General features: G+C 45.5%; 1 protein-coding gene and 1 pseudogene across 6 annotated transcripts; one reads left to right on the top strand and one right to left on the bottom strand.

Annotated features, from left to right (window-relative positions):
- Positions 1 to 23,373: 23,373 nt before the first annotated feature.
- On the bottom strand, positions 23,374 to 23,482 carry LOC137383049 (U2 spliceosomal RNA; annotated as a pseudogene).
- Positions 23,483 to 25,058: 1,576 nt separating this feature from the next.
- LOC137382793 (uncharacterized) lies at positions 25,059 to 215,059 on the top strand. Of its 6 annotated transcripts, none has more exons than XM_068055217.1 (7): positions 25,059 to 25,079; positions 97,559 to 97,737; positions 119,897 to 120,012; positions 122,726 to 122,878; positions 132,470 to 132,605; positions 207,594 to 207,778; positions 212,777 to 215,059. In XM_068055217.1, exons 2-7 carry the CDS (start codon positions 97,598 to 97,600, stop codon positions 213,256 to 213,258), a joined length of 1,212 nt encoding a protein of 403 aa, XP_067911318.1. In that variant the 5' UTR covers positions 25,059 to 25,079; positions 97,559 to 97,597; the 3' UTR covers positions 213,259 to 215,059. The 6 variants fall into 6 exon arrangements, with proteins under 6 accessions (XP_067911318.1, XP_067911314.1, XP_067911315.1 ...); XM_068055213.1 differs by lacking the exon at positions 25,059 to 25,079 and adding an exon at positions 25,086 to 25,289; XM_068055214.1 differs by lacking the exon at positions 25,059 to 25,079 and adding an exon at positions 25,086 to 25,289 and having other exon boundaries at positions 97,556 to 97,737.
- Positions 215,060 to 230,803: the final 15,744 nt, after the last annotated feature.

The raw sequence follows: 230,803 nt of genomic DNA, 5'->3' as shown, positions 1-230,803 counted from the left end.
TATGACATCAAGGAGCCCTAGCAAAACGGGAATCGGGGAAAACTCTCTGCTGGTTGGAGTCATACCTAGCAGGAAGGAAGATGGTTGTGGTTGTTTGTGGCCAATCATCACAGCTCCAGGACATCACTGCCGGAGTTCCTCAGGGTATTGTCCTAGGCCCAACCATCTTCAGCTGCTTCATCAGTGACCTCCCTTCAATCATGAGGTCAGAAGTGGGGACGGTCACTGTGCAATGCTCAGCACCATTCGTGACTCCTCAAATACTGAAGCAGTCCGTGTAGAAATGCAGCAAAACCTGGACAATATCCAGGCTTGGGCTAATCTGTGGCGTGAATGTTACTTGCCACTTAAGTGCCAGGCAATGATCATCTCCAACAGCAGAGAATCTAACCATCTCCCCTTGACATTCAATGGCATTACAATCACTAAATCCCCCACTATCAACATCCTGGGGGTTACCATTGACCAGAAACTCAACTGGAGTAGCCATATAAATACTGTGACTACAAGAGCACGTCAGAGGCTAGGAATCCTAGGGCGAGTAACTCACCTCCTGACTCCCCAAAGCCTGTCCACCATCTACAAGGCACAAGTCAGGAGTCTGATAGAATATTCTCCACTTGCCTGGATGAATGCAGCTCCAACAACCCTCAAGAAGCTCGACACCATCCAGGACAAAGCAGCCCACTTGATTGGCACCTTATCCACAAACATTCACTCCCTCCATCACTGACTCACAGTGGTAGCAGTGTGTACCATCTACAAGATGCACTGCAGCAGCGCACCAAGGCTCCTTAGACAGCACCTTCCAAACCCATGACCTCTACCACCTAGAAGGACAAGGGCAGCAAATGCATGGGAACACCACCACATGCAAGTTCCCCTTCAAGCCACACAATCCTGACCTGGAACTATATTGCCGTTCCTTCACTGGCGCTGGGTCAAAATCCTGGAACTCTCTTCCTAACAGCACTGTGGATGTACCTACCCCACATGGACTGCAGCGGTTCAAGAAGGCAGTTCACCACCTTCTCCAGGGCAATTAGGGATGGGCAATAAATGCTGGCCTAGCCAGTGACGCCCACATCCCAGGAATGAATTTTTTTAAAATTGTCTCTGCAATCACACCCGCCCCATTGCATAGAGTCATAGATACAGCACTGAAACAGGCCCTTTGGCCCACTGAGTCTGTGCCAATTGTCAACCACCCATTTATACTAATCCTACATTAATCCCATATTCCCTATCACATCCCCACAATACTCCTACCACCTACCTATACTAAGGGTAATTTACAATGGCCAATTTACCTATCAATCTGCAAGTCTTTGGCTGTGGGAGGAAACTGGAGCACCCAGCAGAAACCCACGCGGTCACAGGGAGAACTTGCAAACTCCACAAAGGCAGTACCCAGAACCGAACACAGGTCGCTGGAGCTGTGAGGCTGCAGTGCTAACCACTGTGCCACCCTTGCATCTCGACATTGAGAAGCCAGAGTGTGCCAGCTCTGAGGTGGTCTTCAGTGGGTTCATGATGTTAGGCAAACTGTCTTGCTTTTTGTTCCCACCAGCCATGAGCAAAGCCCCTCTGACAGGATGGGTTCTCAGTTTAACTGTTCTCATCAGTTGTGGAAATTGTCTGCTCTTTCACTTGTTTGAGCTTATTGCCATATTTGCATCCTGCCAGCATTTTATCTCATTCTTCAGCCACATCAACAGTTTATTTGATGGCTTTTTTTTTCACTGGATTTGGACTTTTCTGGCAACGCTGGTATTTGTTGCCTCAAGAAGGTGGTGGACCTTCTTCTGTCTAATTTATCCTTTGTAAAGATTTTAATTCCTTTGAAGTGGCTTGCTAGGCCACTTCAGAGGGCAGTTAAGAATCAACCAGTTGGTGTGGGACTGGAGTCACATATAGGCTGGACCAGGTGACGATAGCAGGCTTCCTTTACTGACAGCTTCATGGTCACTTTTACTGATGCCAGTTTTTTTTTATTCACTGAATTCAGTTTCTCAGACTGTCATTGTGGGATTTAAACTCTATTAGTCCAGGCTTCTGGGTTAGTAATCCAGTAGCATAACATTGTCATACCTTCTTTGATTTTTCATTTTAGTTCCCCTGTTTGTATTGTTGCTTTGGTTTCCCCATTTCTGTCCTGTCTTTATGCTCATTGCAATGTCAAAGGAAACTTTAATCAGTTTGGGTGTGACACACGCACACGCATTACAGTCTGTTAGCTGCCATTAGTCAGTGAAAAATTAACATGGTTTAGAGGGCAGCCTGCCAACAAGTACATCCCTGACCCGTGGCTTGGCTTTGTGATAGACGGTGCAGCCAAAATATATTTCAATATATCAACTTTTTTTTTAAAAGCAATATATTAATTCCTTAAATCCAATTCCATTTAATGCTGCACCAAAGTTTCAATGTGTCGTTTTTGGTACATCAAATTTTGATGTATGGAGACTCCACCTTGCCACGTTACTTTTAACAAATGTAAGATATAGGAGCAGGAGTAAGTCCTTTGGCGTTTTGAGCCTGCTCCACCATTCAGAAAGATCATGGCTCCACTTTCCTGCCTGCCCTCCATAACTCTTTACTCCCTTGTATTTAAAAATCTGTCTCACATCCTTAAATATACTCAATAACCTAGCCTCCACTGCTGCCTGGGGAAGAGAATTCCAAAGATTAATGACCCTCAGAGGAAATACCTCCTCATCGCTGTCTTAAATAGGAGACCCCTTATTTTGAAACTGTGCTCCCTAGTTCGAGATTTCCCCTGTGATGGAAAACATCCTCTCAGCATCTACCCTGTTAAGCCCCCTCAGAATCTTGTATGTTTCAAAAAGATCACAGCTCATTCTTCTAAACTCCAATGAGTATAGGCCCAACCTGCTTAACCTTTCCTCATGAGACAAACCCCTCATCCCAGGAATCAACCTAGTGAACCTTCTCTGAACTGCCTATAATGCAAGTATATCCCTCCTCAAATAAGGAGACTAAAACTGTACACAGTACTCTAGGTGTGGTCTCACCAACGCCCTGTGTAATTGTAGCAAGGCTTCCCTACTTTTATACTCCATCCCCTTACAATAAAGGCCAACATTCCATTTGCCTTCCTAATTACTTGCTGTACCTGCAAGCTAAGCTTTTGTGACTCATGTACGAGGACACACTCATCCCTCTGTACAGCGGCATTCTGCAGACTCTCTGTTTAAATAATATTATGCTTTTCTATTCTTCCCACCAAAGTGGCCAACCTCCCATGTCCCACGTTATTACTCCATCTGCCAAATTTTTGCCCACTCACTTAACCTATCTCTTTGGAGACTTTGTATCCTCCTCACAACTTGCTTTCCCACCTATCAAATTTGGCAGCAATACACTCGGTCCCTTCATCCAAGTCATTAATATTGATAGTAAATAATTAACTCTCTAGCATTGATCCCTGTGGCACCCATTAGTTACAGCTTGCCAAACTGAAAATTACCCATTTATCTGAACTTTGTTTCCTGTTAGTTAGTCAATCCTCTATCCATGCTAATATATTACACTCAGCACCATGTGCTCTTGTCTTGTGCAGTAATCTTTTATGTCATTTCTATTTGCTTGCTTCATTATTATTTTTTTTTAGATTTTTTTTTCTCCTCTCTAACACTCTTGTTTCACTCTACTCCCCTTCTGAGATTCAGCAATGATCTTGTGGTCTGGTATGAGTCTCCCTTTGATTGCTCCCTCCATGTTGGGAGAAAATATTGCACCATTACCTCTCCCTTATTACACAATTAGCCTGCTTTACATGTCATTGGGGCAGAATTTCCTCCTCTGGAGTGTTCCAATCCTTGATCCCAGTCCTGGAATACTCATGTGAGCCCGGCTGATGTGGCTGTTATCCAGTTCACCACCAGTGCTGAAGCTGGGAGCAGCAAGGAATCCATGGGACAATCACAATCAGCCATCTCCTATTCCTGTACCGATGGTGTCAACAACCTACATTTACATAGCATAGTGAAGTAACCTGGGATGCTTTTCTGAAGCATGATCAACAGAAAAAAGATACGGAACCAAAGAAAGGAATATTAGGGGGTGGGGAGTGATCAAAAACTCAGTTAAAGAGTTGGTTTGGAGGAGGGTCTTAAAGGAGGAGAGAAGTAAATAGCAGAATTTTGGGGACAGAGAAATCTAGCAGTATTCCTGTCCATAACCCAGACCCCAGAGGAAAGTCATAATGATCTTTCAGAACCCCGGTCCACCTCCACTTCCTGTCCTCCACCTCCACTTCCTGTCCTCCACCTCCACTTGGATTACTTCCCCAATATGATCTAGAGTCTGAAGAGTTGGGAGCCACGGTTTCCTAGGTGACGTCACTATACTGCTTCAATGAGGATCCATTTTAATCAGTCCTCACAAAAAAACCCTGCAATTTCATGTTCATGCACAGCATTTCAGAGAGAGAAGCTGATGAGGGGTCACACGACGGTGTTGTAACAACTAGCTTGAGTAACTTCGAGTACTCCGTGTCAGTACAGTGGATTTTGCACTACAGTTCATTGTCATGTAATGACATTTTAATTGTGCTAATCTTTGCAGTTTAGATATAATGTGGAAATTGCAATTGTGGTGTTAGAATGGGTGGTAATTATAACTATTGGTCTTTACTGTTTGCCTTCAATGCAACAAGCAACTTAATTTGGTAATGAACAGAGAAGGTTACACGCTATATAATTAGGAGTACTTGTATTGTACTTGAGTATGGATACTGAACAAGGGTAATTACCTAATGCAACCTCATCATTATTGTTGACTGTCATTTATATTCTTCTAGTTACTGCAGCTGTAGCTTTTCCAATTTTCTCCCCCTCACCTGCTGAGGGTTTTTTCCCCAGCTGTGTCTCAGTCCTCTGAGTCAGAAGGTTGTGGGTTCAAGCCCCACTGCAGGACTTGAGCACTTAATCTAGGCTGACACTTCAATGCAGTATTTCCTGAGTAAGTGAAGGACTGCAGATGGTGCTGTCTTTCAGTTGAGTCTTCAAATAAACTGCCTGCATTGGTGGATGCAAAAGATCCCATGGTACTATTTGAAGAGGAGTGGAGAAATTCTCCCCGGCGTCCTGACCAACATTTCTCCCTCTATTGACCTCCCCAAAACCAGATTATCTGGTCATTCAACTCATTTGCTGTTCGTGGAACCTTACGTGTTCAAATTGGCTGATGGGTATCTTTGAGTTACCATAGTGACTATGCTTCAAAAGTAATTAATTCGTTGAAAAGCAGTTTGGGACATCCTGAGAGCATAGACATTGCTTTACAAAAGGAAGTTCTTAATTTGTTGCTACAGCTGTAAAGGAATCTTCTGCCCTCTGGTGCCTGAAGCACGAGGCCATTATTCATTGTCGTGCAGGCCCCCCACCTGCTAAGAATGAGGCATATTAATTTTGTCATATGAACATTGATTTGAAACTTGCTGGGAAGAAGAGAAGGGCTGCCAGACACTTTGCTGAGAAATATTTGCATACTAACAGTGCTTGTGGAGACAAAAGGACCATGCCCTGACACATTCAACACACAATGGATTTTGATCACCAGACATTGAAGGTGTAAGGAAGAGCATTCCAAAGCCTGCTAAGGTGATACAATCCACAAAGGCCAGGACTGGTTAAACCAGCTGGTCACATGACTAACGGGTTGGTCCAGGGTTTTTGAACTAGCCACAGTTTTTGAACTCGGACTGTTTGCTGCTAGAGTTAGAAGATCTCTCCTGTCTGCTCCCATCTCTTTCTCACAAGCCTCTGGACCCACTGAGGACACATGAACTGGGAGAGAAAAGTCTCCTATATCGAACAAGGTTTCTGAAGAATACTGGGCCCCAATGAAAAGCAAGACCTACTTATAATCAAGGACTTTACAGCGAGCTTGAAGAACAGTAACCCAAACCATCTTCAGATATTGCCTCAAGCTTTTCCACTTTATTTCTTCTGCTCTTTTCTGTCTCTATCTGCATGCCTGTATCATGTATGCATGCTAGCGTGGGTGCGTCGTGTATCCGTAGACGTTAACCGAATTAGAGTTTAAGTTTAAAGTTCAACCTTTTTTCTTTCAACCTAAGGACACCTGTTTTGGCCAGTTTCTTTGCCTTATAGTTGGAAGTTATTGAACAAGGATTCACGAAGGGGGAGCTAAAACAAAACTTGTTTAAAATTAAACCCTGTTACGGTAAATCCACGTGAAGGTTGAGAGGGAACCTTAGATCCTTTTCTCAACTGGTCATAACAACATGCAAGACTAGATTGAATACCTAATGGATACTATCATTGAGGTCACTATAACTGAGCTCGATTTTGACCTTACTTGAAGGGCCACATACCTCTCTCATAATATCATTTGAAGAGATCCAGAGAAGTTCTCCCGTAATCCTTGGAATTATATCGCCAGTCCTTCACTGTCACTGGATCAAAATCCTGGAACTCTCTTCTTAACAGCACTTAGATGTACCTACTCCACATGGACTGTAGTGGTTCAAGAAGGCAGCTCACCACCTTCTCGAGGGCAATTGGGGATGGGCAATAAATGCTGGCCGAGCTAGCGATGCCCACATTCTAGTAACGAATGTTTAAAAGAAAAAAATCCTGGCCAATGTTTATCCCTCATCCAACATTATTAAAACAAATGATCTGGCCATTATCAAATTGTCTTTTTTGTGGGGTTTTGCTGCACACAATTTGACAGCACTTCAGAAGTATTTAATTGGCTGTAAAGTGCTTTGGAACATCCTGAGGTCATGAAAGGTGCTATATGAATGCAAGTTCTTTCTTTATGTGCTTTCCAAGAAGGGCCCACCTAACACAGATTAGCAGTGGAAATTGTGCCTGAATGTTTGTTTTGTTTCCTGTTCCTAGCTCGTGTACACAGAGGGTGGCTGTAGGGCACCGACTGCTGCTCCGGTGAGATCAAGGAACTGAGAAGAACGGAGACTGAGCGCAAGATCTTCCTAGCCTGTGTGTATCAAGTACATTTGTGTGTAACCTGCCAAGGAAACCTATTCAAAAGAGCCCATTTTGATAGCCAGTCATGTGAGGATGTGGCATTTGTTGACAACTCATTTATCTTGGAACTTTTTCTTAATATTCTTTCATGAGTTGTGGGCATCGCTAGTTAGGCCAGCATTTGTTGGCATCCCGAATTGTCCTTGAGAAGGTAGTGGTGAGCCACCTTCTTGAACTGCTGTAGTCCATATGGTGTGGCACTCTGCAGTTAGGGAGTTCCAGGATTTTGACCCAGCGGCAGTGAAGGAACGGCGATATAGTTCCAAGACAGGATGGTGTGTGGCTTGGAGGGGAACTTGCAGTTGGTGGTGTTACCATACATCTGCTGCCCTTGTCCTTCTAGGTGATAGAGCTTGCGGGTTTGGAAGATGCTGTCAAAGGAACATTGGTGAGTTGCTGCAGTGCATCTTGTATATAGTATACACTGCTGCCACTGTGTGTTGGTGGTGGAGGGAGTGAATATTGGTGGATGGGGTGCTGATTAAGTGGATTGCTTTGTCCTGGATAGTATCGAGCTTCTTGAGTGTTGTTGGAGCTGCACCCATCCAGGCAAGTGGAGAGTATTTCATCACACTCCTGACTTGTGCCTTGTAGATGGTGGACAGGCATTGAGGAGTCAGGAGGTGAGTTACTCGCTGCAGGATTCCCAGCCTCTGAACTGCTCTTGGAGCCACAGTATTTGTGGCTGGTCCAGTTCCGTTTCTGGTCAATGGTAAGCCCCCAGGATGTTGATAGTGATTTCAGCGATAGTAATGCCATTGAATGTCAAGGGGAGATGGTTAGATTCTCTCTTGTTGGAGATGGTCATTGCCTGGTACTTGTGTGGTGTGAAAATTACTTGCCACATATCAGCCCAAGCCTGGATATTGTCCAGGTCTTGCTGCATCTGGACACAGACTTCTTTAGTATCTGAGGAGTTGCGAATGGTGCTGAAAATTTATCTCCACTTATACTAAGTTTTTGATTTTTCCCATCTTCTCCTTTCCAAAAAATTATGGCCTGCACAATAACACTGTTTATATAATGCCTTAGCAATGAGCAAGGTAAAACATCCCAAGGTGTTTCACAATCGAGGCGCAGGCCAGAGCAACAATGGGAGGAAGGTTAGGGGAGGTGCTGTAAATGTGGTTTTAAGGAAGCTTCTGAATGTGGGGTGGGTTTTAGGGAGGGAGTTTTAAAGTACGCATGTAAGACCCTGACATCTATGAGAGACCAGATGGAGGGGACAATACAGGGTAGAGCCAGGTTGGAAGAGCAGGGGGTTCTGGGCAGCGACATGGGGGATAATATCAGGGGAAATGAAGTTGTGCAGGGATTTAGAAGGGCAATTTATGTATAGAAGGATGGGGAGCCATTGGAGATTGACAAAGATGAGGGGTGTAAGTGGTGTATTTCGGAGGAGTTGGAGTTTATTTCCCAGGCCATTGAAGGTGGATCGAAGGTGGGGGTGTTGGGAAAATTTGGAAAAAATGCCAGCAGACACGTATCACGAGGTGTTTCTGCCTCTTCCTGCTTTTAGACAGCAACCCGTCTGTCAGCAATGGGAAGTCATTTAAGGTTATTATAGAGGTATTTAGCGGATATTTTTGGAAGGCTGGTGGCGCACAGGACCCCTGCCGTGTCTGCAGCTCGTCTACTCACAGGCTGGAGCAGAGCAGGAGGCCAGAGTGCCATGAGATTCATATGTAGTGGTCGCTTTAAAGGACAACATTTGTCAATTCTTAGGGCATCCACAGGCAAATGCTTGTAGACATTTCTGTCTACATCACCTGTAGACAGAACCACTGGATAGTGTTGAGCATAAGGAATAGGGTGCCATTCTCATCAGCATTATGACACCTCCATCTTATGCCTCCCTCTCCTTCTTCATTCACCTCAGTAGCACACAGCATTCACTGTGGGTCTGCCAACTGCCCCGGAAATCAGCCTGACCTTGGGTTCGCAACTCAAACGGGAAAATTCAGCCCAATAGATCTATGGTTGATTCTCCAATGCTGTACTGAGGGAGTGCTGCACTGACTGAGGATCTGTTTTTTGGATTAGACATTAAACCAAGGCCCTGTCTACTATTTCAGGTGGATGTAAATGATCCCGGGGCACTAGTTTGAAGAAGAGCAGGGGATTTCTGCCTGGTATTCTCGCCAATATTTATCCCTAAACCAACACTTACAACAGATGATGTGGTCAGCATAATATTGCTGTTTGTGGGATCTTACTGTGCACAGTGTGACTGCTGCATTTCCTACATTACAACAGTGACTAAACTTCAATAGTACTTCATTGGCTGTAAAGCACTTTGAGATGTCCTGAGGTCATGAAAGGCACAATAAAAATGCAAGTTCCTCCTTTCTTTCTATGGGAAGAAAGGTCTCAGAATAAATTTTGCTGATATCTTTCTCATTACACAGGTTAGGAAATGCCATTGTAACTTATTTGTTGCCGACTTTGTTTCAGCATTCCTACTTTTTAGTTTTACCTGGGTCTTCCAAGCAACTGACGTTGGCAAATCCAGCTATGTTTAGTCTGGTGAGTTCTGATGAAAGGTCACAGACCTGAAATGTTAACTCTGCTTCTCTCCCCTCCGATGCTGCCTGACCTGCTGAGTATTTCCAGCACTTTCTGTTATTATTTCAGATTTCCAGCATCCGCAGTATTTTGCTTTTATGTTTGATCTGGGATTGCATTGGAAAATGGTGGTATGCAGCAATTGACATCGCACTCATTGGTGTTAAAAATAATTCTGTAAACACTCATGCTCAAATTGGTACGTCATTAGAAAGATGTCTTTTTACAAAGGGTCCCGATCACCTGAGATAAGACACACAGGGTGAAGGTGGCCTCTGGTATGAAAACGCAGGCAAGGTGTGAACGTCTCCAGGGGTTACCCATAAAAAGAACTCAATGTTTCCGGATTATGAAATACATAAGGCAAGGTTGCCAAGCTTTTGTATTTGTGAGCTGTATAAGTGTGTACTAAGGAATAGATAAAGTTTACATCTGTGGTTCCATTAATTTTCAAATATCTAATATTGCTGATAGGAGCAATCTAAGTGTTCTAAAGTTGGGGTTGGAGTGTGGAAATGGTACACAGTGGTGAGGAAAGGAAGGTGGGGGGGTGGGGGGGTGGGGGGAGAATGAGAATTGCATGATATTTCTGTTTTGGAGGAAAACATCTGAATACAGCAGCTGCCTAAATCACACACTGAATCGTGACTGTATTTCAAATTGTCCTGCTTGGCCCATTGTAGCAACATAATAACAGGAACAGGCCATTCAGCTCCTTGAGCCTTGTGCTGCCTGTTCAGTTTAGATCATGGCTGGTCTATAGCTCAACCCCATTCACCTGCCTTTGTTCCACATCCCTTGATCCCCTTACCCAACAAAAATCACTTCACTTCAGTCCTGAAAATGTCAATGGATCGTGCATCCACAGCACTTGTTAGTGTTTGCTACATTGAGAATTTAAGTTTACGAATTCACCTTTTGTCTGCTGTGATTCAGACCAGGTGCTGATCTATAAAGCATTATATGGGATAGTGGCGAGACTCAATTGTAAGCCATATTATTTCAAACTGCAGGAAGCTGCTATTACTGCGGAAACAAAAGCTTTCAAAAGATTATGTTAATCGCAGTAGATACTGATAACTTTCTACTTATGGTCACTGTTGTAAATTGTGCCTATTCCCCATGCTTCATGGTGTTTCCATTTATTAGTGACTACTTAGGTCACTTTAGTGTGTAAAAGGCAATATTTTAATTGGGACATTTTATGAGCCCATGTTAATTCCAGGCTGTTGATTTTCACAGTTGGGTTTATTGTTAGCCCCAGGAGCACATAACCTCAGCAAAAACAGATCACATAAAATACACACAGGGTAATACAGCACAGAAGGAGGCCATTCGGTCCTTTGTGCCTGTGCTGGCTTTTTGAAAGAGCTATCCAATTAGTTCCACTCCTCTGCTCTTTCCTCATAGCCCTGCAATTTTTTTTCCCCTTTTAAGTATATATCCAATTCTCCTTTGTAGGTTACTGTTGAATTTGCTTCCAACATCACTTCAGGCAGTGTATTCCAGACCATAACAACTTGATGCGTAAAATGAATCTCCACATCACACTGCCCTCGTTCTTTAAATTAATTTTGTGAGTTTTAATTTAATGCATGGAAAATGAGTGGGCAGGGGCTGCCTTAATGATGTACACTTCTCGTGGGCAAGGTTCTGTGCTAAAAGCATGAACACACAATGATCCCTGGATCACAGAAGAGGGGATCTGATTTTGGGATTTGCTGTGAGACTGTTGAAAGTGAGAGCAATGCTTTGGAAAGCCCAGATGGCACTCCCTGTTGAGCAGATGGAGACATTCTGTTTTCAGGCAGTTTGCTAACTAAGTAAGTTAGTTGGCTGTGCCTGGAAGTATCTAATTTAGGAACAGATGTTCTAATGGATTTAAACATTAATGCTCTGGACTGCAGCCCCTACACGATCAACAATAGGACATTACTGAGCTGAGGCAACACAGCAAGCTCAGAACATACAGCAAGTGATCGGCAAACCTCTTTATTTCCCCTCATCGGGGCTGGAAGTGAAGCAAATGAATCATGCATCATTTTTGTTGCATTCACATGTTGCACTGTGTTGTGATTTACTACATTGGGTTATGCATTTGCAAACATACATGAAAACATTGTCAATCATTTTTCATGGAGACAATGCCCCTTTTAATAAGTCAGGAACTTGTGATAAGTGATGCTTCCCAACTTGTTTGAAATGACACTGCACATTGTACATAGCCTGCTGGAAGGAGCAGACTTGATGAGCCAGCTGGCCTTTTCTTCTTCCAGATTTAAGATAATTGGCAAAGGATGAAGAGAATTTATTTTTATTCAGTGAGTTATTATGATCTGATTATACTGCCTGAAAGGGTGTTGGAAGCAAATTCAATAGTAACTCTTTCAAAAAGCCAGCACAAGCATGATGGGATAAATGGCCTCCCTCTAATGCTGTAATGTTTTCTGATACTACTTTCTTCAGGTTACATCAATAAACCTCCTAGGCAATGTTTCCTCTAAGCTGCGAAACCTGCCGCGCAGGCTGCACACAGGTCGACCCCTTTAAATTACCCCTCATAAAAATTTAAAGGGGTTGCACACTTAAATCGCCCACACACTCCACAAAAAGATTACAGGGAACATTGCTCCCAGGTATAGTCTGAAAATATGAGAATTTCAATTGCAGGATAATATGAGAAATGTCAGTGTTTCCTATCCACGTACACAGTGACTGTATTTTATGAGTTTAAATTACCTTGGCAAACTCTGTGTGTAGTTGAAACTACTGCTGCAATTTGGGACATGTTCATGCAAAGAATAATTTGGACAACTTGAGACTGCTCGCACATTCAAGTAGAATGATGGTTAACCGAGAAACAGTGGGCCTGATTTTCCTTCTGGGGTCGAGAAACCAATGTCTGGACTGTTTCCAGGTCCTGATCGCGCCCTGGAGCGGAAACAGTCACAGCCTCTGATTTTCACGGAGGCAGGCTGCTAATGCCCGGTGGCCAATGGGCGGGGGTGGGATGTAGGCAGGACTGTGCAAGTACAGGCTGATTTAAACATACCATGGCAGCCATTGCGATGTCTGCTGTTTGCAGGAGAAAATGGATGCAGCAGCGATGGTAGAGGAAAGGCAGAGGACTGTCACCCGGGGCAGGGCTGCCATTGCCCCTCGCTTCACTGGCGCTGACCTGGAGGTCCTCCTGGAGACAGTGAGGGAGAGGAGGGAGGTCCTCTTTTCAGAGGGTGGCAGAAGGCCAACCTCCCAAACCAAGCAGGCACGGATTGAGCATGTTAACAGACAAAGTGTGGTCAGGAGGAACTGGGTCCAGTGCCGGAAAAGGTTCAATGGCCTTATTGGCTCCAGGAAGGTGGGTGCAACACCAGGCCCTCATGACAGGCCCCTGGGTATTCAATCTCCAGCAGAGGAGCCTGACAGTGCATGCAGCTCCTGATCATGGGAGGATTGTGTCTCCAGGGTAACTACTGACTCCGAAGGATGGCTCAGAGCCTTAGTGCTGTTGAGGACTTGCCAGCACTAATACATGCAGCTTCCTATTTCAATGAACTGCTGGCATAGGCCACAAAGGTCAGCAGTACCTTAAGTCTCTCTTTTGTCCTTGCGGGAGAAAAGGGCTCACAATACCAGAGAAAGGGCTCTGACAGAAGGAGGAGTGTCCGTCTCCATATTGTCACTGCCACGAGGAGGGGGCAGTGGAACTCGCAAGGAGCAAGTCAGAGAAGGCGAGATGGGTATTACTGGTGGAGAGTGTGTATAGATACTGCAATCTGTAAATGAAAGGGATGCACTCCACCCCAACAACATGCCAAAGACTCGGCTGCATTGGGAAACCTCAGCAGTGCAGAGGGGGAAGGACAGAGTTCTGTATCTGCACCGGGGCAACTGCTGAAATCAGAGCCATTAGAACAAGCACCGTCACATCTTACAAGCGCACCCTCCACCAGAGCAGATACACTCACATCCTTGATCCTCCTGCACGATTACATAGGGTTCCACTGGGTGAAAACACATCATGAGTGAGCAGGAGGAGGTGAGAGAAGGAGAGGCAGCTGTGGGAAGTCCCACTCAGAGGATGGAGGACAGACACAGCCATGTTCAGCTGGACACAGATGCAGGGCCTTGGGAAAGGAGGCTCTATTTTGACCAGCAGCGTGAGAAGTGTACCCATATGTCAGAGTTCCCTGAGGCAGTTTGGGGTCATGGGCTGAGAATGGAGGAGTCCATCCAGCTCATGTGCACCACCATGGCTCAGGGATTTTAAAGCATGAGCTGCTCCATTGAGAGAGTGGCCAACCTTATGGAGAGCCATATGCAGCAGCGCTCGGAGTGGATGCAGGAGCAGTGCACTGACATGGGCAGAATGCATGCCACACTCTGAATCATTGATAGGTCAGTGGCACTGATGGCGCAAGGATGTTTGGAGGTGATGCCAGTTGCATCCCATCTGGTGCTCCCCTCCAGACATCCACAACTTCATCTAAGGGCTGAGGCAGTCACCAAGGAGGATGAGAGTGCCACCCCTCACAGGGCACCATCATTATTCTCATCGACCTCCTTGGCTCCTCTGACTGAGGGGCCATCTATGCAGCAGGGCCCAGTGACGGAGGCTGTCTCTGCATTGACGCTGGTGCAGCAGCCTCTGGATTTGCTCCTACTGGCACCTTCACTATGAGGATGACTGCCACATGCATCTCAGCTACAGGCAGAGACAAGCGAGTAGGCTGCCTCCACCTCATCCAAGACCACAAGGGGAGCACCGTGTAGAAGGGGCCAAGAGCAGAGGCCACCCATTGGGCAGAGCACTGAGTGGTGCACTAGGGTTTGCCTCACCTGTAAATGAGCACTTTTTATCTTTTCCAACACAATGTAAATATTGATACATGACGCCAGATGTTTGAGCTTCCATTCTTTAATGGCGACATTGGAAAAGATGGAAGAGGTGGTTAAGGGAAGCAAGGATCCTTGATGGGGGACAATGAAACCTATAGACAGACGTGGATCATTCATTGGTGATAGGGGTTGATCTATTCCAGGTTGCGCTTTCAATGGAAGTGCTCTCACAGGCAGCTCAAAGTGAGTTGCAGATCATGCCGTCATCCTGGGTTAGAAGGGCTCAGTAAAACCTGCCTGGAGCAGATGACCCCTGAAGTTGTCGGCATCCTGACGAGACCCTCGAGTCCTGTACTGGCCCTGGTCATCTCCCTGTGCAACTGGGGCTTAGTGAGGCACGGATATGAGGTCAGATGCTCATCTCGGGGTCAAGTGTGACACCAAAGTTGCGAACAGACTTTCAGAATTTCTCTTTGCCTAATATGGAATGCAAGGTCAAACCCTACAAGGACACACTGCCCTTAACAAAGATAGGCGCAGGCTGGTGAAAACCAAGGTTTATTCATGTCTCTAGTATGCATAGGACCACTGCTGGGAATTAACCAGCTAAAACCATGCATTCTAGCAAGCCTTTGGGAATGGGTGCAACAGCCTACTGGTCACGGTACTGCACTAGTATCCTGAGACGTTGTGAGAAAACTCAAAGTAGCATTGAAAATCTGTTGGATTGTTATAAAAATTGAATTACTTCAATAGTGCCCTTCAGGAGCCTGCTGGCCCTACATGTAACCTGTTCCACACTACATGGTTGACTCCTAATGCTGTCATGACAACTGTGCAACATTACCCACATTCCAAGAGCAAATTTTAAAAAAACTTCCTGCTGCTTCCATGGATTACTTGCTGAATGCATGGAGTTCAGTTTGGATTTAAATGTGTGAAGACCACAATCTATGCCGACGTGGCAAAATGTAATTGACTGTGAAAGTTTCCCAACTTCAGTAAAACTTTGCATCTGTCAATTTGAGTCAAGTATTAAACACAGGCAAACTGCAATAAGATGTGTGAAATCTTCATCTCTTTCTCAGCCAGAGTTCTAAGAAATAGAATAACAGTTGATGTTGTGAAAATGAACTGGCAGGAGGCTAGAACATCACTGGGACATTTGCCAGTCAGAATGACTGATACAAAGGCGACACGGAATTGGAAGTCAGTAGGATATATGGGTCTCCTTCCTGCTGGTCTACCCACCCATTCAAGACCAAACAAATTGAACAACCTCAAAGCCAACTGTTGAATTGACAGACCCTGATCTCCCAGCCAAGCCCTAAAGTGCCACCAACCCATCTCAACCCAATGCACATACCCCCAGAGCAGGAATGATCTGGTCCCTGTCACTGAGTACTCTCATCCTAATATCTAGCATTCGTATTACCATTTAATGTATGGATCTGCAAGTATTATGTATTCTGTGAACTCTATATTGTACCATAGGTTGAAAACACATGCAAACCTTTATACAAGACAATAACAACTGCCTTTTTGGAAAGAATGAAGTCAGTGGGGCCCTCTACATTCATTAAGGCAGACACAAAGTTCTTTGGGCTTTTGGTTGCCATGAGTAGTGACACTGTAAATGGGTTTGTAAAGATCACCTCTGTTCGGTATAGGTAGTGAGATTGTAAAGAGGTTCGAAAAGAATTTGAAACGGAAATCTTCACAATAGTGTTTGTGATGTCCTTACACAAAGTGACGAGAAGGATTCTGTTCCATTTTAGAGGATGGAAAATGGGTGCTGCTGGCTCGCTCACGCTTTTCTGGTCCGTGCCAGGTGAGAGCCATTGCATGTTGGAAACACCCGACCACTAAATTAATCCTTTGACTTCCTGAAAGTGGAATGATCTGTAGGGTGGGGTGTAGCTGGGAGTGGGGGAAGAGGGTGGACTCAGTCTGCATCAGGCAGCTAACCAGCCACATTTTCTGGAAAGTTCACATGAGCAGACATTGGGTGATGGCAGGAACAGGCGTGGCTGTGCTGCAATACACAGTTGAACAGCCCGCCAATGTTTCCCATGGATTGGGCGCATGAAGAGTACCAATTGGTCACAGTACTGAAAGGCCGCTGGTACCTGTGAAACAGCAGCTCAGCTGAAGCCAGTACCGTCAGGAGAGGACAAGAGACAATTAATGGGTGAGGGAGGGAGGGGAAACAGTTCATCCCATTGCCTGCAAATGTGATGACAGCCAAAAAAGTAAGCGTGAATTTATATGTTAAAGGACAGACAGTGTGATGCATAAAGGTCGAAAGCAAAAAGACCAAATTAAAAACGAAAGAGGTCCAGGTATAAATTTGGAGTACCCCCATCTGCGATACCGGGGCCTGGAGAATATATAAAAGCAAAATACTGCAGATGCTGGAAATCTAAAATAAAAACAAAAAGTGCTGGAAATACTCAGCAGGTCTGGCAGCATCTGTGGAGAGAGAAGCAGAGTTAACGTTTCAGGTCTGTGACCTTTCATCAGAACTGGCACAGGTTAGAAATGTAATAGGTTTTAAGCAAATAAAGCGGGGGTGGGGTAAAAGATAACAAAAGGGAAGGTGTTGATCGGACAAAGGGTCACAGAGAGTAACTGACAAGAAGGTCATGTCACCACACCATTAACACACCCTTTGCCTTTGCTCCATGACCTTCTTGGTCTTTTGCCCCACCCCCGTTTTATTTGCTTAAAATCTATCACATTTCTAACCTTTGCCAATGCTGATGAAGGGTCACTGACCTGAAATATTAACTCTGCTTCGCTCTCCACAGATGCTGCCTGACATGCTTGAGTATTTTCAGCACTTTTTGTTTCTATTACTGGAGAATATATGTTTGGCTGTCAAAGGATGACATATAGATGTTCTGTAATACTTGGCACTGTGATACAAACATGTTCATTCATGCCAGCTGCTGCAGCAATTCACAATTCAAATGTCTTTTTGACAACTCCATTACCATTCAACGAAATGAGAAGACTGCAGAAGCAGCAGCACAGCATCGGAATCTCAATCAGCCTTTGATTGCGCTCAACCCTATTATTTCTTCAGCCATGGCTAGCTTCATTAATCAATTAATGAGGCCTGATCTGTTGGGAGTGTGGAGTACAGAGTGCAGACTGAAAATCAGTGGTTTTGACTGTCAGGTTGCTGGAGCTACTCAATTGAAGCCCTCTATTAATTGATCCTCTGCTTCGACATTATAATCAGGCAACAATAATAGCAACTCAGTGCAAATGAAAACATTATAATCCACAGAGTTCTGTTGATGGTGTCAGCTGTGGCTCAGTTGATTGCACTCTTGCCTCTGAGTCAGAAGGTAGTGACTTTAAATCCCACGTCAGAAAATTAAACACAAACCACTAGGCTGATGTTTGTGCTGCAATGTTGGTGAGGTCACACCTGCTCTCTGAGGTGGGTACAAAAGATCCCATGGCACTATTTTGAAGAAGACCGGGGGAATTATCCACAATATCATGGTCAATGTTTGTCTGTCAACCAACATAATTCAAACAGGTTATCTGGTTATTATCAAATTGCTGCTTGTGGGAGCTTGCTGTGCATAAATTAGCTGCTGTGTTTCCTACATTACAACAGTGATTACACTATAAAAGCACTTTGGGAACTCCTGAGGTCATGAGAGGTGATATATAAGTGCAAGTTCTTTTTTTTTATTATTTCCAAAATATACTTTATTCATAAAAATCTGTAAAAATTACATTGCCAAACAGTTTCCAAACAGCACCAAAAAATACAAACATTGCAAGGGAGATCAGTTTCCTTCAATACTGTCATGAGTTTCTTCCCAACCCTTCCGTTTCACAATTGTCATGTCAATTACAGTTTTACATTTACAGCAACTGAGAATATTAACGATACAGTTCGAGGGGTTTCCCATGGATCCAGCCCCTCAGTCCAGCTTGGTGGGGGAACCTTACACTGTGGTCTTTCCCCATTGAGCCTTTGCTGCGGCTGCCCCAAGCTTTAGTGCGTCCCTCAGCACGTAGTCCTGGACCTTGGAATGTGCCAGTCTGCAACATTCGGCGGTGGACAACTCTTTGCGCTGGAAGACCAGCAAGTTTCGGGCAGACCAAAGGGCGTCTTTCACCGAATTGATAGTCCTCCAGCAGCAGTTGATGTTTGTCTCGGTGTGCGTCCCTGGGAACAGCCCGTAGAGCACAGACTCCTGTGTTACAGAGCTGCTTGGGATGAACCTTGACAAAAACCACTGCATCTCTTTCCACACCTGCTTTGCAAAGGCACATTCCAGGAGGAGGTGGGCAACCGTCTCTTCCCCACCACAGCCAACGCGGGGGCATTGTGCGGAGGGGGCGAGACTTCGGGTGTGCATGAAGGATCTGACGGGGAGGGCCCTTCTCACCACCAGCCAAGCTACGTCTTGGTGCTTGTTTGAAAGTTCTGGTGATGAGGCATTCCGCCAAATGACTTTGACGGTCTGCTCGGGGAACCATCCGACAGGATCCACCGTTTCCTTTTCACGTAGGGCCTTGAGGACATTCCGTGCAGACCACTGCCTGATGGACCGGTGGTCAAAGGTGTTTTCCCGCAGAAACTGCTCCACGAAGGATAGGTGGTACGGCACCGCCCAACTGCACGGTGCGTTCCGCGGCAATGTGACCAGGCCCATCCTTCGCAACACCGGGGACAGATAGAACCTCAGCACGTAGTGACACTTGGAGTTTGCGTACTGGGGATCTACACACAGCTTGATGCAGCCGCACACGAAGGTGGTCATCAGGATGAGGGCCGCGTTGGGTACATTTTTCCCGCCCTTGTCCAGAGATTTGAACATCGTGTCCCTCCGGACCCGGTCCATTTTAGATCCCCAGACGAAGCGGAAAATGGCTCGGGTGACTGCCATGGCGCAGGAGTGGGGTATGGGCCAGACCTGCGCCACGTAGAGCAACAACGTGAGCGCCTCGCACCTGATGACCGGGTTCTTACCCACAATGGAGAGAGATCGCTGCCCCCACATGCCCAACTTTTGTCGTACCTTGGCTACTCGCTCCTCCCATGTTTTGGTGCACGCCCCGGCCCTTCCGAACCATATCCCCAGCACCTTCAGGTAATCTGACCTGACGGTGAAGGGGACAAAGGATCGGTCAGCCCAGTTCCCAAAGAACATGGCCTCGCTCTTGCCGTGGTTAACTTTGGCACCCGAGGCCAGTTCGAACTGGTCGCAGATGCTCATCAGTCTGCGCACGGACAGCGGATCCGAGCAGAAAACGGCGACGTCATCCATGTACAGGGAGGTTTTGACCTGAGTGCCTCCGCTGCCTGAGATTGTCACCCCTCTTATGCTCGCATCCTTCCTAATAGACTCAGCAAAGGGTTCAATACAGCAAACAAACAAGACCGGGGACAGAGGACAGCCCTGTCTGACTCCAGATTTGATCGGGAAACTTTCCGATTCCCACCCGTTGATTGAGACTGCGCTACTGATGTTTGTGTAGAGCAGTTGGATCCAATTGCAGATTCCCTCCCCAAACCCCATTTTGGAAAGCACGTCCATCATGTAGGTGTGCGATATCCTGTCAAAAGCCTTCTCCTGGTCCAGGCTGATGAGGCAGGTGTCCACCCTCCTGTCCCGTACGTAGGCGATCGTATCCCTGAGTAGCGCGAGACTATCAGAGATCTTCCTGCCGGGTACAGTACAGGTCTGATCGGGGTGAATCACCATCTCCAGAGCAGACTTGACTCGACTGGCTATGACTTTGGACAGAATCTTGTAATCAACATTAAGCAGTGAGATGGGCCGCCAATTTCTGATTTCTGCCCTCTCCCCCTTCTGCTTGTAAATGAGGGTGATGATGCCTTTTCTCATGGATTCTGACATGCTGCCGGCCAGGAGCATACTCTCGTATACTTCCAGCAGGTCCGGGCCGACCCAGTCCCACAGGGCCGAGTACAACTCGACCGGTAAGCCGTCGCTCCCGGGAGTTTTACTCGTCTCGAAAGACTCGACGGCCTTTGTCAGCTCGTCCAGAGTTAGCGGCTTGTCCAGTCCCTCCCTCCTGCTGTCATCTAAGACCTCTGTGATAGATGACAGGAAGGACTGGGAGGCTCTGCTGTCTGTGGGCTTCGCGTCATACAGCCCAGCATAAAAGGATTTGCTGATCCTTAGTATGTCGGACTGCGAAGACGTTACCGAGCCATCTTCTTCCTTCAGGCTGCTGATAACAGAGCTCCCTCTGTGTACCTTTTGGAAGAAGTAACGCGAGCACGTCTCATCCTGCTTGATGGAGCGGACTCTGGACCGGAAGATGATCTTGGAGGCCTCCTTGGCAAAGAGCGAGGCCTGCTGGCTCTTCACCTCTTGGAGGTCCTCCTTGACCTTGACCCCCATTGACTGCAACCGGAGTAGATTTTGCATAATTTTCTGGAGTCGGGACAGTTCCCTCTGTCTCTCTCTCGCCCTCTGAACACCTTTGTGGATGAAGAACCTCTTGATGTTCTCCTTAATCGCTTCCCACCAGTGAACTGGAGACTCAAAGAGGGGTTTCACGGTCCTCCAACCTTTGTAATCCCTTTTGAGTTCCTCAACGTTCTCTGGGGTCAGCAGTGTCGCATTGAGCTTCCACGTCCCTCTGCCAACCCGCTGGTCATCCTGTAAGTGACAGTCGGCCAGTAAGAGGCAGTGGTCGGAGAAGAACACCGGCTTGACATCGGTGGATCCGACCGTGACAGCACGGGACGCAAACAGGAAGTCAATCCTGGAACGGGCAGACCCGTCCGATCTTGACCATGTGTATCTACTCTGTGCTCCGTCTGCAGGTTTGCTGAAGACATCGTGCAGTTTGGCATCCTTAACTGTTTCTATTAGGAATCTGGACGTAGCGTCCAGTTTGCTGTCGTCACTGCCGGATCGTCCAGCCGCATCGATGATGCAGTTGAAGTCACCGCCTAGGATGACCGGCCTGGACGTCGCCAGCAGCAGTGGGAGCTGCTGGAAGACGGTCAGCCGCTCGCTGCGTTGTACCGGGGCGTACACGTTGATCAACCGGAGCGGAGCGTTGTTGTACATCACGTCTGCTACGAGGAGGCGGCCGCCCACCACCTCCTTAACTTCGGAGATGGTGAAGTTACCTCCCCGCAGCAGAATACCCAGGCCGGAGGAATGGCAGTCATTCCCCCCCGACCAGATCGATGGCCCGTGGGACCACCATCGCGACCACTGCCTGTAGGTGCTGAGGTGTGGTATTCCACACTCCTGCTGAAACAGTAGGTCAGCTTTGACCGTGGCAAGGTAATCCAAGGTTGAAACACATCGCGTAGTAGATTTAATGCTACGCACATTAATGGAAGCAATTCTTACACCCATTTTTTACTAAAAATTAGTTGTTGCTTCCCATACCATTTGTCCTCGCTAGTCCCAGTCCTTCCCCTTCGGGATGTTCCTGCATACCCATCGTGTGCGCAAGCAGTTTCACGTTGGTTGGGCTCAGAAACCCCTCCTGATTTTTCATGCAGGGTTTGTGCCGCTCGGGTGACATCGGGGGGGTCTTGTAGGCAGAGAGGATTGGGTTGTCCTCAGCTGCTTCCATCTGTTCCTCCTCGAAAACATCACAGCTCCCGGTCTCCCGGAGCTCAGGTGCGCCAGACGTGTCTTTGCTCCCGGTGTCCCGGAGCTGAGATGCGTTGGCCACGTCGTTACGTGTGGGGCATTGGGGTTGGGGCACGCCGGGCCCATCACAGCTTCCAGTGCCCGGGGGCTGGGATGCTTTATCATCCATCTCGGAGTTCTGCCGCCTCTTTTGAAGGGGCTGTCGTTCCAGCATTTCCCCGTCCAGTGAAGAGGAGTTGTTGCAGTCTGATTCAGAAGAGAGCCTCCTCTTGCCACTGGTTTGGGTGGTGGCTTTGGGATGTTTTTTCTTTGTGGTTTTCCTCTGGACCACTTGCCACTGACCTGTTTGTCCATCTGCTGCCTCCTCCTCCATTGATTCTGTCTGTGGAGGAGGGGTTTCCGGGCGCTGGGTAGGTGCTGGGTCGTTGGTTTCAGCTGCCTCCCCTTCCTTCTCAGGTTGAAGTTCCTCACTGCGGAGAAGGTTGCTGGTCTCCTTTCGAGCAGCGGACGCCTTCGTCGAACCTTCTCCCGGCCTTTCCTTGGACCTTGCCGCCTGAGCATAGCTGAGGCAACGTTTGGGGCAGGTCTTGTAGAGATGGCCTGCCGCACCGCACAAGTTGCAACACTTAGTCTGCTTACAGTCCTTGGTCTGATGGCCTTCCTCCTTGCAGTTCTTGCAAACAACCGTGCTGCAGTTGGCTGCCATGTGACCAGATTTGCCACAGGTGCGGCAAACTCTGGGCTGCCCAGCGTAGACCAAGAAGCCTCGACTTCCCCCGATAGCGAAGCTGGAGGGAGGGTGGATGATGGCTTCACTGGGATCTACCTTCAAGGTCACCTTGACCTGCCGCTTGCTGGTCCAGATCCCAAAGGGGTCCTTGACATCAGTGCTGCTGCCGGCCACCTCGAAGTACTTGGCGAGAAAGGTGAGTACATCCACCACCGGAACATGGGGGTTGTAGAGGTGAATCGTCACCACCCGGTCCCGTTGTGACGGAAGCGTGAAGAGCGGCTCCGCTGTGAGGATCGACAGTGGCGCCCGGTCCCCTTTCTCCTTGAACGCCTTCAGGAACTTGATGCATCCCGCCACGTTCCGGAACGTCACGTCGAAGTATCCACTGCTGGGGAAATCCTGCAGGCAGAAGACGTCCGTCGCTTGAAATCCGCAGCAATCGAAGAGAATTTTCTTGATGAAGAAGGTGCGATCGACCGGTGCATCTCCTTCCTTGTCCTTCACGACCACCCGAACGGTGTTGCGCACTCCCTGGCCCGAAACTCGAAAATTGGTTATAGCCATTTTACTCAAAGCTTCCCCAGGATCAAAAGGCAATGATCATGGTCTCTTCTCAATCAAATAAGCACTGATAAGAACAGATACTACACTTGATCTTAGCCAAAAGGCCGAGAAGCGGCAAGTTCTTTCTTTCACCAATGTTACATGCTAGAATAATCAGTGTGTATGAGGCAGCTTCAGTGGTTTCTACTAACACTGCACTCATACCCTTTTGGGTCAGTGCACTCAAGAATGCTTGATTGGACGGTTGCCAAGAGACAGATGAGTGCACTCGATTTTATTTATTTTCCAATTTTGCTTTTTGGATGCATTTGTTTTTGCTCATTGGGGTAAAATGTGGGGAATGTAAAACTTCCTTGTTGCTTGGTGTTTGAAGAATAGGGGTAGGGTCTCCATTCCTTTATGCCAGTAATATCAGTGCAATCTGGGCGGAATTGGCTGAATCAGCACAAATGATTGGGGAATTTTAAACAGAAGAGTTGTGCCCAAAAAAGCATTCATGCTCACATTTCTGTGATTTTTCACACTGGTTCAAGAGTTCAGCCAATTTAGCCCCTGCCCACAGGGCTGGCCACATATTGACATTGCGAGATTCCGCTGATTGTACTGGTTAGGGAAGGCTCTTCAAATTTCACTCATTTTTTAGGTGCACAGGCATTAGTAGGTATGTTTTAAAATTATTTTCATATCAAAATATATTTAATTTACTCAGAAACTGATTAATAAAAGTTGTAAGTAATTCAGTAGTTTTCCTTAAAGTCATTTTCAGTGATTTCAAATGATGTTAGTCATAGGCAGAATATTATTTTATTTATTTATTTAGAGATACAGCACTGAAACAGGCCCTTCGGCCCACCGAGTCTGTGCCGACCAACAACCACCCAGTTATACTAACCCTACATTAATCCCATATCCTCTACCACATCCCCACCATTCTCCTACCACTTACCTACACTAGGGGCAATTTATAATGGCCAATTTACCTATCAACCTGCAAGTCTTTTGGAGGTGGGAGGAAACCGGAGCACCCGAAGGAAACCCAGGCATACACAGGGAGAACTTGCAAACTCCACACAGGCAGTACCTAGAACTGAACCCGGGTCGCTGGAGCTGTGAGGCTGCGGTGCTAACCACTGCACACTCTCAGTAAACATGTTTTTTCTTTTGTGATAAACCCATTTTCATCTGTATTGATAAAAGTGGACCAGGTCGGCACTTCTAAATACATCAAGGAATACTGTTTAATGGAGAAAGAAACATTCTATTACACTGGCCCAATTGAGCTGGTCCATGGCAGATTTTACTTTTGTGATTATGCTAACAATTTTTATCAGAAACTTGAACTGTAACTGTACCTCATTTTGAGGAACATTTAGTATCACTCTTGCCTGACCTTGGGGGCTGTGGACAATCATAGCAACCCCTCACCACCAGGATAGGCCAGATACCGAGGCAGGGACCTTCAAAAGCTTGCATTTACCAACTCAGCCCACTGTTGTCTCCCACACCACAGCCCCATCTGTGATCAGCTATCTCACCACAGGCCAGAGACTTCTCTGCTCTGTGTAGCAATGCACAGTGCACTAACCAACTGAGTGCGTTTGTAATGTTTAACTTTGAGCTGATGGCAAGAGATAGATGCAGTTGATGATTGTGTAATGTGTTCACGTCGAATGCTGCTGTTGTATTGCACAAAGTAAATGAGGCAACTTGAAGGTCAGTTGAACACAGGGCAATATGCCCTTCTCTTTCTTTCTGAGTGAAACCACAAAATAAGTACCGTTTGTGCTCGGCTAGGAAAACATTGTTACTTCAGCTTCATGTTCACTGGTCAATCCCAATTCGTCCCACTTTGGATCCTTAACAACTGCAAGATAGAGACTTGCATCCCATCTGTTGGTGTTGGATTAAAACCAGTTTTAAAAGGTAATGTTAATTTTGTGGTAGTAAACCAAAGAGGAGGGATCTCGGTTATGTGAAGATATTAGAGAAGCTGGCTTGTTTATTCTTCGAGCAGAGAAGGTTAAGGGGTGATATAATAAAGATGGTCAAAATCCTGAATAGTTTTATAATTGGCATAAGAACCAGAGGGGAACTAAGGAGAAATGTTTTTATGCAGCAAGTTATGATCTGGAGTGCATTGTCTGAAAGGGTAATGGAAGGAGATTCAATGGTAACTTTCAAAGGGGAATTGGATTAATACTTGATAAGGAAAATCATTGCTGGGCTATGGGGAAAGAGCAGGGGGAGTTGGACTAATTGGATAACTCTTTCAAAGAATTGGCACAGGCCTGATGAGCAACTAACAGCCTACCTCCATTTTCCTCAACTGTGGCTGTCAGCAGGCCTGGGATCTAAATGTGTCAACCTCAATTTACAATTCATTAGTTATAGAGTGGTATAGCATAGAAACAGGCCCTTCGGCCCACCGCATCCATGCCAACCATAATGCCTGTCTATATTAATCCCGCCTGCCTGCATTAACTCCATATCCCTCTATGCCTTGCTCATTCAAGTACCTGTCCAGATGTCTCTTAAATGTTGCTACTGTTCCTGCCTCCACCACCTCCTCAGACAGCTCATTCCAGATACCCACTATTCTTTGTGTGAAATATTTACCCCTTTGATCCCCTTTAAACCTCCTCCCTCTCACCTTAAATCTATGCTCTCTAGTTTTAGTCACCCCTACCAGGGGAAACAGACTCTGGCTATCTACCCTATCTATGCCTCTCATAATTTTATATACCTCTATCATGTCCCCTCTCAGCCTCCTTTGCTCCAGGGAAAACAGACACAGCCTATCCAATCTCTCTTTATAACTCAAGCCCTCCAAACCAGGCAACATCCTGGTGAATCTTTTCTGCACCCTCTCTAGCTTAATCATATCTTTCCTATAGTGCGGTAACCAACATTATGTACAACTGTAACATGACGTCCCAACTCTTGTAATCAATGCCTCGGCCGATGAAGGCAAACATGCCATATGCCTTCTTCACCACCCTGTCTACCTGTGTTGCCACTTTCAGGGAACTATGTGCTTGTACCCCAAGGTCTCTCTGCTCAACAACACTACCCAGGGCCCTGCCATTCACTGTATATGTCCTGCCCTGGTTTAACTTCCCAAAATGCATCACTTCACACTTGTCTACATTAAATTCCATTTGCCAATCCCTTGCCCACTTTCCCAGTTGATCTATATCCTGTTGTAACCTTAGACAATCTTCTTCACTGTCCACTATAACACCAATTTTGGTGTCATCTGCAAACTTACTAATCATGCCCCTTACATTCACATCCAAGTCATTAATATATATGACTAACAACAGAGGGCCCAGCACTGATCCCTGTGGCACACCACTGGTCACCGGCCTCCAATCCGAAAAACAACTCTCCACTACCACCCTCTGCCTCCTATCATCAAGCCAATTTTGTATCCAATTGGCTAGCTCACCATGGATCCTATGTGTTAGAACCTTCCGGAACAGCCTACCATGCGGGACCTTGTCAAAGGCCTTGCTAAAGTCCATGTAGACAGCGTCCATCGCCCTGCCCTCATCAATCCTCTTGGTCACCTCCTCAAAAAACTCAATCAAATTCGTGAGACATGATTTCCCACACACAAAGCCATGCTGACTATCCCTAATCAGACCATGCCTTTCCAATTGCATATAAATCCTGTCTCTCAGAATCCCTTCCAATAACTTTCCCACCACTGATGTAAGGCTCACCGGCCTGTAGTTCCCTGGCTTATCCCTGCTGCCCTTCTTAAATAAAGGCACAACATTTGCTATCCTCCAGTCTTTTGGTACCTCACCCCTGGCTAATGATGATACAAAAATCTCTGCCAGGGCCCCAGCAATCTCCTCACTTGCTTCCCATAGCATCCTAGGATACACCTGGTCAGGCCCTGGGGATTTATCCACCTTAATGCGCTTCAAAGCCTCCAACACCTCCTCCTTTGTAATGTTGATATGCTCCAGGATATCGCTGTTCCCTCCCTTGAACTCACTAGCTTCCATGACCTTCTCCACGGTAAATACAGACGAGAAGTATTCATTTAAGAGCTCGCCCATTTCCTGGGGCTCCACACATAGATTACCACACTGATCCTTAAGGGGACCTACTCTCTCCCTAGCTACCCTTTTACTCTTAATATACTTAGAATCTTTTAGAATTCTCCTTTATCTTATCTGCCAGGGAAATCTCATGGCCCCTTTTTGCCCTTCTAATTTCCTTCTTAAGTGTACTCCTACATCCCCTATACTCCTCGAGGGACTCACTTGATCTCAGCTGCTTATACCTGACATATGCCTCCTTCTTTGTCCTGACCAGACCCTCAATATCCCTTGTCAACCAAGGTTCCCTACACTTGCCAGCCTTGCCCTTCCATCTATCAGGAACCTGCCAGCCCTGAACTCTTCCTATCTCACTTTTTAAAGCCTCCCCCTTGCCAGACGTCACTTTACCTGTAAACAGCCTCTCCCATTCAACTTTTGAGAGTTCCTGTCTGACGCCATCGAAATTAGCCTTCTCCCAATTTAGGACTTCAACCTGAGGACCAGTCCTATCCTTTTCCATAACTATCTTGAAGCTAATAGAGTTATAGTCACTGGTCCCAAAGTGCTCCCCCACTGACACAACCACCTGCTCAGCCTCATTTCCCAAGAGGTCGAGTGTAGCCCCTTCTCTAGTAGGGCCATCCACTAGTTCTGGGTATTGTGGGACCCAGGATGTGAAATTACTTTTTAAGAAAGGGGAAAAATGCAAAAGTATAAACAAATCAAAAAAATGACTTGGAGTTACTTCAAGAGAGTGGGCCTCAAGCAAGGCACTACTCATTATTATCGCACTGAGAGCACAGTTACTGAGTACACCTGTTTTACTCCACTTCTTGTTGGGAATTTGACTTATTTGGGATTAATAGTTATATTATGAAAGTTGACAACAAGCACCTAAATCACTTTGTTTAAAATGCAAAACCTGGTGCATTTTCAAGACTTGACAATCTTGCTGTTAACTGGTTCATTTAAAGCAGATTAGCGCTGCCATTAAACTAGTTGACAAAGGAGTTTCATACGAATGTGTAGAGCTTTTGTCCACTTTTAGTCACACTAAGGAATTGCAAGGCCTTTGTTTTTTAAATGAGTATTTGAAACCCTATGGAGATGTGATTAGGCAATGAAAGCCTTAGTTCAACAACAACACCCTGCTTTGTTTATGCCAACCAGCCAATGAACTCAATTTACACCGCATCTTTAAATAGCAGTGGCCTGGGATAATTAATTTTCCATCAAAATATGGAAGAAAATAAAGTGATGTGTTCTCTTTAGTTTCTTTTGGGCCTCCTTATCTCGAGAGACAATGGATACGCGCCTGGAGGTGGTCAGTGGTTTGTGAAGCAGCGCCTGGAGTGGCTATAAAGGCCAATTCTGGAGTGACAGGCTCTTCCACAGGTGCTGCAGAGAAATTTGTTTGTTGGGGCTGTTGCACAGTTGGCTCTCCCCTTGCGCCTCTGTCTTTTTTCCTGCCAACTACTAAGTCTCTTCGACTCGCCACAATTTAGCCCTGTCTTTATGGCTGCCCGCCAGCTCTGGCGAATGCTGGCAACTGACTCCCACGACTTGTGATCAATGTCACACGATTTCATGTCGCGTTTGCAGACGTCTTTATAACGGAGACATGGACGGCCGGTGGGTCTGATACCAGTGGCGAGCTCGCTGTACAATGTGTCTTTGGGGATCCTGCCATCTTCCATGCGGCTCACATGGCCAAGCCATCTCAAGCGCCGCTGACTCAGTAGTGTGTATAAGCTGGGGGTGTTGGCCGCTTCAAGGACTTCTGTGTTGGAGATATAGTCCTGCCACCTGATGCCAAGTATTCTCCGAAGGCAGCGAAGATGGAATGAATTGAGACGTCGCTCTTGGCTGGCATACGTTGTCCAGGTCTCGCTGCCGTAGAGCAAGGTACTGAGGACACAGGCCTGATACACTCGGACTTTTGTGTTCCGTGTCAGTGCGCCATTTTCCCACACTCTCTTGGCCAGTCTGGACATAGCAGTGGAAGCCTTTCCCATGCGCTTGTTGATTTCTGCATCTAGAGACAGGTTACTGGTGATAGTTGAGCCTAGGTAGGTGAACTCTTGAACCACTTCCAGAGCGTGATCGCCAATATTGATGGATGGAGCATTTCTGACATCCTGCCCCATGATGTTCGTTTTCTTGAGGCTGATGGTTAGGCCAAATTCATTGCAGGCAGACGCAAACCTGTCGATGAGACTCTGCAGGCATTCTTCAGTGTGAGATGTTAAAGCAGCATCGTCAGCAAAGAGGAGTTCTCTGATGAGGACTTTCTTTACTTTGGACTTCGCTCTTAGACGGGCAAGGTTGAACAACCTGCCCCCTGATCTTGTGTGGAGGAAAATTCCTTCTTCAAATTTGTTACAAAGCAACAAATTAACTATAACTCTTTAAAATATGTAGACATGCCCCTCAGTGAATGAGGTGCCCTGGCATGAGTCTGGGTCTGTGCTGAGCTGGCTGATCACAGTCAGGATTCCATGAGTGGCCTCAGCACCCATGGTTAGGGAGACAGAAATGTGACAGGGGTCCTACTCCTGGGTGCTGAGCACCCATCCCTGCTGGAAATGCATTAAAGGTGGCCATCAGGTGAGGACAGCATTAGAATTGTCTGTGATGCCTTCAATTCCCTGCCAAGGGTCCTGCATAGAGAATAGTATCGACCAGGGGGAGGTACTGGAGGTTGGTCAGTGCCTGTGATAAGCATACCCCAGCAGTGACTAGTGGCTCCAGCAGGCAAGGTAGTGTAGTGTAGAATAATATAATATAATATAATGCAATGTAGCTGTAACCCAGAGTTGTAAGTTCAAATCCCACCATGCCAAATTGTGACATTGTGTTCAATAAATTCAGTAACTTGTAGGCTAGCACCAGGAAGTAACCATGGAAACGTTGGCTCACTAAAATTCTTCAGGGAATAGAATCTGGTCCCCCTGCTCTCCCCCCGCCCTGCCTACCATCTGGGCTGGCCTCAGCATGCTTCTCATCCAGCCTAAAATGTCCCAGCAAAACACAAGGTGGAAAGGAGGCCCACCATCACTTCTCTGCATAACTGGGGGGTGGTGATAAATGTGGTCAGGTCAAAGCACCTTGTATTCTGAGAAGAAACTAGTGGGAGGGTGCAATGATAAATTATGAAATGGTTGACCAGTATTTGGCTTCCATGTGACTGAACAGAGACTCAGTTTATAATCTGTGGAAATGTGATTCAGATCCACCAAAGTTATTTCTACACCTGTCTCATCAGTCAAAGAATTTATTTCTTCAGCAACATTATGAAAAATCAGTTGCTACTTAAGTTCCAGTTTAATGAAAGTTAACAACCCTTTCCCTTTTGTGCGTTCTGAGGAATGAATTAATCTTAATCCTCTGGTTACAGTCCTGATATTGACTATATAGATTTCCTTCTTCACTCCACAGGGTATAGGTGTAAATATAGAATAATAGATGGGTGAGTCACAAGGCTTAAAGACAAAGCCCCTCCCCTTGCACAGATTAACCTTTAACTCACTCCCTGCTACCTCGTGTGAAGCAGAGTCCACACTGTGTGTGAGATCACAGAATTGTTACAGCACAGAAGGAGGCCATTCGGCCCATCGTGTTTGCACCGGCTCTGACTGAGCAATTCACTTAGTGCCATTCCCCCGCCTTCTCCCCATAACCCTGCACATTCTTTCTTTTCAGGTAACTATCTAATTCCCTTTTTGAATGCCTCGATTGAACCTGCCTCCACCACACTCTCAAGCAGTGCATTCCAGATCCTAACCATTCTCTGCATGAAAAAGTTTTTCCTCATGTCACCATTGCTTCTTTTGCCAATTACCTTAATTCTGCGCCCTCTCGTTCTTCATCCTTTCATGATTGGGAACAGTTTCTCCCTATTTACTCTGTTCAGACCCTTCATGATTTTGAATACCTCTATCAAATCGCCTCTCAGCCTTCTCTAAGGAAAATAGTTCTCAACTTCCCCAGTCCATCTTCGTAAATGAAGTTCCTCGTCCCTGGAACCATTCTCTTGAATCTTTTCTGCACTCTCTCCAATGTCTCCATATCTTTTCTTAAATGTGGCACCCAGAACTGGATGCAATACTCCAGCTGAGGCCGAACTCATGTCTTATACAAGTTCAACATAACCTCCTTGCTCTTGTACTCTATGTCCCTATTAATAAAGCCCAGGATACTGTCTGCTTTATTAACCACCTTCTCAACCTGTCCTGCCACCTTGAATGACTTATGCACATATACATACAGGTTCCTCTGCTCCTGCAAATCCTTTAGAGTTGTTCCTTTTATTTTATATTGTCTCTCCATGATATTCCTACCAAAATGAATCACTTCACATTTCTCCGCATTAAACATCATCTGCCACTTGTCCGCCTATTCCACCAGCTGGTCTATATCCTTTTGAAGTTCTATACTATCCTCTTCACAGTTCACAATGCTTCTAAGTTTCGTATCATCCATACATTTTGAAATTATGCCCTGTACACCAAGGTCTAAGTTATCAGGAAGAACAAGGGTCCCAACACTGACCCCTGGGGAACTCAAACCTTCCTCCAGCCTGAAAACATCCATTAACCACTACTTTGTTACCTGTCACTCAGCCAATTTTGCATCCATGTTGCTACCGTCCCTTTTTGTCCATGAGCTGCAAGTTTGCTCACAGGCCTGTTGTGTGGCATTGTATCAAATGCCTTTTGAAAGTCCATGTACACCACATCAACAACAGTGCCCTCATCAACTCTCTCTGTTACCCCTTCAAAAAACTCCAGCAAGTTAGTTAAACATGATTTTCCCTGAATAAATCCGTGCTGGCTTTCCTCAATTAACTCGCATTTGTCCATGTGACTATTCATTTTGTCCTGAATTAATGTTTCGAGAAGGTTCCCCACCACTGAAGTTAAAATGCTTGGCCTGTAGTTGCTGGGCTTATCTTTACATCCTTTTTTGAGCAAGGGTGTAACATTTGCAATTCTCCAGTCCTTTGCCACCACCCCTGAGTCTAAGGAAGACTGGAAAGTTATGGCCAGTATTCTGTGATTTCCACTCTCACTTCCCTCAGTATATCCTTGGATGCATTTCATCCAGTACTGGTGCCTTATCAACTTTAAGGAGAGAGAGCCTATCTAATATCAATTTTAAATTATCAATTTTAAATCCTTCTAGTGTATTAATTATCTCCTGGGTAGCATATTTTTTCTTGTTAAGACAGAAGCAAAGTGTTCATTCAATACCTCAGCTATTCCCCCTGCCTCCAGGCGTAAATCCCCTTTTGGTCCCTAATCGGCCTTACTCCAACTTTTAGCAACCTTTTATTAGTTAAATGACCATAGAAGACTTTGGGATTCACTTTTATATTAGCTGCCAGTCTCTTTTCATACTCTCTCTTTTCCTCTCTTATTTGCTTTTTCACTTCACCTCTAGATTCAGCCTGGTTCTCCATTGTATTATCTACCTGACATCTGTCATAAGCACACTTTTTCTTCATCATCTTTATCACTTTTGTCATCTGGGGAGCTCTGGATTTGTTTGCCCTACCTTTCCCCTTCTAAGGAATATACCTTGACTGTGCCCAAACTATCTCTTCTTTGAAGGTAGCCCACTGTTCAGCTACTGTTTTTCCTGTAACCTTTGATTCTAATTTATTTGGCCCAGATCCATTTTTACCCCATTGAAGTTGGCTTTACTCCAGTTAATTATTCTTACTTTAGATTGTTCTTTGTTCTTACCTATTGCCAACCCAAACCTTATGATACAATGATCGCTGTCCCCTAAATGTTCTCCTATTGATATTTGATCTACTTGGCCCACCTCATTCCCAAGAACCAGGTCTAGCAGTGCCTCCTTTCTCATTGGACTGGAAGCATACTGCTGTAGAAGATTTTCCTGAACACACTCTAGGAAATCCTGCCCCTCTCTACCTTTTACACTACTACTATCCCAGTCTATATTCATTTAATTAAAGTCCCCCATTATAACTATAATTCTTTCACCTCTCTGCAATTTCCTTGAAAATTTGTTCCTCTACATCCTTTCCACTCGTTGGTGGTCTATAGTCTACACCGAGCAATGTAATTGCACCTCTTTTGTTCCTTAGCTCTAGCCAAATAGATTTTGTCCTTGACCCCTCTGGGACATCCTCTCTCTCACGCACCATAATGTTCTCCTTAATCAATACTGCCACTCCTCCCCCTTTTCTAACTTTCCCTATCTTTCCTGTACACCTTGAATCCAGGAATATTTAACACCCAGTACTGCCCTTCATTGAGCCAGGTCTGTGTTATAGCCACAACATCATATTCCCACATGTCAATCGGCACCTGTAACTCACCAATCTTATTAACTGCACTCCATACATTCACATACATGCACGTTAATCCTGATTTAGACTTCATTACTTCCTCCCCCTACTCTGCCCCCACCTAATAACTTACTAATCCCTACTCTAGTGCTATCTATCTCTCCCAGTATTCTATGCACCTTGATCGTACTGTCTAACACTCTCACCTTATGCACCTTTCTACTTCTATATGCTGGTGCCCATCCCCCTGACAACTCTCCACATTAAATTTCATCTGCCATGTGTCTGCCCATTTCTCCTGTCTGTCTGTGTCCTCCTGATGTCTGTTACTATCCTCTTCATTGTGTCATTTTTTAAATTCGTTTCATGGGATGTGGGCGTTGCTGGCTGGGCCAGCATTTATTGCCCATCCCTAATTGCCCTTGAGAAGGTGGTGGTGAGCTGCCTTCTTGAACCGCTGCAGTCCATGTGGGGTAGGTACACCCACAGTGCTGTTAGGAAGGAGGTTCTAGGATTTTGACCCAGCGACAGTGAAGGAATGGAGATATAGTTCCAAGTCAGGATGATGTGTGGCTTGGAGGGGAACTTGTAGGTGGTGGTGTTCCCACGCATCTGGTGCCCTTGTCCTTCTAGGTGGTAGAGGTCGCAGGTTTGGAAGGTGCTGCCTGAGTAGCCTTGGTGCGTTGCTGCAGTGCATCTCGTAGATGGTACACACTGCTGCCACTGTGCATTGGCGACGGAGGGAGTGAATGTTTACGGATGGGGTGCCAATCAAGCGAGCTGCTTTGTCCTGGATGGTGTCGAGCTTCTTGAGTGTTGTTGAAGCTGCACCCATCCAGGCAAGTGGAAAGTATTCCATCACACTCCTGACTTGTGCCTTGTAGATGGTGGACAGGCTTTGGGGAGTCAGGAGGTGAGTTACTCGCCGTAGGATTCCTAGCCTCTGACCTGCTCTTGTAGCCACAGTATTTATGTGGCTACTCCAGTTCTGTTTCTGGTCACTGGTAACCCCCGGGATGTTGATAGTGGGGGATTCAACGATCGTAATGCTGTTGAATGTCAAGGGGAGATGGTTCGATTCTCTCTTGTTGCAGATGGTCATTGCCTGGCACTTGAGTGACACAAATGTTACTTGCCACTTATCAGCCCAAGTCTGGATATTGTCCAGGTTTTGCTGCATTTCTACATGGACTGCTTCAGTATCTGAGGAATCGCGAGTGGTGCTGAACATTGTGCAATCATCAGCGAACATCCCCAAGTCTGACCTTATGACTAAAGGAAGGTCATTGATGAAGCAGCTGAAGCTGGTTGGGCCTAGGATGCTACCTTGAGGAACTCCTGCAGTGATGTCCTGGAGCTCAGATGATTGATCTCCGACAAACACAACCATTTTCCTTTGTGCTAGCTACGATTCCAACCAGCGGAGAGTTTTTCCCCCAATTCCCATTGACCTCAGTTTTGCTAGGGCTCCTTGATGTCAAGGGCAGTCACTCTCACCTCTCCTCTTGAGTTTAGCTCTTTTGTCCGTGTTTGAACCAAGGCTGTAATGAGGTCTGGAGCTGAGTGGCCCTAGCGGAACCCAAACTGACCGTCACCGAACAGGTTATTGCTAAGTAAGTTCCACTTGTTAGCACTGTTGATGACACCTTCCATCACTTTACTGATGATTGAGAGTAGACTGATTGGGCAGGAATTGGCCAGGTTGGATTTGTCCTGCTTTATGTGTACAGAATAAACCTGGGCAATTTTCCACATTGCCGGGTAGATGCCAGTGTTATAGCTGTACTGGAATAGCTTGGCTAGGGGCGTGGTCAGCTACAAACATTGAGCTTATGCCTTGTATATCCAAGCCCAGGCCACTTATATATATCAAAAAGAGCAGTGGTTCTAATACTGAACCCTGGCGGATACTAATGTATGCTTCCCTCCATTTGAAAATCAACAATTCACAGATATTCTCTGCTTTCTGTCCCTTAGCCAATTTCATATCCATTCTGTCACTGTCCCTTTAATCCTATGGGCTTCAATTTTGCTATCAGGTTAAAGGTTGGATCCTGGGGTTCCCACCTTATAATGATACAGGGATGACATGCACAAGTAAAAAAGGAATCCTGAATCCAGGAGGTAACATTTTGTATCAAATCACTGAGCTCCAGTTCCTGTTCCTGATGCAAGACACTCTCTCAGAAAGCAATCAAACTCCCAAGTAGTCCCACCACAAGGAGCTAAATATGCTTGCTTCCATTCATCAGGGAAGCCAATCAAGAAGGACTCTTTGTCCTCATTGCTACCTGCTGTAAAGTGCATGCCTTTGGACATTAGGTGAGCAGGTCTGGTTGTGATCCCCCTAGAATGGGTCAACCTGTGCCGATACTCACCATCTGGGCTCAGTCATAAGAATGGCCACTTAGGTGCAGTGGCGGAGGGCAGTTGGTGCCCACAGGACTGCGTCGCTGCCTGAGTCAGCGCCTTTGGCACAGTAGGGGGAAACCTTTGGCCTCAAATACAGCACATGCTGTAAACACAGACTCTGCTTTCTGCCACTTGTGCGTTGAGCACCCAATTACAGGAAATCAGCACGCAAGTTACTAATCTCTGTGACAAAGTGTCTAATAAGTGAGATGGCCGTGTCCAGTTTCTCCAGACACTTGTGGATGTAGCTGACCACAGGTAAGACGTAGCCACTGCTCAACAGGTGGACCATCCTGTCCAGCAGGATCGTCTTCAACTCCAGCTAGCAGTAAACATAAAGAAAACATATTAAACAATGAGTGAACTGCCCCCCCACAACCCCCTCCCCACTACTCAGATAGCCAGTTCAAAGTCAGAAATGAGGAAGTGAGGATCAGGAGAAAGCTGCAGGAGTAGAGGCACCAAGAGGGTGATCCAACCTGCTTACCTTGTGCACTGAGTGACCATGGGATGGAGAAATGGAAATAAAGCTTTAAGCAGCCCTTTTAGAAAAGGGGAAAGTTGATATCAGTCTCTGACAGTACAGGTAGATACGAGGCAGACCTTTATTGAGAGTGGACACAAAACCTAATCAGAGGGCCTCACCACACAGTGGGCAATCAGCAGAGGACCTGTGAAGCTGCGCATTTATTCTGACTGTGCTGTGTAGAATCCTTTGCCCTTGACTCGACACTGTTCTAGAAAGAAGGCCCAAATGTAGGGCTTACCACTGGGGAGTCTTGCCCTCACAAGGTGGAAGAGAACTCCCTCACAGATCTAAGGAATAGAACGTTTCCTCACACTGTTTGTGACCAATAAAATCACGATACCTTGTCAGATACACAGTATGGCATAACCACACAGGAGCTCCGCCTGTCAAAATGCACCTAAAGCTCTACTATAGATTACCCACACTGTACCAGAAAGAGTTTACCACTTAACACAAGCTACATCCAAACACCATACACCAAACACCATAGTGGGGTTCCCCTATTAGTGCCAACTGTGCTGAATTTCGAGGTAAATTCTTCCAATGTATTCATCTCTTGTGAACGTTGGGTGACAATTGACTAATGAAGGATCCTTAACAGGTGCAGAATGAAGCCAAAATCCTCTCTGTAATGACAAGACCTAGCCAAAATCCCACTAAGGTGATCACACCATGCTTCCAGTGTCCACCACCGTGGGACCTTCATCCTGTCTGTGTGTCTAGTCTTAAACCCTGTCCCAGTAGTAAAAAAAATAACCAAGCAAACAGAAAATGCTTGGCACTTTTTTTGTATGGTATTCCCGTTCCCTCTCCATAAGCTCTCTGTTGATCCCAGGCGTCAGGAGGATTACCTGTTCCATGACATCAAGCTGGGAATGTTCAGTCTCAAACAGTTTTACAAGGACCTGCAGTACCTGGGGATGGAGGAGTTGGTGGCAGGTACTGATCTCATCCAGTGAGATGCACAGGTACGGTTTTGCTCACTCCCTGCTCCAGCCAAGCTCACTTAATAACCGATAAAATAATAAAAAAATTTGAGAATAACATCTCCATGCACATATCCATTTGCAATCTTTTCCAATGATAGCTGCTCCTGTTAAATGAATAAAACGTTTAAATGAATTGCCGGAGTCTGGATTTATACATTTAAGTTTTGTACCTTCAACGAACCATTTTCAAAATGGGCATCCTTCGAGCAATCCCATGGTAGCTAGAAGAAGAGGAGCAACAATAGGTGAAAGGATCATGTGGAGCAGTTTAAAGGAGGTGAGCTTGAAGGAATTCTTACACCTCCTAAAGCTTTGTGTCAGCCATGGCTCAGTTGGGAGGACTCTTGTCCTCTAGGTCAAAAGGTTGTGGGTTTAAGACCCGCTGTAGTGACTCGAGTGTAAAATCTAGGCTGACAGTCCAGTGCTGGAGGTACTGTCTTTCAGATGAGACATTAAACTGAGGACTTTTTGCCCTCTTAGGTGGACAAACCGATCCCATGGTAATATTTGGAAAAAGAGCAGGGGAGTTATCCCCAGTGTCCTTGTAATCAACATCACAAAAGCAGATTATCTGGCCATTATCACATTGCTGTTAGTGGAAGCTTGCTGTGTGCAAATTGGCTGCCGTGTTCCCTGCTACACAACAGAGAATACACTTCAAAAGTACTTTATTGACTGTAAATGCTTTAGGTCATGAGATTGTGAAAGATGCTATATAAATGAAAGTCTTTCTTTCCAACAGAGCCTATAGGCACAGAGGCCCAGAGGATAATATAAATAGTTCAGAAGGAGGCTGTGCTTCTCCCGGGGTGCTTTTAAAGGGAACATTGTTCTCTGCGCACCAGCAATTGTTGAATTCCTGTCAGGGAACTTCCCCAACATGTCTACAACTGTAGAGGAATTCATCAGCAACTTGTTTTTGGGTTCTCAAGAATGGGATCAACAGACCCCAATATCCCAGCCATGCCCTAAAGTGTGAGGTATGCACCTGAAGCCAATGCACATTGAAGTTTCCCAGTTCCATGGATTTCTCTTTACAGGTTGACACTCAGCAGTCAACCACAGAACGTGTGGTCACCTCAGTGGACACTGCAGCTGCTCCCTCCAGGCAGGAAACTGCAGTGGACAGTTAGCAGCATCACCTTCCTCATGGACAGGCGCCAACAGCAAGATAGGGCAGTCACAGAATCAAATGAAAGGGAGGACTGTCAGTGTAGTCGCTATTGTAATGTCATAGAGTCATAGAGTTATGCAGCTCAGAAACAGGCCCTTCGGCCCAAAGCGTCTGCGTTGACCATCAAGCACCCATCCAATCTAATCCCATTTTCCCACACGGCCCATAGCTATAGCGTTTCAAGTGCTCATCTAAATACTTAATTGTTGTGAGGGTTCCTGCCTCTACTACCCCTTCAGGCAGTGTGTTCCAGATTTCAACCACCCTCTGGGTGAAACTGCTCCCAGTCCACTTTGGCCAGATCCTGTTTTATCATATTGAAATCTGCCTTCCCCCAATTCAGTACTTTTATTTCCGGTCCCTCTATGTCCTTTTCCATAACTACCTTAAATCTTAGAGTTATGGTCACTATCCCTGAAATGCTCCCCCACTGAGACTTCTGTCACTTGTCCGGCCTCATTCCCCAGGATTAGGTCCAGTACCACTCTTCCTCTTGTAGGACTCTCTATGTGCTGGCTCAGAAAGCTCTCTTAAATGCACTTTAAGAATTCTTCCCCCTTTAATCTTTGCACTAATACTATTCCCTCTAAAATGGGGGAAGTTGAAATCCTCTACTATTATTACCCTATTATTTTTACACGTCTGAGATTTGCCTACATATCTGCTCCTCTATCTCTCCCTGACTGGAGGCCTGTAGTACACTCCCAGCCAAATGATTGCCCCCTCTTTGTTTTTAAGTTCTACTCATATAGCCTCATTAGAGGAACCTTCTAAGATACTTGTCCAATCTACACCTTCTCCTTTGTTATCTCTTGCCCCACCCCACCTCACTTGCTTATAACCTGTGACTTTTCTAATATTTGTCAGTTCCGACGAAGGGTCACTGACCCGAAACATTAACTCTGCTTCTCTTTTCACAGATGTTGCCAGACCTGCTGAGTGGTTCCAGCATTTCTTGTTTTTATTCTAAGGTATCATCCCTCCTTACTGCAGTAATTGACTCCTTAATCAACAGTGCACTGCCACCTCCTCTTTTACAATTCTCCCCTATCATGTCTGAAGATTCTATACCTTGGGATATTGAGCTGCCAAACCTGCCCTTCCCTCAACCATGACTCAGTGATAGTGATATTATCATATTCCCATGTGTTAATCAATGCCCTCAATTCATCTGCCTTACTTGTAAGACCCCTTGCGTTAAAATAGATGCAATCCAGCCTTGTATTATTCACTTGAGCCTTAACAGGTTTATATTTACTCTGCCCTCCAGACTGACTTAGTAGCCTCTTCTATATTTGATTGTACAACATCCCTACTACAACTGTCCATTAATGAACACTCAGGGACCATGATAAAACCCTGAGAGTCATCACAGTTCAAAATCTTGTCTCGTGAGCCATGTGCCATGTCTGAGGCAGCCAGAAATTACTGGTGATCGGTTGACGCTAAATTCTATATACTCTATTCTTTTGATAAGAGTTTTATTTTGTTGTCATTTCTTGCTGGACAATTAGACCTTTAATATGATCCTGGCAGCTAATACCATACCTGGCTGTGGACTAGAATTAGGTAAATGTAAGGATGTTTAAAAATAAAGCCCATCAGCTGATCACTGGTCCCTCTAGGACCAGCTGGGAGAAAGTCACATTGAAGAGACATTTCCTATTTGGGCCTGCCTCAGGCTTCATCTCAAAATAACCTGTCACAAGGTACTGGGCACCTTCCATCTTACACTGAAACTGGAATTACGATCGACTGAGAGTCGAGAGCCACCACACTAGAAATGTTAGTATTTCCCAGTAATTGATGCCTTGAAGAGGGTGCGAAAGAGATTTACTAGAATGGTTCTTTCAATGTAGTATACTGTATTCGCTGCTCACAATGTGGTCTCCTCTACATTGGGGAGACCAAACGCAAATTGGGTGACCGCTTTGCGGAACACCTCTGCTCAGTCCGCAAGCAGGACCCCGAGCTTTCGGTTGCTTGCCATTTCAACACTGTCCCCACTGCTCTCATGCTCACATCTCTGTCCTGGGATTGCTGCAGTGTTCCAGTGAACATCAACGCAAGCTCGAGGAACAGCATCTCATTTACTGATTAGGCACACTACAGCCTGCCGGACTGAACATTGAGTTCAATAATTTCAGAGCGTGACGGGGCCCCCCTTTTTATTTTCAGTTTTTTTTTCCTTTTTATTTTAGTTTGTTTCATCATTAATTTTTCTTACCATGTGCTTGCCCACTGCTTTTTTCATGTTTGTGCTTTGGACCAGGTCTGTTCATTTTTCTGTTAGTTAACATCCTCTCTGCACTAACGCTTTATCTTTCAGCAAACCATTGACATACCGTTTGCCTTTGCTCCAAGACCTTCTGGTCAGTTATTCTTTGTGACCCTCTGTCCTACCTTTTGTCATCTCTTGCCCCACCCCCACTTTATTTGCTTAAAACCTATTACATTTCTAACCTTTGCCAGTTCTGATGAAGGGTCACTGACCTGAAACATTATCTCTGCTTCTCTCTCCACAGATGCTGCCAGACCTGCTGAGTATTTCCAGCATTTCTTGTTTTTATTACAGATTTCCAGCATCTGCAGTATTTTGTTTTTATTTTACTAGAATGGTACCAGCGATGAGGGGCTACAGATATGTGGAGAGACTGGAAAAGCTGCAATTGTTCTCCATAGAGCAGAGAACGTCAACAGGAGATATGATAGTGTTCAAAATCATGAATGGTTTTGACAGAATAAATGACCAGTGGCAGTAACCAGAGGACACAGATTTAAGCTGATTGGCAAAAGAACTAGAGACGATGTGAGGAAGCATTTTTTGACACAGCGAGCTATGATGATCTGGAATGCATTGCCTGACTGGGTGGTGGAAGCAGATTTGATGGTGACATTCAAAGAGAATTGGATAAATACTTGAAAGGAAAAATTTACAGCCAGCTAAAGCTGAACATAGCTCCAAAAATCTGGTACAGCCCCCCAAAATCTGCCCACTCAACGATAGCTATGACATATGAAAGGCAGTAGCTCATGAATTAAGCTGTAGATGTACCCAATATTCCTTAAGCACATGAAAGCCAGAAGGGGAAACCCAAATGTTGAAGGGGTTAATTAATTGGTGTATTTCATGCGAGGTCTGGTGGCATCTTCCCCCAGAAAATGTATATATTAAAATGGTGCATTCGGTTCATTTTAAGAACTCATATATTTCGCAATTCACTTTTAATTTCTAAAACAGAAAGAACAAAGTGCCATTTTGGATTTTCAGCAGACCAAGCAAACCATTGCTTTTTCAAAAATTGCCTTAGCAGTCACTCATGCTCCCACATTCACCACACCCCTCCAACTTCCCCCGATCCCCAAGGCTCCCTATCCCCTCTGGATCCTATTCACAGAGACAATATTGCCCATCCAGCTTCTTTTCCTTTCACAGACACCCTCTCCTCCAACCATCAATTCCTAATGACACTTTTCTCTCAGTAGCCTGCTCTCTTCTACCAGCCCACATACTGTGGTCCTCTTTATCCACCCCCTCTGTTTAAGTTGGCATGTACCACTCTCTCACCCCCCGCCCCCCGCCACACCTGAGTTCATGCTTGAACTTGACAATTATCTGGTATGAACAAGAGCGTAAATTATCAACACAATTATAGGTGATTGAATAACCAGGATGTGGGTGTCAGTTGCATTTATGTGGGTGGTCCAGTTTAGTTTCTGGCGGTTGGTGACCCACCCAGGATGTTAATGGTGAATGATTAGCGATGGTAATGTTATTGAATGTCAAGGGAAGGTGGTTAGGCCTCTCTTGTTGGAGATGGTCATGGTCTTTGGTTCCAGTTGTGGAGTTCAGCTGATCGAGGTTGAATTATCTGGGTATTAGTATTAGGCAGATATTCTGAATCGTTAGTCCAGTTACCTTCATGGGTTGGGAGAGATTGCATAGGGATGTCTCATTTTGGAAGTTTTTCCTGTTGTGGCTCACTTCCCTCTGGGGATTAATAGAAAATGGGGTGAATCTATGGCAAGTATGTTGGAAGGTTGGAAAACTGCTAATTATTGCTCGATACCTTTCTCAATGGACCAACTGATCATCTTTGCTCCATTGAGCTAGATTAACCTGCCTAACGTTTGGTGATAATCCAACCTTCAACAGTGCCTCCAGCTAATGCCTGATGCTCAGTTTTCCACACTCCAGTTGTTGTTCATACAGATTAACAAATGCTGACAACCTTTATAGTGTCTCGCTCAGTTCACCATTTGTCAGGTAAAGCTTAAATATCAAGTGACTATTGGACATGGGGGTGGGGAGAAGCGGTGGGGTAGGGTTGCGGGGGTGGGGGGGGTGGGGAATGTCTTCCCATCTAATCCTATCTTCTGATGCCCACAAACAAGCAATGGCCAGCAGGGCTTTCAGTATAGTCGTCAGAAGCAGGAACCCAGACTGATTTGCACCATAGAAATTTAACCAATTGTACAATGCTCACTGCAATCCCAGAACTGTCTGTATGCCTCAGGACCACACTGGGCAGTGTGTGTACTCACTGAGACTCCAGGGGGAGCCAATACTCTTGACCCAAGCCTGGTTTAAATTGTGTCGATTTTCACTAATGCAGCTCTTCATGTGTATCCATTATTAACGTCCCTCGATTACTTTTTGATGCCCATGATTGATAAAGAATTTGAATTTTTGCCAAATTAAACACTTCTGAGATTTTACAGGGTTGGGATATGTTGACCCTGCAGGCTTCTCCGTCACTAAACCTTTCTGAAGCTTAACGGTTACTGTTATCATTAGATTTTAAAGACTGTTTTGTTAGTGTCTGTCTTTCTATTAATTATGAATGAGTGTTGATGACCCTTCTGGTGGCAGAGATAAGGTCAGTAGAAAGCTTTTATCTCTTAAGCTGCAGCAGATAATGTTATCGCCTGGGACTGCTCTCACCATGGTTACAGTCTGAAGTTCAGTCTTGGGTTGGATTTCAGCTGTCCAACCAAAAGCATCTCAAACGGTAAGGTAAACTGGCTGCATATTGGTGGCGTTTAACCAATATCAGCAGCTTAAGGAACTGTTTTCTGTGTGGAAATCAGAGGACTAATTTTAACATGGTGTATAATGTGGGAAAATGTGAACTTGTCCACTTTGATAGGAAGAATAGAAAAGCAGTATATTATTTAAATGGAGAGAGATTGCAGAACTCTGCAGAACTGAGGGATCTGGGTGTCCTGGTTCATGAATCATAAAAAGTTAGTATGCAGGTACAACCAGTGATTAGGAAGGCAAATGGAATGTTGTAGTTTATTTCAAGGGGAATGGAATATAAAAGTAAGGAAGTTTTACAGGGTGTTGGTGAGACCACATCTGGAGTACTGCATACAGGTTTGGTCTCCTTACTTAAGAAAGAATATAATTACATTAGAAACAGTTCAGAGAAGGTTCACTTGACTGATTCCTGGGATGAAGGGGTTATCTTATGAGGAAAGGATGGACAGGTTGGGCCTGTATCCATTGGAGTTTAGAAGGATGACAGGTGACCTTAGTCATAGAGTCATAGTGTTTTACAACACAGAAACAGGCCCTTCGGCCCAACGCGCCTGCGGTGACCATCAAGCACCCGTCCAAACTAATCCCATTTCCCTGCACTTGACCTGCAGCCTTGTATGCTATGATGTTTCAAGTGCACATCTAAATACTTCTTAAATGTTGTGAGGGTTCCTGCCTCTGACACCCCTTCAGGCAGTGTGTTCCAGATTCCAACCACCCTCTGGGTGAAAAAATTCTTCCTCAACCCCCCTCTAAATCTCCTGCCCCTTACCTTAAATCTATGCCCCCTAGTCATTGACCCCTCCGCTAAGGGAAAAAGTTTCTTCCTATCTATCCTATCAATGCCCTTCATAATTTTGAATACCTCAATCAGGTCCCCCCTCAGCCTTCTCCACTCCAAGGAAAACAACTCCAGCCTATCCAGTCTCTCTTCATAGCTGAAATGCTCCAGCCCAGGCAACATCCTGGTGAATCTTCTCTGCACCCTCTCCATTGCAATCACATCCTTCCTATAGTGTGGTGCCCAGAACTGTACACAGTACTCGAGCTGTGGCTTAACCAGCGTTTTATACAGATCCATCATAACCTCCCTGCTCTTATATTCTATGCCTCGGCTAATAAAAGCCAAAGTGATTACTGACAACACAGCCGGCTGCTGACGTCATGAGACTGCGCCAATCTGAGCAAATGCACAGATTGGCTCATACTCTCTGTGCATGAGCTGCGTTCTGCATTGCCAGGACTGTTTGGTGGATGCGCAGATGATGTCATCGACTAATGTGGGGAGAGAGCGGGGGTGGGGGAAGCGGGGAGAGAGCTTGGTGGTGGCGGGTGTGCTCTCCTCCTTCAACCTCCCTGCCTGCTTCCCCCACCACCCCCCCAGCCCGCTTGCTCGCTCTCTCCCCCTCACCGCCCGTTCGCTCTCCCACCGCCCCACCCCCGGCCCGCTCGCTCTCACCCCTCCCGCCCACTCGCTCTCTCCCTCCCCGGCCCGCTCACTCACTCTCTCCCTCCCGGCCTGCTCACTGTCTCCCTCCGGCCATTGTGTCCTGCCATGTGTTTAGGTTGTCTTCGTGTGATTATTTGAGCAGCGCCGTCTTTAGACCTGGCAGCTGCCTGACATCGCAGACTGTGACGTTTTAGTGGCACAGGCTGCATTTGCGCATGTGCCACTGCAGTGCCACCTAGTGGTTGCATTGTCAGCAAACACAGCCAATAAAGGCACGTATCCCATATGCCTTCCTAACCACCTTATCTACCTGTGCTGCTGCCTTTGGTGATCTATGGACAAGCACCCCAAGGTCCCTCTGACCCTCTGTACTCCCTCGGGTCCTACCATCCATCGTATATTCCATTGCCTTGTTAGACCTCCCAAAGTGTATTACCTCAGACTTCTCAGGATTAAATTCCATTTGCCACAGTTCTGCCCATCTTACCAGCCCATCTATATCGTCCTGTAATCTAAGATTTTCCTCCTCACTATTTACGACACCACCAATTTCCGTGTCGTCTGCAAACTTACTGATCATATCTCCTATATTCACATCTAAATCATTAATGTACACTACAACCAATAAGGGTCCCAGTGCCGATCCCTGCAGTACCCCACTGGTCACAGGCCTCCATTCACAAAAACAACCCTCTACCATCACACTCTGCCTCCTGCCAGTAAGCCAATTTTGAATCCAATTTGCCAATTACCCTGGATCCCATGGGCTCTTACTTTCTTAACCAATCTCCCATGAGAGACCTTCTCAAAAGCCTAGCTGAAGTCCATGTAGACTACAAAAACTGCTTTACCCTCATCTACACATCTAGTCACCTCCTCGAAAAATTCATTCAAATTTGTTAGACACGATGTCCCCCTGACAAAGCCATGCTGACTATCCCTGATCAATCCCTGCCTCTCCAAGTGGAGATTAATCCTGTGTCTCAGAATTGTTTCCAATAATTTCCCTACCACTGACATTAGACTCACTGGCCTGTAATTACCTGGTTTATCCCTGCTACCCTTCTTGAATAGGTACCACATTCGCTGTCCTCCAGTCCTCTTGCACCTCTTCTGTGGCCAGAAAAAATCTGAAAATTTGTGTCAGAGCCCCTGCTATCTCCTCCCTTGCCTCACATAGAGGCCTCAGATACATCTCCTCTGGGCCTGGGGATTTATCCACCTTTAAGCCCGCTAATACAGCTAATACTTCCTCCTTTTCAAAGCTAATTTGATCAAGTATATCACAATCCCCCTCCCTGATCATTACATCGTCATCGTCCCTCTCCACAGTGAACACAGATGAAAAGTAATCATTCAAAACCTCACCTATCTCCTCCGGCTCCACATACAGATTGCCTCTATGATCCACTTTTTCCCTGGTTATCCTCTTGTCCCTAACTTACTAAAAAACACCTTGGGATTTTCCTTTATCTTGTCTGTTAGTGATTTTTCATGCCCCCTCTTCGCTCTCCTAATTACTTTTTTAACCACTCCCCTACACTTTCCATACTCCTCTCGGGTCTCCGCTGTTTTCAGCGCTCTGAATCTGCCATACGTCTCCTTTTTTCTCCTTATCCAATCCTCTATATCCCTTCACATCCAGGGTTCCCTTGACCTGTTAGTTTTCTTATGAAACATATAAGATCCTGAGGGGACTTGACAGAGTGGATGCTGAGAGGAGGTTTCGCCTTATGAAAGAGATTAGAACCAGGAGACACAATTTAACAATAAGGGGTATCCCATGTAAGACAGAAATGAGGAGAATTTTTTTCTCTCAAAGGGTCATTATGCTGTAGAATTCTCTTCCCCAGAGAGCAGTGGAGACAGGGTTATTGTATATTTTTAAGGCTGAGTTAGATAGATTCTTGATTGACAAGGGAGTCAAAGGATATAGCGGGTAGACAGGAAAGTAGAGTTGAGGCCAAAATCAGATCAGCCATGATCTTATCAAATGGCGGAGCAGGCTCGAGGGGCCGAATGGCCTTATCCTGCTCCTAATTTGTATGTTCATATGTATAGCCAGTGAGAAAAGTTAAGAATGGCTTCTCCATTTCAGCTGCAAAATTTCTGGATCAGAAGTTGCCTTCCAACCTTCGTGTACTAATGGAAGTTCTGTAGTTCATTCTCAGCGACGTGAATTATCCTTTCTGCTTGAAGTGATGCTTTCCATATTGTTATTTTTGATTTTAGAATACGAATTAATGAAACCTGTGTGGACAGCAAATTCAAAACCTATGCTCGTTTGTCTTATAAAAATGCTTTTCATATAATGAAAGATTTGAATTTATATAGCACCTATCACGACATCCCAAAGCACTTTACAGCCAATGATGCACCTTTTTTTGATATGTAGTCAATGTTGTAATGTAGGAAATGCCATAATCAACTTATACACAGCAAGTTCCCACAAACAGCTACATGATAATGACCAGCCAATCTGTTTTTACTGATGGTGGTTCAGGGACAAATCTTGGCCAGGACACGAGGTGGAACTCCCTGTCCTAGAAATTGTACCATCAGATCTTGGACATCCACCCGAGAGGGAAGATGGGGCGTGAGTTTAATATCTCATCCAAAAGATGGCACCTCCATACAGTGCAGCATTCCCTCAGTACTGCACTGGAGTGTCAGCCTAAATTCTGTGGTCAAGTCTAATGGAAGGGGTCTTGAACCCATGATCATACTGAGTCAGAGATGAGAGTGCTACCCTGAGCCACCAGCTTGCACCATATGAGAAATGTACATAAAGGAGTCATATTTAGTCCATTAATTACCTTGTGTAACTCCTGCAACATAAACAAGTTTTAAAAAGCCAAAATGAACTCCCCTTCCCCCTCTCATAAACACTGAGAACTCATGAATTGACTTGTAATAAATCATTTCTACTTTTTGAAATTCCAAAAGAACTATGTTTACTAAGGGAAAGTAATGAAGGTCTAGCTCTAATTCTAAGGTTACCTCCCCTCATTCTTGATTTCCCCCACCAGAGGAAATAGATTCTCTGTATCTACACTAGGGAAGGTTTAGTATAAGTATTCTATAAATCCAAAGTAAAACTCCATAATCGTCATCCACCTCCCCTATTTAAATGTGCCAGGCTGACTACATCAAACAGTGTCCCTCCCCCACCTCATAACTCCTAGCAGAAAAGGAACTATTGAGTGCCAGAGCCTATTTGATCAACTCAATTCTGAGCTCCGATCATTTGCACACGCTCACACTATCTAAGACCTTGGTAGCTGTCCCACATCAAGGTCAGCTTTCCTAGAACTCTGCTGCATCTTGAAACCAAATAGACTGCTGACTGAATATAGAACAGGATTGCTCACTCTTAGATGTATCTGCCTGTTCAGTGATGTGGCTGCTCCCTTAGGACACAAACTGCCTTTTCAGTTAGCTGGGCAATGACATACAAACTTCATTTGAGTCCTGCTGCTAATGTAAGAGCACACTCATCTTATTCATCTGTTTATTGCAAACCTTTCTATGAGATAATAAAAAGCTGGGAAACCAGGAATGCATCAAACTCATCAGGGGGAAGTTCAAGAGTTCTGTCGTCATCAACACAAACGCACCCTAACGAAACCATGAGGCTTAATGTGTTCCAAATATAACCATCATTTCCATTTATGTAGCATCTTTAACATTAAAAAAAAATCCAAATTTCTTCCCAGATTGGGGTAAGGAAGCAGATACTAAGCTGGGAAGGGAGAGAGTCAGAGGGGTTTGGTGAAGAGCTTTGTCAAATGGGTGTGATGAAGGTTTTGAAAAGGAAGAGAGGACGATGAAGAGGTTGAGGGAGGGCTTTCCATAGAGTTCCATTCCAATTTAAAGATTTGCAATAAACAGATCATTAAGCTGAGTCTGCTCCTACGTCTGCCCCTAGCCAAGCTGTTCCAGTACTGCTACAACACTGGCATCTACCCTGCAATGTGTAAAATTGCCCTGGTATGTCCTGTACACAAAAAGCAGGACAAATCCAATCTGGCCAATTACCGCCCCATCAGCCTACTCTCAATCATCAGTAAAGCGATGGAAGGTGTCATCAACAGTGCCATCAAACGGCACTTGCTTAGCAATAACCTGCTCAGTGTTGCTCAGTTTGGGTTGCACCAGGGCCACTCAGTTGGTTCAAACATGGACAAAAGAGCTGAACTCAAGAGGTAAAGTGAGAGTGACTGCCCTTGACATCAAGGCAGCATTTGACTGAGTATGGCATCAAGGGGCCCTAGCAAAACTGAGGTCAATGGGAATCAGGGGGAAAACTCTCCACTGGTTGGAGTCATACCTAGCGTAAAGGAAGATGGTTGTGGTTGTTGGAGAGCAATCATCTCAGATCCAGGACATCACTGCAGGAGTTCCTCAGGGTAGTGTCCTTGGCCCAACCATCTTCAGCTGCTTCATCAATGACCTTCCTTCAATCATAAGGTCAGAAGTGGGATGTTCGCTGATGATTGCACAATGTTCAGCACCATCCGTGACTCCTCAGATACTGAAGCAGTCCGTGTAGAAATGCAGCAAGACTTGGACAATATCCAGGCTTGGGCTGATAAGTGGCAAGTAACATTTGCGCCACACAAGTGCCAGGCAATGACCATCTCCAACATGAGAGAATCGAACCATCTCCCCTTGACATTCAATGGCATTACCATCGCTGAATCCCCCACTATTAACATCCTAGGGGCTACCATTGACCAGAAACTGAACTGGAGTAGCCATATAAATACCGTGGCTACAAGAGCAGGTAAGAGGCTAGGAATCCTGCTGCAAATAACTCACCACCTGACTACCCGGAGCCTATCCACCATCTGCAAGGCACAAGTCAGGAGTGTGATGGAATACTCTCCACTTGCCTGGATGGGTGCAGCTCCAACAACACTCAAGATGCTCGACACCATCCAGGACAAAGCAGCCCACTAGACTGGCATCCCATCTACAAACATTCACTCCCTCCACCACTGACGCACAGTAGTAGCAGTGTGTACCATCTACAAGATGCACTGCAGCAACACACCAAGGCTCCTTCGACAGCACCTTCCAAACCCGCGACCTCTACCAACTGGAAGGACAAGGGCAGCAAATACATGGGAACACCACCACCTGCAAGTTCCCCTCCAAGTCACACACTATCCTGACTTGGAATTATATCACCGTTCCTTCACTGTCGCTGGGTCAAAATCCTGGAACTCTCTTCCTAACAGCACTGTGGGTGTACCTACCCCACACGGACTGCAGCGGTTCAAGAAGGCAGCTCACCACCACCTTCTCAAGGGCAATTAGAGATGGGCAATAAATGCTGGCCTAGCCAGTGACGCCCACATCCCATGAATGAATTTTAAAAAAATAGCAGGACTCAAATGAAGCTCATTACCCAGCTAACTGAAAGGGCAGTTTGTGTACAGCCACATCACTGAAGCTATGACATTGGTAATGGGGTACAGCAACAGGAAATGCATAATTTGCATTTTGTGTTCAGTTATTTTACAAATTTTATATGATGCAAGAACTCACAAATGTTTCCCTTCCCTCAACCCATTTAGGTGTCCTCTTCTGATGGCAATATTATTCCAAAGGCATTGGCAGCTGTCTGGTCAGCGACTGCCTTTGCCCTTTGGAAGTTTCATGCAGATGACTAGTTTGGGGTCCTTAGGCATGGATCAGCAGTGGCGCTGGAGGTGGTGCTACTAAAGACAATGACTCTTCTATCCCCTGCAAGCGCCCCAAACAACTTAATTTGACCTATCCTGATAACATACAGTCTTACCGGCTGATGTGACGCCCACTTACCAAATTTGGACCATGCAGGTCCATTCAACAAATTCGTTCAAAACTCAGCGAAGATCAGATGTTCAACTGCAAGGGAAACCCAGCATTAGTGTTATTTAAAGGGCCAGGCAGCCTACTTGCAGGCAAAGTGAATTTGAAGAATGTCTGTTATTGCCAAATCTCTGGATGCACTGTGACCTATTTTTGAAAGTGTTGTGGTGAGTTTCTGGATTTGGCAGGGAGTGTTGCTGCATTCTCAGACAGGGCAGAGGATTAGATGACCTGTCTACTCAAAGGCTGGAACAGTGATGGGGGCAGCAGTGGCAGTGCCTCTGGGTCTACAGCATGTCAGGGAGATGGAGCAGAGACTATGGAGAGGGCAAGATCTGCTCAATACCCTCTGTCAACTTAGAGCTAGACTCCTCCATGCTCCTTGACAGTGACAGGATGCTGTCTGGCAGGCCAGCCAATGCACCCAATATCTCGGTGTGCATGACCATTCTGCACTTTCCTGTATGCTGCCCCATCGAGGTCCTCATCTGAGTCCCCTGCAGCAGAACTTGACTGTCACCTCACCCTCTGGTGCATTGCCAAATGGACCATCATTTACCCCTGACTGTGGTGCCCAGTGACTCACCACATGCTGATCCCAACTCTATACATGTCTCCAAGGTATGTGCAGTGCCAGTATCTGATCTGGTGGCTGTGAGTGTCAGATCAAGTGACGGGGCCTCTTCATCAGTGCTATGCTGTTGCACTCTCTCCTCCTCCTGGGGTTGCTGCGTTTGGGCCAGTGGAATTTCTTGGGTGTCCGAAAGCAGTAAATAAGCCAGGGAAGTTTGAAATGAGGGATCAGTATTGAGAAGATGTGATAAATTAAGTGGAGAAAGCAAGGCAAGAGGGAAATATAGGGACAGGTGGGGATGTGGTAGGAATATGGAATTAGGGTAGGATTAGTATAAATGGGTGGTTGATGGTCGGCACAGACTCGGTGGGCCGAAGGGCCTGTTTCAGTGCTGTATCTCTAAACTAAACAAAGTAGTAACAAGGGAAATGATGATCAGAGTGTGGCAGGAAGGGACAGAGTGTACAAACCTAAGAGTGCACCAGCAGATAAGACTAGAGGTTACAAAAATAGTAAAAAGACAGAACTAAAGGCTCTGTATCTGAATGCACATAGCATTCGTAACAAAGCACATAAATTCACAACGCAAATAGTAATAAATACGCATGATACAAATGAGGGTCAGTGTTGCCAGTGGAGAGTTTGTGCAGATCCAGCAGACTCTGGTTCAGACCCTTCTCCATCTGCAGAGCTCTCTGCATTGCCTCCAGACCATTTTTTTTTTCCAGGACTTTATTGATGTTTTATTTGAAACTAAAGATAATTATTAACAAGGGTGTCCCCTGCACTCAAACCATTTAAGATGGCAAAAGATATCAAAAACAGCTCACCACCACCTTCTAAGGGCAATTAGGGCTGGCAATAAATGCTGGCCTGGCCAGCGTCGCCCTCATCCCATGAATGAATTAAAAAAAAAAGATCTGATAGCCACTACAGAGACATGGCTGCAAGATGCCAAAGCCTGGGACCTGAATATTCAAGGATACGTGCCTTTAGGAAGGACAGGAAGATGGGAAAAGATGGAGGGGTAGCTCTGTTAATTAAGGATGACATTGGTACAATAGAGAGAGATGACCTTAGTTCTGGAGATCAAGATGTAGAATCAGTTTGGGTAGAGATGAGAAATAGTAAAGGTAAGAAGTCACTTGTGGGAGTGGTTTATAGGCCGCCTAACAGTAACCACGCTGTAGGACGGGTATACAGGATGAAATAATAGGGGCTTGTGAGAAAGGTACGGTGATAATCATGGGTGATTTTAATCTACGTATAGATTGGATGAATTAGATTGGCAAAGGTAGCCTGGAAGATGAGTTCATAGTGTGTTTTCTAGACAGTTTCTTGGAGCAGCACATTCTAGAGCCAACCAGAGAGCAGGCTATACTAGACAGGATTAATTAATGACCTCATAGTGAAGGCACCCCTAGGTAGCAGTGATCTTATTATGATCAAATTTCACATTCAGTTTGAGGGAGAGAAGGCCATGTTTTAAACTTAAATAAGGACAATTATGAGGGCATGAAGGCGGAGCTGGCTAAAGTGAACAGGCAAATTAGGTTAAGGGATAGGTCAATAGAGATGCAGTAGCAGACATTTAAGGAGATATTTCAGAATACTCAGAAAAGATACATTCCAGTGAGAAAGAAAGACTCTAAGGGAAGGATGCTCCATCCGAACCGAACTAAGGAAGTTAAAGATAGTGTCAAATTGAAAGAAAAAGCACATAATTCTGCAAAGATGAGTGGCAGGTCAGAAGATTGGGCAGCATCTAGAGAACAGCAAAGAATGAATAAAAGGTTAAGAAAGAGGGACAGCTAGCTCGAAATATAAAAACAGATAGTAAGAGTTTCTATAGGGATTTAAAAAGGAAAAGGTTAAGTAAAGTGAGCGTTGGTCCTCTAGAGAGTCAGTCTGGGGAATTAATAATGGAAAATAAGGAGATGGTGGATGAATTGAACAGATATTTTGCATCTGTCTTCACTGTAAAGGATACAAATAACATCCCAGAAATAATTGTGAATCAGGAGGTAAAAGGGAGGGAGGAACTTAAAACAATTACAATCACCAGGGAAAGGGTACTGAAATATTATTAGAACTAAAAGCTGACAAGTCCTTAGGTCCTGATGGACTTCATCCTAGGGTCTTAAGTGGCTGCTGAGATAGTGGATGCATTGGTTTTAATTTTCCAAAATTCCCTAGATTCTGGAAAGGTACCATCAAATTGGAAAATAGTGAATGTGACTCCTCTATTAAGAAAGGAGGGAGACAGAAAGCAGGAAACTATAGGCCAATTAGCTTAATATCTGTCATAGGGAAAATGCTGGAATCTATTATTAAGGAGGTTATAGTGGGGCGCTTAGAAAATCTTAATGTAATCAGGCAGAGTCAACATGGTTTTATGAAAGGGAAATCATGTTTGACTAATTTATTCGAGGTTCTTTGAGGAAGTAACAAACAATGTGGATAAAGGGGAACCTGTGGATGTGTTATATTTAGATTTCCAGAAGGCATTTGACAAGGTGCCATATCAAAGGTTACTCAGCAAAATAAGAGCTCATGGCGTTGGAGGTAACATATTACCATGGATAGAAAACTGTTTAGCTAGCAGGAAACAGAGAGTAGGCATAAATGAGTCATTTTCGGGTTAGCAAGATATGACGAGTGGAGTGACACAGGGATCAGTGCTGGAACCTCACCTATTTACAATTTATGTCAATGACTTCGATGAAGGTACTGAATGTATAGTTGCTAAGTTTGCTGATGACACAAAGATAGGTAGGAAAGTAAGTTGTGAGGAGGACATAAGGAGTCTGCAAAGGGATATAGATAGATTAAGTGAATGGGCAAAAATTTGGCAAATGGCGTATAATGTGGGAAAATGTGAACTTATCCACTTTGGCAGGAAGAACAGTAAAGCAGCATATTATTTAAATGGAGAGAGATTGCAGAACTCTGAGGTACAGAGGGATCTGGGTGTCTTGGCATATGAATCACAAAAGGTTGGTATACAGGTACAGCAAGTGATTAGGAAGGCAAATGGAATGTCGTCATTTATTGCAAGGGGAATGGAGTATAAAGGTAAGGATACTTTGCTACAGTTGTATAGGATATTGGTGAGACCACATCTGGACTACTGTGAACACTTTTATTTAAGAAAAGATATAAATGCGATAAAGGCAGTTCAAAGAAGATTGGCTCAACTGCTATCTGAGATGGGGGGGTTATCTTATGAAGAAAGGTTGTGCAGCTTGGGTCTGTATTCATTGGAGTTTAGAAGAATGAGAGGTGATCTTATTGAAACATATAAGATCCTGAGGGAACTTGACAGGGTGGATGCAGAAGGGATGTTTCCCCGTGTGGGAGAGACTAGAACTAGGGAACACAGTTTAAAAATGAGGGGTCGCCATTTAAGACGGGGATGTGGAGAAACTTTTTCTCTCAGAGGGTTGTGAGTCTGTGGAACTCTCTTCCTGGCGAGCATTGGAGGCATGGTCATTGAATATTTTTAAGGCAGAGCTGAATTCTTGACTAACAAGGGAGTCAAAGAGTATCGGGGGTAGGCGAGAAAGTGGAGGTGAGGCCACAATCAGATCAGCCTTGATTTTATTAAATGGCGGAGCAGGCTCAAAGGAGCCGAATGGCCTACTCCTGCTCCTTACTCGTATGTTGGTATGAAGGAGGCTGAAGTGAAAAGCAGAGGTGCATGGCGACACCATCTGCAGCTTGTTCATCATGCCAGAAAGCATGGTGAGGGTGAGATGGCTGTTGAGAAAGGACATAAGACAGGAACATACTGTCATCCTCAATGTTCTCAGCAATGCTGGATACCACAGGCTCTGTCACTGCCAGCCCCATGATGCTGAGAGCGATCCCCTCCATAGTACTCAGGAAATGGAGGTGGCCTTTTCCCCCAATGGTTCTGCTCTATTCCCTCCTATTGTGTAACACCCTATCCTGCAAGAGAGAGGGCAGAATGTCAGAGATTGTGTAATAGCTGGAGGTATATGGAGACTGCAAGAGGTGGGTGTGTGAGAATGAGGTGGAGTATTTGGACAATGGGCATGAGTCCTGAGTGCCAGGGACTGCTGAGGGAGATTTGGTGCATTGAGCTGTGTGAGAGGCTGGTGATGTGGTGGGTAGAGGTGTCATGTGAAGATGCATTCACTAACCTCGACCACCTGTGTGAGGTGCTTAGACTTATTGTGGTACTGCTGCCAGCCCCTTGGGTTCTGGTGCCAGGAATTAACCTCCCTGACCAGCCACTCCCAATCCTTTCTGAGGGTCGTCCTTGAAGGTCTCCTGGCCCCCTGCGGAACCATGGCATCTCTGCTCTATCCACCTCCTTCACTAATGACTCCAGTGCCGCATTTGTCACACTGGAGTCCTTTCTCTGTCCTGGCGTTCTATTTTCCTTCTTTAGAATTGCCGCAATAGTATTCAGTAGCAGCTTCCTGTATTTCCTGTCAGACCTGCTGATTATTTCCAGCACTTTCTGTTTTTATTTCAGATTTCCAGCATCCGCAGTATTTTGCATTTTGTGTTCAATTCACTGCCATTTTTCCTCCAGGAATGCCTACCTTGATGAAGTTTTGCTCTTTTCACCAATAGGATTTCCGTTCATCTCTTTTACTAGTTCTGATGAAAGATCACAGACCTGAAACTTTAACTCTGTTTCTCTCTCCACAGATGCTGCCAGACCTGCTGAGTATTTCCAGCACTTTCTATTTTCATTCTTGAATTTCAAGTGCGCCTTTAGGAAGGACAGACTACCTTTAAGAACAGAAGACTGGCTGTGCCACATGCTATCAGCAAACGCTGCTCAGCCCCTTACTGAGTGCACAGGCAGCCAGCAGGGCGGGAGCCGACTGGCCCAACGCTATTATCAGGAAAATGAGATGGCAGCACCAAATTTATGTGCTGCCAACTCCAATGGAACCGGTGCAGGCACATAATTAATCGTGATCCTCATGCCCGAAAACAGAGCAAATCAATTTTTAGTCCGCTACAATTTACTCGACAAACCTATCACTTGGGGGCCCTAACTGGCTCGGAGACCCGAGCAATCGCATGGATTGCACGATCCAACCACTATCTCTGCCTTTGGCACCTCACTCAGGTGGCCAGTCTTCATGTGAGTGCTGTCAGGTTATTCGTTGATGAGCCACATCGCAACCAAGCCCGATCCAATCGGGCCAGATCCCTGGCTTGTTTTCTCCTCACTCTAGCCCAAAGTCTCGGAAGATAATTGCAGCACTTCCATTCCTGGATCAGCTGAGATTTGGTAACTGATACCTTCCCAGTTTATATGATCAATACAGCATGCTTGGCAGCAACCACAATAACAACAACTTGTATTTAAATAGTGCTTTCAGCAGAGTGAAATGTCCCAAGGCATTATCAAACAAAATTTGTCACTATATATGAGGACAGGAGACCAAAAGTTTGGTCAACGCAGCAGATTTTAAGGAGGGTCTTAAAGCAGGAAAGTGAAGTAAAGGCAAGGAGGTTTAAGGCGGGAATGCCAGAGTTTAGGAGCTACGCAGCTGAAGGCACAGCTGTCAGTGGTGGAGCCAATAAAATCAGGGCTGCACAAGAGGCCAGAATTGGAGGACTGCAGAGATTTTGTAGGGTTATAGGGTCGGAAGAGGTTACAGAGATAGGGAGGGACAAAGCTATGCAGGGATTTGAAAACAATTAAGGATGAGAATTTTAAATCTCTAACTTTTTCCGGTTCTGATGAAAGGTCATTGCCCTAAAATGTGAACTTTCTTTTTCTGTCCACAGATGTTGCTTGACCTGCTGAGTATTCCCAGCATTTTCTGTTTTTATTTCAGATTTCCAGCATTCGCTGTATTTTGCTTTGTATGAGAATTTTAAAGTGTAGATGTTGCTGGACTGAGACCCAATGTAGATCAGCGAGCACTGGGTGACTTTGGATCTATGGTTCCAAAGCTCTCAACCACTGGGGATTTTCCTCATCTCATGTCTGGTTCTGTTGTAGACCAACTGATAGAGATCGATTGCTATGATTAGTCAACAACTCCTTATCACTGTATCATGTGACTACCAGGATGGCAGAAGGTGAAGTAGATGGACCTTAATCTTTTTTAGTCAAGCAATTCCTATGTTCCTACATGGCTAAGCACCACACCATATGATGCACCTTCTGGGACATCAGGGGAGTTGATGAAGAACCGGCTTCATTGACTTCCATAGATTCATGTGTCCTATAAATTACCCCATAAACAACAGCAATTGTAATATGAATATACGAGCATATGAATTAGGAGCAGGAGTAGGCCACTCGGCCCCACGAACCTGCTGCGCCATTCAACAAGATCATGGCTGATCTGATTGTAACCTTTACCCCACATTCCTGTCTACCCCCGATAACCTTTCACCCCCTTGCTTATCAAGAATCTATCTACCTCTGCCTTAAAAATATTCAAAGACTGTGCTTCTACCTCCTTTTGAGGAAGAGAGTTCCAAAGACACACGACCCTCTGAGAGAAAAAAATTCTCCTCATCTCTGTCTTAAATGGGTGACCCCTTGTTTTTAAACAGTGACCCCGAGTTCTAGATTCTCCCACAAGGGGGAAACATCCTTTCCACATCCACCCTGTCAAGACCCCTTAGGATCTTATATGTTTCAATAAAGTCGCCTCTTACCGTTCTATATTCCAGCGGATACAAGCCTAGCCTGTCCAATCTTTCCTCATAAGACAGCCTGCCCATTCCAGATATTAGTCTAGTAAACCTTCTCTGAACTACTTCCAACACATTTACATCCTTCTTTAAATAAGGAGACCAATACTGTACACAGCACTCTAGATGTAGTCTCACTGATGCACTGTACAACTGAAGCATAACCTTCCAACTGTTGTATTCAATTCCCCTCGCAATCAATGATAACATTCTATTAGCTTTCCTAATTACTTGCTGTACCTGCATACTAAACTTTTGCGATTCATGCATTAGGACACCCAGATCCCTCTGTATCTCAGAGCTCTGCAATCTCTCACCATTTAGATAATATGCTTTTTTATTCTTCCTGCCAAAATGGACAATTTCACGTTTTCCCACATTATATACTCCATTTGACAGATTTTTGCCCACTCACTTCACCTATCTATATCCCTTTCTAGCCTCCTTATGTCCTCTTCACAAGATACGTTCCTACCTATCTTTGTGACATCAGCAAATTTAACAACCATACCTTCGAGTCCCTTCATCTAAGTCATTTATATAAATTGTAAAAAGTTGAGGTCCCAGCACTGATCCTTGTGGCACACCACTCATTACATCTTGCCAACCAGAAAATGACCCATTTATGCCGACATTCTGTTTCCTGTTATCTAGCCAATCTTCTATCTATGCCAATATGTTACCCCCTACACCATGAGCTTTTATTTTCCACAATAACCTTTGATGTGGCACCTTATCAAATGACTTCTGGAAATTTAAGTACAGTACATCCACTGGTTCCCTTTTATCCACAGCAAAGTTCAAAGAACTCCAATAAATTGGTTAAACATGATTTCCCTTTCACAAAATCATGTCGACTCTGTCTGATTACCTTGAATTTTTCTTTGTCCCTATGACTAATGTTAAGCTAACTGGCCTGTAGTTTCCTGCTTTCTGTCTCCCTTTTTGAGTAAAGGAGTTACGTTGGCTATTTTCCAATGTTATGGAACCTTCCCCAAATCTAGGGAATTTTGGACATTTAAAACCAATGATCTCACTAGCCACTTCTTTTAAGACCCGAGGATGAGGTCCATCAGGCTCCCAGGGACTTGTCAGCCCGCAGCTCCAACAATTTGCTCAGTACTACCTTCCTGGTGATTGTAATTTTCTTGAGTTCCTCCCTCCCTTCCATTTCCTGATTTACAACTAATACTGGGATGTTACTTGTATCCTCTATGGTGAAGTCCGATGCAAAATATCTGTTCAGTTCATCTGCCATCTCCTTATTTTTGCTTTTTAATTACCCAGATTCACTTTCTATACGACTAACGTTCACTTTGCTAACCCTTTTCTTTTTAAATATCTATAGAAACTCTTACTATCTGTTTTTATATTTCTAACCAGCTTTCTCTCATACTCTAATTTTTCCCTCCTTATTAATCTTTTAGTTATTCTTTGCTGCTTTTTATATTCTGTCCAATCTTCTGACCTGCCACACATCTTTGCACAATTATATACTTTTTCTTTAAGTTTGATACCATCCTTAACTTTTTTAGTTAACCACAGATGGTGGGTCCTCCCCTAGGAATTTTTCTTTCTTGTTGGAATGTATCTATTCTATGTATTCTGAAATATCCCCTAAAATGTCTGCCACTGCATCTCTATTGACCTATCCCTTCACCTACTTTGTCAGTTCACTTTAGCTAGCTCTGCTTTCATGCCTTCCTAATTGTCCTTATTTAAGTTTAAAATACTAGTCTTGGACCCACTCTTCTCTCCCTCAAACTGAATGTAAAATTCAACTGTATTATGATAACTGCTGCCTAGGGGTGCCTTAACTATGAGGTAATTAATTAATCCTATCTCATTGCACAATACCAGGTCTAGTATAGCCTGCTCTCTGATTGGCTCCAGAACGTGCTGCTCTAAGAAACTATCCCGAAAACATTCTATGAACTCCTCATCTAGGCTACCTTTGCCCATCTGATTTTTCCAGTCTATATGTAACTTAAAATACCCCATGATTATCGCCATACCTTGCTGACAAGCTCCCATTATTTCTTCCATTACACCCTGTCCTACCGTGCGGTTACTGTGTGAATCAACGTTTGCATGAACTGCCTGGCTGTTCCATGGTCCACTGCCTTCTGGGAAAAGAACAGTCCAATGTCCAATATGGTCCAGCCCTACATAACATACAAACCCGACCCCTGGTCCTTCCTAATTGATTCAGTTGAAATAATTGGTCCACATAAATGCAATCTGGCGCCTACATTATTTTGTGAACCGCTATGAAATCACCGCCACATTTACACTTATCTAAATGAAGTACAGAGACCCGGCTCACTCAGCCTATTTGAATAATTAAGGAGTTTTAAACAGGAAATTAATCTTGTGGTCCTCCTCATTCACCATTTCTGGGTTCATCAGAGTGGTAGGGGTTGACAAAAATGAGGATTATTAGGCTTCCTGTCTGTCTGCAAATGTACAATCATACCTTGGAATGATACCCCAATCCTTTGGAAGGTGGATTTACTGAGCATTTCTAAATCTAAAGATTTGATTGACTAATAGGCAAGAATGGTAAGTGTAACTTAAGTGGGATGTAGCAAGTTAAATTAGATCTTTTTCTCTGGATTTCTTTTAGCAATTAAGAGTTTCCAGAATTATTGATATATTGACAAGGATATTTAAGAAAATGCTCAGAATAATTACCCAATTCACCATGGCAATCTGTGATTGGGCATGGCTTGTGCATAATAAATCACTTCAGATTCTGGCTTGATCATGTGGTGTTTGTTGAACTGCTCACTAGTTTTCATTGGGTAGGCGGTGGCGTAGTGGTTCCCTGCAAAGTCCTCCTTACTAACATCTGGGGGCTAGTGTCAAAGTTGGGAGAGCTGTCCCACAGACTAGTCAAGCAACAGCCTGACATAGTCATACTCACGGAATCATACCTTACAGACAATGTCCCAGACACTGCCATCACCATCCCCGGGTATGTCCTGTCCCACCGGCAGGACAGACCCACCAGAGGTGGTGGCATCGTGGTATACAGTCGGGAGGGAGTTGCCCTGGGAGTCCTCAACATCGACTCTGGACCCCATGAAGTCTCATGGCATCAGGTCAAACATGGGCAAGGTAACCTCTTACTGATTACCACCTACCGCCCTCCCTCAGCTGATGACTCAGTACTCCACCATGTTGAACACCACTTGGAGGAAGCACTGAGGGTGGCAAGGGCACAAAATGTACTCTGGGTGGGGAACTTCAATGTCCATCACCAAGAGTGGCTCGGTAGCACCACTACTGACCGAGCTGGCCGAGTCCTAAAGGACATAGCTGGTAGACTGGGTCTGCGGCAGGTGGTGGGGGAACCAACACGAGGGAAAAACATACTTGACCTCGTCCTCACCAATCTGCCTGCTGCAGATGCTTCTGTCCATTACTGTATTGGTAGGAGTGACCACCGCACAGTCCTTGTGGAGACGAAGTCCCGCCTTCACATTGAGGATACCGTCCATCGAGTTGTGTGGCACTATCACCGTGCTAAATGGGATAGATTTCGAACAGATCTAGCAATGCAAAACTGGGCATCCATGAGGCGCTGTGGGCCATCAGCAGCAGCAGAATTGTACTCAACCACAATCTGTAACCTCATGGCCCAGCATATCCCCCACTCTACCATTACCATCAAGCCAGGAGACCAACCCTGGTTCAATGAAGAGTGCAGGAGGGCACGCCAGGAGCAGCACCAGGCATACCTCAAAATGAGGTGTCAACCTGGTGAAGCTACAACACAGGACTATCTGCGTGCCAAACTGCGTAAGCAGCATGTGATAGACAGAGGTAAGCGATCCCATAACCAACGGATCAGATCGAAGCTCTGCAGTCCTGCCACATCCAGCCGTGAATGGTGGTGGACAATTAAACAACTAACTGGAGGAGGTGCTCCACAAATATCCCCATCCTCAATGATGGGGGAGCCCAGCACATCAGTGCGAAAGATAAGGCTGAAGCATTTGCAACAATCTTCAGCCAGAAGTGCCGAGTTGATGATCCATCTCAGCCCCCTCCTGAAGTCCCCAGCATCACAGATGCCAGACTTCAGCCAATTCGATTCACTCCGCGTGATATCAAGAAACGACTGAAGGAATTGGATACTACAAAAGCTATGGGCCCTGACATATTCCGGCAATAGTACTGAAGATCTGTGCTCCAGAACCTGCTGTGCCCCTAGCCAAGCTGTTCCAGTACAGCTACAACACTAGCATCTACCCGGCAATGTGGAAAATTGCCCTGGTATGTCCTGTACACAAAAAAAAGCAGGACAAATCCAACCCGGCCAATTACTGCCCCATCAGCCTACTCTCAATCATCAGTAAAGTGATGGAAGGTGTCATCGACAGTGCCATCAAGCGGCACTTGCTTAGCAATAACCTGCTCAGTGACGCTCAGTTTGGGTTCTGCCTGGGCCACTCAGCTCCTGACTTCATTACAGCCTTGGTTCAAACATGGACAAAAGGCCTGAACTCAAGAGGTGAGGTGAGAGTGACTGCCCTTGACATCAAGGCAGCATTTGACTGAGTATGGCATCAAGGAGCCCTAGCAAAACTGAGGTCAATGGGACTCAGGGGGAAAATCCTCCGCTGGCTGGAGTCATACCTCGCGCAAAGGAAGATGGCTGTGGTTGTTGGAGGTCAATCATCTGAGCTCCAGGACGTCACTGCAGGAGTTCCTCAGGGTAGTGTTCTAGGCCCAACCATCTTCAGCTGCTTCATCAATGACCTTCCTTCAATCATAAGGTCAGAAATGGGGATGTTCGCTGATGATTGCACAATGTTCAGCACCATTCGTGATTCCTCAGATACTGAAGCAGTCCGTGTAGAAATGCAGCAAGACCTGGACAATATCCAGGCTTGGGCTGATAAGTGGCAAGTAACATTCGCAACGCACAAGTGCCAGGCAATGACCATCTCCAACAAGAGAGAATCTGACCATCTCCCCATGACATTCAATGGCATTACCATCGCTGAATCCCCCACTATCAACATCCTAGGGGTTACCATTGACCAGAAACTGAACTGGAGTAGCCATATAAATACCATGGCGACAAGAGCAGGTCAGAGGCTAGGAATCTTGATGCGAGTAACTCACCTCCTGACTCCCCAAAGCCTGTCCACCATCTACAAGGCACAGGTCAGGAGTGTGATGGAATACTCTCCATTTGCCTGGATGGGTGCAGCTCCAACTACACTCAAGAAGCTCGACACCATCCAGGACAAAGCAGCCCGCCTGATTGGCACCCCATCCACAAACATTCACTCCCTCCACCACCGACGCACAGTGACAGCAGTGTGTACCATCTACAAGATGCACTGCAGCAATGCACCAAGGCTCCTTAGACAGCACCTTCCAAACCCGCGACCTCTACCAACTAGAAGGACAAGGGCAGCAAATACATGGGAACACCACCACCTGCAAGTTCCCCTCCAAGTCACACACCATCCTGACTTGGAACTATATCGCCGTTCCTTCACTGTCGCTGGGTCAAAATCCTGGAACTCCCTTCCTAACAGCACTGTGGGTCTACCTACCCCAAATGGACTGCAACGGTTCATGAAGGCAGCTCACCATCGCCTTCTCAAGGGCAATTAGGGATGGGCAATAAATGCTGGCCTGGCCAGCGACGCCCACATCCCATGAATGAATAAAAAAAACATCATGAGTGTTTTCTACTGAAATTGTGCTCTTAATATTTGTTATTTATGGATCTCGATAAATGATGATAAACAAGTTGGTTCCGCTATTGAGAATGCTCATGTATTATTACCTGTGCATGTTCAGATAGCATTCGTGGACGTCTCAGAAATATCCATAATCAGTTCAATTGAAAGCTGCAGTGTCTCACAGCTACTACAAAACTGTTTGCTCCTCAAGGTCTAGAAAAGATTTGTGAAATGTCTGCAAATTACCACCTCTTGGGAAACTGTTCCAACTGGGCCTTAGTGGCTGTCCACAATGCAGCTCTGTTCTGCTAGAATCGCCTGTATCTTGAAGGAAGCTTTGTTTCAGGTCGGGGTCTCTCTGATTTTGTGCCCTCTGCTGCTGGATCTGTGACCAACAGGGCTCCAAGGGCATAAGTGAGATTCATAGATTGTGGCAACTGCAGGACATCCTTAAAGGAAGGTCCTACAATAATCTGATAGTTGAGTAATTGTACAAAAAAATCCCTCTTCGGCTTGTATTTATTTTAGTAATATATAAGTTAAAGTTATACTTTGAGTTTTAAAAAAATTTCTTTCAAGTAATGTGGGCATCGCTGGCAAGGCCAGCATTTGTTGCCTATGCCAGTTGCCTTTGAAAACTGAATGGTTTGCTAGGCTATTTCAGAGGGCAGTTAAGAGTCAACTATGTTGCTGTGGGTCTGGAGTCACATGTAGGCCAGACTAGATAAGAATGGCAGATTTCCTTCTCTAAAGGACATTAGGGAACCGGATGATTTTTCCAAAAAGCAATGATAGTTTCATGGCACCATTACTGAGAATAGCTTTCAATTCCAGATTTTTATTAATTAATTGAATTTAAATTCCACCAGCTTCCATGGTGGGATTTGAACCCATGTCCCCAGGGTATTAGCCTAGGCCTCTGTATTATTAGTCCCGTGACATTATGACTATGCCGCCACCTCCCCTTGATAACATCTTTGAGGTTGCCATGGTGTTTTGGTGTTTGGTTTGCCTCTGCTGAGGACCCCTGTAAGCAAGGAAATCTGACAAACCAACTGTGATTTTCCTTTGTTAGAAAACAACTTGTGGCAAAAAAATTCTCTGCTGCTGGTACTTACCTGTAAATATCAATAGTGGAGGCAAGGGAATAAGTAAGTAGATGGATAGCTGCAGCAGTACCATGGTGAATAGAAAGCCAAAGGCTATGTAGTTGCCAGCTTGAAAGTGCAGTTCCCAGTGACTTGGACAGAGTCTTTTCCAGTGAAGGACGCAGATGTGGGGTTGCTAAGTGAGTTTATTTGAGGGAGATCTTTGTGAAGAACAGGAGGGTAGTGAATTCAGAGAAAAGAGGGCAGGGTCAGCTGAGATGGAGATTGAAATCACTGACTATTTGGTGTCACTTGGTACAGATGATAAGGGAGGATATCTTTTGATGAGAAACTCAGGGTGGGCCTGGTGGAGAGGGTGGGGTGGTGGGGAGAAGAAGGTGATTAGGAGGAGAGACCAAGGTATGATTTGGTGATAAGGGCCATGACAGCACAGTGGGCACTTTGGATGGGCCAGGTGGGCATATTGCCGGGTGGTGAGCCTTCAGTAGGGAGCAATGTGTCGCCACCCATAAGGCAAGTTTCAGTCAAAGCTGATAAGTCAACGCGATTGTCTGTAACGTGGTCATGGATGTTTGTGATTGGACAGATAGTCTGGAGCAAAATGTGGAGAGAGGCGGTAACTAAATCTTTGAACTGGGCACTAGTTGACCTGCAAGGAGATCCTGGACTGGACATTCTGCATCGCATTAGACAGCCATCCTGAGAATTCAGTGTTCTGCATCTTCTGTAACTCATCTGTTGATTCTACTAGTGTTTCAGCCACGTGGTGAGGGGTTCAACTCCCACCTAACTGCAGCAAGTGTTTTTATTATTAGGGTTCTAACTCCTTGGTGTTTCATTTGTCAAATAAACAGACAGTGATAGGTTTTCTTGTAGGTTTAAAACAGAAGATTAATTATTTACTGAGCAATATGCCTTATCTTGAAATTGGCACAACTGCACCCACTCACATATTCACTCGCACACACACACACACACACATACATGAAGAAACAGATAGAGAGGAAAAGGGGTAAGTGGTTTGAAGTGAGGTAGGGTTTCAGGGTTCACAGTAAACCTGTTGAATTTTCTCAGAGGTCAAAATCTCTTTAGTTGCAGACCTGGATGTGTATAGATTTCTCTGTTAGTTGAATGTTTAGTTTGAAGACAGGGGATCACTTCCAGTTCTGTGCTGCACAAGTTGAAATGTAGAATTCACAGCAGGACACCTTCCTTTTTGGCTTGCTGGATTTTCTCACGTCTCTCAGCGGGACAGGCTTTGGTGATGCTTTTTCTTGGGTCTCTCTCTCACTCTCTCTCCATTGAGCTACCTTTTAAGCTAGAAGTCCCTCATATCTTGCGTCTGTTGGGAGACACAGATCTTCCTCCCTGTGGTGACCGACAATGGCCCAGGATGTGGCTACTTCACACCTTTGTTTCAGAAGAACCCATTCAATTCAAAAATGTCTTGATGGGTGCACGATGGGTGTAATTGACACCTCTTAGCTTTTGTTATGCAGGCTCCCACCTGCCAAGAATGAGGCACATTAATTTCACCACATGGACATTAAATTTCAAATTGCTGCTGGGAAGAAGAGACGGCCTATTACAGGGGCTGTCAGACTGGCTGGAAAGACATTTTTGCATATTAACAGACAGTACTTGAAAGGACAAAGGGGCTATTCCCTGCTCCAATTTAACCCACAATGAACCTTTGATCACCAGGTATTGTGTACAATGGAGACATTCCAAGGTCTGCCAGGATAAGACAATCCACCAGGGCCAGGACTGGTTAGGTGAGCTGGTCACATGACTAACTGGCTGTTGCAGGTTTTTTGAACTTGCAACAGAGAATTTGAACTCAGAAAGCTCTATGCTTCTGGATTGAAAAGACCTCCTCTCTTCCTGTCTGCTCCCATCTCTTTCTCACCAGTTTCAGAATCCTTTGAAGACACATGAATCCCAAGAGAGAAAAGTCTCCTACAGTGAACAAGGTTTAAGAAGAATACTGGGCCCAATGAAAAGCAAGATCAATCTACAAAAGGAGCTTGAAGAACTGTAACAAACCTTCAGATATTACCTCAAACCGTTCCACTTATTTTTTTCTTCTGCTCTTTTCTGTCCCCATCTGCATGTGTGTATCGTGTATGCATGCTAGCGTGGGTGCGTTGTGTATCCGTAGGTGTTAACCGAATTAGAGTTTAAGTTTTAATAAATTTCACCTTTCTTCCTTAAACCTAAGAAAGCCTGTTTGTGCTGATTTCTTTACCTTATAATTGAAAAGCAGTGAATAAGGATTCACCAAGGGGAGCTCAAAGAACAGTGTATTTAAAAAAACCCTGTTACAGTAAGACCAGGTGAAGGCTGAAAGGGAATCCCTAGCCCTCTTTCTCACCTGGTCGTAATAGAAAGTTGTGTGATAGCATCTGGAATTTTACCCACAGACAAACAAGAGAAATTGGAAGTGGGAAGCCAAATTGTTCCCAATCAAAAAAAAAAGAGCAAGTTTTCAATACAGGTTTTCTTGTGGTTGTGTGTGCTTGAATACTAACATGTTTGCAACTGAAACTAATATCTCCCCAAGCCAGGGTGAAGTAACTTGGGATAAGTTAAAAGCACTGGCTATGGAGGAGTTGAGGAAAATGGCTGAGCAGTGTGGGATCACTGTACGTGGCAAGGCTAGGAAGTCTGAATTCCTAAGGCTAGTGGTGAACCATTTTTCCCTTGAATCTGAAGAAGCAAAAGCAGGGTTAGAAGCAGATCCAGACTTGGTACTGTTAGCAAAGATACAATTGAAACAGAGGAAACTTGAATTAGAGGAAAGAGAAAGAGAGAGAGAGAGGCAGGAGAGGGAGAAAGAGAGAGCCTGCTGGGAGGAATAGGAAGAGAAAGAAACAGCCTTCCAGAAGGAACGTGAAGAGAGAGAGAGAAAGACAGGAGAAGGAATGAGAGAGAGAAAGAATATTCCAGAAAGAATGCAAAGAAAGAGAGTTGATGCAGCTTAAGTTAACTAGGGGGTGACAGAGTAACCCCAGTGAATGCATGGCCAATGTGGAGGAGCATGATTCAGGGCTGGATACAAAATTGCTAAAACTCACTCAACGAATTCCAAAATTCAATGAGGAAGATGTGGAGGCAATTTTTATGTCTTTTGAGAAACTGGCAAGGCAGCTAAATTGGCCAGCTTAGACCTGGTCTCTTTTACTACAAAGCAAGCTAATAGGAAAAGCCCATGAGGTTTACGCCCTGTTGCCAGATAAGAATTCATCAAATTATGAACTGACCACAAATGCTATCCTAGGGGCATATGAATTAATACCCATAGCCTATCACCAAAAGTTTAGAACCCTCAAGAAGCAAGCTAATCAAGCTTATCTGGAGTTTGAAAGAAGCAAAAAGCTGACTTTTGACCAGTGGTTGAGGGCTGTTAAAGTACAGCTCAGCTATGAGAATCTCAGGGAAGTAGTTCTGTTAGAGGAATTTAAAAACTCTCTCCCACTCTCAATAAAGACCCATGTAGAGGAGCAGCGGATTCAGAGATCCCAGCAAGCGGCCGTTCTGGCTGATGAGTTTGCTTTAATTTATAAGTTGGTTTCCCGGTGAGAACCTTTCCTCATCAACCCCACAAATCCGAAAAAGACAAAGGGTGAGAAGGTGATATCCACCCAGGCAGTCCTGGGAGAGAAAGGAAAGCAGGAGACACCGGGGGTCCTCCTCCAGCCAAAAAGGAAGGTGCTCTGCACAAGAGTGAGACCCGGAGACCTGTGTGCTTCCATTGTAATAAAGCAGGGCATTTAAAAGCTGACTGCTGGAAACTAAAGGGAAAATCTGTAGGGTTAATCAGGGCACACCCGCTCAGTGACGACAGGACCCTGATGGAAAGCCACAGAACAAGCTGTAGCTTTAACTGCAGTAAGATTGCAATCCAGGAAGCTTACTACGGCCAGTGCAGGAAAGGTTAATAGGATTCCTGAAGGTTATCAGGGTTTTGTGTCTGAAGGGAAAATAACCCCTTACCCCTCGAGTGGGACAAGCAAACCCAGAGTAATTCTCAGGGACACAGGGGCCACTAGATCCTTTTTACTGGGAAAAGACCTAACCTTTTCCCCCAGAGAGTGCAGTGAACACCAAAATAGCGGTGAATGGTATTGGAGGGCAGTGTATGCCTGTACCTGTACACCAGGTGTACCTGGAGTGCAACCTAGTTTCTTGACCAGTAACTGTAGGGATTGTCTCTCGTTTGCCTGTGGACGGGGTTGACCTGCTGCTAGGTAATAATTTGGCGGGGGTGAAGGTGGTAGCTCCCCCCCCAGTAGTGAAAGAAAGACCACAGGAGGTCAGAGAAACAGGGCAATGGCAGGAGACAGTCCCCTGTGGTTTTCCTGAATTTGTAGTGGATTAGGCCATGATCAAACCAGCTCCCCAGAGGACACTGAATTGGCACTGCAGGCAGATGACCATGAGGTCTGCCTTTCTGAGACTTTCATTGGAAAGCTAGGAGACCCAGGGAATGAATTAAATGGACTTTCCCTAGCTGAGGCTCAGCGAGCTGACCCAGTATTGCAAGAGTTAGCACAGGCTGCCCAGTCTGAAAGTGAAGCAGAGGGAGCTCCTGATTGCTACAATTTAAAGAATGAGCTACTGATGAGGAAATGGAGTTCTCCTCACAGACCAGAGAGTGAGGAGTGGACAGTAGTTCACCAGTTAGTGGTGCTGCAGAGGTACCAGAGAGAAATATTAAGAAGGGCCATGAGACTACAGTGGCTGTACATGCTGGTATACGAAAGACCAAAGCCCGCAGAAGACAGCAGTTTGACTGGCCAAAACTCCACAAAGGTGTGGTGGAGTACTGCAGGAGTTGCCACATGTGCCAGGTTCAGGGGAAACCCCAAACTACAGTGAAGCCTGAACCCCTAAGTCCTGTACTGGTGTTAGGAGGACCCTCCAACAGAGGGCTGGTGAACTGTAAGGGACCCCACTGAGAACAAAAGGAGACAGGCAGGCACACGGCTGGCAAAAGTTTAGAAAGAGAAGGGGAAAAAGTGACCAGGAGAACAGGTTAAACAAAGTCCGGGAGGAATCCCAAAAGTAAACCCCAACAGTCCGGTCAACCAACCCCAAAAGATGTGAAAAGTTAGAACCCACATCCTCCTATGTAAATGCAGACACTAGAACCACCCCACCAGAGTTGCTAACTGCATTTACAGGAACCTGCAGAGACAAAGAAAGACCTCTAGGGGGGCAGAGAAACCATGAGGGTGATGCCTCATCTAGTCAAAGTGCCTCAGGGTAGTGCAAAAGTCTGCACAAATACCTGGAGGGAGGGATGTCCCAGAGAACAAAGGGAAGATTAACAAAGAATCCTCCTCCACAGTTAGAGGAAAAGGGAACCACCCATCCCCTGAAGTCAAAAGCCTTTGCATGACTCAGCAAAGCACTGTAAGAGAGTTCAGGATAGTCCCGCCCACTGCTAACTCTCTTGAAAAAAATGACCTCAGCAGGAACCAAGACCCAAGGCAGACATGGCAATGGGCAAACTGAAGAAAAGCTTCCCCAAAGAACCACATGTTTACTGGGATGCCAAAAAGGGGAAATTAAAGCAGCACTGGCACCCAGAAAAGACAGTTTTAGTAAGTTTTAGGATTCGTGAATGAATGGAAACGAATGAGAGAAATGCATGGTTTTCTGTCTCTTATATATATTTCTCTCAACTTATGTGACTTATTTTTCAAATTGCATATCATTCCCCTGGGTGTGGAGGTGTCATGCTGGCCCCCACCTGCCAAGAATCAGGCATATTAATTTCATCACATGGACATTACATTTCAAATTGTTGCTGGGAAGAAGAGACGGCCTATTACAAGGGCTGCCAGATTGGCTGGAAAGACATTTTTGCATATTAACAGACAGTACCTGAAAGGACAAAGGGGCTATTCCCTGCTCCAAATTAACCCACAATGTATCTGTGACCACCAGATATTGTGTGCAGAGGAGAATTCCAAAGTCTGCTAGGACAAGACAATCCACAAGGGCCAGGTCTGGTTAGGTGAGCTGGGCACACGACTAACTGGCTGTTGCAGGTTTTTTTAAACTTGCCACAGAGAATTTGAACTCAGAAAGCTCTATGCTCCTAGATTGAAAAGACCTCCTCTCGTCCTGTCTGCTCCCATCTCTTTCTCACCAGCTTCGGTATGCTTTGAAGACACATGAACCCCCAGAGAGAAAAGTCTCCTACAGATTTAAGAAGAATACTAGGTCCCAACAAAAAGCAAGATCAACCTACAAAAGGACTCTACAGTGAGCTCGAAGAACCGTAACAAACTCTTCAGATATAACCTCAAACCTTTCCACTTATTTGTTTCTTCTGCTCTTTTCTGTCCCCAGTGTATGCATGCTAGCGTAGGCATGTCGCATATCCGTAGGCGTTAACCGAATTAGAGTTTAAGTTTTAATAAATTTCACCTTCTGTAAACCTAAGAAATCCTGTTTATGCTCATTTCTTTACCTTATAACTGGAAAGAGGTGAATAACGATTTACCAAGGGGGAGCTCAAAATACAGTGTGTTAAAAAATAACATCCTGTTACAGTAAGACCAGGTGAAGACAGAAAGGGAACCCCTAGACTTCTTTCTCACCTGTAACACTTTGGAATGTATCCTTCTATCCTTGCCAGACAGTAAGACAGTTTGAAACTACAAAGCCATGTCTTTTGACCATTAGTAGCCATTTTGAAGCACATTGTTCACTTTTTTTAAAAGTCCATTTTTATAACTCTTCAGGTTAAATTCTTGTATTTTCAATTGCTGCACTTTACATGAGTGTAACACAATTCTGTTATGCCAGTTGCTGTATACTAATTAAAATAAAAATCTTTGTAATGAGAGCACTACTTTGCTGCTACCATAGTTACAGCAGGAAGTAGGGGTGGGGGTCAAAGAACAAAGGACAGTACAGCACAGGAACAGGCCATTCGGCCCTCCAAGCCTGTGCCGATCTTGATGCCTGCCTAAACTGACACCTTCTGCACTTCCGGGGACCGTATCCCTTTATTCTCATCCCATTCACGTATTTGTCAAGATGTCTCTTAAACATCGCTATCGTACCTGCTTCCACCACCTCCCCTGGCAGCAAGTTCCAGGCACTCACCACCCTCTGTGTAAAGAACACGCCTCGCACATCCCCTCTAAACTTTGCCCCTCGCACCTTAAACCTATGTCCCCTAGTAACTGACTCTTCCACCCTGGGAAAAAGCTTTTGACTATCCACTCTGTCCATGTCACTCATAACTTTGCAAACCTCCATCATGTTGTTCCAGTGAAAACAATCTGAGTTTATCCAGCCTCTCCTCATAGCTAATGCCCTCCAGACCAGGCAACATCCTGGTAAACCTCTTCTGTACCCTCTCCAAAGCCCCCACGTCCTTCTGGTAGTGTGGCGACCAGAATTGCATGCAATATTCCAAGTGTGGCCTAACTAAGGTTCTCTACAGCTGCAGCATGACTTGCCAATTTTTATACTCAATGCCCCGACTGATGAAGGCAAGCATGCCGTATGCCTTCTTGACTACCTTATCCACATGTGTTGCCACTTTCAGTGACCTGTGGACCTGTACGCCCAGATCTCTCTGCCTGTCAATACTCCTGAGGGTTCTGCCATTTACTGTATACTTCCCACCTGTATTAGAGCTTCCAAAATGCATTTCCTCACATTTGTCCGGATTAAACTCCATCTGCCATTTCTCCACCAAGTCTCCAGCCGATCTATATCCTGCTGTATCCTCTGACAATCCTCATCACTATCCGCAAGTCCATCAACCTTTGTGTCATCCACAAACTTACTAATCAGACCACCTACATTTTCCTCCAAATCATTTATATATACTACAAACAGCAAAGGTCCCAGCACTGAACACCACTAGTCACAGCCCTCCATTCAGAAAAACACCCATCCACTGTTACCCTCTGTCTTCTGTGACTGAGCCAGTTCTGTATCCATCTTGCCAGCTCCCCTCTGATCCCATGTGACTTCACCTTTTGTACCAGTCTGCCATGAGGGACCTTGTCAAAGGCTTTACTGACGTCCATATAGACAACATCCACTGCCCTTCTTTCACCAATCATCTTCGTCACTTCCTCAAAAAACTCAATCAAGTCAGTGAGACACGACCTCCCCTGCACAAAACCATGCTGCCTCTCGCTAATAAGTTCATTTGTTTCCAAATGGGAGTAAATCTTGTCCCAAAGAATCCTCTCTAATAATTTCCCTACCACTGACGTAAGGCTCACCGGCCTATAATTTCCTGGATTATCCTTGCTACCCTTCTTAAACAAAGGAACAACATTGGCTATTCTCCAGTCCTCTGGGACCACACCTTTGGCCAATGAGGATGCAAAGATTTCTGTCAAGCCCCAGCAATTTCTTCCCTTGCCTCCCTCAGTATTCTGGGGTAGATCCCATCAGGCCCTGGGGACTTATCTACCTTAATGCTTTGCAAGACACCCAACACCTCCTCCTTTTTGATAACATCATGACCCAGACTATCTACACTCCCTTCCCTAGACTCATCATCCACCAAGTCCTTCTCTTTGGTGAATACTGATGCAAAGTACTCATTTAGTACCTCGCCCATTTCCTCTGGCTCCACGCATAGAGTCCCTCCTCTGTCCTTGAGTAGGCCGATCCTTTCCCTGGTTATCCTCTTGCTCTTTATATACGTATAAAAAGCCTTGGGATTCTCCTTAATCCTGTTTGCCAATGACTTTTCATGACCCCTTTTAGCCCTCCTGACTCCTTGCTTAAGTTCCTTCCTACTTTCTTTATATTCCTCAAGGGCTTCGTCCGTTCCCAGCCTTCTAGCCCTTATGAATGCTTCCTTTTTCTTTTTGACTAGGCTCACAATATCCCTCGTTATCCAAGGTTCCCGAAACTTGCCAAACTCATCCTTCTTCCTCACAGGAACATGCCGGTCCTGGATTCTAATCAACTGACATTTGAAAGACTCCCACATGTCAGATGTTGATTTACCCTCAAACAGCCGCCCCCAATCTAAATTCTTCAGTTCCTGCCTAATATTGTTATAATTAGCCTTCCCTCAATTTAGCACCTTCACCCGAGGACTACTCTTATCCTTATCCACAAGTACCTTAAAACTTACCGAATTATGGTCACTGTTCCCGAAATGCACCCCTACTGAGACTTCGACCACTTGGCCGGGCTCATTCCCCAATACTAGGTCCAGTAAGGCCCCTTCCCTAGTTGGACTATATACATATTGTTTCAAGAAGCCCTCCTGGATGCTCCTTACAAATTCTGCCCCATCCAAGCTCCTAGCACTAAGTGAGTCCCAGTCAATATAGGGGAAGTTAAGATCACCCACCACTACAACCCTGTTACCTTTACATATTTCCAAAATCTGTCTACATATATGTTCCTCTACCTCCCGCTGGCTGTTGGGAGACCTGTAGTAAACCCCCAATATTGTGACTGCACCCTTCCTACTCCTGAGCTCCACCCATATTGCCTCACTGCATGACCCCTCCGAGGTCTCCTCCCGCAGTACAGCTGTGATATTCTCCTTAACCAGTAATGCAACTCCCCCACCCCTTTTACATCCCCCTCTATCCCACCTGAAGCTTCTAAATCCCGGAACATTGAGCTGCCAATCCTGTCCTTCCCTCAACCAAGTCTCTGTAATAGCAGCAACATCATAGTTCCAAGTACTAATCCAAGCTCCTAAGTTCATCTTGCCTTACCTGTTATACTTCTCGCATTGAAACAAATACACTTCAGACCACCAGTCCCGCTGTACTCAGCAACATCTCCCTGCCTGCTCTTTCTCTTAGTCTTACTGGCCTTATTTACTAGTTCACCTAGTTATTTCACCTGCTGTCCTACTGCTCTGGTTCCCACGCTAGTTTAAACCCCCCCGAGTGACACTTGCAAACCTCGCAGCCAGGGTATTTGTGCCCCTCAAGTTTAGATGCAACCTGTCCTTCTTGTACAGATCCCACCTGCCCCGGAAGAGATCCCAATGATCCAGATATCTGAAACCCTCCCTCCTACACCAGCTGTTTCGCCACGTGCTTAGCTGCACTATCTTACTATTTCTAGTCTCACTGTCACATGGCACAGGGAGTAATCCCAAGATTACAACCCTAGAGGTCCTGTCTTTTAACTTTCTACCTAACTCCCTGAACTCCCCCTGCAGGACCTCGTCACTCTTCCTGCCGATGTCGTTAGTACCAATATGTACCACAACCTCTGGCTGTTCACCCTCCCCCTTCAGAATGCCCCCTGTCCATTCAGAGACATCCTTGATCCTGGCACCAGGGAGGCAACATACCATCCTGGAGCCTCTTTCACGTCCACAGAAGCGCCGATCTGTGTCCCGATTATAGAGTCCCTTATAACTGTTGCTCTTCTGCGCTTTGCCCCTCCCTGCTGAACAACAGAGCCAGCCGTGGTGCCACTGCTCTGGCTGCTGCTGTTGTTTTCCCCTGATAGGCCATCCCCCCAACAACAGTATCCAAAATGGTATACTTGTTAGAGAGGGGGATAGCCACAGGGGATTCCTGCACTGACTGCCTGCCCCTTCTAGCGGTCACCCATCTATCTGCCTGCACCTTGGGTGTAACCACTTCTCTAAAACTCCTGTCTATGACACTTTCTGCCACCTGCACGCTCCTAAGTGCATCCAACTGCTGCTCCAACCGATCCATGCGGTCTGTGAGGAGCTGCAACTGGGTACACTTCCTGCAGTTGTAGTCGTCCGGAACGCTGGAAGCGTCACGGACCTCCCACATCTCACAGGTGAAGCACTTCACCGCTCTAACTGACATTTCTAGCACTAATTAATAAATTAATTTAAAATAAATAATTAAATACTTATTAAATCCTTACTAAATTAAGTTACAATTAACTATATTGTCCCTAGTGCTCGATTTCTGCTATAAATATTAAATGCTAAATACAGTAATCTCCTCCCTCCGGTTTAGTTACTCCTCTACTTATTAATTAATTAGTTAATTAGGGTTTTAATCAATTTTTATCAATGTTTTATTTTCAAATTCAGTACAGATTCCCTACCAGCCAATCAGGTCACAGCTTTCCTGTGATGTCACTTTTTCAGTTTTTTTTTCCACCAATGGTGGACCTGGCTCACCAGTGGTGTGTCAATATTTGCAAAGGTTTCTCCAGATGGAAAGGTTCAGCAGACAATCGCTATTTGGCTGAAGCCAGGGGACGAACTTTTCCAAACTCAGTCTATAATGACACCAATATTACCCAGCGGCTATGAGGGTCAGAGGGACCCAAAATATCCCTCTTACTCTGTCCTTTGCAAAAACATTTCACGCTGTACTATGAATGCATTTAGACTTTACTATGTAGTGCTTAATAGCAGCATGGAAATTGTTTCTTTGGATGATAAATCCACTTGCACATTATCTCTGTGGTGCTAATGAACCTTGTTATGACCAGGTGAGAAAGGTGCTAGGGTTTCCCTTTCAGCCTTCACCTGGTCTTACAGTAACAGGGTTTAATTTTAAACATACCGTGTTTTTAGCTCCCCCTTGGTGAATCCTTGTTCACCGCTTTCCACTTGTAAGGCAAAGAAACCAGCACAAACAGGTTTTCTTAGGTTTAAAGAAGAAATGTTGAAATTTATTAAACTTAAACTATAATTCGGTTGACGCCTACACGATGCGCCCACACTAGCATGCATATGCAATACACACATGCAAATAGAAACAGAAAAGAGCAGAAGAAATAAAGTGGAAACGTTTGAGGCAATATCTGAAGAGTTTTTGTTACGGTTCTTTGAACTCACTGTGGAGTCCTTGATTATAGGTAGATCTTGCTTTTCGTTGGGGCCCAGTGTTCATCTTAAACCTTGTTCACTGTAGGAGACTTTTCTCTCTTGGGGTACATGTGTCTTCAGTAGATTCAGTGGCTTGTGAGAAAGAGATGGGAGCAGACAGGAGAGCGATTTTCTCAGTCCAGGAGCAAACAGACTTTCTGCCCAAACTGTTTGTGGCCAGTTCAAAAGAAAACCCTAGAACATCCAGGTAGTTATGTGTCCAGCTGGTCTAACCATTACTGGCCCTTGTGGATTGTATTCTCCTTAGCAGGCCCTGGAATGCGCTTCCTCCCTTCAATAGCTGTTAGTGTGTAAATGTTTTTTTCCAGCCACGGCTGATCTGTTTAATCAGTCATTTCCTCACTCCAACAACAGTTAAAAATCAATGTTCATGACAAAATTAATGTGCCTCATACTTGGCAGGTGGTGGCCTAGCATGACAACCTCAAGAATGGTTACCATCAGAGTCATTAATAACACGTTTTTGACAACCAGGACAGATCGACCACTCTCCATTCCAATCTTCAACCATGAATAAATAATGATGTAAAACAATTACGTCATCTTGAAATTGGCGCAGGTGCCTCATATCAGTATAAAAGTGATATCTAATGCAAAAACTTTTACTCTAAATACAGCTTGGCTGTCAAATTTGCAAATGTAAGAGCAGACGTGTCTTAATTTTTTAAAAAATTCATTCATGGGATGTGGGTGTCGCTGGCTGGGCCAGCATTTATTGCCCATTTCTAATTGCCCTTGAGAAGGTGGTGATGAGCTGCCTTCTTGAACCACTGCAGTCCATGTGGGGTAGGTACATCCACAGTGCTGTTAGGAAGGGAGTTCCAGGATTTTGACCCAGGGACAGTGAAGGACCAGCGATATTGTTCCAAGTCAGGATGGTGTGTGACTTGGAGGGGAACTTGCAGTTGGTGATGTTCCCATGTATTTGCTGCCCTTGACCTTCTAGGTGGTTGAGGTCCCAGGTTTGGAAGGTGCTGTCTAATGAACCTTGGTGCATTGCTGCAGTGCATCTTGTAGATGGTACACACTGCTGCCACTGTGTGTTGGTGGTGGAGGGAGTGAATGTTTGTGGATGGAGTGCCAATCAAGTGGGCTACTTTGTCCTGGATGGTGTCGAGCTTCTTGAGTGTTCTTGGAGCTGCACCCATCCAGGCAAGTGGAGAGTATTCCATCACACTCCTGACTTGTGCCTTGTAGATGGTGGACAGGCTTTGGGGAGTCAGGAGGTGAGTTACTCACCGCAGGATTCCTAGCCTCTGACCTGCTCTTGTTCCCACAGTATTTATATGGCCATTCCAGTTCAGTTTCCGGTCAATGGTAACCCCCAAGATGTTGATAGTGGGGGATTCAGTGATTGTAATGTCAAGGGGAGATAGTTAGATTCTCTCTTGTTGCAGATGGTCATTGCCTGGCACTTGTGTGGCGCGAATGTTACTTGCCACTTATCAGCCCAAGCCTGGATATTGTCCAAGTCTTGCTGCATTTCTACACAGACTGCTTCAGTATCTGAGGAGTCGCGAATGGTGCTGAAGATTGTGCAATCATCAACGAACATCCCCACTTCTGACCTTATGATTGAAGGAAGGTCATTGATGAAGCAGCTGAAGATGGTTGGGCCTAGGACACTACCTTGAGGAACTCCTGCAGTGATGTCCTACATCTGAGATGATTGACCGCCAACAACCACAACCATCTTCCTTTGTGCTAGCTACGACTGCAACCAGTGGAGAATTTTCCCCCTGATTCCCACTGACTCCAGTTTTGCTAGGGCTTCTTGATGCCATACTTGGTCAAATGTTGCCTTGATTTCAAGGGCACCTCACCTCTTGAGTTCAGCTCTTTTGTCCATATTTGAACCAAGGCTGTAATGAGGTCAGGAGCTGAGTGGCCCTGGCACAACCCAAACTGAGCATCACTTGATAGCACTGTCGATGACACCTTTCATCAATTTACTGATGATTGAGATCAGACTGATGGGGCGGTAATTGGTCGGGTTGGACTTGTCCTGCTTTTTGTGTACAAGACATACCTGGGCAATTTTCTACATTGCCGGGTAGATGCCAGTGTTATAGCTGTACTGGAACAGCTTGGCTAGGGGCGCGGCAAGTTCTGGAGCACAGGTCTTCGGTACTTTTGCCGGAATATTGTCAGGGCCCATAGCCTTTGCAGTATCCAGTGCCTTCAATCGTTTCTTGATATCACGTGGAGTGAATTGAATTGGCTGAAGTCTGGCATCTTTGATGCTGGGGACTTCAGGAGGAGGCGGAGATGGATCATCAACTCGGCTCTTCTGGCTGACGATTGTTGCAAATGCTTCTGCCTTATCTTTCGTACTGATGTGCTGGGCTCCCCCATCATTGAAGATGGTGATATTTGTGGAGCCACCTCTTCCAGTTAGTTGTTTAATTGTCCACCACCATTCACAGCTGGATGTGGCAGGACTGCAGAGCTTAGATCTGATCCGTTGGTTATGGGATCGCTTAGCTCTGTCTATCACATGCTGCTTATGCAGCTTGGCACGAAGTAGTCCTGTGTTGTAGCTTCACCAGGTTGGCACCTCATTTTGAGGTATGTCTGGTGCTGCTCCTGGCGTGCCCTCCTGCACTCTTCATTGAACCAGGGTTGGTCTCCTGGCTTAATGGTAATGGTAGAGTGGGTGATATGCCGGGCCATGAGGTTACAGATTGTGGTTGAGTACAATTCTGCTGCTGCTGATGGCCCACAGCACCTCATGGATGCCCAATTTTGCATTACTGGATCTGATTGAAATCTATCCCATTTAGCACAGTGGTGGTGCCACACAACACGATGGAGGGTATCCTCAATGTGAAGACGGGACTTCGTTTCCACAAGGACTGTGCGGTGATCACTCCTACCAATACTGTCATGGACAGATGCATCTGTGGCAGGTAGATTGGTGAGGATGAGGTCAAGTATGTTTTTCCCTCTTGTTGGTTCCATCATTACCTGCCACATACCCAGTCTAGCAGCTATGTCCTTTAGTACTTGGCCAACTCGGTCAGTAGTGGTGCTACAGAGGCACTCTTGGTGATGGACATTGAAGTCCCCCACCCAGAGTTCATTTTGCGTCCTTGCCACCCTCAGTGCTTCCTCCAAGTTGTGATCAACATGGAGGAGTACTGATTCATCAGCTGAGGGAGGGCGGTAGGTGGTAATCAGTTGGAGGTTTCGTTGCCTATGTTTGACCTGATGTCATGAGATGTCATGGGGTCTGGAGTCGATGTTGAGGACTCCCAGGGCAACTCCCTCCCGACTGTATACCACTGTGCCGCCACCTCTGCTGGGTCTGTCCTGCCGGTGGGACAGGACATACCCGGGGATGGTGATGGCAGTGTCTGGGACATTGTCTTTATGACTATGTCAGGCTATTGCTTGACTAGTCTGTGGGACAGCTCTCCAACTTTGGCACAAGCCCCCAGATGTTAGTAAGGAGGACTTTTCAGGGTCGACAGGGCTGGGTTTGCCGTTGTCATTTCCGGTGTCTAGGTCGATGCCGGGTGGTCCGTCCGGTTTCATTCATTATTGACATCATAATGGTTAGATACAACTGAGTGACTTGTTAGGCCATTTCAGAGGGCATTTAAGAGTCAAGCACATTGCTGTGGGTCTGGAATCACATGTCGGCCAGACCAGGTAAGGACAGCAGATTTCCTTCCCTAAAGGACATTAGTGAACCATGTTTATTGCAAATATTTAAATTGGAAAATAAATAGCTCGGAAACCAGTAACTCATGAAGGAGTCCAGTTGAATTCCTAGCTGACTAAGTTGGATGAAAAACTTTCTGTCCTCATTTCTGCAGCAATCCCAGCTGCTTTTGACAACTGGAACTTGAGATCCGATAGTGTAGAATTTGCAGAGTAACACTAATGTGTCTCTTTTTCTAAATAGTAGTACCTGGGGGGAGAGAGGTTCAGCAGCACATCTGCTGTCTGATCTATGCCTGAGGTTGCAGAAAGACTTGCAGATTTGATCTGTAAAGACATCTGCCTAACCAGTCGCTGCGAAAAACAGGGCGACTCATAACTTCCCTTCTTTGCAGAAACAGTTCTCAGAATAATGTGAATGTTTTCAAAGCAAATGTTGTTGATGTAGCATTAGCTTTTCTAAAACATTTGAAATATAACAAATGTGTGATGGAGGAGCAGCAATATATAAGAATCCTCCCTAGGTTGGGGAGTCTAGAACCAGGGGACACACTTTCAAAATGAGGGGGAAGCCACTTAGGACAGAGATGAGGAGAAATTTCTTTACTCAGTGGGTTGTGAATCTTTGGAATTCTCTAGCCCAGAGGGCTGTGGAAGCTCAGTCATTGTGTATGTTTAAAGCAGAGATTGACCGATTTCTAAATACAAATGATGCAAGGGGATATGAGGATAGTGAGGGACAAAGGTATTGAAGTGGAAGATCAGCCATGGTTGTATTGAATGGCAGTGCAGCTCGATGAGCTGAATGGTCTACTCCTGCTCCTATGTTCCGAATCTCAATGGGAATTATTATTTGCTTTGTTAAATAGGGTATGTGTTTTATCTCCCTGTGCAACACACCATTCCCCAACCAAGGGATGGCCTGACAACTTACTGTTAGCCTGCTGATAAAATGGTGAAAATGCTGGGACACTTTTTTGAGAGTGGTCTGGGTGGATGTGCCATCTGGTTTCATTCGCAGCAGGAGAAGGAGATGGTCTTTATTTTTTGGGCCTGCTCCAAATGGCAGAGCTGAGATTAGGCACTCCCTGCTGGGGAGGCATGAGTGCCAACGAAGTCCCTCTGTTTAGCCAGATATCCTTAGCAATACCGGACATAGTTTTTGCTGATAGCTAAAGGTGGTCTCACTAGTATAAGTCCTGAACTGAGTGAAGGAGGCTGCTGAGTTTGAGACCCGCTCTGTGACAATGCCGGGCACTAAGCTTACTGAGCAAACTATTCCATTTCAGGAGATCCTGACAAAAATAATCAAACATTTTCAAAGGGGGACAGAAATAATATAGGTCTGTGACTGCATCACAGACCCTGGGAAAGTGGCCAGATTAAGCAAATATTTTGTGCTGAGTTGACATAGGCAATTTCCATTTTGTAGACAGAGACATTTATAATGAAACACAAGTCATCATAAAAATTGGTCAAAAGGAATGAAAATAAGAAATAAGCTTTTAGAGGTAGGAGATGCACACTGATGTAAAATATTAATCATTTCATTTTTGCAGATTCCATTGCTTATTGAAGATTAAAGGTTCACAAATGAGCAAATCAGGGTTTTATCTGAAATTTATAACAAACCTGATCTAGGGTTGACAGTCAGAAATTCTAACACAAAGTCTCTATTGTTCTGTAACATTCAGTGGAGCCTGAAATGTACTCCAGTAACCCAGTCTTATTCAGATACATCCAGCCAGTTGTTTTGAAAAACAACCAGAGAGGGTGAACCTGTAACGAGGAGGGGAAGCTTCTGCCCTGAGGCCACAGAGGTTTATGTAAGTCTTAAGAAATCTACAACTGTTCAGACTTAGTGCAGTTGAAATTCTGTGTAGATTAACCACTGCGATCTAGTGTAGCATTAATTGGAGCTTCTGATTCAAATGGGATACTGCTGGTTACGTGTTCCTTGCCTCCAGTCCAACTGCCACATGCCCAGGACCCCCTCTACCTAAATGCAATTAAACTTCTACCCAGGCCTCACACTTCCTACCAGGCCGTAGTCCAGACAGCCCATTGCCTCCCAGGCTCTGGACTCTTCACTCTCCCCCCTAACCCTAAATCCAGCATCTCCGTACTTCCTCCTGGCCTAACCCGCCTCTGACCTCACTCCACCCACTTCTCACTTCCTCCACGGCAATTATCCAGATTGCCCATTCCCTCCCAGGTTCCCAACCCTTTGCCTTCTGCCCCAGGCTCAGCATTGACCTGAGTCCTTTACCCTGTTCCCTTGCAGTCTGACTTCTGCCCCCTTCCCAATTCCCAACCTGCTCCCACTAGGCTCAGTTCCTCAGTTTCTCACTTGGTGTGTGGGAGAGAGGGGTGTAACAGACACCGACTGATACTCGCTGTCGTGAGCTGCCTTGGAATGGTTCTGCGAAGAAAGCATCGGCACTTAAACCTAGACTGTGATGGACACCACCACTGCCTCAGCTTCTCATAAATTCATCTTTCCCATAAAAGTACATTGTCACATGTTGGACCACCAGAAGCTTGCACGGCACATGCTCCATCTTGTTGAGTCCTAAAATGATAATTGGAGGCCTATGTATATCATAAGTGGGCCTGTTGCCTGACTCAGATGGGAGTACTGGTTGCACAGAAGTAGGGCTATGGGGATATGGTATGCTGCACACCTTTGGCAGGAACAGAATGGAAAATCACACTCTATCATTGCTATTGCTTGCTTCTGCTGGCTGGCAGGCTTTGAAATTTCCCTCGGTGAAACCTAGTCTTCAGGAAGAAGAGGCCCCATAAGGGAATTGTTACACTGCTGCTCCCCTGATCCCATGAGGCTCCACCTCCTTCCTACCTAATGGCCTCAGGAGAAACTTTCTGAAATATTAACTCTGGGCTGAATTTTTCTAGGACAGCAAATGTCCCGCCACCAGGCCCGAAAGTGGGAGGCAACCCCACTGTGGCAGGTGGCGGGACCCGGGGACCCAATTAAATGGCTGCCACCAGGGATACCATCCTATTAAGGATGATGGCCTGCCCCCAAAGAGTTGCTGACCCAATCAGAGGGCCAGCAGCTCAGCAGCATTCTTGCTAGCAGTGGCCATTGCTGAGGCTGAGGCTGCAGTTGCAGGGAGAGAGTGCCTCAATGGCTGGGCACCCTCAGAGACTGATATATTTGGGTTGGGGGTAGCCTGGGTCTGACTGCCAGGTGATCGGAGGGGGCTGTCACTGAGGGCAGGTGGCATCATTGATATGCGGCAGACATTGCTGCCAGCAGGGCCCCTTCATGGGCCATAGAGTGCCCAAATAGGGGCTGCTAGGTTTCACTGGGCAGTTCATCCAAGTGGCCGCAGGGCCCTCCCGACACAGGCAAAATGACCGCGAGGTGGAAAGTTGCCCTAATTGACCACTTAAGTGGCTCAATTGACCTCCAGCAGGCAGCCAATCTGCCAACTTTCCAGGCAATGGCAAAATGGCATCGGAGGCGCCATTTTGCCAGCCTTCTCGCCTCCAGCCTCTCCCTAAAGGGCCCGGAAAAGACCGGCCTCTGTTTCTATGTTTGTCTTCACTTGTCTCTCTTTATCTTTCTCTCTAGAGGATCAAAGAATCATAGAATGGTTGCAGCACAGGAGGCCATTCAGCCCATCACGTCCATGCTGCCACTCTGCATGACAGTCTCTTTCCCTGTCTTTCCCCCCATTTTCTCTCTTATACATGTATAATATAGAGGGAAAGTATAAAGACAAACAGTTTGGCTGGACATTTACAGTATTCGCTTTCCTGCCCATGCACAATGAAGGATTGAAAATCTAGCCCAAAAGTTTACCCAATGTCTATACTGGCAGATAAGGTGTTGACCTGACTGGTGAAAGCTTGACTTTGTGAAACGCTGCAGTCAATAAGTGAATCAATCCACATTGATCTGTTCTTCCCAAACCAGCTATTTGAATGCTGATGTGGCTGATTAGGATTCGTGGGGCGTATGCCTTCCTTGGCTACAGGCCTGAAGTTGTTAGAAAAGACAACACTTGTCATCCTGACATCAGATCACAGTCTCCTGAGGACGATCGCTGTTTATTTTCCACATTACGATTGCCGATTGACACTTTGCTGAATGGGTAAAATGGCCCAACAGGCTGCTCAATTACACAGAAGGACAAATACTCTTATAGAACTGTTATGTAATCTAAAGTGAGGTCAGTCCAGTCAGAGCCAGCTGAGTGAAGCCAGTACCATGAGAGGCAGCTCCCACATTGAATATACCGAATGGACTATCAGTTTTCAGAAAGAAAAGAAAAACTTGCATTTATATAGTACCTTTCACAATTTCAGGATGTCCCAAAGCGCTTTACAGCCAATGTAGTACTTTTGAAGTGTAGTCACTGTTGTAGGAAATGCAGCAGCTGATTTACACATAGCAAGCTTCCACAAACAACAATGTGATAATGACTAGGTACTCTGTTTTAGTGATGTTGGTTGAAGGATAAATATTGGCCAGGAAGGTGGGGAGTATTCCCCATCTCTTCAAATGGTGCCATGTCCACCTGAGAGGCAGATTGGGCCTCAGTTTAACATCTGATCCAAAAGATGACACTTCTGACAGTGCAGCACTTCCCCAGTACTGCACTGCAGTATCAGCCTATAGTGTGTATGCTGTAGTCCCTGGAATGGTATTTGAACCCACAACCTTCTGACTCAGGTGAGAGAGCTACCGACTGAGGCACACCTTAGGGAGTTCCAGGATTTTGATCTAGTAACGATGAAGAAACACTGATAAATGCCAAAGTCAGGATGGTTTGCAACTTGGAGGGGCAAGTGCAGGTAGTGGTGTTCCCATGCGCCTGCTGCCCTTGTCCTTCTAGGTGGTGGTGGTCATGGGTTTGGGAAATGCTGCTGAAAAAGCCTTTGTGAGTTGCAGTGCGTCCAAATGATGGTGCACACTGCAGTCACGGTACTCTGGTGGTGGAGGGAGTGGATGTTTAAGCAAGTGGATTTAGTACTGATCAAGCAAAATGTTCTGTTTTGGGTGATGTTGAACTTCTTGAGTGTTGTTGGAGCTGCATCCATCCAGGCAAGTGGAGAGCATTCCATTACACTCCTGACTTGTGCCTTGTAGATGGTGGAAAGGCTTTGGGGAGCCAGGAGATGATTCTCTCACCGCAGAATTCCCAGCTTTTTGTAGCCACGGCACTTATGAGGCTGGTCCAGTTAAGTTTCTGGTCAATGGTAACCCCCAGGATGTTGCTGCTGGGATATTTAACGATGGTAATGCCATGGAGTGTCAACGGGAGGTGGTCAAAATCTCTCTTGTTGGAGATGCTCAATTCCTGACACTTGTGTGGTGTGAATGTTACTTATCATTTATCAGCCTAAGGCTGATATTGTCCAGGTCTTGCTGCATGCAGGCACTGAACTGCTTCATTATCTGAGGAATTTTGTATGAAACTGAATACTGTGCACCAGTTTTGATTTGGTGACTGTTTCTTTAAATCCAGTCATAGTGCATGAGCAGTTTAAAACTCGACAGCCATTCAGATCCCTGCACCAAGCTTATTTTGACACTATTGTGCAATCTTTCCCAGTTATCAGAACCCCAAGTATTTTTATTTCCACCCCCTTCCTGATCTAGGAGCAGTGAACATCACTGTAGCATCTCCATCTGCCACCCTGAGCGAGATCAACTAACTGACCATCGTCCAAGCACCCATAGAATGGTTACAGCACAGAAGGAGGCCATTTGGCCTGTCAGTTCCATGTCAGCTCTCTGCAAGAGCCATTTAGCTAACGTCACATTCCCGTCCTTTCCCTGTAGTCCTCCAAATCTTTTCCTTCAGGTGCTTATCCAATTCCCTTTCGAAAGTCGGAATTGAATCTGCCTCCACCACATTCGCAGGCAGTGCATTCCCGATCCTAACAACTCACTGCTTCTGCTGCCAATCACTTTAAATCTCTGCACTTTGGGTCTCAACCCTTCTGCCATTGGGAACAGTTTACCTATTTACTCTGTCCAGACCCCTCATGATTTTGAAAACCTCTATCATATCTCCTCTCAACCTCCTCTTCTCTAAGGAGAACAACCCCAACTTCTCCAATCATAACTGAAGTCCCTCATCCCTTGATCCATTCTCATAAATCTTTTCTGCACCCTCTCTAAAGCCTTCACATCCTTCCTAAAGTGCAATGCTCAGAGTTGGACACAATACTCTAGTTTTGGCCGAACCGGTGTTTTATAAAGGCCCATCATAACTTCCTTGCTCTTGTTCTCTATGCCTCTATTTATAAAACCCAGGATCCCATATGCCTTTTTAACCATTTTCCCAATCTTCCCTGCCACCTTCAATGATTTGTGCACATGTACCCCCTCTGTTCCTGTACCCCCTTTAGAATTGTATCCTTTTTTTATAATGCCTTTTCTCGATCTTCCTACAAAAATGTATCACTTCACACTTCTCTGCATTAAATTTCATCTGCCATGTGTCTGCCCATTCCACCAGCCTGTGTTTATCACTGTCCTCCTCACAGTTTACAATACTTCCATGTTTTGTGTCATCTGCAAATTTTGAAATTGTGCCATGTACACCCAAGTCTCAGTCACTAATATACATCAAGAAAAACAGGAGTCCTAGTACCGACCCCTGTGAAACCCCACTATATACCGTCCTCCAGTCTGAAAAAAACAACTGTTCACCACCACTTTCTGTTTCCTGTCCTTCAGCTAATTTTGAATCCACACTGCCACTGTCCCTTTTATTCCATGGGCACAATCCCTTTAGTATTCTGTCTTAATGCTTGTCAGTCACATTGAATCATACTCAGAGGACAACCTCTGGGCAGCAGTAAAATATGCTGCTGTCTGTCACCATTACAAATAATAGTTTCAGTGGAGTACACAAAGCACAGTCACATCATGAAACTGAAGGTCGTGTTTTGAAGAGATTTGGAGAATGTAAGTATAATAGATTGGGGATTACATTGGTTTTAGGTTATTCAGGGGTGAGGCCTAACTTGGCTGTTGAGCTGTCCTACAAAAATCAGCTCAACTAAAAGCAATTTGGTCATCAGCAGTATTTACAATCCATTTAACTTTTAGGTCACCAACACCACCCCCCACCCCCAAAAAAATCAAGTGCTAAGATGGAGACAACTTGATGTCTTACCTGATGTGCGGCGATGTAAAATGGGTGATAGAGAGTTGGCAGCTCGTTTTACATCTCACCCCTTCGAAGTCAATGGAAATAAAAAGTAAGAGAGATGTAAAACGAGCTGCCAACTCAACAGCACCCATTTACACTGTGGCCCGAAAGTCAAATCTCCCCGAGCTACTTTACTGCATTCCTTGTATACGTTGAGGATAAAGCATCAATGCAGCCATCACAAACAGAGTTACCGGCAATCTGGCTGTGACTAGCCAAGTGCTGTCTGGTGCGAGGCCTGCGTGCCAACACCACTGGAAGAAGTGTGGTGTGTGTGGTGCTGTATAAAGAGATGGTGCCACCTATACATGGCATTATTAAAAAACAAGAATCCACAGGGGTATATTTTCACAGGCAGGAGATCCTCCTGCTTGCGAGCAGTAACACGAGTGGATGAGCTCTGGAGGGAAGGGCCATTGTATCTGAGGTTTTTGTGGCTCTTCCTCTGAAGTTAAGATGGATGAGTGAGAGAACCTCTCCACTCTGGAGATTTGCCCCCACCGCCCCACATCTCTTCGGATTACAGAATGCCTGGGGCAACTATCAAACTACACAACTACTTTCATATGACAGGAAAAGTTTATAATGGGACGTTTCCTTTGGCTATTCAGTTGATGGCCTCCTGCGAAGCTGAGTGGAGAAATTAGGTGCCTCTCAGAACAGATCTTAGTGGGCAGGTTAATGTGATGTGTTCCATGGTCAGGGACACATGGCCACAATCACACTTTGGACCATCCCTCAGCTTCCACTTGTGGAGCAGGTGGCTGCATTGTCCATGTCCTGTGTGGATTCTGTTGAGCACTGTCCACTTTCTTCGAAGGAGCTGAAGCCAGGGACCTCTGCTGTTGGTCAATGATGAGGTGTTGCTTCTTTGTGTTGCATGCGTCCCATGATTCTATACATCTGGTAGGTGGGTTTATACCAGCTGCATGAATATTAGCTGCTCTTTCCCAGAATGGCCAGCACAATTTTAAATGCTTTCGTGGTGGGTTTTTTGAGTCTTTGTGAATGGGAAGCTGAGGCATTGAATGATTACTGAAAGCTTCTGTAGCAGGTGTCCACACCAGACAGTGTTGTTTACCGATGACAAGTCTAAAAGCAGCTCCAGTCTTCAGCTGCTTCTAGATCCCTGTTGCTAGTGAGAGCAAAGACCTGGTCAGGGCATCTTCTTCCTTCTCTGAAGCCTACTTACTCGTTTGGGACAGGAGCTTCTAAAACTGGTTTTATTGAGTTAAGGAGGAGCCATTTGACCATCTTAAGGATCATAGAGAGAAGGGCGATGGGACAATAGCTTTTGGGATCATGGGTTGGTTTTCCTGGCTTTAGGAAGGCACTGACTTTGGAATAGTGCTAGACTGTCACAATTATCCCAGTGTCAAGGATTTTCGAGGTGTGTTTGGGAAGCCACAACTATCCATTTGGGCCCTGCCTCCTGAGCAATTCTGGGTAGCTGCTATCAATCGCAGCAGCCTTCCTAGACTTGGTGGCTGTCAGCACTGTGTCCACATCTTCGGTGGTGAAGGCAGCCAAGAAGGTAGTGTGCAGAGCAACATTTTGCAGAGAGAGTTTAAGCAGCTTTTTCACTCTGCGTTTCTTTTGTTGATGGTCGTTTCCTTTGAGTTGATTAGGTGGCAGGCTGCAATAGCAACTGCACTGACCTAGATGGCCCTGGATGGCATTGCCGCCAGTGATCGTCCCATTTCCTTTGCTCTATCAGAATCTGTGAAAAGACAATTGAATGTTTTGTATTGAGTCTTTCAGAGCTAAGCAAACATTTTATTCTCTACAGATGGTATCCTACTATGTACATTTTCTGTCGTACCTGATGGGTAATATGTCGTCACATTATAAAGCATAACTGGAATAAAGTAGTAAATTATAGAATAATTCTGGATTTATAGCTTTATTTGAATAAAATAAAACAGTATTTAACAATTCTTCATTTGAGATGCCATTATACAGAGAATAAATTTTCTGACAGTCACCAGGCTGTAAAACTGGCGTTGTGGATTGACCAACTGTAATAGAATCCACCCGATCTTCACTTCCATTGAGATTGATGGAAATAAAAATGGTGATCCAGGGCGCCAGATTTTACGCCCTGAAAATGAAGTTGGAAGGAGCGTGCAGTGGAAAATGTGGGGGGCGGTGGGATGGAGGATCACATGCTGGTAATGGAAGCCCGGTTTCCCGGCCATCATTCTGCACTGGGCAAACTCTTTTTCCCGTGGCTCCTGATATGAGATTGTAGCATTTGGGGAACCAGTTGCTAAACAAGCTCTCTCTACAATAATAAAGCCAGAAAGTGCTGGAAATACTCAGTAGGTCTGGCAGCATCTGTGGAGAGAGAAGCAGAGTTAATGTTTCAGGTCTGGGACCTTTCATCAGAAGCTCATGCTACAGTCTAATTACAGTGTGTCAAAAGTTTTGGGAACTCTTAAGATTTAAAGATGTCCCTGAAGTGTCAATCGCCCTACATGTGCTATAATTCGCTGGTCCATGTATCACCTGCAATATCAGATCCAAGACACAGACTAACCATCAGGTACTTGGGAATTTATGAGAGCATTCGAGCTCTATGGAAAGATGAAGGAGAGAACAAGCTGTCACTTGCTGAAATGCAGTGTTGTTTAAACAATCGTAAGTTAGTAAAAAAAATAATTTTGGACAGAGTCAGAAATTCCCCTCAGTTCCAATAGTCTGTGAATATTAAGTCAATATTTTTCTTGTATTCTGAGATATACATCAATTTAAAACAGGAATGCCATTTCATGCAATATCTGAACTTTATTTCCCATCTTCTCCGCTTCCTCCCTGAAGGAAATCATTCGAATTTATTGATCCGCTGCCGATGCTTGGCTGCCTTGGGTGCTTTGTTCAATTCTTCAGGATAAACCTAGCAGCTGGATGTTGGCAGGCTATTTGGCCGGGCAAATTGGAGCTGCTCTTGATCCTAGGGCCATCAGGCCTGTTGGATTGTCTTGGAGATTACTATCCCAATGCTGCTCTGAGCAACCCCGAAGAAACAACAAGGGAAAGGAAATTCTGGGTTTTATTTTTCATTTTCTTTGAACACTTTCATTTATTCATATTCGAGATGGGGAAACAAGGCTGTTTGGCTGACAACCAAGAATCATCCAATCGGGTAATGAAGAGTCTGTTGGCTTTCCAGTTGGTGTGGGAAGGCAGTGGGCCACGAGGATGGATGAGTCAGGTGGCCAATGGCGGGGGCATGTTGGTTGGAGGCAGATGGTCATGTGATGACCCCCCCCCCCCCCCACTCCCACCTCCCCTGGGAATAGGTCAAAAATACATCCAAGCTAAGTTGTCAACTCTAACATGCAAATGTTCCAGCAGGAGTCACTGAATAGTAATGAGCAAAAGAGACCCTGGTTGATTTTCACCACCTCAGCCCATGGGTATGGTGTCTAATTTTACCATCCTTAACACTGCCCAGGTTGAGATCAGCTGATTGAACCCATGCCAGAGACTGAAGTTACAGTTCAGTATCACATTGAGCAATAAACCACCTCCAATCATTGAAGTGTCACACTTTGTTTCATGACGGAAACCCTATTTTATGTCGTGACCAAGGGAAGGTCATTTTGTCTTTTGGGTGCAATACCTCATTGCTTTTACTATTAATGAAAATATTTGCATTTATATAGCACCTTATCACATCAAAGAGCACCACACAGTGAGATACGTTTGAGTTGCAATGACTGTGACATGCCTGGTGGTGAGAAATTGGATCTAAGTCCATCCTCACTTTTTGTAGACAGACTAAAGATCCTGTGGAGATACAGGATAGATGCAGTCATGAAAGTAATCCATGGGAAGGTATTGCCATCCATTATCCTGAGCACATTAACCTAAAGCTTAACAGGGCTGGGAAGATGTTTCTCAATATCATAGGGAGTTGGAACTGACTGGTGAGTGTAGAAGAGATCCAAAATAAAGCTGCCTTTTCCATACTGTCCTTACCGGCTGTGTTAAATGATGTGAATGGATTTAAATCTACTGCATGGAGTAGTTGAGACAAATAGCATAGATGCATTTAAGGGGAAGCTAGGTAAGTACATGAGGGAGAAAGGAATTGAAGTATATGCTGATAGGGTTCTGTGCATGTCAGGTTTTGCAATGGTCAGGAGGCTGCATTTCCTCTAGTGAAATAAAATCATATGCTGCAAAATCCAGCGGTTGGATTTTATATTTTTGTTTTGCAGCAATGTCCAACAAGCTAGGGTACGACTTAAAGCGCTGGCTTGTTTCTGCAGTATCCTGTTATTGTGCATTTTTTGTTGCTTACATTTAGACTGCGTGAAAATGTAAAGCCCATCTCATAGGGCTCATGCTGCGCTGCTGTACAGAATTAAAGATGGAGGCTTCACTTCTTGTCTTGTGGAAGAAGGCTTGAGGATTTTAGAACTGCACCACAATGTGTCCTTGAACAACTGCCATGCAGTGTCACTGCACATTTTACAAAGGCTTTGAAAATGGCACAAAAGCAGGCTCACTAGGGAAAATCACACAAGACAGGATAAATTGGACACGTACATGTTTTATGACACATAGGGATGTCCTATTCCACTTTTGAAATAGATGGGAGCTGCAGTACAATCTGTGGAGGTGTATTGGATTTAGCAAATCTGAAAGGTAGTCAGAATTTAGGAACATAAGAACAGAAGTATCCAATCAGCCCGATGGGCCTGCTCCGTCATTGAATTAGATCATTGCTCTTCTGTACCTCAACTCCACTTTCCCATAGCTCCATATCCCCTGATACCCTTACCCAACAAAAACCAATCGATCAGTCTTGTAAGCTCCAATTGTCTCCCATCACTTACAGCCTTTTGGGCAAGAGAGTTCCACATTTTGCTATCCTTTTGTGAAAAACTACTTCCTGATTTCTCTCCTCAATGGCTTAGCTTTAATTTGAGATTAATTAGAATAAAATCCATGAATTACATGGACTATACAATGCAGAAACAGGCCATTCAGCCCAACAGGTCTGCACCAGCATTTATGCTTCACATGAGCCTCCTCCCATCCCACCTCATCCAACCCTATCAGCATATACTTCAATTCCTTTCTCCCTCATGTACTTATCTAGCTCCCCTTAAATGCATCTATGGCTTTCAGCCTCAAATGCTCCATGTTGTAGTATTCTCACCAATCTCTAAGTAAAAAGTTTCACTGAGTCCCTTATTGGATTTATTAGTGACTGTCTCATATTTATGACCTCTAGTTTTGGACACGCCCACAAGTGGAAATATCTTCTGTACATCTACAATATCAAACCCCTTGATAATTTTATAGACCTCTATTAGGTTACCACTCAGCCTTCTCTTTTCTAAAGAGCCCCAGCTTGTTCAGTCATTCCTGATAATTGTAATCTCAGTTCTGATATTATCCTTGTGAATCTTCTTGCATCTTTTCCAGTGCCTCCACATCCTTTTTGTAATATGGAGACCAGAACAGTTCACAGTACTCCAAGTGTGGTCTAACCAAGGTTCATTACAAGTTTAGCATAGCCTCTCTGCTTTTCAATTTTATTCTTCCAGAATTGAATCCCAGTGCTTGATTTGCTATTTTTATGGCCTTATTAACATGGTGGAAATGCACAATTAGCAAAAAACAGGTTAAAGTTTCAGGTGTAATTTTACATCAAGAAGTGGCCTCAGCAACGCTGGGCTATGGAGGGATAAATATTGCTCCACTTCTGATTGCTTCCTGACTTGTGTGGATGTTGGGCAGGATCAGACTTGACTGGGTTGCTTCCCACAGTCAAACAGCTCACCGACGCATTTAAAGGACAGCTGTTTGGTTGAGGGACCAGAGAACTGATGGCATCCATGTGGCATGTGGCACAGTGTGAGCCAGCCAGTGGCTTTGTGAGAGGAGAGCAGGATGCTCTCTGTACTGGTGTCTGCTGTGGTTCAGTGGATAACCTCCAAGCCAGAGGGTTGTGGGTTTACATCCCACACCAGCAACTTGAGCACATAATCTAGACTGATACTTCAATGGAGTGCTGCACTGTCAGAGGTGCTTGTCTTTGGATAGAAATTAACTGAGGCCCTGTCTACTCTCTTAGCTGCCTGTAAAGGGTCACATGGCACTGTTTCGAAGAAAAGCAGGGGGAGTTATCCTCAGTGCCCTGGCCAATGTTCATCCCTCAATCAACGTGACTAGAAAAAATAGATTATCTGATCATTACCAGATTGCTATTTGTGCAACCTTGCTGTGCTCAACGTGACTGCTGCATTTCCTACATCACAACAGTGTCTATGCTTCAAATGAGCTTCATTGGTTGTAAAATGCCTGGAGACCCCCTGTGGTTGTGAAAGATGTGATATAAATGCAAGTTATTATTTTTTTCTCCTGTGTGCTTTTCCAATCCTAGGTCATGAGAGGGAGTAGAGAAATGTGGCTGAGTGAATGGGCAGTCAAACTTTGCACATATGTCTGCAATTTTCTCTTTAAGCACTTTGTTTCCTGATAATGGTTAACAGGCTCTGAGGAGAACAGTTAGATATTTAACTGAGTTCTGTAATGTATTGGTTTTGCTTCTGTGCTCACAAAGAGTGTGTGTTTTGTTTTCCAAGAGCATCTTTGCCCTAGAGGAAAGCTTAAACGCTTGAAAATTGCCTTCTATTCCATCTTCTGTGAAAGTGAACAACCTAGTTCATCTATTCACTGTGCCCCTGTATCTCTGCTCTGCTAATGTGATTGATGGAGCTTGCATTGCCTCCTGAAGTAACTCGTTACAACTCCTCAGCGACAGATTCCTGGTGAGGGGGGAACTGAGGCCCAGAGCTTATCTCCAAGATGCATTCTGTATGGGGGTGGGGTGGAATGTGAAATTTGGAATGGAAAATTGGGAATTGTGTGTATCCCACCTGACAGGCTGCCTGTCAGATGGGAAGGCCTGCAGCACAAGGCAGCAGCCGAGCTGAGAGCAGATCAGTCCAGTTGGGGGGGTGGTGGTGGACAGGGTAGGGGTCTGATTGTAGTGACGGAGGCAGATGGTTGTTGGTGGTCTGTTCGCGGGGGAGAGAATCAAACAGATCGCAGTGGGGAGGGGGATTTACTGGGTAGCTTGTGGGCTTGGAGGAAACATTCCTGCTCCACCTGGTCCACAAGCAGAACCGTAAAGGCATTTATCTCATGGACCCACAGATTGGGCCTCCACCTCGCTCAAAATTAAATTTAAATCGCAGCGCTAATGGTTGTATAGGCCACGGCTGTGGTATGTAAATTAGATCACCCCCCCACCTGCCTTCTGTGGGAGCCTCATCCATGGCCTGATTTTTGCACTTTAAAATTTAAAGTGGTGGGAATGGGGTCAGGTCCTTATCCTGATATTTTACCCCATATTCTCTCCTGCCTGTTGGGGTTTGGGGGGAAGGTTAAAATCAAGGCTCTTATATTTTGCTTCTGTGTGGCATTCCAATGTGTATGGTATTAGATCACAAATTCAAGTCAAACTAAAATAGAACTACTCATGATGAAGTAAAGTTGAAACGTAAGGTTCCACATTATTGGAAGGATATTGAAGCAATAGGTACAGCACAGATTCAGTAGTATACTGACAGGTATGAGGAAATAAAAATATGAAGAAAGGCTTGAGAAATTGGGGCTGTTTTCAGCAGAACAGAGGAGATTGAGGGGTGATTTTATAGAAGTGTTTAAAATGATGAAGGGCTGAGACAGAGTAAGAAACAGGCTGTTTCCAGAGATTGAGGAGTTTAGAAAGAGGGAGCAAAGAAATAAGATTAAAAGCAAGAAATTTGGAAGGAGAAACCTTTCTTTTTACACAGAGGGTTGTGAGGCTTCAGAATGCACTGCCAGGGTTGGTGATTCAAGCACAGATCATTTAAAAATATGTTAGATATGTGATTGAAGGAAAGGGGAATAGAGGCATATGGGAACCAAGCAGGCGAATGTGATTAGGACTACTACTTGCATGGGGGAGGGGGCTGGGTTTAAAAACTGGCATGGACTGGTGGGCTGAATGGCCTGTTTCTGTGTTGTAATTCCATTAACTGTAACTTCCTTCTCCTGCCCAGGCTAAGATCAACTAATTCAGCACAAATTGAGGACCCAACCTCGGAATTTTCTCCCCACTTTTTAGTTACTGCCGTTGTTTAATTAGATAATTGCCTTAGAATAGTTCCCCATTATTCTTTTCTTTTTGCCTCGCACCACCCATTCTTTTTGGTGCTGTGCTACCTCCAAGGGTCAAGTAAATTAGCTGTGTGCTTTCAGAACGTGAACAATTAATGGGAGAATCATGGACAGGACTGGCAACAATGGGCTTTTTTAACAAGGGAACAGTATCCAGAAGACATAGTACTGTCGAGATACTCCATTAATCAGTTCATTCCATTAGACTGAACAGTGAACAGCTGCTATGGAAGCATTTAAAATGATAAAGAAAGAGCTTTATACAACACAACATGACCTCAGAACATCTCAAAGCCTTTCAGAGCCAGCAAAGTACTTTTGAAGTGTATTCATTCTTGACATTTAAGGAAATGTGACAGGCAAATTTGCACACAGTCAGGTTCCACAGACGGCAGTGAGATAAACAACCAGCTATCCTGTTTTGCAATTGAAATTGGTTGAGAGATAAATGTTGGCCAGGACACCCGCCCTGCTTCAAGTATTACAATGGGATCTTTTATGAGAGAGCAGATTAGGCCCTGGTTTAACATCTTATCCAAAAGACTGTTAAGGAATGGATGTTCTTACATTTATAAGTCATTCCTCAAGATCATAGGGTTTAGGAATTAAGCATACCATGATGACTATTACTAATAATCATTACAATTATACTTAAGAATGCACTTCTAGCAATATTGATTCACCAGAGAATTCACCATTTTACAGGTTTTGAGCTCGATGGCTGATCAGATTACATTGAATTCTGAGATATCTTTGTTAATACTCCTTTCGCTCTGGCTACGTGAAAATCTGAATGTTTCTGCATTACCGAATCCTCATTTATCACTCAGCACCGATTTGCCTGTCCTGTCCTACTCCCCTGCTTGGCCACACTCGCTAATTTTCCAGTTCTCAGGCAGCTGCCTTTTCACGACTGGATCTAACAAAGACAGTTTCTTTGTAATTTCTTATCAGCTGAACAGTATCTCTAACAGATACAACTGTTCATTCCCACCGAGCAAACTAAACATTGAAACTCAGTTAACAGGCAAAAAGCTATGAGGAGAATTAACCTTTTCCTTACGAGATAGTACAGCACTCTACTGTTAGGTCAGTCTAGCCAATGCACCTAAGTCCTGGAGAGGGGCTTGAACCTGTGACCATCTAACTCAGTAGATGAGTTGTTTCCAATGTATCAAGGCCAAAACCTAATTCTAGGAAGCTCGCTTTATGCACTTGTGTTCTCATTTAATTTTTAACTTGTGAGCATTATCTCTTCAATAACCAATGAAAAGATTGGCCATGTCCACAGAATGCTATCGTGCACCGTTTATCTAAAGTCTCACTGGTTTTAAATGAAGCTGCTGTTTTCTCCAGTAGGAGTTCACACGAGAGAGTCAAGTCTCACAGCGCTTCAGGATGGTAGACTGGAATTGGTGGGTCACCCTGCGTGATCCGAGAGACATCTGGACAAAGCACCCCACGCTAATTCTGAATGAAATTGTCTTCTATGCCGTGGCCCTCTTGAGCCTGAAGCACGCAGTCCGAAATGGAGGAAGGTAAGCAGAAATTGCATAGTTTTTCTATACGAGACTTTCTCTTTGATTGAATTAATGTGAAAAGTAACAGAACCACATCTCTGTAATGCTACAAATATAATATATAAAATAAGAATGAATTTTTGAGTCCCTGGCTAGAGGCTCATGATTTATTGCAGGGTATTGAAGAGGTCATGATGATTACTAGTTAGGCTTAGCCAAGGAGTGGGCCCAATGTGTTCTCTAAGAGGGGATACTATGTTATTAATATTTCATTCTGCTCCCAGTTAAAGTCATCTATACAAAGCAATGGGTCACTCCTCTGGTGCCAGGCAGTTGATCCAAATCCACTTTCTGCCTAAAGTGTTCCTAGTTGGTTAGTGTTACTATCAGGGTGGGAGTAATGCACTGTTTATTCCTCCCCACTACTCCACATGTTACAACATATCAAGAAAAATTTTCACCTATCAAAGACTAGTCAAATTAGACACTCTATTTGTCCTCCAGAATAAAGCACACCAAACCAGGTTTCTTTAAACAACAACAACATTAACTATTTATTGGTAAATAAATAATAGGTCTTAACTACTAATGAGATAAATCAATATATATGAAAAAAGTGTTATTTCCTTAACCCTCATGCACACTCACATACATTCAAAAAAACGGTTAACCAGGGAAAGGGATTTTTGGTTTACAGCTGTTTCTTATGAATAGAAGGAAGAATAAAAATAATTGAGTTTATGACATTCTGGTAGGATGTTTTTGGTACGGTGAGGTGTCCCAGAGTCGAATAGTTGGATGTCACTCCAAGTCTCTCCAGGCGAGATTGATGAACAGTATGTGATGGGTAGGCGTTCACGGCAATTTAACTGCAGCAGGCCTCACAAAGGTTTTCCATCAGGGGTGCAGCAACCAGTCTGCTTAGGTTTTTAAAACAGCAGTCCAGCAGTAGAAGCTTTCTTGAGATTTCAGGATCTCTCAAAACACAGGAGGCAGCAGGAACTGCTCTGGATGCAGGAATTCTTCAGAGACTGGAGGCAATAGGAATCTGCCACCTTTCAAATGCAGGATTCCTTTTCAAGAAATGCAAGTCTCCTTTACAGACAGAGGTAACACTTTTCTGGGTCATTCTCACTTGTTCCAGGCAGGTCAAAGCAAAGATTTCAAATGCCTGCCCTTTGTCCAATTCACAGGCTTTTTAAAGGGTCCAACGTGAAAAAAGAACCTTCCTGAACATGGTCACATGTCCAGACACAGTGTCTCCCCCTGTCACTCAAAAGCTGCTCTGAAGAACGGTCAAACTCTTGTGGTTTCCTTGAAATTGCTGGCTTTCCTGTCCTTGTACAAGTTCAACTTCCTTTCAAAACATTGCAGGAATTCCAATTATTCGCAGATTAGTGTCCACTGAGCAAAATAACATCCTTTTCTCAGCTTTTTAAATACACAGAATTCTAAGTTTTCTTTTTAAAAACAAAACACTGTAATAATTGGCAAGGAATTCACAGGAGTAAAGTGGCTTAACTTAACATCCCATTTTTCCCTTACCTCTGAGAGATGACTAAGTTGGTCTCTAAATGTACCCCTTCCCACAGAAGGCATTGGTTTGCTGAGGTTTGTTTCTATCAGCATCATTCCCCCCCACCCCCCCAACCTCACCTTTGACCTCACCCAAGTTAACCAGTCCACATGGGTGTGTGTTAACAATGAGTGCTCAGCAGGCTATTTGATTGTGGGAGAGGGGAAGGAGGGGTGAGAGAGAGGTGCATTGCAGTTAAGTCCAATCCTATTCCCACCCGCATCCACACATCTATTTTTTGTTGCGAGGGTCACTAATATTGTTAGAAGTGGACATTGCCATTGATAATTCCCCTACGGAAGCTAGGGGGAACTGAGGCCAATTGTGTAGCACCCCTACCATTACCCGGCAGAGATAGGTTAATTCAGTAAAGACCAGGATAAAAAGCTGAAATCTCCTTGCTGTGTATCTCATTGAAGATAATGGAACGGCCAATGCATTTATTCATTAAGCTATGCAGGGAGCTTGATATATCTTCAGAATATAGGGCAAGTTCACTGATCCCACATTCCCAGTGGGGAGTTGTCTTCAAAGAGAGCACTGGTTGGACGAAGGGCAAGAACATGTGCAGCTCCAATTCTCTGACCAGCGCTGTCAGCAAGGAGCACACAATTGGTGAATTTATCCTTTGTATGCTTCAATCTCTATGTAGTCTTGTACTTTTTTGGCAAATGTTGGCTCAGTGGGTAGCTTTCCTGCCTCTCAGCCAGAAGGTTCAAGCCCCCCTCCAAAGACTTGACACGTTAGTGCATTACGAAGGGGGTGCTGCACTGTCAGAGCTGCTGTCTTTCAGATAAGATGTCAAACTGATCCCCTGCCTGCCCTTCCAGATTGATATAAAAGACGTCATGACACTACTTGAAGAAGAGCAGACGAGCTCTCCCTGTTGTCCCTGCTAATGTTTATCCCTTGACCAAATCATCATGTATTTCATTGCTGTTTGTGGGTGCTTGATGTGCTCCAATTGGCTGACATATTAGCCTCCACTTCAAAGTACTTAATTGGCTATGAAGTGCTTTGGGACATCCTGAGGGTGTGAAAGGTGCTATATAAATGCAAATCCTTTCCTCTTTATCTGAACAAATAATTAAACATTTTATCCTCCTATGAATCATGTGACAATATTATTCAAAATAACACGAACTTGTATTTATATAGTACCTTTAACGTAGGAAAGCCTCCCAAGGCACTTTACGGAGCATTTTCAAACAAAATTTGACACCTAACCAAAAATGAAATATTAGGGCAGATAACCAAAAGTTTAGTCAAAGAGGTAATTTTTAAAGAGCGTCTTAACAGAGGAAAGAAGGTATACAGTAGGGTTTCCCAGGGGTGATATTAGGACCACTGCTTTTCTTGATATTTATTAATGACCTAGACTTGGGCGTGCAGGATACAATTTCAAAATTTGCAGAAGACACAAAATTTGAAAGTATTGTGAACTGTGAGGAGGATAGTGATAGGCAGGCTGGTGGAATGGGTGGACACGTGGCAGATGAAATTTAATGCAGAGCTCTGCGATGTGATACATTTTTGCAGTAAGAATGAGAGGTAACAGAAAAAAAAGGTGCAATTCTAAAGGGGGTGTAGGAACAGAGAGACCTGGGGTGACATGTGCATAAATCGTTGAAAGTATCAGGGCAGGTTGAGAAATTGGCTAATATGGCTTACAGGATGCTAGGCTTTATAAATAGAAGCATTGAAAACAAAAGCAAGGAAGTTATGATGCACCTTTATAAAACACTGGTTCGGCCTCAACTGGAGTCTTGTGTCCAATTCTGGGCACTGTACTTTAGGAAGGATTTGAAGGCTTTCGAGAGGGTGCAGAAAAGATTTATGAAAATGGTTCCAGGGATGAGGGATTTCAGTTATGTGGATAGATTGGAGAGGTTGGAGTTGTTCTCCTTAGAGAAGGTTGAGAGGAGATTTGATAGAGATGTTCAAAATCATGAGGCGTCTAGACAGAGTAGATAGGGAGAAACTGTTCCCATTGGTAGAAGGGTCAAGAACCAGAGGACACTGTTTTACGGTGATTGTCAAAAGAACCAAAGGCGACTTGAGGAAAATCGTTTTTACACAGTATGTGGTTAGGATCTGGAATACACTGCCTGAGAGTGTGGTGGAGGCAGATTCAATCATGGCTTTCGAAAGGGAGTTCATAGAATCATAGAAAGTTTATAGCACAGAAAGAGGCCACTTGGCCCACTGTGTCTGTGCCAGCTGAAAAAGGATCCACCCCTTTTAATCCCATTGGGTAAGCACCTGAAGAGAAAAAATTTGCAGAGCTATGGGGAAAAGGCATGGTGGGGGTGTGGGAGGGTGGGGGGGGACTAGCTGAGTTGCTCTTGCAGCGGCTGGCATGGACTCAACGGGCTGAATGGCCTCCTTCTGTGCTGTAACCATTCTATGATTCTATAAGAGAGGAAAAGAGGTGGAGAGGTGTAGGAAGAGAACTCCAGAGCTTAGAGCCTCGGTAGCTGAAGGCACAGCCGATAATGATGGAGTGTTAAAATCTGGGATGCTCAAGAGGCCAGAATTGGAGGAGGTCAGATACCTTGAAGTGTTGTAGGGCTGGAGGAGATTACAAAAATAGGAAGAGTTGAGGCCCTGGAGGGAATTCAAAACAAGGATTAAAGTCTTAAAATCGAGATGTTGTTTAACTAGGAGCCAGTGTATGTCAATGAGCACAGAGGTGATGGGTGAACAGAGTTAGGACACGGGCAGCAGAGTTTTGGATGACATTAAGTTTACAGAGGGTAGAATGTGGGAGGCCGTCCAGGAGAGCAGTGGAATATCCAAGCCTAGAGGTAACAAAGGCATGGATTAGGGTTTCAGCAGCAGATGAGCTGAGGCAGGGGCAGAGTTAATATGTTACGGAGGTGGAAATAGGCAGTCTTAGTGATAGCGCAGATATGTGCTTGTAAGCTCATCTCAGGGTTAAATATGATGCCAAGGTTGTGATCAATCTGGTTTTGCCTCAGGCAGTCGTCAGGGAGAGGGATGGAGTTGGTGGCTAGGGAACTGAGTTTGTGGTGGGGACTGAAGACAATGACTTTGGTCTTCCCAATATTTTGTTGGATAAAATTTCTGCTCATCCAGTACTGGATGTTAGATAAGCTGTCTGACAACTTGGAGACGGGGCCAGGGTAGGGGGAAGATCGGGAGAGGTGGTGCTGAGGTACAGCTGGGTGTTGTTGGGTTACATGTGAGTGGGAAGAGATGTCATTGCAGGTGATTCTTTGCCTATGACTGGATAGGTAAGAATGGAACCAGGTGAGAGCAGTCCCACCCAGCTGGACGACAGTGGAGAGGCATTGGAGGAGGATGATGTGGTCAACTGTGTCAAAGGCTGCAGAGAGGTCGAGAAGAACGAGTATGAATAGTTTACCTTTGTCACAGTCATCGAGGATTATTTTCTCCAAAAATATACTTTATTCATAAAATTTGTAAAAGTACATTATGTAACAATTCAAATTTGACATTACATAAAGTGCAATGCAGATCAGTTTCTTTCAATACAGTACATGTGGTGCCTCACCACACTTGGCATTACAGGTTATATTTACAATGTACATTTACATTCCCATGTCAAACATTCTGTGGTGTGTACAGCCCGAGAGGTTTTACATGTTTTCCAGCCCCTTGGTATACTATGGTATACTCTCCATTGAGCCTTTGCAGCGGCTGCCCCAAGCTTTAGTGCGTCCCTCAGCACATAGTCCTGGACCTTGGAATGTGCCAGTCTGCAATACTTGGTCATTGACAGCTCTTTGCACTTGAAGACCAGCAAGCTTCGGGCAGACCAAAGAGTGTCTTTCACCGAGTTGATGGTCCTCCAGCAGCAGTTGATGTTTATGTCAGTGTGCGTCCCAGGGAACAGCTCATGAAGCACAGAGTCCTGCGTTACGGAGCTACTCAGGATAAACCTCGACAAAAACCATTGCATCTGTTTCCAGACCTGCTTTGCAAAGGCACATTCCAGAAGGAGGTGGATGACGGTCTCTTCCCCACAGCAGCCGCCTCGAGGGCAGTGTGCGGGGACAGTGAGACTTTGGGCGTGCAGGAAGGATCTGACGTGGAGAGCCCTTCTCACCACCAGCCAGGTTATGTCTTTGCGCTTGTTTGAAAGTTCTGCCGAGGAAACATTCTGCCAAATGAATTTGACAGTTTGCTCGGGGAACCATCCGCCAGGATCCACCATCTCCTTTTCCGTAGGGCCTTGTGGATGTTATGTAGGGACCACCGCCTGATGGACTGTGGTCAAAGGTGTTTTTCTGCGCAAACTTTTCCACGAGGGCCAGGTGGTACGGCATGGTCCAACAGAATGGTGCGTTCCACGGCAATGTGACCAGACCCATCCTTCGTACAGATAGAACCTCAGCGTGTAGTGACACCTGGTGTTTGTGTACTGGGAATCTACACATCGCTTGATGCGGCCGCGCACAAAGGTGACCTTCAGGGTATTTTCCCCCCCACCATTTTCTAGAGGTATGTACATCATGTCCCTGTGGAGATGGTCCATTTTTGATCTGCAGATAAAGAAGATGACTGAGGTGACCGCCATGGCGCAGGAGTTGGCAATGGGCCAGACCTGTGCCACATACAGTAACACAGAGAGCACCTCGCACACGATGACAAGGTTCTTACCTGCAAGGGACAGGGAGCATTGCTCCCATATGACCAGTTTCTGCTTCACCATGGCTGCTCGCTCCTTCCAGTTTTTGGCTCATATCTGGCCCCTCCGAACCATATCCCCAGCACCTTCAGGTAGCCTGACCTGACAGTGAAGGGAACAAAGGATCGGTAGGCCCAATTCCCAAAAAACAGGGCCTCGCTCTTGCCACGATTTATTTTGGCTCCCAAGGCCAGTTCAACTTGGTCATAGATGCTGATCAGTCTGTGAACAGACAAATGATCCAAGCAGAAGATGGCAATGTCATCCATGTACAGGGAGGCTTTGACCTGAGTGCCTCCACTCCCTGGGATTGTCACCCTTCTTATGCTCGCACCCTTCCTGATGGGCTCAGCAAAATGCTTGATATAGTACATGTACAAGACAGGGTAGAAAGGACAGCCCTGCCTGACTCCAGATTTGTTCGGAAAACTTTCCGATACCCACCTATTGATTGAAACTGCGCTACTGATGTTTGTGGAGAGCAGTCGGATCCAATTACAGATTCCCTCCCTAAACCTCATTTTAGAGAGCACGTCCATCATGTAAGTGTGTGATATTCTGTCAAAGGCCTGTGCAGACTGATGAGGCGGGTGTCCATGTCTCTGTACTGTATATAGGCGATTGTATCCCTGAGTAGCGCGAGGCTATCAGACATCTTCCTGCCGGGTACAGTACAGGTCTGATTGGGGTGAATCAGCAACTCCAGAGCAGACCTGACCTGACTGGTGATGTCCTTGGACAGAATTTTGAAGTCCACATTAAGCAGTGAAATGGGCCGCCAATTTGATATTTCCTCCCTCTCCCCTTCTTCTTGTAGATGAGGGTGATGGTGCCTTTCCTCATGGATTCTGACATGCCGTTTGCCAGAAGCAGACTCTTGTACACTTCCAGCAGGTCTGGGCTGATCCAGTCCCATAAAGTTGAATACACCTTGGCCAGTAAGCCATTGCATCTGCGAGTTTTACTTGTGTCGAAGGACCTGACAGCCTTTGTCAGCTCATCCAGTGTTAGCAGTTTGTCCAGATTCTCCAACGTAGTGTCATTAAAGACCTCCATGATAGAGGACAGGAAGGACTGGGAGGCCGTGCTGTCTGTGGGTTTCACTTCGTACAGCCTGGTATAAAAGGATTTGCTGATCCTTAATATGTCAGGCTGCGACGATGTTACCGAACCAGCTTCTTCCTTCAGGCTGCTGATCACAGAGCTCTCTCTGTTTACACTTTGAAAGAAGAAACATGAGCACGTTTCATTCTGCTCAACGGAGCAAACTCTGGACTGGAGGATGATCTTTGGAGGCCAAAGCAGCAAAGAGTGAGGCCTGCTGGCTATTCACTTCTTGGAGATCCTCCTTGACATCAACTCCCATCGAGGGCGACATTGGGTCAGTTTTTCCCCCAGATGATTTTTTTTTCCAAAACTATACTTTATTCATAAAAATCTGTAAAAAATACATTACAAAACAGTTCCAAGTTGACATTCCAGAAAGTGCAAAACAAATCAGTTTCTTCAATACAGAACGTGAGTTGCCTCACAACCCTTCTATTCCATTTTACATGCAATGTACATTTGCATTACACAGCAAAACCATATTTTGGTGTATACAGCCCAAGAGGTTTCCCATGGGTCTAGCCCCTCAGTTCACTATGGTGGGAGGACCTTACACAGTGGTCTTTCCCCATTGAGCCTTTGCAGTGGCTGCCCCAAGCTTTAGTGCGTCCCTCAGCACGTAGTTCTGGACCTTGGGATGTGCCAGTCTGCATCATTCGGTCGTGGACAACTCTTTGCGCTGGAAGACCAGCAAGTTTCGGGCAGACCAAAGAGCGTCTGTCACCGAATTGATAGTCCTCTAGCAGCAGTTGATGTTTATCTCATTTTTTGTCCCTGAGAACAGCCCGTAGAGCACAGACTCCTGTGTTACAGAGCTGCTTGGGATGAACCTTGACAAAAACCACTGCATCTCTTTCCACACCTGCTTTGCAAAGACACATTCCAAGAGTAGGTGGGCAACCGTCTCTTCCCCACCACAGCCACCGCGGGGGCATTGCGTGGAGGGGGCGAGACCTTGGGCGTGCATGAAGGATCTGACGGGGAGGGCCCTTCTCACCACCAGCCAAGCTACATCTTGGTACTTGTTTGAAAGTTCTGGTGATGAGGCATTCCACCAAATGACTTTGGCGGTCTGCTCGGGGAACCATCTGACAGGATCCCCCGTCTCCTTTTCCCGTAGGGCCTTGAGGACATTCCGTGCAGACCACTGCCTGATGGATCGGTGGTCAAAGGTGTTTTCCGCAGAAACTGCTCCACAAAGGATAGGTGGTATGGCACGGTCCAACTGCATGGAGCGTTCCGCGGCAATGTGACCAGGCCCATCCTTCGCAACACCGGGTACAGATAGAACCTCAGCACGTAGTGACACTTGGAGTTTGCGTACTGGAGGTCTACACACAGCTTGATGCAGCCGCACACGAAGCTGGTCATCAGGATGAGGGCCACGTTGGGTACGTTTTTCCCGCCCTTATCCAGAGATTTGAACATCATGTCCCTCCGGACCTGGTCCATTTTAGATCCCCAGATGAAGCGGAAAATGGCTCGGGTGACCACCACAGCGCAGGAGTGGGGTATGGGCCAGACCTGCGCCACGTACAGCAACAACGTGAGCACCTCGCACCTGATGACCAGGTTCTTACCCACAATGGAGAGAGATCGCTGCCCCCACATGCTCAACCTTTGTTGTAACTTGGCTACTCGCTCCTCCCAGGTTTTGGTGCACGCCCCGGCCCTTCCGAACCATATCCCCAGCACCTTCAGGTAGTCTGACCTGACGGTGAAGGGGACAAGGGATTGGTCAGCCCAGTTCCCAAAGAACATGGCCTCGCTCTTGCCGTGGTTGACTTTGGCTCCCGAGGCCAGTTCGAACTGGTCGCAGATGCTCATCAGTCTGTGCACAGACAGCGGATCTGAACAGATGACGGCGACATCATCCATGTACAGGGAGGTTTTAACCTGAGTGCCTCCACTGCCTGGGATTGTCACCCCTCTTATGCTCGCATCCTTCCTAATAGACTCAGCAAAGGGTTCAATACAGCAAACAAACAAGACCGGGGAGAGAGGACAGCCCTGTCTGACTCCAGATTGGATCGGGAATCTTTCCAATTCCCACCCATTGATTGAGACTGCGTTACTGATGTTTGTGTAGAGCAGTTTGATCCAATTGCAGATTCCCTCCCCAAACCCCATTTTGGAAAGCACGTCCCCCTCCCCAGAGGAAGTTATTTGTGACTTCAGTGAGAGCCATTTCAGTACTGTGGTAGGGATGGAAACCTGATTGGACGGATACTGTGGTGATAACCTCTTAGAGTCCATGTAACTTCAGCATTGTGTTTTAAATGTCACCAGCGTCATTTCATTTCATTGAAATCAGGTGGATATGATAATAATAGATAGCAGCAAGTCAGTTGAAAGCTGTAATTATTACAGTTCATGATGCCATCTGGACCTGTATAAAATGACAGGCGTATTACTCATTCTTAATCACTCACAACTTTACATATAAAGGAGGCAGCCTCCTCACTAAATTGTATTTAGAAATACTGTAGGTTATTTTTCTAGCTTCTTTAGGATGGCTGCCTGACAGTGTCAAAATTCTGCAAAATTATTTACAGCTACACCCTTGGGCAATTATATCCCACAGTTATACCCTTTTAAAATGTTGATTAACTATTATGGTTCCGGCTTTTCATGCTTTATTTAGGTTAAAAACAGCAAGGAGATTTCCATTGGCAGCCCGATATCTACTATAACCCAAAACTTATAATGCCCGTGGCTGGAATGAATGGGTTAAGCGTAACACCAAATATTCCATGAGCCATTTACAAAGATATTTTGTGCTGGACGTTGCACAGGATGCCCACTATGCACTTCTGGAGGCAAGGGGTGGGGTCCAATATTAAGCATACATGCTTCAGGCCTGGAGCCATACCTTGTCCACCAGCTATACTTATCAATACATTGCTGCCCATGGTTTATCTTCATTTAATCACTAGATAGAAGAACAAGTACAATTTATTGATACATGCACCAGGTCAGTCAGCTTCCCTGTTGGTACTATGCATTCATAAAATGGTGCCCCTAATGGGCAGAAGAACAACATTTGTCATATCACCGAGTTCAGGCTAAATCTACCTGTTAAATTTATTACAAGAAACAATTCACACAACAGCCAAAATTCTACATCACAACAGCAATTACAGTTCAAAAATAATTCACTGGCTGTGAAACACTTTGGGACTTTGGTCCGAGGAAAGTTGCAATATGAAAGTGAGTTCTTTCTTGCTCAATTGAAATGTAATCATTTTCCATAATTTAGAAGTTGCCTTCTGCAGCAGAACAATTTAGAACTTGCACAGAACTTATATCTTGATCTGAAAATAATAACGCTCTCTCGGATCTCAGATTTTTAAACTCATTTTCATGCCCTAGGGATCAATATTTGAATCACTTAGCTTGCAAAAAACCCAATTTAAATTTCACACCCATAAGCATGATTGATGCTTATATGTCAAGTCAATTTGGGCCTACAGCTCAGCTCTTAAAGTACGGTACAGTGACTGTGGCGGAATGTGTCAGAACTTTTTTAGATTTGTACAGAATGGCCTCGACTTACCCTGCTCCTTCCTGCATCTCATTTTTGTTGATTGGCAAACATCACCAGGGGAGGAGGACCTCCATTTCTCACAATGATGTACCACTGTCCCTTGACCTAACTTCTAGCCTGGGGATCATTGAAATATGAGAGGCATCAAGGACTTGGTCTGTGCAAGGTCACTCACAGTGGTTGGAAAAGGAGACCTTTGGCTCCCCTCCAGCAGCTAATGAACACTGGATGCTTGGGCCTAACAGGTGTCCCTTGCATTCAGCTGCCAGGGAATATGTATACGGAGAGGGCAGGGAGGCACAGTTAGGACATATTTCTTTCATTTGCATTTGTTTTGCATACATACTCCCCATATACGGGTGTACACATTCTGCAGTACTAAACCTTAGCACGATGTGATGGAGTCCACAATTTGTGAGACCCGTGGAGGAGCATGTGCAGCCTGTTGTCTGAACAGATGACTTGTTGAAATCTGTTAGGTGCACTGACTCTCAGTTCAAAGCTTGGTTTTTTTGAGACTGTCCCTAACTTAAAAGTGAAACTAAAAACTTCAGGGTTCTGGGGAGACAGAACTGGTTGGAACCAGATAAGGCACAGAGTCATTTGACCAGAGCTATCCAAGCTCAGATTACAAGATTGGAGAATTCAAGCAGGTCACAGGCAGAGTTTTTTGGCAGACAAACTGCAGACGGGAAGCTAATTCTGGGAGCTGGCCATTAGCAAATACGAGTTGTGGCAGCTGCTTTCGGTGACTTAAAGAAATACTGGTGGATTCACACTATCAAGGATGTCGTGAGTAGAGCTGAGGATGTTTGGGAGTAGATCGCCGTTTTTGATGGAGACCATACCTGTAGAGTTTGGGATTGCAGGGGAAATGCTGTCGGATAAAAATCGGTGACTGCATCTCAGAAGCCAGGAGCGGGAAATCTACCTGAAGAAGTTCAGACCTTGGAAGGACTTTGTGGCTGTAATTAGTGCCATATATGCTGAGTGGATTGCCCAGTAAATCTGCGAGATCTATCTTTGTTGTATCTGATAGTCAACGTGCAATTTGGAAAATATATATATTGACCGTGATTTGTCTGTTAAGCAATGTTCAATTTATGTTGATTTTGGTTTGATTGTGAAAGTAAAAATTATAAAAATGAAATCTTGTCCTTTTTTTAGTGGGGTCATTTGGTAAATTCAGTTCTTTTGGTTTGTTGATCTCCACGGGGAACGTAACAACCGTTAAATGTGGGGAGGTGCAAGGAGGCCCACTGCCACTAAAGGTTCGTGGGTGGTCGGGGGTGGAGGGAACTGGAGACTAGTCTAGTTTCTCCGATTGTGCAAGTTCCCTGTTGAACTGCACATGAACAGAACCGAGCCTTGCAGAGGGAACAGAACTAGTTGTGCCAGAGATATAAGTAAGAAGGACAGTCCATACATTCAAACAGCAGTGACATTCTTTTGTTTGTCCAGTTAACATAGAATGATGTATGTACTGCCCGTAACATTGAAATCCAAACTTGAATTTGGTCAACACTTCCTGTTTCTCCCAGTGCTTCAGGAAAGTTAACAGCAAAGGTATGTGTCCCAGGTTCAATTCTGATTCTGTGTTGAGTTAGTTAGAGCAGCAGTTGACTTACAGATAGCTTCAATGCCCTTGGCTAGACAGAAGACAACTTGGCCAAGGTTACCTTCTCTGATCACTATCCAGGGACAAAGGCTGCAAGGTACATGTATGTACATATTGAGCTCGAATGTGATGTCCTACATGGGAAAAGAGCCCAGTAGTTCACTGTCTGGGTTCACACATATAGAATGGCCACTGATGCTCTGGAACTGTACCTCATCAGTGCCTTCAGCAGGGAAATAGAAAGAACTTGCATTTATATAGTGCGTTCATGACCTCAGAACATCCAAAAGCCCTTTACAGCCAGTGAAGTACTTTAAAAGTGTTGTTAAGTAAGAAATGTGGCAGCCAATTTGCACACAGAAAGCTCTCACCAACAGCACTGAGGTAATGTTTTAGCGACATTGTTTGGGAGATAAATATTAGCCTGGAGTCTGGGGAGAACACCCCGGCTTTTCTTCACATAGTGCCGTGGGATCTTTTCTATTGACCTGAGAGGAACAGATGGGGCCTTAGTTTAACGTCACTTCCAAAAGACAGAACCTCCTATAGTGTAGTCCTCCCTCAGTACTGCACTGGAATGTCAGCATTAATTATGTCTTCAGGTGAGAAGCGGAGATAGCAGAGCGAAGGAAGAAAATGGATCCTCCTACAATAACAATGCTTCTAATTTTTACTACATATATATATTTATTTAAAGAAATTGAAATTTCTCAGACGCTTGGACAGAAATGGTTGGAATTAGAATTAGATTTACAATCCAGATCTTGTATATACTAACGGGTCAGATCAGAGATCTGCAGTCCTGCCACATCCAGTCATGAATGGTGGTGGACAATTAAACAACAATCTACAGGAGGAGGCTCCACAAACAGCCCCATCATCAATGATGAGGGTGCCCAGCATGTAGTGCAAAAGACAAGGCCGAAGCCTTTGCAAACATCTTCAGCCAGAGGTACTGAGTGGATGATCCATCTCCACCTCCTCCTGAGGTCCCCAGCATCACAGATGCCAGTCTTCACTCCACGTGATATCAAGAAATGGCTGAAGGCATTGGATACAGCAAAGGCTATAAGGCTACGGGCCCTGACAACAGCCTGGTAGTAGTACTGAAGACTTGTGCTCCAGAACTAGCTGTGCCCCTAGCCAAGCTAGTCCAGTGCAGCTACAACACAGGCATCTACCTGACAATGTGGAAAATTGCCCAGGTATATCCTGTTCACAAAAATCAGGACAAATCCAATCCGGCCAATTACCATCCAATCAGTCCACTCTCAATCATCAGCAAAGTGATGGAAGGTGTGGTTGACAGTGCTATCAAGAGGCATTTACACAGCAATAACCTGGTCACTGAGTAACTCTCCTCCTGTCTCCCCGAAGCCTGTCCACCATCTACAAGGCATGTCAGGAGTGTGATGGAATACTCTCCACTTGCCTGGATGGGTGCAGCTCCAACAACACTCAAGAAACTCGACACCATCCAGGACAAAGCATCCGGCTTGATCAGCACCCCACTCATCACCTTAAACATTCACTCGCTTTACAACTGGCACACAGTGGCAGCAGTGTGTACAAACTACAAGATGCACTGCAGCAACTCACCAAGGCTCCTTCGACAGCACCTTCCAAACCCACGACTGCTACCACCTGGAAGGACAAGGGCAGCAGATGCATGGGAACACCATCATCTGCAAGTTTCCCTCCAAGTCACACATCATCCTGACTTAGATCTGTATCACCATTCCTTCATTGTCGCTGGATCAAAACCCTGGAACTCCCTCCCTAACAGCACTGTGGGTGTACCTGCACCAGACGGACTGCAGTGATTCAAGAAAGCAGCTCACCACCACCTTCTCAAGGGCAATTGGGGATGGGCAACTAATGCTGGCCTAGCCAGCGATGCCCACATCCCACGAAAGTATAACAAAAATCTTGTATACACCATTTTAATTGTTTGACACTGTTCAGACTAAATAGCAGCAATATTCGAAACACGGATGAAGTTCTTGATGAGTTTGAAATTACTGGGATCAGAATTCAGCTCAAGGAGGATAACGGTTCAAGGATTTATTACACATTGTGCAAGCAGAAGCTGGAAAAGGCTGCTGGAATGGAAAAATGCCACCGTTGATTAAAGCCCATTGACTGTGTTCAACTGGGAAGAAAAACAACACCTGATCCGAATGTCTTCTGTGGTTTTGCCACTGGCTGATTGCAAACAGCATTTAAGGCGAACATAGCCATCAGTGAGACTTTTAAAACACTAACTCTATCACATTAAAAGTTGTTTGCTGTCTTTACAGGTAACGTGCCCAGTATTTATAGGATTTACAGAATTGGTGTGTTGTTGGTGCTGCTGAAGGTTAGTTAAATAATGCTCAGTGCCACAGGGTGGGGGCAGGTGCAAATTCAAGTCCCACTCTGCTCAGTTCCTGACCTGACTTAAATTGAACAGACAGATGCTGAGCAGAGAATTTGAATCTCCCAATGAAGGGGAAGATGGAACTGGAGAGGAAAATCATCCATGACATGCTTCGTACCAGCCAGCAGCAGGGGACATTGGCTCCTCCATCTCTGAGTATTCAGGGCAGAGAGAGCAAAGCTTTATAATAATGGAACAATAATGGTTTTTCCACTGATTTGGAACTTACACTCTGCTGCAGTGTACAATCTGTCAAAAGTGAAGCACAAAACTGATTTTCTGTCAAGAACTGAACAAATCACAGTGTTGCACATTAAACTTGGGTCATTTATAACCCACTGATACTTTAAAAAGATCCATTGTACGCAACACTTTACTCTGTGCAGAATTATTTCTTATTATTGTAAGTCCCTGCAAAACAGATGACAATGAATCAGAACCCATTTTACAATTCGTGCAATTTTGGTTTCCATTGGCTTCAATTAAATAAAGAATCGGGCGGAGTGGAAAACGAGCTGCTGATTCATTATCGTCCTTGTTAGTTTGACACCAATGTAGACCTCTCCAAGACCAAGGTTGAATAAACAAGACCAGATGAGGAAGGACCTCCCACTCGAGTTCCCTTTGAACTGAGCAAGAAGGAACTTGCATTTATACAATGCCTCTCATGCCCTCTTGATGTTGCAAAGACCTACACAGCCAACTAATTATTGCAAGTATTAGTTACAATGCATCTTCAGTGTGTCTCATTGTTAGAATGTGAAAGCAGAATCAATGGTAACTTTAAAAAGAGAATTGGAGATATGCTTGTAAAGGAAAACATTTACAGGGCTACGTGGAAAGAACAGGGGAGTGGGGCTAATTGAATAACTCTTGTAAAGAGCTAGCATAGGCACAATGGGCAGAATGGCCTCCTTCTGTGCTGTATGATTCTATGCTTTCCTCTCTGCTTATCTATCTCATTTTAAGCGAACCCAATTCGCATCAGCTTGTTTTTAAATCAGCAAAACTGACTTGAAATTAACAAAACACCATTCACTGGAAAGACACACTGCACACCAATGCAAGTAGCTGTCCGCACACAGTGCTGCATAGTCACATCTTAGATATCTGAAAGCAGCATGACCACTGTTAACAAGGGTAAGGGCCCTGAGGGCAGCAAGCCTGCCTATCAAACAGAATCACGTCCCTTACAGTCTCAATCTGCATTAAATTACTTATCCAATTAAGCAATGTGGGTGATTTAAAAAAAATACTTGCAATGTCCTATGGCGTGAATCAGCTTTGTTCTTTTGAATGTTAGGAAGATTTAGCGTCATCATAGAATCTTACAGCACAGAAGGAGGCCATTCAGCCCATTGTGCCAGTGCTGGCTCTTTGAAAGGGCTATACAGTTAGTCCCCCACTCTTTTCCCACAGCCCTACAATCTTTCTTCCCTTTTGTGAACATATCCAGTTTCCTTTTGAAAGTTATAAATGAATCTGCCTTGACTACTCGTTTGGGCAGAGCATTCCAGATCATAACGATTCACTGTATAAAAAGAATTTTTCTCCTCTTCCCTATGGTTCTTTTGTCAGTTTCCTTAAATCTGTGTCCACTGGCTACCGACCCTCCTGCCAGTGGAAACTGTATTTTATTTACTCTTATCAGAAACCCCTCATAATTTTCAACACCTCTATTAAATCTTCCCTTAACCGCTGCTCAAAACAAAACCCTAGTTTTTGCAGTTTCTGCATAGCCCTGCATTTTTTTTTCCTTTTGAATATTTATCCAATTCCCTTTTGAAAGTTGTTATTGACCCTGCTTCCAATACCTTTTTATGCTCTGCATTCCAGACGATAACTCGCTATGTAAAACAATTCTCCTCATCTCTCTGGTTCTTACTGGCGATTACGTAACACAAGATTACAAAGCAAGGGCAGCTGAGAAGAGTGACCAAAGCTTCACTATTATGTTCATTGCTTGAATTATGCTGAAACCCTGGAAGCTTTTTCCTTTCACCTCCCCAGTTTTCTCACTTTCTCTTCAGTAGTAAATCAGCTTCCCCACATTACAAGAGTGATTGCACTTCAAAAATAATTAAGGTTGGCGAGATTTACAAGCAACAGCTTTTGGAACACAATCTGCAGAAAATGGACAAGATGAAGGATTTTCATTCCTTGGTGACCCTGAATACCAGCTCAATGTCACCAGGTTGCGCTCAGTGTTTATTCCCTTTCCCTTGCCTCAGGATGTATTCCTCAGCCCTGAATAACTCACCTGGAACCTGAACTGATTCGAACGCTTTGCTCCATGAACTAGAGCAGATGTCTGCCTCTCACTGCAGTCTCTCCGAGAAGGCGAGAGCGAGCTAAGTTCAGCAACATGGGGGGCTTGGGAGGAACTCCTGACGCTGGAGGGAGCTGGAGGGACCCAGAGCTGGCAGTGCATGAGTGATAAATTAGAGGAAACTGTCATGTAGTTTTATGTCAATGATAAGATGAGCAGCTTAGGCCCAGGGAAGGAAGAGTGCTCCTGTCAGAGTGCTAAGAGGTGAGTGTGTATATGTTTAATTAAATGTGAGAGTGTATGACTGTGTGTGTGTGTGTGAGAGAGAGAGTAGGAGTATGAGAGAGTTGGCCAGATCTTGACTTTCTACAACAGTGTAAACTGGGTGAGAATGAGTGCACAGCCTGGTTTACATCTCTCCTGATTTTTATTTTCATTGACTTCAGTGTTGAACCTTTGATTTACCCCAGTTACTGTGAAAGAGTGAGTGGTTTGGGAGAGAGAGAAAACCTCATAGAGGTAGTAGCAGTGGCCAGCCCAGGGTTCTTCAAAGACCATTCTCCCACTTGCAGTCTTTCTGTGTATCTGTGGGAAGAAGGGAGGCAAGCACAGAGGGGAGGGGGCAAACAAAATGGCAGGGGGCCCCATTCCTGATGTTGCTTGGGCCCCCTGCCATTTTGTCCAGGACAGGAAAGGCTGAGGACAGCCTTCCCACCCCAGGTCAGTTGAGGCCCTCAAGTGCCATGTAATAGCAACTTAAGGGCCTCTTCCTGTCTCCGCCTCAATTTTGGGGAAGGCAGAGGGTTCTGCTGCCATGGGGAGAGACCACCAGGTAAAGCCTGGCAACCTCCTAGCAGGGTCAGGGGATGATCCTCCTTTTGGGGCAATACAGGCCCTTTCCCGGTGGCAATCACTGCCCCCCAGGAAGCCCCGACCAAACATGCCTGAATGGCCCAGTGATCCTGACTCCACTTACCTATCCCAGCGCCACTTTCTTCTTCAGTGCCACGAGACCTCCTACAGTGCCAGCAGCAGTTCGCTGTTTCAATGCTGAGCCAGGAGAAGCCCTCCTGTTCCTCCAGGCTCTACATTAAGGTAAGTGTTTTTATTTGTTTTACAGTCTGTGCTTTATGTCACATGTGGACCAGGTAATCTTGAACTCAGCAGGCCCAAAGCTGCTACGTTCAGGGTTAACGAATTTCCGGTTTGGGTCCTAAAACAGGCATGCTGCTCCTTATTAGTCTATATAAAGAACCGAAAATCAGTTTTAGTTGGCCACCAGGGATGCCTGCGCAAGGAGGTCCAGATTGCATCCCCATGTTGCTGCACTTCATCTGAAAGCAAGGTGACAGTGAGGTGGGCTGTAAATGTCCTCAGACAACTTGCTGAGTGCTACTGAGCTAAGCATTTATTCAATGGCATTTATCACATCGATAAGCTTGTGTCCCAGAGGTTGGAAATCTGTTCATTCTTAGTCAATGGGTGGAAAATCTAGCTTGATTTAGTAACATGGTTTATTAGGGCCTAACTTTAATTTTCTGCTGTGGATGAAGTTTAGACCTGAGTGATCACAGATGGATCTTAGACTCTGTTCCTGATAGTTGTCTTTAATGTTATGAAAGGGTTTGATCGGGCAGAGATAGAGAAGATGCTTCCATTTGCGGGGGAAGACTAAAACAGGGTGACCATAAATATAAGATATCCAAAAGGGAATTCAGGAGAAACTTCTTTACCCAGAGAGTGGTTAAAATGTACAGCTTGCTACCGCAGGGAGTAGTTGAGGTAAATAGCATACATGCATTTAAAGCTATGCTAGATAATCATGTCAAGAAGGAAAAAATAGAAGGTACTCTGCTAGATTTACATGAAGAAGGATGAGAGGATCTCATGGGGAGCATAAACACTGGCATGGACCAGTTTGGACTGTTTCTGTGCTGTATATTCTTTGTAATTTTATGCAATTAATCCTGAGGATCAACCAACCAGTTGACAACCACTGTAGAAGAATTTAATGAGCTTCTTATTTGGAAAGACCTGGCACCAGTAGTCTGTCACCTAGTGGTGATAACGAAAGGAAGTGACAACCGTCAATCCAAAGCCATTTAACAAAGCTCTCGGGCATAATCACTCACCTTTGAACCCGTAGCTAATGTCCCAGTTATACTGAATCAGTCCGATGTTGCAGCCCTTTACCAACTGCAGCTGCAGAGAACAAACAGGAAGATATATTAAGCAGAAGAGTAAAAAAGGGAAAGGGAAACGGGGAAAATTAAAAAAGGTATAATAGCAGAGAAAAAGACACACAATCACAGGGCCGTCAGCTCAATGGTATTGGTAGCACCACTGGGAGCAGTGGCCACTGCCGGTACTGCAGAGGCCTGAGACCCAGGCCCAGCGTTAGAACCCTGGACCCGAGGTAGGTGAGGTAGGGTCACCGGGCCCCGTCTAGAAGGCTCCGGTGAGGAGGGGTGGGGGTCGGTCCAGGGAGAGGGAGAGTTCCGGGGGGGGTTGGGGGGTACAGCAGTTCCTAGGAGGGGGGCAGTGGTTGGTCTTCCATGGGCCACAAATTGCCCATGAAGGAGAGACCCCCTCCAAGCTCGCTGGGAGGGTGCCTCATTTTCCAAGGAGTCCTCCCATGTGGCGGAGGCCCCTCCCTGACATTGGTAAGATCCAAGCGGCGGTGGGAAAAGGCCCTTACGGGCCTCAATTAGCCTCTAGGCAGGAAGGCCGATGTTGGCATATCCCACCCCTGGGAAGATCAGGTCCGGTGATCCCGGGGTTAGGTTCCATGGTGGCTGCTGCCGCTCCGATTCTCTGGCCAGCCCACCCCCCTGCCACCACAGAACTCAACATTGGGCTGGGAACAAAATTCAGCTCATAGTGTGGAGAGACACTGATGTGAAGGAGCATGATAAAGAAATGACTTATTTTTAAACTTGTTTGTGGGCATCGCTGGCTATGACAACATTTATTGCCCTTGAACTGAGTGGCTTGCTAGGCCATTTCAGAGGGCATTGCTGTGAGTCTGGAGTCACATGTAGGCCAGACCAGGTAAGGATGGCAGATTTCCTTCCCAAAAGGTGATTAGTGAACCAGATGGGTTTTTGCAACAATGGTTTCATGGTCATCCTTACACTAGCTTTTTAATTCCCAGGTTAGTTAAATTCAACTTTGCCATCTGCGATGGTGGGATTTGAACCCGTGTTCTAGCACAGTAGCCTGGGTTGTTGGGTTATTAGTCTAGCAATATTACCACTACACCACTGCCTCCCCCAAATGTTTTGGTTATCACAAATATGTCTGTGCTTTCGCTTTGATTTCCATGACATTTCAGTTTTTACATTAGCTAACCCATGAATTTCCTAAACATTTACTGACAAACTTCCAGCCTGTGACACAGGAGTTTTCTGTTTAGTATAGTTAAGATCTGGGGACATAGAAAGGAAGAACAGTTCTCCGGGGGAATTGAAGAATTGAAGTCAACTTATGACTGAGCAGTACTGTGATCCAAGAGCAAGCTGCAAATTCAGCAGTGACTGTCCCTGGTTGAGAAATAGGACAATTTGGCCATCAATACCAATCGATCTTTCCTATTATTGTTTGGAAATAGACCACAATCTTTACCATTTAACATTGTTTCAAAAGCATTGCTGAGCTCAACACTTCTCCATATGGGAAGTATTCATACATTTTTATGACAAAGTAGGGAGTTTAAAAAAATTGTTTTATAGGCCAATTTTTCATTCAGAAGCATGTGTGTGAACTTTACATCACATCTGCTTGTCTACCTCTCCCTTCTTCATTTCAGTCTCTCCTCAATCCTTTAATTCTGTCTCTTTCCTTCTGTTCCATTTCTCTATTATTCACTTTATGTCTTCTTCCTCCTTCATATCTGTCTCTCTCTATCCCCTCTTCTTCTCAGTCTCTCGCCATTGCATATTCTGACTTCAGTCTCTCACAAGCAGGCATAAGGGAGTCATGACGGCTGCAAAGTTAAGGGTTTATTTAGTGTAAAACACTGCTCACTGGCAGTAGAGAGGTGTTACAAAAAAGCTAGAAGCTGAAGGAAACAGTGACATCTGGTCTGCCTCCATTTCCAGTCAATGACTTTTGGGTGGCAGAATTATAGCAACTCACTCAGGCTGCCGAAGGGAAGTGCGTTTCCACATTACTCATATCCTAGAATATTCTAGTCCTGCTCTTTTTGTTGAAGCAAAGTCTTTGTCTGGTGGTTATGGTCCAAGGACTTCACGAAATGCAAACTATAGGTTGGAATTCTGTTCAATTCTGATTCTGCTAACTCAAAGGCAATTTAACCATACACAGCCCTCTCACTAATTATGATGCATTGAGTACAAAAGCATGGAAGTTTTGCTGAACCTTTATGAAGCTCTGGTTAGGCCCCAACTGGAGTATTGCATCTACCACATTTCAGGAAGGATTTGAGGATCCTTGAGAGCATGCAGAGGAGATTTACCAGAATGGTTCCAGGGACGGAGGATTTTAGTTACAAGGTTAGGTTGGAAAAGCTGGGTTTGTTCTCCTTCGAACAAAGGAGATTGAGGGGTGATTTAATAGAAGTGTACAAGGCTTAGATAAGACCGTTCGCATTAACTAATAGCACAAGGACTAGGGGACACAGATTGAAGGTTTTGGGCAAAAGACGCAGGGAGAATATCAGGAAGCACTTTTTTACACAGCAGGTGGTAATGACCTGGAACTCGCTGCCCACAAGGATGGTGAAAGCGGAGACAATCAAGGGCTTCAAGAGGAAGTTGGATGGCCACTTGACAGAAATGGACCTGCAGGGCTATGGGGATGGAGCTGGGGAGTGGGACTTACAGGATAGCTCTGTGGAGAGCTGGCATGGACAATGGGCTGAATGGCCTCCTTCTGTGCTGTAAATGATTCTTTGACTCTATGACACAGATGTTGGTGACTCTCCTATTGTTACTGTGTTTAACAGATGGAAGTATTTATGGTTGGCCACCATTATTCATGGGGTGACAACAGAGGCTGTTTCCTACCTTTTGCCTGATGTGGATAACTTTTGGCATGCGCAGAGCTCAGTGATGCTTCTGGGTAAGTCAAGAAATAAAGTCATGGGTATTAACACTGAAATGAAACACGAGCCACAAACTATGGAAAAGAGGATACATACAAATGAAACAATCATTTAGAACACGAGCCCAACAAGACCATTCTAATATTTCACAACCAATGTGCACTCTAAGTTGTGTGCATGTGCAGTCGCGATCATGAAGGTACAGCGCACTTTGCTCGCAAGCTGTCCCCTTTAAGATATTGCACATGCTGATCATGCAAAAAAATTTAATTGAAATACATATGCCGTGCACGACAAAGAAAATTTAGAGGGACCATTGTTCACAACCCCATTTTTTTCTGTTTTCTCATCATATTCCTATATCCCCTCTCCTTCCTGTTACGGTCAGGTGAGGAGGGGTCAAAGGGCTTCCCTCTTTTTCCTCTCCTTGTTTGATCACAACAGGTTTAATTTTTCAAAGTGGATATACTGGCCAATTCAGTAGGTGTTTGATTACTTACTTACTTTCTATGATCATAACGGGAATCAGACAGGTTTTCTTGAGTTTAACAAAGACAAAAGGTTAACTTTATTATACTTAAACTGAACCAATTAAAATAATAAACTACGCTCCAACTTTCACACACACACACACACACACTGAAGGTTCACACATACACACAAATAGCTTACAGAGTGGGGAAGGGTAGATTGGTTGAGTTAGAGTCCATAGAAAAAAGGGAAATATGGTCTGTGGAGTGTGGTGATTCAGCTGGCTTCTAGCTGAATTTGGTGGTCCTGAGGCTTTTAGTTTGAAGAGATAAATGACTGATTTGGTGGGTTTCTCGGACACAGCAATGCGGATGATTTCCTTCAAAAGTGTTTCTGATTGTAGCCAGAGTATGCAGAGGTGGTCAGTCAGCAGGCAGGGTTCGCAACTTGCAAGCTGGAATGGAGAGAGAGAGAGAGGGAGGAGGGACCCGCACTTAGGTCTGCATGTGTCAGAGTCCAGATGCTTCTCAACCTGCTGCAGAGAAAATACCAGCTTAAAACCACAGATGGGGGTGGGGGGGCTTGTCACATGATAGTCACCCAGTGATTCAAGCACGGTGGTTAGCAGTGTATTTCTTCTTGCTAAAGAGAACAGGCTTAAACTTTCTGGGTCTTGGCTCTTGCTGGGACAAGCAGACATTTCGTCTCCATCTCACAGGCCTTGCAATGTAGGATGCAGTGTTGCAAATTAGGTGGCCACCGTAAGCTGCTAGCAAAGTCATTTTTCATCTGTTCCTTTTTAAAATTTCTTTAAAAAATATAAATTCCGATCCTCCGTCAGTGGATTAAAGAAAATTATCAATCAACAAAGCACGTTGGCATGACATTCCAGAAATACCATAATTTTCTGAATATAGTATGCACTCAACTATAATATTGTACATACTCCGACTTTCATGAAAGAAAAGTCAAATTTGCCTTATCAACATGTATAATATGCACCTAGACTTTTGCAATACTATGGTCAAAGTGATCCTTTATTGACAAAAGTAGTAGGCAAACCCGACTAAGCTAAAGAGTCTGTTCCCACCCCAGTTTCCGAGAGGCTGGCTCTCACGCCAAAAATGTGCAATTCTCAAGTAGACCGAATGAGCTGACAGCGCTTATCAATCGATTGATCAGGGCAGCAATGTATTACCTGACAGGTCCTTCGTGGTTGGCTCACAGGTGAATGCACAGGCTAACTTGGGGCAGTAAGGTACATATAAGAGGCGATAGTTGGTCTCCCGTCCAAATACGCTTGGAATTTGGAGCGGATCAGTTTCCTTCCAGGAGCTGACGCATATAAATAAATGTAAAAATGTCTCAAGACCTAACTTCTTGATCATTTCTTTCAAAAATTATGTTTATAAATGTCAAAAAATAATGAAAATGAGATGATACACATTTAGCCTTAGAAACAGGAAGATTTAAAAGAAATACCATTGAAATGAAATATTTCTAGTAAGTATGCATTATCGTTCACAATGTGTCTGGAGAAGATGTTCTTGATCAGCTGCAATAAAACCCACTACCATATATAATACACACCCTAACATCTAGGTAAATTTTTAGGGAAAAAATGCATATTATGATCGGAAAGTTACAGTACATGTCCATTATAGAAACCACCTAATATTTATTTCGGTTGAATTGAGTGAAAATGAAAATGGGGCGGTTTCTAGAACAGGCAGTTGATCCACATTGCCACTTTTAGACTCAGGCAGCAAGTTGGAAATCGACCCCAATAGAGTCAGACTTATTCTGTGTGTGGGAATATTTGTAGCTACTATTTTAGATGTTTCTATGATGTCATAGTTAAGACGGGAGGCTCGGAACCGTATCCCATGACTAATCTTGCAAGTTTCCGTATTTACTGTGGAGTTTGGGTCCAAGAGCAGTCATGTTTTATAAAACACCCCCGAGGTTGAAAATGACGATCTCAGGGTGACTCTGACTGATAACAAAACATGACACAACAAGCAGGGACTGGACAGGGCTGTGTGATTGGCTTTCAATCAAACAGACAACACGTGCCCTGTGACTTTGGCGGGAGGTTGGAGGAACCTGTGAAGAAATGGCATAAATGGTCATTTTCATCCATTGATGCAGTTTCTCTGAGGTTTCGAGCAATCTCCCGCAGGATGTGCGTGGTCTTTAAGGACCACTGTTTGTATTGCAGGTGATTAGGTGAACTGAATTGTTTTATTCCAATTTCAGGTAAACGTCTGCCGCTCCACATTGTCTTCCTCTATCCCATTGTTATCTACCAGGCTTATGCTGCTGTCAGCTGTCTTGGATTACCTTGGTGGGCGGAGCCATTTGCAGTTGGACTTGGCGATTTAATGATTGATGTCCCATATGATATCATGGGTAAGATATTCTAGTGTCTCCTTCTGTTTTGCTCCTAATCTTGTAACGGAGCTGCCCCACAGGTTCAGCTGCTAAAGGAGATACCGAGCTATGAAACTGAGTGACTACAGACCAGGATGGACTCAGATTCAGCCCCTACTCTGTGGGTGAATTGCAGCCAAGACAGAAATAGGGGAGGCTATAATCAGCTTCCAGCTCCCTGAGTTAGGGAGCATTGGAACAGGGGTAGGTCATTCAGCTCCTCGGGCCTGTTCCACCATTCCATAAGGAGGACGTTGGCATGGTTCTTAATCAATACTTTGCGTCTATTTTCACAGAAGATAGGGATGATACAGACATTGCAATCAGGGAGGAGTGTGAAATAGCAGATGAAATTAACATGGAGAGAGAGGCAGTATTAAGGGGTCAAGCATCTTTGAAAGTGGATAAATCCCCAGGCCTGGATGAAATTAATCCTAGACTGTTAAGGAAACAAGAGAAAAAATAGCGGAAGCTCTGACCATCATTTTCCAATCTTCTCCAGCTACCGATGTAGTGCCAGAGGATTGGAGGGCAGCTCTCATTGTACCATTGTTTAAAAAGGGAGAAAGGGATAGACTGAGTAATTACAGGAGAGTCAGCATAACCTTGGTGGTGAGAAAATTCTTGGAAAAAATTCAGAGGGACAGGATAAATTTTCATTTAGAAAGACACAGATTAAACGTGATTGAATTTTTTGAGGAGGTAACAAAGAGGGTCGATGAGGACAGTACATTTGATGTAGTCTATATGGATTTTCGCAAGGCTTTTGATAGGTTCCCACACGGCAGACTGGTCACAAAAGTAAAAGCCCATGTGATCCAAGGCTGAGTGCCATGTTGGATCCAAAATTGGCTCAGAGGCAGGAAGCAATGAGTAATGGTCGATGGCTTTTCGGACCCATTCTTGGACTTACATGTGGGAGACAATGCAGTTGAAATTGGAAGGCGAGCTGAGATGAATCTGCGGATGAAAATCTGTGCAGAGTAAAGCTATTCAGGGATATTTATGCCTGAACAGGAAATGGAAGAAAAATAAATCACTGAGATAATTGAAGGTCGGATGCTCTTGCCTGCAGGACTTCAGTGCTGCAGCAGTAATAACCAGAGCCCTTCTGCCTTGGGTAGTGGGCAAGATGGGAGTGGGATGGTGAACACAAGAACATGAGAATTAGGAGCAGGAGTAGACTGTTCCACCCTCGAGCCTGCTCTGCCATTTGATAAGATCATGGCTGATCTGATTGTGGCCTCAACTCTACCCCCCCCCAAAAACCTTGACTCCCTTGTAGATCAAAAACTAACTCAGCCTTGAATATATTCAATGACCCACCCTCCACTCCTGTCTGGGGAAGAGAATTAATGTACTCTCTAGTTCATTGAGCTGTACAGAGTGGGACAACCTCACCTTTGAAGCTGGTCTGTGCTTAAAGTTCATCAGTTTTAGCCTGGATGTTGGATGTTAAAACTGCTCCAAGGAGGATACATCAACCCCAGTTGCCACCAACCCCACCACCCCCCCCCCCACCCCCGATTGCTGTCCAATGATCCCTGCTGGAGAATGCACTAGAGAGTTGTCATTACCCATGAAATTGGACCCCCAGTGCAAGTCCCTGTCTCCGTGAGCACCGGAGAAAATTGAATGGTCGGGGCTGGGGGGGAGGAAAGAAAAATAGCTTTGCCATAGAAAGACTTAGTAAAATATCGAAAGACGGCTTCAGTCTGTGGCGGAATCAGGGTTTAAACCTAATCCCTGTGAATATTTTTATTTTGATTGGCTGCCTTGTGCTTCTCAGTGATTAGACTGAGGAATGACAAGATATGCTACAGTTAAGGTTTGTCCTGATTGCCTGCTGCTTGTGATTCAGTCTGAAAAAAAAACCCTGTTTCTCCTCATTCAGTTCAAATCCAGAGACAGAATGTCACCTCCTTAATCTTTTTAACATTAGCCATCTCTTTGGATACATCATTTGTATTTTATACCCCAGCTGCAGGCTGACTGCCCCCTTGGACTCCTGCTCTCCTGATCTCTCAAGCTCTGTATGAAGCCTGATTTAGTTAGCCAGTTATGGGAACAGGGCAGACGCTGCCTGGAATATGCCCTATTAGTAATATCAGGAAACCTTTAAAAAAGACAAATCTTCTTTCAGCGTCTCTTCTTTCGTAGGTCACAAGGTTAGCTCCCTGAATTTTCCGAGTGAAGTATTATGTAGATTAAAGAAACAGGCTGCAGGTTCTCTTTGCAGATTAAAATGTGGTGGATTCTGCTTTATTTTCACAGGAGATTTATTAAATTGAATTTTGCTGCCATTTAAATTGACATGATTAAGTTATGATTCCTCTGCATCTTTCCATATTTCTCTCGAAGAATGTTAAGCTTCCATTGCCTGCCCATCAGCTTGAAGATTTTAAGTTGAAGAGAAAGATGAAACATCTAGCTTTTAAATTTAATAACTAGAAATTCCTGTAGGTTTTTTTGTGCTCCTGAGGTCCAGGATGAAAGGATATTTTTTCCAATTTGATTTCATGGCAACAGAGGAATTTCCAACAATAGGAAATGTCTGGATCTCTATTGATGCCAAACAACTCCACATCCATCCCACCTTGCAATTCCCCAACTTGGGGCCGGAGTTTTCAAAGTGAGGGTGGGAAACAGGAGCCTGGTCTGGTTTTTGTTCTGAAACTTGCAGTCTCTGGGAAGCTGATTCTGATAGCAATTTTCAAAAGGAAAGCCCTTAGTTGGTATGGAGACGGGTTTCCTGTCCTCTTAAGAGCCAGTGGGATTGAAAATGGCAGTGGGTCACATCAAGTCTGAGGCACATGTAGACTTCCAGGGCAGCCATCACTAAGGCCGCTGGTTGCCTTGAGGGAGAGAGCTGCCTTCCACAGCTCCAGAGGGAAGTGAGATGTCACAGGGGAACTGGAGGGGTGACATTAGGGGCCAAGTAGACCCTTGCTTCATCGATGTCCACCTGCAGGCCATGAGGGAGAGGAGGGAGGTTCTGTTCCCAGATGGTGGCAGGAGGAGGCCACCTGGTCATGAGCAGGGGCACCTCTCTGCCCCCTCTTCCTCCCCCCTCTTACCTCCTGCTCCTCCCCCAATGAGCTGTCTCCTTCCAGCTCCTCACAGTTCTCAAAGTCCACATCTCTCTGGAAGGCCATATTATGGAGAGTGCAGCTGACCACAATGGTTGCGACCCTTGCAGGAGGGTATTGGAGGGCACCATCCGACCAATGCAGGCACCAGAATTGCATCTTCAGAAACCCGAGGACCTGCTCGATGGTTGGCCCACTGAGCGGGTGGTATTGGTTGTTTCACCTCTGTGCCTCTGTCTGGGGCTCCCACAGAGGGGTCAGTAACCATCAGTTCAAGGGATTTCCCTTGCCCCTTGGATCCATCCACAAATTTTGGGGGATGGAGTGAAGATCCGAGGCAGCCTGGGCTAGGGGAGGATGAAGGAGTCATGGCAGCTTCCAGGAAAGCAAGTATGAACATGGAGGAAGCTCTTGTTGTGGTAGGGAACGATTTGCACGTTGAGGGAGTTTTCCTGTTGATGGATCTCACTGACTGGTCGCTGGGTGCCACATGGGTACAATCAATAATGCCCTGCAACTGAAGGAATCCATCAATGGCATCAAAACCCAATGCCCTCTGTCCCAGTGTTGGCCCATCTGTGTCAAAGTGAATGTAGTCTCTGCCATCCTGAACAGGGCATCTGTGACCTCCCTGATGGCCTAATGAGCTGCGACTTCGAGATGCCACCTAGGTCCACAGCTGATCCCTCGAATCACCCGGTTGCACAGAAGTTCAGAGCACCTGAGACCTTAATGGTTGCAGGTAGAGGACTGCAATGGGGGCTGTGAGGTCTCAAGTCATTGTAGATCAGAGTACACAGGTCCGAGACCATCTGCCTGGATAGGCGCAGGCTCCTATGGCACTGACGCTCTGTCATTTGCAGGGAGCTGACCATAGGACTGTGTACCCAATGTCTTGGGTCACAGCTTTCTCCCCTTGCAGCCCCTCGCTGTGCTCCTCTAGCCTCCTGCTGTCCAGGAGGTTGCATCTACCCAATGTCAGTGTTGCCTGTTCCCTTCTGACCTCTGTCAGCTGGGTCTTGAACGCTCCCCAGGCCTTCCTGTGCCAACCCCTGATGTCACAGTGATGAGAGTGGGCTCACTTCCCTATCTGGTCTCATATTAATCTCCAATGTAACATTTAACAGCTACATCTGCAACAATATCCTCAGTGAGACACATCAGATTGTGGCTTTGTATTGCGAGGGGGCTCTGATTCCTGATGGGAATTCTATTTGATCCCTGTTGTTCTTTTTTGGGGTGGCAGTAAGGAGCTTGGATAAGACCAGAGATGAATCGCCAGTGAGACACTACCACACTCCCTGCTAGAGTACAAGGCATCATCCCCTCCCTCACACGCACACATGAAAGACCGCAGCACTGGAGATGTTTGAAATAGTAAAAGACTGAGATTTGATAATACCTCTCCTCACCATTCATGGGGCTTTCATCCCCAATAGAGTTGTAGGAGGCAGGCTGGAAGCTGTGGGGGCAGGGGCAGTAAAATCGCGGGAAGTTGCATTGCGGTGGATTCCTGAGCCAGTCCCGCCGCTGGGGTATTTTACTGGCGGTGGCACCGAATGTGGACAGCCCCGCTCCAAGGAGGTGGCAACCGATATATATATATAATTAAAGACCCAATTAGGGGCTGTCCCGCTAAATGGAGGCAGCCTCGCAGCAGCAGTCCGGTGGGGGAGGAGGGTCACGGGCGGGAGAGGCCCCAACAATCTCCCTGGAGGGGTTCCTCGTCCGACCCTCAGCTCCATGAATGTTTCATCATTGTATTTACCTGTTGGGGGGCTCGAAGTCTCCAGTGTGACTCTGCAGAGTCCATCTCTTCCGGTGGTGCTGCTGAGGCTTTCAAGCTGCCAGGCCTCCAATTAGAAGGCCGCCTCTGATAAAATCGCTGAGGCAGTCCCGCTGCCGGCAAATGCAGGCTTGGGACCAGTTTTTTTCACCCTGACGTTGGGGTCCCGACGCCCCCTCGTAAAATTCAGGCCTAGTTTCGATTTTCAACCCTACTTGCTTGGAAGAAACAGGGTGGGCGAGCAGTTAGAATGGCCTGGGTTACTTACCCATCCGAGAGCCCCTGGGAGCTGACCGCCCCTGATTTTAACCTGCTCAACTCAATCGGTTGCCCAAAAAGCCGGTAGGATGCCTTCTTAACCTACCCGCACGGGTCAGATTTAAATCAGGCCCAGGGGTTAAAATCGGAGCCATAGCTTCCGACAGCTGTGCTGTGATTACTGAATCCCCAGAGTGGTGGGTAAGGAGCCAGCGGGCTTGGTGGAGCTGCCATGCATAGTAATTTCTTAAAGTCTGTTGTTTGACCCTCTCCACGGGCCAAATATTAGTTATTCAGCTGGTTGACAAAAATTAAATCGGACAAGAAGTGCAACACAGCGAGGTATCGCTGAGGCTGCTGCTCTGACTCACTCTTTCCTGCTGTTCACATGGGATTTCTGCTGCTTTATTTAACAGACATGAAGGGTCCTAATATCAGACGGCAGTCAGGGATGCATAAGCCAAGCAGCCTTTGCTTTGTTGATTTTGTTTGAAGTTTGCATTTTTACAAAAGAACCAGGTTTCTAAATGTAGATGTTTCTTCAGTTTCCTTAATCCTGACAACTGCATGAATATTTTCAATTATTCTGCTGGGCATGGTGGCTCTCAGTCTTACGTAGGTAAAGGAGCTCAATGCAAACCAGACTAGCAGGGATTTGAATATAGCTGGATTTCATTGAAAAGGATATATTCAGGTGAGTTTGAATCTGTCTTTGTAAGTTTGAGGCAGAAACAAGGACATAATAAAGAAAGGAAGAACCTGCATTTAGATAGCATCTTTCACATTCTCCCGATGACCCAAAGTGTTTCACAGCTAATCAATTACTTTGAATTACGCCACATTCAGTAAATGTCAGCTCATCCAAAACCCAGCTGTCCTTATCCTGTCTCACACCATGTCCTGCTCATTGATCATCCCTGGTCTGGCTGCCCTACATTGGGTCTTGATCTCTTGTTAGACCGAGGCTGGAGAAATGCTTTGTTTTTCTCTAGTTCCACTTCTCCACGGGTCACAACATATATTTAATTATTTTACCTAGTTACCGATATGGCCAATTATATACTTTATCTATTTTAGTTTCAGAATAAAAATCCACCAGCTAGGTTTCTTTAATAAACAACAAAATTATTGATTTATTATGAAACAAGACATATTCAATAAAGATGCAAAGCTTTAACACACAGTTTGAAATATGAAAGTATAAATATACCCTTCTAAACACAAACACACACACACACCAGTTAAAGGAAACATAAAGAAGCTTCTCTGCAGAGATCAACTTTACAAAAAACAAAAATACTTTGGCCAAATGATTGTTAATTTTTGAAGAAAAGGGATAAGATATGGAATGTTCCAGGTGGCCCTTTGGTCTGGCATCCAGGTACACGTAGACAGTTGTCACTAGACACATGCAGTGCTCACTGGGATCTTTTCAGAAGCAGTTCATTCAGGAAATGGCGGGAGAAAGTCTTGCAGAAGCTTCTCAGGAGAAATGCTGCATCAGTTTATCCAGCTCTCACACTGGATTCTCAGGGTTTCTCAAAGAGATGCAACAGGATGAGTTGGTTGCTTCTCTCTCTTAGCAGGTTTACAATCCAACTCACATTCAAAAAGTCCACACCCCCGCTGCATTTTAAAAGCCTGCACCAAAATAAGCAGTGGGCGGGGAACTTTGCAGCCCGCACACATGGGGCCCACGTCGCGAAGCTGTCGCGATTCCAAACGCAGCGGCTCATTAGCATGGCCAGGGAAGCCACCCCTCCCCCTCCAATGACGTAGATAGGGCGGGCAAGCCGTCCCTGGCAACCACGCCATTTTTAAAGGGCTTAGAGCCATAAATGAGCATTTAAAATTTTAAAGGAACATTGCATTTTAAATTAATAAAGGTAAGTGAAAAGTTTTTCCACCCTCTCTCACACTCCCCCAATACCCTTACATTAAAATCATTGCCCGCTCACCCCCAAATGCTTACCTTGACGACATGACCTCTCCCCGCAAAGTTAGTGAGCTGTAACCCTCAACCCATTCCCATAATGCCCCCAACCAATCCGATGCATTTTAACAATGCTCCCCACCTCCTGCACTGATAAAATCACCTCATCCCCCCTCCCCAAAGGTGTTGTGCCTCGTTTCCCTGAACAGGGACTCGAAGGCGCGGCATGCCGGCTGCCGAAATGAAGATCCAAATCTGTTGGCAGAATCGCTGCCTGCATATTTATTAAAGGTAAGTATCCATTTGCATATTATAATGCGGGTCCCATTGCTGAGCAGTGGGGGAGGGGGCTGCCATGAGGCCTCGCTGCTGCTGCTGAGATCAGGATGGGGCCTTGGGGTCAGTGGCGGGCCTCATCCGTTGCTATTTTCATTCCCCCCTCCCACCCCACCCCACCGTTCCCAGCGTCGGAGAGCCTTCAAAATCCAGCCCCCCAAGTCAGAAAGCCCAAAACTCCTGACCACCATAAACCTAGACATGTGACTTCTCTGTAAACAACTTCAATAGCCAGCAAGGCTCTTTATGTTTATTTAGCCTTCATTGTCTCTTCCAGTAAATGTTTTTTTAAAAATGACATCCATGGAATCTCTTCAGTCTTTCGAATGAAGCAATTTTCACAATCTTTTAAACATATGTTTCATTATGAAGTGTGGGCAAAAAAATAGAATATGAAAAAAAATTAAAAATTTAAATTAAAAATTGATTCTGGTTCTTGAATTTTTCCACAAAGGCTAGAGAGTTTGTATATACCAGTGGTAGCCGTGGAAGACATATACTTCAAAATGTTTAAGAGCCAGTGTAAACCCAGTGTTTCTTTTTCCATTGTAGATTTAACATTTTTGGAAAAGTATCCCACTGGCCTTTCTAGGCCCAATTCATCATCTTGTAACAGGATTGCACTGACCCCCCAGGTCGCTAGCATCAATTGCTACCTTGAAGGGCTTCATTAAATTTGGGGCAGCCAACACTGGTTCATTGATCAAAATTGCTTTCAGCCTCTCAAAAGATGCTTGGCACTCCCCTGACCACACTACCTTGGGTTTCTTTTGTAGCAAATCCCATCAGTGGAGCAGCTGTAGTGCTAAAATTTGGTACAAACTTGCGGTAGAAACCACACATCCCCAAAAACCTCCTCATTTCTTGTTTAGTCTTAGGGGCAGGGAACTCCATCAATGCTTGTACTTTCGCTGTTCTTGGCAACACTTGGCCTTGCCCCAGTATATGCCCGAGGTAGGTTACCCGCACTTTTGCAAATTCACTTTTGGCAAGGTTTATCACCAAATCAGCTGACTGTAATTTTCTAAACAGAGCTTCTAGTTGTTCAAAGTGGTCCTTCCAAGTGTCACTGTATACCAGCACATCATCAAGGTAAACCGCACTGTTAGGAACACTGGCTACCACTTGGTTCATTAGTCTCTGAAAAGTGGTTGGGGCATATTTTAGCCCTAATGGCATTGCTCGGCATTGGAAAAGTCCGTCTGGTGTGACAAAGGCCAATATTTCTTTAGCTCAGGGTGTTAAAGGAACCTGCCAGTACCCCTTTAACAAATCTATTTTTTAAGAGACGCAGCACTGCCAACTCTGTCAGTACAGTCTTCCAAGCAAGGAATTGAGTAGGAGTCTGCCTTTGTTACTGAATTAACCTTTCAGTAGTCTATGCAGAATCTAGTTGAACCATCAGGCTGAGGCCAAAACGTGACTGGGGAACTCCAGCTGCTTTGACTGGAATCAATTAGATGTATTGGATTTCTGCTTTTACCTGGGCCTGTTTCTCTGCAATAAGCAATAAGGATGCTGTTTTATAGGAAAGGATTCCCCTACATCCACATCATGTATGGCTCAGGTTGTACATCCTGGTTTATCCCTACAGACACCCTTAAATGCTATGAGTAGCCTTGTCACGTCTTCTCGTTGTTCTGCATCTAAATATGAAACCATTGTGTCTAATCTCCCTAACTTTGCTTTGCTTGGCATGCTCCTTGTGTGATGACAGGCCCGCCCACCGCTGGGCTAATTCCAGCGACAGCAGGATGAGGCCTTTAATTTGGCACAAATTGCCCACTTAAGGGCCTCAATTGGTGGTGGGGCAGGAAGTCCATTCACAGGCTTTCAAGCCCCGGACTTAATTTGGCTGGAGGCTGCAAAGTGTCAGGTCTCCCCACCCCCCCGCCACCATCTTGCCCCATTATATGCTCTTCCCGCCTTCAAAGTTGCTGTGGGGAGAGCATAAAATTCCCCCACTGAGTGGGATTCAGATCTACTCATGTTGGTTTGTATCACATGTCACAGCGCTGAGCACAGCACGTAAGCTGCAACCAAGCTCATTCCCCTTGTGTGGGTTGACCTGATGCAGTCAGGAGTGAATAGCTGTCGTGCTGAGATTCACACAAGTCTCATCATTGCCTAATCATCCTCTGTTGATATATGTTTAATGTAATTTTCAGGCATAAAGCTACTTTGGTGGACTTGGCATGACACAGACCCCAATATTTATGACAGGCACTACTGGGTACCCTGGACCTCTTACATCTTCCACATGTCATTCGCTTGTTGTTTTGTGTTCCTTATAAACCTGGGCAGGTAAGTGGACAATAACAAGACTCTCTGTATATTGGATAGAGCTTAATCAATTCCAGTAGAGGGAACTACTAAAAACCATGGCCATTTTCTAGCGATCAGATGAGTGAAGTATCTGTTATTGCCAATTGCCCCAACAGTTCTTTTTATCATAGTTTCCTCCACCACTTCTCCAAAAGTCAGCATTGGTCACTGCCCGCTTTGAGTGCCATATGTGCCTGCTGGGAACCTCCACTGCTGACCCCGCCACACATTTTGTGTTCAGATGGGAGGTTCTCTCATTTCAACATCCCAATGGCAGGTTCCCATGATCCTAGGGATGCATTGCCCACTAGGGAAGCCACCTACTGTAGCAGAAATGACCCAATCCAGGGGGGCAATGCCGGACCCCCCCGCTCCCCATCCCCTATTAATCTCTGGTCCTGTGCTCCCCTTTGTAAAGGGGAGCCGATAATTATACATAAATAAAACTGTTAAAATCTTTGGGGTCCAGGCCATTATCCAGACCCTGACCCCCGAGTGGGTTCCACCTGGGCCATGAAATCAGCTGGGCGGCCAGCTTTCATTAGGTGTTACTGCGTTCAAGGATACACTGGCTCCCACTGAGGGCCAGTGGCAGGAATTCCCGACGTAAGGAATTCTCACCACCCCCACCCCCCCCACCCCCGCCTCTTATGTTGATGATCTTATTTGGGTTAGACAAAGACTCTGCACCCACATGGCCACCTGTAAACTGCTGCGCCTGGTGTGGAATCTGGTGTTTGAGGCTTCCGGCCATTTGCAGTCCTCCCACTGGCTCCCTGAACTGGGTAAAAGGTTTTCTGTTTTGCTGGTTCACACTGGGATACTGATCGACAGGCCTCTCCCACCCTCCAACACCTCACCTACAGCATCATTCATCCCATGCAAAACTAAGCAGTGAGTGAGAACAGATTATTTGTGAGTGGCATTGGAACTGAGTCGCGGCCTGTGCTCACCCAAAACCTTACTCAGCCTTACTGAAAATGTGCCGTCACTTGGTGTTCCAGCACATTTAAATGAAGCCAGTGCAATTCTTTTCTCTGCTTTCTTTTCCAGTTTTCGGTACTGGTTTTCATTATTCGCTTTTGTTGCCATTTGTTTTGACAAATGTTCACTTTTTTTGAGAATGTTTTTGTTCTCCTCACACTGTTTATGTGAAGTTTAAAGTATCCAAGCCTTTCCTACAACATTAAAGTACTGGAGTATACTTCACAACAAGTTGTTATGATCTGGAAGGTGCTGCCTGAAAGAGCAGTGGAAGCTGGTTCAAGGAATTGGATAAACAATTGAAAAGGAAATGTTTTCTGGGCCATGGTGAAAGAGCAGGGGAGTGAGACGAAGTGGATAGCTCTTTCAAAGAGCCAGCACAGACATGACGGGCTGAATGGCCACCTTCGAAGCTGAATGATTCTGTGATACCACTATGATTTAATTTTTTGCCAATGTAAAAATATCCAAGCGTTTTCTGCCAATGCACTGGAAAGCTGCCTGAATTAAAGCAGATCACGAAATGCTAACAAATAGATGGGACATGATTTAGAGAATCTTATGACATAGAATTTCAGTGCCGCTCAGGAAGCGATGAGGCATTGAGTCAAAAGTTCCTGATGGTCAGCAAGTCAAGTGAAAATGAATTACTGGAGAGTTGGTTCTAAACATCACACAGAGTGGGTAACTTTTAACTTTCATCGCCAGGCAGAAAACTGCCAGGTGCTAATTGGTCACCAGTTTTACCCCCTGCAGTTAATGGAAAGGAAAATCCAGACAGGAGTAAATCACATGGCGGGGGGAAGATCATTTCAGCAGAGGCACGGCCTGGAGCTCGATGCCGGGTGGACTGGGCCCGATTCTCCCGGTGGCGGCAAGGCTCCGTGGCGGCTCCCCCTGCTGGTGCGGGGTGCATATGCATCGATCTTTGAAAGTGGCAGGACAAATTGAGAGGGTGGTTCGTAAAGCAGATGGAATCTTGGGATTTATAAATAGAGGGATTGAGTACAAAAGCAGGGAAGTTATGCTGAACATTTATAAAGCCCTGATTAGGCCACAACTAGAGTATTGTGTCCAGTTCTGGTCACCACACTTCGGGAAGGATGGAGGGTTGGAGGATTTTAGTTACAAGGTTAGGTTGGAAAAGCTGGGTTTGTTCTCCTGCATTTATATATGTTAATGAATAAAATTAATACATTAAAATACACTTACCCACCAGCTTACCCACCGCCGTGATCTTCATAGTGGCAGCTGGCACTCCCGCACCTTCACTTCCCTGTCTTGGGAAAGCAGGCGTGACATTGGTGGGGAGAGGGGAAGATAAGATTTTTAGTGCAGGGGGTGGAAAATGGGGTCAAATTATTGTCATTAGTGCAGCTGATGTTGGGAAGGGGTGAACTGTAAGCTTTGTGCTGTCTGCGGGGGAGGGGGGGCGGGGAAGGTCATATTTGTAATGTAAGTGTTTTTTGGGGGGGAAGGGCAGATACTTAATGTTATTGTTATTGAGGGATGGGCAAGGGGCATTAGAATCTTATTTGGTACATTCTTTGTGGGGGGGTGTATCTCTTTAAAAAAAAATAAACCGGCAGGGCTGGCTGCCCTTTAAAAACAGCCGCGAGTGCCTGCACACCGGCAGTTGATGCCATTGCCGGCGTTAAAGTGCCTGCCCCCTCTGTCTGGGGTATTTAAATGAGTCGCTGCACGGTAGATCGCAGCGCCACATGGTCCGCAGATGCCGGCCGCCATTTTCTTACCGGCCGCCAGAAGCGACAGAGGTCCCTTAAAATTCAGCCCGGGGAGTGTATCTCAGGCCAGTGTAAATCAGGTCAGTGTAAATCAGGTCAGTCAAACTCAGGTCAGTGTGAATCAGGTCAGTATGAATCAGGTCAGTATGAATCAGGCCAGTGTAAATCAGGTCAGTGTAAATCAGGTCAGTGTAAATCAGGTCAGTGTGAATCAGGTCAGTGTGAATCAGGTCAGTATGAATCAGGTCAGTGTAAATCAGGTCAGTGTGAATCAGGTCAGTGTGAATCAGGTCAGTGTGAATCAGGCCAGTGTAAATCAGGTCAGTGTAAATCAGGTCAGTGTGAATCAGGTCAGTATGAATCAGGTCAGTGTAAATCAGGTCAGTGTGAATCAGGTCAGTGTGAATCAGGTCAGTGTGAATCAGGCCAGTGTAAATCAGGTCAGTGTGAATCAGGTCAGTGTGAATCAGGCCAGTGTGAATCAGGCCAGTGTGAATCAGGTCAGTGTGAATCAGGCCAGTGTAAATCAGGTCAGTGTGAATCTGTTCAGTGTAAATCAGTTCAGTGTGAATCAGGTCAGTGTGAATCAGGCCAGTGTGAATCAGGCCAGTGTGAATCAGGTCAGTGTAAATCAGGTCAGTGTGAATCAGGTCAGTGTGAATCAGGTCAGTGTAAATCAGGCCAGTGTGAATCAGGTCAGTGTGAATCAGGTCAGTGTAAATCAGGTCAGTGTGAATCAGGTCAGTGTAAATCAGGTCAGTATAAATCAGGTCAGTGTGAATCAGGTCAGTGTAAATCAGGTCAGTGTGAATCGGGGGGAGGGGAGGCTCTAGCTGGCCAGTGTGAATCAGGCCAGTGTGAATCAGGCCAATGTGAATCAGGTCAGTGTAAATCAGGTCAGTGTGAATTGGGGGGAGGGGAGGCTCTAGCTGGCCAGTGTGAATCAGGCCAGTGTGAATCAGGCCAATGTGAATCAGGTCAGTGTAAATCAGGTCAGTGTGAATCGGGGGGAGGGGAGGCTCTAGCTGGCTAATGCAGGATTCCCCCTCTTTTTCAGCCCAGCGTTGGGAGCCCTGCCACGGGCAGCAAATTCCACCCTGAAAAGCAGCAGCCTTCCACTAGCTATGCTGTAACCATTGGGGTAACACCGTGTTAGAGCATTAGACTGACAAAGGCACACAGAAGACAGTTACTTAAGGGATTGCACAAAGGGTGGTTAGTTGACTTTTGTATGCAGTATGGCCTGGTTTGATTTATAAAGTTGGTTTGGAATTTTCTTTTTGTGGTGGCTTTTAGTTTTGCCTTGTCGCCAAGAGGGCGCTGTGATGGTCAGTGACCGAGGGAAGGTAAGGTGGGGATGGTTGGTGAGTGGTGAATTGCGGTTGCATCATGAACAGCTCAGCTAGAAAGGGGCTAGCTGGAACTTTATGCCCCACCCCCACCCCAGCAGGAGCGGGCTGGGAGGCGGGTGGAGAGGGGTGTAAAAACGAGTGGGAGGCAGGGGTTCCATTCCTGTTGCCTCTCTGCCCCCGCTGCTATTTTACCTGTGGTGATGGGGGAGTCTGCAAACAGCCCACCTGCTCCAGGTCAAATGAGGCCCTTAGGTGGCCAATTAATTGCCACTTAAGGGCTTCCTCCTACTGCCTCTGGTATCTTACCAAAAACTAAAACTACACCCCCCGCCCTAGTCTCCGACCCCTACCCCTCTCGCGGGTGCCCAGCTGATTGTCCCTGGCAAGGCCTAAACCCCACTTACCTTCCTGAAGGGCAACGTCCATCGTCATGTTCTGGCTGGGTGCAGGCCCAGCAGTGGCCACCACTCCCAGTGGCCCTCTGATTGGCCGGTAGCTCTTGGAGGCGGGACGTCCTGTCTCAGAGGGACAGAAGTTCTGACCGAGGCCAATTAAGGGCCTGGACCATGCAAAATTGCTGCATTGAAATAGCGCTGGTCAGAGGTCCTTCATGCTGCTGAACATCTGTTCACGTGTATATGTTTAAGAGATGGTGTTAACTGTAGCGTTGATGTCCAAAATGGCTTTGCTAGCATTACACGCGGATTGATGTCACAATCTGCCTACTCTGCATACCTCTGGTGAACGGTCCCCGTATGTGCCAAAGCCCTCACTAAAACGGCGTCTGGAGGGGCTCACACCAAATTTATGCAGCACCAAAAACTGGGCAGTAAGGATCCTAATTTTGCTGCCGTTTTGTTTTGCCTCATTTATTCAGTGCAGCCCAATATACATCAATCACTTTAAAACTACTTAACTGCTTTTAAAGTCCTCCCGAAAGGAGATTGTTTTGCACTTATATCAGTATAATGTTACACTGTTTCAGACATTGACGTCATTACACCAGTGCACCTTAGCCCCATCCTACACATTGTCTCCGTAGTGACAGTCTGCGCTTGGTAATTGATGTTGCGTTTACTAAAGCTGCAGCCTACTTACTGTGACAACTGATATAGGTCTCTCTCTATGTCACAGAGACCTGTTAATTGATGCAGATCTGTTGTGTTCACTAAGTCACCAACACTATGCAGGTTACTAGGGCATTAAGTGAAAGGTAGTTTAGAATGTGGCTGTGGATTGTAGCATTGCATGTTTTACTGTAATCAACCTTTCTTTGTCATTTACATTCAACTTTAAATTTAGAGTCTGACAACCTTCTAGTGATGGGCATTTTAGTGCCACTCTTGGAGTGCTAATGAGCCACAGACCAGGAAAGTCCCCGCATTGACTTCTGTTCATGAGAGGCTTTCAGTGGCCCTGGATGAGGAGAGTAAAGGCCATTTTAACTGATGGGTGCAGCTCCAACGACACTCATGAAGCTCGACACCATCCAGGACAAAGCAGCCCACTTGATTGGCACCCCATTCACAAACATTCACTCCCTCCACCACCGACGCACAGTGGCAGCAGTGTGTACCATCTACAAGATGCACTGCAGCAACGCACCAAGGCTAGTCAATCAGCATCTTCCAAACCCACGACCTCTACCACCTAGAAGGACTAGGGCAGAAAATGCATGGGAACACCACCACCTGCAAGTTCCCCTCCAAGCCACACACCATCCTGACTTGGAACTGTATCGCTGTTCCTTCACTGTCACTGGGTCAAAATCCTGGAACTCCCTTCCTAACTGCACTGTGGGTGTACCTACCCCACCTGGACTGCAGCGGTTCAAGAAGGCAGCTCACCACCACCTTCTCAAGGGCAATTAGGGATGGGCAATAAATGCTGGCCTGGCCAGCGATGCCCACATCCCATAAACGAATAAAGGAAAGCTTATGGCCACCTATCCTAATATCTCTTCATGTGGTTCGGTGTCAATTTTTGTGTGACCACACTCTTGTGAAGTGCCTTGAGATGTTTCACTATGTTAAAGGCACTATATAATTGTAAATTGTTGTGAGGTAATTATCTGTGTTACCTGTGATGGTGCTGTTGCTGTTGAATGCAAACCTGTGCTATGAAGGGGACATCAGAACCAACTATGCATAGGAAGACTTGTATTTGTATAGTACCTTTCACAACCTCAGGACATACCAAAGCCTTGACAGCCAATTAAATACTTTTGAAGTGTGGTGCATTGTAAGAAACACGACTGCCAATTTGTGCACAACAGCTCCGACAAACAAATAAGATAATGATCAGATGATCTGTGTTTTTTTAAGTGATGTTAGTTGAGAGATAAATATTGAGGGCTAAGATACCATGGAAAATTCTGCTGCATTTCTTTAAATAGTGCCATGGGATCTATTACATTTGCCTAAGGGCAACTACCTAAGTCAACAGCGAGATTTCTGCCCATTCGGCCACAGCTGATATGTGGCATAAAGAGGACATTAGAATCATCTACACATGTTCAAGTTACTTTCTGTGCTGTCCTGGTGTTACGGTACCTGCCCCACAAGCAGGTCATTTTCCAGAGGACTGGGAGCTGCAAGATTCATTACATCTCAAAAGGAATTTTGAAATCTCGTTCAGTGGGCTCTAAGACGGATGACATTACACTGCAGGCTCTCTGATTATTAATTCAATCAGATGCTGCCTGGGCTGGGAATCATGCTAATATAATTTCATGTCCATTAACCTGCTTTGATGTATTTCTCGAGAGTGGCAAACTCCCTCTTTTATTAAGCCCTCAATTCAAATACGTGCCAAGAATGAGGCTGATTGATGAACCTGTTCGAGGCTTTAAAACGTCCACACAGCAGCAGACTAAGAGATTTAACAATGCGTGTGAGCAGTGAAGGAATCACTAAAGGCAAGTTTCCAAAGGAAAGTGGAGCCCTAACCTCAGTAACAAATACAGTGCCTGAACTATAAACAGCTGAACAGCCAATTACCATCTCAATGTTCATACTAGTGATGCCAGCCATGACCAAATATTAATGAGGCCATTTTCCAAATGCATGTTGGCGCTGGGAGCTTTGACAAGGCAGTACATAACATGAGATCAGCTTCCTAAAAAGCATAGGAATATTACTGTCAGAGTATGAACATTACTGACGGAGTATGAACATTACTGTCAGAGTAGGAATATTACTGTCGGAGTATGAACATTACTGTCGGAGAATGAACAGTACTGTCGGAGTAGGAATATTACTGTCGGAGTATGAACAGTACTGTCGGAGTAGGAATATTACTGTCGGTGTATGAACAGTACTGTCGGAGTAGGAATATTACTGTCGGAGTATGAACAGTACTGTCGGAGTAGGAATATTACTGTCGGAGTATGAACAGTACTGTCGGAGTAGGAATAGCACTGTCAGAGGAGGTCATTATTGCTCTCCTCGAATCTTCCCTACCATAGAGTCATAGAGTCATAGAGAGATACAGCACCGAAACAGGCCCTTTGGCCCACCATGTCTGTGCCGACCATCAACCACCCATTTGTACTAATCCTATATTAATCTCATTTTTCCCTCTCACATCCCCACCTTCCCTCAACTCTCCTACCACCTACCTACACAAGGGACAATTTTTACAATGGCCAATTTACCTATCAACCCGCAAGTCTTTGGCACGTGGGAGGAAACCAGAGCACCCAGACCAAACCCACGTGGTCATAGGGAGAACTTGCAAATGAGATTCATAGTCTCCTCTCTGTTGTCCTAGCCTGACACCCATGAGAAGATGCAATGTTTCAGCTAGGATTGAGGCCCTAATTCCCTCTTAGCTGATGTCAGTGTTCATTGTGTTAAAGGGAAAGGCGCGGGTGTTAACTGCCAATCCCAATATGATTGGACCGCTGTCCTGCACTTTATTGTGCTCATGCACAGAGCTGAACATGACTGTATTAATGCCATTCATTGTGGTGCCTGATACAAGTGTAATGCTATTGGTGCATTTTATGCTAATGGAGATGAGGAATGCCAGTGCTGCAGATTAGAGCCTTTATCACCCTAACCCTCGCCCTCAGTGTAGACTAACACAGCCAACTGCAGAGTAAAGCTTCCCTTTACTTTGGGCAACCGTGTGTTTTAGCCAGCTGTCTTCCACGCCACACCATCCTGAATTGGAAATATATTGCTGTTCCTTCATCATTGCTGGATCAAAATCCTGGAACTCCCAACCTAATAACATTGTAGGAGTACCTTCACCACATGGACTGCAGCACTTCAAGAAAAAGGTTCATTACCGCCTTCTCTGGGCAACAAGGGATGGGCAATAAATGTCAATCTTGCCAGTGACACCCACAAACTGAGAATGTATAAAATAGTGTTCGCACTGCTGTGTCAGCTAATGAGTTGGGTATGGAGTGAGACGTACAGTAGTAGTTGCAACATTTACTCATCAACAGAACATAAGAAATAAGAGCAGGAGTAAACCATCTGGCCCCTCGAAACTACTCCATCATTCAATATGATCACGGCTGATCTTCTGCCTCAATTCCACTTTCCTGCCCTCTCCCCATATCCCTTGATTCCCTTAGAGATCAAAAATCTGTCTATCTCAGCCTTAAATGTACTCAACGATGGAGCATCTGCAATCCTCTGAGGTAGAGAATTCCAAAGATTCACAACCTACTGAGTAAAGAAATTTCTCCTCATAGTCCTAAATAATCAACCCTTTATCCTGAGACTGTGCCCCTATGTTCTGGATTCCTCAGCCAGGGTTTACCCTGCCAAAGCCCATCAGAATCTTGTGTTTTTCAATGAGATCACCCCCTCATTCTTCAGAACTCCAGAGAGGATAGGCCCAATTTACTCAACCTTTATTCATAGGACAACCCTCTCATCCCAGGAACCAATCTAGTGAAACCTTGCTGTACCGCCTCCAAGGCAAGTATATCCTTCCTTAAATCAGGGGACCAAAACTGCACACAGCTTTCCAGATGTGGTCTCACCAAAGCCCTATACAATTGTAGGAAGACTTCCTTACTTTTGTACTTCAATCCCCTTGCAATAAAGACCAACATGCCATTTGCCTTCCTAATTGCTTGCTGCACCTACATGCTAACTTTCTGTGTTCCTTGTTTTTTTTATTTCCAAAGTATACTTTATTCATAAAAATCTGTAAAAAATACATGACAAAACAGTTCGAAACAGCACCAGGTCAAAAATTACAAACAGTGCAAAGGAGGTCAGTTTCCTTCAATGCAGGAGTGAGTTGCCTCACAACCCTTCCTTTTCATTTTTCATGCCATATACATTTTTCAGCAAACGAAAATTTTCCCGATACAGTTCGAGGGGTTTTCCATGGATCCAGCCCCTCCGTTCAGCTTGGTGGGGGGGACCTTACACAGTGGTCTTTCCCCATTGAGCCTTTGCTGTGGCTGCCCCAAGCTTTAGTGCGTCCCTCAGTAAATAGTCCTGGACCTTGGAATGTGCCAGTCTGCAACATTCGGTCGTGGACAACTCTTTGCGCTGGAAGACCAGCAAGTTTCGGGCAGACCAAAGGGCGTCTTTCACCAAATTGATAGTCCTCCAGCAGCAGTTGATGTTTGTCTCGGTGTGTGTCCCCGGGAACAGCCCGGAGAGCACAGACTCCTGTGTTACAGAGCTGCTTGGGATGAACCTCGACAAAAACCACTGCATCTCTTTCCACACCTGCTTTGCAAAGACACATTCCAGGAGGAGGTGGGCGACTGTCTCTTCCCCACCACAGCCACCGCGGGGGCATTGCGCGGAGGGGGCGAGACTTCGGGCATGCAGGAAGGATCTGACGGGGAGGTTCCTTGTATGAGTACACCCACGTTTCTGTGAACATCAACATTTAAAAGTTTCATGCCATCAAAGTGAATAACCTCACACTTCCCCACATTATACTCCATCCACCACCTTATTGCTCACTCACTTAACCTGTCTATATCACTCTTTGCAGCCTGTTTGTGTCCTCCTCACAGCTTATGTTCCCACCCAGCTTTGTATCATAAGCAAACTTGGATTCATTACTCTCAGTCTCTTCGTATAAGTCATTAATGCAGGTTGTAAATAGCTAAGGCCCCAGCATTGATCCTTACAGCAAAGCAAATAAAGTCTATTTACATAGTCTATTTAAAAAGAGTCTCTACAAGCTGCAGCAAACAGAACTGAGCAACTTCTCCCAATAATAGCAGGGGGATTTCCCCAACAAAATGCTGTGAATTCAGGATAGTTACATAATAAGTCTGTGCTCTATAATGCAAATTATGTGCCTAAAAACAATCCCAGTCAAAATAGTGAGGTCTCCAGTGTGTTGAAAGGGGAATTACCCAATCATCTCCATTCTGAATGGGAATGATGGTGTCATTATAGGCAGCAGTCTGAAGTATTTTCCCCACTAACCTCACCAACAGTAATTTCTAGACTCAAATCTCTTGTGATGGACTCTTTTTAATTCATGGCTTGGCTATTTTTAACTTAATTTTCATTAAGGGGCACTTAATGCCCCCATTGTACTATGAGGCTGAATTCAAGCACAAAACTGATACTAAGCGATACAGAATGACTGCACATAGTAACTGAGGCATGTATTAAAATGTATGCACCACAAAAGATATAAGCCTAGAAATCGCTGGCGAAGTTAGTGGGGAAAAATACTTCACACTGTCACGTGTAATACACCTGTCTGCTACTTTAACCCCTTTAAGATAAAGCAAACAGTCTCTGACTCTCTGAAAATAGAGTAAAACATATGAAAGTGATTTCTACGTTACACTGTCTAGCACCCTGCAGATTTTCCAGGGGAGGGTGAAAGAAGGGAAGGGGACACATAGCTCCATAACAGCTGTGTTTTGAGAGCAGCAGCCGCAGAAACTGAGCCAACCAGAAATCACCCTGGTGCAGTGACACAGCTCCTTTAAGTTACATAAGCTGTGTATTCACATGAACCTGTGTGCTAATTATGTATTTACTCAAAAATAAAAACACAGCGCTTTGCAGAGGGGTTTGTAAGAGGGATTATGATTAGTATGTTATTAGTGTGTAATGATGTTACTAATGCCTAATTGCAACATTGTTAGTGAAATTTAAACATGCTACTAAGGTGATGCTCAGAGCTTCCTGTAACAGATCATGTGAGTTAAACTTCCCCCAAAGGCTGCAGCTAGAGTCGGTGTAAAAACAAACTGAGATGAGGAGGGATTTCTTCATCCAGAGAGTGGTGGGCGAACCTGTGGCATTCTCTACCACAGAAAGCAGTTGAGGCCAAATCATTATATATTTTAAAGAAAGAGTTAGATATAGTTCTTAGGGCTGAAGGGATATGGGGAGAAAGCGGGATCAGGGTACTGAGTTTGGATGATCAGCTGTGATCGTATTGAATGGAGGAGCAGGCTCGAAGGGCCAAATGGCCTACTCCTGCTCCTATTTTTCTATGTTTCTATGTTTTCTAAACTGGATTATATTACTGAAAAAACTGTTGGTTCTCAGAGAATTTCCATTACATTTATGCCTTTTCCCTGAATGTTTGCACTTTTAAGCTCATTCTGAGGCCACCATATGATTTTAAAATACTTTGTGGCTCTGCATGTCCTCCTTTGATCACGCAGTTGACACTGTGCAATGCAGAGCAGTAAAAAAGCCTGCTGTTCCATCCGTCTGTGCCGAGTTAACATATCACATCTGGGCTGATAGAGGAGGAATAATGTAGTGGACTAGTATTCCAGAGGCCTGGGCTAATAATCCAGAGGATGAGATGTAATTTTCAAATCCCATCGTGGCACTTCAAGAATTTGAATCAAGTTTTTAAAAAAGCTGATGTCTGTCAAAGTGACCATGAAGCTGTCATTAAAAATCCAACTAGTTTTGTTCGCTAATATCCTCAAGAGAAGGAACTATATGTGACTCCCATTCAATATTGATATGCTAGACTCATAATTGCCCTCTGAAGTGTCAAACTTCAGGGTCACTAGGAATGGACAGTAAATGCAAGCCTTGACAGCAATGCCCACACCCCAAGAATGAATTAATAAAGAAAAAGAAAAATTGGCTTCACCATCCTGGGTTAGAATGGAGTAAAGTGAGGCCTTCTTCCTGCTCTTAAATGCTACCTAGTGATCTCTGTTCCAGGTTGAATGAGCATGAGAACAGGACTGGGCTCAGTTTATTACAGTACTGCACAGTGGCGCAGTGGTTAGCACCGCAGCCTCACAGCTCCAGCAACCTGGGTTCAATTCTGGGTACTGCCTGTGTGGAGTTTGCAAGTTCTCCCTGTGTCTGCGTGGGTTTCCTCCGGGTGCTCCGGTTTCCTCCCACATGCCAAAGACTTGCAGGTTGATAGGTAAATTGGCCATTATAAATTGCCCCTAGTATAGGTAGGTGGTAGGGAAATATAGGGACAGGTGGGGATGTGGTAGGAATATGGAATTAGTGTAGGATTAGTATAACATGGGTGGTTGATGGTCGGCACAGACTCGGTGGGCCGAAGGGCCTGTTTCAGTGCTGTATCTCTAAAATAAAATTAAAAAAAAAAAATATTTATCCAATATAATGAACAAAAGATGAAGTTCCAATAACAGTTGCTGGTTTCATTTTCTTTCTGTCAGTTGGTAAATGCCTGGTGAGGTACTGAGCCACACCTCTCCAGCTGGCTGGGGTGATCTCAGATGGGGCAACTGTGGGAGATGGGAGGGGTGGACGTTGGTACAATCAGACTTGGTGGCCAGAATCTTCCAGACATAAAATTCTCACACGTCGGGACCAATTCTGGGTCCCAACTCCTTGCACCTCAGTAGTGAGCCTACTGCGCAATATTACTGGGGGTGGCCGTCCAATACAGCGAGCCCACTGCAGGGGAGGCGGGCAGCCCTCACTGCATGACCAGTGGGAGCATGGCTGAGGCCGATGCAGCAGGAACAGCAAGGACGGACTGGAGCCGCCAGCAGTATCAGGGGAGAGGCTAAGACCTCATTAGGCCCATGATCATCAGAGACATCCAACTCTAGAAGTTCCGCATTCAATGGCAAGGCTGTGAGATGGGAAGACAACAGCCTTGCAATATTCTGCTAGTATCATTTAAATAGCTTAATCTGTAACGCAGCCTCCTCTTCCTGCTGTACAGTTGCCTCTTTTTACTTGCCGCGGTGCAAGCAGTGGGGGGCCCACACAACCTCAGTAAAATATCTGTGCGACTTCAATTAGCACCATCAAGTGGCTCCGTCACTGGGTTGATTGCATTCCCTCTGCTGCCAGGCGTGAAACCGCCATCTCTGTGAAGGTGTCTCCGGAAAAATCGTGAGGATGCAGCAACACGTCAGACAACCAGCATGCCATCTTCTGCCGTGTATTTGCCAGGCAGTCTGCTTCCAAAGCTGCCTCCGGCTCTCCAGGAAAACTTCCCCTCGCACACACCCCCCTCCCCGGTGTCCCTGTGTTGGAGAAGGAGAACAAACTACTAAGGTTTCCACTCACAATCATTACCCACTGATCCTTTGTTTGTTGACGTTGGGTAAGGATGCAGTTGGACTCATCAACAAGTTGGCTACAAAACAGAAAACAGAGAGGCCCCGCCCACTGGCCAAAAAGTCATGGGCAAGCCCGCCTCTGCCAGGCCTGGAAGCCACGCCCTAATTTTACGTGGCCCAGGCCCCTAATTGGCCTCAGGAGGGACTGCCGCCCCTCTGTGGCAGGAGGTCCCGCCTCCAAGAGCTGCTGACCAATCAGAGGGCCAACTGAAAGCGAAGGCCAGTGCTGGGACTGCACCCAGTGACAGGAGCATCAATGGAGGAGACCCTGGAATAGAGGTAAATGTGGGGCCCTTGCCGGGGACAATCAGCGAGGGGGGGAGGTATTCCAATGGGGGCAGCTTGTGCCACGGGGTGGCCCTCCGTGGGGCATAGGGTGATCAGGAGGGCCCCCCTCAACCCGCAAGGAGGCCGCCAGGTTTTACTGAGAAGCCTCCCGGGGGTCCTGAGCCGCCCATCCATCACTGGTAATATACCAGGAGGAGGTCCTTAGGTGGCAATTAATTGGCCACTTAAGGGCCTTAATTGGCCTAGGTGGGCAGGCTTTGTCACCTCCCCTGCCACTCGTAAAATTGCAGCAGGGGCAGGAAGGCAACAGGAATGGCACCGCCACCTCCCACTCAATTTTACGCTCCCCCCGCCTCCAGCTGGCTCCCACGGGAGGTGTAAAATTCCGGCCAGAGAGTAGGAGTTAAGGGTATCTGCTCAGACTGCCCATTAGGTGGGAAGCAGTGTTCTACAGGGATGCATGCTGGGCCCACTGTTATTCATCATTTACATACATGATTTGAACTCAGGGATCAGAAATACATTTATAAAATTTGCAGATGACACCAATTTTGGGGCTGTTGTTAATACAAAAATAAATCCAACAAAATACAAGAAGATGTTAATAAACTTGCAGAATGGGATTGTAATTGGCAAATGAATTTCAATACAGAGAAGTGTGAGATCATGCATTTTGGTAGGAAGAATAAGGAGGCCACATACTGTTTGGATAATAGGAGTCTGAATAGGGTAGAGGAGCAAAGTGTTCTAGCGGTACAGATGGACAAATCACTAAAACTAGCGACGCAGGTTAATAAGTCCGTAACAAAAGCCAACCAAGCACTGAGGTTCATTTCTAGTGGGATAATTTTGAAAAGCAAAGATGTCATGTTAAACTTATATCAAACCTTGGTTAGACCCCACTCGGAATACTGTGCAGCATTCTGGTCTCCATATTATAAAAAGGATATAGAAAAGGTGCCAAAAAAATTCACAAGGATGATACTGGCACTGAGAGGATATACTTATCAAGAAGGGCTGAACAAGTTGGAACTCTTTTTTTCTAGAAAAAATAGGTCTTTCGGGTAACAAAATGATAGGGTAGAGGTAGAAAAAATGTTTCCACTAATGGCAGCCTGTATTCTGTTTGCTTGTGTCCTACTGAGACTTCTGGCTTCCTGTGACTTTGGAGCCAGATTTCTTGCATAGATGGGCCCAGTGTCCTTTTGCACCGCACGCCTTATACAGGTCTTGAAATCCAGGACAACTTCATGGTGAGTGGGACCAACCACACTTACCGCACAGCTTGCTTGCTCTTTTTGACCTGGTTATCGTGCCAATACTGTTGGTTGCACCTAGTGCTTGCAGATGCTGTTGTCCAGCTACAATGGATTTGTATTTCCTGTGATTTTCTAGTAGTGCATCAATGCTGTGACCTTTTTTTTCCCCAAGAGGTCTTTCTGAAACACTCAATGGGTGTTGAGACAATCACAGCTCCTTTATTTGGTCCGACAGCTCAGTTTCTGAAAAATCGCTTTTCCTACCCTTACAACGGCATCTACTGAGGAACTGATCTATTGATTACTGTGGCTGTTGCCTGTAGGACATCAATTCTAGGCAGTGAATTCTAAAATTCACTTAATCACAGCTGATCTTCTAGCACTTTCCATATCTTTGCGGGATCTTTTTGGTCCTCTTCAGATAAGCCAGAGGTATTGATTCTATGTAATCCCTCATTCCCAACTGCTATCAGTATTTTTACAGCCTGCTTCTCTGGTTCTACAATCACTTGGTCTGTGAAACTTAGCTGCATTCTTTGTTTAAAAAGTTGGAACTAGGATAAGATATACATGGCCTTCCAGTTCATGCTGGAAAATTTGGTATCCCTCTTCCTCCTGTTCTTTTGCTTAAAACTTGCTTTAAGAATTGTTCTATGACTCTGCACTCTTTCCCCTTTAAGAAACTGTTGTTTAGACTAGCTGCTTGGATGGAGAAGAGCAGGTGTTTGATAGTGTTCTGTGTTTATTTTGCCTGCAACACTTAAGCTTGTATGTTTACACAGCTGTGCAATAGGCAGTTCAATTGCTTTTTCTGGCTAGAGTTTGTTTATGTTCTTCATGGTCGGGTGGTTTAATGGTTTTTTATAGCTGCGGCTGCATGAATGGAAACTCATCGTCACGCTTGAGCGATTTAATTATTTTTTAAAACTTTGGTTGCATGGATGGAGACTCTGTAATGTTCGGAGGTTTCCCACGCTTTTTGCTACGGATGCCTCCTCTAGTGGCACCGACCTCGATCAGCCTGGGAGGAGAATCGGGTCCCCTTTTTTTTTCCTCTCACGGAGCCTTTGAAAAGAATCAATTATTTTAAGCACATCAAAGCTTTTTTTAAAAATCAGTATCTCTTGACCGTTGGCACAATGACACACCCGATCGCAGGAACTTCCTTGCAGCCTGCCATTCTGTGCTTTGTCTTCTACAGCTGGAGGTAAGTTCTTTTTTTCTTTGTACTGTTTGGGCCAGTATTTCTGTGGAATTTTCTCTCTTTTGGCTGTAGGAAGGTTGTTTTCAAAGCTGTTTTACCTGTGGTCGTCAACTTAGACTTTGTCTTTAAACCACCGCTGCCACCACATAATGAGTTCTTTATGCTGTCTGATGCAGCGTAACTGAGATGCGTGGAGTCCAGTTATGTTATTTATTAACAGCTAAACTATTATATACAGTACAGAGAAAACTATTTACAGAACCTGTCTCTAGGTGTTACAGTTGTAGAGTGACTAAGACTTGTAGTCACATGACTGCATCCTGGTACTTAGCTCATTAGCATACTGAGGTCACGAAGGGAAATCACTCTTAAAGGCAATCATACAACAGAGGCGGTGGCTGCTGCTGGAGGTGACCGTACCAGAGGCTGAGGAGTGTCGCTGGAGCCAGGCCTCAGATAGGTCAGGGCTGGAGGAGTCTCATGAGGCGGGGGGGCGCGGGTGGGAGGAGGGGGGTTTGCACCAAGGGTAGTGGGGGGGCTCTCAGTGGGCCCCCCTTTCCAATGTCGGGTCCCTTGTTCAGGCACTAACGGCCTTTTAACAAGGGACCATCACCGACCCCCCACCCCCCAGAACCGAGAAGCAGCCGACACAGATTTTGTGCCGTGTTTCCCATGCAGTGACAGGGCCATGCGTCATATGACTAATTGCGGCTTCGACACACAGAGCCCTTAATTGGGGATTATTTGGCCAGTCAAGGGCCTCAATTGGCATGGTAGGAAGGCTGTTCACAGGCCTGCCCGGCCCAGACTAAATTTTGGCAGAGGTGGGTTGGTGACGGGATGCACCCCCCTCCCCATCACCGTCACCATCCCACCCGATTTTATGCTCTCCCTGCCTCCAAACACGCCTTGGGGAAGAGCATAAAATTCCTCCCAAAGTAACTGACAAGGTTAGAGGGGAGTTGAGAAGAAATTTTTTCTCCCAGATGGTGGTGGGGGACTGGAACTCATTGACTGAAAGGGTGGTAAAGGCAGAAAGCCTCATTATATTTAAAAAATACTTGGATATGCACTTGAAGTGTTGTAACCTACAGGGCTATGGACCAAGAGCTGGAAAGTGGCATTAGGCTGGATGGCTCTTTTTTGGCCAGCACAGACACGAAGGGCCAATAGCCTCCTTCCGTGTCATTAATTTTCTATGTTTCTTGTCTCTGTGGAACTTCTCCCATGTCGCAGGATGGCGTTGCCCTTTGAGACTCCTTCTCTGTTAACGCTTGTAGAATTGTGACCTTCCAGCTCCACATCACCAAGTACCACAAAGTAATATTTAAACAGTTAAAAATTATAAGTATTGTTTTGTTTTCATTTTAAAGTTTATTTTAAATTCTTAAGCTTGAGAGCACATCTCTTCAGTGTAGAGCACTGGATCTCCAATATAGGCATAGAGCTGCCGAACTGTTAATTATTATAAAGAATGTGGATGAGCCCGCTGATATAACTTCACCCTTCTGTTGATTCCCCCTTTCAGAGTAGACAGACTGGAGATCACTCCCCTGCACTGCTGATTCCACTCTTTTTAGGTGTGTGAAATGTTCCTGGGAAACCCTCTTTCTACGTTTTTTCCACATTGCTTCATTCCCTCCTTCCCTCGTCCATCATTTCCTCCCTGATCTTGTCCTTGCTCCATGCAAGTGCTGCTGTTGACATCAAGGAAAGAAAGAAAGACTTGCACTTATATTGCACCTTTCACAACCTCAGGACCATTTTACAGCCACAAAGTACTTTTCAGGGGAAATCACTTGGTCATATAAGAAACATGGCTGCCAGTTGCACACAGCAAGATCCAACAAACAGCAATGTGATAATGATCAGATAATCTGGGTATTTTTAGTAATATTGGCTGGGGAATAAATATTGGCCAGGACGGGAAGAATTTTCTTGCTCTTTTTCAAAATAGTGCCATGGGATTTTGTATGTCAAACTGAAAGGGCAGATAGGGCTTCCGTTTAGTGTCAGCATCTCCAACAGTGCAGCACTCCCTCAGTACTGCACTGATCTGTCAACCAAAATTTTATGCTCAAGTTTCTGGAGACTTGACCCCATAACCTTCTGCCTCATTTGTTACCTACTGAGTCACAAGTGACATACAGCAATATGTGGAGAATTAATGCATAAAATCTGCATCTCATCTCTGTGGAACTCCCAACAGGAAATGGTGCAACCCTTGGAGACTCTCTCTTTGAATACCAATGTGGGATCACGGCAGCATTTAGGAGAGTGTTCAACCGGCTTTTTCAGTGACAGACTGTGGCTCATTTCTTAGAACTGCCACTTAGTCAGTGCAGATGTTATAGGGCAGAATCTGTAATGATCTAGTCTTCAGCCAGCAACTAATCACATCAGTACTGCTGATTCACATCTTCTCTGTTCCCCTCCTCCGGCCAAGGTTATATGTTAAAGCTGACTCCTTATCAACCAGTGCATCCAGGGAATACTGAGCCCTGATCTTCTAGTCCGTGTGCAAAGAACTCCAAACATCCCTAACTGGCAGCGCACAAAGCCCCAAGGAAGGGTTATTTCATCTCTCCAGAGACACTATATTTCCTACAGCTGTGGAAGTCCCAAGATTCCAGGAGCACTAAATCATTCAGGCGTTAAGGTTTGCAGCCACTGTTTGCCCTGCCTTACGTCATGTTCTGTAAAGCAATATTTCCCCGCAAGAAATTAGAAGTGGATGACCAGCCAGTGCCGGGTAAATGTGCACCTTTAACGGAAGAGAGTGTCGATAATGGCATGAAATGGCTCTGCAACAGGAAAGGTCGCTCTTATCTTCAGAGGCAGAGAGGGACGTATTTCTGTTGCCAGGTCAATATGGTGATGTGGGCTCTTGAGTTGCAGAAGGTATATTTGTTCATGTGACTGTACATGTCACCGATGCACAGCAGCAGTATTGTTCGAGCAACTAAATTGCATCAGTCAAATATTTTCTCCCCTTCTCTCCTAAAGCCATTAACCCCTCGCTTGGATACAATGTTATGGTGCCAGTCACCTCACCCAGTGGCCAATGTTCATCTGTAGGCTAAACAATGAGTGCCAACAAGCTGTGCAATTCTGGGAGGGCACCACAACAACAACAACTTATATTTATATAGCACCTTTAATGTAATAAAACGTCCCAAAGAGCTTCACGGGTGCATTATAAAAGGAGATATTGACTGGAATTTCACAAGGAGGTGGTGACCCCGCCCACTGGCCGGAAAGACGGGTGTGAGCCTGTCTGCACCAGCCCTGGAAGCCATGACCTCATTTTGCGTGGCTCAGGTAATTAATTGATTGCAGTTGTGGCTTCCACCCCCATGAGGCAGGATGTCCCGCCTCCAAGAGCTGCTGGCCAGTCAGCAGGCTGGCAGCTCTTCAGTCCCAGCAGTGCCACTGGGACGCCAGCCTCAGAAGCAGGTAAGCGGGGCCTGTCAGCCAGACTCCGGTGAGGGGCGGGTGTTCCAGTGGGGGAAGATTGTGCTGCTGGGGGGGGCCCTCTGTGGGGCACCGGGTGCCTGATCAGGAGGGCCCCCCACCCCACAGCCTACAAGGAGGCTGCCAGGTATTACTGGGCAAAGTGGCCATCTGCCGCTGGTAAAATACCAGTGGGGGTGGGTAGATGATGGGCATAGTGCCTCTACCATCCTACTTGATTTTACCGCTGCCCCCTGCCTCCCAGCCCACTCCCGGATGGGTGGCGTAAAATTCTGGCCATTAGGTCAGATGACCAAAAGCTAGGTCAAAGAAGTAGGTTTTAAGGAGTGTCTTAAAGGAGGAAAGCGAGGCAGAGAGGTGTAGGGAGGGAATTCCAGAGCTTGGGGCCAGGGCAACTGAAGGGGCAGCCACCAATGGTGGAGTGATTAAAATCAGGGATGCACAAGAGGCCAGAATTAGAGAAGCGCAGATATCTTGGAGGGTTGTGGGGCTGGAGGAGATTACAAGGATAGGGAAGGGCAAGACCATGGCGGAATTTGAAAACAAGGAAGAGAATTTTAAAATGATGATGTTGCTTGACCGGGAGCCAATGAAGGTCAGCGAGCACAGGGGTGATAGCAGAATGGGATTTGTGCAAGTTAAGACACAGGCAGCAGAGTTTTGGATGACCTCAAGTTTACAGAGAGTAGAATGTGGGAGACCAGCCAGGAGTGCATTGGAATCGTCAAGTAGCACACATTACCACAGGAAACCATTAGAGGCATTGTTTTCATAAAGAAAGTAAGACTTGCATTTATATAGTGCCTTCACGATCTCAGGACAGCTACTGAAGTACTTTTGAAGTAAAAATAGAAAATGTTGAATAGTCTCAGCATGTAAGGCTGCTTCTGCGCGGAAAGGAAAAGATTTCAGGCTGGTGACCTTTCGTCAGAACTCAGGTCAATGACCTGAATTGTTAAACTCTGTTTTTCTCTCTCCACAGATAATGCCTGACCTGTATTTCCGGAATCTGCAGTATTTTTAAATACTTTTGAAGTGTAGCCGCTGCTGCAAAGTAGGAAACTCTACAGCCAATTCGTGCACAGCAAGATCCCACAAACAGCAATGTGATAATGACCTGATGGATTTATTCTTTAGTGATGATAGTTGAATGATAAATATTGGTCAGGACACTGGGACAAACCCCCCTGTTCTGCTTCGAAATTGTGCCATTGTATCTTTGGCACCTCACTGAGAGGGTGGATGGGGCTTTAGTTTAATGTCTCCATAAGACAGTACCTCCAATAGTGCAGCACTCTCTCTGTACTCCACTGGAGTGTCAGCCTAGATTTTGTGCTCAGGTTTCTGGAGTGGGACTCAAGCCCACAACCTTTTGATTCTGAGGCAAGAGTGCTACCACTGAATTCTGGCAATCTGAATTAAAGACAGAAAGTGCTGCAACTTCCTGCTGGTTCAGCCACTGTCTGAAAGAGAAAAGATCCATTAATTTTGCCAGTCTGATCTTGTATCAGAACAGCATGATAAATGTGTTCTTGCTCTGGGACCACTTACTCGATCTCCCTAACAACTGTCTGAGGCCGAACCTATCTGACCCCAAGATGAGCTTCTCACCACATATTCGCACCATCACTAAGATCGCCTATTTCCACCTTTGTAACATCGCACCACTCTGCCCCTGCCTCATCTCATCTGCTGCTGATACCGTTCATCATGCCTGTGTTACCTCTAGACTTGACTATTCCAATGCTGTCCTTGGCAGCCTCTCAGTTCTGCCCTCTGTAAACCTGAGGTCATCCAAAACTCTGCTGTGTGCATCCTAACTTGCACCAAGTCCTGCTCTCCCATCACCTACATTGTCTCCTGGTTAAGCAATGTCTCGAGTTTAAAATTCTTGTTTTCAAATCCCTCTATGGCCTTACCCCTCCCTATCTCTGTAATCTCCTCCAACCCTACAACCAATGTCCCCTCTAATTTTTGTTGTTGTGTGTGGCCGAGTCATTTAATTTAAAGGGGCTCACTTGTGCCTGACGTGCACGGGAATTTCCAGGTCACTACATGGCCAAGCAGCTTAGAGGAAACTTTGCCTCCAACCCTTCAAACTACAACAAGAGCAAATTACTGTGGCTGCTGGAAACCTGAAATAAAAACAGAAAATGTTGGAAACACTCAGCAGGTCTGGCAGTATCTGTGGAGAGAGAAAAAGAGTTAACGTTTCAGGTTGATGACCTTTCATCAGAATCAAGCTACCCCTCCAAACAATCTGCACTCCTCGAATTCCTGCCCCTTGAGCATCCCCAATTTTCATTGCTCCACCACTGGCGGCCGTGCCTTCAGCTGCCACAGCCCTAATTGCTTGAATTTCCTCCCTAAACCTCTCTACTTCTCTTTCTTCCTTTTAGGATGTTCTTTAAAACCTACCTCTTTGATCAAGCCTTTGCTCATCTGCTCTAATATCCCCTTTTGTAGTTTGGTGTCAAATTTTGCCAGCTTTCCCGTGAAGCATCTTGGGATGTTGTGCCACGTTAAGGGCTCTATCTAAATACAAGTTGTTGTTGGGAGAGAGACAAGTCACGCCGCCATTATTGTGATGCTTCTGCAAAGAAATAGGAAAAAAAATTGCTCAACACCCTTTCAAGAAAACATTTGACCTTTCAATGGTCAAAGACCATTTGGTAGTTTTCCCTGTTAGCAAACAGATGGAATCCATGAATTGTGATGGATGCATGTATGGGATTTTAGATCCAGATTTAGTTGGGCAATCGAAACTTTTCAGCAGCACTGTGACCAATATGAACCTGACTGGTGCTGAGGCACTGACTCGTTTTTGAAGCATTGAGGAATGAGAAACTCAACTGGACCAGTCATATAAACACTGTGGATACTACAGCAGGCCAGAGGCTGGGTATTATGTGCCAAGAAGCTCAACTCCTGACTCCCCGAACCCTCTCCGCCACCTACAAGGCACAAGTCAGGAGGATGATGGAATACTTGCCTAGATTCCAACTTGACCCAACTGGATACTCAGAAAATTAAAACAATGCTTGGAAAACTCTTCCATGTCAGTACTGTTCTACTGCCCTGGGGTAAGAGAAGTAGCAGTCAGTGCCACTTCACTTCGCAATGACTCTGGTCACCGCTCTCAGTGGTGTCCTTCCTTACCAACCCAACTCTGTTGCATAAATGCACTATTTGGTGTGGTGTGCCATGCATACTAGAAAAGTCCTAGGCTTGAGGCCTAGTCTGCACTGAGTTAGCCAATCCGAACTGGGTCATCAGTAGGGTACTCAGTACCTCTGATCAGGGAGGGGAAAAATCAACCAAGGTTCCCACTGCTGTTCACAACCTACTGACCCCTGATGAAAAGTGTGGGAATGTCAGGGTCAGGCTTGGCTGTGATTCCCTTTTGTCCCACATCCTTCATCCACTCCTCTCCACCAGTCACATTGGATTTCAATATTCACTGCCTTAGCTACTTGGGTACTCGAGGTGCCAGACTTGCCAACAACAGTCCAGCTGCATTCAGAGCCTTTAGGTTAGGAGAAGAGTCAGAAGGGAACAGAATATGGCTACGGTCTGGTTGTCAGTTTTAAGACAATAATCCAGACATATTCCATGACTCCTTACCTGAGTCACCGATATGTGAGCTTGTCAGAAGCTTTCTTCAAATCAACACATTTCCCTCACCCACAGGAACATAGGAACAGGAGTAGGCCATTCATCCCCTCGAGCCTCTCGTGCCATTTTATGAGATCATGGGTGATCTGTACCTCAGCTCCTTTGCTCTATACCCTTGATCCCCTTACCCAATAACAATCAATACTAACTCCTGAGACAGAGCTTTGGCTTGTTTCCAATGAGCTATGTGTTAAATAGATGTGTGATTCAGCTTGTACTGTACTTACACTGAGTGTGCAATGAAACAACACCACCTTCAGCTTCCAGGATTGGATCCTACAGACGTGTCAGAGAGATATATATTTAGGAACAGTGTTGCTCAGGCTGATGAGGCAAGATATATGCAGATGTGACAGGGTGATGACATCACCATATGACAGTGTAATTGGCATCCATTATGAAGATTATGTCATAAGGTCTTTCCCCCTGGTTTTCTTGGCTGAAAGTACTGAATCCATGATATGGTCCCACGGGCATCCACGGGTCTCCGATGCCCCTCCCATGTTATCTATCTTCAGCTGTCAGCCTAGATGACGAGTGGTGGCAGGCTGCACCGTAGCCAGTCCCAGCCATCACCCAATGTCCACAGGCGTGCACTTTCCGCAATATGTCACTGAATAAGAATAAGAGGGAGCCCCCGCTGCCTTCTGCCATCTAAAGGCAGTGGAACTAAGGGCAAATTGTGACACCTTCCTCAACACTGTCCTGGCTGAGATCCATTAATTTGGGGCTCAGCACACATGGCCACTTTAAACAATCAGCAAATTAGGGAACTGTCACAGCAATCCTGCATTAATTTGACATGACAGTTACTCTGAACTAGGATAATTAAAACTGCAGCAACACTGCAATGGCAGCATCAATGTACAGTGATCAAATCCCTCCATGGCATCGCCCCTCCCTGTCATCTCCTCCAGTCCTACAACCCTCCAAAATCTCCTTCAATTCTGGCCTCTTGCACATCCTCCATTTCCTGCATCCCACCATTGGCAGCCATGTATTCAGTTGCCTAGGCCCAAAGCTCTGGAATCCCTCCTCATACCTCTTGCCTCTCTACCTCTATCTCCTTTTTTAAGTCACTCTGTAAAATTTTCTTCTTATGGCCATGCTTTTGGACACCTGTCCTAACATCTCCTTTTGTGGCCCCATGTCAAGTTTTTTCACTCTGTGAAGCACCTTGGGAGGTTTTACTTTGTTAAAGGCACTAAATAAATGCAAATTGTTGATAAATCCAGAGCCGGGTTGAATTTCTGCAGAGGTTGCTCCTGGAGAAATAGGCTAGGTTCGTGTTCCATAACCTTGGAAAGGAATGTTAAGGCCCCCTGCCAGTGGCAGTCCTGAACGGGCCGACAAAAAAACATTTATTTTACCTCTTGTGCTGATCCAGCGATCTTTGCAGACAAGTAGCCAGTGCCAGCATTCCCCTCACTCACCTCGCATCAACACCTCGCCCAAGGTGCACTAGTACTGGTATGGGTGCCCACCTTCAGATTGCCGAAACTCCAACTGGCCACAGCTCACGCGCGGCCATAGCTACAGTGGTGGAGCCAACCCCCTGGTTATTGGGCCCTCTGTGCACAAACCTTAAGACACATGCAAAGTAACCAAATGATCCAGGAGATAGGGAGAGAAATATTTATCAACCCCGTCACCTCTGCTGATGAGCTGATTGTTGGGGTTACTATTATGTATTGCTGCCAGCAGTTCAGTTGGTAGCAGTCTTGTCTCTGAGTCTAACAGTTGTGGATTCAAGTCCCACTCCTGAGAATCGAGCACAAAATCTAGGATGACAATTCAATGCAATACTGAGGGAGTGCTGCACTATTAGAAGTGCTGACTTTCAGTTGTGTTGTCAAACCAAGGCCTCAAGTGGCTGTAAAAGATCTTGTCGTATCATTTTGACGAAGAGCAGGGCATTCTCCCTAGTACACTGGAAAATATTTATCCCTCAACCACCAGCACAAAAAAAAAACATGATCTGGCCGTGATCACATTGCTGTTTGTGGGAGTTTGCTGGGCTGCTGCATTGCAACTGTGACCACACTTCAAAATTACTTCTTTGGCTGTAAAGCGCTTTTGGATGCCCTGAGATTGTCAAAGGCGCTATATAAATGCAAGTCTCTTTCTTTATTAATTTTGTCCTAATGGATTACAGCTCCATCAGAGCCAATCATCAGCTAATACTGACTCAGAGGTCAGGGTGTTGCCACTGAGGCAGGCTGACATCGTAATAATTACCTATTGCAAATGATGTGCGTTCCAGTACAGAAAGGCACTCTCCACACGACACAGTACAAACCTTATTGTGTACGAGTAGGCCTGAGAAGTAGGTGACAGGTTGGCTGTTGACCAGACAGCTTACATTTGAGAAACCTGCTTGTCTTCAGGCTGTAAGTTGTGCAATCTGAAAATACAGTGACTGGCCTCCTGGGATCTCAAACACACTTTGTGAACTCTGGTGAGAAAGCTCAGGTAGAATGTGAAGCTGACCTTGGGCAGCAGAGCCCAAATGCCTGATGTTTGCTATATGTCAACTACGACAGTCAGATGGTTCATATGCAGGGGGTAGGTCACTGATCACTTCCGGTAATATTGCTGCAACCATTTGACTGTGAAAATAGTTTGACAGATCTCACACTGGGGTAAAAGTCCACAGATCGAGCACTGGAGTACAGTTCCACTGATCCTTCACTGGGGTACAGTTCCACTGATTGAGCACTGGGGTAAAATTCCACTGATCAGGTACTGGTGTACAGTTCCACAGATCCTGCATTGGGGTACAGTTCCACACATCAGGTAGTAGGGTACAGTTCCACAGATCCTGCACTGGGGTACAGTTCCACACTTCAGGCACTGGGGTACAGTTCCACACATCAGGCACTGGGGTACAGTTCTGCAGATCGGGCACTGGGGTACAGTTCCACACATCGGGCACTGGGGTACAGTTCCACAGATCAAGCACTGTGGTACAGTTCCGCAGATCGGGCACTGGGGTACAGTTCAACAGATCGGGCACTGATGTACAGTTCCACAGATCAGGCACTGGGTCTACAGTTCCACACTTCAGGCACTGGGGTACAGTTCCACACATCAGGCACTGGGGTACAGTTCCACACTTCAGGCACTGGGGTACAGTTCCACACATCAGGCACTGGGGAACAGTTCCACACTTCAGGCACTGGGGTACAATTCCACACATCAGGCACTGAGGTACAGTTCCACACATCAGGCACTAGGGTACACTTCCACACATCAGGCACTGGGGTACAGTTCCACACATCAGGCACTGGGGTACAATTCCACACATCAGGAACTGGGGTACAGTTCCACACATCAGGCACTGGGGTACAGTTCCACAATTCAGGCACTGGGGTACAGTTCCACAGATCAGGTTGGGGTACAGTTCCGCAGATCGGGCACTGGGGTACAATTCCACACTTCAGGCACTGGGGTACTGTTCTGCAGATCGGGCACTGGGGTACAGTTCAACAGATCGGGCACTGGGGTACAGTTCCACAGATCAGGCACTGGGGTACAGTTCCACACATCAGGCACTGGGGTACAATTCCACACTTCAGGCACTGGGGTACAGTTCCACAGATCAGGTACTGGGGTACAATTCCACACTTCAGGCACTGGGGTACAGTTCCACACATCAGGCACCAGGGTACAGTTCCACACTTCAGGCACTGGGGTACAGTTCCACACATCAGGTACGGGGGTACAGTTCCACACTTCAGGGACTGGGGTACAATTCCGCACATCAGGCACTGGGGTACAGTTCCACACTTCAGGCACTGGGGTACAGTTCCACACTTCAGGCACTGGGGTACAGTTCCACACATCAGGTACTGGGGTACAGTTCCACACTTCAGGCACTGGGGTACAGTTCCACACATCAGGCACTGGGGTACAATTCCACACATCAGGCACTGGGGTACAGTTCCACACTTCAGGCACTGGGGTACAGTTCCAAACATCAGGCACTGGGGTACAGTTCCACACATCAGGCACTGGGGTACAGTTCCACACTTCAGGCACTGGGGTACAGTTCCACACATCAGGCACTGGGGTACAGTTCCACACTTCAGGCACTGGGGTACAATTCCACGCATCAGGCACTGGGGTACAGTTCCACACTTCAGGCACTGGGGTACAGTTCCAAACATCAGGCACTGGGGTACAGTTCCACATATCAGGCACTGGGGTACAGTTCCACACTTCAGGCACTGGGGTACAGTTCCAAACATCAGGCACTGGGGTACAGTTCCACACTTCAGGGACTGGGGTACAGTTCCACACATCAGGTACTGGGGTACAGTTCCACACTTCAGGCACTGGGGTACAGTTCCACACTTCAGGCACTGGGGTACAATTCCACACATCAGGCACTGGGGTACAGTTCCACACATCAGGCACTGGGGTACAATTCCACACATTAGGCACTGGGGTACAGTTCCACACTTCAGGCACTGGGGTACAGTTCCAAACATCAGGCACTGGGGTACAGTTCCACACATCAGGTACTGGGGTACAGTTCCACACTTCAGGCACTGGGGTACAATTCCACACATCAGGCACTGGGGTACAGTTCCACACTTCAGGCACTGGGGTACAGTTCCATACATCAGGTACTGGGGTACAATTCCACACTTCAAGCACTGGGGTACAGTTCCACACTTCAGGCACTGGGGTACAGTTCCACACATCAGGTACTGGGGTACAATTCCACACCTCAGGCACTGGGGTACAATTCCACACTTCAGGCACTGGGGTACAGTTCCATACATCAGGTACTGGGTTACAATTCCACACTTCAAGCACTGGGGTACAGTTCCGCACTTCAGGCACTGGGGTACAGTTCCACACATCAGGTACTGGGGTACAATTCCACACCTCAGGCACTGGGGTACAATTCCACACTTCAGGCACTAGGGTACAGTTCCACACATCAGGTACTCGGGTACAGTTCCACACTTCAGGCACTGGGGTCCAGTTCCACACATCAGGCACTGGGGTACAGTTCCACACTCCAAGCACTGGGGTACAGTTCCACACATCAGGCACTGGGGTACAGTTCCACACTTCAGGCACTGAGGTACAGTTCCACAGATCAGGTTGGGGTACAGTTCCGCAGATCGGGCACTGGTGTACAGTTCCACAGATCGGGCACTGGGGTACAGTTCCGCAGATCGGGCACTGGGGTACAGTTCCACACATTGGGCAATGGGGTACAGTTCCACAGATCGGGCACTGGGGTACAGTTCCACACATCGGGCACTGGGGTACAGTTCCACAGATCAGGCACTGGGGTACAGTTCCGCAGATCGGGCACTGGGGTACAGTTCCACAGATCAGGCACTGGGGTACAGTTCCACAGATCAGGTACTGAGATACCGTTCCATAAATCGGGGTCTGGGGTGCAATTTCACAGTGAGAAAAATGGGCAGCTAATCGGTTTCATTCGTGTAGGCTCCTCCAACAGTGCAGCACTCCCTCAGTATTGTACTGAGGTGCATGCCTTGATCACATGTTCATATTTCTGGACAGGGTCTTGAAACCACAGCCTTCTGACTCAGAGGCATGAGTGCTGCCAATAAACCCAGAAATGCACATATCCTAACAGCTTCATGCCTGTAAGAGCAAGTCAGGCAGTACCTGTGTAGAGAGGAAGGTAGGATTAACATTTCATCAGCTGAAAGGTCATCGAACTGAAATACTGACTCTACCTTCCCCTCTGCATGGATCCTGCCTGTCCTGCTGAGCATCTCCAGCATTTTCTGCTTTCATTTCAGATTTCCAGCACCTGCAGTTATTGTGCTGTTTTGACCTATAAAAGCATCTTTGGATTCCAGAAACTTTAAATGAGGATTCAGCTGGGAAGGCCAAACATGCAGGAAGGAATCTCACACTTTGTACAGTGAATCAGAGGCAGGCAGTTTCCTTTTACAGCTTGTTCAGTAGCGCAGAATCACAAACAGAATGGAACTTCACACCTTGTTCAATCCATTGAAATTGTAACGGGAAGACTTTTCAGTTTCATTCACTAGGCTGCTGACGGAAGGAGTATTAGTACTGACTAATTAGCAATGTAGAACTGTGAATAGACTTCGGTTCTTCACTCCTTCAATGCACAAGTAGCCACACTACTGCTGAATGCGAGACTACACGGGGCCAATTTCCCCACCTGGTTACAATGTCAGGGAGAGTGCACTCAAAGTGTCTCCCAGTAGCATTAAAACTGTCTGAAAGTGGCAGTGAGAAGACCACTAGTCCTTGGAACTCCAGTCTGAGGGGGCTGGGTGCAAGCTCAAAGTGAGCACGCTGCAGTTTGGAGCCTCTGCCAGGTGGAGACCCAGGGATATGACATCAGTCCCACTCCATTACTGTTCCGCTTGAATATTTCCACCTGCTGGGAGAAGTATCCTCTCAACAAGGCCACACAAACTGCATGTTTCTCATTGACCAAAACCCACGCCCTTCACATTGTACCTTACAGTGGAGGATTCATTTTTGAGGACCTCCCAACTTGAGCCAACAGGAAACCATCGCGGATGTCAGCAATAGATTTTCTGGTCAGCAGTAGGTTTTCTAAAAGAGCCTTCCAATGACTCTCGGGGGTGGAAGGGTGGGCTGGGGAAGCGAATCAATAATTCCAAGATCAAAGTACAGGCTAGGGTTGCAAATTATTGGAGAAAGCTAGAACATTTAGTGGCATTAAATTTCAGAGAGATTCTAAATGGAGCTCGGTATGAATAGCTGATCTGTATCTCTCGTTTCCAGACCTTACTCAGTCTGCACAATAAACATCTCAGTTACATCCAACCAGTGTTGCAGGGAGGTAGTGGCGTATGGCTATGTCTTGCCTTGCTTAGACACATAATCCATTTAGAAAACTAAGGAAGATGATATCCTGAGGCTGAAAATGTAGCCACTGAATGATAACCTGATTCTATTGATTTTTACACAGTGTTAATAGATTTTGCGACCTGTGTTTTATCAGAAATAGAACAGTTGGAGAGTGTATATGTTTGCCTTTATAGTTTATTTCACTGAAACTAAGGAGGACGGCTAATGCAAGAATTATGGGTAAGGTAAAATGTAGCAATATGGGAAAATAAATTTGGCCTTCTTTAAAACCTTGACTTAGGATAAAACATCTTGAGCAAAACAAAAACAGAAGGCAGATGTTTCTTACTTTACTAACTTCCATCACAGGTGAATGTAAAAGATTCCATGGCACTACTTTGAAGAGCAGTAGGGGAGTTCTCCCCGGTGTCCTGGCCAATACTTATCCCTCAATCAACATCATTAAAAATAGACTATCTGGTCATTACCACATTGATTTTTTTTTGGAACCTCACTGTGTGCAAGTTGGCTGCTGCGTTTCCTACTGCGACTATGCTTCAAATCTACACCATTGGCTGTAAAAATGCTTTGTGTCATCCTGAGGTTGTGAAAGGTGCTATATAAATGCAAGTCTTTACTCAACCAAGTCGAAAATGACAATTGAGTTGATCTTACTCTTCCCTGACATCCATACACAGTAGGGGTTGTGTGGGGTGAGGATGGGGGTGGGGAACATAGAGAGGATTTCTCGGATGGCTTTCCCGCATGTCCACCATTAATTACTTCATCAGGAAAGCCAGGATTTATGTTGTGATTTTTTTTCTCCAGAGCTGACACAGCCCTTTTACCAAAGTTACAGCAGCTGCTCGGGAGAGTCACGGTGGAAATTCACCTTGTACTATCCAGCAGGGGTCACTAAATAGTGATAAGGAGGAGGGACCCTGCATAATTTTGTTTTTTTCATCCTTCCTACCCCTCAGGGGCACCAAAGACAGTTAAGCTGAATTAACTCGGCAGCAGTGTGTGGGATTTTCTGGTCCGCAAAGCTCAATTCTTCATCTGGCAGCTTAGATGTGACTTAATTTGAAACATTGGATTTTTCAACCACAGAGGAATTCCTTTCATTTTGCTTTTATTTAGAGGTTGAAGTGCAGGAAATTCAGCTGATTCTCAGAAGCAGCTACTTCCTTCTCTAGTAACTTCCACAGGCCCTCTTTGTTGTTTTGATTTTAATGGAATTGCAGAAATACCTGACAGAAGAAATTCCAATTGATAAGCTTCAAGTCTGAATATTTGTGTTCTGTATATCCCTGTAATGTAACTGTTTAGAAGAGATCAGTTTACACAGGAATATAGGAATTGCTAGAGAACAAAAAACCTAAACCTATCTAGTTCACAATTATAACTGCTTCCACTGTCTCCCAAGGGAGCCTGTTCCACAGATTGACCACACACACACAAATATTGAGCTGAATTTTAACTGAGAAAAACAGGCAGGTTTGGGTGGTGGCAGGGTGGGGTGGAGTTAAAGTGTCAGAAATCTGTTTCCTGTCCCAAATCCACCTCTAACTTGATTCAAGGAGGCGGGTTGCAGCTTTAAATATCATAATGAGTCTGTGAGCCTCATTTACATGCAGCTTTTGAACTTTTATTGCTGTCGGCCAGATTTCCCCAGCCGTGGGGAAGCTGTCAGCTTCCTCAAAGCGAGAATTTGGTGGATTTGAAAATGGATTGAGAAGGCCCGACCTCATTTCACTATGGAATAGGACTGCCAACCCTTCAGGATTGTTCTAGAGTCTCCAGGAATTAAAGATTAATCTCCTGGACACTACTTGAGCAATGCTGAAGTAAAATCACAACAGTATTACAAACAATGGTGCGTTTTTTTTCATTTCATAGAATCATAGAATGGTTACAGCACAGAAGGAGACAATTCAGCCCATTGTGTTCATGCTGGCTCTCTGCCTAGTCTCACTTCCCCACCTTTTCCCCATAGCCTTGCAAATGTTTTCTCTTCAGCTAACTATCCAATTCCCTTTTGAAAGCCTCAATTTAATCTGCCTCCACCACACACTCAGGCAGTGCATTCCAGATCCTAACTATTCGCTGCGTGAAGAACTTTTTCAAATGTTGCCTTTGGTTCTTTTGCCCTCATGATTTTGAACACCTCTATAAAATCTCTTCTCAATCTTCACTTCTCCAAGGAGAACAGACCCAGCTTCACCAATCAATCCATGTAACTGAAATCCCTCATCCCTGGAACCTCATCCCTTAGGCCTCTCTAAAGCCTTCCCTTCCTTGCTAAAGTGTTGTGCCCAGAATTGGGCACAATACTCCAGTTGAGCTGAACCAGTGTTTTATAAAGGTTCATTATAACTTCCTTGCTTTTGTACTTTATGCCCCTCTTTATAAAGCTCAGGATCCCATATGCCTTTTTAACCGTTTTCTCCACTTGCCCTGACACCTTCAATGATTTGTGCACATATACCCCCAGGTCCCTCTGCTTTATTTTTATTGCCTCTCCTCGTTCTTCCTACCAAAATGCATCACTTCACACTTTTCTGCATTAAATTTCATCTGCCACGTGTCCACCCATTCCACCAACCTGTGTGTGAACTCTTGAAGTTTATTACTATTCTCCTCACAGTTCACAATACTTCCACTTATGTCATCTGCAAATTTTGAAATTGTGCCCTGCACACCCAAGTGTAGGTCATTAATATAGATCAAGAAAAATAGTGGTCCAAGTACCAACCCTGGGGGAACCCCACTTTATTCCATCAGCCAGTCACCACTACTCTGTTTTCTGTCACTCAGCCAACTTCATATCCATGCTGCCACTTTCCCTTTTATCCCATAGGCTTTAACTTTGAACACTTTATTTGATTAGTTATAAAAATATCGGAGTGAAGTGGGGTGGGATGGGGCAGGAGGAGGAAAGGCTGTTTGACCAGACAGGGTTGTTAGAGGCAGGAGTTCATATGATGAACCCTTCAGGAATTTGCCCAACACCAGTTGGCAACCGTACGTAGGATCCGTATAGTCAACAAAACAGAGGAAACTGTCGACCCATCAGTCTAAAGTGGAGGTGAAAGGCCAGTGTCCAACTCATTGGGGGGGAATTTTATGTAGTCTGCCGCAGTGGATTTGTGGCATGTGGGGTGATATAATTAGGCGGGAGGTGTTTTTTTCGGATTTCCAATGACGGGATATATTGGAGGAATTGAGTCGGTAGCAGGTTTGCGGTGTTCTGGGGCTCCCCCAGCGCAGCGGCTGATTGCAGCTTTGCATTCATTTAAATAACATGAATACTCATTACCATACATATTGTTACAATTTAGTCCTACCTGCCAGATTAAGAGAATGGCGAGCAATATTTCCGTGCCACCCAGTTCACGAATGTTTCAACGTGGCGTGCAACAGTCGGATTTGTGCAGTTGAGTCTCAGGTCTGTGTTCTTCTTTCTTTAACTCATCCACCAAACTAATACCAGCATTGGAATGGATGTTTGCCTCCAGGCTCGGCACTAGCAAGGTGAATCATCTCCATGACTGGCAGCGACGGCATGGGCAGGGGCTACATGGGGGAGCAAGGGAGGGTAGTCAGGAGGGAAGGGTGGGGCAATCGGGTGCATGGAGTAACAGGGGAGGGTGGAGCGGAGCATCCAGGTTGTTGAATGGTTGATGTTGAAGGTGATTTTGTCAGCTGCGGGGGTGGTGGGTGGATTAGATCAGTATTGTGTGAAGATATTTGGTAAGGGCCTGAAGGGAGGGATGAGTGCTCTCAACGTCAGGGAGCTGTGGGGCAAATTGAGGGTACTGGCTAGCAGAGGGAATGGTCGCAGTCAATGGGGGCAAATGGATTCTGTAGGTGGGACGGTCAAGACCAATGGGTGGGTATTTGACAGCTTCATATGGAGGGGAACGGGACTCGACAACAATTGTCGGGTTGGTGTGAGGAGGTTCAAGGGTAAGAGTCGGCATGTCGATAGTAATGGGAGTAGAACCGGGGTGGGGGGTTGATGGCATGAATACATTGATGATTACACTGTGCACGGTAATCGGGGGGAGGTTCAATGGTAACGGAGGGAAAGGTAACAGTAACATTAGGTGGGTCAAGGGTGATGGGTTCAAACTGGGAGTTTGCAAGAGGAGGTTGGAAGGTGGGGAGACTTGCCCTGAAATCCACGTGCACCATTTTCTCCAATGATAATGGAAACCATGTGGACACTCAAGGATTGCAAGGAGAGTGGGAGGAGGCAAACAACAGTGGGTGTGTTTTTCACCTGGCTGCAACTTGAAGGCAGATATAAGGGAGCTGATCATTGCCTCGATGTTTTAGTTCACTGGCAACAGAGGGCTGAATCGCCACGCTCTGCTTATTTATTGTTCAAAAAAGCCACAGTGACATGGGTCTCATACACCCAATTTGTCTAGTACCACGGGAAGAAGAGCAAATGGAGAGGAGGGCTCTTTTCCCTCAACTCATGATGCCTGAGCGCCAGCAACAAGCAGAACAGGAAGGTGAGGATGCTCCGAATGATAACGTCCAGGAACGTCCTTATCAAAAACGGGCACTGGCACGTCATCGTATCCTCAGGACAAGGACAAATTACCTCTCTGACATTTGAAGGCAATGTCAGAGATGCCTAAGGATGTCACATGAAAGGGTCACAGAGATTTGTAGGATCCTGCAGAATGACCTGCAGCTGCTTGGCTTCGGTGGGAATCCGATGCATGGTTGCCCTCAAGGTAACTGCTGCACTCAATTTTTTCTCCAGTGGCTCCTTCCAGGGATCCACGGGCGATATATGTGGCATCTCACAGTCTGAGACCCACAGGTGCATCAAAGAGGTGACAAATGCCATTTTTCAACATGCCAATGATTTCATCTACTTACCTGTAGATGAGGACAGCCAGGCAGCAAGGTCTGTGGCCTTTGGCACCATCGCTGGGTGCAAGGGATGATTGACTGTTCTCATGTGGCCATTAGAGCTCTCTGGGACCAGCCTGCTGTCTTTTTCAATCATAAAGGCTTCCACTCTTTAAACGTTCAACTGGTTTGCGACCACAGGAGAAGAATCATGCATCATTGCACATATTTCCTGGAGAACTGTCATGACTCCTACATTTTGAGGAACTCCCAGCTGTCAGCAGTTTTCGAGAAACCAGCTGAAGTGGACAGATGGATCCTGGGTGACAAGGGTTACCCGCTTTGTACATGGTTGATGACACCAGTGCGTCATCCCCAAAGTGCTGCTGAAGAGAGGTATAATATTGCTCACGCATCCACCAGAGCCAACAGTGAACACACCATTGGCATGTTGAAAATGAAATTTCGTTGCCTTGTCTGGAGCGGCTCTTCAGTACACACCACAGAGGGTATCATGAATAATCGTTGTCTGCTGTGCCTTGCACAACCTTGCAATTAGATGCGACAATATTCTGCAGGCAGAGGAACAGGAGGAACACCAGTCCTCCTCAGATGAGGATGACCATGAAGTGGGATAGAGGAGGACAACAATGATAATGATGCCATCATCAAAATGAGGGCCATGGGGAGATATGCAAGGGACATCAGGGAGAATCTCATTTATGCACGTTTCAGCCAACAATAAGCCCATATTGCATTCTGGTCACCATACTTTAGGAAGGATTTGAGGATCCTTGAGAGGGTGCAGGGGAGATTTACCAGAATGGTTCCAGGAATGAGGGATTTTAGCTACAAGGTTAGGTTGGGGAAGCTGGGGTTGTTCTCCTTGGAGCAAAGGAGATTGAGGGGAGATTTGATAGAGGTGTACAAGATTATGACAGGTTTAGATAAGGTAGACAAAGAAGAGCTGATGGTACAAGGACGAGGAGACAGATTTAAGGTTCTGGGCAAGAAATGAAGGGGGGATGTGTGGAAGAACTTTTTTATGCAGTGAGTGGTGATGACCTGGAACTCGTTGCCTATGAGGGTGGTGGAAGTGGAGATGATGAATGATTTCAAAAGGAAATTGGATGAGCACTTGAGGGAAATAAACTTGCAGGGCTACGGGGATAGAGCCGGGGAATGGGACTGACTGAATTGCTCTACAGAGAGCTGGCATGGACTTGATGGGCTGATTGGCCTTCTTCTGTGCCGCTATAACTATGGTTCTATGGTACAACATCAAGGGATGTTGGGAGGAGAAATATAACAATTCCCCACAGAAATTCCTTTTGCATGAGGTCTTATTCATCGCTGCAATCTTAACAAAGCTTTGCTGCACTATCATGTGATTGGCATTAGAAATCATCCAAGGGCTATGATGAATGCGACTACACACCACTGCAAGCAGCGTTAAGTTTGGCCGCAGAAAACAAAAGTAAAGGCAAGGCATGACTGTATTGGAAAAAGTTATCAATCATCAATAGGAAAATAGAGATCATTGAAGAGTGAAGGCTCAAATTCCATTGAGATATGGATGCTGGGCACTTCCTGAGATGCTGTGCAAGCATTATTGAGGTCCTCCCAAAGGCCTCCAAAAACCTTCTTTATATCCATAGGGAACCAAGCAAAACAGCACTGAGAGTGGATCAAATTTTGCATGAAATAAAAATGTATTAATAAATCTTACTATCATCACAATTTGTACATCACCCGTGCCACCTTCATGATCAAAACTGTTTCAGTTTCCTTTTTCTGCCACTAAGTCTAGGTGCTACCCTGACATTCGCAGCTGAGGTGGAGGCAGTCTGCTCAGTGCACTGCTCCGTTGCTGTGGGTGACCATGGTGGGCGTCCTCTGGAGGAACGAGGCCTTGATGGCTCCATCCTACTGGGGGTCTGCAGCACTAGTACTTGAGTATCCCCACTGTGCTCACCTGCTGGAGGTAGGGGGGTCAATGTTGGGGGGGAGGCCGAGACACCGCTTACCCTGGGGGTGTCCTGGGAGGAAGACCCAGGGCAGCTGGCATGTGCTCCTCCTCCATCTGTGTGCACAATGGCACCTGAGGGGAAGGAACACCTGGAGGGAGGTCCAGGTTCCTCATCCCCCTCTCGCTTAGACTCTGCTGCATGGAGCCCATGGCAACAGTGATGGAGTACAGGACCGATCGCATATGGCTCGAGTGCTCAACCAGACTCACCACTGTGCTCGCCAAATCTCGACTGAGGAAGCCATATGCTCAAATGCCTGGGACATGGCAGACATCATGGCTTGCATGGACTCCTGCATGGTTCGTGCAAAGCCACGCATGACCTCAGGAATCGCTGACTTATTTTCCACATGGCTTTGCTGCACATCCAGCAGACTTCTCGTAGCAACAAACAGAAGATCATCGTGAGTGTGGGGCTGAGCAGGGGCCTGGTCCCCAGCAGTCTTCCAATTGTCAGGGGACCCGGCTGGCACATGCTCCCTCAGCTGCTGGGACCCGTCTGTGTCACAGATTCTGACCCAGATTCTAATCTTAAACCCCCCCACGGACCAGTTGGATGTATCTGCACTGGCGGAGATGGAAGAAAAGGCAGGTGATGGTGCACCCTCTGGGGTATTGGCTTCTTCTTCCTCCCCAGAGGAGGAGTCTTGGGCCACAAGGCGTTCTGCGACTCGAGTGTGGGCACCTGCAGTGGAGACACAAACAGAGACACTTTAAGCATCTGATTCACATGAGTTCACACAATTTCCTTTAGTGTCCACATATGGCTGCAAGAGTGGAGATGTCACTTCATCCTTATGCCTTGTGGCTCCTGCTTCGCCATCTCTCCTTGTCCTGCCTCCCACCTCTCTAACGATCTCTGACTCCTCCTCCTCCTCAGCTGTGGTCAGCACCCTGATGTCAGGGTCCCTACTCCCGTTCTAGCATGCATACGTTGGTTATGGGTGCGTTCATCCTGCAGGAGACAGTGCAGATTTAATGACATGGCAAATGATGCATCACAACCATTGCATACATGCATCAACATCCTTCATTCTGCATTGGCTTTCACACAACATATCCAATCACATAAACAATGCCAATCTTCATCAGTTAGTAAATGGCACCAAGGCTGCTCACATATTCCACGGCATTCCTTGTGCACCCTCTGCCTTAAAGACACGGAACCAGGGAGGAAAACAATGGAGCTGCTTTGTCAGGACCACTTACCCTCGCTGATCTGAGCAACTCATTGATTCGCTTGCGGCATTGCACCCATGTTCTACGAGTGACCCCACGGTTTGAGACCTCCTCTGCTACCTCCATCCAGGCTGCCTTGGTGAGGCGGGAGGGCCTTCACACTCCATCTGCAGGGAAGAGGACCACTTTGGCTGTAGGTAAAATAAATGATGTGAAGTTGGTGGTGACTTTCACAAAATAAAGAGGCAAAAACATTTTGATTTAAATTAAAGCTTCAATTTAAGTTAATCTGAAGACCCATGAAAGGAAGGCTGCTGCTTCTTGAGGCTGCAAACACAGAATGTTTTATATCTGTGGCGATCATGGTGCTTCGGGCAGTGATGGAGCAGTTCCACCAATGGAAGGCCGCCCCCGCCACGTGTCTGCCGTGCCCGTCACATCATGGCTAATTTAAATACATAATCGCGGGGAGAATGGGATTTGTGGTGGAAGCGGAAGTTATATCTTCCGGTCCCACCGTCGGGAACCCATAGCACTTATAAGATTCCACTCATTGTGCATTCTAGCTTCCCAGGGAATGGTATTGTTGATGGAAGCTTTGACTAAAAGCTAACCTTTTATCTCTTGAATATTGGGGTCAAACCGTTTAATAGAGTTCGAAAAAAGTAATTAAAGGATTGTTCCAGAAGATGACAGTAGCCAAGCACTCATGGCTCAGTGGATGAATGTGCCGCCTGGCCTGATATTGAACCAGGCAAACCGGATGGCCCCTGTTTTAATCAGGTCTGTGATGAGTTAATGGATTTCAGACAGGGTAATAGTACAATTGGCCTCGGGAGAGGAAGCAATCAACGAGGGGAGAGGGGCATCCCATTCCTGATCAATAGCTTATGTCGTTTGCTCCCCCTCTGGAAAGTAAATGTGTGTGGATGGTGTGCGAGGACGGAATCTGTCTGCTCTGTGATGCCCCCGTGGTGGCTTAGCCCGTCGGTGCTCGCCAGTGGCCCCCATGGAAGCATATTGAGCTGATGCCATTTCCTTCAAGAGAGAAAGGCAGGGGAAAAATATATAAAAGTTTCTCCTGTGAAATTCTTTGTGCAAAGCGTTGAGGCGAATAAGTTGCTCTGCAGTGGGTTCTTCATAATTGCTTCTGAAGTCACAGAGACGTATCTGCATTGTGTTGTTGCTTAAATTGATCTGAGCAGCATAAAGAGTGAAAATGATGAGTAATTTTCAGCAGGGCTGTGGAGAACTAAAAATAGGCACTCACAGTAGAGAAAGGAGTGAAGTTTGAATTGCTGTCAGGGCACAAAGCAAATGAATGACATTGTACTCTTGACACACTGCCTGCTCCACTCCTTGTCTGATTAAATAACAAGCACTGCATTGGAAGCTTGTCAGCTTCTACCTGGACGCTGGTGTCAGTGAGGTAACCCAGCGAGAGAGACGCTGACGTAAATGATCCTTTTCTGTTTATTCCCCTTGTCTCTCTCACCGGCAGTGAGCTGTTTGGTCAGGATCCATTCTTTGAAGCAGCTGATCACACGCAATTGAAACACAGCCGCTTTCTGGAAGGGTTAAGAATTGATGAATCACTGAGTGACGAATGTTGGTGGAGGTAACAAAAAATAAAAGTCCCCTTTACTGAGATAACCTGTCATACTGACAGTTGACAAACTGGCCTCTCACTGCAAGAATAAAACCCTGAATTCCGTGAGAAAAGATTGATACAAATTGCGTATCAATAACAATAATGAATGGGTAAAAGTGTTTGTACCAGATTCCTTCATCAGCTATTTTAAAGAGTTAGTACAAGAACGCAGGCTTGATTATGAGGTTGGAATTCTTCATTGGAGCGGATGCCTTTGGAATGACAATTGACTTATGGAGGAAAAGGGGCAAGAAAAAAGTGACAGCAATCAGATGCAGCATCCTCTAGGGCCCAGTGAGGAAACACATCATCCAATAAATAGCTGCTCCATACTTAACAGGAAGATCTGAGGTCCCATCCTGGTCTATGCTAACTCATGTGATCAAAGTCAGGGAATACCAAGGAGTCGCTACATTAAATTGAGAAGAATTAGAGCAGGCATTGTCTTAGTTGACAATTAACAGCAATACAGTTGGATGGCATTGTCTTTCAGTGAGACACTAAACCAAGGTCCTGCTTGATTTATCTGGTAATTCATGTGGGTTTAAAGAAGAGGAAGATGTCCTTTCAGAGATGCGACCAACATTCCTCCCTCCCTATCCCTTTGCAAAATGGCTGCTATGTTTGCCTATTTTGACAGTAACTGCTGTTTAATGTAATTCTTTGCATGTGGAGCACTTTGGGATGTTTCGGAGAGATATAATCAGGTGCTGTATAAAACAATTTCTTTCTTTGTAATTGCATCCACTAATGAATATTTCTAATGTGCTTTATGTTGGAGTAGAGAATCAAGTACTTCAATCAGCTCTCAGTACCTGACACACTGGAATATTCTTCATGAATGTATGAGACACATATAACAGTTTGGCTAAGTACCTTGATGAAAATAATCAAACCCTCACAGATTATAACATCTGTTAAAAAGATGTTTGAGTTTTGATGTGCAACACAATATTATAATTTCATATCGAAGATACTATATCCCTGAAATGATATGGCACTTCTGGTGGAATCTCGGTATAAGTTTGCCAGGTATCGGCTGGGACAGCTGCCTGGGACCCAAATACACCCGGAACGGAATTTTACGCCCCCCCAAACAAGCGGGCTGGTGGTGGGGTGGGGGGCAGCGTAAAATTGAGTGGGACGTGGGGGGGTGGGGGGGTGGGGGGGAGGGGGAGGCTGCCATTCCCAACCCTCTCCCGCCCCAGCTGCAATTTTACACGGGGCAGTGGCGGTGAGAAATGGCCCAGCCGCCCCAGGCCAATCAAGGACCTTAAGTAGCCAATTAACTGGTGGCCAGATAGCAGAAGCCTCAAAAACCCCACCTGCTGAAACCAGGCAGCCTCCTTGCGGGGGGGAGGGGGGGGTTAACTCATGATTGGGCACCCTGTGCCCCATGGAAGGCCGCCCCTGAAGTCCCAACTGCCCCCAGCACACAACACTCTCCCCACCCCCCTAACCGACCCACCCCTTTCCTCGCCGGAGCCTGACTGATTGACCCAGCAAGGCCCTAAAAACTTACCTGTCTTCCGGGGACGTCCTTCACCTTGCTTGCGATGGCTGGGTGTAGTCCCAACAGTGGCCACTGATCCCGGTAGTGCTGCTGGGACTAAGAGCTGCCGACCTGCTGATTGGCCAGCAGATCCATGAGGTGGGACCTCCTGCCTCAAGGAGGTGGAAGTCCCGCCCAAAACCAATTAAAGGCCTGGGGAGCGAAAAAGCCCATTCTGGCTCCCCAGGCCTGGCGATGGTGGGCTCGCCCCTGACTTTCGGCCAGTGGACAGGGCCTCTCGCCCAATGAAAAATTCTAGCTACCAGGTTTCAGCCTTTAGGGTGAGATTAGTGTTAGCTTTTTAAATTCATTCTTGGGATATGGGCAATGCTAGGAAGGTCAACATTTATTAGCCAGCCAGCCTTAGTTGCTGTTGAGAAGGTGGTGATGGGCCTCCTTCTTGAACTGCTGCAGTCTTTGTGGTGAAGGTTGTTAGGCAGGAATGTCCAAAATTTTGAACCAGTGATGTTGGTGATATTAGCTGATGAAGGCCTAACACATTCATATGACATTCCTCTGCCTGCGACTTAAACATATCGAATCATGGAATCATAGAACAGTTACAGCACAGACGGAGATGCTAATTTACCTAAATTAAACAGGCGAATGTCTCCATTAAAATACATGACAGCCTTGCCTCAGTGATGGCACTCTTGCCTCTGAATCAGAAGGTAAAAGAACATAATCCAGGCTGGCACTCCAGTGCAGTAGTCGGGGAGTGCTGCACTTTAGAGGTACCATCTTTTGCATGAGACATTAACCAAGATCGCTGCGAAATATTTCTCCCTCAATCAACATTACTAAAACAAATTATATGGTCTTTTACCTCATTGGTGTTTGTAGGACCTTGCTGTGTGCAAATTGGCTGCCATGTTTGCTAATAGAACAATGGCTACACTTGGGGAACATAGTAATTTATTACCGACAAAGCCCTTTGGTTTTTTATGAGAATATGAAAGGTGCTATATAAATGTAAACTTTCTTTTCTTCTGCCCTTGCTATAATGAAATTTGCTCCTAATTGTGGCCAGTTTCTTTTCACATTTTTCAGAAAGCTTTGCTTTGCTCTAATGAAGAGGAATTAACTTTCTCTCGCCATGTGATTTCCAGTTGTTTGAAGCAGAAATACCAGCTTGTAACGTAAAATTACATGCTTATCCTTGGTCTATGGACAGGTTCAGGGAGACTCGTGTCTCCCTGGGCCAACTGGCTCTGGTTGTTGCAGGATATTGTGCTGCAACAGATCATTTCCACTGGCAAAAACTAATGGCGATTTATCCAAAAGACTTAAGTCTTACAGGAAATGAGATAAACAAGGATAGTGGGTCCTCCAGGTACTGAGGGAGCTGGGTCCACCAGGTACTGAGGGAGCTGGGTCCTCCGGGTGCTGAGGGAGTTGGGTCCTCCGGGTGCTGAGGGAGTTGGGTCCTCCAGGTACTGAGGGAGTTGGGTCCTCCAGGTACTGAGGGAAATGTGTCCTCCGGGTACTGAGGGAGTTGGGTCCTCCGGGTACTGAGGGAGATGGGTCCTCCGAGTACTGAGGACAATGGGTCCTCCATGTACTGAGGGAAATGTGTCATCCGGGTACTGAGTGAGTTGGGACCCCCGGGTACTGTGGGAAATGGGTCCTCCAGGTACTGAGGGAGATGTGTCCTCCGGGTACTGAGGGAGTTGGGACCTCCGGGTACTGTGGGAGATGGGTCCTCCGAGTTCTGAGGGAGTTGGGTCCTCCGGGTACTGAGGGAGTTGGGACCTCCGGGTACTGTGGGAGATGGGTCCTCCGAGTTCTGAGGGAGTTGGGTCCTCCGGGTTCTGAGGGAGTTGGGTCCTCCGGGTACTGAGGGAGTTGGGACCTCCGGGTACTGTGGGAAATGGGTCCCCAAGGTACTGAGGGAGATGGGTCCTCCAGGTACTGAGGGAGTTGGGTCCTCCATGTTCTGAGGGAGTTGGGTCCTCCAGGTTCTGAGGGAGTTGGGTCCTCCAGGTACTGAGGGAGATGGGTCCTCCGGGTACTGAGGGAGATGGGTCCTTCGGGTTCTGAGGGAGTTGGGTCCTCCGGGAACTGAGGGAGTTAGGACCTCCGGGTACTGAGGGAGATGGGTCCTCCGGGCACTGGGGGAGATGGGTCCTCCGGGTACTGAGGGAGATGGGTCCTCCGGGCACTGAGGGAGATGGGTCCTCCGGGTACTGAGGGAGATGGGTCCTCCGGGCACTGAGGGAGATGGGTCCTCCGGGCACTGAGGGAGATGGGTCCTCCGGGTTCTGAGGGAGTTGGGTCCTCTGGGTACTGAGGGAGTTGGGACCTCCGGGTACTGAGGGAGATGGGTCCTCCGGGCACTGGGGGAGATGGGTCCTCCGGGTACTGAGGGAGATGGGTCCTCTGGGCACTGAGGGAGATGGGTCCTCCGGGCACTGAGGGAGATGGGTGCTCTGGGCACTGAGGGAGATGGGTCCTCCGGGTACTGAGGGAGATGGGTCCTCCGGGCACTGAGGGAGATGGGTCCTCTGGGCACTGAGGGAAATGGGTCTTCCGGGTCCTCCGCGCACTGAGGGAGATGGGTCCTCTGGGCACTGAGGGAGATGGGTCCTCCGGGTACTGAGGGAGATGGGTCCTCCGGGCACTGAGGGAGATGGGTCCTCCGGGCACTGAGGGAGATGGGTCCTCCGGGTTCTGAGGGAGTTGGGTCCTCCGGGTACTGAGGGAGTTGGGACCTCCGGGTACTGAGGGAGATGGGTCCTCCGGGCACTGGGGGAGATGGGTCCTCCGGGTACTGAGGGAGATGGGTCCTCTGGGCACTGAGGGAGATGGGTCCTCCGGGCACTGAGGGAGATGGGTCCTCCGGGTACTGAGGGAGATGGGTGCTCTGGGCACTGAGGGAGATGGGTCCTCCGGGCACTGAGGGAGATGGGTCCTCTGGGCACTGAGGGAAATGGGTCTTCCGGGTCCTCCGCGCACTGAGGGAGATGGGTCCTCTGGGCACTGAGGGAAATGGGTCTTCTGGGTCCTCCGCGCACTGAGGGAGATGGGTCCTCTGGGCACTGAGGGAGATGGGTCCTCCGGGTGCTGAGGGAGATGGGTGCTCTGGGCACTGAGGGAGATGGGTCCTCCAGGTACTGAGGGAGTTGGGTCCTCCATGTTCTGAGGGAGTTGGGTCCTCCAGGTTCTGAGGGAGTTGGGTCCTCCAGGTACTGAGGGAGATGGGTCCTCCGGGTACTGAGGGAGATGGGTCCTCCGGGTTCTGAGGGAGTTGGGTCCTCCGGGTACTGAGGGAGTTGGGACCTCCGGGTACTGAGGGAGATGGGTCCTCCGGGCACTGGGGGAGATGGGTCCTCCGGGTACTGAGGGAGATGGGTCCTCTGGGCACTGAGGGAGATGGGTCCTCCGGGTACTGAGGGAGATGGGTCCTCCGGGTACTGAGGGAGATGGGTCCTCCGGGCACTGAGGGAGATGGGTCCTCCGGGCACTGAGGGAGATGGGTCCTCCGGGTTCTGAGGGAGTTGGGTCCTCCGGGTACTGAGGGAGTTGGGACCTCCGGGTACTGAGGGAGATGGGTCCTCCGGGCACTGGGGGAGATGGGTCCTCCGGGCACTGAGGGAGATGGGTCCTCTGGGCACTGAGGGAAATGGGTCTTCCGGGTCCTCCGCGCACTGAGGGAGATGGGTCCTCTGGGCACTGAGGGAAATGGGTCTTCCGGGTCCTCCGCGCACTGAGGGAGATGGGTCCTCTGGGCACTGAGGGAGATGGGTCCTCCGGGTGCTGAGGGAGATGGGTGCTCTGGGCACTGAGGGAGATGGGTCCTCCAGGTACTGAGGGAGATGGGTCCTCCAGGTACTGAGGGAGATGGGTCCTCCAGCTACTGAGGGAGATGGGTCCTCTGGGCACTGAGGGAGATGGGTCCTCCGGGTGCTGAGGGAGATGGGTGCTCTGGGCACTGAGGGAGATGGGTCCTCCAGGTACTGAGGGAGATGGGTCCTCCAGGTACTGAGGGAGATGGGTCCTCCAGCTACTGAGGGAGATGGGTCCTCTGGGCACTAATGACATTGAATCCTCTGAGTACTGATGATGATTAATCCTCCGATTTCCGAGAATGAACTTACGCCTCCAACTGTTGTCATTGCCAGCTGCCTCCTGGTTTGTAATGTAGTTTTTATGTCAGGGATTTGCCTAGTTACCATGCGTCTGTAAGACCTATTTCCTTATCATCTTTAAAATCACCCTTTCGAACTTGGTTTGACTTAGTAAGATACCATTTTTTAAACTGTTTCCAAGATAGCTGGATAGTTCTGGTCTTTTTGGTTGAAACTGGTTCCTGGGTCATTTTATTACTGATCTACTGTAATGCAACAGTAATATTTAAACATCTCTTCCAACAATGGCACTGGGACTGCAAAATTTCTGATAGGCTTTTGTGTTGATCTATGCAGAGATTTATTTTCAGCACTTCCAAATTCTGTGGTGATTTCTTCCCCAGTGTTCTGGCTGGTTGGCCAGTGTTGACCTTGGAGGTCATGGCATTAGAACCCTGTTAACTCTTTTGGCGGAAGCCTTCTCTTTATAAGCAGGTGTCTGTCAAAGACATAACTTGCGGGAAGCCTAATGGGGACAAAGTACTTCACGATGATGAGCCTATTCGGAAATTAAAGAGTTGCTATTTTAGCTGTGCAGATCTGGATGAATCATTTTTAGACACAACTGATTCCTGTGTGATTTGGCGTCCCTGCCAGCTCTCAGCACTTAAGTATGGTACTTTTCACAATTTTTCTCTTCTGTCTCTTTGTGTTTGACAGCCATTTATCTTGTGCTGGCAGAATCGAAAATACAAGTGTACAAAGAAAAGAACTGGCTTCAGGTGTAACCCATTTGTCACTTCTGTACTTCAAAAACCCTGTCCCAGTGATAGAAGCATACTCGTGGACACTGCGACGGTAATGAAAGCAATCAGTGGGCATTTTCCTAGATTTTTGTACATTCTGTTCTATATAAGTAATTTGTCTGGAGGAAGTAAGAAACATGCTAGGGCAGTGCTTGGGTCACTTCAATAGGACTTAGTGCCTCAAGACTAAAGGGAAAGGAAATCATTGACCGATTATCCCAATCCCAATTGCCATCAGGAAAGTGGAGCATGTGCGAATAGCAGATAAGCAGAGGACTGAACTGAGCTATGAAGCCTGCTGAGTTTGAATAACCTGCTGACATTGAGAGGCCACTTCAGTGTGGAGTCAGAGGGCTACAGTGCCAATGGTACTGTACCCCAGCTCGGAGTCAGTGCCTACAGTAGAGAAGAGGAGAAGAAATGACAGAAATATTATAGAACCCAAGCAACAAAAAAGTGGATGTCAATATTCATAAAAGGTCAATTTCCAAGGATGCCCTCAAAAACTTTTTACAATGGTTACAATAAATATTTCAGTATGTTTTGTATTGGGTCTTCTATTATGGCACAATTCATACTGAAAGGTTAATTATAATAATATTCACACCTACTTGTGTATCAGCAAGATGTTCCCGTCACCCCTAATGGATTCCGATTTCTGCTAATATTGTCCTTCACACATACTTTACCCAGCTCTTCACACTGAGCTCTTTTCTAGTAGCATTTCCCATAGTAACCTTCAGTCTCAGTCATTCTTTTTTTGTGTTGATATCAAGATGAGGGAAGGCAATGCTAGAGATTGCAATACCTTGGCAGTGTTCTCCCAGTAAGAGCATCAAATACTCTCACAAGTCAGATATAGGTCAGTGTCATGACTGAATCATTACATCATGATCTCCTCCGAGGCAATGCACGAACTTGTGTCTTTCATTTCTACAAAGGCACAGTTTCTTCACATCTCACACAAATCTAGTCAAGTTCAGCTGAAGAGAAAAGAAAGAAAAGCATGTCTTTATAGAATACTTTTCACAACCTCAGAACGTTCCAAAATACCTTACAACCTATGAAGTAATTTTTGAATTGTACTCACTGTTGTTATGTAGGAAACACATGGTGGGCATTTTGCACACAAAAAGTCTTGCAAGCAGCAATGTGATAATGACTAGTTAATCTGTTTTTGTGTTGTAGAAGGATAAATACTCCCTTAGATACCAGGCAGAACTCCAATGGGGCTTCATTTAATGCATCAGTTGAAAGACAGCACTTTTTGACAGTGCATTGCCCCCTTAGTATTGCACTACAGTATCAACCTCAATTGTGCCTCTGAAGTGGGACTTGAATCCACAACCTTCTGACTGAGAGGTGAGAGTACTACCAAATAACATACATGGCTGGCACACTGGCAGCTGCCTGCAAGAGCTGCTCATTGGGCTTCTTTTAACATGGACAGTGGTAGTCAGAGGGAGGAAACTGTCAGCTTGAACTCGGGGTAAGGGGAGAAAAGTGCTAGCTTGTCCCAGAGGGGAAGAGTGCCAGCGTGAATTGGAGAGAGGTGGGGGGAAAAGTACCAAAGTGGCAGAAGGAAGGGGTAAGAGTACAGATCTTGTTGGGACAATCCTCAGCACTGTCCCAGTAGTGGTGCTGGTGATGGTGCTAGTTTACACCTGCGCTCCAAGATAAACAACTGGTGTAAAAAGATTGGAGACTCACACTCTAGGGTGTCGTACAGCTGGTCAATCAGCATTTGGAAAGGAAAACACAAGTTAATACTTTAGTTGGGCTCTGTCTTTGGAATTGAATTAGCTCATCTTCCTTTCACAGATGTTGACCCAAGCTGCCAGTATTTTTATGACTTTATTTAAGAACAAAGTACAATTTAAAGGCCTTGAAACGATGTGAATATTAACAGATGCAAGGGTTCATGCCTCTGCTAAATTAGCAGACAACGTAATTGCATATGAATGAATTAATATTCACATCACTTCACTTCAATGCCAGCATTTTCAAACTTTAGTTGTTTGGAAGCCTGACTCACCGCTTCGAGGAGGGGAGAGGAGAAGTCGGGAGAAGGGAGGAGAGGAGTGATAAGGAGGGAGGAAGGGAAGAGATAAGAGGGGGCAAATGGAGTGGAGAAGGGAGGAGGGGGAAGGGGGGAGGAGAGGAGAGGGAAGGGAGGAAAGGAGAAGGGGAGAGAGGGGAGGGGAGGAGGGGAGGAGAGGAGGGAACAGGGAGGAAAAGAGAGAGGAGAGGCAAAAAAAATATGATTGAACATGAGCCCTCAGTGTCCACAGCAGATTTTCACTAATGAAAGCATTGCATGTGATTCTCAAACCTTCTCTAGTTCTAAGTTTGTTGGCATGATTAATAGTTCCTATTCTGTGCAAACAAAGGCTAATTCCAGGCTCTCAGGAGGGAGCGACACTCACAAGGATTGCAGATCAGAGAATTGTAGCTCTGTCTCCAACCCTTACTCACTTTGAGCATGGTTTCCCTGCTGGGATCATGGATAATCCTTTAGGATATTTTCAGGACCTCCATCCTTGCCATAGAACTACACAGGCTCTTCTATCTGGACAGGCATTGTGTGTATTCAGCAGTGATACAATGCAGCAGATGTATTTTTGTACACAGAGGGAGGGAATTAACGCTTAGATTTCCTGTGGACCTTCATATTGAGGCTGGACTGTGAACATGTGCACAGGCACAATGTTGGGCAGAGGACCAGGAAAAGGCAGCAATACCATTAATGGGTCAGGCACATTAAAAGCCCCATGCCAGAATTACTTTGATGTGGACAGTTTGTACTGATTCTTGAAGCTTAACATCTAATCTGTCAGCTGTTTCTGAATGAAGGAGCATGCTGCAAATCATTATGTCAGCCAGATATCTGAAGGTGCCCTCTGTTGCGCATTATTTCAAGGTGGGAAATCATCACACTGGCGTAGCTGCAACATCCCAAGCAGGAATCTAGCCATTCCTTGGAGGGAGCTGGTAAGAGGGCAGCACTGTGGTGTCAAGCAGTAGATGGAGGTACAGAGAAGGCAAGTGTGGGTGTGAAGACTGCTCCTGCAAGAATTGGAGGAGCCTGCAGGTGGTATGTAGCTGATGTGCAGTCAGGAAGAGGAATGCAGGGGAGCAGTGGTTAAATTTCTTCTGCAGCTCCACATCAGCCTCCAAATAAGCCATCTCACAAAAGGGAGGATCAAAGTACATATCACAACTTCCGACAGTAAGTGATAAAGACTAACAGCATTCTGGAACAAGTACTGAAGCAGCAGAATCACCTTTTACTCAAAAGGCCAAGAATAAAGACCATTCTTGACAATACCGGTCTGTCCTTTAAGAACTATAGCAGCTAAAGCACAGCTCGAGACTCAGTAGCGCCAGCTTTTCCTGGGAGCAATTTGCCCCTGAGCTGCACCTGATGCCATTGCAGGAAATTAAGTGCAGAGCCATTTGACATCATTTACATTGTTGCTCCTCTTCGGGCACAGTCAGCTGGTCAAGTCATGATGGAAATTAAGGCCAGTGCAATTTAGGCACTTAACTAGGAGAAATAGTTGCACCCAATTTTCCTGTTCATCGTGCTTATTTTTCAAGTACTATTTGGGCACTAAACCCAGGAAAATCCATCCTATGGTGTGTTAGCGTAAAGAGCAAATACGAAAATTGCCATGGATGCTGAGGACTCAGGTGTTCAATTCTTTTTTGTATCTCCTTTCTCCTCCCCTCTGACCTCTTCTAGAGGTATTGATTTATGCTAGGGTAAAGCCCAGCACCCTATGCACCCCACCCAAGTAGCCACCTGCCATGCATGACCCTTGACAATGAGTACCAGAAAACTATTTAACTCTAGGGGCATTGAAGCTAAGGCTGAACCTGTCTTCATCTAGCATCACCGCCTCTTTAATTTTGGACTGGTTTGCTTTGTTAAACATATAAGTCCTATTCTGTAGCCTGGCATCTGGAAGCAAAGAACATGCAATGGCATATTAGGGCTGCAGCAGGTTTGCAGATATAGGGTAGAGTGAGGTTGTGGAGGCTTTTGTAAACAAAGATGAAGATTTTGAATTCAATGCAACGGAGCACGGTTAATAAGACTGGTGAGGTACAGGCACAGATTGCCATGTGCAAATATGATGTTGTGGCTATAACAGAGACCTGGCTCAAAGAAGGGCAGATCTGGGTGTTAAATATTCCTGGATACAAGGTGTTCAGGAAAGATAGGAAAGGGAAAAATGGGGGAGGGGTGGCAGTATTGATTAAGGAGAGCATTGCAGTGCTGGAGAAAAAGAATGTCCCAGAGGAGTCGCGGACAGAATCAACTTGGCTAGAGCTAAGGAACAAAAAAGGTGCAGTTACATTGCTCAGTGTTGTCTATAGGCCACCAGCTAGTGGGAAGGACATGGAGGAACAAATTTGCAAGGAAATTACAGAGAGGTACAAAAATTATAGGGTAGTTTTAATGGGGGACTTAAATTATCTAAGCATAGACTTGGATAATAGTAGTGTAAAGGGCAGTGAGGGGCAAGAGTTCCAAGAGTGTGTTCAGGAAATTTTCTACAACAGTATGTTGCTAGTCCAACGAGAAAGGGGGCACTGCTAGACCTGGTTCTTGGGAATGAGGTGGGCCAAATGGATCAAGTATCAGCAGGAGAGCATTTAGGTGATAGTGATTATTGTATCATAACGTTTAGGCTGACTATGGAAAAGGACAAAGAGCAATCCAGGGTAAGAATAATTAACTGGGGGAAGGCCAACTTCAATGGGGTAAGAATGGAGCTGGGGCGAATAAATTGGAGTCAAAAGCTGGCAGGAAAACCAGTAGTTTTCAAAGAAGAGATATTTCGGGCACAGTCAAGGTATATTCCCTCAAAGGGGAGAAGTAGAGTAAACAAATCCAGAGCTCCCTGGATGACAAAAGAGGTAGAGATTAAGGTAAAGAAGAAAAAGTGTGCTTGTGACAGATGACAGGTAGAAAATACTATTGAGAACCAGGCTGAATATAGAAGGTCCAGAGAGGAATTGAAAAAGCAAATAAGAGAAGCAAAAAGAGAGCATAAAAAGAGACTGGCAGCTAGCATTAAAGGAAATCCCAAAGTTTTCTATAGGTATATAAATAGTAAAAGGGTGGTAAAAGGAGAAGTGGGGCCGATTAGGGACCAGAAAGGGGATTTACACATGAAGGCAGAGGGCATTGCTGAGGTATTAAATAAATACTTTGCACCTGTCTTTACCAAGGAAGAAGATGCAACCCAGGCAATGTTGAAAGAGGAGGTAATTCAGACACTAGAGGGGTTTAAAATTGATAAAGAGGAAGTATTAGATAGGCTGTCTGAACTTAAAGTGGATAAAATACCAGGGACGGATGAGATGTATCCAAGGATACTGAGGGAAGTGAGGATGGAAATCGTAGAGGCACTGGCCATAATTTTTCAGTCTTGCTTAGACTTGGGGGTCGTGCCAGAGGACTGGAGAATTGCAAACATTACACCCTTGTTCAAAAAAGGGTGTAAAGATAAGCCCAGCAACTACAGGACAGACAGCTTAACTTTGGTGATTAGTGGATGTTTTTCGGGCTGGTGGAAGATTTGTAGTGGAGTTCCCCAGGGATCAGTGTTGGGACCCTGATATATATTTAAATGACCTAGGCCTTAGTGTACAGGGCACAATTTCAAAGTTTGCAGATGATACAAAACTTGGAAGCATTGTGAACTGTAAGGAGGATAGTGTAGAACTTCAAAAGGATATAGACGAGTTGGTGGAATGGGCAGACAGGTGGCAAATGAAGTTCAATGCAGAGAAACATGAAGTGATTCATTTTGGTAGGAAGTGCATGGAGAGGCAATATAGAATAAAGGGCACAATTCTAAAGGGGGTGGTGGAGCAGAGGGACCTGGGTGTATATGTGCATAAGTCATTGAAGGTGGCAGGACAGGTTGAGAGGATGGTTAATAAAGCGTTCAGTATCCTGGGCTTTATTAATAGGGGCGTAGAGTACAAGAGCAAGAAAGTTATGTTGAACTTGTATAAGACACTAGTTCGGCCTCAGCTGGAGTATTGTGTCCAGTTCTGGGTGCCACACTTGAGGGAAAATGTGAGGGCATTGGAGAGGGTACAGAAAAAATTCACGAGAATGGTTCCGGGATGAGGAATTTCAGTAATGAAGATAGACTGGAGATGTTAGGACTGTTTTCCTTGAAGAGCAGGCTGAGAGGTGATTTGATAGAGGTATTCAAAATCATGAGGGGTCTGGACAGCGTAGAAAGAGAGAAACTGTTCCCACTCGTGAAAGGATCGAGAACGAAAGGGCACAGATTTAAAGTATTTGGTAAGAGAAGCAAAATTGACATGAGGAAAAACATTTTCACACAGCGAGTGGTTACGGTCTGGAATGCACTGCCTGAGAACGTGGTGGAGGCAGGTTCAGTTGAAGCATTCGAAAGGGAATTAAACAGTTATATGAAAAGGAAGAATGTGCAGGGTTAATGGGGAGAAGGCTGGGGAACACACATGCAAGTTCCTTCCTTTTAAACTATCTGGCGTGTTATATATTTATCATAACATCACTGTGCAGAGTGATCTTAACTATTGATTTCAAAAGATAAAGTGTATTAGATGATGCTCTTTCCTATTGTTGCACTGGGTTGCATTGGATCAGCTCAGGACAGTGAATACAGGAAAATTGGGTAGGCTTCCTTCAGGCTGCATGCTTCCGCCTACCTGATTCTCTTATAGTCACTGTGTCCAGGCAATCCAATACCACAGGCGCACCATGGAAATCTACCCTCAATACCTGACCAAAGTAGAGTGACAGTAGACTCAAAGACTGGACTGGGAGTATGATTGCAGTTCAGACCTTATAGTGACTGTAAACAGAGGGACGGCAGGCTGAGTAAGACGCCATTCATACCTTGAAGTCATGGCTCCCTGATTGTGATTGAAGGACGTGCACAGACCAGTGGAGTTTTCATTTTAAAATAGACAGAATGAAGCTGAACAAATACACATATTTAGGAGCCGATTAACCTTCAAAGGTTAATGTGGCTTCCAAATCATTATATTTAATTACAGCACAGCACCGTGCTCTCAAGTTGCAATTAATTCCACAGGTGCCATGTCATGGAAAATGCATGCACATTTTGAAAGCTGCATTGGAAAGGTCAGTGCTGAAAGGGGTAGTAAGACCAAAGGGTTAATTTAACTATTAATGCTCTCTGCTCAGTCTGAGAAAGGAAAAATGCATAAGCTTATATAACCACACTGCATTGAGAAAAAACACAGCTAGGTAGATCCCTCTTATTAATTGTTCCTCTCCCTGAAAGCTTTCTTTCTGCAGTTTCCAAATTCCCTGGAGGAAAGAGTAAAATGAGAAGAGTCCCACAAGACTGCTAAAAACACAAAATGTCTTATTTGAAGTAAGTCCTGATTGGAAAAAAATAATTAGAATATAAAGTACTGGAAACGTCAGTTAAAAACCTGGCTCTTTCCTAGTGCCTTTTCCCAGCTGTTTGGTTCATGCAGAAACGTATGATATTTAAAACATGAGACATACACAGCGGTCCTATCAGCATCTGAAATAACTGCCAGACTCGTGTCTGGGGTAGAGACCCTTCACCTTACAAAGGAAATAGACAATAATCTTCCGGAAACGTTCCACAGGCAGCCCATGGTGATGCAAGGTGGCGAGGGGAAATTCCTGGGGGGTGGGGTGAGAGGCAGGAGTTCTCCTAACAAGAGCCTGTTTTTTTTTTCCAAAATATACTTTATTCATAAAAATCTGTAAAAATTACATTCCCAAACAGTTTAAAACAGCATCAATTCAAAAAATACAAACAGTGCAAAGGTGATCAGTTTCCTTCTATACAATCATGAGTTGCCTCACAACCCTTCCATTTCATTGTCATGCCAATTACATTTTTACATTTACAGCACACAAATTTTTCCCGATACAGTTTGAGGGGTTTGCCATGGATCCAGCCCCTCAGTTCAGCTTGGTGGGGGGACCTTACACTGTGGTCTTTCTCCATTGAGCTTTTGCTGCGGCTGCCCCAAGCTTTAGTGCGTCCCTCAGCACGTAGTCCTGGACCTTGGAATGTACCAGTCTGCAACATTCGGTCGTGGACAACTCTTTGCGTTGGAAGACCAGCAAGTTTCGGGCAGACCAAAGGGCGTCTTTCACTGAATTGATAGTCCTCCAGCAGCAGTTGATGTTTGTCTCGGTGTGCATCCCTGGGAACAGCCCGTAGAGCACAGACTCCTGTGTTACAGAGCTGCTTGGGATGAACCTCGACTTCTGGTGAGCAAGTGGAGATTGGGCTACAATGCAGTCTACCTGAGTTTTCAGATTTGTGTTCACCATGAGGATCATTACTCCCCCCCCCTTTTATATTATGCTAACGAGGCTATGCCTACCCTATCAGATAGACATAAACGATGCCACAACACTATTCAAAGTAGAGCTTGGCAATTTTCCCAGGGTCTTGGTCACCATTTATTCCTTAGCCAACACCTAAAAGATGATCTGGTCACTTATTTCGTTGCTGTTTGTAGGACCTTGCAATGTGCAAATTGGCTGCTTTGATTCCTACATTGTAACAGTGATCACACTTCAAAAGATGAGAAATTTGTCCTATGATGAGAGGCTGAATAAATTGGGCCTATACTCTGGAGTTTAGAAGAATGAGAGGTGATCTTATTGAAACATACAAATTCTGAAGGTGTTTAACAGGGTAGACACTGAGAGGTTGTTTCTCCTGGCTGGGGAATCTAGAACACGGTGGTACAGCCTCACCATTAGGAGCCGATTATTTAGGACTAAGAAGAGGAGAAATTTCTTCACTCAGATGGTTGTGAATCTGTGGGATTTTCTACCCCAGAGGGTTGTGAATGCTCCATCGTTGAGTATATTTAAGGCTGAGAAAGTCAGATTTTTGATCTCTCAGGGAATCAAGGGAAAATGGAATTGAGGCAGAAGATCAGCCAGGATCATATTAAAATGATGAGCAGGCTCGAGGGGTTTACTCCTGCTCCTATTTCCTATGTTCTTATATTCATTGGCTGTAGTGTGCTTTGAGACATCCTGAGGTAGTGAAAGTTACCATATAAATGCATGATTTTCCTTCATTCTTTCTTTCAAAGCACAGAATGAATCATAACCTAGAACAAGGAACATGTTACCACAGGGATGTTATTAACACTCTCCTACCTACTGTGGTTCCAGTATGACTAATACTAATGTTCCAATACAGAGTTTAATTCACACACTCAGAACAGTGCTCTCCAGTGCAATTTTCGGTTCTGGGGGCAATCCCCAAATGTCAATGCAATTATTGTCTGATCAGTGGAAAGCTACTCCATCAGAATCTGAGAGCTCACTGTTATACAGCACAGAAACATGCCCTTTGACCCATTGTACTCATGTTATTCAAATATATCCGAAATGATGCAGATTTGGATTAATACAGATCCCTTGAAGACTTCTCTAAGTATCCAGTGATTTCAACATTGCTTCCTACCACTTTCTCCTCCACCACTCCAATTTTTCATGAAAAGATTGATTCAAGCTCAGGTCCTCTTGTATGGGAGCCAGCATCCCTTCAGTCCATTGACCTCTGACCTTGGGAGCATCATGGCTGGGGTTCAGTCCTGTCTCAATTCAGCTTTCACGCTCATGCACATTCCAGCAGGAAGTCAACGTATAACAGTTAGGAGCTGGTATTCTGCCAGGCATCACCCCAGACCCACCCCTCCCCAAACTCTTCCTAGCCTGCTGGTACTGAGGTCATTTGTTGCACTCCCAATTAGGACGATTCACCCTGGTTTCTCCCCGGTGTCCTGGTCAATATTTATCCCTTAATCAACACCTAAAAAGCAAATTATCTGGTCATTATCACATTGCTGTTTGTGGGAGCTTGCTGTGTGCAAATTCACTGCCGCATTTCCTACATTACAACAGTGACTATACTTCAAAAGTTTTATGAACTGTAAAACGCTTTGGGATGTCTTGTGATCATGAAGGGTGCCAAATAATGCAACTAAAACAGGAAATACTCTTCAGGTCAGGCAGCATCTGTGGAGAGGCGGAAATTCTGATGAAAGGTCACGACCTGAAACGTTAACTCTGTTTCTCTCTCCATAGATGCTGCCAGAGCTGCTGAGTATTTCCAGCACTTCCTATTTTTATTTCCACAAACAGCAATGTGATAATGACCAGATAACCAATTTTTGTAATGTTGATGGAGAGATGAATATTGGCCAGGACACTGGGGATAGTTCCCCTACTCTTCGTCCAAATAGCACCATGGGATCTTTCACATCCACCTGAGAGAGCAGACACAGCCTCAGTTTAATGACTCATACAGAGACAGCACTCTCTCGGTACTACACTGGGGTGTCAGCTTAGATCTTTGTGCTCAAATCTCTGGGGTGGGACTTAAACTCACAACCTTCTGACTCAAAGACAAGAATGCGACCAACTGAACCACAGCTGACACAATGATACATGTTGGGTCACATATTTGCCAACTGAACTATTTGGGGGGTTGGGGAGAGGGGTCACAGGCTGTTAGTTTTAAACAGTGACAGACGTATAAGGAGATATTCACTGAACCTGCACAAGGAGTTGCACTTGTGGAGAGCAGGGATCAGAGATAGGACTGCAATGGATACTCACTTCAACATGGCTCTAGGACTGCAGGAACAGTGAACCTGTCTGGCAGAGCTTTTGCAAACTTGTTTTTTTTTGACAAAATGATGAAAAAACCCATTGACAATCATGAAGATTACATCAATGGCCATTTCTCAGTCTCAATGTTTGCTCATTATCGAAGAAATAATATTGACATGGACTCTGTCCAGCAAAAGATGTGATCGTCCACACGTTGTATTAATTGCATTCAGTCACCTGGTACCTCATGAGGCTCTGAGTGATAAGGTCATGCTGCAACTGTGACATCTTAGTGTGTGATGCACCAAACATAAATTCTTTATTTAATTAATATTATTGCGATCTGGAATTCTCCCAGACATTTAAACAAAGTCGAGTGAAAGAGAGGCAGCAATACCAAAATATTTTCCAGTGTCCTTCTTCAACTGTTGGCATTTTGGGGCCTAACTGTCTTATTTGATTGCATTTTGGAAGGTCTAATGCAGGTGGGAAGTATACAGTAAATAGCAGAACCCTTAGGAGTATTGACAAGCAGAGAGATCTGGGCGTACAGGTCCACAGGTCACTGAAAGTGACAACGCAGGTGGATAAGGTAATCAAGAAGGCATGCGGCATGCTTGCCTTCATCGGTCGGGGCATAAAGTATAAAAATTGGCAAGTCATGTTGCAGCTGTACAGAACTTTAGTTAGGCCACACTTAGAATATTGCGTGCAATTCTGGTCGCCACACTACCAGAAGGACGTGGAGGCTTTGGAGAGAGTACAGAGGAGGTTTACCAGGATGTTGCCTGGTCTGGAGGGCATTAGCTATGAGGAGAGGTTGGATAAACTCGGATTGTTTTCACTGGAACGACGGAGGTGGAGGGGTGACATGATAGAGGTTTACAAAGTTATGAGCGGCATGGACAGAGTGGATAGTCAGAAGCTTTTTCCCAGGGTGGAAGAGTCAGTTACTAGGGGACATAGGTTTAAGGTGAGGGGGGCAAAGTTTAGAGGGGATGTGCGAGGCAAGTTCTTTACACAGAGGGTGGTGAGTGCCTGGAACTTGCTGCCGGGGGAGGTGGTGGAAGCAGGTATGATAGTGACGTTTAAGAGGCATCTTGACAAATACATGAATAGGATGGGAATAGAAGGATACGGTCCCCGGAAGTGCAGAAGGTTTTAGTTTAGGCAGGCATCAAGATCGGCACAGGCTTGGAGGGTCAAATGGCCTGTTCCTGTGCTGTACTGTTCTTTGTTCTTTTGACCTCATACAGAACTCTCACATCTCCTCCATTGATAAAGCTGCCTACAAATCCTGGTTTCCTCCTTCCTGCCAAAGAGTTCTTTTCCACTCAACAACTCTCTACAAAGCTCAGGTTTGTCAAAGATGTGAGTACTACTCCCATACCTGCAAAAGTTCAAAGGTTCTTCTGCAACCTCTGTCATACTCCTGCAACAGGACACCAGATAAAGCTATCTATTGGTAGATGGTCCTTCTCTTACTTCCAGCCTCCATCCTGATCTCTCTCTCTTGAAACATTTGTGATAAATGCTTTATCAACAGAAACTTATTTCTTTCAGACTCCTGCAGCTCGTTGCAGTGTGCTCCAGTTCCATACTGGTTGCTAAGCTTCTTTGACAGATCCATGAGCTGTTCGTTGTGAGAGGAATGTTGTCCAAAACACAGGTAGAAATTCTTGGTCAACTCCAAGTAGTGTCATGGATTCTTTTGCAGATACCTGAAACAACACAATGACAGCTGGGGCCTTGGCTTAAAGACATGGCACCTCAGACAATGGATAGCATTGGAGTGACTGTCTAGATAGTGTGCTCAGGTACTGGGGCATAGCTGAAACCCATAACTTCCCGCCTCAGAGATGAGAGAGAGACATCAAATACCCAGTGATTCAGTTTCACATTGTTGCCAACATTCTTTCTTCAACCAATACCATCAATAACAGATTAATTGATTATTTATCTCATTGTGTCTGTTTGCAAAATGTCTACCCCATTTACCTACATAACAACAGTCACTGCACTTAAAAGTAATTAACTGTATGTGAGGCACTTTAAGATGCTACCAAGTGAGTGGATAAGGTGCAACATAAAAGTATTTCTCTCTTTATAGATGATCTCAGTCAGGTGATAGCGGCGTGGGGGCGGGGCATTACAATTTGCCGCAGATTAAGGAGAGGAAAAAGCAGCCTGGGATCCTGCTGCTGATCACTAGGCTGCAGATCTGGTCAGGATATTCAAAAGCGTCACTTCAAAGCAAAAAGGAAAGAAAATAATTATTAGAAACCCAAGTCTTAGCCATGAGAATGTTTTCAGGTATAACCTGCAGAAAAATGGAATAGACTACAGAGACACTTTAACTACAGTCTGGCAAGCCTGCCTATCCCGGGGGATGATGTGACCTTGCGGAAGTCCCTGGCTAATGAAAGTGCTCTGAATTACGTTACTTATGGCTCCTGCACTTTCCTAGCCTTGCTGTAGCAGTGTCCAGTCTATAATTCAACTGACAAGCAATAAAATTACTTCAACTTGTCCTCTGAATATCCTTCACCTTGCGAGTAGTTCAGAATACTGTTTGGCAGTTTTTATAAGCTGTGTTCTGTAAACATCACATCCTGTTGGTACTGGGCGACCCCTTAGTTTTAAACAGTGACCCCCTAGTTCTAGATTCTCCCAAAAGGGGAAACATCCTTTCCACATCCACTCTGTCAAGACCCCTCAGGATCTTATATGTTTCAATCAAGTCGCCTCTTACTCTTCTAAACTCCAGCCGATACAAGCTGATCCTGTCCAACCTTTCCTCATAAGACAACCCGCCCATTCCAGGTATTAGTGTGCGGCACAGTGGCGCAGTGGTTAGCACCGCAGCCTCACAGCTCCAGGGACCCGGGTTCAATTCTGGGTACTGCCTGTGCGGAGTTTGCAAGTTCTCCCTGTGTCTGCATGGGTTTCCTCCGGGTGCTCCGGTTTCCTCCCACATGCCAAAGACTTGCAGGTTGATAGGTTAATTGGCCATTATAAATTGCCCCTAGTATAGGTAGGTGGTAGGGAAATATATAGGTGGGGATGTGGTAGGAATATGGGATTAGTGTAGGATTAGTATAAATGGGTGGTTGATGGTCGGCACAGACTCGGTGGGCCGAAGGGCTTGTTTCAGTGCTGTATCTCTAAAAAAAAAACTAAATCTTCTCTGAACTGCTTCCAACACATTTACATCCTTCCTTAAATAAATAGACCAATACTGTACACAGTACTCGAGATGTGGTCTCACCAATGCCCTGTATAACTGAAGCATAACCTCTCTACTTTTGTATTCAATTCCCCTCGCAATAAATAATAACATTCTATTAGCTTTCCTAATTAATTGCTGTACCTGCATACTAATCTTTTGCGATTCATGCACTAGGACAGCCAGATCCCTCTGCATCTCAGAGCTCTGCAATCTCTCACCATTTAGATAATATGCTTTTTTATTCTTCCTGCCAAAATAGACAATTTCACATTTTCCCACATTATACTCCATCTGCCAGATCTTTGCCCACTCACTTAACCTATCTATATCACTTTGTCGCCTCCTTATGTCCTGTTCAAAAGTTACTTTCTTACCTATCTTCATGTCATCAGCAAATTTAGCAACCATACCTTCAGTCCCTTCATCCAAGTCATTTATATAAATTGTAAAATGTTGAGGCCATAGCACTGATCCCTGTGGCACACCACTCATTACATCTTGCCAACCAGAAAATGACCCATTTATGCCTACTGTCTATTTCCTGTTAGCTAGCCAATCTTCTATCCATGCCAATATGTTATCCCCTACGCCAGGAGCTTTTATTTTCCACATTAACCTTTGAAGTTGCACCTTATCAAATGCCTTCTGGAAATCTAAGTACAGTACATCCACCAGTTTCCCTTTATACACAGCAGATGTTACTTTTTCAAAGAACTCCAATAAATTGGTTAAACATAATTTCCCTTTCACAAAACCATGTTGATTCTGCCTGATTCCCTTGATTTTTTTCTAAGTGTCCTGCTATACTGTCTTTAATAATAGCTTTTAACATTTTCCCTAAGACAGATGTTAAGCTAACTGGCCTGTAGTTTCCTGCTTTCAGTCTCCCTCCCTTTTTGAATAAAGGAGTTACATTCACTATTTTCCAATCTAATGGAACCTCCCCGAATCTAGGGAATTTTGGAAAATTAAAACCAACGCATCAACTATCTCACTAGCCACTTCTTTTAACACCCGAGGATGAAGTCCATCAGGACTCGGGGACTTGTCAGCCCGCAGCTCCAACAATCTGTTCAGTACCACTTCCCTGGTGATTGTAATTTTCTTGAGTTCCCCCCTCCCTTCCATTTCCTGATTTACAGCTAATACTGGGATGTAACTTGTATCCCCTATAGTGAAGACCGATGCAAAATACCTGTTTAATTCATCTGCTATCTCCTTATTTTCCCTTATTAATTCCCCAGATTCACTTTCTATAGGACCAACGCTCACTTTGTTAACTCTTTTCTTTTTAAAATATCTATAGAAATATCTATAGAAATTCTTACTATCAGTTTTTATATTTCTAAATAGCTTTCTCTCGTACTCTAATTTTTCCCTCCTTATCAATCTTTTAGTCACTCTTTGCTGCTTTTTATATTCTGTCCAATCTTCTGACCTGCCATCCATCTTTGTGCAATCATATGCGTTTTCTTTAAAGACCTGGTATTGTGCAACAAGATAGGATTAATTAATGACCTCATAGTGAAGGCACCCCCAGGCAGCAGCAATCAGAATATGATTGAATTTTACATTCAGTTTGAGGGAGAGAAGAGTGGGTCTAAGACTAGTATTTTAAACTTAAATAAGGGGAATTTCGAGGGCATGAAAGCAGAGCTAGCTAAAGTGAACTGGCAAAGTAGGTTAAGGGATAGGTCAATAGAGATGCAGTGTCAGACACTTAAGGGGATAAAGCAGAATATACAGAATAGATACATTCCAATGAGAAAGAAAAATTCCAAGGGGAGGACCCGCCATCCGTGGTTAACTAAAAAAGTTAGATGGTATCAAATTTAAAGAAGACCGCAATTGTTGACAACGCAATCGGTAGGTGGCGCTGTTTTGGCACATGCGCAAATACAGCATGTGCCACGAAAACGTCACAGCTTGCGACTGTAGCAGCTGCCAGGACTAAAGATGGCGCTGCTCAAAGAATCACACAGAGGAAACCTAACAAACACGTGGCAGTATACAATGGCCGGAGTGAGAGAGTGGAGCGGGCCGGGGAGAGCAGCGCAGGGGGCGGGGAGAGCAGCGCGGGGAGAGCAGCGGCAGCGGTACCGGGGGTGGGGGGGAGAGGGAGAGGGGGGGAGGGAGAAAGAGGGAGAGGGAGAGGGAGGGGGGGAGAAAGAGGGAGAGGGAGGGGGGGAGAAAGAGGGAGAGGGAGGGGGGAGAAAGAGGGAGAGGGGGGAGAAAGAGGGAGGGGGAGGGGGGAGAAAGAGGGAGAGGGAGGGGGGGAGAAAGAGGGAGGGGGGGAGAAGGAGGGAGGTGTAAAGAAGGGGGGAGGGGTAAAGAAGGGGGGAGGGGGAGAGCTGGGGAAGTGGGGGGGGGGGAGGGGGGAGAGGGAGGGGGGAGGGGGAGGAAGGGGAGAGAGTGGGGGGGGGGGGAGCAGCGGAACGGAAGAGGAGTGCCTTTTTCTGTGCATGCGCTATAAACACAACAGCAAAAGACTTACTGACCAGTCCCTGGACCCGGCGACACCAAGGTCTTTGCACACTCGCTCCCCCGCGGCTCTCTACGGCCTCTCGCTTCCGGCCCTCTCCATTCAGCCGTTCCCTCCAGCTGCGGATGCCCAATCCAGTTGCTTTCTCCCCTTCTCCACAGTACTTCAGGCATTGCAACTGTCTGGTCCCTGCATTTTGCATGCTCCCTCTCCCCCACCCCTCCCTGCTCTCCCCACCCCTCCCCCTCTTCACCCACCCCTCCCCCCTCTTCACCCACCCCTCCCTCTACCCCCCCTACCTCCACCCCTCCACCATAGTTGAATATCTGAAGTGCAGTTGCAAAGTCGGGGAAATAGCATGCAAAACAAAACCTCAACAATTCTGGGTTTAATTATTGAAAAGTTTTATTAAGTTCATTAAGTATCCGAGGAACTGCTGTGCATGGATACATGAGTGTTGTGTCCAGCATTCCCGTTAGACAGACAGGCCGAGTCTCTGCTATGCACAGCTAAAGAGATTGTTTCTGGAGAGCCTTGTGGTGAATGAACGCTTGGCTCTCTATTCCACTACTGTATTGTCCATGTGAAGAAGGCAAAGTCACAAGAGTCTGAGCTCAGTCTATTCTTGGTGAATGTTCCCCAAGCGCATCCCAATGTGCATTCCCAATTCATCCATAAATGCAATGTTCCTTTCCACATCGTGACGAGCTCCGCAGCATGATCCAGTTGCCTTCGTTGCTTGAATGCTGACCGTAAGTCTCGAGGATTGTTTTCTCGACGGCATGTTTTACATGAAAAGAAGAAAAGCAAATCAGAGTCAGAGCTTGCCTCCCTCCATCCACTGAAATTACTGTTGCGCACACCTTTTTAAGTTCTGCAGTGAAGGCACCAATTGATAACGTCGCCAATGAAGCACTTATTACCCACCTCAGATGCAGGAATCAGCACATCCTTGCGTCCTCTCCTGCACTGCCTCCTTTGCTTGAATGCCGTCCTTAAGTGTCAAGGATTGTTTTCTCAAGGCCACATTTTACATGAAAGGAAATAATGAAAGAACATCAGTGTCAGAGCTTCCCTCCCTGCAATGAAATTACTGTTGCGCATGCTTTATGCTCTGCAGTATAGGCCAATGAATCACTTAGTACCCACCTCAGCTGTAGGAGTCAGGATGATGTAACTGCCCCTATCTTGTGATGGTTCAATGCTGCTCTCAGGGAAAACATGAATGATGTGAGGGTGCTGGAAAAAGAAGCACATTTCTTTTGGACTATGAACATAAAGCAGGCCATTTAGCCCAGCTGTTCCCTGCTAGTGGTTATGCTACTCGTGCGTCTTCCCATCCATTCCCATTTAATCCTGCCTACTACTATCAGCATCATCTTCCATTTCTTTCACTCTTATCTACCTTTGCCTTAAAGCAACATTGAGGATGGAGAACGGTGTGGCTGCACTCCCACCTCACCAGTTGTGTACGCAGCAAGAGCATTCACATTTGTGCTACCACTGGACACGGCATGCTTGTTTCTTTTAGTGCTCAGTCTCTTCTTGCTGAATGTTCCCCAAGTGCTTGACCCCTTTGGACGCCTTCTCTGCTTGACAGGCAGCAGCTGGCAATTGCGGAGTCTCACAAGGCTCTGCATGGTTGTTTCAAGGGCGGATGGGGAAACATGTGGCTGTGTGTCCACGTGCACTGCTTGGATGGGTGCAGGAACAGGTGACTGTGTGTCCATGTGCACTGCTTGGATGGGTGCAGGAACAGGTGACTGTGTAACTGAACAGCAAGGAGAGGGTACCGCAGGTGGGGGAAGTGGAGCTTTGAACAGGCAGGCATATGTATGGTCCATCAGATCATTAGGCCAGGGGGTGAAACACTCAGGATCCATGGATTGTGGCACACGAATGATGTCCAGCGCGTGGCCACCTCCATCCGAAGGTGCTTCCGGGCTATTGTTGGGCAAATAATTGGCTCCATCTCATCAGCCAGTCCTTGTGTTTATGGCGCATGCACAGAAAAAGGCACTCCCCTTCCGCTCCGCTGCTCCCCCCCTCCCCCCGATCTCCCTTCCACCCCCCGTCCCTCCCTTCCCCCCCTCCCTTCTTTCCTCCTTCCCTCCCTCCCTTCCCTCCCCTCTTTTCCCCCCTCCCTTCCCTCCTTCCCTCCCCTCCCTTCCCCCCTCCCTTCTTTCCTCCTTCCCTCCCTCCCTTCCCTCCCCTCCTTTCCCCCCTCCCTTCCCTCCTTCCCTTCCCTCCTTTCCCCCCCTCCTTTCCCCCCCTTCCCCCCCCTCCCTTCCCTCCTTTTCCCCCTCCCTTCCCTCCTTTCCCCCCTCCCCCCCGACCTCCCTTCTGACCTCCCTTCCCCCCCCCCGACCTCCCTCCCCCGTCCCTCCCTCCCTTCCTTTCCCCCCTCCCTTCCCCCCTCCCTTCCCCCCTTCCCTTCCCTCCTCCCTTCCCTTCCCTCCTCCCTTCCCTTCCCTCCTCCCTTCCCTCCTCTCCTCCCTTCCCTCCTCCGAAATGTATTTTCAGAGCAACTTACCTTGGAACAATCTCCTCTGTCTAATAAAAATGAAGCAAATGTCCAAAATGACTAAATAATTGAGATAAAATGCCCGACGAAACCTCTCCTCCTTCCATTTTCAAAAACTCGCACCGAAGCTTTCGGAAGATTGACGCACATGCGCACACGGTCTCAGGCCCTCTGCGCATTCGCTGCGGTCCGGATTGCCAGGACCAGTTTGTGCATGCGCAGAGGCCAACCTGGCGTGTTCCCCGAGGAAGGTGACGTTACGCGATGACATCGTCTGCGCATGCGCAAACTGGTCCTGGCAATCCGGACCGCAGCGCATGTGCAGAGGGCCTGAGATCGTGTGCGCATGTGCGCACCGCGGCGCATCCTGATGACGTAGCGTTGTCATCAATCACTTTAGTCTAGTATAGCCTGCTCTCTGGTTGGCTCCAGAACATGCTGTTCTAAGAAACTATCCTGACAACATTCTATGAACTCCTCATCTAGGTTACCTTTGTCTATCTGATTTTTCCAGTCTAAATGTAGTTTAAAATCCTCCATGATTATCGACATATCTTTCTGGCAAGCTCCCATTATTTCTTCCTTTATACCCCATCTACCATGTGGTTACTGTTAGGGGGCCTGTACACCACTCGCACAAGTGACTTCTTGCCTTTATCATTTCTCATCTCTACCCAAACTGCTTCTACATCCTGGTTTCCTGAACCTAGGTCATCACTCTCTATTGTGCTAATACCATCATTAATTAACAGAGCCACCCCTCCACCTTTTGCTAGCTTCCTGTCCTTCCTAAATGTCATGTATCCTTCAGTATTCGGGTCCCTATCTATGTCATCCTGCAGCCGTGTCTGTAATAGCTATCAGATCATACTTATTTATTTCTATTTGTGCTATCAGTTCATCTGTTTTGTTTCACATATTATGTGAATTCAGATACAGAACATTTAGTTTTGTTCTTTTATTATTTTTGTAACCTCTAGCCTTATCTGCTGATTTACTCTTAGATTTGTAATCACTGTTCCTTCCTGTCGCAGTCTGTTTATCTTTCCCCATATTCATACCTTTCTCTCTTGCCTTGTCTCTACTCTTTGATTTATTACCACATCTTCCCAAATGTTATCCCTTGCCCCCACTATTTAGTTTAAAACCTTCTATACTTCCCTCATTATGCGCCTCGCTAGAACACTGGTCCCAGCACGGTTCAGGTGTAGACCACCCCAACGGTACAACCCCCACGTTCCCTAATACTAGTGCTAGTGCCCCATGAACCAGAACTCACTTCTCCCACACCAGTCTTTGAGCCACACATTCATTTCTCTAATCTTATTTGCCCTATGCCAATTTGCACGTGGCTCAGGTAATAATCCAGAGATTATTACCTTTGAAGTTCTGCTTCTTTATTTGGTGCCTAGCTCCTCATACTGATGATGCAGAAGCTATTTCCTTGTCCTGCCTCTGTTGTTGGTACCTACATGGACCATGATGACTGAATCCTCCCCCTCCCACTCTAAGTTCCTCTCCAGCACTGAGCAGATGTCCCTTCTGGACTCTCGCTCTTTGCTGCAGAGAACAGTGTCAATCCCCCTCACTATACTGTCCCCTACTACCACTACTTTCCTTTTTGGTCCCCCCACTTAAACGGCTTCCTGTACCATGGTGCCATGGTCAGTCTGCTCATCCATACTACAGCCCTCGCTCTTGTCCGTACAAGCTGCAAGAACCTCGAACTTGTTGCTCAATTGCAAGGACTGAGGCTGCTCCACTCCCAGCTTCTTGATCCTACCTGACTCACAGTCACACCCTCCTGTCCCTGACCACTGACCAAATCAGATGACCCTATCTGAAGGGGTGTGACTGCCTTCTGGAACAAAGTGTCCAGGTAACATGCCCCCTCCCTGATGCATCATAGTGTCGCAGCTCAGCCTCCAGTTCAATGACTCTGAGCCAAAGCTCTTCAAGATGCAGACACTTACTACAGACGTGGTTAGCATGGATTGCCATGGCATCCAGGAGCTCCCACATACTGCAGCCACAACACATCACCTGCCCTGTCATCTGTATTGTGTTAATTAAATTAAATTTAGTTTTCTTAATTAATTTATAGTTCCCCTCTTCACTGAAATCCCTCACTCACCAAACTCCCTTCTTCACACTCTGTGCACTCAAGCAGTACTCACTGCAGAAGCTATAACACAGGACTACATACATGCTAAACAATCCATCTCAGCCTCCACCTGAGGTTCCCAGAATCACAGATGCCAGTCTTTAGCCAATTCAGTTCACTCCACATGATAGCAAGAAATGGCTGAAGGCGGTGGATAGAGCAAAGGCTACGGACCCTGACAACATCCTGGCTTTTTACCTTTTTACCTTAGCCCCTCACATACACATACACCGGTTAACTGGAAAAATAAAGGAATTTTTGTTTTTTGAGCTCTATTACAGACAAAAAAAACACCTGGGCTGAATACTTGCTTATTCTTGAAGAAACAGCAGGTGAGATATGTTGTGTTCCAAAACTGGCATACAGTCTGGCCTCCGAGTACACATAGTTGGGTCACTGGGATCTTTTAGCACAGTTCTTTTCAGGCGGCATTGAGAATTTATTTAGCCGGCTTTTCTTCAAAGACAGGAGATGAGATGAGTTGACACAGTGGACTTATCAGGGTCTTTTAAAGAGGTGCTGTAAAGCTGAGCTGGGTTGTGGCCTTCTCTCTTTCCTTGGGAATTCTCTTCTCTCCTTGGAAGTTCTCTTCTCTCCTTGGAAGTTCTCTCCCTTTTCATACAGCATTAACACATAGATTGAAATATGAAAATTCCCTTTTTAAAATACCCCAATTACACACACACACACACTGGAAAAGAAATACAGAAGTTCTCTTTGCAGAGGTCTGTTACAAAAAAATACAAAAAAACACTACTTTGGCCAAATACTTGCTAACTCTTGACAAAAAAAGAGAAGATGTGGAAGGAAGTCAGTTGTCCCTTTTTTGGTCTGGTGTCCGGGTATACGGAGACGGGTCACTGGGATCGATTCAGAAGCAGTCCGTTCTGGAGATGTCAAGAATTATTCTAGCACACTTTCTAGAAGAAATGTGGCATCAGGGATTTCCGCCAACACACACTTGAAGTGCGGGATTTTTTTCAAATTCTGAGGAGCTATGCAGCACCAAGGATTTTAGCTCTCCCACACTGGATCTTTGCAGGATTTCTTCAAAGAGGTAGAGAATGAGGTGAGCTGGGTGGTTTAGTTTTCCTTGGCAGGAAAATACCAACTGTCTTCAAACAATTCACACCCAACCAAAGTTGGTTGATGATCAGACTTGGTGGGCCGAAGGGTCTGTTTCAGTGCTGTATCTCTCTCTATAAACTGAAAACAATGTCCAAACCCCAAACAGAGAGTCGACCTCCTGACCTCCATAAACCTTGACATGTGGCTTCTCTGTAACCATTTTCCCCCAGGTTACCAAGGGTTCTGTTGTTTACTGAGTTCAAAGCACATGACTTCCAGCACAGGTGGTTTTCAAACAACATCTCAACTGTCCTTTTGGTGAACTTGGTAAAATAAAACATATCCATTGACTCTTTTCAGTTTTAATACAAGTCCTCAAAAAAATGTTTTTAAATGGAAGCACTTTCATAACAAGAATTTCTAACACACTTCCTGCCTCAGTATAACAACAATAACAACTTGCATTTACATAGCACGTTTAACATAGTAAAATATTCCAAAGCACTTCACTGGAGTATTATTAAACAAAATTTGCACCTTCAATAAACTTACACTCATCCAAAACGGTGCCCGTATCCTAATTTGCAGTTCACCCACCATCCCTGTGCTCTCTGATCTCTTGTTCCAGCAATGTTCAATTTAAAAATTCTCATCATGATGTGCAAATTCTCTCCATGGTTTCAGCCCACGCTACCCCTGTAAGGTGAGGTGAAGTGATTGCCTGTGAAGTGATTGCCCTTGATATCAAGGCAGCATTTGACCGAGTGTGGCATCAAGGAGCCCTAGCCAAATTAAATTGAAAATCAGGGGGAAAACTCTACACTGGTTAGAGTCATACCCAGCACAAAGGAAGATGGTTGTGATTGTTGGAGGCCAATCATCTCAGCCCCAGACCAGGAGTTCCTCAGGATAGTGTCCTAGGCCCAACCATCTTCAGCTGCTTCATCAATGACCTTCCCTCCATCATATAGTCAGAAGTGAGGATGTTCACTGATGATTGCACAGTGTTGAGTACCATTTGCAACTCCTCAGATACTGAAGCAGTCTGTGTCCATATGCAGCAAGATCTGGACAACATTCAGGCTTGGGCTGGTAAGTGGCAAGTTACGTTCGCGCCACACAAGTGCCAGGAAATGGCCATCCCAAACAAAAGGGACTCTAACCATTTCCCCTTGACATTCAGCCGCATTACAATTGCTGAACTCCCCCAGTATCAACATCCTAGGGGTTACCATTGACCAGAAACCAAACTGGAGCAGCCATATAATTACTGTGGATACAAGAGCAGGTTAGAGGCTGAGAGTTCTGCAGTGAGTAGCCCATCTTCTGTCTCCGCCATACCTGTTCACCATCTACAAGGCACAAGTCAGGAGTATGATGGAATGCTCTCCACTTGCCTGGATGAGTGAGGCTCCAACAACACTCAAGAGCTCAACACCATCCAGGACACAGCAGCCCATTGGATCAGCACCCCATCTACCACCTTAAACATTCACTTCCTCCACCACTCAGTGGCAGCAGTATATACCATCTACAAGATACACTGCAGCAACTCACCATGCCTCCTTCAACAGCACCTTTCAATCCCATGACCTCTTCCACCTAGAAGGACAAGGGCAGCATACCCATGGGAGATGACCATCTTAAAGTTCCCCTCCAAGCCACACACCATCCTGACTTGGAACTATATTTCCGTTCCTTCACTGTCACTGAGTCAAAATCCTGGAACTCCCTCCCTAATTGCACTGTGGGTGTACCTACCCCACATGGACTACAGCAGTTCAAGAAGGCAGTTCACCACCACCTTCTCAAGGGCAATTAGGGATGGGCAATAAATGCTGGCCTAGCCAGTGACGCCCACATCCCATGAAACAAATAAAAAGCCCTATAACCCTCAAAGATCTCTGCGTTCCTTCAATTCTGGCCTCTTGCACATCCCCAATTTTTTCTCTCCATCATTGGTGGCTGTGCCTTCAACCATCAGAGCCCTAGGTTCTGCAATTCTCTCCACCTCTCTCTCCTCCTTTGAGTCGCTCCTTGAAACCTATGTCTTTGACCAAGCTTTTGGTCACCTGTTCTAATATCTTCTTATGTGTCTTGTTGTCTAAATTCCACATGATAATGCTCTTGTGTTAAAGGCGCTATATACATTTTTTTCCATTCGTTCATGAGATGTGGGTGTCGCTGGCTAGGCCAGCATTTATTGCCCATCCCTAATTGCCCTTGAGGGCAAGTTGATATTACGGTTGTTAATGTTCATTATCAATGACAGTAAAGCTGCATGGGCCCAGGCTAAATGTGGAGTCCAGCAGGGCTCTGTATTGGGGTCATTGCTGATCATTATCTTCATTAATGATTATGATGAGGGCATTTTTGGAACTATTCACAAGCTTGCAGGTGACACAAACATATGCACAGGCAGTCGGAACTTAGACCAAATTAATAGATTGCAATTTTGGTTAGTTAGGGGACCAGACCCATCTGCGGCAGATGTCCTTCCTATGGATAACTGTTCTGCATTTGGATTTGGAGAATTCCAGGCATGTTTACACCATAGGGGTATTTGCTAAAGGTTATAGATCAAGAGAGGGAACTATCGCTTATAATTGATAAATCATTGAAGGTTAACATGCAGTGCGACAAAGCCATTGGAAAGGCGAATAAGGTTTTATATTGTATTGCTATTGCATTGCTGGGAAAGACATGCATTCATATAGCACGTTTCACAACCACAGGGCATCTTAAGCATTTTACAACTAATGAAGTATTTTTTGAAGCATAGTCACTGCTGTAATGTGGGAAATGTGCAGCTATTTTGCACAGAACAAGTCCCACAAACAGCAATGTGATAATGAGCAAGTAATCTGTTTTTAGTGATGCTGGTTGAGGGATAAATATTAGCCAGGACACTAGGGAGAATGCCCTGCTTTTCTTTGAATAGTGCAGTGGGATCCTTTATGCCTACATGAGAGGGCAGACGGAGCTGCAGTTTAACATCTCATCTGAAAGACAGTAGCTGCAACACTGTAGCACTCCCTCAATACTCTATTGAAGTGTCATCCTAGATTTTGCACCAAAGTCCCTGAAGTGGGACTTAAATCCATGACTACTGACTCAGAGCGGAGGGCACTATCACTGAGCTCGGGCAGACGTTTGATCAAAATGAAGCTGTAGCTGTTTATATTCCCACCTAGCTGTTAAACACTTAACTATGCAGAAATCCGACCAACGCAATGAAATCCAGATACGAGAACGCCCTTCTCCCCTCACCCCTAGCCAATGTACTCAAATAAGCCTATTTCTCCAGTGGTAATGTCAGTTGAGTTAGCCAAGTTTCCTTTTGAAGGGATCAATTCATGCGTTAATTCAGCTATTTATAGCTCAGGAAGTTTTATTTCACAGATGAGTGTATACACCAGGCAACTGTATCCTGCTCCCTGTTATTTTCATTAGGCTTTGTGCCTGCAGCTGTGCTGACAGCGTGCATGACATTTATGATTCATTCCATCATATAATCAATCTATTGTGTGAAAGCTTTTGGAAATTTGGTATTACTGCTGAAAGATCAGATTTTTTTTAGCAGTCCCTTTCAGCAATTACAGACGAGTTTAATGCTGACTGAAAGTCTAATACAGTTTCTCAAAATGCAGCACAAAGCCCATGATGATTCATTATAAATTTAGCGCATTGGCACTTACGGTGCTTGTATAACTTAGAAAGTGATTCTGCACTGAATTTTCATAATGGCATCTTTACTGGCACACAGCTGAAATAAAGTTAGGGCTGAATTCTCTGAAGCGCTGCTTTTTAAGAGACTGCCACTTGCCTCTGGGTATTTGGGCTTTGATATCATCGTGAGGACGGACAGAAACGTAAGGGGAGATTGAGGGGCTCCAGCACTTCCAAGGAAGAGCTACTCTCGAAAGGAGCTCAAGACCTCTTTCAATTTTTAGATAAAGGGCAGCCAGCAAACGAGGATACTGTCACCTCCACGTCACACACCATTCCGACTTGGGCAGATGTCACTGTTCCATCAACAACGCTGGGTCAGTCCTGGAATTTGCAGCCAACATCACTAACATCACTGGGTCAACAGCCCTGTGGAAGTACCTTCACCACATGGACTGCAACGGTTCAAGAGGCGACTCACCACCATCTTCTCAAGGACAACAAGGTGATGGACAATAAATGCTGGCCTTGCTACACTATCGAGTGAAACCCTTAGTTATTAGTCTGTCTTTGCTTCTGTATCATTGGAACCAATTGAAAAGGATGATGTATACCCACACAGCAGGGGAGATGGTGGCGTAGTGGTAATGTTGCTGAGCAAATAATCCAGAGTCCCAGACCAATGCCCTGGGGACACAGGTTCAAATCCCACCATGGCAGCTGGTGGAATTTAAATTCAATCAATTAATAAATACAATTAACTAATAAAAAAAATCAAGAATTGAAAGCTAATCTCAGTAATACTGTCATCAAACTATCATTGATTGTCATAAAAAAACATCTGGTTCACTAATGTCCTTTACGGAAGGAAATCTACCATCCTTACCTGGTCTGGCCTACATGTAACTCCAGACTCACAGCAATGTGGTTGACTCTTAACTGCCCTCTGAAATGGCCTGGCAAGCCACTCAGTTGTCAAGGGCAATTAGGGATGGGCAACAAATGCTGGACTTGCCAGTGATGCCCACATCCCATGAAAAAAAAATTCTGTTATAGAAATAATTAATTTCTCACACTCGTTATCAAATGATTAAAGTTTTCTGGAATTTATGCATTAGAATGTATTTAATTAAGTTTATTAAAACTATCCATGGCTTTAGGGTCAGCCTTAGTTCAACAGTTCAGTTGATTGCTTTCAAATTGACATACTTCCCTGCTTAACAGGCAAAGGCTAAAGGTTAGTATTATCACAGTATAAAGAAAAAACAATAGCAGTATAGCTTTGGTTGACTTCAGGACAGTCTAAACAGGGACATAAATACTACCAACTTAGCCAACACAACAAGTGCAGTTCCAGATTGTACAATTATTATGAAACATTCAGTACAGAACCTACACCATGCACATGCTTCTGTATTACATAATTATATATGTAATTAGATCATCATTTTTTTTCTTGTAGCCTTCAGTTCTGATGAAGGATACACCCCCATAATGTCAAAAACTGACTACTGCTGATTGCCCTTCTGTTTACTTCCAGCAATTTTTGTTCTTATTTCAGATTTCCAACAATTTGCAGCCTTTTTTTTTAAATGAGATAATTGGATGGGTTGAGTTGATGCAGTTGCAGATGTGAACTGTAGCAGGTCTAAAACGACCCGTGTGTAAATTTGAACTGACAAATCTGTGTTTGCATGTTGACAAACACCCGATGGCATTAATTGTGTTCAGATCTGAACCAAGCTGACAGTTGGGATGACTCTTTAATTGGCCTCTGCTCCCATGGGCGAAGAGTGTAAGATCAACCAGCATTCTGAATCCTGATGGTTATTCAGTGATACCTATACTTATTGGGTGATTCAAGAATTTAGCTCAACTGTTATACATCCAAGATCAAATAGCCTTCCAGCCCTCACACATGAAGAATGGCTACCAGAATGAGGTAGCAGAGAGTTGCTGGTGCCTGTGGAATTGTACCCCAGAAAGAGACAGTGTCTACAGGAGAGACAGAAGAAATGGGGGATAAAGATTATGCTTGAATATTACTTGCATATGGCACCATCATGATGATAAATAATACAGTGGTCTTCTGACCTTTTTCAACAATCAATATTTTTAAAAAGTCAGCAAATATACTTCTCACAGAGACTGTGCCACAGGTGGATCACGGAGGCAATAGGCAGCTTATCAGAATGCACATTTGACCCTACACATGAGGTTTCCAACCTTCCAGGTTGTCCTGCAGTCTCCAGGAATTGAAGATTAATTGCCAGGACACTGCTGCAAGCAACCTATGAGACAGGTCAAAGGGGCAATAAACAACATTATGTGCTTTCTCATTTTTTTTTACACATTCATTTATTAGTTATAAAAATGTGAAAGATGGGAAAAATGCTTCACCAACAATCAAGATTAATCCAATTGGTTAACAAGGAGTCTGTTCCATTCCCAATTGGCCATGGGAAGACAGTGCATCTGGAGAATGGACCAATGGTGGGACTATGGGGGGAGGGGGGTGGGGCCTTTTGACAGGGAGGTTCATGTGATGAAACCTCCAGGGATGCACCCAACCAGAGTTGGCAACTGTACCTATAGTTATTTAATGTTAAACATCCTTTTCTGTTTCTTCTCACAGAAAAACAATCACTGGAAATGCCTCCAAAGCCGAGTCCTCTGGGATTTTCAAGGAGATAGCAGTTGCCTTGCTGGCTGGTGTCTTTACATTTCCATTGGCTGTTGTCACTCAGTTTTTGCCTTTGTATCATATTCCACACGACCTTTATAAATTACACACAGAGAATATTGTGATGGTGCAGCTGGGTAAGTATGAGGAACCAGCCCAGACAGTTTTTGGAAATGATATGCCTCCCACAGCCTGATTGCTTAACAATTAATTTCAGCATAAATAAAAATCATGAACTAACTTTGGCAGGTTATCACTTAATGCTCCACAACAAGCAGCAGGTCTCAGAGCAAATACAAAAGTCAACTCACCCCCACAATAAATAGAGTACTGGACCACAAAGGATACATTACTGACATCTTTTTACCCATCTGAGGTGAAATCTGCTGAAATCTGCAGATCGTGACTTATTAATCACATGCACTCATGGACAGGCAGCTGCAAAGAATCATCATTGTGCTGGCTGACAATTCCAATGTGGTGTTAGAAATTTGCATCTGCTGTAGGTAACTCCTCGGGTTCACTGGCTTCATTTGCTTTTATAAATGATCTGAGTGGCTCATGTTGCCATCTAACTCTTGACAAGATAGTGTGATCCAGTAATACCCCTTTGTAATCTGAACCAGATATTCACATCTTTCATACAAATGCCTCTTCAATCTCCCCAAATCTGACACTTGATGAGACAAGGCTGGATACAAAATGCTAAACTGCTTTATTGCACAGTAAATTTAACATATAGAACAGCCCTGATAACGAGACTCACTTAATTGAATCAGTACTACTTAGTTTTGCATAATAATACAAGATAAATAACACGCCACACTGACCCACACCCACCTTGACTTAAATAAATGGCATCTCACAGTGTTGTTGTTTCAATATAATTCTCTCCGTGTCTTTGTCATTCTCTTGTTATCTCACAGGCAGTGATCGAAGGACTAAAATGAATTGCTGATTGTTTAGTGTCTGAGAAAAAAAAAATTCTATTTAGCATCCTAACCACCAGAATACACCATGCTCTAAAAAAATCCAGCATTCAAATTAACTTTTATTTTCTCTCCCCAGAAAGAATTTGAATGATCAAAAAATCCTGACATGTGACCAACAGTCTAGCAATTTTCGTACTTAATGATAAGTTCTCATAATGGCTCACTTGGTAAATACACCGGCTGGTGTGATACTGATCTAAGGTACCAGGTCCTAGTCCGTGGTGATATTTCAACTCATGGCTAAGCAGACAAAATATTAGCCCAAGTTTCCACTCCTGATTCCTGGGGTAAAGGCAGGAGTATCATTGTAATGCTACCCACTTCAAACAGCCTTTGACTCACTGAGACAAGAGCGAGTCCATGGGTGAGACATTGCAGGGGTTTGCACCATCTTTGGACCGGCATCCTAGATTAGTCAATTCTTTCAGAGGCGTGGGGAGGACAGAATATTTGACGCAATAAGTCATCCATAGTTGCAATTTGTCAGCACCCTGGATTTGTGCAGTGTTGTGCACTTATTGTGAGGAGGAATGAGTCAGCCAGGAGGCAGCTGTCACAGCAGGCTCAGTTCCTCTGCAAATGAGTATTGATAGGGTTAGGGTTCGGGTTATTTGAGCAGTCACTCAGGAAGTTAGTGTAATATTGGAATAGACAAAGTGGAGCTGGCAGCCATTTGCATTGTTGATCCAGCTCAGTTGCTGGTGCTGGTGTGAGGAAAGGCACATCTGGAGATGCTTCTCTGTGCAGCTGGTAGGAACAAAGCCACACATTCACCTCACCATTCTGCCACTAAATTCAGGGTTGTTGTTGGCCAAAGTAAAAAAACAAGGAACTTGCATTTTATATAGCACCTTTCATGACTTTACGGCATCCTAAAGTTCTTTACAGCTAATGAAATACTTTTGAAACGTGGTCACTCTTATAATGTAGCAGCCAATTACCACACAGTAAGCTCCCAGAATCAATGTGATAATTGACTAGTTAATCTGTTTTAGTGATGTTGGACCTTTTGCATCCACCTTACAGTGAAGACAGGGCCTCAGTTTAATGTCCCATCTGAAAGATGCACCACCCTTAGTACCAGACTGGAGCAACAGCCAAGATTACATGCTCAGACCTCTGGAGTGGGACTTGAACCCCTGACTGTCTGAGTCAGAGGCACAAGTGCTGCCACTGAGCCATGATTGACACCTCAATATACTCCATGATAACTGTAGTGTTAACCACCATTTTACAATTACAGGGCCCAATGCTTACCTGTGTTAGTGAATAGCACCAAGAGATAATCTAAGAGAGAATTAAAGGCTGATTGTTTATTCTTACATTTTACAAACAGGCAAAAGTCACCAAATCCAACAGACCTTTCAGCTCAGATTAAAAACTAATAATGTAGATTTATTAGGAAGCAGGATTATACAGAAGCAAAAGTTGATCAGCAGATAACAGTGGAGTACTCGTCTTTCACGGATATATTGACTGTATTTTTGCATCCAACATAACAACACAGTCCTTTGATTTTTAGTTTTCTGTCCAGAACTTTTTAACTGGGAATCTATATCTTGCGTGGGCTGCTAGGTCTCATCAAGTTCTGGCTCACTGCTACGACTTGGATTTAAATAACTGCAACATGTGAACTGATGAACTGACTGGTTATATATCTCTGTTAGGAAGCACTGAACATACAGGTAGCAATCAAATGAGATTTGCAAAGCCTCAATAACAACAGCAATTTGTATTTGTATAGTGCCTTTAATGAAATAAAATGCTTCAAAGCAGCATTACGAAACAAAATATGGCACCGAGCCCAGAAGGAAATATTAGGTCAGATGACCAAAAGCTTGGTAAAGAGGTAGGTTTTAAGGGAACTCTTAAAGGAGGAAAGCAAGGTGGAGAGGCAGAGAGGTGTGGGAAGAGAATTCCAGAGCTTAGGGCCGAGGCAACTGAAGGCACGGTCACCAGTGGTGGTGTGATTAAAATCAGGAATGCTCAAGAGGCCGGAATTAGAGGGGTGCAGATATCTCAGAGGGCTGTGGGACTGGAGGAGATTACAGAGATAGGGAGGACAAGGCCATAGAGGGATTTGAAAACAAGGATGAGAATTTTTAAATCGAGGCATTGTTTAACCGGAAGCCAATGTAGGTCAGCGAGCACAGGGGTGATGGGTGAACGGGATTTGGTGCAAGTTAGGACACAGGAAGCAGAGTTTTGGATGACTTCAATCAGTGAAGATGATTGTCTTGCCTAGTAGGAGACCCCCTGATGAGAAAGCAGTCACAAGTAATTAGCTCAAGTCTGATAGTTTGCAATTTCTGGCATTTTCAAAATGAAGCAACTCTTGTGCTGCAGAGAATGCACAGAAATGCAAGAGCTACTGGAACGTCAAACCAGTTGATTCACTGCTTATTGTCAGCTTCAGAAACAATGGGCTGCATTTTTGGGCACCGCCGAGGTCGGGAACAGAGGCAAACGGGGTCCGTAAATTACAAGGCCAGCTGGCATGCTGGTTTCCCGACCCCGTTTTCAACGCTGGCCATTTTGGCTGACGCAGGTTCGGGGCCTGGCAAGGCTGCTCACCCCGATGAGGCAGCAGGCAACTAGGCTCGTTAAGAGCCTTGATAACCAAGGATTAAGGAAGCCAACTGGGATTTTCCAGTTGGCCTTCAGTTTCCTGACACGACAGGGGGGCAGTTTAACTGCCTGGAGGTGGGCACCCAGTATCAGGCTGGCTGCCAGCACTTCATGCAGGCCTACAGGCCCTTCCTGCCTGGATGGGTGATGTAGCACCAAAGGCTCCCCTGTTGAGGGGCATTCCCTCCTCCTCCCTCACCCCCTCCTGCCCCCCTACAGTGGTGGCCTGGCCATTTTTTGTATTTTTTAATTAAAGTTTTAGATGTTTTATTGAAGCGCCCTCTCAGTTACTAACCTTTTACTGCAGCCAACTGCTCCTCTGAAGCTGGAAGACTTCTGATTGGCCCTCCAGCTTCAAGAGCCCACCTGCTACCCTTGATTGGACAGAGTCAAAGTCAGAGTCAGAGTTATTTACAGCACCGAAGGAGGCTGACACGGAACCTATTTCCATGCCAATTAAGAGGGTGCACAGTCAAAATTCCAACGAGTGATTGCTATCCCCCCCGGGTGTGGGTTCGGAACCTGGAAACAGTCCTGGCTCCTGTTTCTCACCCTTTAACCTAAAAATTCAGCCCAATGGCTTTTCTTATAGAATTGCTGGTTAAAGTTAATTTCAAACACCCCACACATGCAATTTCCTGGGGTTCCTTGGAAAGCAATTGGGAGCAGGAATACTAAGGCCCTGAACTTTTCCAAGGTTTCTCCTGGTCTCCCATGTGCCTCTGGGTTTCCATCTGTCACCCACCTAAGTTACAGTGGGAGAAAGGGAAATCACCAGTGGAATTTCAGGGTCTGATTATTCCCTTTCTTGGCCAGGGGGGTGGTCACCAATTGCAAAGGCTCAGCTAAGATGAGCCAAATGTCCGGGGAGTGAACCTGAGATGTTCCTGGGCACATTCTTCAGTACCACACCAGTAATGCATTTTCCAACTGAAGTATGAGAGCCTTTGGCAAATCTAAATGAGAATTGACTCAAAGGGTCCTAATCTAGTCTCCTTTTTTTTAATTGTTTAGGCCGTGTTCTTTATATAATGTGAACTTGATGTAATATAACCCAAACCAAATCCCATTCCAGCATTCTCCCCCCCCCCCCCCCATGCTCATAGCCCTACATTAGTTCCCCGACATCAATGCCTCAATTTAAAAATATTAAATTCTAATCCTTGTGTTTAAATCCCTCCCTATCTCTAATCTCCAGACCTACAACCTCCCTAAGAACTCTGTGTTCTTCCAACTCTAGCCTCTTACACAAACCCACTCCCATCGTTCCACCATTGGTATCTGTGTCTTCAGCTGTCTTGACCTTAAGCTCTGGAATTTCCTCTCCAAGCCTCTCTGCCTCCCCATCTCTCTCTCCTCCTTTAAGACCATCCTTAAAACTTGCCTCTTTGCTTAAGCTTTTAAGTAACCCGTCCTAATATCTCCCTCCTCAGCTCGGTGTCAGTTTTTGTCTGAATGCTCTCCTGAATTGTTGCTGTTGTAAATTTAACCAGTTTTCCTTTATTTCATCATCAGCAATCTACATTTTCATTGTGTGGACTGCGGATCGGAATGGCAGCCAGGATAATCTGAGCAGGGTTGACGGTATGTCCTGGTTGCAGCATGAAGCAGGGCAGGGGACCCTTTTCAACTATCTCTTCTTCATCCTCCTTGCCACTATCGCCAAACCGGAGCAGCAAGTTTCTGTCGGACTCCATGAAACTCTCGGCCCCTGCAATGCATCGAAAGCTCTGACCTCTCCACTGGGGCAGACCCTGTACAGGCGGGCCTACCTCTGTGCTAGTGACTACGATGAGGGGACATTTGACTGGCATTGCCTGCCAGGGGCCAAGCCCCCGCCAGATGGTGCACAGTGGTATCCTATTTGTGGCACCCCGTTCCCTCTCCATGCTGAGTATATCTACACAGTGACCGCCTTCTGCCTGATTGGCATTGCCTTTTACTGGACTGTCCTCAAAGGACGGGCACAGCCTCCCAAGAGGATGAAATATGAATAATAGCTGCACAAAGGCGGAGATCAGCTAAGCAAGTAAATCAGTGTAGGGTTGCAAAGTGGGAGAGCGTATCTGCTTCACTTGAATAACTGATGCTGAATCTATTTTAGGACATTGCTCAAGGGAGGGTTTCATTCCACTTCTTTGTGAGTAAATCACATTGCTGAAAGTCAATGGGCTGGATTTTGTTATCACGGCAGAGGTCCACCGATGGGCCCAAAAGTGGGGGGGTAACCCGACTTTGGCGGTCTGTGGGAATCAGGGCCACATCTATAAGTATTTAGATGAGCACTTGAAATGTGTACAAGGCCACGGGCCAAGTGTTGGAAAATGGGATTAGAATAGATAGGCTTGATGGCTGGCATGGACACGGTGGGCCGAAGGGCCTGTTTCTGTGCTGTATGACACTATGACTCTTTGACCCTATCTCATCAGCGACATCTCCCTATTAAGGATGGCCGGCCGGCTGCCCCCAGGAGCTGCCAGCCAATAAGAAGGCCAGCTGCTCAGCAGCCTCAGCAGCACCACCGCGACTGCACCTGGAAGAGGAGGACACCATGGATGGACAGTACCATCACAACAAAGTAATTGGGGTCTGGGGGCACTGGGTCCTGGCCGGGGTGGGGGGGGGTGGTGTTGGTGAGGGCAGGCGGCATTGCTGTCCTGGAGATGACCATTGCCGCCGGGGAGGCCCCATCATGGGCCAAAGACTGCCTGAATAGGAGCCCCCCCCCCAATCCCAAGCATGCTGGGAGGCCGCCAGGATTTACCTGGCAGTTTCCCCACATGACAGAGGAGTCCCCCGCTGCTGGTGGGAAGACAATGGGCATTCCACCCCCCTCCACCCTCCCTCGCCATTTTAGGGGCCCCGCCCGCCTCCCAGCCCATCCCCAGAGGGCTAGTAAAATTCAGCTCTATGTCTGCAATAAAATGGTGGCTAGAATGATAAGTGCTGCCGTTTTGTTATAGATGCAGCCATTAGCCTACCCGTGAGAGCTAGCAGTGTGATTTTAATATTGCTGGCCTGTGCAGACCTGTAAGTGCTGAGATGAGCCCACTCGTCCTGGACCCCCACTGCTGATCCCATCACAATTCACAGAACACAGAATCGGAGTGGGAGGGGAGGGTCCCTTCATTAACATAGGCCTCGTGGGCTCCTAGAATCAGGATCATACAGCACAGAATGAGACCATTTGACCCATCATGCCTGCGCCGGAACTGGCTCTCTGAAACAGCCAACAATTAATCCCACTTTCCCCATATCCCTGCAATAAGATCCAATTCCCTTTTGAAAGTCATTATTGAATCTGCTTCCACCACCCTGTCAGGCACTGTTAAAAAAACAACATCTCCTCATCTCCCTCCTTTTTTTTAACCAAATATTTTAAATCCGTGTTCTTCGGTTATCAACCCTCCTGCCAATGGAAACCGATTCTTCCTATCTCCCTCAGAAATTTGAACATCTCTATTAAATCTCCCTTTAAGCTTCTCAGCTCTAAGGAGAACAATCCCAGTTCCTATGGCACTTAGTGTGTGAACTTTGGTGATAAAAGCAGAGGAATGCAATATCTGACAATTGTTTTGTTTACATGTTAACCCATTTATTGTAAACAGGTAAACAAACACCACAGATAAAAAAGCCAACAAATGAATGCCATATAAACATGGGAGGTTTTCATCCACTAATTATGGCAACAGTAATTTTTAAGCCTATATTTTGCAGTCTTATTGAAAATACTTGCTTAAAATAATTATACATAACATTGTAGAAGCCCGAAGACAAATAAAAATTAACCCCAATAAATTGAGTGCTCGATTCTTTGATAATTCAGCCCAATTCTGAACCAGGGCTGTCATTCACTCAACTTTCTTAAAAGCAAAATACCTTTCACCAGGTGGAATGATACATAATAGTGAGGCTTTCCAACCAGGAGTGGGAAAAAATGTTCCGATTATTAGAGTTCTTCCCCCTTCAGTCATACGCTTTGGGCTTCTCCTGGTACTGGCCTGGTTTGCATTTGAGAATAAGGCAGTAATGAGCAGGCCTTAAGGTGCCAGCATGTCCCACTCAGTTACCACTGATCTTACAAAACAAAAGCAAAATAGTGTAGATGCTAGAAATCTGAAACAAAAACAGAAAATGCTGGAAATACTCAGTAGGTTTGGCAGCATCTGTGGAGAGAGAAATAGAGTTAACATTTCAGGTCGATGAAAGGCTGAAATAAATAAGGAACTTTTCTCTCGAAAGATGCTGCCAGACTTGCTGAGTATTTTCAGCATTTTCTGTTTTTGGGCCACTGATCTTACCCTGGTCTGATTTTCTAGGGAATTTTGATTCCTGGTGCCCCGAGCACTGTCTGAAACAGACGGGAGTCTTGAGAATGTATTCAAACCCCAGTCAGATCATGTCATTATGCTGCCAATGCAAATCTCCAATCTTACCACCTGACTACCAACACTTCCCACTCCCAGCGAACAAACGTGGCTAGTATGAGTCCTGAAGCAGCCAGTCACTATGGTAGGTGCTGAACTAGAAGGGGCTTCAGACATTGTAGCTGTTCCTTGATGGGGGGGGGTCCTTCTCAGAATCCCATTCTAGCAGGAGGATGAGGAGGAAGAAACAAATAGATGGCAGCTGGAAGGCAGAGCAAATAGAAGGAGGTGCGCTTGGAGGAAGTCTTACCCTCCCACCAGAGTCTATAGGCCCCAAAGAAGAAACCTGCAGTTCTCAGACGAACAGTGTACAGGAAGAGTTTGATTTAGTAGGGTTGAAGTTGATCTTAAAGTCTCTGATGTAAACTAGAAACAATAACAGTCCCCTTACTGATTGCTGGATCACCCCATTCAGCCCAGTCTACAACTCCTCAAACAATACTCGCTCTTTTCAACCAATTTCTTATTTATTCTGAGGATTTACTCTGAATCCTCACTGTTGTGGTACACCTTTAAGAGTTGTGCTTATGTTATAAAGCACAGCAGTGTAAGAGTACTCAGAAAGTTGGGACGTCGAAAATTCCACCACTGCCACCATATTGTGTTTTCTTAACCTCTGTGTTAGTGGACTACTGCACACAAGGCACTGACCACGCAAGACAGTTCGTACACTGCTGTGCATTATAAACCACTCCTCTGAAAGATGTACCACAACACTCACCACTTTAAGCTTAACTAGTAGCCTTTGCTCAGGAGATCCTTGCAGATTATGACGAAAAGAATCGTCAAACCCCTCAAGCAGCTCATATAAATTTGTGCCTGGTGTCTCAATACACAATCCAGAGCTGCTGTCATTTTCTGATGCTGAACTTCACTATATCTTGAGAGGTCTTGAAACCCCAACATATTTAAAGCGATGTCAGATGTTGAATGATGCCTTTTATTGTAGAAATGTAGTTTGTCACTTGTTATACAAGAAGGACAGAAATTGTTAATACAGACAATTGGGACTATTTCTGAATCTTTGCAGATCTGTGATTTGCACAGATGATGGAGGCAATTTTTCATGTCGCTACTGCCCCCTTTGCACCTAAAAACAGAGTGCAAGTGGCACCAGAATTGCAGGCAGCATTAAAGGGCCAATGACCTGCCAGTTATCCTCCCCTTCAAGTTTCAGGTGGACCTCAGCCAGAGATCCTGCTGGAAACAGGGGCCCTTATTGATAAATGCAAATTGGGGTCAGGTGATCCAGTTGTAGCCAGACTTCCCTCCACCTCACGCAATATTCCGACCTGGAAATATAATGCCATTCCTTAATCGTCGATGGGTCAAAATTCCTACCTAACAGCACTGTGGGAGCACCTTCGCCACACCGTCTGCAGCTGTCAGGGCAACTAGGGATGGGCAATAAATACTGGGTTTGGCATCTCTGGACTCTTCTTCCTTTTGCAAGACGAGGTGAAATTGACTTGTATCTTGCGACACTGTTGGGAGGGGTGCCAGTGATGCCCACATCCTGAACTCTGATGCTGATTTTGTCTCCGGCGTACTGCGACTGCCGATTACTGTTTCCACTAAAGCCGGGCGGTAGAAGTCGGGAGTTGTTTAAAGGGAACCTTAGATGTAGTGAAGGGAAGCTGGAAACAGTTAGTGCATTCACTTGTGGCTTCCACTATTTAAACTCCTAGTTATTGCAGGTTGTGCAAACAAATAAGGTTGCGTCTGCTGACAATGAAACTGTAGGGGGTGAACTTCCTGCCCCATGCACCATTCTAGTTATTTTTCCATGATGTCATATTCAGTGACTTCAACCTCTTCAGCCTCTTCTAAGCTGTGCAGGTGTGCTGCAGTGTAAAGATGACAGTGATGCGGTCATCCCAGAAAGAGTAACCGTGAAAAGCAGACCAGGGCTCCTGATCCACCCCCATCCCGACCCCCCCCCCCCCCCCCCCATTACCTCCAAAATCAAAAATAAAGACTTTCACAACCTCAGGACATCTCAAAGTGTTTTACAGCCAATTAAATCCTTTTGAAGCAATATCTAGAAAATAAATTGTAATGAGACACTAAGTTATCAGTTTGGGGAGGTTCTCATGGTGTGCAGACTCCTAGAGTGCCCTCTACCCTGGACCTTGCCTTGAATCCTGGACCCATGTTTAGGCTGGAATGACTGATTCATTCACTGCATTCTGTGTGGTGCTTGGTTTGGTCTATTATGCTGGCAACCTGAAGGTGATTGGTTAATGGATGACAGCCACTGTGTGATGATATACTTTCCATCTCTAATGAGGCAGTGGCATCCCTGGTGCTCCCCTCAGAATCTCTTCTCATCTGCACTGTGGAACTCCAGCAACACTGCGGGCAGATTTCATAACTGGCTTTGTATGAACTGGAGTTAGCACTTTGAACACACGCTTAAGACCAAGGCATCAGGAGGCTGTAACACGCACTTAACCATGACTCCATCAGGGTTATCTCCTGGTCAACACTTAGGCCATAAAATTCCATTCCATATTGCCAGTACTTTCTGCCACTGGCTGACTGTCAGGCAACACTAGGGGTACTGGTGCAGTGGCAGTGCTGGGAACATGAATGTTGTCATCCCGAGAGAGGACAGCAGGTTCGAGCTCCACAGAGCCACTGCCACTCCCCCGAGGTGGCGCCTCAGTAATCCTTGTAACCTGTTGGAGCACAGATTGCTGGATTGCTGTGAGAGCCTGCAAGCCCCTTTCAGCACTGGTATCTGCAGCCATGATGGCAGCAGTCTGAGTCTGCATACAACAAACTGAGAGTTCATGACCTCAGTCTCAGCTTTCACGGCAGCACTCAAACATTGGGTGCCTTCTGCTTGAGCTGTACTGGAAGCTGAGACAATTTGCCATCAGATGCTGCACCGTGGTCGGGTCCACCATGGATTTGGTCACCACTTTCATGCTGGAGAGGATGGACTCCAAGCTCTGCACGGAACCCTGTGCCAAGTTGGAGCTGGACTCCTCCATGCTCCTTGACATTGATGTATGGTTTTCTGGCAATGTTCATGCCCATCAGCCTTTTTCTGTATACCGCCCCATTGAAATCTTCATTTGAGTCCTCTGCAGAAGAACTCGTATGCAACCTCGCCCCCTTCCAAAGAGCTGGCACCTACACTATCCTTCCCCCCTACCCTCTAAAGTATGTGTGGTGCCAGTATCTGAGCTGGTGGCTGCAAGTGGCAGATCAAGTGATGATGTTTCTTCCTCTAGGCCTTAATTAAGGTAAATGAGGCCCATCCACAACAATGGTCCAGCCGCCACACTGAGTCCTTCGGGCAGACCAAGTGTGCTATATTCAGGTTGTCAATTCTTGATGTATAACTAAAAATTTCATCACTTGGTTTCCTGCTACCAACTACCCAGTCAAACATTGTTCTTTTCCAAATCCAAATATTTTTCTAATTAATAAACAAATGCATTTAAAGAAAATGTGAAAAAAGACCAGTTACAAGTCATGAAACTTGCAGTGTTAGATACTGTCCACCTTTTTCATGCCTCTGTATATTTGGGGTTAATTTCTGATTGGTATCAGGAGAAAGGTTTTAGTTCTCCAACTTAATTGAAAAGTGGTGTGAACTTTTGAATTTGTTGTACATTATCTTCTCTTTCACTGAGCCTGTTATAGGGATTGGCCTATAACAAAAACTGATGCTACTACTGCATGAAGGAGCATAAGAACATAAGAAATAGGAGCAGGAATCGACTATACAGCCCGTCGAGCCTGCACCACCATTCAATAAGATCATGATTGACTTTGGGCTTCGACTCTACTTTCCTGCCCTCTCCCCATATCCCTTCCTTCCCTGAGAGACCAAAAATCTGTCTATCCCAGCCTTAAATATATTCAGCGATGGAGCATCCACAACCCTCTGGGGTGGAGAATTCCAAAGATTCACAACCCTTTGAGTGAAGTAATTTCTCCTCATTTCAGTCCTAAATGATCGGCCCCTTATCCTGAAACTGTGCCCCCTTGTTCTAGATTCCCCAGCCAGGGAAAAACAACATCTCAGTGTCTACCTTGTCAAGCACCTTCATAATCTTGAATGTTTCAATGAGATCACCTCTCATTCTTCTAAACTTCAGAGAATACAGACCCAATTTACTCATTATAGGACAACCCTCTCATCCCAGGGACCAATTTAGTGATCCTTTATTGTACTGTCTCCAGTGCAAGTATATCCTTCCTTAAATATGGAGACCAAAATTGCACACAATATTCCAGGTGTGGTCTCACCAAAGCCCCATACAATTGCAACAACGCCTCTTTATTCTTGTACTCCAATCCCCTTGCAATAAAGGTCAACATGCCAGTTGCCTTCCTAATTGCTTGCTGTACCTGCATGCTAACTTTTTGCATTCCTTGTACGAGTACACCCACGTCTCTCTGAACATCAATATTGGCAAGTTTCAGACCTTTTAAAAAATATTCTGCTTTTTTACCTCACCCTTCCCTGCATTATACTCCATCTGCCATCTTGTTGCCCACTTACTTAACCTGTCTATATCTCATTGCAGCCTCTCTGTCCTCCTCATAGCTTGCATTTCCACCTACTTTTGTATTGCCAGCTATCTTTGATACATTACTCTCTGTCTCTGCATCCAAGTCATTAATATGGATTGTAAATAGCTGAGGCTCTTGAGCTGATTCCTGTGACACTCCACTATTCACAGCCTGCCAACTTGAAAATGCCCCATTTATCCCTATTCTTTGCTTCTTGTCAGTTAACTAATCCTCTATCCTTACTGATATATCAACCCCAAGTTCATGAGCACTTGTGTAGTAACCTTTTGTGTGACAGCTTATTAAGTGCCTTTAGGAAATCCAAGTATACTACATCTACTGGTTCCCCTTTATCTACCCTACTAGTTACATTGTCAAAAAACTCTAATAAATTTGTCAAACAAGATTTCCCTTTCATAAAACCATGTAGACTTGTTCTAATCTTACCAAGCTTTTCTAAGTGCATTGTTAAGATTTCCTTGATAATAGATTTCAGCACTGTACAGCAAAGTTAATGCACATTATTCAGGCTGATTTCACAATCAGTCGCTCCCAGCATAGCATGGCAGCCTTACTCACTACTGGAAGCTGGAGGGTTGGAATTTTCCCCAGTCAGCTCCAGATAACCCTAAAGCCAATGCCTGAATGGATAGGGTAATCGTAGTTGAACAAGCAGCCGGAAGATAACCAATGATCTGATGTTAAGCTAGTTAAACTCCAGCAGTACCTGCACACACTTGCAGGTCCCTAAGCCTTGTATCTACCAACCTATTCCCAAGCTCTCTGGACTTTGGTAAGTGTAATGTATCCCCACAGGGAAAGAGTGTGCAGACTACGTTGGACAAACAGAAACCCAACAGGTAGGTGTAGACTTCTGCAGTAGTTCAAATCGGACTGTCAAATCTGTTGAGTTTTCACATATATCGGACATCTGGTTGACCGGTTCTAAGGCAACAAATGGTAATCCATAACCATGCCCACCTTCACATGTCTCTACTAAGGTTGCCAACTTTCCTGGACTTTCCTGGAGTCTCCAGGGATTAAAGATTAATTGTCCAGATATTGTGAGAAACCCAGGAGAAAGAATCATAGGGGTATTCAAAAGAAAATTGGATTTCTTTTTTATTTTCTTTGAACACTTCTGTTTATTAGTCATAAAAATATTCAAGAAAAGCTGTTTGACCGAGCATCAAGTATCATTCAATTGGGCAATGAAGAGTCTTTTCACTTTCCAGTTGGCATGGGAAGATGGTACACTGAGAGGGTGGACATGCTGAGTGACAAAAGGTGGGGGTGGGGTGATTGGTGACAGGAGGTCATGTGATGAAACCTTCAACATCCAACCAGAGATGGCAATCCTAGGGCCTGCTTCAGACCAGTTCTGTATCCTACACAAACATACATAGATACCCACCTTCCATACACATACAGTGAAGCTTTTAATAGTATTTCTGCAAAAAAAAAAGCATTGAAGTTTCAACAATTCAAGCTCCTACAGCTCTTTATACTGTTCTATATAACAGAAGCACAAGTAAAACTCGTTGTCAAAACATAGGTGTTTTGTTCCACTCTAAACTATCAAGTGCACCACTGAATATGTCTATTCCACTGATGTGCTCACAAAAGGGTCTGCTGTGGTGACGTAATGTTTTAATTTATATTCTTTCAGGTGCTGGAACTGAAACTCCTTTTATGGCTTCTTATGTTGCTCATGCCAACACTCACATCTGTTGACAATGACATTCCTTCAGCGATACACTTTCAAAAAAACCAAATGAATGAAATGCGTGGGTTTAATTGTCTTCAGAACAACCCAAGCTGATGTCAAGGACAAGAGATGTGAATAAAACGAAGTAATTTTCCGGGGCTAGATATTATTAGTACTGTGGGAAGCACGTCCACCATTGCTAACAACCACATTTTTCATCCATTAATATTGTACGAAGGAGTCAGTTGTGGCTCAGTTGGCCGCACTCTAACCTCTGAGTCAGAAGATTGTAGGTTTCGATCTCACTCCAGAGACTTGAATGCAAAATCTAAGATTAACTCCTGTACTAAATTGACAGCAAGAGAGATTGCTGATCAATGAATGGGGATGATAGCATAGTGGTCACTGGACTACTCGGAGTTCATGTGCATAGACCTTTGAAGGTGGCAGGACATATTGAGAGAATAGTTAGCAAAGCATAGAGGATCTTGAGCTACATTAAAAAAAGGCATTGAATACAAAAGCAGGGAAGTTATGCCGAACCTTTATAAAGCTCTGGTTGGGCCACACCTAGAGTACTACATCCAGTTCTGGTCACTACACTTTAGGAAGGATGTGCGGGTCCTTGAGAGGGTGGAGAGGAGATTTATCAGAATGGTCCCAGAAATGGGGGACTTTAGCTATAAGGTTAATTTGGAGAAGCTGGGGTTGGGATCCACTGGGAAATGGTATTCATAATACCATTGAATTTCATGTTAAGTTTGAAAGTCACACATTTCAATCATAAGCAAGAATCTTAAACTTAAACAAAGCAAATAACGAAGGTATGAGGGGAGAACTGGCTAAGGTTAATTAGGTAAATAGACTGGAAGGTATGGCTGTAAATGAACAGTGGGAAACATTTAAAGAAACAATTCAAAGGGTTCAACAAAAGTACATTCCATTCAAAAACAAAAACCCATCAAGACAGACCCATCCGTGGCTCACACAGGAAGTTAAGGATAGTATTCGACTAAAAGAAGAGGCGTACAATGTTGCAAAAAATAGTAGCAAGCCTGAGGATTGGGAGTGTTTTAGAAACCAGCAAAAAGTTGATAAAAAGGAAAAAAATAGAATACGAGACTAAACTAGCCAACAATATAAAAACAGATTGTGAGAGCTTTTAAAAGTACATAAAAAGAAAGAGAGTAGCTAAACTAGACATTGGTCCCTTAGAGGCAGAGACAGGAGAAATCATCATGGGAAATAAGGAAATGTCAGAGGTATTGAACAAATATTTTGTGTTTGTCTTCACAGTAGAAGACACAAGTTCCATACCAGAAATAGGCTGTAACCTAGAGGCTAAAATGAGTGAGGAAATTAAGGAAATTGATATCAGTCAAGAAAAGGAATTGGAGAAACTGGTCCCTGGGACCAGATGGCCTATATCCTAGGGTTCTAAAAGAGATAGCTGCAGAGATAGTGGATGTGCTGGCAATGATTTTCCAGAATTCGTTAGATTCAGGAATGATCCCGTCAGATTGGAAGTTGGCAAATGTTACACTGCTTTTCAAGAAAGGAGGTAGAGCGAAAATGGGGAACTACAGGCCAGTTAGCCTAACACCAGTCATTGGGAAGATGCTGGAAACTATTATTAAAGAAGTCTTAACATTGCACTCGGAAAAACATAGTATGATTAGAACAAGTCAGCATGGTTTTACTAAATGGAGATCCTGTTTGACAAATTTATTGGAGTTTTTTAAGGATGTAACTAGTAAGGTAGATAGAGGAGAACCAGTAGATGTAGTATACCTGGATTTCCAAAAGGCATGGTGATAAGGTGCCACATAAAAGATTAATAGGCAAGATAAGGGTTCATGGTGTTGAAGGTAATATATTAGCGGGTTAACAGACAGGAAGCAGAAAGTGGGCAGGCAGTGAATAGTGGGGTGCCGCAAGAATCAGTGCTGGGGCCTCAGCTATTTACACTCTATATTAATGACTTGGATGAAGAGACAGAGAGTAATGTATCTAAGTTTGCTGATGATACAAAGCTCAGTGGAAAGTTATGCTGCGGCGAGGACATGGAGGGGCTGCAAAGAGATATAGACAGGTTAAATGAGTGGGCAACAAGATGGCAAATGGAGTATAATACAGGGAAGTGTGAAGTTGTTCACTTTGGTTGTAAGAATAGAAAAAAAGAATATTTTCTAAAAGGTGTGAAACTGGTAAGTGTTAATGTTCAGAGAGACTCGGGTATACTCGTACAAGGAACGCACAAAGTTAACATGCAAGTGCAGCAGGCTATTAGGAAGACAAATAGCATGTTGGCCTTTATTGTAAGGGGATTGGAGTACAGGAATAAAGAAGTCTTACTAAAATTGTACAGGGCTTTGGTGGAATACTGTGAGCAGTTTGGTCTCCACACTTAAGAAAGGATATAATTGCACTGGAGGTGGTGCAGTGAAGATTTACTAGATTGGTCCCTGGGATAAGGGGATTGTCCTATGATGAGAGGCTGAGTAAATTGAGCCTACATTCTCTAGAGTTTAGAAGAATGAAAGGTGATCTAATTGAGACATACAAGATTCTGAAAGGATAGGGTGGAAGCTGAGAGATTGTTTCTACTGGCCAGGAATCTAGAATGCGGGGACACAGTCTCAGGATAAGGGGCCGATCATTTAGGACTGAGATTAGGAGAAATTACTTCACTCAAAGGGTTGTGAATCTTTGGAATTCTCTATCCCAGAGGGTTGTGGATGCTCCATCGTTGAATACATTTAAGGCTGGGATAGATAGATTTTTGGTCTCGTAGGGAAGGAAGGGATATGGGGAGAAGGCAGGAAAGTGGAATTGAAGCCCAAGATCAGCCGTAATCATATTGAATAGCGGAGCAGGCTCGATGGGCTATATGGTCTAATGCTGCTCCTATTTCTAGTGTTCTTGTGTTGTTCTCCCTGGAGCAAGGGAGATTTTATAGAGGTGTACAAGGTTATGACAGGTTCAGAAATAGTAGACAAAGAAAAGCTGTTCACATTAGCTGATGGTACAAGGACTAGGGGATGCAGATTTAAGGTTTCAGGCAGGAGATGCAGGGGGAATGTGAGGAAGAACTTTTTTACGCAGCGAGTGATAATGACCTGGAACTCACTGCCTACGAGGATGGTGGAAGTGGAGATGATGAATGATTTTGAAATGAAACTGGAAAGGGACTTAAGGGAAATAAACTTAAAGGGTTACGGGGATAGAGCAGGGGAATGGGACTGGTTGGATTGCTGTACAGACAGCCTGTCAATAATTTGATTGGCTGAATTGCCTCCTTCTGTGCTGTAAATGACTCTGTAACTAATCCAGAGACCCAGGTTAATGCTCCGGAGACATGAGTTCAAAGCGCACCACAATAGCTGGGGGAATTTAAATCCAATTAATTAATAAAAATCTGGAATAAGATGCTAGTCTCATTAATAAGATCATCAAAGCACAGGATTGTCGTAAAAACCCATATGTCTCAGGGGAGGGAATCTGCCATCCTGACCCAGTCTGGCCTACACGAAACTCTAACCCACAGAAATGTGGTCGACTCTTAACTGCCCTCTGAAATGGTGTAGCAAGCCATTCAGTTGTATCAACCCGCTACAGAAAAGTCAAATAGGAATAAAACTGGACGGACCAGCCAGCATCGACCTAGGCACTGAAAATGACAAAGTAACACTCTGCCTAATCGATCCTGCAAAATCCTGCTCACTAACATCTGGCAGCTTGTGCCAAAGTTGGGAGAGCTGTCCCATAAACTAGACAAGCAACAGCCTGATATTGTCACACTCATCGAATCAGACTTAGCAGCCAATGTCCCAGACTCTTCCATCACAATCCCTGAGATGGTGGCACAGTAGTATGCAGTCAGGATGGAGTGGCCCTGCGAGTTCTCAACATTGACTCTGGAGCTCATGAAGTCTCATGGCATTAGGTTAAATAAGGAAAGGAAACAAGGAAACCTCCTGCTGGTTATCACCCACCACCATCCCTCAACTGATGAACCAGTACTCCTCCATGTTCAACATCACTTGGAAGAAGCACTGAGGGTAGCAAGGGCACAGATGTACTCTGGGTGGGGCACTGCAATGCTCATCACCAAGAGTGACTCGCTAGCACCATTACTGACTGAGCTGACTGAGTCCTGAAGGACATAGCTGCCAGATTGGGCCTGCAGCAGGTGGTAAGTGAATCAACAAGAGGGAAAAACTTACTTGACCTCATCGTCGCCAATCTACCTGTTGCAAATGCATCTGTTGATGACAATATTGGCACAGTCCTCATGGAGACGAAGTCCTGTCTTCACACTGAGGACACTCTCCATCATGCAGTACAACCATGCTACATGGGACAGACTCAGAACAGGTCTAGCAGTACAAAATTGGACATCCATGAGTTGCTGTGGCCATTAGCAGTAGTAGAATTGTATTGCACCACAATCTGTAACCTCATAGCTTGGCGTATACCTCACTCGACCATTATCATGAAGCCAGGGAACCAACCCTGGTTCAATGAGGAGTGGAGGACAGCATGCCAGGTGCAGCAGCAGACATACTTAAAAATGAAGTGGCCAACCTGGTGAAGCTACAACACAGGACTACAGGCCTGTTTACCAGTGGAAGCAGCATGCACTAGATAGAGTTAAGCAATCCCTCAACCAACAGATCAGATGAAAGGTCACAGACCTGAAACGTTAACTCTGTTTTTCTCTCCACAGATGCTGCCTCACCTGCTGAGTATTTCCATCACTTTTTGTTTTTATTTTGGATCAGATCAAAGCTCAGTCCTGTCACATCCATTCATGAATGATGGTGGATAAATAAACAACTAACAGGAGGAGGCTCCAAAAACATCCCCATCCTCAATGATAGGGGAGATCAGCGCTTCAGTGCAAAAGACAAAGCTGAAGCTTTAAGACCATCTTCAGCCAGAAGTGTTTAGTGGATGATCCATCGCAGCCTCCTCCTGAGGTCCCCCACATCACAGGTGTCAGTCTTCAGCCAATTCGATTCACTCTCTGTGATATCAAGAAAAGGCTGAAGGCACCGGATACTGCAAAGGCTATGGGTCCTGACAACATCCAGGCTGTAGTACTGAAGACATGTGCTCCAGAACTAGTTGCGCCCCTAGTCAAGCTGTTCCAGCACAGCTACTACACTGGCATCTACCTGACAATCTTCTACTGGCATGTAAATAGTAAGTGGGTGGTAAGAGGTGGTGATGGGCCTATTAGGGGCAAAGAGGGTGATATATGCTTAGAGGCACAGGGCAAGGCTAGAATACTTAATGAGTATGTTGTATTGGTGTTTACTAAGGTAGAGGAATCTGACAAAATATTGGTAGAAGCGGAGAGAGTAGAGTCAATGGATAGGATAAAAATTGAGAGAGAGGAGATACTGGAAAGGCTGGGTATGCTTAGGGTAGATAAGTGACCTGATCTGGATGGCTTGCATCCCAGGTTGCTAAAGGAAGTGGGTGAAGATAGCGGAGAGCTTGCCATAATCTTCCAATCTTTCCTGGATAAGGGGGAGGTGCCAGAGGATTGGAGAGTGGCAAATGTAACACTCTTATTCAAGAAAGGGTGTAAGGACAGTCTTAACAACTACAGATCAGTTAGTTTAACATCGGTGGTGGATAAGGTTTTAGAAACAATAATCTGGGGAAAAAAATCAACAGGCGCTTGGAGAGGTTGGAGTTAATAAAAGATAGTCATCACCGATTTGTAAAAGGTACGTCATGTTTGACTAATCTAATTGAATTTTTTGATGAAGTGACAGAGAAGGTTAATGAAGAGAATGCAGTGGATGTTGGCTAGATGAATATTAAGGAAGGTTTGATAAAGTACCACATAAAAAGCTGGTTAGCAAAATTGAGGCGCATGGGATAGGAGGTCAGCTTGGAAGAAAAATTGGCTTAAGGACAGGAAACAGCAAGTCATGGTAAATGATTGTCTTTCGGACTGGAGGATGGTAGACAGTGGTGTTCCCAAGGGTCAGTGCTAGGACCACTACTTTTATTGCTATATATAAATGACTTGGATCTTGGAATACAGAGTAGAATTTAAAAAGTTGCCAAACTTGGAGAAGCGGCAAACAGTGAGGATGATGCAAACTACCTGCAACAGAACATAAATAGGCTAACAGAATGGGCAGACAGTGGCAGATGGAATTTAATATTATCACAGTCAAGTGAGGAGGGGTCAAAGGCTTCCCTCTTTTCCCTCTCCTTGTTTGACCACAACAGATTTAGTCCTTTTTTAATGTAGATTTACTGGCCAATTCAGTAGGTGTTTGATTACTTACTTGCTATGATTAGCTATGAGGAGAGGTTGGATAAACTCGGATTGTTTTCACTGGAACGACGGAGGTGGAGGGGCGACATGATAGAGGTTTACAAAGTTATGAGTGGCATGGACAGAGTGGATAGTCAGAAGCTTTTTCCCAGGGTGGAAGAGTCAGTTCCTAGGGGGCATAGGTTTAAGGTGCGAGGGGCAAAGTTTAGAGGGGATGTGCGAGGCAAGTTCTTTACACAGAGGGTGGTGAGTGCCTGGAACTTGCTGCCGGGGGAGGTGGTGGAAGCAGGTACGACAGCGACGTTTAAGAGGCAAATACATGAATAGGATGGGAATAGAGGGATATGGTCCCCGGAAGTGCAGAAGGATTTAGTTTAGGCAGGCATCAAGATCGGCGCAGGCTTGGAGGGCTGAATGGCCTGTTCCTGTGCTGTACTGTTCTTTGTTCTTTGTTATCAAAACAAGAACCAATCGGACAGGTTTTCTTGAGTTCAGCAAAGAAAGAGGTTAGCTTTATTATACCTAAACCGAACTAATGAATATAATAAACTACATGCCAACTTTCACTCACACACATAGTAAAGTTTTACACACACACAAATAGGTTACAGAGTGGGAAAAGGTAATTCGGTTGAGTTAGCATCCATAGAAAAAAAAGGGGTATACAGTTGTGGTGTTTGGTGATTCGGCTGGCTTCTAGCTGAATTTTGTGGACCTGACGCTTTTCGTTTTAAGAGGTAAATGACTGGATCGGTGGGTCTCTTGGAGACAGTGATGCGGATGATTTCCTCCAAAGGGATTTCTGATTGTAACCCAGAGTATGCAAAGGTCAATAGTCAGGATTTGAAAGATTTTAAGATGGAATGGAGAGAAAGAGAGGGACCCCCACTTAGGTCTGCATGTGTCAGAGTCTAGTTGCTTTTCCTCTCTCTGCTGCAGAAAGACACAAGCTTAAAACCACAGATGGGGAAGGTTATTTCACATGACAGTCACTCAGTGATTAAAAAATAGCAGTTAACAGTATTTCTTCTGGCTAAAAGAAAAAGAACAAGCAGTTCCCTTAAACTTCCTGGGTCTTGGTTCTTGCTGGGATATGAGCAGACATTTTGTCTCCTTCCTCACAAGCATTGTAATGTAGGATACAGCAATGCAAATTAGGTGGCCATCCTGAGCTTTTCTTTTTTAAATGTCTTTAAAAAATATATAAATTCAGATTTCCAGTCAGTTGATTAAACAAAATTATCATTCAACAAAGCAAGTTGGCATGACAATATGGAAACATGTGAGGTGATGCATTTTGACAGAAGGGATGGGGAGAGGCAATATAGACTTAATGGCACAGTTCTAAAGAGTGTGCATGTACAGAGGGACCTGGTGGTGCATGTGCATTGATCTTTGAAGGTGACAGGACAAATTGAGAGCGTGGTTAGCAAAGCATATGTGATCTTGGGCTTCATAAATAGAAGCCTTTCCTTTTCCTCCTTTTTGGCCTCCTTGTCTCAAGACACAATGGGTAAGTGCCTAGAGGTGATCAGTGGTTTGTGGAGCAGCACCTGGAGTGGCTATAAAGGCCAATTCTAGAGTGACAGACTCTTCCACAGGCGCTGCAGGTGAAGTTGGTTATTGGGGTTGTTACACAGTTGGCTCTCTCCTTACACTTCTGTCTCTTTTCCTGCCAACTGCTAAGTCTCTTTGACTTGCCTCGCTTCAGCCCTGCCTTTATAGCTGTCTGCCAGCTCTGGCGATTGCTGGCAACTGGCTCCCACGACCCTTGTGGTCAATGTCGCAGGACTTCATGTCGCGTTTGCAAACATCTTCAAAGCGGTGACATGGACGGCCGGTGGTTCTCATACCAGTGACGAGCTCGCTGTACAACATGTCCTTGGGGATCCTGCCATCTTCTACATGGCTCACACGGCCAAGCCATCTCAAGCGCCGCTGACTCAGTAGTGTGTACATGCTGGGGATGTTGGCTGCCTCGAGGACTTCTGCATTGGAGATACGGTCCTGCCACCTGATGGCAAGGATTTTCTGGAGGCAGCGAAGGTGGAATGAGTTGAGATGTCGCTCTTGGCTGACATACATTGTCCAGGCCTCGCTGCCGTAGAACAAGGCACTGAGGACATAAGCTTGAAACACTCGGACTTTTGTATTCCATGTCAGTGTGCCATTTTCCCACACCCTCTTGGCCAGTCTGGACATAGCAGCGGACACCTTTCCCATGCGCTTGTTGATTTCTGCATCGAGAGACAGGTTACTGGTGATAGTTGAGCCTAGGTAGGTGAACTCTTGAAACACTTCCAGAGCGTGGTCACCGATATTGATGGATGGAGCATTTCTGATGTCCTGTTCCATGATGTTCATTTTCTTGAAACTGATGGTTAGGCCAAATTCATTGCAGGCAGCCGCAAGCCTGCCGATGAGTCTCTGCAGACACTCTTCTGTGTGGGATGTTAATGCAGCATCGTCAGCAAAGAGGAGTTCCCTGATGAGGACTTTCCGTACTTTGGTCTTCGCTCTAAGATGGGCAAGGTTGAACAACCTGCCATCTGATCTTGTATGGAGGAAAA

Source organism: Heterodontus francisci, chromosome 23 (genome assembly GCF_036365525.1).
Source record: "Heterodontus francisci isolate sHetFra1 chromosome 23, sHetFra1.hap1, whole genome shotgun sequence".
NCBI lineage: Eukaryota > Metazoa > Chordata > Chondrichthyes > Heterodontiformes > Heterodontidae > Heterodontus > Heterodontus francisci.
The sequence above is the reverse complement of the archived record's forward strand: the minus strand, read 5'-3'. Positions and strand labels throughout refer to the sequence as shown.

What these genes read in the sequence shown, in the direction of transcription:
- LOC137382793 (XM_068055217.1), top strand. Translation starts at nt 97,598, where the DNA reads ATGGTAGACTGGAATTGGTGGGTCACCCTGCGTGATCCGAGAGACATC. An exon ending in GCAGTCCGAAATGGAGGAAG is followed by an intron (nt 97,738 to 119,896) that starts GTAAGCAGAAAT and finishes TGTGTTTAACAG; the next exon opens with ATGGAAGTATTTATGGTTGG. An exon ending in TATTGTGATGGTGCAGCTGG is followed by an intron (nt 207,779 to 212,776) that starts GTAAGTATGAGG and finishes TTTCATCATCAG; the next exon opens with CAATCTACATTTTCATTGTG.